We start from the raw sequence: 288,358 nt of genomic DNA on the forward strand, positions 1-288,358 counted from the left end.
TAAAACCCTTTTACTATCACTGAGAGTTTCAAGTGAAACTTGAATTTCTGAAGTCAGTTGGAATTTTTCCCCAAGTGCCCAGCAGCTCCTCTTTGAACAGGTGGGATATTTACCTGAGCCAGCGTGGCACAATTAGTCCTGGGTTCTAATTAGCAGTTAATGACTCCAAGGATCCTAAAGCACCGTTTGGGAGCCTGGCACTCCCCTCGACAAAAAGCACCCAGAGCCATCTCAAACCTTTGCACCAGCACGCTCCAAAGGCAATTTGGATGATTTAATTGGAAATGAGGTTTAATAGGAGGCTGGTTTTGCAATTGCCATTGAAGCCAAAATGTCCCTTTTGCTTTCTGAGCCCTTTGCTAATGGTGTTCCCTTGGATTCCTGGCTTTTTATCAGCTGGGTTTTTATGAGGCTCTGAGGGCCCAATTTGATGTTCCCAGGTATTTCAAACGGAACACACTGTTCATTGTTCAAAAGTAATATTATTAGAAATAGGGTGGAAAACGCTGTCTTACCTTTTTTTTTTTTCCTGTTTGAAAATTAGAGGCTTCAGCTTGTCTGAATCTGATATTATTCGACAACTTTTACAACTTTTAAAAGACAAAAGACCTAGAAGGGGAAGCTGGTTTTAGATTCCAAAGAGGTTTTGGCTCCAAAATTCAGCATCCTCTGCCCTGACCCATCCCTGTGTCACATCAAAACCCAGCCCCAGCTCCGTGCCACCCCCAGGAGGGGCAGGGAAAAGGAAAATTCTGCAGATTTTGGGGAATCCTAAAATATCCTGAGCTGGGAAGAATCATCAAAGTCACAATTTCTGCACAGGAAACCACCCAAAATCCCACCAACTTTGTAAAAAAATATTATTTGCCTCACTGAAATTAATATTACCTTAATATTTTTGATAATACTCATTGCTTTGAGCATGAGGAAAAAGTTCTTATATCTGTATTTTATTCTTAAGAAATAAAAAATAAATAGTAATAAAATATTAATAATAAACAATAAAATTTGATTAAAATATAAAATGAAATTCAAAATAAAATATTACTAATTATTATTAATAAAATAATAATTTCAATTAATTTTTTAATAATATGCCTTAATAATAAAATTAATATTTTTTCTTCTATTACTTTTCTTTTATTCTTTTAGTCTTATCTCTATATTTTAGCTGCAGACTGGCAGTGGAAGATGGCAGCTGGGAAAAGTCACTTTATTTCCCATATTTTCCATCCCAATATTCCCTTTATTTCTCATCTCAGCCCTGCACAAACCCAGCGGGGCTGACAGGAACCATCCCCAGGATCCTTTATCCCTCTGCAAAATGAAATCCCAACAATTCCAGCATTTCCAGGAGCATTTATCAAAATCCCAACAATTCCTGCATTTCCAGGAGCGTTTCTCCCTCCTCAAAGTGAAATCCCAACAATTCCTGAATTTCCAGGCCACCTCCACAGCTCCAGGCCTGAGGTTCTCCCAGCCCACCTGAGCTGCTGCCCCGAGACTTCTCCACTCTCCAAACTCTTCCCTTCCACTTTGGATTTCTTGCCTCATCCCAATATTCTCTCACAGATTATTCCAAAAACCTGAGTGCATCAAGGGGCTCTGTTCAGGTGGATGCAGCAAGGATCTGTTTTTGGCTCCTGCTGGAGGAAATTCACAGTTGAAAAGCAAAAAAACAACAACAAAAAAATCCTTAATGATAAATGCACCTGAATTTTGCTGCAATTTCCACCTCGGTAACACATTTTGCCTTTTGCTGTTAGAGAGAAAATGGAGATTATTGGGGGAAGAAAAGGAAATAAGAAAAAGGAACAAAAGTTTTGCCTTTTTGCCTGTCATTCCTGCGGACAGTCACTGCCTTTGGGCTTGACCAGCATTGCAGCAGCACCGCCCTGAGGAGCCCAGAGTGGGGTGAATAATGACCCCACTAATTAAAATAATGATTAACTAATAATAAATTAAAAGAATCCCCACTAATTAAAATAACTCCCCTCTCCAAACGTGGCACCATGACTCAGGTCCTGTGCAGAGCCAGAACTTTGGGCCATTTCAGGATTAATGTTGAAAAAGATGCCAAAAGTTGGAATCCTCCTCGGTGCTGAACTGAAATCTCAGCAAAAAAAGCTGCTTTAAGAGACCCATGGCTGCATTCCTATTTATCTTTCTTTTTTATTAAAAAATCCCACTAATAAAATAAAAAGGCAGCTCTAAGAGACTTTAAACAGAGGAGAGGAAGCTGAATTCAGCCGCTGCTGCCCAAACTGATGAGATCTTTGGAAGAGAATCCCAGATGTCAGCAAAAACTCGTTTGCTCAGTCCAAGTGAGAAAGCATTTTTTCCCTTTTATTTATTTATTTTTTTGGGAGTAAAAACAAGCCAAGGATGACAAGATTGTGTAGAAGAGACAGCAAACACAACAGAAAAAGGAGATAAAAATAAGATTGTGAGGATGAAGGGAAAAAGGTGGCAGCAGATAAGGAACTGAAAGAATTACAGCTTGGGAAAACAGGAGCTGGGATAAAGCTCCGAGCGCTGGAATCAGGGTAAAAACTGAGGAGAACAACGAAAAGGGGAACTCTGATAAATCCTTTGGGTTTTGTTCCATCTCCCCTGTCTGTCACTCACATGGTCACTTCTTGAGGTGCAACAAATTCCAGCTGGGATCCGACTCACAGGGGCCTCGTGGAAAAAGGGGAAGGTCTCAGGTTCCTGCAGGTGAAATTTGGATTTTGGTTTGTTTCCAGCAGGAAGGGCTGTTGGGTTTTGGTGTATTTTGGTTTATTTCTAGAGGAAAGGAGTTCTGGTTTTTGGTGGATTTCTAGAAGGAAGGGGTATCAGTTTTCCTTTCTAGAAGGAAGGGGTTTTGGATTTTGTTTATTTCTAGAGGAAAGGGGTGTTGGATTTTGGTTTATTTCCAGGAGGAAGTGCTTTGGATTTTGGTGGATTTTGATCTATTTTTAGAAGAAATGGCTGTTGGGTGTTGGTGAATTGTACTTTATTTCTAGAAGGAAGGGGTTTGGATTTTGGTGTATTTTAGTTTATTTCTAGAAGGAAGGACTTTGGATTTTGGTTTATTTCTAGAAGGAAAGGGGTGTTGGATTTTGGTGGATTTCTAGAAGGGAGAGGTGTCAGATTTTGTTTTATATCTAGAAGAAAGGGGTGGTGGATTTTGCTGAATTTTGATGAATTTCTAGAAGGAAGGCCTGTTGGGTTTTGGTTTATTTCCAGAAGGAAGGGGTGTAGGATTTTTCTGGATTTTGGTTTATTTCCAGAAGGAAGGGCTGTTGGATTTTGTTTATTTCCAGATAGGGGTGTTGAGTTTTGGTGTATTTTGGTTTATTTCCAGAAGGAAGGGGTGTAGGATTTTTCTGGATTTTGGTTTATTTCCAGAAGGAAGGGCTGTTGGATTTTGGTGTATTTTGGTTTATTTCTAGGCAAGATGAAAGCTGAGCTGCCTCTGCTGGAGTCCCTTTCCAGATCCTGCCCTCTGTGCCCCCAGCTCTGCTCTGCTCCAACATTTTGGCTCCAAGATGAGCTGCTCCAGAGAATTCCAGGCCCTCAGCACCAGCCTGGAGGGGCAGGAGGATTTTCCACCCCCAGATGGGATGGGAACAAGCTGGGAGAGGGAAAAAAATCAGCCTCCCATAGCTGAGAGGAGAGAAAATTCGATTTAAAGCTGCTGCCAAAACCTCCCAGCTTTGGAAGAGTTCAGAACTCACCTGACTGGACACTCCTGTGGAAAATCCCCCCAGGAGGGTGGAATTCACCTGGAGGAACCCGGGAAATCCACCTTTTCCATAAGGCCCCTGGGAGTTGGATCCCCATGAGAAATCCCAGTTAATTCTGCCTGGAATTGCCTCAGAGTGGATCCCCCAAAACCTACCCTAATTCCATCCCAGTTTCAGTAACAGCATCCCCAGATCCCATCCCAACCCCACCCCAACTTTGGGATCAGCACTCCCAAATCCCATCCCAATTCTTCCCCAACTTTGGGATCAGTATTCCCAAATCCCACCAAAGCTTTGGGGTCAGTTCCCCAAAATCCCACCTCAGCTTTGGGATCAGCACTCCCAAATCCCACCTCAAATCCTACCCCAGTTTTGGGATCAGCTCCCCCAAATCCCATCAAAGCTTTGGGATCAGCTCCCCCAAATCCCACTTCAGCTTTGGGATCAGCATCCCCAAATCCCATCCCAAGCCTATCCCAACTTTGGGAAGAGCAACCCCAAATCCCACCAAAGCTTTGGGATCAGCATCCCTCAAATCCCACCAAAGCTTTGGGATCGGCTTCCCCCAAATCCCATCCCAATCCCACCCCAGTTTTGGGGTCAACCCAGATGTTCCCAGCACAGCCCAGGGCAGGGCCCCACATGCCCAAAATCCCTGTGACAGGGATCAGAGTTTATCTAGGGCTGGGTTTATCTAGGGCTGGGTTTATCCTGGGCCCCTTCTGAACCCTACACCCCAATTAAATCCCTCCACATCTCGTTAACACCTTGGGAGTTTGTTTATTTAATTAAAAAATGCCTCAGAGTGGATCAGCAATGTTGGGTTTTTTTTAGCTTTTACAGAGATGGGGCAACTGAGAGGCATTTTAAAGGATTTTATTTCATTATTAATTTTATTTATTCCATTATCAGTTTCAATGAATAGTGAGACACAAGAAATGCAAAACTCAATGCTATTCTATCAGAAGCTGACTTCAAAAACTGAAGTTTTCTGAACCCTAAACCCCAATTAAATCATGCTGCAGCTCATTAGAGTTTGATTATTTAATTATTTGAGCCACTCTGACAGCTCAAAACACCTGAAGTTTCTGAGGTTGTCTAGCAGCAGTAATATTTCTCATATTTCTAATTAAGGTGGAAGCAGCATTGATTTCTTTGCTCAGCTCACACTCTGCTCGGTCTAATTGTTTTAATGCTAAAGTTGAGGTAAAAATAAACTTGATGCAACTTGTTTTGTAGAGCTCTGGGGTTTCAAATTGCTATTACAGTTTTCTTTAGACTGATGGGTAGAATTTTTCCTTTCTGTTTTTCTTGATGGCCTTTTCAACATTAGCAAGCACTTCTTCCCTTTTTCCCACAAGCAAGGAACTCTTTTATGGCAAAACCATCTCAGGAAACTTAATCCCTCATTCCAGAGCCATTCCAGGAGAATTTGCAATTCCCAGGTGGAATATTTGCATCCCTGGGGAAGAACATCCCAATTTAACAGCTGAGGGATGCTGCACTCATCCCAATTCCATTTCTGATCCCTCCCCTGCTTTAAAGCCTCACAAACTCCCACTGTGGAGACACCCCATGAAAATTCAGTGGGAGGCAGAAGTAACAAAGCAGTGGCAGTGACAACTGGAATATTTGGCCACAGGAGAAAAGTTCATATTCCCAAAAATATAAATAGGAAACCGTTTGCAAAGGAATATTCAGCCCCTGCAAGCAGAACAGCACGAGCTGCTCCCTGTTTGGCATCATCCTGGTTGCTCCAGCCACGGCAGAAAATGATGATTTTTCCATTTTCCATTTTCATTTTGATGGTGTATTATCAGTTAGGGGGGAAGCTTTTAAAAAGCAAATCAAAACCAAGTTAAAAATCAATTTAAACCTTCGAAACCAGCACCAATCCTCCACAGCAGTCAACTGGCCACAAGCCTACCATGAGATGAATAATTATAAACCCCAGAATAATTAGTGTGACAATGTCTCAGGTGCTGTTTTTCTATAAATCTGAGTTGCTATGTGGCTGAAGAATTCAAACCTTATCCCAGCAGATAAAATTCACAGCTAATTTCATCTTGAGGAAAGCAGAGGAGAAGAAAAATCTCCTGTAACCTGTTAAAAAGAATCCAGGATGGGGGAAAAAATCAAGAACAAGGTTCTTGATTTATTTCTTTATTTTATATTTATGAGTAAAGAAGACGAACTATCGATTTATTTTATAAATAAATATAATAATAAATGTAGTACATTTATAAATAAATTAATTGCTTTTTGGAAGTCAGTCCCGAGTTCAATCATGGGAAAAAATTAAAGATTGGGAATCAGCAAATGGGTGTTGGCATGAGGAGGAAAAACAAAGAGCTGAAAATGCCTAAATGACTCGAATTAGCTCATTTTTAACACTCTGAACCAGGTTTTGTTTTCTCCCTCCCTGAGCAATAAATCCCAATAAAGGAAGCAAATGCAGGAGCTCCCAGCAGAGCTCAGGGACGGCTCCAGTCCCCCATCAATATTTTATTGTGGCAGAATTGCTGCTTCATTCAGGAAATGATTTGATGGCACCGAGGGCTGGAAGCAGAGCCAGAGCTGGGTGCAATTCCTGTGGCAGGAGCAGCTTGCTCGCTTCAGCCCACGCAGCTCCACAAATTCTCCTTTTAGTTGTACGTTTATTAATTGAACTCCCAAAAAAGGGTTCGGAGAGTTTCCTGGCAGCAGCTCTTGCCTGCCAGGTTGTCAGAGCAGGCTGGGGGATTTAAGCAGCCTCTGGAATGGCAGGAAGAGAAACTTTTAACAGATTTTTAGCTCAATATCACCGATAAATCAGTGATTATTATATCAACTGATGATATAATCAGTGATTATTATATCAGATAATCTCTGCTAGACTCATTCCAGACATCTCATACAGCTGCTATTCAGCCAGGGGTCTTTATTATTTTTATTATTATTTTTAGTATGTCTTTTAATCATTTATTCAATTATTTTTTTTCTTTAATTTTCAGAGTTTTCCTCTCAAATTTGACTCTTGCCTGCAGGTGACCTCAGCCTTTTGGGAGGGCTCGGGTAGAGCAAGTGCCTGTTCTGCTTCCACAAAGGATTTTCCAGCTCAGTTGGGGCAGGAGTGGAGGAATTAATCTTCTTCTCCTGTTCTTAAAGTATTTTAATGCTCCCTTTTATTTTTTAGATTTTTTTTTTTGTTGTATTGATTTTTGTTGGTTTTTTTGGGTTTTTTTTTTTTGGGGTCTTTTATAATAAAACCATCATCTGCTTCCTGAAATGTTTTTCCTTGACTGGAATATGTGGAGTGTGAGATCCAAGCTGGGGCAGAATTGTCTCAATTCCCACCAAGCTGCTTCCCTCCAACAGCAGCCAGGAACAGAATGAGGGGTTTTTATGTAAAACAAGAAGGATGAGACTGCATAACATAAATTGTAATTGAACAATTAAGTCCAATATGTAAATGGAGCAGAACTTCTCCAAGTGAGAGATCCTGTGACCAATGAGAGCTTCTGGAGCTCCAGCCCTGCACGTCTCCATTCTTCATCTGTGCAGCAGAAGCTCCTCTCACTCAGGGACTCTGGAAAAGTAAACAGGGTGTGAGACTGGGATGGAGTTTAAATGGGTTTTTTTTGGATTTTATGCCAAAACCTGAGGAATGTCATCACTGCAGATGGGTCAGGCACCTGCTGGAAGCCACCCATGGGAGGGGATCTGGGGAAGATTCCTCCTGGTGATGCCTCAGGTTCAGCTTTTCTATTTTTCAAACCCTGTGCTGCTTCAGTGTGTGGGTCTGGGCTCCACATTAGGGATGCTGAGCTCTCTGCACAGAGCAGAGACAAAACAATTCCTGCTCCAGCTGGGCACCAAGGACAAATGATCCAAACCTCAGCCCAGGAGCACAAACAGCGTGGGCTGGAGAGAGAAAAACAAGCAGGGTGGGACTGATGGGCTGGAGCTGGAATGGGACAATGAACTCCAAGGTGCCAATGGAGCAGAACTGATCCCAGGGAGAGCCCCGGGAGCGCTCGTGCATTTTGGGACCATTTTGGGTCATTTGGGTGCAGCCCTGGCTGGGCTCTGGTGCTGCCCAAGGTGGATCCATGGAGGAGATCCTTTGGATAAATCCCTGCTTTGTTCTGGAGCTCTGTCCAGCCTCTGCTCCAGCTCAGCCTTCTCGAGGCATCACCAGAGCTTTGCAAACCCTTCAGCAGGAGGTGATTCCTTCCTCACCTGCATTTCCCTCATTTTCCCTTGCACGGGTTAAAGAAATAATTCTCAGGTTGAAAATGAGTCCAAGTGCCCTCCAGCACCTGCCTGGGTATATCTCCTGGTCCCGTTATCCAAAGGGAATATTGGAAGATATCTTTGTAATAAAAACTCATTTTAGGCATCTGTAACCACCTGAAAGAGAGGAATTTGTTCTCTGGAGACTCCACAGGACCTACATCAGCCAAAGAGCTTTGGGTGGCTAAATTGTCCAGTCTGGATGGGATTGTCCTGCCCCCATCCAGGCCACAATTTTGAATGTTTGGGAATCCAAACATCCCCAAATATCCCTGGGAAGGGCAGGAAAACCCTTGCTTGGCTGGTGGCCAGGGCGCAATCACCTCTACAATCTACTTGTCTAATCAGCTCTTACCTAGGGCGAGAAAAGGTTCAGAAAATCACCCGGGGAGGAATTTCCTGGTGTTTAATTCCTTCCAGCACGGGGTGATTCAGCTCCTGGTGCGTGAGGAGAAGCCTCAGATGGGGGTGGAGGAGGACTGATGGTCCCAAATCCAGGAAATTCAGAGCTGATCTTAATGAAGCCACAAAGGAACAGCATCACACATGGGCTGGATCACCACAGCCTGAGCAGGGGCAACTTTGGGACTGCCAGGGGGGTTCCAGGAGCAATTGCTGCTGACATCAACATTCCTAAAGCAAAAATCCCATAGAAATCATCGTTAGGCACAATCAGGTTGAACCTGGAGCTCCAAACATAGCCCAGGTGAAGTTCTACAGCCCCAGTTTCAAACACAAAAAAGGGGAAAAATAGAAAAGTGGGATTCAGGAATGTTTTCTTGGGGAGGGCTCAGATGCTCCCAAATCCTTAGGGGTTTCCATAGGATTCCAAGGAGCAATTGATGCTGATATCAATATTCCTAAATCTGTTAATCCTCTAAGAAATCACAATCAGGCTGAAACTGGAGCTCCAAACACCTCCCTGGTCCCACCCTGAAGTTCAACTTCCAGTTTCAAACACAAAAAAAAGGGAAAAAGAGAAAAGTGGGGTTCAGGAATGTTTTACTGGGGAGGGCTCAGATGCTCCCAAACCCTTTGGGGTTTCCACAGGAATCCAAGGAGCAATTGGTGCTGACATCAACATTCCTAAATCTGTTAATCCTCTAAGAAATCACAATCAGGCTGAAACTGGAGCTCCAAACACCTCCCCAGTCCCACCCTGAAGTTCAACTTCCAGTTTCAAACACAAAAGAATGGAGAATAAAAATGGGAAGTGGGATTCAGGTGCTGTTTTATCGTTATTTTTATTTGTTTTTTTTTGCTTAGACAAAACACTTGGGAAGCTCAAACAGGTGAATTCCTCTTCCCTGCCTTTTGATTTCCTTTTACTGACAACAGACAAAGGAGGGGTCAGGCTCTATAATAAAGGTTATTTAAAACAATCAAGCAGCTGGAGGGATGAAGACTTTCCTCATCTTTTTGCATTAAAATTCCAAGGAAAACTGCAATATTCCACTAAAGAGCATCCCATTCATCACAGGAATGGAAGGGGATTCAGCACCCAGTGGCAGAATTTGGTTTATTTATTTGAGATTCCCCTTCAGCTTGCACTTCCACCCTGCAGAGAGCCAGAGGGGCTGTGAGTGCTGGAGTTTCCTGCCAGGGAAGTGCAGGAAATGCAGGAATGCCAGCTGTTGCTTCACCAAATGAGTACACAGAAACTTGGTGAGTTTAAGAGAGAAAAAGAGCTAATTTTATTTCTGACTTCATAATATATAGAATTCTAAAAGTGACAGCGGACTGGAGGATGAAATTGCTACTTCTCTAACTACACTGGTTAAATTAACAGTCTATTAATTTTCTCTTCTTACAAAGAAGAATGCAAAATGATTATTGTTTACCTGAACAGTGTGTGAGAACTTTAGCAGAAATACTAGAAGGTTAAAAAGTTTTATGAGAACTTTAAACTTCCAAAAGAACTACAAAAGAAAACACTTTTAAAAATCAGGGTAAAACATCCAGCCAGGGATTCCCAGCACAGAGCAGAGAGCAAAGCCACCCCTTGTGCCAAACAGCTCCTGCTGTGTCAGAATCTGAGCTATTGATGATTCTGAGATTGTAGAAAGTGTCTGTCTGTCAGCCCCACTGCCAAAGCAGAAGCCAGAATTGGTCTGTGCTGGTTTCCAGGTTGTTTATTCTGTTTATCTCTCACATGTTCTGCTGCCCTGCCCAGCTCTGTCCTGCAGGGCAGCGTGTGGGGCTCTGCCCTCAGTGGGATGTGACAAACATTCAATACCAGAAACTCCCTGGGCTGCATTTACAAGAACGTGCCAATATCTGTCACCTACGTTGGACAGTGTGTCCCCAGCCTGAACCAACAGAAAAATGCCAACACCACAGTGAGACATGGAGGGCATGAAGAAGGAGAAAAAGGACAAGGCACACCCAATTTCCTCCAGCTTGTCCCCTTTGCACCCCTCATCTAGAATCCTAAAATTTTACTTTTGCACCCGTGCCACACTTAATTATTACTGATATCAAACACTCAGAGCTGGTAATTCATGCTGTAAGATTGGAAACTCTTTTCCATGGGCAGAGATCACAGCCAGTGTCTCTGGGGGCTCTGTCCAGGGGGTTCCTGACCCCTGCCAGGGTCCCAGGGCAGCCAGAGGGAAGCCCTGGGTTCCCACACTGCTGCACCTCGCTCAGGAAAAACAAATTAAAAAAGCAAATTATGCCCTAATGAGCAGCCGGGCTCAGGGCTGGCTTTGTCACCTCCGGAGGGACAATTCCAGCCCCGAGCTGAGGAAGTCACAGGACACAACTCGAGCAGGGCCGCTGATGGTTCAGGTAAAAACCCACAAAGGATTGCACGCAACCACGGGCAGAGAATCCCCAAAAACTGAAAAGGGAATTCCAGGAGTGACCCTGCGCCAGCTGTTGATGGGAAAAGGAGCCCTGATGAGAACAAAACGTCGAAAGTGCTGGGAAGTTTTCATTCAGGGTGAAAGGGCAATAAACTCCATGTATCTTAATATCTAAGTCAATATCTAAATGAGATCTAAATTTAAAAATTAATTATATAAATTAAAGATCTATACATTAATATCTAAATTAAATCTAAATTAAATCCAAATTAAGTAAAAATTAAATCTAAATTAAATCATTATCTAAATTAAATACATCTACATTAAATAATTAATTGTCTAAATCAAATATATGTAAATTAGTAAAGTATCTAAATTAAATATATCTACATTAAATATAAAAATTAAAGATATCTCAATTAAAGAGAAACGCGAGTGTTGGAATTTGAAATGTAAGGAATTTTTAAAAATTTAAACAATGATTAAAAAAATCCTACACCTCCCCCCAAAAAAAGATAATTTCAAAAGATAATTTCAAATAATAAAAACCTTTACCTTTAAGCAAGTCATCTTTTGAACAGTACCCTATGAATTAACATAACCCATAACACAGAGATACAAAAAAACCTTATAATAAGAAAAATTTCACAATTATAAATTTCCCCAGGAATCTGCTATTGAGAAAAAAAAAAAAAAAAAACAACACAAAAAACCCGATTTTCTTATAAAAAAATAAACTAACTTCAAAAAAATAATACATTAATAATATATAGTAGGATAAATTATAAATACATGTAAAAATAACAAATACACTAATAATTAACCAGCACTGAACCACATCAGGTTGGAATTTTGATTAAATGTATGCAGGTAAAGAATCACTCCAGCTTTTTAAAAATACAGAAACTGGGGAGTCTCACTTGAGAAAAAGAATGATTCCATGGTTTTTTTTTGGTGGGAAAAAGTGGTTCTGAACAGCCTCTGCTGTAGCAATTCCTATAAAAAATAGGGAAAAAATTCCTATAAAAATTCCCTGCTCTGAGCACAGGCTCTGGAGGAGCAAATTGGGAATGCAGGTCAGGCTTTTCCCACCTTCCCCATTGTCTCTTATTTTTCTAATTCTTTTAAATAATCAATTTGCTGTTCCTGGGGTAAAGTTGAGTTTTGAGACCCCATGGAAGGAGTAAAAGCCTCTCCTGCACACAGAACTCCAGGTTTGGACTGCTCAGGATGGGGTTTTTGTTTTATTTATTTATTTTTTTAATTTGATTTAAATATGCAAAAAAGCTGCTGTTATTTCCCTTCTTTAAACTTCCAGGCAGAAATGGAATAAAGCTGAAAAGTGGGAAGAAAAGGCTGCATATGAAAATAGGGAAGAGAGAAAAAGAGAGAGAAATGGAATAGCGAGAAATAGAAACGAAATAGAGAGAAATGAAATAAAGAGAAATTAACTAGAAATGGAAATAAAGAGAATTGAAATAGAGAGAAATAAAGAGAAATAGAGAGAAGTAAAGAGAAACTGAAGAGAAAGTAATTAGAGAGAAACGAAGAATTGAAATGGAGAAAAATAGAGAGAAAGAATTAAAATAGAGAGAAATAAAGAGATAGAGAGGAAAAAAGAGATTAATTAGAGAGAAATAGAGAGAAATTAAGAGAAATTAAAAAAAGACAAATTAATTAGTGAGAAATAGAGAGAAAGAAAGAATTGAAATGGAGAAAAATAGAGAGAAATGAAGAGAAATTAAATAAAGAGAGATTAATTAGAGAGAAATAGAGAAAGAAAAAGAATTGAAATAAAGAGAAATAGAGAAAAATAAAGAGAAATTAGATAGAAATAGAGAGAAATAAAGAGAAATGAAATAGAGAGAAATAAAGAGAAATAGAGAGAAAGAAAGAGAACTTAAATGGAGAGAAATAAAGAAATAGAAATAAAGAGAAATAAAATAGAAATTGGAATGTTCTGCTTGTTTACTTTCCCAAAGGGAAGGAAATTCTGGGATTGCCCTGGAGATGCCAGGCCTGCCATCCCGGCTGCCACTCCTGAAAATATCCTGGGCAAACTGGAGCTGGCCTCACATTTCTCTTTTTTGAGGGGTAAAGCAGCAGGAGCCCCAGCTGGAACCAGAACCAGCGAAAAAATCTGAAAGCAGAAGCAGCAAAAACGCAGAAAGGAGCTGGAAATAAAAATGCATCGGAAGCCGGAATCCCTGCCAAGGGCTGGTGGCCTTGGCCTGGCAGATGCAGAACATCTGGTCACCGACATCTGCGACTTCCAGATATTCTGGAACTTCCCATCTTCCTTCAGATGAAATCCCAGCCGCAAAAAAAAAGAGGAAAAAAAAAAAAAAAAATTGAAAATGGAATTTCCCGGCACATTCTCCAGTTCTGAGAAATCAAATTCTTTCCAGCAGCCTTGCCTGTTCCTGTTCATTAATGAGCCTTGATTTTTCCAATCAGGAGAAAATCAAGGGATCAGGAAATGCAGATTTGTTGTTAAAATACAACAAAAAGCACCGGTGTGTGTGGCAGACTTTGTCACTGATTAGTACTCACAATTATTATTTCATGATTTTATTATTATTTAAATTTAATTTTTAAACTTAAATTTAATTATTACTTAAATTATTCAACTAATAAACATGTTAAATAATAATAAATACAATAGCAAATAATCACTGTAAGAAATGTTGAATAATAATAATTTAATAATATCTAATAATAGTTTAATATTTAATTATTTAATTAAAATATCCTGTTGCCCTGGGATTTTTTCAGGCACAAAAATGCTTTGGAAAAGCACCCTTAAATCAGGTGTAGAGGACTGATCCTGGAATTACTTGGGAATAATCACCTGGCTAGAAAGGGCCAGTACAAGGCAGAAGGTTGCCATTCCAGGATTTGTATCCTCAAGAGGAAGAGGAGAATTCTGGGGAAAATCCAGTTTTGGAGCTGCTCTATCCAGGTTTTATCCCAAGAGCAACTTTATAATTTATGGCAGCATCTTTTCCTGCAGAGATCAGCTACCCTGGGTCAAAAATGTTATTTATTGGGAAGCTGGGGAGGGCCTGGCACAGATTATTCCCAAAATCTGTCACTGCTCCATCCCTGGAAGTGTCCCAGGCCAGGCTGGGTGGGTTTGGAGCTCCCTGGGATAGTGGAAGGTGTGGGGGTGGAACTGGATGAGCTTGAAATTTCTTTCATCCCAATCCATTCCACGATTCCAGTGCACAACCGAGCGAGGCACTTAAAAATCCAAATAATTCTCAGTGCAGCAGCGATTTCCAGGGCAAACAGAGCCGCATTCCTGCATTTCTGAGCTCACTCTGCAACATCCCAGCTCGGGGCTGGGAGAAATGCTACTCACTTCCAAAAAATTGAAAAGGAAAATTGAAATTTTAGGAAAATTCCTAAAACTGGAATTAAAACCTTATGAAAAATACAACAGAAGACTGAAGAGAGAAGGGAGCGGAGGATTTTCCCCACCATGTGCTCGCCCACACAATGGAGGTTTCACCTTTTAATCCTTTAGTCCCTCCCAAAATTTTGTCCACTGACTCCTCCTTCACTGTCTAGTGCTGGAGTTCACTTCCTCAAATCCTGATTGGAGGTCAGATGTTGCCATAGGAATGAGACCCAGATGTCCCAAACCCAGGCCACCCCATGATAACACCACAAGGGGTGTAAAACATAACTATAAATCTATAAAACTTAACATATATACATGAAATTTGCCTTTTCATTGTGAGATTCAACCATGGCATTACTCATCCATCACAGGGTCATTACCCCACCTCCAGCACCAGTCCTGGCCGTGGGAAATTCCTCATTTCAGGCTCTCTTTCATGTATTAAATGTATTAAATTTGAATGTATATATGAAATGTATTCAATTTAGAGGTTGTTACTAGAGATGTGTGCCTATGCCTCAGCACAGCGTGCAGAATTCCCATTTAATGCACCCCAGGGAAAAAAAAGGACATTCACACTGTTGGGGTCTCTCCAAGTGACCCCGACACCATCTCAAGTGCCTTCAACACCAACCTCGACAGAGGTAGGAAAAACAAGCAGAGAACCCACAGATGAGATCTGTGATGATGCCAAGGCCATGGATTCGTTGCCGTGCTACAAAACAAATATTTTCCCCATTTGGGTTGTTTGACAACAAACAAAAACCCGTGGGGAAGTCATTTTCTGGTTTCCTCCAGGGATCAGTGATCCTTGGAACCGGAGCAGCCTGACTCCAGGGCAATTCCTAGAAATGAAACGAGGAATATTCCACACCGGGGAGGGGTGGCAATGCTGAGGAGCCCTTCCCAGCCAGGTGCCGAGGAGATTTTCCTCCTCCTTTTCCATAAAAATGGGATTTAAAGGGATGAATGCTCTCCAGGATCCGCTGGGTGCTGAACTGGGTTTTTTGCACCTGGATTTTAAGGCAAAGCTTGCCAAAAAGGGGGATTATTTTCCCCTTTTGGAGCTGATTTTCCTCCTCTTGTGGGCTGATTTTCCTCATTTTTCTGGCTGATTTTTCTCCTTTTTGGTCAATTTTTCTTCCCCCCATTTTTTGGGGCTGATTTTTTTTCTCACCCCCCACTTTCAGGCCAATTTTTTCTTCCTCTCCTTTTTTGGGGCCAGTTTTTCTCTCTCCCTTCACAGGGCAAATTTTCCTCCCCCCCCATTGGGAGCCAATTTTTTCTCCCCCTCATTTGGGGCTGATTTTTCTCCCCCGTTTCAGGCCCTATTTTTCTTCCTCTCCTTTTTGGGGCTATTTCGTTCCTCCCATCCTTTTTGGGGTCAATTTTTCTTCCCCTTTTGGGTCTGTTTTTTTCCCCTCATTTTTGGGGCACATTTTTTTCTCCACCCTTTTAGGGGATGGATTTTTTTCACACCCTTTTTAGGGGCTGGATTTTTCCTGTATTCCAACACAAATTCGACTCTCCCTGAAGTGCTGATAATTGAGAATTTGTTATAAATCAGCATCAAATATTTCCAGGAAAAGAGATGGAATTTAGCTGGGAAAAAAACGCCACTGAGGCAATTATGGAATTGAGATCCCATTTAACATTTTGAGTCCTGATCCACACACAGGGAGGAATTTGACCCCCAATTTTAACCCCAGAAGAGGAGCTACAGATATAAAACATGTTAGAAAATCCCACACATGGACAAGAGCTATTAAAAGTAATTAATGAGAATTAATTTAATACCCTGGGGATGAAGGAAGAGAATTAAGTGAATTTTAAGGGGTTATTCCTCAAGAAATGACACAGTAATTTTCCCCCAAAGCATCAATTTCCCCCCAATAATGGACAGGATAAAGCTGAGGGAGTTTCAAGAGTTTTTAAGCCACAGAAAAAGAACATTTTATCACTTATGTACCGAACAGAAAATGCTGTGAAAACATTTTGACTCCAGCTAAACCCTGATGGTCCAAGAATTTTAATTCATCATTAGCAGCTCATGATTAATTAAATTAAATTATGTGGACACAATTTATGGGCAAATAATGCTATAAAATTGAATAAAATACAGCTGTGACTTCGAGGAAACAAAACCAGCAAGAGAAATATGAGTTTTTCAAAGCAGGGCTGGCACAGGCAGTATTTGCTATTAATATCCAGAAAATCATGTTCAATTCTTGAATTTTGATTTTCTGTGAACTTCAATTATTCATCCACTGCGCTGAATAATAAACTTGGGTTTAACTAAGCCTAAATTAGGGTTTAGCTAATGCACGTAGTGCTCTTGGTGCAGGAATTCTCAGTCTGAGCATCCTCCTTGCCCTTAGAAATAATTTCCAGATATTCTGGAATTTCCCATCTTCCATTAGGTAAAATCCTAACAACAACAAAAAAAAAATGTATTAAATATATTGAAATGTTAAATAAATATATAATGAATACATTGTGTTAATCTGTAATATAATCTATAATACAAATATCATGTTAAATAAATACATTATAAAATATTTTATAAAAAATATAAAAATCTCAATAAATGCCATTTAAAGTGTGCCCAGTCTCTCATTGGAATTTGTCTGATTTCAGCTCCCGATAAAACTCTGAATTCTCTGGCAGATTCCAGAGGGCTTTAGGCACAGGAATTCTCTCCAAAAGGGGAAGTGACACATTTCAATTACCTCGTTACCAGCTGAACGAGCGGTGCTGCAGCATTTTATCCCATCTCTCCGTAATTCCTGTGGGCTCCCTCTCCATTTTAAACACATTTAACCAAGGCAATAACAATTAACACAAAGAGGGAGTGATCAGGCAGCGTTTTATTGCTAACAGTTGCTTTGCAAAGTTGCCATAATTTGGAAAAAATGAGATTTTTTTTAATATACAGTAACAGCAGGATTATGCAGGAGGGTTACACAGGAAAATTGGAATATATATTTTTTTTTTTTTTAATTTTTTTTACATATTCTAATTGGGAATATAAATAATTTAGAGGGAGAACCTCCTGCTTAGTCAGCCCCACAGGCTGTGAGGATTATAAAATTAATATTTTATAATGGTTGGAGAGGATACAAAAATCCCTGCAGCCTCCAACCCCTTTGGGATCCCTCCCTGTCCCTGCCCAGCTCCTGGGAAGCTGCTCTGGGTAAAACCTCTGGAATTTACCCTTTGTAGGTGATAGGAATAAAGAGAAATGAAACAGAGAAACAGAGATGGGAATGTTCTGCTTCTTCACTTTTCCAAAGGCATGGAAATTCTGGGATTGCCCTGGAGATCCCAGGAAAAAGATTTTCCTCCTGTCCCCTGTGGCAGCACATTTCTCTCCCTCTCAGGATTTTTCATAGAGGTGCACAGAGAGAAATGAAAGAGAAAACAATTTCTATTTCTGCTCCTTGTTTTTCCCATGTGGAATGTGTTTGGAGAAAGTAGTATGTAGCTTTAGTATCCTCCCTTTATATAGTATATTGATGTATTTTAGCACAGTTATAATAAAGAAATAATTCAGCGGTCTGAATTATTTTGTCATTTCTCCCCGTTGGGTTCGCCTGTGTTTACAATAGTCCCAACCCCCCAGTGGGTTTTGTGGGATCACACAAGAGTTGAAAACACGGCAGGATATTTTTTTTTTTTTAATTCCTTCCTTCCTTGGGAAAAAGAAAAAGTGAAACTAAACTTTGGCCCTACTCAGCATTAAGAGCTGCTCTTTGCTCGCAGCCCCGTGGATCCTGCGCCGCTCTCGGAGTTTTTCCCAGAGTTTGGGTTATTTTGGGGCTGGCCGGGCAGTAAATCTGGGAGGAGATGACAATCCCTGATGTCAGAGCCGTGACCTCTGCTAGGGGACATTCCTCTTGTGTCTTAGGGCTTGCAGACTTCTTCAAAAAATGAAATTAAAAATCCCCAAACCAAGCAAACGACAAAACAAACTGCCGGAAAAGCAGGACAAAGTTGAAGGCTTGTTAAATATTTAATAATTGATAACAATTATAATAATTAATAACTATTAATAATTATTATAATTATTAATAATATTTATTTATAATTTTTAATGCAGAAAATCTTCTCACTCAGTTCTCATCATCCCAGCAACACCACAGGACCTGAGTCAATAAAAGCTGATTTTAAAGGCCAAATCCCACCCTCTTTAAGGCTGCTAATAAAAGCCAAATTTATTAATTTAAAAACCTCTTTATTCATTTCAAGAACTCCTATAAAGTGTTTTTTCAGGAAAGAAGGAGCTTTTTGGGATTGCCCATAATCCTGCAGGACAATTCTTTAACTTAATCTCTATTTTTTTTCTCTTTATTTCAGCTCTTTGCCATTTGATTTATTCAAGGAATAGTTTCAGTGAGGTCAGATATTGTCACCTGCCCAACAAGTAAATTAAACAAAAATAAATAAAATAAAATAAAATAAAATAAAATAAAATAAAATAAAATAAAATAATAAAATAAAATAAAATAAATAAAATATTCTGTAAGGCCAAGTGACATCAATCCCACAGCTCCATCCATTCTGGGAGCTGGGAATTTTCTGATCCCATTTCCTGCAGCACAAAGGAAAATTTTTCAAGTAAAGCTCTGCCCACAGCAGGGACAAAGCTCAGAGCCCCTGAAAACCATCAAAAAATTTGGTTTGTTGCACTCAAAGCTTCTCAGAGCAAATAAAGAGCAGCAATCAGGCCCGAAATGAAGAAAAATTTGGAACAGTTAACACTGGATGATTCTTCTAATATAAGGAAAATTTTTAAATTCAAAGAGCTACACCATGAATTTTATCTAAAACCCAGCCCTGGGAAATTAAAATACAAAAAATATTAAAAAAATATAAAAATATGTTCAAAAATCTAAAAAAAATCTAAAAAATCTAAAGCTTAAAAAATCCAAAATAATCTTAACCTTAAAAACATAAAAAAATCTAAAGTAAGCTTAAAAAATTGAAAATCAATGTAAGAATCTCTTTAAAATTTATTTAAAATCTATGACTTCTACTCCCTGAGGGTATTTCTTGCTGCTGGGTATAAATCCAGCTTTGCCCAGCAAGGATCACGTTCCTGCCCTGCCATGGAGAAAAGAAAATGGATCTCTGATAAAAAATCAGCATAAATTTGATTGAAAATAAGATTTTATCCAGAAGAAAACCTGCAACCAGCAGGCTCTGGGAGGTTCTGAAGTGCAGATTTTTCCCAGGCTTAGGCAGGGAGCTGCCAATTAAAACTGGGGAACAGAATGGAATTCCCAAATTGGAATGGAATTCCAAAAATGGAATTTCAGCCTCAGCTTTGGCTGATGGGATCCTCTTGATGCCACTGGCAGTTGGATGAAACCTATTTGTCAGAAAAAATGAAAATATTCCTATTTTTTCCACCCCCAAGCAATGGCAACTGTAAATATCCAACCTTGCGGATGCACCAGAACCCAAATTATCTCCAAGGCTAAAATTCTGGGCAGGTCACAAATGCAGCTCCAATTTCACTCAGCAAATATTTAATTTATCATCTGCTAATTAAGTGAGGAGCTGGAACGTTTTCCAAGGTGCCCAGGAAAATTCCAGCCCCTTTCAGGAGCTTTTCAATCCAGTGATCCACTGATCCTTTGGCTCAGGGTGCCTGGGAAATATCCCAAAATGAAATCGGATTCACTGCAGGGAAAATTGGCTCTGATTTTCCAGTTGAAAAGGAATTTTTGAAGATTTTCTCGGTGGTTTTCTCTGCTCTGTCCCACATTTTGATCACTTCTGTCGTGTTGCTTCTTCATGAAAGAAATTTCGCCTGTTTTCCTGCAGGGAACTCCATGGTGGACAAGGAGCTGGGCATCACCTGGGATATTTTCCCCTTTTCTGTCACAGAAAGGGTCTGACTTTATTTATGGGATTTGCTAAAGGCTTGTAACAATCCCAGCATATTTTAATTGAAAATTTTCACTCTGAAAATTATTCCCTCTCCCATTCCTGATCCTCTCCTGTTCCAGTTCATCTTTATTTAACTGCAGCTTAATTCCTGCACTGCAGAAACCCAAGGAACCCAATTTTTTTTCTTCCATTTGAAGCCCTTTCCAGCCATTTTTCCCTGCTCCCTTTTAACCAGGATCCATTCCTGGCACTGCACTTGCCCTGCCCAACCCCTTCAGCAATAAAACACCTGGAAGTGAACTGGGAATATATTGATTTTTCCACATAGCTGCTGGCCACAGATCCATATTCATAATACAACATGGAATCTCTGTCTTTTATCAAAATATGAAAGAAAAATTCAATTGGAGGAAAAAGAGACACAAAAAAGATTCAATTAATGGTTTTGGTCAGGCCCTTGGCATGCAGGTATTTTAAAAAAAAACATTTATGTTACATAGCAGCTTGCTCTGCCAAGCTGTGCTATTCCAGATATCCCTGCTGGACAGGAATGTTCTCCTCACATCCTGGCCTCTCCTGCTTTTCCAAACTTCTGCCACTCATGGGAAAGCTTCAGCTCCAAAAAATTCAATTCCAGCCCAAGCCACATCCTGGTGTCCAGGAAGAATCGCCCAGATCCCCTCTTTCCCTGTGCCTGAACTCAGAGCCAGGAGCATCCAAAACTGGGGATCACGGAACAAACCAGACCCTGGAAAGAAGAATTTTCCAGAATTCCCTTTCTAATGATGATGGGAATGGATGGAGGGAGGTAATGGAGAGGCTGATTGAAAGCGGCAGGAAATAGGGAATGGATTCAAACTGCCACAGGGCAGGGCTGGGTGGGATTTTGGGAAGGAATTCCTGGCTGGGATGGGATTCCCAGAGCAGCTGGGGCTGCCCCTGATCCCTGGCAGTGCCCAAGGCCAGGCTGGACAGGGCTGGGAGCACCCGGGACAGTGGAAGTGTCCCTGCCCATGGCAGGGGTGGGATGGGATGAGCTTTAGTGTCCCTTGCATCCCAAAATGTTCTGTAATTAACTGAAAAAACTGACAGGGGGAAAAAAAAATTAGTGACACAATAAAATAAATACTTTAGTACTTTTAAATCTTTAGTTATTTTTATTGATTTATTATGACTGAAGTTTAATTCTAGGCAATTCTTTCCCTTCAGAACAGTTTCCATTTTGATTTCAATATTATCAGAACAAAATCTCTCTCTGTTAAAAAATACTGAAGCAAAAATGAAGCATCGCTTGGGCGTGAAAGATTTTTCACTTTGCTTGAATGCTCTGCTGCTGCTCCAGAGCAATCTTTGCTGTGTGTTTGTAGAAACTGGAACAGACCCTTCCCAAGGAGAAAAGCTTTTTCTCATCCTTTCCTTTTCCCCAGACCCACCAGGTGAATAAAACCTTCAGATTTTTGTACAGCGCTTCTAAGAATGGGATTTTCAGGAGCAGCCAAGGACCTGTCTGCACCCTGGGACAGTGGAAGGGGTGGGACATGGTGACCCCAAAAATCCCAACCCAAAGCATTCCCTGATTCTCTGAGATATTTTGATGTTTCTCCATTAGAGGGTCAGTCAGTGATGGGTTTGAGCTGAAGAACTGATCTAGCTTGGATCAAACAATGAATATTTTACACTGAGGGGGGAAAATGCTGGAATGCCTCAGCCAGGGAGGTCCTGGATCCATCCCTGGAACAGCCAAGGTCAGGCTGGACAGAGCTCCAGGCAAGCCCAGGTCACTGGGGGTGCCCTGTCAGGGCCGTTGGGTTAAATCACCTTCAGCGACATCATCCAACCCAAACTTCCTACAGTCCCACACTCAAATCCTAATTACGTATTCCCAGGAGTGATTGGAATATTAAGAAGCAGAAAATTATGCTGCAAAACCTTTCAAAATCTTTATTTATTTATATTTATATTTATTTATTAGGGTTTATATTTTGTTGTTTGTTTTGTAGTTTGTTGTTTGGTTGGTTTTTTAAAATTTATTTTTAATTTATTTGTACTTATTTTAAATTTTTATTATCTAATTTTCCCTTTATTTTTATTTCTTATTATTTTAATTTTTATTTAATTTTAATTTTAATTATTTTTTAAAATAGATTTAATTTTATTTAAATTTATTTTTTATTTTTTATTCTTGTTTGCTGTTTGTTTGTTTTTATTTCTTTTTATGGAACCAGGCAGCTTTTCCTTGCATGCCAAGAGGGGTTTGGCTCTGTGGCTGACACTAATACCCAGGTTATTTTCACAGCCTTAAGGACAGGCTGTGCTCAAACACTGCCCGGTGCCTCCTGCCTTCATGTCACAGATTAAAGGGACCCTGAGAGCCCAAAGCGTCCTCGAGCAGTGACAGCAAGGTCACTTTGTGCCAGCCACCACAGAGCCTGGCATGGGGACACCTCCGTGGCCCACATCCCATCCGGGAAGGACAGAGGGGTGAGCACACAGGAGCCAGAGCAGCTCTGTCCCAGGAAATAAATACAATTGATTGACAAATATTTCTATTATTTTTATGTGCTAATGAATAGATACAATATTGTTGGGCTGTTTAATAATGGCTGGTGTTGAGGTTTGAAAAGCCAGGTGTCTGCTCAGGAAGGCAGAAGCCTCTCTTGAAATGAAAAATGCAAACACTCCCCTTCCAAATTATTGTAATTTTGGAATTAAGGGGCTCTCGGGCAAAGATATGGGAGTAGGAATAACAGTTCTTTATTAGGAAAAAATAAATTAAAAGAAAATATAAAAATAAAAATGCAGTAATACAAACTAACACTGCCAGAGTCAGAAATGTGTGTCAGGGAGGTGGCTCAGCCCCATCCCAGGGGGGCTCAGCCCTCCTGCAGTGCCAGCTGTGCTTCTGCTGGAGCAGGATCTGCACAAGGGGGGAGTTTTCCTTGGAGCTCCAGGGCTGGGGGAGATGGGCCTGGGCTCCTCTGGGAATGCAGGGGGAAGGAAGCTGCTCCTCTGGGAATGCAGGGGGAAGGAAGCTGCTCCTCTGGGAATGCGGGGGGAAGGAAGCTGCTCCTCTGGGAATGCAGGGGGAAGGAAGCTGCTCCTCTGGGAATGCAGGGGGAAGAAAGCTGCTCCTCTGGGAATGCAGGGGGCAGAGGCTGCTGTGCTGTTCCCAGGTCAGATTGGATCCAGGTAGGAATGTTTGGCTCCTCCGCTGGGCAGAGCATCTCCCCATGGATGATGGAATTTTCTCAGCCATGCAGGGACACTCAGTGGCCATGAACAGGAGGTAATTAATAATTAATAGCCAATTAACAGAAGAGATCTCCTGGAGGGAGGATTGGGTGTGGGAGAGATGAAGAAAACTGCCCAAAGAACAGCAGAGACCTGCCCCAGCTCTGACAGATGGGGACAGAGCACACACCCCCTGCCACAGCTTCTAAGTTTATTCTGCAGGGTAATATATTAATATATCTGAAATGGATTAAAAAGGAAGGTAACTCAGAGTCATGGAATGGTTTGGGCTGGGAAGGATCTCAAAAACCACCTCATCCCACCATCCATGGGCAGGAGCACCTCCTACCATCCCAGAGTGCTCCAAGCCAGAGGAGTCTGAGCAGCTGCATCTCCTCCCTCAAGGTTTCTCTTACTCTGCTGATGTCTGGGCACTGACAATTATCACATTAATAATAATTGAATAATTAACAGTAAATAGAATCATTGAGCATCCCAGGTTGGAAGGGACGCCCAAGGACCAAAGCCCAGCTGCTGACAGGAGTTGTGCTGTGATTAAACTGGATGTTTATGATGTATAAATTGCAGTTTATATGATTTTTGAAGGATATGGAAACCTAAGGTCAGTTCAGGAGGTTTTGCCTGTCATTTTTATAAAAGACAGCAAAGAAGAAGTAATACTTACTGGCCTTAAATCTAAGTTTAAGAAGTGACTTAAGTTAATGTGCACAGAAAGATGTTTAAAGACCTCTGTTAATGCTGGAAAATGCCTTTATTTCTTTGATCTGACAAAACTCCTATTATGAAATAAAATTCCCCACATACATCACCGAGGACTTGTCTGCAGCATCACTAAATTAATATTACTCTTGGAATTCAATTCTTGAAAAACTGCGGTGACATTTGGAAGAAGTCCCCAGACTCAACTTCTCTTGCAACTAATTAATTGTGGCACCATAAATATTTTAGAAAGTTTAGAAAGTACCATAAAGAGGTTTTTTGAGATATTTTATTTTTACAGTTGATTGCAAGGCAAGAACTGCTGCTGCTCCCAGAGCTCTGCTTTGCACAGGAATGGGAACCACAGCCAGTCACACTCTCAGGGAATGTCTTCCCCAAACATTTGTTCATAAATTAGAAACCAAACTTTAGCTCCTGCCAGCACTCCCCAGAGTGAAGTTTCCACGTCTGCACACAGGAAAACATTCCAGCAGCTCCCCCTCACTGAGGAGGGAAGGTCCTTGCACGTGCTGGGAGCAGAAATCCTGAATAATGCCACATCAATTTGATGTCACTTCAGCTCTGGTGAAGTTAATTTGGTTTGAGCCTTGTCCCCAACTCAGAGCTGTCAACCCACAGCCACAGTCTGGTGCCCTCACACTCTAAATTCACTGTTTCCTTGGATTTTAGACCTTCAACATACATGGGAAAGGCCCAAAAATTCATAAAATCTGCTAATGCAATGAGATTTATGATCTCTGTGAGTACTGACATTTCTTCAGCATTTTAGCCTGAATTTTCCCTGCCATAAAATCCCTGGACAAGGTGGGATGGAATCCTCAGAACAGCACAGGCCAGAGATGTTTCCAGGGAATGCAAAATCTACAGGATTGCACTTCAATATTCCTGCAGGACTTGGGGTTTTTTAGTCCTAAAGAAGTCCCCCAGTGGCGTTTCTGGTTGGAAATTCTGAATGGAAACCAATGGGGATTTGGAAGGAAAGGAACTGAAGATTTCTAGGGAATTTAAACAAGATCTCACTCCTCACACTGGCTTGGTAAGGAAAGCATCAAGAACAGGGTGAGAAAAGAAAGAGTCCCCAAAATATTCATATTTTATATGAATTATTCCATTTTCATATCCCCCATTCATACTTTAGCTGGATTTTCCAGAAACTGCTGATCACTTTGGATTTAAACCAAACATTCCTGCTTTCACAATGAGTATTTGGTGGGAGTTCATTTCTCCCCTTAGGCACAGCCCCAGCACTCCCCAGTCCCAGCCTGACCTCTTCTGACCTAGTGAAGAAAATCGGTTTAAGCAGCAAGAAGAGAAATTTGGAGCCATTAACACGAACCTGAACTTGAATTTAGCATTTTCAGCAGGATTTTTGCACATCGGGGTTAAGATGGAGATGCTGCTTTAGTTTGAGCTGGTAATCAAATTGTTTCTGGAGTCGACACCTCCACACGAGATTCCTCGGGGTGGGATTTTTGGGGGCAAACTTTAACAACACCAGGAGAATTTGAGGAACTCTTCAATTAATAGAATCATATTCTGAGCTGGAAGGGACCAAAGGATTAAAATCCAAGTCCAGGAAATTGAGGCATCCCTTTTATAGGTACCGAATTTCCTGATGTCTTCAGGAAAATTCAAACCTGTACTAAAATGTGGAGTTTTTTTCCCCCAATCCCCATTTTTGGATCAGATTTTCCAGGATAGCAGCCACAGCAAACAGATTTGTGTATTCTTGCCACCCTTCTCATCCCCAGGGAATTGCTGTTGGGCCTCCCAGTCACAAATGAGCAATTAGCACTCATTAGGTGAGCCCTTCATTCCTCAACTTCCCAACCACATTTTCCCTCCCAGGAAAAGCAATTTTGCCAATTCCATAGTCCCAGGCTGGATTTTACAAACTAAACCGGGCTGGGATTAGTCCCAATCCCAAATTTTCCAGGCCCACCCAACCCTGCAGAGCCTCTCCCATCTCCCAGACATTTCTGGAAGATGCTGGAGATTCCTGAGACAATTGAGGAGTCACCAACACAACTCATCCAAATAAAAATGAGGCCCCAAGATCCCAACTGCTTTTAAAAACTCTTTGCATCCATTTACCCTTTCCCAAATATTTTTGTGCTGCTTGCTATTATTTTATTTCCACTTGTCCCTTCCTAAACCAGCATCTTTTGCCTTCTTTTCTCCTCAACATTCCTTAATAGTAATTCCCAGTGGTGCAAAATTGATTCAAATCTGACATCTCATTCTCCTCACCTTCTGGAGAGGCCAGGAGCTGGCTGGGAATTGAAATTGTTGAGTAAAAAAAATAATAATCAGGATTAAGACCTGAAAAAATCACATTATCTTGAAGTTTCTGCACCCTTAATGCACTTTGAGCATTAAAGTGACTGTGGGGAGTTAAGTGTTGTTATTTTGAAGAGGTTTAATGAAAGCTGGTCATGTTCCCCCATTAAAGGGATAAAAGCTTTGCTTTATCTGTTGTAGAATTTCCTTCACCTGTAACTCTATCCCCTGTTAATCACCGTGTTCTCTGCACGAAGAGCTCCTTAAATACCCGAAGAGATGAACAGGGAGTTCTCTCCCACAAATCCCACATCTGACACCTCTCTGTGTCCTGGCAGAGGACCAGGAAAGGGTTAAAGAAAAACAAACATATTTTGAGCGGCAGCATCGCATTACCTGCGGCCAAAATCCATCCTCACGGGCAAAGTGAAGGGCTTGAAAGGAAGGAAAATGAAAAGAGAGAGAGAGAAAAAAAATAAAAATAATATCTTTAAGTATTTGCAAAAACCTCCAAGGACATGGACAGAAATGAACAGAGTTGCAAAATGCTGGCACAGAAAATTAATGCACATTCTAATTTAATTTGGGTATATTTAGGTTGGGTTGTAACAAGTGGTTTCAGAAATGAATGCTAATTCTACTTTAACTTGGGAATATCTGGGGTGGTTTCTAACAAGTGGCTTCAGAACAGAAAGATGAAGTCCCAGAGCTACAAAATTGTTCCAATAATAGAGAATAGCTTTTGATATATCCATGATTTCATCATTCCAGACAAGCTGAAACATTCCATAGAGGGTTTTGAGTATCACTGGTGCTCCACGGACCAGCCAGGGAGGGATTCTCCACTGCCACCCCTGAAGGGACAACACATCCAGCAGCAAACCTCAACACTCCCAGCAGAGGAAATCTTTTCTTCATCTTCCACGGCCCAGTTTGCACAGGGTTTGTCAAGACTGCTGATCTCCGATGGTGAAGTTCTAGGGAAGAATTTTACCAAATTTTACCGAATATCTTTACGCCAAATTTTACTTTCTGGGGCTTCCATCAAAGCCTGTTGAGGTGAGAAGAGACTCCACTCCTCAGCACTAGAACTCTACAAATACCTGAGCTTCCACTACAAAATAAACTCCAAAATCTGGTTTCCAACAACATTTTTATTTCCAGAAAAAAACCTCCCTGCTATCCCCAGCACTGCTCTGAATCCTTAACTCCTTTTTATTCCATTTTTCTACCTCAGCTGTGCAAGTGGTGCCAGAAACTTCACTGCACAATTACTTCAAAATATGTTTTCCCTTGGCATTAACCATTCATTTATCATGGTTGTACTCAGTAAATAAACATCTTAAGACCACCCTGCAGGGTGGAAATTTGCATTGTTCTGCAAGACATTCCTTCAGCAATGCATAAAATTCTCTGTACTCAAATAGGCTGAGGTTTGAAGTGCATTAAATTGGTCCTGGGAAAGGAACTGGGAAAAAAACCTAGTTTAGGTGAAGATTTTTGATTTTTCAAGGTTCTTATACACAAAACCCACCAAAAATTAATGAGGAATATTAGGAAAATATTCCTAATTATTAGTTTGCTCCAGAGTTAGAGAACATTGCTCTCAGTGCATGTAATAATTCTGGAGAAAACAGAGGAAAAAGGGAAATCTCTGAGCTGCAGAAGCAGCTGCTGCATCTCTCCCCATGCTGAGCTGAGGTCTCCACACAGGAGAGGATGAAAATCACTGCAGTAATTTTTCTGCAACTGGGACAAATCCAAATTGATGGTCAGTCCCTTTAATCCTTCAAATTATCCAAAGCGTTACTCACTCCTCAGCATTTTTATTTTATATCATTTGTCCAAATGGATCCAGCTCTTACTGGCCAGGCCAGAAAATCACAGTGAGACCCAGCAGTGTTCCAGGAACATCAGGTTCTTACTGTCCTGGCCTGGGCTGTATAAATTCACTCAATGCCAGAACCGTCTCAATCAGGTGGTTAAAAATGGGGTGAACGTGAGGGTATTTGGACAGATCCTTTTTTTTAGGGGAATAACAGCAGAGAGCACCTCAAATAAGGGAGGAGTAAGAGATCCTTGTGCCATCCCTGGAGGTGCCATCTCTGCAGCAAGCGAGTCTCTGGAAGGTCCCTGCCCGTGGATGGAGGGATGAGATGAGTTATAAGGTCCTTTCCTGTCGGAACTCAAAATGTCCCTCAGACATTTCTGGAGGTTCCAGGCCCTGGTCAGAAGCATTTGGGACCCTGGCAGGCAGCTGCAAACAGCTGTGATTTTGGGTTTGAACCATGGAATGAGTTACCAACCTTGCAGGAAGAACAAGAAGTCACAAAAGTTTAGATATTAGAGTAGAAGTAGTCACAAAGCAAAGGGAAGAAATTTTGAGTGCTGTACAGGGGGGTTTTGGTTTTGTACATGGGGGTCAGAGGTTTTAAGATGGATTTGGGATTTGGGCCTGCCCTGTCCTCCCTCTTTCTCCTTCCTTACCTCCATGTTCTTGGTGATGTTGGCACTCACAGATTGGTTTAGAGTAGAAAAGCACCATTTAATATAGGTAATAGGTATTGGGAAAAACTGTAAACATGTAACACGTAATGTACCATATAAAAGATAGAAAATCACCATTTAATATAGGTAATAGGCATTGGGAAAAACTGTAGCCATGTCACACGTAATGTCCCATATAAAAGATAGAAAATCCCCATTTAATATAGGTAATAGGCATTGGGTAAAACTGTCACCATGTAACACGTAATGTCCCATATAAAAGATAGAAAAGCACCATTTAATATAGGTAATGGGCATTGGGGACAAACTGTAACCATGTCACACGTAATGTCCCATATAAAAGACAGCAGCAGCCCTGGCGGGGAGAGAAGAAGCAGTCGGGGTCAGAGAGGATGTCAGGGTGTGTGTGTGCCTCTGCCTGAGCTCTGAGCAAACCACAGCAGCCCCAGGAGAAAATCTTTTAGATAACTTGCAATAAACTGCCTTGAGACCAACAACAGAGACTGCTGAGCCTTTCTTGGGAAGCTCGGGCTGGAGGAGAGACTTTTCCAGCACACGGAGCCACCCCGAGCCAGGGTGAGCTCCGGCACTTTCCAACCCAAAGCATTCCATGATCTGCAGAGGGAAATGGAAGAGGTTGCAGATCCTTTCCAGGTGCTGCAGAATTCTGCCACACTTTGGGGTTTGCTGATTTTGGTTTACAAAGCTCCAATTAATTTTCAACTTTTAAACATTGGACCTGCATGAAGCAGCAGGCAGAGCCCCTTCTGGAGAAGCCGAGAACCTTTTATCTGTGTAAGTTTGTGGTGTGGTACCTTGGGCAGGGATTAATTACCTCAGGAATCAGAAGCCTGTGGCAAAAAGGATTTATGCATGATCTTTTTTACCTGAAGGAGGCCTCTTGATCCAGGCTCAGCACCCTCACGTGGAAGAATTTCTTCCCAATATCCCATCCAAACCTGCTCCTTGTCAGTTTAAAACCATTTCCCCTCATCCTACCAACACAATTCCTGATGAGGAGTCCTTGTCCTGCTTCCCTCCTCCATCAGACACTGGAGGGCTGTTAAATAATCCAAATTATTTTACAAAAGTTCTGCTTTTGGACACTTCAGTTCCGAATGTGAATGATAACCATGACAGCTCTGAAATTTCCATGATTTAACTTGTAAGCAGAAGTGTTTTGAACACATAAAATTGGTGACTCCAGGCTTAGTTCCTGGCAGAAGGAAAACCTTGCCAGGAATTCCAGGCAGATCTGCACTTACATAAATATATCAGGATATTTGGAAATATGAAAAAACTGGATAAGGAAGGTAAATCAGTTTTTTTAGTCTCCCCCAGGTTATCAAGCAACAATTTCCCAGGAAAAAGGTACTTCAGGCAACACCTGGAACATCCCAAAATGAAATAAGAGGAAAACCCCAGTGTGATCCCAGGGCATGGAGCATTAATTCGGGATAAATTTCTGCAGGATTCCCTTTTCCCAAACTGTGTTGGACCCTCCCAACAGAGCAATTCCTCTCCCAAAGCAGAGAATAATTCTTCTTCAAGTCAAAACAGCTGAAACAAAGCTGAAAAAAATCTCATCTACAGGGAATTTTTTCTCCTTATTCCAACACCAGGAAAAATATCAAAAATTTAACATTTTTTCTAATTACTGCACAAGGTTTTAGCACTTCACTTTCATTATTTTGGGTCTAGAAAACCCAAAATTGTCCCCAGAACTGAGCTGTAATAAAAAGCAGTTATAATAATTAAAATAAACAAGAGTGCTGGGACAGGGTGGAAGTTTTATATGGCCAAGGGGGAAAGGGGAGAAAGACAAAGAGATCAAGTTAAAAAATAACTTGGAGGAGAGTTGGGAATGAGCCCTGAATGGACTCAAGGCCAAGTCCAGTATTGAAAATAGCAACTATTTATATATATTTATTTATATTTATATATATTTATATACATATATATATATAGCCCTAATTTATCCCGGGTTGCCTGGTTATATATTGGACCTCACCACTTACAGCAAAGAAAAGAAAATAATTTGTATTTGAGCCTCTCAGGTTCCCAAATCCTTCTCCTCCCAACCCAGCTGGCAGCTGCCTTCAAAACTAAAATCCTGCTGTCAGCTCAGGAGCATGGATAAACCTATGGAAAAATCTTTATTTTTCAGTTCTAAGGGGTGAAATCCCAATTTTTTTTGGCACTACCATACCTCCAGTAATGCAGAAAACTCTTTACAGCCTCTAAAATACTTAGTCAGCATGAGTAACTTCATTTGTAGACATTATTTTTCTCTTTTTGGGGGGAATTGAAGTGAGAATTTCTGTTGGAACAACACAGGAATTATTTCCTCACCTGCTCCTACATTAGGGAGAAGCACCTACTGTAAATCTTAAAAACAGGCAGCAAACACATCCCAGAAGTTAAAAAAAATGGAAAACATTTCATTTATAATGAAATCAAGAAGAAAATGAGAAGAATAAACAGATGAGAGTGGCAAATCTCTATTATTTTGCATTTAAAACACAAAAAAATTAGCAATAATTCAAATAGCTGCAGCCTGTGAATGACTTCAACCTTATAAAATACAAGCCTGCACTCCCAGGGTAAAATTCCAGGGGTTTTTCCTAGTATTTTATATTTTCTGTAAAATTCTGGAGCTTTTTGTGTGGCTGAGAGGTGAATTTGGCTGTTCTTGGGCTCTACCTCAGACATGGAGCATGAACAGAAAAAAGAGAATATTCCACCATTCAATGGAGACACAGAAGGAAGAACATTACCCCCAGTCCATGGAAATATTCTGGCAAAGCCAAAAAAGTCATGGAACTCACTAATAAAAAACATCACATTTTTGAAAAGGATGCATTTGGACTCTTTTGATTTCATTTCTGAGCCTCTGGGTCACATTTTGGATTATTTCTGTTTAAAACCCACAGTGTCCAGAGATCCATGGGTTGGTTGTTTCCTTGTTATTTTGAATTTCCTATAAATCAGTAAATAGTGGGAACCGATATAAAAAATAAAACCCAAGGCAAGAGGAGTCTGAAAAATCCCGAGAGCTGCTGATGCTGTTTTTTAGAGCAGGAAAAATAACTTTAATAAAGTTTTGAGGGTTGTTCCCTTCTGTACCCAGAAAATTGGAAATATTCCAGAATATTGGGAATATTCCTAATTCTGGACAGAAGATGTAGAAAAAAACCCTCTGGATAAGATTTCCCCAAATGTTCAATCAGAACTATTTTTTTCCTTCAGTCATCAAGAAGCACAATACCAAATATTAATATTCTACTGCGATAGGAAAATTAAAGCGAACTGTTTAGTGGCTTCAAGTTAAATATTTGACTCTCGCTGAGGAGAAGAAATTGAAACAATCCAGAAAAAACATTGCAGTGGGGACAAATTTTTTTCTCCTTGCTTTTTCTCCTGGGGTTTTGCTGTCCAAACATGGTGAGCAGCTCGAATAAACATCTGCATAATGAGTATAAACATGTATTAAACATCGCGGCACATTTGGGGTTTGTTTATGCCCACAACGGGCTGGACATGGGCAGCAGCTGCTCAGCTTTTCACCCCCTTTTTTTTTGTAGGGAAAATCTGGGTGTGCTCAAGGCTGAGGGTATTTGTGGTCCTCGTGGGATGTGGGGTGGTGGACATCCCAAAATTTTGTTTATAACTCGATATCAAGTGTTATTCACCCGCAGTGATTCCATCCCTCCACTCAGGAGGTGAGTAAAATAAAGATTTTTTTTTTTTTTTTTTGCTACTGCAGCTCTTTCAAACCCTCAGGAAATACAAAACCTCCAGGAAAATGATCCCTCAGCCCTTTCCAGCAAGGACTTTCCAGCAGTAGCTCTAAAACAAATGTTTGCCCATGGAGAGGCTCTATTTGCTCAGGGCAAATAAAGAATAAATCAGGAGCTTTGTTGGGAATAACTCACGGGGCTGATGCTCAGGGCCTGTTTTGCTCCATGGAAAAATCTTGTCAGGGTCCCTGTCCCCTCTTGGGGCACACAAATTCTGTCCCTGTTTTTAGATCTGGCCCTAAGTCAGGGATGGGAGGAAGGAAAACAAGTGGAGTAAAATTAGGATGTCGAGTGAATTGCCCACCCTTTGTGTAAAAGGCAAGAGGAGAAATCACAATTAGGAAATCACAATTTTTGTGGGAAAAAGAAGAGGCATTTTCCTTGGGATGCCAGGCTCAGCAGGTTGGGAATGGCATCAACCGCTGGAAAAGTCCTATTTTCGTTTATGTGAGTCAAAATCTATTGGCTAATCTCAAAAATTAATATTATTTGCAGCAGCAGGGACTGAGGGAGATGTGGGCGAGCAGAAGCTGAGGAGGAGGCACCCACAGCACCCGGGGAAATGCTGGGACAGCTCTGCCAAAATTCCCAAACTTTTCTCCCACTCTCCTCCCAGAGCAGGGGACAGGACCTCTGTGACATCTGCCACGGGTGTCCCCCTCCAGGGTGACATTCCCTGTGACATCTCCTATGGGTGTCTCCCTGGTCCATGGTGACATCTCCCATGGGTGTCTCCCTTCAAGGTGACATTCCCTCTGTGACATCTCCCATGGGAGTCCCTGTCCAGGGTATCATCTCCCATGGGTGTACCCCCTCCAGGGTGACATTCCCCTGTGACATCTCCCATGGCTGTCTCCTCTCCATGGCGACATCTCCCATGGGTGTCCCCCTTCAAGGTGACATTCCCTCTATGAAATCTCCCATGGGTGTTCTCCCTCTCCAGGGTGACATTCCAACTGTGACACCTCCCATGGGTGTCCCCCTCTCCATGGTGACATCTCCCATGGCTGTCCCCATCTCCAGGGTGACATTCCCCCTGGGACATCCCCCATGGACATTTTCCTGTGACATCTCCTATGGGTATCCCCTTTCAAGGTGACATTCCCCCTGGGACATCTCCCATGGGTGTCCCCTCTCCAAGATGACATCTCCCATGGGTATCCGCTCTCCAGGGTGACATTCCCCCTGGGACACCTCCCATGGGTATCCCTCCTGGTCCATGGTGACATCTCCCATGGATGTCCGCCCTCCAGGGTGACATTCCCTCTCTGAAATCTCCCATGGCTGTCCCCCTCTCTAGAGTGACATTCCCCTGTGACATCTCCCATGGGTGTTCCTGTCCAGGGTGACATTCCCCCTGGGACATCTCCCATGGCTGTCTCCTCTCCAAGATGACATCTCCCATGGGTGTCCGTCTCCAGGGTGACATTCTCCTGTGACATCTCCCATGTGTGTCCCCCTCCAGGGTGACATTCCCTCTTTGACACCTGCCATGGATGTTCCCCCTCTCTAGAGTGACATTCCCCTGGGACATCTCCTATGGATGTCTCCTCTCCATGGTGACATTCCCCTGGGACATCTCCCATGGATGTCCCCCCTCTCCATTGCAACATCTCCCATGGGTGGCCCTTCTCCAGGGTGACATTCCCCCTGGGACATCTGCCATGGACATTTTCCTGTGACATCTCTCATGGGTGTTCCCCCTGGTCCATGGTGACATCTCCCATGGGTGTCCCACCACGAGGGTGACATTTCCTCTGTGACATCTCCCATGGCTGTCTCCTCTCCATGGTGACATCTCCAATGAGTGTCCCCTCTACCAGGGTGACATTCCCCCTGGGCATGGGTGTCCCTCCTGGTCCATGGTGACATCTCCCATGGGTGTCCCTCTGTGAGGGTGACGTTTCCTCTGTGACATCTCCCATGGCTGTTCCCTCTCCAGGGTGACATTCTCCCCTCCAAGATCCCCCCAAATCACTGCCCCAGTGCCCATAAAATCCACCTGATCCCAAAGTTTGGGATCAGCCTCGGGATCCCCCGAGGGCTCCCGCGTACCCCGATGGTGCAAAGGCCTCCTGTGATTTTGGGGTGGTTTTAGCTGAGCTCTGCCAGCCCAGGAGGGGAAGGAGGTTTCGAGTTTATGATTGACCCCCCCAGGCCATTGATGGGATTTATTATCAATGGAATTGTAATCAATATTGTGCTGGTTTGTCACGTTCTGCAATAAATGTGATAAAACACAGGCTCTGTCTCCAGTGTTTTTATGCTGGACTGACTTTTTCAAATACCTGCTTAAATTACCTTTTATAGCAGCTCTCTTCTCCAAAATTTGAGCAATTTTAGCAGCATTTTAAACAGCAGAGGCAAGAGGAGAACTGTTGATATTCTGATATTCTTCTTGCAGATTCTCACGCAGAGAAGTGTTTGCCACATAAAAGTCAGCTGGAAAATGCACAAACAAAGTGATTTTCCAAAGTACAAACCCTGCTTGTCATTTTGTACTCTCAGCCCACCTCTGCAGCAATCCCTGAGAATTCCTCCAGCTCCTGGCTCAGAGTTCTGCCCAAAGGCAGCAGGGCTGAAGTGGAGATTTGGAATTAAAGCTGAATTTCAGCTACCTGAGATGCTGCTGATCCTTTTTGCCACCCCAATGGGTTTTAATTAACACCAGGCACTGGTGGGACTCCAAGCCTAGTTCAGGATTTAATTAAGACAAGACTAATTGACCTCTCTAAAGGGGATCTTTAATACAATAAAAATAGATCTAATATTATCTAAATATATAAAAACTCATGTAATAAAAAGACCCAAGTTTATCTGCAGACTCGCTGTAATGATCCTGATTTTCCCTTTTAAAAGTGCTGCTGTTGACTTTTTTCCAGGAATTTTTCCATCTCCCTCCATAGGATATGAAATGTTAATCTGTCACTTGACAGTAATCTTTGCCTGTCATTAACAACATCCCCTCAGTAAAAACAGACTTATTTCCCCCTAATTCACCACAGATCCACACTCCAGACAATTCCCAGTTGTTTTATCTCAAAGGGATTAAAACACTTGCAAATATTCAATTTAATCCACTCAAAGGGAGGGCATAAATTAATCCTAATTAAGCCTCAGCAGCTGTAATTCTTAGTGGGATGAATTATCTAATGGGGATTCTTGCTGAAGAATGGGGCTGAGTCATGGGCATCCCATTTCTTCTGGGCTGCAAATCAACTCGTTGAGAGCAGCAATCAACCCAAAATATGAGAGGAACAATTCTTTTCTTCCAAAATCAATAGGAGGAAATTGATCCCCAGCCTCCCCAGGCTTTATGGCACGGTTCTGGTTCTGCAGAACAATAAAAGCTCAGATCTGTTTGCAAAGCAGGGGGAGGAGAGCTTTTATTAGGGATGGAAACACCAGGAACCTGTAGCACAAGAGCCTGAGAGCATTTGGCTCCTTTTTATCCCAGGAAAACAGCAGGAACTGGAGGTTTTTATCTCCCAGGCAGCTCAGAGTGCCCAGCTCAGGAGTGTTGGGCACCTGAGCTTCAAAGGATGATGAACAATGTGGGGTGGAAAAGATTTCTTTGGGACCACCAGCAACACCTGTGTCCACTTTGCCTCATTTGCACAGCACTAAAGGTTCCTTATCTCATTAATTATCACTTGCATGGGGTTAATTTCTATTTATTCCACTCCCAGGAGCACAGCCAGCGTGCCCTGTGGAGAGGTGAGTCCTGGTCTGGTGTTTTAGGATTTAAGTGACCCAATTCCTGATTGGAAGTGCCCTGATTTAGTGGATTTTGGGGATGGAAAACCCTCCAAAGGCTTTGGGAAGCTGTTGGATAAAAGCTGTGTGTGCAGAACATGCTGGGAGATGTTCCATGTGCACCTTGTGGAAATGAAATGAGCACAGAATTGATTCTTTCTTACAAACTCCTTTTATTTGGGGGCTGGAAAAGTTTTCCAGCTGCCACCAGATACCAAATAATTGTTCCATGGATGAGCTGCTGATTTTGTGACATTGCCAAATCCTGAGACCTCACTCCTGGTTTTCTTTCCATGGATGTGCAGGGCAGGGAGGAAGGCCCTCAATACAGCCCATAACAAGCAGCCATTAAAGGGATTTAATAAAATATCAGCCTCATTAAACCAAAATGACATAAAAATAATGTCATGATGCAGGAAAGAAATGTTCTTGTTTGGCTCTAGGATTGTTGTTTACTTGTTTGTTTGCATCTGAAATAATCTTTACCCCAATTTCCCGGTTTTCTTCCATAAATACACAAAATATTAGCTGGCTGCTTGATTCAGTTCGAGCTAAATATGGCTTTTTAATTTCAGCTAGATCTTTCTGCTGCCCTAAAATGGCCATACATGTGCAGAGCCACGCTTAGCGTGAGTAACAGATGTTGTGCCTGAAATACTCCTGTAAACAAGGCCTTGAAATGCAAGGTTTGGGAGGCTCAGACTATAAAAACAACACCAAAAAAAAAAAGATCAGTTCAGTCAGGTCATTATTGGGATCATTATTTCTGTCTTGGGGTGACAAATCTGAATCACCACGTGCCTTCCCAGGTTGCTGGAAACCATTGTGGAGCAAGAGCTGCTGCCATGGATGCTTATTCCAGGAGCTAGCTTTGCCTTTATTCCCTCCAAGAGCCCCACCCTGACCCAGCACTGGCCCATTTCATGCCAGGTGATGTTGGAATCTGAGCTATTGATGATTCTGAGATTGCAGAAAGTCTCTGTCACTCAGCTCCACTGCCAAAGCAGAAGCCAGAATTGGTCTGTGCTGGTTTCCAGGTTGTTTATTCTGTTTATCTCTCACATGTTCTGCTGCCCTGCCCAGCTCTGTCCTGCAGGGCAGCGTGTGGGGCTCTGCCCTCAGTGGGATGTGACAAACATTAAATACCAGAAACTCCCTGGGCTGCATTTACAAGAACGTGCCAATATCTGTCACCTACGTTGGACAGTGTGTCCCCAGCCTGAACCAACAGAAAAATGCCAACACCACAGTGAGACATGGAGGGCATGAAGGAGGAGAAAAAGGACAAGGCACACCCAATTTCCTCCATCTTGTCCCCTTTGGACCCCTCATCTAGAATCCTAAAATTTTACTTTTGCACCTGTGCCACACTTAATTATTACTGATATCAAACACTCAGAGCTGGTAATTGATCCTGTAAGATTGAAAACTCTTTTCCATGGGCAGAGATCACAGCCAGTGTCTCTGGGGGCTCTGTCCAGGGGGTTCCTGACCCCTGCCAGGGTCCCAGACCTGCCAGGGCAGCCAGAGGGAAGCCCTGGGTTCCCACAGGGTGACACCAGGGGACAAATCTCAGGTCGTGTCCCTGCCCTGGGAGCTGCAGGAAGTCACAGATGGTGCTGGGGCAGGGTTTAAACCTGCCTGGCTCTAGGCTGGGCTCTCCGGGAGCTCACTGAGCCTTGGAGTGCTGCCTAAACCAGAGGTTAGGCAAGATTCAGAGAATAAAAGCGGGTATTTATTGCAGGCCTTCAATCAATGCACCTTGGGCAGTCAGAAGCCTCTGAGGGGCTACACCCAAAATGAATGATGATCATGAGTTTTTCAGACAATTATAAATTTGGTCAATTTACATAATCCTCCAATTACAGGCAATGGAGTCATTTACTCCAAGTTCACTGTTGTTCTCACCTCCCCAGGCCTGAGGCACTGAGGTGTCTTTGATTCCCAGGCCTGGAGAGGAATTTTTTGCCTGGATAAAACAGGAGCACAGCAGCTGTGGAGTTTTAGAGTGATACCCCAAAGTAACGCTGATCTGAGAAATATAAAAGCTAAATCCTGAGGCATCGTGATGAGGGTGTTAATCAGAGATCAGGTTCAATCAGAGATCAGGTTCAATCAGAGATCAGGTTCAATCACAGCTCCTCGTGCCCAGCTTTCTACGAGGGACAAAAGTTTGTCCCCCTTGTCCCCTGACCGGCGGCCACCTCGCAGGGTGGCAGCAGGCCAGGCCTCCTTAGGGCAGGGAAGAGGAAGGATCTGGAGATTTTTTGTGGCTGTAGGTTTGTGATGTGGAAGGGGAAGTGCTTGTTACCCGTCCTGAAAAGGCACTGAAATGTGCTGGCCTTGCTCTGTGCTGTCACTGTCACCTGCCTGCTCCATCAAACCTCGCTCTGTCCCTGTCACTGTCACCTGCCCAGCCCATCAGGGTCCCGAGGAGCCCTTCCAGCACCTTGGAGGAGCAGCAGGAGCCCCGGGAAACCCAACTCCTCCAGGACTGAGGAATGCAAAGCAGTGACCTCCAAAGGTGTCCTGGAGAGGACTCAGAAAATCTTATTTCTGGAGTGACCTTTAGCTGAGTTGTCTTCTGTGACAGCTGACAGCGCTCCAGCCTCAGGATTTGGGCTCAGAAACAAACACATACACAGAGAAACTGGAGCAGCTCGTGACAGTGCTGCCACAGAAGCCCACAAGGCAGGACTAGAAGTTTCTACATCAAAACTAGGAGAAATCTCGCCATGGAAATATTGAGAGAGGGAGATAAAACTGTCAATTAGGCCACAAAAAATACAATCCAGAAGCAATGTCAGGATCATTGAAAGGGGGAAGTCCAAGGTGAAGTGGCCCCATTTCCTTGATGACCTCGTTAATTCTTCTAAGGTCACGACGCAATCTCCAAGAATTAGAGGTTTTCTTGTGAATGATGATCACTGGAGAATTCCAGGGACTGTTTGTTGGCTCGGTGTGGCCTTTCTGCAATTGTTCTTTTACCAAGAACACTCAGAGGACAGGCAGGAGGTGAGGTTGGGGATTTGGGAGCTTTAATGCCACATAGGAAAGGTGAGGGCTGTTTGCTGTGTCCCCTCTGTTGTGATCTCCTGTCCTCCACCCTCGATCCTCAGAGGTTCTGCCTCCTCTTCCTCCTTTTGGCCAAGCATCCATGACAGTTGAAAGGAGCTGGGGTATCCCAAACTGTTTAAATCACAGGTGAATAAAGAGATAATAACATTTTTGGGGATTTACTCTGCAGGGCTGGACAGTGCTTGCTGCTGCTGGGTCACGGAGTGGGGTTTTCCCCAAAATCTTCCCCAAAACTCAGCAGTTGTGGACTCAAATGAGCGTTGGTTTGAGCAATGTGACAGAGAAGCAGCGGGGATACACCTGAGCACACACATTTCAGCCACTGGAGCACCTGGGAGAAGATTTGGCCTTCTCAGCCAACCGGAATTGCCTCTTAATTATCGTCAGGGCACTAAAATGCAGTTGGTGATTTTGGGGAGAAATGTGTCCATACCCTGTGGAAAACAAACAGGTGAGAAATAAGGCAGCAGCACTGAAGAAATGAGGACTTTTCCTCTGTGATTAAAGGAGACCTAAGTGCATTATAAGCTGAAGAAGGTATTTTATGCTGCTAATTAGCAATTATAAAAAGAGATGACTTATTAGTATAAGAATATAGAAATGTATATTAAAAAATATTTATTCATATAAAAATATTGGTTAAAGCTGGTGTGTTCTTTGTCCTGAACATATATATATATATATATATATAATATATATATAATATATATATAATATATATATATTATATAATATATATAATATATTATATATAAGATATATTATATATATAATATAATATATAATATATAATATATAATATATAATATATAATATATAATATATAATATATAATATATAATATATAATATATAATATTATATATATAATATATAATATATCATATATAATATTATATATATATAATATATAATATATAATATATAATATTATATATATAATATATAATATTATATATATAATATATGTATATAATATATATAAACAATATACCTATTATTTTTATATATACTATCAAAATTCATATTATAAATATTTTTAATATTCATATAAAAATACTGGTTAAAGGTGACATGCTCAGGACTTATTCATATATATAAATATTTATATATATATATTAAAAATTATATATATTTGTATTTGTATAAAAATACTAGTTAAAGCTGACATGCTCAGGACTTATTCATATTAATACATAAAAATATTTATAAAAATATTAATATAAAATTACTGGTTAAAGCTGACATGCTCGGGCTGGGATTGGGATACAAAGGGAACTTCCTGCCCAGGATTTGGAGCGCAGCGTGAGAGATTGATTTAACTGCTTGTCTCCACTGATCCCTCCTGTGAGAAGAAGTTAAAGGAATTAAGTATTTATAGATAAATTCCTGTGCATCAAAGGGGAGCAGCCTCTGGCTGAACCTGCTGGAGGTGGGCAGAGGGAATTTGATGTCACCACAGCGCGTTTGGAGGTGCCACCTCCCGCTGTGGGATTCCTTTGCTCCAGTGGAGCATCCTACAGCACCACGCTGAGGAGCCGAGCGGAAATGCTGATAAAAATGGGGAAAATGCTGATAAAAATGAGGGAAATGCTGATAAAAATGGGGAAAATGCTGATAAAAAGGAGGGAAATGATGATAAAAAGGAGGGAAATGCTGATAAAAATAGGAGAAGCGCTGATAAAAATGGGGAAAATTCTGATAAAAATGGGAGATTTAAACACCTGCCTCAGAGAGGTCTCACACCTTTCCCTTGGTGTCACTGATGCTTTTTCCAGAAAAAAAAAAAGAAAATTTCTGTGTGTTGAGTTTGTATTGGCTTCTACATCCTTCCTCCTGTGCAGGGTTCCTGCTGGTAATGCTGCACCTATGAGGAGCTTCATTAATGAAGTTGCTGTAATTAACCAAGATTTATGGGATTTGGATGCTCGTGCAAGGGAGGAAAAGCTCCAGGGAGAGGATCATGGAATAGGCAGGGCTGGAAGGGATCCTCAAAGGTCATCCATGGGCATGGGCACGGACACCTTCCAGATCTTGTCCCAACCCTTCCAGAGATCATCCCAGAGCTCATCCCAGACCTTCCAGAGCTCATCCCAGCCCATCTAGATCTCATCTCAGTCCACACCAGAGCACATCCCAGTCCCTCCTGAGCTCATCCCAACCCTCCAGATCCCATCCCAACCCTCCAGATTTCAACCCAGCCCATCCAGAGCTCATCCCAGAGTTCATCCCAGCCCTCCAGGTCTCATCCCAACCTATCCAGAGCTCACCCCAGCCCATCCTGAGCTCATCCCAGCCCATCCAGAGCTCATCCCAGACAATTCAGAGCTCATCCCAGCCCTCCAGGTCTCATCCCAGCCCTTCCCAGAGCTCATCCCAGAGCTCGTCCCAACCCTCCAGGTCTCATCCCAACCCTCCAGGTCTCATCCCAACCCTTCCCAGAGTTCATCCCAGCCCTCCCGAGCCAGTCCCTTGCTGCCACCGTGTGTCGTGGCAGCACTTGGAATACCTGAAGCCTCCGAGACATTTCTGCCGGCAGATTTCACAGGGAACTTCACATTTCTCCTCCCAGGAGTCTCTGGAATTTTCCTGCTGAATGCCATGATTTCCAAGTTCTCCATCTTCTGCCCCCCACCCCTGGATCTGAGCTATCTTAATTCTTTTTTACATGCTCTACCCCCAGGGGATTTAAATCCATTTTTAATTTCAATTATTATGTGCCTTTACAACTTTAACACAAAGAATCTCTGATGGGGAATTGAGTTCTATCCCAAAATAATCTAAATCCACAAATAGTTCCCCTTACATCCACAAATGTTTTTTTTTTTTTTCTTTTTTTTTTGTCCCATACCAGAAAAGGATTAATTGAAATCTCAACAGGTAAATTTTAGTTCCAAAAGTGACCTGAAGGATGAAGGATTAAAAGCTCTATAAACATATAATGTAATAATCTGTTAAAAATGGCCTATATATAAATAATAAAATCAAATAATGGATTTTTTTTTTTTTAATCACTGAGTTAATTTTTTTGGAAAATCGCTGGAAGAAGAGCTGGGAAAGGGTGGTGAGAGCTGCGGGAGTGAGGTAAGGGAAGCTTCACCCACAAGAGGGAGCTCAGGGAACGCGAATAGAAAGAGCCCAAACTTTTGGGATTGCCATGAAATCTCCTCTCTGCCCGGAATTAAATGGAAAAAGCACAATGGGAAGCAGCATAAATTCATATTTTAGTGTAGATCGTGCTTAAATTCCCAGAATTTTCCTCGGAATGATCAAGGACAGTCGTGGCACAATCACAGCTTTGCTGATCCAAGGATTATCAAGTTTGCTGGAGCAGAGGAATTTCTTAGAACCAACAGGTTTAGAGGAGATAAAAATCACATTTTTTGATAGATATGGCCTTGTACAGATCTGTAAATCTGCTGCAGGTTCATACTTGAAGAAGGTTTATGCTGTGGGCCGTGAAAGTTGGTTTTTTTCCTTCATTTATGTCAAGAATACAATAAAAATTATTAATTCTCACAGATTTGGGCATAAAGGGAAGGTGGAGAAGGCCCTGGGTGAGCCTTTGTTGGTGTTGCAAAGGTCAGGCTTCACCTTCCAGGTTATTTGTGCAGCTCCCCAGGTTGGCTTTTTGCTCACAGCAGTAAATTTGTAAAGAAAAAAAAAAATCCAACATCATTTTTAGTCTCTTAATGATGTAAAAGGCACCAAAGAATGGGAATTTATTAAAGTGAATACTGAGAGGTGAGAAAAACAACAGCATTAGAGGAATAGAGGCCACTTTCTAGAGCTGCCTGGTGTTTTGTTGTCTAATTTTGACATATCTGGGTTTTTTCTTTCCACTCTCCCCGTTCTCATCCAAGCCCAGAAGCAGAATTCCTGAAATGAGGCAGGCAGAGCCTCTTCCTGACAGCGCCCTCCAAAAGCAAAACAAAAGCTTCATTCCAGACCATTTATCCACAGAAAACTCTGATTTCCGAAGATCTGGGTATCTCAGACGGGTCATCGAGTGACTCCTGGGTGGGACAGGAGACGAGCTTGGACAGGAGAATTCCTGGCCTGGTTCTCCAGTGCTGGGAGCTGGGTTTGGAGCCAAACCCCCCAGGCTGGAGCCTTTCCCAACCCCTCGGAGCCCCCGGCGGGTCGGTGCCCACGCTCGCCGGGGTGGTCGGTGCTGGGGAAAGCCGAAAGCAAACAAAGGCCAGCTGCAGCCAGATGTGGGAGCGTTCGGGGTCAGCGAGCCTCCCCGGGCTGGGCAGCACATGGCCCCGCTCCTGCCGCCAGGGAGAAGCCCCGGCTCCATCCCTGTCCAAAGGGAATCTCTGATTCTCCTCCTGAAGCACCCTCAGGGCTGGGCCAAGCTCACCCAGCTGGGCAATCCCCAAGCTGTCCCCTCTGCCAGGGGGTCCTGTGGGAGGCCTTTTCCCTGCCTTTTCCTGCTGGATGCACCAGGATCCATGAACTCCCTCCCCACAGCCCCGTCGGTTCGATTTTCCTGGGGAGGGAGATTCCAGAGGGGATTTGTTCCAAATCCCTCCAACTCTGGTTGATCCCTTGGGCAGGGACCATTTTCCTCTTTGTCTAAGGCAAGAAATCCTGCTTATTTGTGGAATGAGGCAAGATTTTTACATTATCTTTATTTGGTTTTGTGTATTTTTCTGAACATTATTGAGAACATCGCTTGCAATCAGCTGCTGAAATCAAATCAATTTATTTACAAGTCTCAGGTAATCGATTGGGAATGATCCCCAAACTTGGAGAGATTGCCTGATGGATTGAGAATGATCCCCAAATCTGGAGAGATTCCCCAAGCCTTGCCTGATGGATTGGGAATGATCCCCAAATCTAGAGAGATTCCCCAACCTCACCTGATGAATTTGGGGTGGTCCCCAAATCTGGAGAGATTCCCCAAGTCTCACCTGATGGATTTGGAGAGATTCCCCAAGTCTCACCCAATAGATTTGGGGTGATCCCCCAGTCCAGAGAGATTTCCCAAATAAAAGTCTCCCCAAGAAGAATTTTCTGTCCTCTCCTTGTCCTGTGTGTTTGTGATTACAGCCTGATTGTGTTCAGAGCACAGAAACTGGGGCAAGAACAGAGTTTTCCTTTAAAATTTTAGTTTCATAAAGTATTTCCTTAGGGAAGCATGAAGGACAGAATAAAAGGAATGACACTGGAGGACAGGAAGAGAAAAAAAAAAAACATTGCACAAACTGCCAGAGTTTTTGCCAGTTTCCAGTGATTGCATATCCGTGTCCTGAAGTTACATGGTCCATCCAGGACTGGTAAGGGCACAATAAATCACAATAAATCTCAGTCAGACATGGGACCTGACCTGATGTTTCTGTAGAGAACATATTGCAGATGGACAAATGTGGATTTCAATTCCTTTTTCAGTCTGCTGCAGAATTCCTCAAGGTGACCACACACATTAATTTTATTTTTTTTTACCAGTAACAACCAGAATGTAAAAATATTAAAAATAGATTAATTAAATTATATTAAATATTGAAAATAAACATAATAATTAACATGAAACACTTATTTTGCCACTTAGTCATGGGCATATTTAGGCACTTAAATCATCCCTGATATTGTGAAAAATGTTGATGCATTTAAGACTTTCTATATCAGATAAATCAAAGTCAGTATCCTTGATAAACAGCCCAGCATCTCCCTCAAGGGAAAAACTAAGAAAGGAATATCCAAACACTTCGGGCTGATGATGTGACACCTCTGTTGTTCCTAGATTAACTTCCCCAGTAAAAATATAAATTTACATCACAAAGCAGAAGGAAGATGTTGTTCATCCTGCTCTTCCTTGAGCTTGGTCCCGTGAATTACAGTAAAATAAAACCCTCAATTTCCAAGGCTTTCCTGGGATGTAGTTGAGACTCCTTGCACTCCTGATCAACCAGGTTATGAACAGGAACTGGACAGATTTAAGGATGGGGTTAAGTTGTGTATTTATTGTGTTGGGGTTGTGTATTTTTATTTGAGCTCACATTTTGAGCTTCGTCGTTTTATGTTGCTTCCAGCTGTGCTCCACGAATTAAAATCTGATGCCAGCAGGATGCCAGTGAAATGTGGGAATGGGTGTCCTGGGGCTTCTTCCCGGCCAGATCTTCTCCTAGATTGGTGCTTGTGGCCCTCAGAAAGAATTTATTCTTCAGCTCTGGAAATGGTAGGAACAGTCCCACATTAAATGATTAAGAAATATAACATGATAATGAGCGCAGGTAGCAATGAAGACACAAAGTCTTTACTTTTCCCTGCCCATATTTTCTCCAGTTTGTGTTTTTCCTCAACTCTGCCTCCCCCAGGGCAGGAGAAGAGGCAGGAGGAGGAGGAGGAGGAAGGACCATCTGTGGTGGGGTGAGTGCTGAGCCCCTGAGGCAGAGCTGCCTCGAGCTGCAATTCTCACGATCCCGGGGCTGAACTTTGTAAATAGACTTGGCAAGGGCTCCTGCCTGCAGAAAACAGCCTTGGAGAGGGGAGAAATAAATAAACAAACAACTCTCCTTCCTTCCCTGCAGTCCCTGCCCTGCCCTCCTGACCCACCTCCAGAGCACACATGTGGCTGCTCTGTTGAAAATTGGTTTGTGGGGTTCATTTTGGTGCTGGAAAAGGCAAAGCTGTTGCTTGTCTTTTTTCCAGGTCTGTCTCTGAGGGGCATAGCTTGTCCTCAGCAAAGTACAAAAGGGACAAACTGAGATTTTACCTGGGATTTAAAATCTCGGGATTAAGATACTGAGCTTGGGTGTGAATGAGGATGTGGTTCCTTCAGGGCTGAACAGTTTGTGTTTAATTTATTTAATTAATTAACCACAGATTCTGTACTCCAGAAATGTCATGGGCCCTAAATGCACCCCTGCCATCACCCCAGTGTCTCCTCATGCCAATAAACACGATGGAAATGGGCAGCTGGGAACACTTTGCAAGCCTCACTCAGTGCTAGAGAGAGCTCTCCCCACCATGATCTCTGGAATTGCTGAGAATCCTCTTGGAAAATCAGCAACATACTTTTCCAGCTGATATCCCCTGAAGCTGAGCTCAGGAAACTCCACACTCTGCAATTCCAACACTGATGGAGCAGCCAAGGAGAACCTGGAGAACACCAAGTCTCTCAAGGTACCGAGCATCCTTTAGCAGATGGTGCCTCATTGGTCTGAGGACAGCAGAAATCAGAGAATCCCAGGATAATTTGGGTTGGGAAAGACCTCTGAGATTACTAAGCCCAACCTTTGGATGAAGACCACACTGTCAACTAAGTGCCATGTCCAGCCATTTCTGGAACACCTGTGGCACTAAAAGTGCCCACAATTCCCAGGAAAAGCCATTCCCTGGGAGGGGCTGGGCCCATGGGGTAGATCCAGGTGTCCTCACACAGGGCACCATTAAATGCCCATTTTGGGCTTCTTTTTCTACCTCTGTCAAGGTCAGGATTGAAGGCACTGGAGACGATTGTTCACGTTCAAACTTAGGTGTTTATTATTTCTTATCTGTGTCACAGACTCACAGCAAGCAGTTCTGCAGTTCTTCACTAACAAGGCACAAAATGGCCAACAATCTTTTGCTACAAGGCCTTTTAAGGCCAAACTATCCAATTAAGAAATGACGCTTAAATTATTTTCACTTTTAACCCAGTAACTGATCACTTGAAGTCTGCAGTGTGGACTTTTCTGTCCAGCTACAAAGCACCACCCAAACCCATGGAGAAGAAGGAAGGAGAAGGTGAAGAAGAAGGAGCAGCCTCCACCCTAAAACCTCCATATTGTTTTATAGATATTCCTGTATTCTAAACCCTAAAACTCTGAGTTTTCCACCATGTGATATCACACACTTCTATCCAAACTCCACCCCCACAATCCCAGTTCCATCATTCCATTTTGGAAGGTTCTCCACAATGGAGATTTTTTTATCCAATTACACAAATCCAACCAAACCCATGGAGAAGAAGGTGAAGAAGGAGCAGCCTCCACCCTAAAACCTCCATCTTGCTTTATATATATTCCTGTATTCTAAACCCCAAACTCTGAGTTTTCCCCCCTATGATACCACACACTTCTCTCCAAACTCCACCCCCACAATCCCAGTTCCACCATTCCATTTGGAAGCTTCTCCACGGCCTCAGGTCAGTGCAGTGTTCTCCTGGGGGTCAGTGCCTGGCAGCACAGAAAGTCCCAAATTCTCAGCAGCATCCAGGGCTCCAACAGCTCCATTATTCAGGGCAGGAAGAAAAAGCCGATCAGGTTTTCAAACAGCTGCTGAGCCACTGAGGAGTGCCCACCTTGGTTTCCTGCTGGGCTGGGGAGGGCAGCGCGATTCCGACGGTGCCCAAAGCCAGGCAGGAATTCCCTGGCTCCTGCCCCACCTCGCTGCAGCTCCTGGCCAGAGCTGAGCTGCATCTGCCCCTCCCAGCCAAACCCCGAGGGGAACATCCCCACTTTGTCACAGATCCCTTTATTAACCCACCTTTCTGCTGGGTGGAAGTCTGGCTGCTCCCTCCTGATAGTGTCCAAATCCCTCAGCCTGTTCCTGTTTCAAAACTCACACAAAAGAACATTTTCTTCTGTTCTTTCTTCCAGAAATGGGGAGACTTCAATGCTTTTTTTGTTGTTGTTGTTTTGTTTTGTTTTTCTCCTTTCTGCTGGGTCTCCTTTTGACGGACTGGGATTTTTCATGGCTGTAGCAGGGAGTTGGACATTCCCCTTTGTTTCAGCAGCGCTGGGTGATGGATCACATTTTAATTGGCGTTGAGGTTTCCAGAAAAAGGGAGCACCACAGGAAGTTATTAGAATAACAACGCTCTGCATCTGCACAGGAATTAAAACTGCAAATGGACAGGGCATATTAATTGCTACCAAATGCTTTGGTTTGCTCCTGCCTCCCAAAGCCCAGCTCAACAAAAGCTTGGGTTGTGGGGGGGTTTATTTTTAATGTCTATTTTCCCATCTTTCTCTTCCAGCAAAAGTGACAAAATTTGTAGGATTTCAACCTTCTGGAGAAAATATCTTCTGCAGAGTGTTTCAAAGGAGATAAACACATTTGTTTTGACAGGGAGGACACTGATGGCTGCAGACAGACCCAGCCTGGCCAAGGCTCTGCTTCCCACAGCACAAATCTGAGCGTGGGCTCCGCTGGCTCCTGCCAAAACTGCTCAGAATATTTTGCTTTCCCTTTTTTATTTTTCCCCAAGAAATTATCAGTGTCACCGAGCTGCATCTCTCATTACAGAAGTAACAGATTGTGAGTGGTTTTTCTTTCGCTTGCTGTGGTTTTTATTTTAGTTTTGTAAATGAAAGGAGGAAAAGAGAAGGAAAAAAGCACGGATATCCAAAAATTCTTTCAGCCAGTTGAAATCCATTTTTTTCTTAAGAAACAAGAAGTTTCTTAAGAAAATTATTTGGGTTTCTTTTCTTTATATTTTTGATTTATTCCAACATGTTACTGCTCTCTGTACCTAAATTACTCCAGGAATTTTCCCTTTTCCTACATCTCAAAGTCAATTTTGGCCTTCCATGCAAGGACACTCATCTCCTGAGCTCATTTTAGCTTCCCTGAACTAAAACATCCCTTCTACTCCACATCAACTTCAAACTATTTATGAATGTCTCTGGGAGAAGAAGAGAGGGAAAGGGAAAGGGAAAGGGAAAGGGAAAGGGAAAGGGAAAGGGAAAGGGAAAGGAAAAAGGAAAGGGAAAGGAAAGGAAAGAGGAAAAGAAAAAGGAAAGGAAAAAGGAAAGGAAAGAGGAAAAGAAAAAGGAAAGGAAAAAGGAAAGGAAAAAGGAAAGGAAAGGAAAAAGGAAAGGAAAGGTTTATCTCAAGCTGCAGTTTCAGGGCAGCCCTTGAAAGGTGCAAAAGCCTCCATGGATCTCCTCATCCCCTTGGCCTCAGTCCCAGCTGGGCTTGGCTGGAAATCCTCCAGTGCACAGGTGGGATTTTAGGGAAATAAACAGCACCATGGGGATGTCAAGTGCTTGCTGAGAAATGCAAGCCCAGGCTCCTCTGTGTCCTGGTGTTCCTCTCCCATCTTGCACATCTGGGACTTTGGCACCCGTCCTGGAGGAAGGACGCGCAGCTGAAACACAGGGAGGCAGGCAAGGAAAATTCTTCCTGCCTGGGATGCACGGGGAGGCTGTGCAGAGAAAGGAAAGCCCAGACCTGCAACTCTCCAAGCTCAAGGAGGCATCACAAAAATCGTGTTCACTGCCTGGTGGTGTCACCTCTGCCACGCCTCCAGGGACAGCCCCTTTATTTTCAGGCCAAAGAGGTTCCTAAGTGGCATTATTATGGTTTTATCAGCAGCACGTGGAACTGGTGGTTCTGCTGTTTGATGCTTTAAATTCCACGTATGTGGGGATAATGTTCATGTGTGTGAGCCACCTGTGAGATCTGCAGGGTACAAACATGTCCCAGGTCCCTGATGGCATCACAAGATGCTGGTGATTTGCTTTATTTTGGCAATATTGATTATTTATTTATTATTATATAATAATATATTTTTTATTTTTATGTTTATTTATTGATTATTCTCTGTTGTCACTGCATCATTTCAGGAAGATCTGGCACATACCAAGCATCATTCCAATCCCTCTCTTCCCAAATATCCAACAGTTTCCTAGAGGGTGCCTCTTCAGGGTCATTCCTTTCCTTCCTGAGGTGATGGATCAGGCAGCAGGAAAAACCAAGCCCAGATCTTCCAAAGGGTGAAGCACGAGGTGCAAATTCAGCCCTAAAGGATGTGGCCATGAAGGGAGGGGGAGGAACAGGGATGGAGGAGCCTTGGGATGCTCCAGCAGGGAAAATCCCAGGTAAGTTGGAAACCCGGGAAGCTGAGGGAGATGCCAAGCTCATTAGCATATTTAGAGCCACGGGATAATCAGGAGAGGAAAACAAAACTGGGAATGTGGCCATTGAAAGCACTTTGTGGTGCTGTGGCCCAGTGCCAGGGCCCCCCTCCAGCCCCTCTCCCAGCCCTGCCTCGGGACTACAAAGCCATGGCAGCGAAAAACCAACACCAGTCCCAAAAAACCAACCCCAACAAAAGCCCCCCTGGCAACAATGGTCTGTCAGGCGTGATTTAGTGGGCCTGCAGCCCCCGGGCAAGCTTCACTGAGCAATCTCAATCCTCGGGGTTCCCACAGCGGGCTGCTGCCCTGCGCCTCCCGCGCACAAAGCCACGAGGAGCGGGGCAGTAAATAAAGCTGCTGCCTTTGTGCGCCTGCCAGGGGCTGGCCAAGGGGGAGGCAGGAGAAATGAACTGTGAAATGTGATATGAAATCCATTTCTACTCTTGGGGGGCTGGCTTGGGAGGGAGGGGTGGGCTTTGTCACCCGGCAATAGATTCTTCATCCGTTTGCTGAGGTGCTTCAAGAAAGCCACGTTTTTCCTCTTGCCTTTGCCTATTCCCATTTTATTTTCTTGGATTAAAGCTATTTATAAATGTGAGGAACTGGCATCCCTCTTGATCTGCCTCACAAAGCAGAAATAGCCCATCCTCTGGGGAATCACAGTGCCCCATGGCATATTTGTGGGTTAGGGGTGGCTCCCTTTTCCCTGTGCCCCAATTTGAGTTTCTTGAATGCTCTCTGTCACCACCCACCCTGCTCCAGATGGTGCCCCCAGGAATATCAGAGAGGATTTTGGTGGAGAAACAAACACCAGCCTCCATGCAGCGTGTCCTCACTTGCAATAAATGTGTGCAGCTCTGTGGGTGTCAGCAGGGAGCAGGAACTCCTCTGTGCCCGGAGATGCGGCCTCCAAACGTGGTTGTTTTCTTTTCCTTCCCCTGGATTTTTTTATTCAAGCTGTTCCTGATGGGGAGTGTGGGATTTCTGAAAAATGATAAAGAACAGGAAATCAAACACGATGCTTTGGATGTGGTGGGGAATCAGAAGAGCAGCGTTTGTGCGATGAGATATCCCAGGAATAAACTGCCAAGTGACATCATAAATTAGATAATTCCAAACAATTGCCTGCCTAGCATCTCCCACATCCCCTCCTCCTGGGATTTGCAGGAATAATCCTCCCTGTCCTGTGGATTCCAGCAGCTGGATGGCTCAAAATTGAGTTGCTACTACAAGAGCTACCTCTTTTCTTTTGGAAATGTTTGAATTCCCTGCTCCTTTTCCAGCCCCAGGTTCACCTAAGGTGCTCACCAGCATCATTTCTGCATCACTGCCAGCCTGAGCGTTCCCCCACGGAGCAGGACCAAGTCTCAGCCAGGGCAGGGCAGCCACACCTTTCCTTTCCTGGCTAGCTGGATTTTCCTGATTTTCCCCACGTGTTTTTGTCTGAGCCCGGTGTCTCTGCTCAGTAACCAGCGGGGTGATCCTCTCCACAAGGTGCTGCATTCCACAGGGATTCCCACCTTTCCTGGGATTGGGAATGTGGGGGAACCTCCTGGCAGCTACACCTGGGCTGGGCTGGGCCACTCGGGAAGAGGGAGCAGCTTTTGAGGTGATTGTGGGGTGGTTTGGGGGCTCTGGGTCTTTGCTTCTGTTCTGTGCCAAGGTCAGGATTAAATGTGCCAGAGGGTATTTCTTGTTGGGACTCAGGTATTTGTTAGTTCTGATCTATGTCACAGTCTCACAAACCCTGAGCTCTGCAGCACTTCACTCTAACAAACTAAAAATGGAGCCCTGTCTCTCTCTACAAGGCCTTTTAAGGATAAACTGTTCAATTAAGAAATGACACCTAAATTATTTTTACTTTTAACCCAATAACCAACCACCCAATGCCCCACAATGGAGACTTTTTTTATCCAGTTACACAAAACCACCCAAACCCGTAGGTAAGAAGGAAGAAGAAGATAAAGAAGAAGGAGCAGCCTCCACCCTAAAACCTCCATCTTGCTTTATATCTATTCCTGTATTCTAAACCCCAAACTCTGAGTTTTACCCCCTGTGATATCATACACTTCTATCCAAACTCCACCCCCACAATCCCAGTTCCATCATTCCATTTTGGAAGGTTGTCCACAATGGAGATTTTTTTATCCAATTACACAAAACCACCCAAACCCAAGGAGAAGAAGGTAAAGAAGGAGCAGCCTCCACCCTAAAACCTCCATCTTGCTTTATAGATATTCCTGTATTCTAAACCCCAAACTCTGAGTTTTCCCCCCTGTGATATCACACACTTCTCTCCAAACTCCACCCCCACAATCCCAGTTCCACCATTCCATTTTGGAAGTTCTCCACGGCCTCAGGTCAGTGCAGTGTTCTCCTGGGGGTCAGTGCCTGCCAGCACAGAAAGTCCCAAATTCTCAGCAGCATCCAGGGTTCCAGCACAGCCCCAGCCCCTTTGGGGTGGGCTCTGCCCCCAGGAACTCCCTGCTTGTCCTGCCATAAATGCAGCCTGGGCTTTCCTGCCTGGCTCTCACGGCACTGCAGGCTTGGACACCTCTTCTTTTCCGTGCCAGAGGGATCTTGCTGGGGAGTTTTGCTCCAGATGAATCCCAAAGTTCAGAGGACGTGTTCAGCATCCCAGGCTGAGGAAGATGCCGCAGCACGGCTGGTAAATGTCAGCTGTCACACCTCTTAATCCACTTAGGGTGCTTTGTTTGCTTTGGGAACTGTAATAAAACCCATAAATGCACCTCCACCAGCTTCATGTCAGCTCAATTATTTTTCCCTTGTAGGACGTTGATTTATCTCCCTTCAATTACTGCTAAACACACCGACATCATTCAACAATAAAATCCATGGACGTAATTCAACACTAAAATCGACCAACAAAATTCAACAATAAAATCCATGAATATAATTCAACACTAAAATCCACTGACATAATTCAATACTAAAATTGACTGACAAAATTCAACAATAATATCCACAGATATAATTCAACACCAAAAGCCACTGACATAATTCAACACTAAAATCCACTAACAAAATTCAACAACAAAACCCACTGACATAATTCAACAATAAAATCCATGGACAAAATTCAACAATAAAATCCACTGATATCATTCAACAGTAAAATACAACTGACATAATTCAACACCAAAATCCACTGGCATAATTCAACACTAAAATCCACTGACAAAATTCAACACTAAAATCCACTGATATAATTCAACACTAAAATCCATGGACAAAATTCAACAATAAAATCCATGGATATAATTCAACAATAAAACCCACTGATAAAATTCAATAATAAAATCCACTGAAAAAATTCAACAACAAAACCCACTGCCATAATTCAACACTAAAATCTACTGACAAAATTCAACAATAAAACCCATGGACATAATTCAACACTAAAATCCACAGACATAATTCAACATCAAAACCCACTGATATAATTCAACACTAAAATCTACTGATAAAATTCAATAAAATCCATGGACAAAATTCAACAATAAAATCCATGGAAATAATTCAGCACCAAAATCCATGGACAAAATTCAACAATAAAATCCATAGACAAAAGTTCAATAAAATCCACGGACAAATTTGAACACTAAAATCCACTGATATAATTCAACACTAAAATACACTGACATAATTCAACACCAAAATCCACTGACATAATTTAATACCAAAATCCACTGACAAAATTCAACAACAAAACCCACTGCCATAATTCAACACTAAAATCTACTGACAAAATTCAACAATAAAACCCACGGACATAATTCAACACTAAAATCCACAGACATAATTCAACAACAAAACCCACTGATATAATTCAACACTAAAATCTACTGATAAAATTCAATAAAATCCATGGACAAAATTCAACAATAAAATCCATGGAAATAATTCAGCACCAAAATCCATGGACAAAATTCAACAATAAAATCCATAGACAAAAGTTCAATAAAATCCACGGACAAATTTGAACACTAAAATCCACTGATATAATTCAACACTAAAATACACTGACATAATTCAACACCAAAATCCACTGACAAAATTCAACAAAAAAACCCACTGACATAATTCAACACTGAAATCTACTGATAAAATTCAATAAAATCCATGGACAAAATTCAACAATAAAATCCATGGATACAATTCAACACCAAAATCCACTGACAAAATTCAACAACAAAACCCACTGACATAATTCAACAATAAAATCCACGGACAAAATTCAACAAGAACCTCCTTCTGCCCCTTCCTGCCACCTGCTGATGGCTGCACAGAGGTGCCCAAGGTAGGTGGGACCACAATTCCTGCCAGGAATTCTCCTGGTGTTGGATTGCTGCTGCAAAGCAGCCCTGCCTGATAAAGGCAGTCGTTCCTGTGCTCAGCACATTGTTCACTCCCTCTCCAGCTGGAACGGATTAGCGGGGCCCTGAAATGTTGTTAAATAAAATACGCAAAAAGAAAATACAATTATTGCTAAAGTGAAAACATACCGCATGGGATTATTAAAAGACCAAGATGTTTTACATTTTAAGGATGTTCTGGAGTTGGTTTTTTTTTCAGCCTTCATGCACCAAAAGCTTGCACGGGTGGTGTTAAACTTTTCCATGTGATCTCAGGGAGCTCTCCCAGTGCACGGCTCTGCCAGGGATGGGGTTGCCTTGTGTCCCTGGTGGGTGCTCAGGGCTGTGGGGTGGGAATTCCAGGGACCCAAATTCGTGTTTGGTGCTCCTTCACTGAGTACCAGGCACACTCGGGAGCAGGGGCTTGGCAGAGATTGAGTTCACTGTGAAAAGGGCAAATTTCTTGTGCTGCTTCTGCCCCACACTCACGTGGAGTGGAAACTTGACTGGGACAATTCCCAGCAGTCAGAGGAGCTCCCTGACTGTCATTCCCCCAGATCCCATCCCTGACTGTCATTGCCCATCAAATCCTATCTCTGACTGCAATTTCCCCCCCAGATCCCATCCCTGACTGTCATGCCACCCCAGATCCCATCCCTGACTGTCATTCCCCCCCAGATCCCATCCCTGACTGTCATTGCCCATCAAATCCTATCTCTGACTGCAATTTCCCCCCCAGATCCCATCCCTGACTGTCATTCCCCCCCCAGATCTCATCCCTGACTGTCACCCAGCCCCAGATCCCATTCCTGAGTGTTATTTCCCTTCAAATCCCATCCCTGACTGTCATTCCCCCCCAGATCCCATCCCTGAGTGTCATCCCCCCTCAGATCCCATCCCTGACTGTCATTGCCCCCAGATCCCATCCCTGAGTGTCATTTCCCGTCAAATCCTATCTCTGACTGCAATTTCCACCCCAGATCCCATCCCTGACAGTCATTCCTCCCCAAATCCATTCCTGTCATGCCACCCCAGATCCCATTCTTGAGTGTTATTTCCCATCAAATCTCATCCCTGTCTGCCATTCCCCCCCAGATCTCATCCCTGTAATTCCCCACCAAATTCCATCAGTGTCATGTCCCACCAAATCCCATCCCTGAGTGTCATTTCCCCCCAAACCCCATCCCTGAGTGCCATTCCCCACCAGATCCCATCCCCGAGTGTCATTTCAGATCCCACCGAACCCAGCTGTGTGCAAACGCCTCCTAAAATTCTCCAGGTCTGTGTGCTGTGATAAGCTCAGTCTAACAATCATTGATTTCAGTACCACAGACTTGTGGGATGGTTTGGGGTGGAAGGGACCTTAAAGATCATCTTGTCCCACCCCTGCCATGGGCAGGGACACCTTCCACTGTCCCAAGCTGCTCCAACCTGGCCTTGGACATTCCAGGGGTCCAGGAGCAGCCACAGCTTCTCTTTAATACAATAAATACTCTAAAAGATTTCTTTGAAAGGATTCTGCAAACCTTGATCTATCGAGGATCAGTTTGGGCTGAAATTGTTTACTAATTACAGGGACGCCCAGCAGGTGGGAAGTGGAGATGGAAAACACGAGGCCTGCAGTGATTCTGGCTGTAAAAACACAGTTTAAAATAAGAAAACACAGAGTTTAAAATAAGCTGGGTAACAGAGTTTAAATTAAGCTGGACTCAGCAAGTCCTTGGCTCAGAGAGTTCAGCAGCACTGCCTTGCTGAGTTTATTTGAGCACGTGTTTAATGCCTTTCCTGGATCTGGCTGCAGCAAGGCCAAGCCTTGCAGATTTTCAGGTGTGTGTTGATAATAAATCACTTTTTAAATGACCTTAGAGGGGAGTTTTGAGCAGGGCTGCATCCATTAATGCTGCAGGTCTCTCCTGAGCATCACTCCATCTCCTTAATGTCCCCCCACCTAAATCAGCTCGTTCATGATGGATGAAAAATAAATTCAGCTCCTCGAAAGCGTTCCCCCCATTTGGTTTTGAATGACTGGGGCCATGCTGGTGGCTGGTGGCTGATGACAGGACTTGTCCCCAGCAGCCCAGGCTGGCTTTTCACCGGGCTGTCACTCACCAAGGACATTTCCACTGGAAAAGAGCCCCCGTGGGAAGGGGTTTGGGGGGATGCTCAGCCACATCTGCACTGCAGAGCACAGCTGGAGAGGCAGCCACGGCCCCCCTGCTGCCCTGCTCATTAATTAGGGAGCAGTTCTTAGAAAATGTGGAAAATACAAAGCTGGAAATAAAAAAATCCCCGCTTTAATCAGATTTCCCTGTGGCCACATGAAAAATTCCACCCCCAAATCCCACCCCCCCCCCCCAAATATTACAGGAATTTGTAAAAATTTGGTCAAACCCCATAAATCCTGCTTTAGTTCAGGTGTTTTGTCAGCAGAAGAGTGGCATTTCTTGCCACACAAAACTCCTCAAATGTTGAAAATCCCTTTAAAATAGAACACCAAATAGAGCCCAGCTGATTTTTACAAGGCACGTTCAAAAGAACCATGAATTTTTAGCAGAATTCTGATGATTCCAGGGTGTTTTTCCATATCATGGTACCTTAAGAATTCATCAGGATGAGGTGTGGGTGTGTGAGTATAAAAACATCAATATTTATTTAAAATGTTGATATTTTCTGTTCTAAGAAAAAAGTGCAAGTGTGTGGTATGTCCAAAACGCTGCTTTTTTAATATGCAGGAATATTTCTCTGGTGGAAAACTTTGCAGAAAACCAAATATTAGGGGAAGGATTGTGGAATGTGTTTGCCATGGCAAAGGGAAAAGCAGCAATGGGAAACTGCTGAGCGGTGCTTTGCATTTTAAAAATGTTTGCAGATTCATGGAAAAGTGGGAGCGCAGCAGAAGGAAAGGGAGCTGCTGCTGCTGACAACTTTCTTTCCTTTAAAAAACAGCTGCTTGTGGCAGCCTGGAGTTAAAGCTGGAGTTTTGTTTCATAGTACTGGAACTAAAGTGGGAAATCTGCTCCAGGCTGGACCAGGATCTTCATCCCCATGGGAATCCAGCCCAGAGCTGCTCTCAGGGATGCTGCTGGGGACAGAGGGACAAACATTGAAATCAGCTTTTCTCTCCATCCCAATCACACCACCCACAATCAGATCATTTCAAAACGCTCTTTCAGAGCATTCCTAAGCTCCTGAGGGACATAAAATTGATGTCTCAATGCACTTTTGTTTTTAATTAAATGTTCTTCTAGCAGATTCTCTCTAACCCCACACCTAAACCCCTCATCCACTCCAGCACTGGGAATGCAAATTCACCTTGGATTTAAATCTGATTTAAACTTGAGCTCTGTGTAAACTGTTTAAACTCACAGCCCCCCAAGCCTAAAAGTGATTTTATCAAGTCACTCAATCCATCAGGATCTCGGCTTCCCCAACCAGAATTCAGGAAGAGAAGCCTTTTCCTCCATCCCATGAAGTGTTTTGCAAAGAGGCCTCCGTGATGTACTTAGGGATTTCCTCTGTGGAAGCTGAAACACCTCAAATCCTGTCAGAACCCCTCCAACCGTTCCAGCCCAATAAAGTTCAAATGGGGAATAACACATTTGTTAAAAGAAGCCTGATTTTATGCTGAGAGGATGACATGGCCAAGAGACCATACATCCCTAAAAAAAAAAAAAAAATTAAAAAGAAATAAAAAATGAAGAACAAGATTACCCAGCCAACGTAAACTGGAGTGGCGTGGTCGGGGTTTTTAGGATTTTTAGAGACACTTGGAATGAAAGAGGGAAAAATCCCACAGCCAAGTCTCAGGCACCGCACGGCCTGTGTACACTGCAGGAGGAAACCTGGGTTCTGAGCAAATATTTTAGTACAAATCAAATACCTTCCAGGGATCAGCAGCTGGGAAGGCGGGAAGAAATTAATATTGGAAGCTTTAGAACTTCCCAGAACTATTCCCTCCCTCCTTGATTGAGGGAATTAACTTTTATTTTATTAACTTTTTCATGCCCTTCTCCCATCCAGGCTGCTTGGAAGGGCTTCTCCCCTCCTCCAGAAGGGCTGCCCTGGGGATGTTGCTCTTCTGAGGCTTTAAGTAGCAGCTGGCTGTGATTAAGTGGATTGGGAGGATCAGTGCTTGATTAACTTTGTGCTGCTCCCGCTTTGCTCAGGTTCCTGCAGGAGAATTCATCCCTGGCTTTGGGAGAACGTTGGGCTCTAATGGATACCAGACCCCGGGAGCCCACCCAGGGCCAGAGCCCACCTTGGGCATGGTCAGACCTCGTTCCCCTGGCCTGCAAAGCTGAAACTCCTGTGGGAGCTTTGCTAGTCTGGGTTTTAGTCCATGTGTTCATAAACTCACCAGGGGAGTTTGTTAGTCTAGGTTTTAGTCCAGGTGTTCATAAACTCACCAGGAAAGCTTTGCCAGTCTGGGTTTTAGTCCAGGTGTTCATAAACTCACTAGGGAAGATTTGCCAGTCTGGGTTTTAGTCCAGGTATTTACAAATTCACCTGGGGAGTTTGTTAGTCGAGGTTTTAGTCCAGGTGTTCATAAACTCACCAGAGGAGTTTGTTAGTTTATCTTGTAGTCTAGGTGTTAATAAACTCACCAGGGGAGCTTTACTAGTCCAGATTTTAGTCCAGGTGTTCATAAACTCACCAGTCCAGGTGTTCATAAACTCACCAGGGGAGCTTTGCTAGTCTGGGTTTTAGTCCAGGTGTTCACAAACTCACCAGAGGAGTTTGTTAGTCTGGGTTTTAGTCCAGGTGTTCATAAACTCACCAGTCCAGGTGTTCATAAACTCACCAGGGGAGCTTTGCCAATCTGGGTTTAAGTCTAGCTGTTCATAAACTCACCAGAGGAGTTTGTTAGTCTGGGTTTTAGTCTAGGTGTTCATAAACTAACCAGAGAAGATTTGCCAGTCTAGGTTTTGGTCCAGGTGTTCATGTCTTGGTTTGTTATTCTGTTGTTGAATTTTTCAGGGCTGTAGAGAATCATAGCTTGGGTTGGGTTGGAAAGACCTTTAGGATTATCCTTCAGGATTAGGAAAACCCTTCAGGATGATATCAGCATCGAGGCCATGGGCAGGGCCACCTCCCACTGTCCCAGGGAGCTCCAAACTGGCCTTGGGCACTTCCAGGGATCCAGGGGCAGCCACAGCTGCTTTAGGAATTCTGTGCCAGGGCTTCCCCACCCTCACAGAGAACAATTTTTCCCTAAATCCCATCTAAAACTCCCCTCCTTTAACTTAAAGCAAATGCCTGTGTGGGCAAAGTTTTCTTAACCAGAATCAATTTCTAGGTAACACCAGCAGAACTGAGGGCTGTAAGTGATGTTTATTTTGCATAACAAACAAATAAACTAATCCTAGAAAAGATAATTTTTAAAGAATTTGTAAACTTTGATCTACCAAGGATCACTTTGTGCTGAAGTTGCTTGCTAATTACAGGGATATGACAGGGATTTCACGCAGAAAATCAGATTTTCCACATTGAACGTACAACAGCGATTGAATGAAACCCCAAAACTTCAACCACTGTGATTGTAACATGAAAAACAGCAGGCTCTGAGTGTATAAAATATCCTTTTATTACCCAAACCAGGTGGACACACCTTCCTGGAGGGAGATCTCTGAGCAGAGCTCCTTGTACAAGCCCTGGGAAAACAGAGGATGTCCCTTCAGCAGTAACAGCCATGCAGGGGACTTGATTTTCTGCGAAGACAGGAGAATTTATCATCCTGTGCAAATTGTGACACTGGCTGGCCAAAACCTCGCTCTAAGTGTCCCCAGCTGGCCAAGCCTAAGGCAGGTTTTATAATGTCCTTTTCCTTTTTTAAGCTGGGCCCAGAAAGGGGCAGGGAAAGTGAGATGAGCACAAAGCAAATCAAAATTCTCCTATTAACAGGCATCATTAAGTAGCTATAAAATTGCTGTTGTTTCCCACTGCAGAGAAATCCTACAACAATCCTAAATCAATAACTGAGCTGAGGAAAGCTGCTCACTCAAGGTGCTTCTGGTTCATTGAAGCTGCAGTGTAAAAATAGGAAGAATTTAAAAAGAAATAAAAATCAGGAGAAAGCAAATGAAGGTTTGGCTGGGCTTCTGCACTAAATTCTGCCTTGATGGAAATGAATAAAGCTCAAGTGAAGTCCACAGGCATCTCCTAATTATATCACAAGGTTATATTCCACTTAAATTTTCATGAAAGACTCCTGATTTCTTTTTATTATTCTCCATGGGAGTATAACATGTTGGCTAACCAGGAAAAAGGAAGCCAAAAGGAAAAAAAAAAAAAAAAAAAAAAGATGAAACTCTTGATGGCCCTGTTTGTCGGGATAGATCAATTGTGAGGTTTCAACTGGGTATGGAAATTCCCTGCTTGCAATATGGCTAAAAAGAAAGAGCATGGATGATTTAACAATTTACATAACCTGAGAGACTCAGCTGCAAATTGAATGAATGGGGCTCTTTGTTTTCTCTAAACTGGGATAAAAAGAGGGGGAGAGCAAAAAAAAAAAAAAAAAGAAGAATTAAAAAAAAAGGAAAAAAATAAAAGGTTCTTATATAATTGTGACTGGCATGATAGGAAGTTTTCTGGCTATTGGTGGAATTAAGACTGGGAATTATGAGAAAACACAAAGCAGTCGAGGGGCACTGGAGCAATGGCCAGAGGGGCTAATAGGGAGTGACAGAGCCAGGCCTGCCCAGGGCCAGGCTGGGGCAGAGCTGGGTCCCTCTGGGCCACCCAGGACATCCCTGCAGAGCTCAGCCTGGAGATGCTGAGCTGGCCTGGAGCTGGGAGCAGCCCGGGCTGCTGGAGCCGTCCCTGCCCGCGGCACTGGGGCGGCTCCGAGATCCCTTCCCACCCAAAGCACCCCAGGAATCCCGGGGGAACACTGTCCCTCGGGATTCTGTGGGCTCAGAGGCACAAATTCCTCTCCTGGGACAGCCCAGGGGTTGAATTATTTATCCAGGGGAAGCTCAATTATTCCATTTCCACCAGCTCAATTATTCCATTTCTGCTGATGACTTTTTGGGGCTACCTAAAAACAGAGGCCAGACAGAATTAAGGGAACAAAAAGCAGTTTTATTTATTGAAGTGCCTTCAGGTACATTTAGGGCAGACAAAGCCCACCCAAAATTGTCCATGGGTCAGGGGTTTTCACACTTTTATAAGTATGGTCCATTTGCATTTTTGGGGTTAATTTTCCAATTACAGCATCATTTAATGAAGTCATTGACCCCAGGTTTGCCCCCAACTCACTTTTGTTTCCATCTCAGTCTGAGGCAGTGAGGTGTCCTTGACTGCCAGGCCTGGAGAGGAATTGTTGTGTCTGCCCCAAATGGGACAGCAGCAGCTCACACTGCACAGGGAGCTCAGAGTTACACACTGAGGAATTGCAGGATACAATGAGTTAGAGTTAGACAAAGTTTAGAGTTATACAAAGAATTGCAGGATTACAAATATATGAAAAATATAAAAGCTAAAATCCTAAGGCATCACTGCCATGTCCCCTCTGGCCTGGCCAACACACACCTCCAAAACCAGAAATAATTTCTGTCTCTTTCTTGTGGGCACCTGCTCCTCTGTTAAATGTGGATCCCTCAAATAATCCGGGGCAATCCTGCGCTGTGCTGGGAGCCACGTTCACCCCTGGCCCCGAAGCTGGGCCTGCGAGGGTGCCCGGGGCTCTCCCTGCCCACAGCAGGAATCTCCATTCCTGAGGCCTCTTCATCCAGCACGTCGGCACCAGGCTGGAAAGGGCCTCTCCAATCGACGGCTGGGAATGGGAATAATTAATGGGAATAATGGGAATAATGGGAATAATGGGAATAATGGGAATAATGGGAATAAGGGGAATGGGAATGGGAATGGGAATAATGGGAATAATTAATGGGAATAATGGGAATAATGGGAATAATGGGAATAATAGGAATGGGAATGGGAATGAGGATGGGAATGGGAATGGGGATGGGCAGAGAATGGGAATGGGAATGGGGAATGGGAATGGGAATGGGAATGGGAATGGGAATGGGAATGGGGATGGACAGGTAATGGGAATTGGAATGGGAATGGAAATGGGAACAAGGATGGGAATGGGAATGGGGATGGGAAGGAATGGGAATGGGGATGGGAAGGAATGGGAATGGGGATAGAAATAAGGGGAATAATGGGAATAATGTGAATAATGGGAATAATGGGAATGGGAAAGGGAATGGGAATGGGAATGGTGTTGGGCAGGGAATGGGAACGGGAAATGAGCATGGGAATGGGGATGGGAATGGGGATGGGAAAGGGAAATGGGAATGGGGATGGGGATGGGGATGGGGATGGGGATGGGAAGGGAAAACCTCTGGCAAACATCTGGCAGCAGAGCTGGTGGCATATGTGACGTATGTCCTCCTGCACTGGTGCAAGAGGGAAAAACAAACTTCACCTCTTGGACTGCAACCAGCAGATGAACACAAATTAACCTTTTTTAGAATTATTTGTGTGTGTGTTGTATATTTGCAGCCAGTGTCTGTTTGATTATCCTTCTTTAAAGCTTTGGGTTAGAAATTCCTCAGTTTGCTCCCTCCCCTCTGAGCAGAACCAGCTCAAATCAACAAATTCTCCCTCATCAGTCATGGCTGGGATTCCCTTTCCTTTTTTTTCCTGCCCCAATCCTTGTATTCACTGTGGAGTTCCCATTTTATTTCCACACCAGGCATTAAAATTATCAAATTGTGGCCTCTAATGTGCTTGTAAATATTTTTCCTTTTTTTTTTCCAAAAAGATTTTTATCAATCAATGAAATTAAATTTAATTAAAGGCTCATGGCACAATGACCCTGGGTGGGCACCAGTTATTTCAGAGCAGACCCTGACCATAAAACTTTAATCAAGATGATGATGGGAGCTCAACTTCCTTATTAAACTCCAGAGATTTCACACAGAAAATCAGATTTTTTAAACTCTAAGTACAACATATATATATATATATATATATATATATATATATATATATATATATATATATATATTCAATATTTCAACCACTGAAATTGAAACAGAAGAAACAGGCTCTGAGTCTATAAAGCGTGAAAAAAAAACCCTTAAAACCTTCTATATCCACCATTAAACCTACATAGATCCATGAATTCTGGTAAAGTTTATCTCTTATTCTCCAAAATTTGATATAGCAACAGTGGCTTTTTACCCACAGCCTGCTCCCAAAAATAATCAAGTATTTTGAGGGCTTCTTTCAGGGTACATTTTTTTCTCATAAAAAATAATAAATGGCAATATCTGAACCACATTTAGGTATTTTATTCGCTCTCAGGCCTGCCAACTCAAACAATGATTTGTGTCTTTATAGGAAGGCACTTCACCATTTTCAAATAAATATTTAAATGCTCCTTCACAGGAAAAAATATCCCTGTGGTTAGGTGAGATATGCTGGAAAAATTAAGGCTGGTCCTCAAAGGCCTCGTGTTGTTACACTTGCCTGTTCTTAATTTGCTTAATCCTTCCTCAAACTCAAAAACTTCAGATCAGAGCAAAAGAAAAAGTGCTTTAAAAGGAGCTTTGATACCCACAGCAGATTTCTTGGTGAGTTTTATTTTAGCAATTTGTTGCAGAAAGAGATGGGGATGAAATAAGGGCTTTAATCTTTATAATTTATCTCTTTTCCTGGTGATGGTGCTGCACAAATTCTGTGTCTGCCAGGCAAAGCCTCTCCATCAAAACTGGGAGAAGGAACAGATTTGAAAGGGATATAGTTTTGTGTTTCATGTGTGTTTGTAATCAAAGAGGTGCCACTTAATGAATCCATTTCCATTTTTCCTCTAAAAAAACGGGGGGAAATGATGAAAGGGAGGATGATGAACACCCTGACACAAATCTGTGCTGTCACAGGGAAAATCAGCACCTTCTATTTAAGTAACTCTCAGAAAAAAAGGCTGAGTAGGGTAAAAAAAGTAGAAAAAGGCAAGTATTTGCACCCCATGAGCTGTTTGGTGGGGAAAGAAGTGAATCCTGCCTTTCTGCCTGCCAAAAAAAAAAGCTTAAATGGGAAAAATCCTCTAAAATTTCCCATTTCCAGGAGGTTTTTAAGTCCTGTCAGAACTGCTCCTGCTTTAAATTGGTAAAGAACCTCATCAGCCACAGAACCACGGTGGGAGTCAGCTTCAGCCTGGTGTCCCAGCCAGAAAATCCCTCTGAAGCCCTGGAAAAACTGGGATCAAGATCGTGGAAGGCTGAAGGAAAATTTCCCTTTTCCAGGCAGCACTTTGTGCTCTGGATGCTGGAACCTCTGAGCACTTGAACCTCACCCCTTCTGTCCTAACGAGCTCCTTGTGCTTCCCAAATCCTGGTAACTCCTGAAATTCCCATCCTGATACCCTGATCTCCAAATCCTGATACCCCATGATCTCCAAATCCTGATACCCCATGATCTCCAAATCCTGATACCCCCTGAAATTCCCATCCTGATACCCATGATCTCCAAATCCTGATAACTCCTGATACCAAATCCTGATAACTCCTGAAATTCCCATCCTGATATTCCTTATCTCCAAATCCTGTAACCCCTGATCCCCAAATCCTAATAACCCCTGAAGTTCCCATCCTGATACCCCTGATCCCCAAATCCCATCCTGATATCTCTTATCTCCACATCCTGATAAACCCTGAAATTCCCATCCTTGTATTCCTTATCCCCAAATCCTGATACCCCTAAACTCCCATCAAGATATCTCTTATCCCCAAATTCTGATATCCCTGAAATTCCCATCCTCATGCCACTTAATTCCAAGTCCTGATAAACCCTGAAATTCCCATCCTGATACCCCTTATCCCCAAATCCTGATACCCCTAAATTCCCATCAAGATATCTCTTATCCCCAAATCCTGATACCCCTAAATTCCCATCCTGATATTCCTTATCTCCAAATCCTGACACCCCTGAAATTCCCATCCTGATACCCCTGATCTCTTTTTTTGGCTCTTTTTCAGCAGCCCAATGTCAACTTTCAGAGCTGCACCCCCTGCACTGCAGGGTTGGGAAAGGATATCCCAAATCTTTCTTTGGGATGAGAAAAAAAAAAAAAAAATCCCCTTTTTTCCTCCCCGCTTTGGGCACTGAGGCAAGTGTGAGGTAGCAAATCTCACATGACTCTATTTCCAAATCAGATCCCTTTGGTCCACCTTTAATACCATTTTCCCCCTCCCAACGAATTAAATATCCGTTCTTTTACCACCCAGTTTATTTGATCATCCAGGGAGATAAATGCTTCTGCTGAAATATTAAACAAAGGGAAAATTAAAGTAGTGGGAAGGGTAAACAATACAGTAAAGCACAATTTCCTTTCTGCTACGTGGAGAAAAGAATTCCCTCTTTCTTGCTAAATAGCAGCACACAAACTCCAATTCTGGCCCTGGGAACACATGGAGCTTTTCTCCCCAAAATCAATAGGATTTTTACCTGTGTGGGTGAATTTTTAATTGAATGGGAGCAAATGAAAGGTTTCCAGATAAGATCCACCCCAAAAATAAAATTTATCTTGAAGTTTAGCACAGGGAGGTTTTAATATCGCAGCTTTGGTTCTGTTTCTTGCTTGTTTGAACCAAAGATAAAATGAAAAATATTATTTTAGTTGGGTTTTGGGCCCGGGCTGGTGGGACAGCACCAAGAACTGGCCCATTCCCTTGGAGCACCAGTCCTTCCAGCCCCAGGGATGGGTCCTGGGAAGAGCTGGAAGGGCTCAGCTGGAAGGTGAGGAGCTCCAGCTCATTTTCTGAGAGCTGATTGAGGTCAGATTCCTCCCAAACCATCCCAGAGAGAAGCAATTCCCTTCCTGGGCCACTTCTTGCTCCAAGGGGTGTCACATTCCAGCAGGGACATCAGCTCCAGCCCAGGCCAGGATGAAAATTCCCAGGTGGAAATAACAATTAGTAACAGTGACTGACAAATTCCCTCAGCCAGAATTTCTCCTGACTGTTGGGTGCTCTTTTATTTCAGCTGCTCTTTAATTTAGAATTTTGTTTCTTACAGTATTCCAGGAGATTAGTACTGGAACTCTGAAATAATTTAGTTTGACAGATGATTGATAGGAAGGCAGGACTCATTTCTTATGGACTTGCCTAGGAAATATCTGAGCATCACAGGAATTTTTCTCATTTTTGCCCAGTTACAGCCCAGATTCTGAGTCCAGGCTGAGAAATCACTGAATAGTTCTTATGGGAACCTGACAAATGGCAGCAGATCAGGATTTGATCCATGGATATTGATTCTCCTCAGCGTTTTACTGTGATTCACTTTCTTTTTTTTCCCCAGCAAAACCACCTATGGATCCAAGAAATTCTGCTCCATGTAGCCGAGGCATTTCTTGGTTTATTATTGCTGGATTATTCCTGGGGATTTGCAGGCAGACTAAACACGATGTGGGGTGGAAATGGGAATGTGAAGGTCTTCCAGAGGGGCACCAGGAGACTCTGGGGGCTCCAGCCCGCTGACCCTTCCTCTTTCTGACCAGGAGAGAGAACTGCCCCAGGCCGGGCTGGTTCTCCTGCATTCCCAGCTCAGGGAGCTCACAACGCTCCTGCCCCGAGAGCTTCCCCTGCTCCTTGGGTTCGAGGGGTCTCTGAGCAGCCCCAGAGCCTTTGGGAAGTGCTGCAGACACAGGAATGGGGATGGGGATGGGGATGGGAAGGGGAATAATGGGACCAATGGGAACGAGGATGGGGATGGGGATAGGGATGGGCAAGGAATGGGAAATGGGAATGAGAATTGGACAATGGGAATAATGGGAATAATGGGAATGCAAATGGGAATGGGAATAATGGGAATAATGGAAATAATGGGAATAATGGGAATGGGAATGGGGATGGGGATGGGGATGGGGATGGGGATGGGGATGGGGATGGGGATTGGGATTGGGATGGGGATGGGGATGGGGATGGGAATTGGAATAATGGGAATAATGGGAATAATGGGAACAATGGGAATAATGGGAACAATGGGAATAATGGGAATAACGTGAATAACGGGAATAATGGGAATAATGGGAATAATGGGAATAATGGGAATAATGGGAATAATGGAAATAATGGAAATAATGGAATGGAAATATGAATGGGGATAGGAACAGGAACGGGAATGGGAATGGGAAATGGGAAATATGAATGGGAATGGGAATGGGAATGGGAATGGGAATGGGAATGGGAAGGGGAATGGGGATGGGAATGGGGATGGGAATGGGGATGGGGCTGGGGAATGGGGATGGGAAACGGGGATGGGAAGCACAGACACGTGCACATCTTCCAGAGGATCCTTTCCCTTCTCCGTGGGTGCAGAAATCCCATTTGGTCAGTAGAGCACGGGACTCTCCCACATTGGGCACCAGCTGTAGGAATCCCCTGATCCCCTCTGAGCACGGCACGGAATCCTACATGGACAAAGAGACTCTTCAGGACTCAAATCCCGTTTATTATCAGGAGCCACCTCGGATCCAGGTGACACCTTGGGATTAACAGAGGCTGAGGTGTCTGGTGGTGTCTGGAAGAAAAAAGAGCCCGAAGGTGTCGTCCAGGGGGGATTTGAGCCCAGGGAAAAGGGTGGGACAGAAGCAGGAAGCCACATCCAACGGGACACAGTGAGGAGAGGGGGAGCGGGGAGCAGGTCAGGGAGCGACCACCACACCTGTCAGCCTGATTCTTAAGATTTTCTAAAGCCTTCTGAGTTTACATTCTGTTGGAGAAATTTCCCACACAATTTCTATAAACAACACATTGTTTTGCATTCTTTTATGGGGGTGGAGAAACTTGATGTACTGGTGGTTTGTCCAATGTCTTTGGAGAGGTGGCCCATTCACTCTCCAATCCACTGTCACCTTTGGGAAAGTATAAAAGTTGGAATCAGAGAATAAACTTTCATCTTTACCTTGCAAATAGCAGGTGGCTCGCGTCGTGCTTTCACATGTCCCATAGCGACGCCACACCTGAGGCTTAGGCGAGGGGAAAGGTGTGTGGGACAGACCACTGTGAAATTATGGGAATTCCCAGTTCAGTCCGAGAGAAAGGAGAGTTTCTGCCAGGCTAGAGCCTGGGAAGGAGTTGCAAAGGAATGTAAATAATTCTCTATCCCTCTTGTTGTTCACACTGTTTACAGGTATGTGTCATTCACTGCACACCAGTGGTGTGAGGTGTTTTTACTTTAACACCAATGAAATCAGTCTGCACGATGAGCTCTATAAAAGAGCAATGTATTTGAAATAAATCAGTTGGAGTTCACATCATCTGGCCTTGTGGAGTTCTCTCATTCCCATCCTGCCTCAACAGCGACATGAAATAACTCCACAGTGCAATATAAAAACTGCCCAGTGCAAATTCCCAATCACCCAGTGCAAAACAACAACTAAATGACTTTTTAGTGCATCACAACACTTGGGATGATGGGAATGGGGAGGACTGGTCCAGCCCGACCTTCCCAGTTTGGAAAACACTCAGGAACCTCCTCCTGTGCTCCAGGGCTGTAGCATGAGCCCTGGGAAGTGCTGGGTGCCACATCCTGGTTCACCTTCAGAGTTCCATGTGAAGAAGAAATGGATTCAACAAAAAAATAAAATTAAAATCATCAAAACTAAAATTAAAAGCATTTCAAAAGAAAATAAAAATTATAAAAATAAAATTTAAATAATTAAAAAAAATTAAATCCTCAGAATTAAAATAAAAATAGTCAAGGAATAAAATTATTATAATCCAAAGTAAAATTAAAACCATCAAAAAATAAAATTTAAATCCTCAGAATTAAAATAAAAATAATGAAGGAATAAAATTAATATAATCTAAAGTAAAATTAAAACCATCAAAAAATTAAAAGCATCAAAAATAAAATTAATATCATCAAAAATAGAATTAAAATCATCAAAAAGAAAATTAAAATCATCAAAAAGAAAATTAAAATAATCAAAAATAAAATTAAAATAATAAAAAATAAAAAATTAATCAAAAATAAAATAAAAATAATCAAAAAATAAAACTAAAATAATCAAAGAATACAATTGAAACCATCAAAAAATGAAATTTAAATAGTCAAAAAATAAAATTAATATCCTGAAAGCCAACATTTTCCTGGACAATTAGCAGCAATGTTGAGCACCCTCTTTTTGCGTTGCTGTGTGTAACTTCAGCCCCTGCAGGACACAGGGCTAATTTAACAAGGCATGAATTTAAATACATTAAGAGCTCAACAAAACAGGGAGAGAAGCAGAGAGGTGAAAAGTCAGTGCCCCTCCTTGTCCCGCTGTCTTCTTTTTGTTGGCTGCTGGGCTGGGAGACACGAAATCAAACGGAGCAACACAACCTGTCTGAGTTTTATTCAAATCAGCCAATTAAAACATCAAGCTGAAATGTCAACGAGCATGTTCTGGCCACTGAGGAATTAAAGCAGGAAAGCATCTGTCTGTCCTCACCACAAAGCAGGGAAGATTTTTCATTCCACTTCTGCAGAAGCTGTGGCAGGCGATCGCGGCCATGAAAAACACCCTCGGCAACGGGCCCTGCCTGCCCGGCTGTCAGCAGCTGCTGCTGGACGCTGAATTTGAGCCTTTTTCCAACACCTTTTTTCTTTTTTAGCCACGAGAACTCTTCAGCAGGCAGCATTCGAGGTGCACCATCCACCTCGGACACTGCCGCAGCTCACGCAGCTCAATTTTACCTCTCTTTACTGCCCAAATTCTGATTTCAGCTGCTGCTTTTAGTCACAGGAACGCACAGATGGAAGTTCCTCCAGCTTTACATTTTCTCCAGAGGATAAAATAAATACTTGATAGAATACAGAGGTTTTAAGGATGAATTTTAGGATCTCCTCGCTCTGACAGGATATTGGGGTGAGCAGGCATCATTTCAACACCCCACAGCTCCTCTTTGTGATGTGGCACTCAGGGATCCTCTGCTCAGCAAGAGGAGGAGCTCAGGGGTCTTTTCCAGCCCAAATGACTCAATGAGAGGAGCTGGAGGTTGGTAATTCCCAAGATTGCAAGAAATCAATACCTACTCAAGGCTACCCTGGCAACCTCTTGGCTACAGACAGAAATTATTAAAAAGAAAATAAGATTATGTCAGTGTTGATCTCTTTCCACAAAAATGTGAGATCTCAACAAGTTTTTCTTTTTTTTAAATGGAATTTTATTGTGTTGAATCACCACTCGTGTAGTAACAAGATTTTAGACTGGGATTTAGAGAAGAACTTAAGGTAAAGATATCCATTAGGCCCTTTTTAAATTCTATTTCATAGAGTCTCTGAGGTTGGAGAAGATTTCCAAGACCTTCAAGTCCATTAGAAGTGCATCAGATAAATAAAACTTATTTTCCAGACAAATAAAGTCCACACTTGTTCCAATCTCTCAAAATAATTCAGAGGTCTCTGTTAGGACTGTGTCCTGTGGATACACACACAGATAGAATCCTGGTATCCAGCATTTCCCAACAAATGGGGGGAAATGGGTCTAAAAACCCCCAAACAAACAAAAATCTCTCCATAATCTTCATATTCCATGCGTTTCCAGTTGCAGGAATTGGCTCCTCAGGAAATCCTGTGCAGAGCTGCTCCTGTCTCTGTAAGGAATATTCTTCTCCCCAGGCCAGCTCAGGATCACAAAAAAATATCCTGGAGCTGCTCCTGGGATTCTGGATTTGATATTGAGGTGAAGGCTTCCCGAGAAACGGGGGAGTTTCATTTTTATCTCAATTTCCATTCTTGTTTCTTGCAGAAATAAAGGCTCAGCTGGCAGCAGCGAAGCCTCTGGTCTTCAGAACCAGGGTTTTTGAACTTTGGGTGGAATCCTGGCTGAGGAGCTTCCACAAGGTGAGAAAGAGGAGAAGATGGGTTTGGATCCATGAGGAAAGAGGAGAAGATGGGTTTGGATGCATGGTGAAAAGAGCAGAAATGGGTTTGGATGAGGAAAGAGGATCAAATGGGTTTGCATCCATGGAGAAAATGTGAGAAAGTGGGTTTGGATCCATGAAAAAAGAGGAGAAAATGGGTGTGCATCCATGAGGAAAGAGGAGAAAATAGGTTTGAATGTATGGGGAAAGAGCAGAAATGGGTTTGGATGAGGAAATATGATAAAATGGGTTTGGGTCCATGGAGAAAACAGAAGAAAATTGGTTTAGATCCATGAGAAAAGAGCAGAAATGGGTTTGGATACATGAGGAAAAGAGGAGAAAATGGGTTTGGATGCATGAGGAAAGCTCCCACTAGCCCAGGTTGCTCAGAGGTTGTAATGGGTTTAAAAATAGGTTTAAAAATGATGGAAAGGGAACAAACTGGAAGCACATCTCATGGATGAATGAATTGTGGTGAAGGTGGGGTTTTGCCACGGCATTTCTTCCGAGCTTCAGTTGTTCATTTATTATCCCAAAGATCACAGGATCATGGAATTTCCTGAGTTGGACAAGGACCTTTGAAAAGGCTCTGAATGCTCCATGTCCAACAGGGATGGTTCAAATTTTTATTGGAAATTTTGGAAACAACAGCAAATTCATGGCAGTGAAACACAACAGAATCTCTGAATTTCCAGAGTCAAACCACCAAGGCTGAAGACAAGGAGAAAAGGCAAAAAAGCAGAAATTCCCAGAAAAAAACCTTGGAAATTCCCAGCTGGATAATCAACAGCATCCTGGAATTTGGGTGAAAAGTTGTATTTTTCCCAAAGAGGTCATGGGAATGATGGGATTCTGCTCACCTGCTCTGGGGTGGGAGGGAGGAGTTAGGACACCTCGTTCCACATCACTTGGTGCTGGTGTGGGGACAAACAGGACCCCGATGTCCCCATCCCAGGCAGATCCTACAGCAGAGATCTCCTTCCTCTGCTTAAGGAAATAATTCCTGATTCTGATCTCTGATGAGCCCAAACTGGGCTCTTCTCATCATTTCAGAGAGGCCCCCAAATCAGCTCCATCCCTTCATGCTGGAGGCTCCAAAAGGGTTTGAAATATTATGGAATATTTCAGTGTCCTTAAATTTATAGGACCAGGTCTTTGCTCTGCTGATTTCAGAGCTACACTAAATTTTCCCTGTTAAAGTCCTGCCCCAGAAAAGATAAAACTCCCTGAGATGGGCTCCACATCAATCATCTTATCTACCATAAATCAGCCAGGTCAGCTTTAGATTATCTACAGCAATTCAGTTTTCTTCCTTATGAAAAAAAAAAAAAAAAAAAAAAGATCAGGGAAGGAAAAAGGAATTCCAGTGTGCAAATATCCCAGAGAACAGATTACTTATTGTTCCAAAATCTCCTCTTTAATGGCATTACCAGAAAATCAGCCTTTTACTAGAAAGATGGGCTGATTTTCCTGCCCAGGCTGGCAGCTGGGAGGTGTCCTGGACAGGGAACTCGGGAATAAATCCATGGATATTAAACATGAAACTCCTCCATGAATAAGGAGGGAGGAGATCTCATTCTGCTGTTGAGATGCTCTTTAATCTCTTTGTATTTTATGAGCTTCCACTGCAGCCTCCTCTGGCTGGTAGTGGTTTCAAACAGGACTGGATTGGGCTGAGAAGTTTCATCTGGGGAAATTTCCCACCTGGAAATTCCCTTCCAAGGTCACCAGGATGGGTCACGGGCTCTCCTTGCTTCTGTCAAATCATTCCTGGCCAGTTTTGTTCTGCCATCATCTCCATTCCAACGTGGAGCTGGAAATGAGAGAGGTTACACCTTAACAAAATCCAAATTTTGCTCTTTTCACAGCTGAACTTTTCCATAAAATCAAAACAAATCTTCTGATACACTTGGGTGTGGGAAGTGGATTTGTAGAGAATTCTGATTGTGATGGCATTAATTATAACATCTGTATTGTCTCACTCTTCACTTGAGACTGAAAACAGAATAAAAGCTTTTAAAACACCTCTCAGTTACCCCATCTCTAGGTCAGAAGAAGACATAATCCAACACATGGGTTCACAAATAATGATCACATTTGCATTTTTCAGCTGAAACTGAGATAAAACCAAGTTCTGAGCTCCTAAGCCTATTCTGGAGGGACTTATTTGTCTTCACACCACCTTTCAGATTTAGTCAATCACCAGGTCTGGGCAATCTGGTTTTACAATAGGATCCCAAATTCTGCTGATGTTTTCAGGGTGCTACTCCAAGAGAAGTAATAAGCAAAGTGATGATCATAAAGGAATTTTATTTTTGGGGAATTGGGACCACAACTTCCTGAAAACTACCAGACCAGATAATGTCTTTTTCCCTTCTCTCCCTCTTTTATGGCAGGCACTTGTCCTAAAAAAGCTCCCCCACTTTCTTTAAAATGGACTTTTAAAATCCATCATTTCATGCAACTCTGGCAAATCAGCTCCTGTGCTATTTCCTTTCCTTCCTTCCTTTCCCTCTCCTCTCCCTTCTTACATCCAGCCCTGCATTTTAAATCAGCTCAGAGAAATAAAGTGAAAGGAGCTTGAAGGAGTTGAAATCTCTTCATCGTGACAGGGCCGTGTTTTCTTTGTGTATGAGCCTAAATGAGGCTTTAGAAAATGATATGGTCCCCCCTAGATGGATCTGCTGTGGTCAGAGCCCATTAGGCAGGGCAGGAAGATTCCTCAGGGACAGCTGAGAGCAGACTCCAAACCCCAGAGGATGGAGATCTCTGTTTACTTTCCTGCACGGAGAATTAATAAATGTCTCCATCTTCCAGCAACTGAACATAAAGGAAGCAGAATGAGTGGGGGGAAAAAAGCAATGGGATGTGTGTTTTTCCCTTTTGCCTTTGGTGCACATTCGTGTGTTCAGGCAGCATTTGCACATTATTCTTTGCTTGCTCCCTGGAGGATTTTCTGCCCTGACTTGAAGGCAATTCATCTGTCCTGGGCAGGTACCTCAAGATAATGAAGAGGCCATAATTTAGTAATCTTGGCCATCTTATCCTTGGAAGATTGATTTTTGGCCTTTAAGTGTCAAGGTTGGTTAAACCAAGTCAGCAGCAACAAAAAGGCCCAGGCAGAGGGACAGAGAGCCCTGGGCTGGGGCAAATTCCCAAAATAAATGGATCCTGGAGTCGCTGTCCTATCTGCACATGGACTAATGATTATTAAAACAGAAGCATTCCCTGACTCATCCAGTTCAGAGCTTGGAGTTGCTCCTTTCATTTTCATTCCCTGTTTTTCCACAGAAAATTCTGTCCCTGAGCCTGTCCTGGAATTCCCCATTTCCCTTCTGCTCTGGAGATGCTTTCTGAGGTCTGGAGGCTTTGTTGGCTTTCTCCATGGTTTGGATGGGATTTGGGAATGCTGCTTCCTACGAGCAGTGACTGATCTCAAGCAGTGAAGGAGTTTTGTGCTCACAAAGTCATGGAATCATGGAATGTTTGGGATGGGAGGCACCTTAAACTCATCCAGTTCCCACCCACACCTCCCACTGTCCCAGGCTGCCCCAAGCCCCATCCAGCCTGGCCTTGGGCACTGCCAGGGATGGGGCACAGCTTGGAGCTGGGTTTAATTCCTGTGCAAAGCCCAGAGTGAACCCCGAGCCAGCTGCTCCTGTGCTGCCAAAGCAGCTCCTGACCCAGCAGATCAGTTGTGCAAAGTAGAAAATCTGTTTATTTTCTAGGAGCTGGCTGGAAAAATCAGCCCCACCAGGAGCAAAGAGCTCTTTATTCCTGTGAGCAGGGGCTGAACAAAGGACAGGAGTGTGGAAGGGCTGAATCTATGGGGGAGAAAAGCTGGAGCCTGATATTCCTTCCCTCCCAGCTCCCTCTCTTCCCAAACCACGCTGGATTCACCGCTGGCTTTCAGGGACCATGTGAAATAACAAACAGAGACTCTGCCCATCATCCCTGGATGATAAAGTGGCTCTGTCCCCACTCAGATGTGCCTGTCAGAGCTTTGTGGTCTCTATTCTCCTTTCCTTGGTGCTTGATGCAGCTCCAAGGCCCCTGAAACATTTCCCAGCTGGATTTTCTTTGTCCTCCAGGAGATTTTCCTTTTCCATCAGGAACTGAAAGCACGGCTCCAGTTTAATCTTGTTTTATTGTCACCAGTTCCTCCACACTTGTGTCCTCCATCACAATTTGTGTGTGGGGAGTGGAAACCTGGGAGTAGGGATTGGTTCTGTTCAGATCCCATCTGAAAATACCCTGGAGTAACCTGGGAATAGGGACTGGTTATATTCCAGCTCCAAACTGTAAATATCCTGGAGTAAACCTGTGTAAATCTGGGAGTACGGACTGGCAATACTCAGATCCCAACTAGAAATATCCTGGAGTAAACCTGGAGTAAACCTGGAGTAAACCTGGGAATAGGGACTGGTTATATTCCAGCTCCAAACTGGAAATATCCTGGAGTAAACCTGTGTAAATCTGGGAGTACGGACTGGCAATACTCAGATCCCAACTAGAAATATCCTGGAGTAAACCTGGAATAAACCTGGAGTAAACCTGGGAATAGGGACTGGTTATATTCCAGCTCCAAACTGGAAATATCCTGGTAAAAACCTGGTGAAAACCTGGGAATAGGGACTGGTTATATTCCAGCTCCAAACTGGAAATATCCTGGGGTAAATCCAGTGGAAACCTGGGAATAGGGACTGGTTTTTATGTTCCAGCTCTAAACTGGAAATATCCTGGAGTAAACCTGGGAGTAAGGACTGGTTATGTTCAGGTTCCCAACTGGAAATATCCTGGTGGAAACCTGGGAGTAGGGACTGGTTCTGTTTCAGCTCCAGACTGGGAATATCTGGAAATATCCTGGATTGAGTTGGGAATAGGGACTGGTTATATTCAGGAACCCAAATCTGGGAATAGGGTCTGGTTATGTTCAGCCTCCCCAATGGAAATATCCTGGAAATATCCGGGAGAAAAGTTAGGAATAGGGACTGGTTATGTTCAGGTTCCCAACTAGAAAAATCCTTGTGAAAACCTGTGAGTAGGGACTGGTTATGTTCCAGCTGTAAACTGGAAATTTCCTGGTAAAAACCTGGGAATGGTTCAGGTTCCCAGCTGGAAATACCCTGTAGTAAACCTGGAGTAACCTGGGAATAAGGACTGGTTATACTCCAGCTGCAAATTGGAAATTTCCTGGGGTAAACCTGGGAATAGGGACTGGTTGTATTCCAGATCTAAACTGGAAATATCTGGAAACATCCTGGATTAAGTTGGGAATTGGGACTGGTTATGTTTAGGAAATATCCTGGTGCAAATCTGGGAACAGGGATTGGTTATGTTCAGGCTTCCAACTGGAAATATCCTGGAGTAAACCTGGAGTAAACCTGGGAATAGGGACTGGTTCTCTTCAGATCCCAGCTGAAGTATCCTGATTTTAGGAATGCCTCCCTCACCCCTTGTATTTTTTCAGTGCAAAGTTCATCATGCTGGATAACAGAAAGTGAAAAAGTGCGAAAACATGAAAAAAGTTAAATTATTCCCTTTTTCCCACTTGTCGCTCTTTTAGAAATGGAAAAAATATTCAAAATTATTCTGTCTGGAAAAAAAATGAAACAGAGATGGGAATTATTTTTACCACATTTTTGCCGGGTTTGTGCCTTTTTTCTGCACAGAAAAGAATGAGCAGAGGGGAGAGGAGGAGGGCAGAGCCAGCAATGAGGGAAACAAGGTGATGAAAAACTGAAGTGCTTAAAATGAAGCAGGGCAATCTTATTTGAATATTTTTAAAGACAGGAATAAAGTCCCATCTCTGCATTGAAAATGCTGCCCAGGCTGACATTTCAAAATGAAACACAGGTTTTCATTTCAAGGCTTTATTTCATATCCACACACACAAAATCAAACTGGGTTTTGAAATGAAAACACCACAGGGAAAATAATATTTTCAATTGAAAATTTTTTATTTTTTTGCCTCTACCTCCTCCAATAAATAAATAATTTGGTTTTCCAGGAAACTGTAAAAGTGAGAACAGAGGGTGAAACGTAATGGAACAAAAGGGGTTTTGCCATTTGGAGCACCAGGGTTTGCTGAAATATCTGGGAGTTCTCAGGATTATTTCTGTATTTTTCATTCATCTGCTGAGGAAGGGGCTGCTCCCAAACATCTGGGGGTCATTTACCAGCTGTAAATAAAATATTTGTTATTATTTAGGGGTTTAGCAGTCCCTCAGCTCATGGAGTTTCTGCTGACGTGGCTCAGCTCCTATCTGAACTTCTTCTCCACGGGATATTTTTGGGGATTTTGTTCCAGCAGCAGAGCAGTCAAAGGATGATGTGCCCCTGTCAACAAATGGAAAATTCCCCCTTAATCCAGGAGTTCCTGGGATGGGAAAGAAATGATATTTCAGAAATCATCCTGACTATGGCTAATCAGGAGAACAGGCATGAATTAGCACTGGAAATCTCAGGAAAAAGTGGATGAAATTGTATTTTAGCTCTGGAAATCTTGGGAGAATGGGGCTGAAATTATGTTTGAGCTCTGGAAATCTCAGGAGAACGTGGATGAAATAATATTTTAGCTCTGGAGATCTCAGGAGCAGATAGATTAAATGATAGTTTAGCTATGGCAGGTCAGGAGAATGGGGATTAAATTGCATTTTAGGTCTAGAAATGTCAGGAGAAGATGGATGAAATGATGTTTCAGCTCTGGAAATCTCAGGAGAAGGGGGATGAAATTATATTTTAGCTGTGGCAGGTCAGGAAAATGTGGCTGAAATTCTGTTTCAGCTCTGGAAAGCTCGGGAGAAGGTGCTGAAATGCTGGATGAAATGATGTTTTAGCTCTGAAAAACTCAGGAGAATGGGGAAAAATGATATTTTATCTCTGGAAGTCTTGGGAGAATGGGGCTGAAATGGTATTTTAAGTATAACAAGTCAGGAGAATGGATGAAATGCTGCATGAAATTATGTTTTAGCTATGACAAGCTTGGAAGAATGGGGATGAAATGCTGTGAGAAATGGTGTTTTAGCTATGGAAAATCAGGAAAATGGGGATGAGATAATATTTTAGCTCTAAAAATCTCTGGAGAAAATGGCTGAAATGATGTTTTACTTAGGTCAGGAAAATGGAGATGAAATGATATTTCAGCTCTGGAAAGCTCAGAAGAAGGTGGATGAAATAATATTTTAGCTCTGGAAATCTCAGGAGAATGGGGCTGAAATGATGTTTTAGCTACGGCAAGTTCAGGAGAATGTGGCTGACATGATGTTTGAACTCTGGAAATCTCAGGAGAATGGGGATGAAATGGTATTTTAGCTCTGGAAAGCTCAGGAGAAGAGGGATGAAATTACATTTTAGCTATGGCAGGTCAGGAAAGTGGGGATGAAATGATGTTTCAGCTCTGGAAAATTCAGGAGAATGGGGATAAAATTATATTTTAGCTCTGGAAATCTCAGAAGAACGGGGCTGAAATGATGTTTTATCTATGATAAGCTCAGGAGGATGTGGGTGAAATGCTGGAGGTGCTTTAGCTATGGCAGGTCAGGAAGATGGGGATGAAATGAAGTTCCAGCTCTGGGAAGCTCAGGAGAAGGGGGATGAAAAGATGTTTTATCTATGACAAGCTCTAGCGAGTGTGGATGAAATGCTAGGGGAAATGGTGTTTTAGCTATGAGAGGTCAGGAGAAGGTGGCTGAAATGATATTTTAGTTCTGGCAGGCTCAGCATAATCCCACCTCCCACCACAGCTGCATCCCGGCTTTCCCTGACCCACGAGCTTTATCAGCTTTGCAATCTGCAAAGACCTTTCAGCCCTTTGGCCATGGAAACTGCTCCATACTTTCATTTTTGTTGTTTAAACCCATGTCCCTTACCCCGATTAGGGGCTGGAACGAGCTGATCCTCCAGCTCCCTTCCAACCCAAACCATCCCTGACCCTGCTCTCTGTGATCCCTCAGGGTAAATCCTGAGGCTGCAGAGCAACTTGGAGTTTTCAGGACTTTTCCATGAGTTCCCCACAATCTCCTGCTGGCTCCAGGCAGAAGAGATGAGGTGTGAGTGCACAGGGAGCAAAACTGGGCCCTCTGTTCCATTTTTTGGGGGATATAAACCACACTGTGTATAGCTGGGGTGGGGATGAAACGAGCTCGTGGTTCTCCAGCTGCACAGGCTGTACTTTGGAGCATTCTCTTACGTAAAGAGCATGCAAATATATTAGCAGGAAAAACGCTGGAGTTGCCCATTAAGGCTGGTGATTAATGCAGTGCTGAAAGCTCCTTTAAAGGGCTGCACACTGCAGCTCCCTCCAGAAACAGGGAGAAGAACTGGGACACAAACCGAGAGGAGTCTTGAGGGTGAGAATGGATCCAGAGTGGCTGTAGAGGGCACTAAAGATCTTTGGGATTTCTCGGTGAGAAGAGAAAGCTCCGAGTTGCTTTCTACACTTCACCAATAAAAAAAAAAAATAAAATTAACCCTGTTCAGCAGCAAGTGGGACCACATCAGGCTCCGATATTGCAGCTGCTCCCCTTTTAACCACTAATAACAGGGTGAGCTGAGCTCTGTTTGCATTTGGGGTTTCTTTCTGCCATTGCTGAGAACTGGGGAGTTGTGTGGAGCCCTATCCCAGCACCGATTTTGGCAAGACAGGATCTGCTCAGCACAAAGAAATCTCCTTCCCCGAATGAGAAATCAGCCTGAGCTGCTGAGAAATGGCAATTTCTCATCAGGTTGTTGTGGCTGAAGCAGAGGGACCACAGAGAGATCTGGTCATGTTCAACTGGAACCCCAGAAAAATCCTTCCCTGTGTTTCACTGTTTGGTTCTGCACGGCCCTGAGACTTCTGGGTTTGGCTGGGATAAAGCTGCTCCTTTCTTGTGGCATTTTCTGCCATCAGGAATGGGAAATCTCACAAGAAATCCCTTTCTGATGACATTCCCAGCCTGATACTCAGCCTCTGAGAGAAACTGCTGATTAAAATTGGATTTCAGAGCTTTGCACGAGTCAGGTCAAACCCTCCAAGAAATAAAGATCTGAAATGCCTCGTTAGGAGCTGAGATTGCTTTCAGATTGCAGATTGAACCCAACATTATGGGCAAACTCTGCATCTTCAATCCACAAGGGATATCCAGGATTTATTGTCCTCTCCAGGAATCTGCAGAGTCATCCTGTTTTCCCTGGGTGTCCTGTCAGCTCTGCAGCAGCCCCACATCAGAAATCCAGCGTGACTAAGAACTCTGTCTGCTGCCTAATTACATGGCCAGAACTGCAGTGGGGTTGTTTTCCCTGCAGTTTCTATTCTGGAAAACACAACCCTAATAATAACTTCATCATTTCCCTGCTATGGTTTCACTGGGAACCTGCCCCGTGGGCTTGAGCCTGAAGTGTGGACCCAAAAAATACCACAGGGTGCAAAAAAACCAAAAAACCTGAGAGAGCCATGGAAACACCTCAGGAACGGGAAGATTTGTGAATTAAAAGAATTTGATTTCTCTCAGCTGATCCTGAGGCTTTGTCCAGATCCATTCTCATTCTCTGAGGGCATTTAATTATCCAAGCCTTTCAATTCCCCAAATTAATTGCAGATAGAGAGGCTGCAGACACTGAGATATGCTGGTGAATTGTTTGAAATGAGCTCCTGCGAGTTCTTTTCCACCCCAAATTCAGGCTGGCAGTGCTCTGGGAGCTGCACGATCCCTCTGAAAAGAGGGAAGGGATCCTTTGGGAAGGGATGCAAATGGAAGCCACGAGTTCTAGGCACGGTTTCGGGACAGGTCTGGGGTTGATCAGATACAAAATTGACCCATAAAAACTCATTTCCCAGCTCAGAGGGAAGCTCTGAGGGACACAGGAAACACATTCCTGCCCCAAACTGCACCAGCCCAGGGGGCTTTTCTGCCTTTCTCCCCACACAGCTTTTGCCCTTTTTTTTTATTTATTTTTCCTTTATTTTTCCTTGTTTTTTTTCCTTCCCTGGTGTTGGATCAAGCTCCTTTCTGACGCAGAGATGGGGTAACTGAGAGGCATTTTAAAAACTTTTATTCTAATTTCAGTCTCTTATAAAAAGTGGAACAATAGAAATGTTTCACTTTTTATATATATAAAAAGTAATTATATATAGTTTCATATATATAAAAAGTAATTTAATTCATGATATTACAATCAAAAACCAACTATTTATTAATTACAATATATTATAAATATCCCTTAACTTATCAACTTTTATCACATCATACTATAAAATACTTTAAAACTAATCTAAATTACCTCTCATAAATCCTATTACAATGCGTCTTTCATAATTCTATTTCTCCAAAAGTTCTAATCTCACTTTTAAAACCATCTTTTAAAACTTTATTTTCTTCTGATTCCATTTCTCCCTCAACAATATCTATCCTATTCCACAATATTTCTAAACCAATATTTCTTATCTCAAAATTTACATACAAACACATGCTATAGAAACTAAAACTTCTCTACAAATCCATTTCCCACAGCCTGGCTGAATTCCCAAGGGGTTTTGGCAGGAATATTTCCACGTTCAGACAATCCTGTGACCCCCCACCATCGTTTGTGTCATCCCAGGTTCATGTCAGGGGATGGGGGACAAGAGGGTGCTCTGGGATTTTGGGAATCCCAGAGGGAATTAAAAAAATTTAGGAATCCCAGAGAGAATTTAAAAAGCTGCTTTAGGGAAGCAGCTTTTTTTACACTTGCAAAAGCAGGAAAATTCTGTGGGAGCCTTCTTGTATTGCATCCAGTGAATTCATGGATAACTCAGTGGCTATCAGCCAGCTGGACAAAATAATTTAATCTCCACTCCTCCTTCCAACCGGGTGCTGCTGATGAGACCTGGATGGTTTCATCCAGATTTACACCAAAACACAAATTTAAAAAAAAAAACAGTTGGAAGGGGAAAATAAAACCCAGTTTCAAGCCTAAAACAGGATAAAATATTGCAGCCTGGAATGAGAGTTCTGCCCAGGAACCACAGATCCTCTCAGCTAACAAAATGATGCAGCTGAGCTAATAAAAATAGTCAGACAGCACAAAACCCCACATGTTCCACTGAGTGCGAGCCAAACAATCGGGATTTCACTGAAATCCTGCTCTGACATCATCCTGCAGAAAGCTGGAGAGGCTGGAGAGCCCAAAGTGCCGAGCTGGGTGTCTTGGTGTGAAAAGACAGGAGTCTGTGAAGGGAGGCAAAAGCCTCCTGTGAAATGGAAAAGGTAAACCCCCTCCCTCCAAATTACCACAATTTCAAAATTAAAAGGCTCTCAGGCAAAGATATGGGAATGGGAATAACAGTTCTTTACAGAGAAAACTAAATTTAAAAAAAAAAGTAATTAGTACAAACAAAACTAGTGATGGAGTCAGAAACCTGACACCCTGAGGAGTCAGGGTGTTGGGAATAGTCCAGTGAAATGGTGGCTGCTCCTCCTGGAGGGGCAGATGGAATGCTGCTGGAGCGGGGATCTGGAGAAGGGTGGAGTTTTCTCTGGAGGTCTGGGGATGGAGGAGCTGGGCTTGGTCTTCTGGGAATCCAGCAGGGAAGGAGCTGCTCCTCTGGGAATCCAGCAGGGAAGGAGCTGCTCTTCTGGGAATCCAGCAAAGGGCTGCCCTGGTGTCCCAAAAATGCTGATTTTCTGCAGGTAGGAATGCTTGGCTCCTCCCTCTGGGCGGAGCATCTCCCCATGGGATGATGGAACTTTCCCAGCCATGCAGGGAGTCATTAATGGCTCATTAACAGAAGATCTCTCCCCGAGGGAGACATTGTTCTTGGGAGAGTTAAGAAACCTGCCCCACCTCCAACAGATGGGAAATGGAATCTGTGCTGATCGTACAAGCCAAGACACTGGGAAACCAGGGAAAGCTGGGAGCTGCACCCTGAGAGCTCAGAGCCATTTCAGGAGCCACTGTCATGAGGAAAAATAATCAGATTCCTCCTTCTCAGGAACAGAGATCAAAAGGGTTTAAAATCAGTGTCCCTGGGCAGAGCTGGGGGCTCAGCCAACCCCACACCTGGCTGTGCCAGAGCCTGGACACCCAGGGATGTTCCTGTGCACCCAGGGAATGCTCCTGGGCACCCAGGGAATGCTCCTGTGCACCCAGGGAATGCTCCTGGACACCCAGGGAATGCTCCTGGACACCCAGGGAATGCTCCTGTGCCCCCAGGGAATGTTCCTGGACACCCAGGGAATGCTCCTGTGCCCCCAGGGAATGCTCCTGGGCACACAGGGAATGCTCCTGGGCACCCAGGGAATGTTGCTGGGCACACAGGGAATGTTGCTGGGCACACAGGGAATGTTGCTGGGCAGCTGCTGATGAGCTTTCCTTTTGGGATGGCCAGCAAGAGTCCATGCCCCAGAGCTCATGTGACACATAAAATTCATTTCACCTTTCCTTGGTCTCACCTTCTTCTGGGTATTTTTTTACTTTTCCCTTTTCCCCATTCCCTTCCCTTCCTTTCCCTGCCCTTGTTTTTATTTGGGTAAAGAAATGAGAATTACAATTATATAAATTTAACATTCCCTACCTTCATCTTTATTAGCGTAAAGATATGGGGATCCCAATGATGTAAATTTAGGTAAATTGAACATTCTCTGCTTTTATTTTTATTTGGGTAAAGAAATAGGAATTACAATGATGCAAACTTAAATAAATTGAACATTCCCTGCCTTTATTTTTATTTGGGCAAAGATTTGGGGATCCCAGTGATGTAAATTTAAGTAAATTGAACATTCCCTGCTCTTGTTTTTATTTGGGTAAAGAAATGGGAATTACAATGATGTATTTAAATAAATTGGACATTCCCTGCCTTTATTTGGGTAAAGATTTGGGGATCCCAGTGATGCAAATTTCAATTCAGGTGGAATTTAGGCCACAAAGTTGGTGTTTATCCCAATGGCTGAGGCCACGGGGGTTGGTTTCTCCAGAGCATCCCAGGGATGTTTGTCTCAAGGGCTCCTGGAAGAAATTTCCCATCCCTTTGGTGACTGGTGCCTGAGCAGTTTTGGGGGAACTCCTGGATTTTGTGTGCCTGGAGAGCTCCGGAGCCCATGGAAATTCCAGGCAGAAATGTGCTGGGAGCAGCTGTGCCCAGTGAGTGCTGTCCCACGAGGCTGTTTGCACGTTGCCCTGCTTTCATGGGAGGAGGATCCAGCACGGGGCAGAACAAAAGTGTTCCCTTAATGATTTCTCCTGGCTGAATGTCCCAGCTCCCCACGGAGCTGCTCCAGGCTCTGCCCAGCACTCACAAAACACAGCCCTGGCGTCCCTCCCCAGCCCTCCCTGCTGGTTGTCATCCTTTTATTGTCATCTTCCTCATTGTGTCTGCTCAAAATGGATTTACAGACCCCTCCGAGCACCACAACACTGAAAATCAAAGCACTGAGCCAAATTTTGTGGAGTTTGAGTGAAGCTGAGTTGATTTTCCCCACCTGCAAGGTCTGAGCTCATGGAAACTTTAGCATTTTCAGGTCTTTTTGCCTCGCAGATAAAGCAGATTTAAGGCACTCTCCAAGTGAAAAGCATGAAGTGATTCAGTGCCTGCACCTCCCACAATCAAACCTACCAGTTTAGCAGGGACATAATTAGTTCTAATTAGTGTAAACGAGTCCAGCCAGATTATACTGGAACATGAAAATGGGTTTAATTTGACTCAATCACTCCCCATGTGAGCCTGTCACAGTTTATTTGTATCAGAAAAAAGCCCAACACAAACCCAAATACCAAACAATGTGGAAATACGGCAAACTTTGGGATTCCAGGGTGCTTTTGGCTGGGTGGTCCATGGAAAAGGGACAATGGGACAGGTGCTGAAATGGATGGGGTGAGCTCCTGCTCTGGGATTGGATGGGCTGCTGGAAAGGGCTCCACACAAAGGTCTGTGGCACAGCAGTCCCAAAAATCATGTGGGCCATAAATAAAGAGAATAGTTCATGTTTGAAAGTGCTCTTTTTTCTCTGAGACTCCCTTTTCCTTTCCTTTCCTTTCCTTTCCTTTCCTTTCCTTTCCTTTCCTTTCCTTTCCTTTCCTTTCCTTTCCTTTCCTTTCCTTTCCTTTCCTTTCCTTTCCTTTCCTTTCCTTTCCTTTCCTTTCCTTTCCTTTCCTTTCCTTTCCTTTCCTTTCCTTTCCTTTCCTTTCCTTTCCTTTCCTTTCCTTTCCTTTCCTTTCCTTTCCTTTCCTTTCCTTTCCTTTCCTTCCCTCTTCTTTCTTTTTCCTTCTTATTCCTTTTCCCTTTTTTCTTATTCCTTTTCCCTTCTTTCCCCTTCTTTTTCATTTTTTTCCCCTTTTTGTTTTTTCTTTCCCTTCCTGCTGCTTGCTGGAGAAATCCATGGAGCTTCCAGGAGTTTGGAGGTGGAGGAACAGAGATAAAAGCCCTCAGTGTGATTTCCACTTTCCCCATGTTAGAAATCCTTGTGGTAGCTGGATTTTCTCTGAAGGCATTTTTTATCTAAGTTCACTTTCTGGTTGCTGTTTGCTAATTGCTGCTGGTATTTAATTATGGCAAGGCTGAAATGACACTAATCCACATCATGCAGAGCCGTTTTCCAAAATTCTCCTCCAAACATTCCTTGTGGTCCTTGACAAACACAGGCAGTGCTCGCTTGGCCCCAAAGTCACACTGCAAATATTTTCACAGAAGCAAGGATGAGCAAAATCATCCCAGGGCCAACTCAATTCATTACACAGACTTCCACCCATGTTTAATCTGGAGAGATCCAGATGTTTTCCTGAGCTCCCTTCCCAGCCCCAAGTGAAATTAGGACCAAGCCTACTTGGACTATCATGGATTGAAGAAAAATATGCTATAAATTAATCTTTAGGTGATTTTTCTTACCTACTCATGAGAGAAAAGTGCTGTTCTCTCCACATTCAGGTGCTCCTCAGTGCTGTGGGTGAGGGAGAATTGACACAAATTGGTTCTTCAGGAATGCAGCTCCTGCTTTGGGAGATGGAGCTTCCAATTCCTTCTTTTCACACATTATATCCCCGTCCCCTTTCACAAAAGAAACATTTCTTAATGATCACATTTTTATTCACAGTGATGAGATGTGTGGCTAGCAGGGAATGGGGAATTCTAATCCATTTAAGGAGATTAGAAAAGGAAAATATGGTCTGGAGAAGAGAAGGGTTTGGGGTGACCTTTGTGGCCTTCCAGGGCCTGAAGGGAGTCCGAAAAGAAGACAGGAAGAGATTTAATTGGATTTTATATAAGATTTTTATAAGATCTTACTGGATTTTTATTGGATTTTATAAGGACATGCAGTGCCAGGATGAGGGGAATGGCTTCAAACCGCCAGAGATAAGTCTTGGATGGGATTTGGGAACGAATCCTTCCCTGTGAGGGTGGTGGGACCGTGGCACAGAGAGTTTGGGGATGAATCCCAGCATTCCAGGAGGTTGTCCATAGGCTCTGGACAGGTAAATTCTGCTGCTGGAGGAGATGCCAGCCCCAGCCTGGGGACTGCAGCTCTGAGCTGCTGGCAGGGTTGGGCTGGGGCCAAACCTCCCCAAACGAGCTGGATCAAGGCTAAGCTGGTTAAATACTGAGCCCTTGATAAGTGGCAGGGCAGGGAAAGCTCCTGGAAGAGCAGGAGGAAAATAACCTCTGTGTGACTCTGGGATGGTCGGGGCTGGGCTGGTGGCCAAAGTCCAGGGAGAGCAGGAGGGAGAGGAGCTGGCCCTGATCTGCACCCCCAGGGCCTTGCACCAGGAATATTCCTGCAGGAAGAGAGCATGGCTGGGGCTCACATCCAGTAGGGTGGGGGGTCACAAATATGGGGAAAATAAAGTGGCAAGCACATTTCTCTCCCTCTCAGGATTTTCATAGAGGTGCACAGAGAGAAATGAAAGAGAAAACAATTTCTATTTCTGCTCCTTATTTTTCCCATGTGGAATGTGTTTGGAGAATTGTTTACCTGGGGTGAGTGCTTGGTTGGATTCTGGTGAGGATTGTTTGAGCCTGGTGGCCAATCCAATCCAATCCAATCCAATCCAATCCAATCCAATCCAATCCAATCCAACCCAACCCAATCCAATCCAATCCAATCCAATCCAACCCTACCCAATCCAACCCACCCGGGGCTGGACTCTAGAGAGGGTCACGAGTTGTGTTAGAATCAGAGAAAGTAGTATGTAGTTTTAGTATCCTCCTTTTATATAGTATATTGATGTATTTTAGCATAGTTATAATAAAGAAATAATTCAGCCTTCTGAATTGAGTCAGACACCGTCATTTCTTCCCATTGGGGTCACCTGCATTTCCAATAGGAAACCCCATGGGGTTTCAATCCCCCTCAGCCTTTTTTACTGTTGGCATCACCTTGGTTCAGGGTTCTCTGTAGGGAATGAAGCCAACTTCATTGGAGGAGGTTCAGTAGTTTCTCTTCCCCTCCAAATTGTCCCTGTTTATTCCCTTGGAAATCTCGTTTGCCTTTGTTGACTGAAGAAAGCCCTTGCAGGTTGCAAGAGGCACAAATTGTCCTTGGAGCCAGGATCAGGTCTTGTTCCTGCAGGTCCCTGCCCAGCTGTTAATCCCTTGTCACAGCTTTAGAGGAAAGAGCATCACCGAAAATCCCCTCTCCAGGCACCCAGGACTCCCTGCCAGACACCAGGGGAGGTGTTGTGACTCTCCAGATTCCTGCACAAACATTCCTGGGCTGCTGGGACTGTCTGATGGGTATTTAATAGCCCTGCCACCCTTGGGGATGCACTGAGAGACTGCAAACAGAAAAAGAGACTGCAAACAAAAAAACAGACTTTTTTTTTCCCCCTTCCTTTTTTCCTCATCCTTAAATTTAGGTGACACTGATGGATTGCCCGGAGCTAGAGCAGCCTGCAGAATTCTGTGTCCTCAGAATCAAACAATTCTTTAAGAACACAGGTGAATTTGTGTATTTCAGAATTCCTTTTTGCACAAGATTTCCAATGTCCTGCACCCTCACTCAGGGGCTGAGTGCTGGATCTTTTCCTGCTTCCTTGGATGTTACTCCTGAAAGAATTTGTACCTGCTCATTCTGGGATTTTATCCTTTGAATACAAATTATTTCCTATTCCAGTCAAAGTTTTAAGTTATCTGTGAGCAACAAGAGATAAATCTCTGTCTTCAATAATTTTTTTCCTGGAAATCATAAGTATGGCAAGGAACTCTTTCCTTTCTTTGGACTTTTCAATATATTTGTTTCAATAGAATTAAAGCCCACAGTGCTCACCCAAGGTAAAAGTTTGTGTGTTACAAAAATTTGGGAATTCACGGGGAAATCAGAGAATCTTCAACTCTGCCTTTAATCAAATCCAATTTTTCTGTTAACAGTTTCCAGATTCTTATTGTAACTGGTGTTAATTTTTCTCCACTTGTGACCATCAAGCTCCAAGCAAAGCTCTGCACCTTTCTGTGCAGCCTGAAAAAAAATTGATGAACAGCTCAGATTTAGTAAATGGGCCTTGCTGCTTTTAAACCCCTCATAAAATCAAATATTATCTTAAGAAATCCTAATCAAATTAATCTTCAACTCCATCTTCCCTCTCCTCACCCTATGACTTCACCCCGAGCTTGCCTGAATATGACCTGAATCTCATTTACTTCCCATTAGAAAAAAAAAATGCAGTGAACTTCTAAAAAAAATAACCTTTCAATTACCTTTTAAACTCCTCAAAGAGGACTCGTTTTGGCCATGACATCATCCCCTGATGGTTTTAGCACATGGGCCACATTCCCTGGTTGACCTAATTTATCAGAGGTAACAGAGATAAGTAGACAGTGAAATATGGAAAGTTCTTCACAGCCATGGAAGGTGAATGGGTGAATTTAGGTCATTTTTTTCACCCTGTGGGTGAATTTGGGTTAGTGTCCTGGCCCACTTTTCCTGGAGAGCAGCACCAGGAGGTCGAGTTGGGTGCAGCAGACACCTGGAAGGATTCTGGGCCCTGGAGAAGATTAGTTCCTGTGCAATAGTTTGGTTGGGCATCCAGAGAAAGAATACCTTCCCAAAATCCATCCATTCTCCCTTCTCAGACACGGATTTTAACGTGTCATGAGTCCCTCTCCAGAGGGATTTCCCTCCCCTCATGGAAACAGGAGCTGGGGATGACTGAAGGCAGAATTGGAAATGTCTAAATCCAGGGAGGTGGCTCCCCCCTAAACAACTTTTCGGGTGGAAAGATGGATTTTTAAGAGCTGGACAAGCCTCAGAAGCAGAGGGTGTTTGATCAGCACAGGATAAACAGGATTGGGTTCAGCTCCAACCCACGGGCTGAGTGAACGTGTCAGCTCAGCCTGACAGGAGTTTTTATCTGTAAATCAGCCCAGCCCTGGCTGTGTCACCCTGTGGCACACTCACGGCTGTCTGGGGGCAGACTCACAACAAACCCTCCAATACTTCCTGAAAACCACTGACAAAGGTTAAATTGGTGTCATTCTGACTTTTTCACATGCACACCCTCCAAATAAGAGCTGCATCTTTGGCCCAGAGACCCAAAACAAACGGACTGCTGAGAGTGAAGCTGACAGTGTTCTACTTTCATCAGGGGACTTTTGGATTTTCCATGGCTTTGCCATCAAATTGTTGTCCCAGGACCATGCCCAGGCTCAGAACTGCAGCAGGATGGAAAACATCAGTCTTTGGTGTCCACTTTGCCTCCTGAAAGGGTGACAGTCACAGAGTCAGGAAATACAACATAACCCCATCATGCTCTCCACGTGATCTGGGTTTGGAGAGGGTTTTGGTTGTTTGTTTTTTTTTTTTTTTTTTTTTGATTCCCAGAACAGTTAGATAACAATTTAATGAAGCTGAGGCATACTCAGCTTGTGGAGCAATGTGGTGCTGTTTGAAAATTTGTCTCTGCTGAAGTTGCCAGCCAGGTGTTGGTACCAACCCCAACCTTTGCCATAAATCCCTGGATTTTACATTGCAACAGCAAATGGGCACCACGCAAACCCAGAAATAGTGCAGGGTTTGTCTCCTTTGCTGAGCCATTAAAAACTGTCACCTCCCCAGTGTCCCCAGCCCTGTGCAGCTGAGAGGAGCTCAGCCATCAACTCCACTTGTGGCAGGATTAAAACCTCACTGAGGTTTTTACTGTCTCCTGCCCTCCCTTGTCTTTGCTGCTCTTCTTTCCTCACCCAAGGCAAATCCCAGCTGCCCTCCAGGCTGCCCTGCTCTGCAGGAGCTACTGCTGAGCTCCTCCTGCCACACATCAGGGTGTTTACGGGGCATTATCATCAGCCCAATTAATGTGTGCCATCATTCCAGGTGACTCTGCCAACCCGCTGCTCCTGGGTTTAAATCTGCTCTCCACTCCCAACCCCCTCCAGGCTGTTCAGGTGCTCCTTAAAACACCCCAGGGAACCTCTTGTTTTGTGACTCTCCACGGAATTTCTCCCTGATTTTCCATCCCTCCAAGAAAGGTTTAATAATTTTGATACAGCACCAGAAAGGCTTTGCTGGAGGGAGAATTAATGGATGCTCCACGCAGGAAAACCCTGACCTAGAAAATGCCATTTATCAAGGGAGCAGCACCAATTAAGGTAGCCAGGCTTCCAGCACAAGCAGCTTTAACATCACCAGGATTTCCTCCTGAATGTGCTCTTTGGAAAAGGTGAGTGGAGCTGGGGGCGATGGCAGCACGGGTGAAATTTGTTTTTCCATGGTGGAGAGTAATCTTGCCACTCACCAACTGCAAAAACATCCCCGTTGCCAGTGGCCATTAGGGATAATATTGTGACTGCATTTAAACTGGGAGAAACCACTCCATCAGTCAAAGGAGGATTTCAGGGCATACAACCTTGAGTAATGTTCTGGCTTAGTGAAAACTGTGGATTTGATCATTAATAATATTTTGCATGATCCATATTTTAAATTTTTTTTTATTCAAAGCAGACTTTGTCAGCCAGGGGAGCAAAACACTCTCTCGTGTTCCGTCTTTCTCCATTTTAGCACAAGCAAGAGGAATCTCTATGAAAATACCCCGTGTCTGCCAAAATTGAAAAGATAACATTCCTGAGAGCGAGGCTGGATTCACCTAAGGTCTCTTCAAGTTCTAGGGTGGTGAAATTTGCAGCCTCAGCAGCTTGGATGGCAAAACAGGGCTAAGAAAGAGGGAATTTTTCCCTCCTGGAAATGCCTTGTGGATCTGACTGAGAAACGTTCCGTGGTTAATATTTCATGGAGATGCAGCACAGGGGAGACTCCTGCACTGTCCCCAAAGAACTGATCCACCCTGGCATTTCACAGCTCCCTGGGAGAATTCCATCAGCTGGAACGGTGGGAAACGATGGAACTGGCAAGCCAGGAGACTGAAGCCACTCCTGTCCCATCCCAAGGGATGCTCTCCCACCTCTTGGAGGATGGCTGGGTCCCTGTAGGCTGCAGCACAGGGGCATTCATGCCCAGGCCCACCTGCAAGTGGTTTATTTTTTTGGTTGAGGTCGTGGAACTTGACCCACCACGCTCCTTGGCCTCGTTGGGTGATTAATTCACCCGTTGGCTTTGCTCTCCTTGGATCCCCTGCGTTGTGTTCGAATGTTTGACACCTGAACAGCTGCTGGCTTTTCCTTCAGAGCCTTGGAAGAGGCAAAATATAAATAGGAAATGGTATCCCTAAAGGCTGGATGCACAGTAGCACACAGAATCCACATCCAACCCCTTTGGCCCCCGGCACAGAAACCCCTCAAGCACTCATCCCGCTGCCTCCAGGATCCCGGGATTCCCTGGAGCCCCAGAGCCCAGCCCAGCAGGGTAAGTGATCAGTCCAGATTCCATGAAGGATGAGTCCCTGTGGGAGTTTGGTTCCTCTATTTTTCATGCCATTCTGCTCCAGCCAGATTTATGTGTCAGGAAAAACATACAAACGGGATCCGATTTACTCGCACGAGTTCCTGTTGGGTTTGATTTATGTTTGGGTAAATAAAGACATATGTCTTGGAGGGCTTGGGCTCTGGCTGCCTTTCTCCTCATGGATCTCTGGCTAATTTATCAGCCTCTTTCTTTGCTGCACTCCTATTTATGAGACTTTGCAAGGAAGGCAGTGCTGCCTGCAGGGAACGCCATGGACGATTTGAGGTTTCATTTTGGAGTAGTTTTGCACTCAGATCTGCTCTTCTGTCAATCTTTAGCTGCCCATCCCAAAAGAACTTCACAGAGACTCCCTAAACCATGATCTGCAGGGGAAGGAACAGCCCTGCTTGTTGTTTCCTGAACCATGTGGCAAATTAATTATCCAGTGAGGCCAAAAAGTCCTGGTGGGTCAAGTTCTGTGATCCCAACCAGGCCAAAAGTCCCATTGTTACAACCCTGAATTAACCACCTCACCATAAACCATTCGTAGCTGTTTCAGGCACAAGGAAATGAAGCAAATCTTTCTCCATTTCAAAAATCAAAATTTGAAATAAAGAAATGCAATCATTTTATTTGCAGTTTTTTTCAACAGAGGTTGGCAGGATCTCCTCCCTCTTGGATAAACCCTGGAAATTACCTGAAAGATGGGAATAGTTTCCACCCAGCTGTCGAGTTCATGGACATTCTGTGGGAGTTTGTTTAAAAAGACCTTTTGAATGGTCTTTTAAATTTATTTTCTTTGAATAGGATCGAAATTGAGAACGGTGCTTTTGTTTTAAGCTGCCTTGGCATGTGGTTTGCAGGAGTGGAATGGGATGGGATGGAATGGAATGGAATGGAATGGAATGGAATGGAATGGAATGGAATGGAATGGAATGGAATGGAATGTCCCTTCCAATAATAGGTCCAGGTTGAGTTTAATTTAGAGTAGAACCCACTGTGGGACATGAGGACCAGGGTGTATCACCAAAGGAATTCAGGAAGGGCATTGTAACATCTCATGGATGGAAATAAGACAGGAAATCACCCATTCAATCCTTTCACTGAACATTTAGATACATGTTTATTAAATATTGTTCCTGGAGACTGAAAACTTCCAAACAGAAATCACCATTTCTGCACAAAGTCAAAACAGTTGAATTTTTAATGTTAGATGCTGACAGTAACCTGAGCTCCAAACAAGGAGAAAGCCAAAAATCTGCAGGAATTATTGAATGAATCCTCTCTAGTAATGAGCACATCAAGGGAATAGGCATCTGCTCATGGGTAATTCATGAGCAGCAACTCAGAGAACTCCTTTAATGTGGATTTCTGTATGAATTATTCACTGAACTTTATGTCTTGTGGCATTTAGTCCCTGGTTTTGGGGGAAAAAAGGGGATGTAGACACGGATTCCAGGGATGCTCAGGATCTCAATCTCCTTTGCTTCCCTGTGAGTGTGGGGCATGAGGAGAAGATTCTCATTCACAGACACTTTCCTCCCCCACCTGGAATTTGGGTTGGTGACACCACTCTGGACTCTTCCCAAAATTATTTCAGCCTCATAAATTCAAAATACTCATCCCTGCAGTGGGATCAGGCGTGATGGGAGGAGAAGATGGGACCCTGAGGAGGAGTAACCACTGGTTTTATAGCAAATGTCAGTGATAAACAGCAAAGGTACCAATGAGAAAACAGAAAAAGGAGAATTTAGTTGCATTTAGTGCTTCTTTTGCATATTCATATCACACTAACCTCCAAATAAATCTTCTGGCAATTTATAAGATAAAAATAGTCAATAAGAGACAATTAATCTTGAACTATGAATCTTGAAGAGCATTAATGCTGCTGCAGGGCAGGATTTCGTGCCTGTCCATCTGCCAGACACCCTTTTGCCATCCTAGTGTGTGTGAATAACTCTCCACCATCCCTAACACCATTTACTGGAGCACAGACCAGGATGGAAATGCTGAATTTACCCTTTTCCCTTTCTCCTGCTGGGCTGCTGGATGTGATCTCTGATTGCCAAATAATCCCCAGGGACACCAGGCTCACACCCTGTTTTTGGGAGTTGAGTTGGCAGCTATGTTAAGGAATATCTCAGATCCCACTGGCAGAAAATTATTGGATGTCAGCAGTGAGAATTCCTTAGGTAGCAAAGTTTATTTGCTATGACACCAAATCTGAGTCATCCTCAGGACTGATCCAGATAATTTTCCATGGGTTTGGCATGGAGGAATCCATGCAGAACACCTGGTGTGTTCCTGTTCTTACAGGACTGAATCCAGCCCCTAAATACTCCAGGAGATCAGGGTTTGGGGATTTTCCATCTCAGCTTTCTCTCATTTATTAAATATTATTTCCTTGGACCTGATCCTGGTGGATTTGGCTCTGTGGTGGTGGCTCCAAGCAGTGCTGATGGCACTGGAACACCTCTTTTCTTGTCCTTCTCTTTTCCATTTCTCTTTCCCTTTTTTTTTTTTTTTTTTCCTTCTCCTTCACTATTCTCAGAGCAGGGAATTCCAGGATATCAACACCAAAAATTACAGCATCACTTGATATTTTGTGCATCTCAAACACCCTCAGTCATGGCCTCTCCATTCTGCCCACTGGAAAAAGCCTCCTTGAAATCCTCTGGAGAGAGCTGGAAGGAAACATTTCCCTGTCAGCCACAGTGCCAAAAGGGAAGCGGGAGAAATAGAAGGAAGCTGCAATGATAATACCAAAATAATCCTGCCAGATGTTAGAGCCATTACCCCCTTCTCCCTCCATCCCCAGATGTGTTTGAAGAGAGATTCATGGTTACATAATGAATCAGGAGGGAAAGGATGTGAGCCACGAGGATGATGTAAGGAAAAGAGAAAAAATCAGGGGGAAGAAAAAGGAAAAAAAAAAAAAGAGAGGAGATTGTTGTTTTGGAAGGGAAGGAGGAAGGCTCAGAGCAGGGTTTTGGAAGTCTCCCATCAGTCAGATGAGCAGATTATTGCAGCAGGGAGGAGGAGAGTCAGGAGCGTGTGAAGCCATTGAGGAGAGGAATGAGCAGCACGGCAGCAAATCAAAGAGCTGCTGCAAATCCAGACTGGCAAAGAAGGAATTTTCAGGCAGACTATAAAAAAAAAACCAAAAATTCAGTTTTTAGCTAGATCACCAGGTACTGGGGAGGTCTAGCTGCTAGCAGAGGAATTAGTCAAAAATAGAGTGGGCTCCAGTAGCTCAAAATTTGGGCAAATTTGGCTGGGAGACCCTTCCACAAACAGGATTTGTGACTTAGGAGAAGGGAGACCTTTGCCTAATTCTCCTGAATGTTTCATTTCCTCCAAATCCTCCAAAACTTTCATTTGAGGGGCAAATATTGGCAAATGCCTGAGGGGAGGGTGACGCTTTAGCATTTTTAAATTACGTTTTTCTCCCTTTACTTCCAGCAAAGTGGTGGAACTATTTTTGAATGAGCAGGAAACGAACATGAACCCTGCCCACAAGGAGAAAAATGAAACTTTCACCTCAGCTTTAGGAGCAGCTCTGATGAGCCCCTGTATCTTTATTAGCAAAAGTTGAGCTTTGACTAGAAAATGGTTTCTCCGTTGGTTATTTCAGCAGGATTTTCAGCACTTCTCCTCCACAGTGTGGATATTTGCTCAATGGCAGGGGTCCTGAGCTGTGAAAATGAGCATAAATCACTTCTTTTGGGGATGAAGAGCTTGGAGGAGAGGCTTTTGTTCTCCATGAAACATCAGCCGAGGTGCTTAGCTCCAGTGGAAGCCAAAATATTCCAAAGGCTGACGGTGGATGTGCAAGAGGAACCTCTTTGGTGGCAGCTGAGCTCCTTTGGGTGCCCCAGGAGCTGTTCCTGTGCCAGAATCAGAGTTTGCTGTGCCTTGGCACACACATTCCCTGCTCTGAGGATGGAAAATCTCATCCCTTCACCTCACACGGGTCAGGGAGGGCTCAGGAGCTGCAGGAAATGTGTTCCAACCTGGTGAGGAAATGGAGGAGGCGGCAGAAATGAGGAGCACTGAGAAAAATTACAGATATTTCATGGATTACTCTGGCTTTGGGCTTTGTTGTATTCTAAATTGCAGGGGGATTGTCTCAACTCAAACCTGGGCTCCTGAGCTAAAGTTATGCAGAAACCAAAGCTGACAGTGCTAAACATCATCTGAAGAGCTCAGCAGGAGCCTGACTCAGGGCTCATGGCTATGGCAGGGAATTCAGAAACATGGCATGATTGGGTTACATTTTCCTGGAAGGAGCCAGGCTGGAGAGCAACAGGGAGCAAAGGTATTACTGGAATAATAAAAAAAAAAAAAAAAAAGCCCAAACAACCCCCAATATTTTTTACCACAGTAGAATATCTGTTAACAAATGATTATTCTCTTATCTGTGGCAGTGCTGGCTGTTCTAACAAACCCCTTCCTTAAAGGAAAACAAGAAAAAGTTACTTTTTAATTTGTGTTCCTTCTGTTTTCTATGGCAAATATTAAACTCCCCCTCCCCAAGCTCCAAACCAGTATCTCATCAGCTGTGCAAGGAGATAAATTCTGACATCCAGCTCGAGCTTCTAACCTTTCCCTACCTCTTCTGATATTGAAATCCATTCCCTGGCCACAAAACAGCCGCAGGAGCTGGATCCAGGGACTGGGGAAGGAATTCAGGGATGAAAGGGAAAGCACACGAGGAGGATGCTCTGCTGGGAACCAAACCTGCTCCTTCTCCTGCTCCTTCTCCTGCTCCTTCTCCTGCTCCTTCTCCTGCTCCTTTTCCTGCTCCTTCTCCTGCTCCTTCTCCTGACAACCCCAGCAAGCTGGGGCATCCCAGGATGAATGAATCTGGGATTCATTCAAAGGATGGAAATCCAAGCAGAATCATTTCCTCTTGCAGAAAAGGGCCGCAGTTCTACATTTGCAGAACTGTCATTTTTTTAAGTCAGAAAAGAAGATGCCACGCTGTAAAAGAAGAGTAAAAAAGAGAATATTTTTTTTTCTTTATGGAAAAGCCACCTCTCAGTGGTGAGAAAGTTTTAATGAGGTTTCTAGTAAAAAATTATCTCCTTTACATTAATCTCCAATGAAACCAATGGGAAAATCAATGCTTCAGGTTTAAAAGAGCAAGTCTATAAAAAGAAATCAATTTGTTCTTTTGTCAGTCTAGTTTGAATTATGCTATATATTAATTTTCTGTCATGTATTTGATATTCAGCACTATATTTTCCCTCGCTAACCATTCCTTCAGATGCATTTCAGTATTAAACACAGTCATACACTGCAAATAAACTCCTAGAAAGGGTTGAAGTCAGTGAAATTTTTTACAAAGTTGTTCAAAGGACTGTGGTTTAAAACTGAATTAATGATCCAGGGATGAATTATCACTTTTACAGTTGTTTTACCTTTGTTAACTTTGTGATTTTCTCCTGCTGAACAATTCCAGCCCAGGATAAACTCAAGAAATTACGAATTTCTTTTTCCAGTGGATGTCAAATCTTCTGGTTCTCTGCCCAAAAAAGATTCCAGGGAGTTCAGATGTGCTGCACAGCTCAGGAATGGCAATTAGAGGGTGGATCAAAAAGAACTTCACGAACCAAATTTTTAACTCGCAGGGTGAGACCAGCAAGCTCAAACTCACGAGGAAATTTCAGAATTTCTGACAAAATTAGGGAAGGAATTTTAAAACATAAAAAAGAATGATTTTATAGCTGGCTTTAGGAATCTTCTATTAGCGAGGGCAGTTCAAATTTCTCCCCAGCCCTCTGCAGCCACCCACTGCACTGGATTGTGTCCCACTGCTGCGTTGGATGCCTTGCTCAGCAAATTGCTGGGCCTCAGCCCAAAAAAAGGGGAAAAGTCCTGAAAGGAATATGAGGTGGGAAGGAGAGTGAAGTGAGACCTACAGCCCTCAAGCGCTGAGTGGGAACCAGCCTCATTTTCTCCTTCAGCCACATTGTCTGGAAGCCTCCGAGAAGGCAAAACCAGGCCAGGTTTTCCAGCCTGGGCTCTGATAATCACCAAACACCTGCTCCATCCACGTGGAAGGCAGCGCTGGACAAAGTCTGAGCACATCTGGTTTCACTCAGCTGCTCTGGAGGGTTTGACATCCTATAGGGTTTGACAGAGCAGAGAGTCCAGAGAGTCCTCCAGACAGACAGGCCCAGTTTGTTCCTTTGGACTGGATTTTACCTGGCTGGGCTGATTAGTTTCATAAAACCCTAATTAGAAACAGCTCTTCACGTCAAATGCAATGACATTAAGTGGAACGCAATGACATTAAGTTGAAAACGAGGTGAAATGTATTTGCACTGAAGGAATATCCAGAGAGAAGAATGAGTCTATAAAACCTTCTCTCTGTATCTGATTTTAAGTCAACTGAACCTGTCTGAAAGCATCAACTGCCTCTATTAATCTTTTCTCTCCATGAGAACTTCTCTGGAACTCCGATGTGTTACAGGATGGACCTCGAGTTAGCAGAGCTATTAGGGAAAAATGAGTTATTTCAGTGGGATACTCCAAGGAAATCACAGCAAATGTTCCTCGGGGTGGAATCTGCAGCGAGGGAAAATTTAAGGACAATTTAAGTTCTCATCAGATAAAAACCTCGGTGTAAATTTGACAAAGAGCAGCCTTCAGGGAAGCAGGAGCCTGCCTGTTTATCTGTCTGAGCTGTTCCTCAAGAGCCTCAGGAATTAAGGCGTTTCATGATCCTTTCTGGCTCATTTTGATCAGTCCTCATTATCCCTTTTCTGCCCGAAACCACAGCAAGAAATTAACCTGAATATTGGCAAAACATCCCCTATTCTTCCCTCAACCCCAAGTAAAATATCCCAATCCCTTTATTCACCAGCACATACATCTGATGTCGTTTTCTTTTCCTATTTGTAGAGCTACTCAAGGATATTGGTTCTTCCATTTAACCACAGGGGCCCTGGAACAATCTTTAATGCATTTAGGATGTGGTCATATTTTAGGATGTTTTAGAGGATAAAATCACACTTGAGGGCTATTTAAGCCCTTGGAAAAGTGCAGTGGACCCCGCTGGAGGGGCTGCCAATCCCATAAGTGTCCCTCCTGCTGGTCCTGGGGCTGGGAGGGTTGGGGCAGGGCTGGGAGGATTATTCTGCTGTGAGTTCACCTGTTTACCCAGGCTGTTATTTATTGAAGATCAAATTGACTGAAAATCACTCCCGACAGAGAGCTGGCAAGGGATGACATTATGAGGAGAGCAGAGCTGGGGGTTTCGAGCTCCAGTTATCTGTGATTTAGGGATCATTAGGATCTCTTTAAAATTCTTGCAGCCGGCCAAAAAAACTAAAATTAAAGGCAGGCTGTGCCTTACATTAAACAATTTAGGAATAGACAAGAGACACCATTCTGCTGGGTTAAACTTTTTGTTTGACATCTTTAAATGCTTTTCATCTTTTCGATCTTAATTTTGCCAGTTTAAGTGCATGAGGGGAAGGTTTATTTCTGATGGGGGAAATATTCCTGTGAGTAACTTCTCTCCAATTTCTAGGGCTGTATTTATTCTTATTTTCCCCTTCAACTGGAGACCAGATTATAACTGAGGAAAACTGACATGTAGTCCATGCCCCCAAATCTGGGTGTCTGAACCAGTTATATGGACAAAGAGAGACTCCGAGGGCTGAATTTTGGACTTGAAAGGCATCAGATTGAATGAAAACATCTTTGCTGTGTTGAGTGCAGTTGATTTTTACTGTGCTTGCAAGTAAAACACATTAAACTGCCCATTCTTGTTTGCAGGGAGGTTTTCCAACCACTTAGGAGCAAAAGGAACAGGTTTAATCCCGTGAAAGCAGCCTCTAGCTCCATTTTCCACCCATTTCCAAGTTGGTGTGGGCAACAAATCTCTCCAGACCACGGCTTGGAGGGCAGCAGGAACAGGAAGAGCAGGAGTTCCACCAGAGCAAAGCACCTCTCTCGTTCAGCCAAGCCCTCCAGTTTGAGGGAGCAGTTGGGTTTAGCCAAACCTGCCATCCCCCACCAGAGCCATCGATTTTCCTCCCCTTTTTGCTTTGTTTTATTTGAGCAGAGCATTTCTTGCCCTGCTGTTTATCCCCTCGGACAAGCCCAGGAAAAAGCCCACTTGCACCCCTCGACCTTTCTCCTCCACCACTGACAATTCCCTTCCTCAGCCCTCAGGCATGGCTTTTTTTGGGAGTGCCTTATTTGGAACACATGAGCAGCATTCCGAGCTTTCCAGTAGCCTCCCAGCCCCACGGAGGATTTATTTACATTGCATAAAATTAGAGGAAATGAAGAGGGATGTGTTTGAACGGAGAGCAACAACCTCATTGCTCTTGTTATAAACTCCCCTCATGGAAGGGTTTCAGTCAATGTCAGCTTGGGGCAGGGAGGGGGGAAAAATCCACTCCTGGGCATTTCCAGGATAATGGGGAATGATGCCTGGCAATAAAACACACTCAGCAACTCTCTAAACAAAATTATTTGGTGGGTTTCAAGTGATTTTTGGCCATTCCATGCCATGAATCCAGGCTGAGTTCTTGGCTTCCTGTCTCACCAAAGGATATCCCGCAGAGGAGGCCTTTGAGGGTGGAGAAAAGGAAGAATTTCTTCTTAAATCAAATATATTATGTGTTTAAAAAGGTGTTTGTAGATGGGGGAAAGAGGAAATTTTCCACTGCGAGTGATGCAGGTGGGGGTTCATAAAAACAATGACTAAAACATATGTAGAAAATGCAAATTATTAAATTCTATTAATTAGCTATCTGTAGAAATTACAAATTAATAAAGTCAATTAATTTTGTTTGCACTGGTACCTGAGTCCTTCTCTGAGTGCTTTTCTGAGTCTGTATTTCAATGTATTTCTGGCTTCACTCTGCATCCCAAAGGTAAATGCAAATGGAATCACCACAAAAGGAACTGGATCAAATCCACTGTCCATTGTGTTGTGGAAGAGAATCCCAAAAGTTTGGGATTAAATTAATTACAAAAATAAAAAATTAGTTAAAATACAGTAGTGTAAAAAGTTTTTTTTCTAGAGCAAATAATTACAGAGTCCAAGATGGAGCTAGGTAGGGAACCTGGAAAGGAAAAATAATGGGAATTAACTTCCAGACACGCACAGCAGCATTAATGCTAATCTAGAGCAGATCCTCCACCCTGGTTATTCCAGAGTTATTCCAAAATACATTTATGGCTCATTGTGCCAGCCCAAATTTGCCACTGCCAAATTTCACCCTGGTGTCAGGGCTGGGCCATCCTTGGTTTGGACGTGCCCACCATCATCCAGGTTTTAGAAATGTAAAAGGAAGCGGCTGCACTTCCTGGAGCTACTGAATGTTCCACCAGAACCTGCTCAGATCCCTGTGGAATTGCTTTTTAGGAACTCATTCCCACATTTCCCAGGGGTTTATTCCTAGGAAAGGACACTGACCAATTCCTCTTCAAACCCATCCTGCTTTCAAGGATAATTTGCAATCACATTCAGAAATAAAAAAGTCCAGAACACTGAATAATTTGGAGCAAATTATTATAGGCTACAACCTCTTGCCATGAAAAAGTTCCATAAATCTATATATGGAATTCTCTCCTACATATGAGTTATATATACAATTTTCTCATATGTATATTTGGGTCTTTGTACATGAACTGAGTCAAATATATATAAGAAAATAAAAAGAGGAATGGTAATGCTCCCCCTTTCAGACACCCAGCTGGAATTCCCTTCATAACACCTATTTTTCCAAAAGCAGACGCTCCAAATTTTCTAAAATCAGACTTTTCTAGCTATGTTTAAACACATCTAAATCACAATTCTTCCCTCTTTCTCTTTTTAAGCCAAAAAACTTTGGAAGATCCTGTGGATCTATAAAACCATTGGAAGGGCAGCCATGGAGGCTGTGGAAAAAAAGTTCAAAACGGGATGGAAGGAGAGGGTGAAAATATTCAAAACTAATATCAACTTACAGCAAAGCAGAAAAAAATAAAGAAAATAAACTTTCTTGTCCAGGGGTAGATAAAGGGAGAGCCAGCTTTGGTTTCCTGGCAATACTTGAGAGGAAAAAGGGAAAGAAGTCCCAAACCACAGACGATCAGCAAGGACGGGGATTCTGAAAAGAATTATTTATTTGTAAACCCTCTACGGAAGCAATAAGCGTGTTCTGCTAATGACTGGGAATTTAAACAGCTTTTTTTTCTGAAAAATAAAACAAATAAATATCCCTGTGCACCCTCAAGGCTGCTTTTATCAGCATAAACCACTATTCAGTAGCTCAAGCAATAACTCGCATTCAAAGTCGAGCAAAACCTCAGTGAAAACAAACAATTTCTCATCAGCCTTTCCAGCAGGAACAACAGATTGGACGTGCAGGAAAAATGTTTGAAAACTGGGGAAAACATTGGAAAATTGGGAAGAAACATTGGAAAATCAGGAAGAAACTTTGGAAAACCGGGGGGAAATGTCAGCACGACTATTCGTCCTCCGCGAGACAACCTTCGCTGGCTGTTCCTGCAACGCAATTTCTCCTTTTCCTCAGGGATCCTTTGGAGGCTGCAGCTCCTGGGGTTGGAGGCAGGAAGCCTCAGGAAGTGGCCGGGAGCCTGTGGTGATGTAACTGTCACATTGCCCCAGACCTGGCTCTGTTGATATTAGCCCGGGCTAATCACCGCGCTAATTGGGCGGCCACGACGCGGAGCAGCTCGGCTTTCACTTCAACTGCTCACCCAAATGAGGTTTGACTCAAATGTAATACTTTATATCAACACACGGGATGGCTGTAAAAATAATACCACATGTGCTGGTGCCTCTTTTTAATAAGTGTCTTCCTCAATTTTCCCTGCTGGATGAGGCACTCGAACGTACACGTAATTAAGGTTATTTAAGGGATATCAATTGAAAAATGCACCCGCAGGAGGCTGAACATGACTGATGGAGCTCCCAGTGCAGCTCCCAAAAGTCAGCTGCCAGAATTTCCTGCAGCACTTCTACAATTTGATCTTCCCCACATTGCCCGGGACAGGAATAACCTGGAAATTTCTTGCTTTGCTCTTTCTGATGTCGTTTGCCTTGGTACAAAATGGGTTTAGAATGGTGGGTTTATGGTTTGGTAGCAATTTTTGTGGGAATCATAGGGAATAGAAAAAGCCAAAAAGCACTGAGAAAAGCAGTGCTGGGCTGGTTTTGTGAAGCTGGTGGAGAGACAGGCAACACCTCTCTGCTCAGAGCTGACGGAAAAGTTCTTCAGAGCCCCAAGACAAAACTGTGCCCAAAATAAGGTGGAAAGACAACGGGAGAAGAACTCCTGCAGTAGAATTTTCATGGATTCATGGAGTATTTTGGGTTGGAAGTGAACTTTAAAGCCACCTAGTTCAATCCCAAGAACATCTTCCACTAAACCACATGGCTCGAAGCTCCATCCATCCCAACGCTGAACATTGCCAGGGATGGAGCACCCACCACCTCTCTGAGCTAATGTTTGACCACCCCCACTTTAAACTTCTTTATATCCATTATAAATCTATCCCAATTTAGTTTAAAGCCATTCCTCTTTGTCTTAGGCCCTTCTAAATGTTTTCCCCCATTTTTCATATAAACCCCCTTTAAGAACAGAAAGCCTGCAGTGAGTTTTCCATGGAGTTTTCCATGTATTTTTCTAGTAGTCATCTTTGTGCTCTGTTAAATTTTCCCAGCATTCCTAAAAGGAGAGATGTTTCCAGCCCACACAGAAATATTAATTTAATGCCTAATTATCTTGGGGATGCTTCGAGGATGCACCAGCCTGTGCTCAGAGATGTCACAGAAGGTGGAACACAGGAATTCCAGCATTCCAGCGTTCACCATTCCATGGGCAGCACCAGGTGCATGATGGAATCATCCTCCTCACAATTTCATGGCAATGGATGTTTCCTGTGTTTAATCTCAGCAGGGCTCTGTTCACCAGGAGAACATTCTCATCAGGAGAACATCTTCATCTTCTTAATGAGGAAAATCCAATGTGTGCTTTGTCCAAGACAAATAAACCTACAAAATTTCACAAATCCAATGGCAAACAATTGTTCATGGAGCAGATCAGCCAATATTTGTATTAAAGGCAGCCCAGTTTTTGTATTTGTATTTTTATTTGTATTTGCATTTGCATTTGTATTTGTATTTGTATTTGTATTTGTATTTGTATTTGCATTTGTATTTGTATTAAATGCACCGAGCACTAGAAAATGAGATTTTGGTCCTCTCACAAGACCCAAAACCAAATTCCTGTTGCTGGTTTTATAATTCTGTTGTTTGTGCCAGCCCACGATGATGGCACAGATCACCCACCTCATGCTCTGATGTCACTTGGTGACTTGGGGCTGGGGCAGCTGGAAAGGATTTTCTGATTTGTCAGGCAGCTCTTGATAAGGCAGAAGAAGTTTCCAACATAAAATAATACCAAGAAAGAGAAGAGCAATCCCCTTTTCCTCCAAATACACACACACAGCTGGAGATGTTAAGCAATACACAGCAGAGCTTGCTAAAAAACTCCTCAAAAGCCCTTTTTCAGCCTTTAAAAATATGGTAAAAATCTGGGAATGACTTGTACAATATTTTTACTTTTCCTTGCTTCACTTTCTCCATGTTCAAGTCTGTTTTTCAACAGAAGGCAAATTTATGGAATTTTGCAGATAAATTTTTCCTCTGCCATCCACATTTTTACACCCAAATCTTAGGTCAGGCTTTTCTTGGTCAGTAGAACATCTCAGCTGGAACTGAGAAAATGCCTCAGGATGGACAGAAGTCCCCCCTGACAGGAACCTCTGTGTCCAAGTGCTTCCCTTCTCTTCAAAGTTGTCATAAAAATCATTATGAGCCCCCAGCAGATGTGACCTTAAAGAGCAACTTGATGGAGGGGGAAAAAAAAGAAGAGGTGGGGAATATAAAATAGCCTGTGGTGAAAATAACAGCAGGGAAACATTATAAAATCTGAGCCATAGCTGGCTGGCTTCCTCTTGATTATTGCTTTCTCTTTCAAGGACCAGTCCTTGAGAGTGCAGGGATTTGGGGGTGATTTTGGGAAGGCAATTTTAACTCTGCTGTTCTAATGGAACAGAGCTGCTGCACGGAGCTGTGAGAGCCCAGGGGCTGGGAGAACATCCTCGGGTTCAAACAGAGGTGTCAAGGAAATATCATCATGAATTTTGTTCTGCTGTGATCACCCTGACTGCTTGTGAAGGTTTTTTGGGTTTTTTTTATGTCAAAGGCTGTGTAAACTCCTGGCACGGGAGTTTTGATTTGTTTAGAAATAATCTAAATAAAAAGAAATGAAGTGTTGCTCAGTGTCTCCAAACCTGTGGTGAAGATGGAGCTCAGAGCTCAGCTCAGCCCCCCAGGACAGGCAGGGCCGAGCACCCCCAGCTCCCCTGGCACGCAGGAGAACCTCAGGTCATGGATCAGGATTTTGGAAAAGAGCCACAGAATGGTTAAAATATGAACCATATGAGGACAGAATTTAAATTCTAGCAGGACTGCTAATTGCCAGCACCTCTTCTCCACTCCCAGGCCACGGCTGCTTCCAGCCACCAAGGAAAGCTGGGATTTCACCCCAACTGGCCTGTTTGGATTTGAGTGCATTAGGTTGGATCAGGCTCAGAAATAATCTTTTGGGTAGGAGAACAAATTCTTGAGTGTGTCTGGTGAGATTTGGATGCAGGCACAGCTGTCCTAAATTGGCAGGGAACTTCAGCAAGGTGTCAGAAATGAAATAAAAAATCTGCTGGGTCTGCTGCACTGGGTAATGTCCAAGCTCCAACCTGATCTCAATGTTTTTCTTACAAGTTATTAATAGTTTTTGCAGTTTATGTGATATTTAGATCAATGCAATGGAGAAAAAAAGTATTTGAAAGTCTCAAGTGTTTTAAAGTCTTCTGAAAGGAAATGATACTTGGTTGGTGAGGTATGTGCTAGGCATGGGGGACAACAACACCTTGGGCTTCTTCTAAACAGCAGGGAAAAAAGCAGAATTGATACTCTGAATATTGGAATCCCCCAGCACAAGTTGCACTTTATCCCAGGCTGTCAACAGGTTTTCCAGAGCATTTTCATTCTTTTCCCAGCCTGGGTCTGGGGCTGCCTTCTGCAGTGAAAATCTGGTTTGCCAAAGCCATTTTCTCCAGGACTTTTAACTTTGGATTGTCCTCTCCAGCTCCTTGAGAGCTGCAATGCCAAGGACCTGTACACAAGGAGGGTCTGACCCACACTCATCCCTGCAGAAACCTCCTCTCCTCCACAGATCTGACAATTCTTGTCTGGAGAGATTTGCAGACATTGGATAAATCCTGTCCTCTTTTAGCACCACTCTTGGATCAGTCCTGTCTGCTGGGTTGCCTTTCCTCCCCTTATTTCACCAGCTGACAGCACTTCCCCCAGTTCTTTACCAGATTTCACTGCTCCTGGTGATGCTGGAATTAGAACTGGGCTCAAATTCCAGTTTTGGAGGTTTTTGGCACCTCAGCTCTGCCTTGCAGAGAGAGAGCAGCCCAGACCCAGCACTTTGTGTCAGGGTCCTGCAAAATGAATTTGGGCTTTGTGGGAACCCAGGGTTTCCCTCTGGCTGCCCTGGGACCCTGGCAGGGGTCAGGAACCCCCCTGGACAGAGCCCCCAGAGACACTGGCTGTGATCTCTGTCCATGGAAAAGAGTTTTCAATCTTACAGGGTGAATTACCAGCTCTGAGGGTTTGATAGAAGTAATAATTACGTGTGGCACGGGTGCAAAAGTAAAATTTCAGGATTCTAGATGAGGGGTCCAAAGGGGACAAGATGTAGGAAATTGGGTGTGCCTTGTCCTTTTTCTCCTTCTTCATGCCCTCCATGTCTCACTGTGGTGTTGGCATTTTTCTGTTGGTTCAGGCTGGGGACACACTGTCCAACGTAGGTGACAGATATTGGCACGTTCTTGTAAATGCAGCCCAGGGAGTTTCTGGTATTTAATGTTTGTCACATCCCACTGAGGGCAGAGCCCCACACGCTGCCCTGCAGGACAGAGCTGGGCAGGGCAGCAGAACATGTGAGAGATAAACAGAATAAACAACCTGGAAACCAGCACAGACCAATTCTGGCTTCTGCTTTGGCAGCGGGGCTGACAGACAGAGACTTTCTGCAATCTCAGAATCATCAATAGCTCAGATTCCAACAGGGCTTAAACCGAGCATGCAATGGATCCATCGGAGGCTCCATCAGGATCTGCCTCTGCTCTGAACTGCTCCAAGCCACCCCCTGCCTGTCTGATGCATCCTGAGCATGGAGCAAACCCTCCTGCAGGATCTGTTCCTCCCCAAACCCTGCTCAGGGCTTTGCTGGAGCTCTCCTGGCTGCAGCAGGATCCATTCCCTGTCCCTGGAATCCTTCCCGAGGATTTCATGGGAAGCCCAGCGGGGCTGGGGTAACTCCGGGACCCCGGGCAGGGTTTCCAGCCCGGCAGGGAACTTCCCTCCATCAGGAGGGAGCAGAGGGGGCTGCGTTGTTGTACCAGCAGCGCTGGGGGGATATTGTTTTGTTTTTGGAAGCAATGGCTAAAGCAGATGTTGGGGGGAGCCGGCCTTGCGGAGCCTGCAGCAGGCAGGAATGATCCTGCAGGATGAAAAGTGACCTCTGGCCAGCACTGCTGCTTTAATCCCGAGCTTTGTGCGTGCTATCGGCTCCTGATCAGTTTTAAACCCCGCTCAGCCTTGCCCTTTCCTCGGAAAGCTCAGCTTAACAGCGCTCTGTGCCTCCCTCCCCAGGAGCTCCATCACCCTCTGACCACAAAAACACCCAAGAGAAACTTCCAGCACCTCCTAGAACCCCTAAATGTGCCCCAAAAAACCCTGGCACGTTGTCTCAGACTTATATTTTAGTACCGAGCTTGCCAAGTCCATATCATAACTTTTTAAGTCGTCCTCTTAAGCAAGGATAAATCTTTAGGTGCTCATCCTGGAAATACCTAAACCTGGAGAGCCAAAGTCTGTCCTTTACCTGGTGATTTCAGGGCATGTTCCCAGCTTTAAATTCTCCCTGGATATCCAGGGAGATATCTGTCCTTTACACATGGTTTACCTTTACCTGGTGGTTTCAGCGCATATTTCATGTTTTAAATTCTATCTGAAGAGCCTGTTCCTCAGTTGGTGATTTCATTTCACATATTTCATGTTTTACATTCTCCCTGGTGATTAGCTGGTGATTCCAGGGCATATTTTCCTCTTTAAATTCTACCTTGATAGCCAAAATCTGTTCCTTACTTGGTGATTTCATTTCACATATTTCATGTTTTACATTCTCCCTGGATATCCAAAGTCTGTTCCTCAGTTGGTGATTCCAAGGCATATTCCCCTCTTTAAATTCTACCTCAATATCCAAAATCTGTCCTTTACCTGCTGATTCAGGCCAGGCATATTCCCTGTTTTCATTCTCCCTGGAGATCCAAAGTCTGTCCTTTAGTTGGCAATTTCATTTCACAAATTTCATGTTTTAAATTCTCCCTGGAAAGCCAAAGTCTGTCCTTTACCTGGTGGTTTCATTTCACATATTTGTGGTTTACATTCTACATGAAAAGGCAAATCTGTCCCTTACCTGTTGATTTCAGCACATATTCCCAGCTTTAAATTCTACCTTGATAGCCAAAGTCTGTCCCTTAGTTGGTGATTTAATTTCACATATTTCATGTTTTACATTTTCCCTGGATAGCCAAAGTCTGTTCCTTAGTTGGTGATTCCAGGGCATATCCCCCTCTTTAAATTCCACCTCAATATCCAAAGTCTTTTACTTGTCCTTTACCTGGTGATTTAAGCACATATTCCATGTTTTAAATTCTCCCTGGAAAGCCAAAGTTTGTTCCTCAGTTGGTGATTTCATTTCACAAATTTCATGTTTTAAATTGTCCCAGGATAGGCAAAGTCTGTCCCTGACCTTGATTTCAGCACACATTCCATGCTTTAAATTCTATTTATCTACAGAGGGATTTTGGAAGGGTTTCTGTCCCATTAAAAATGGCAAGAACTGACTGTTGCAGCTTTTCCACCCAAATTTGAGCAGAGCAGTTACAACCACGGGGGTTCCCTGCTCGTGGCTCCTCTCAGGTGAGGTGACAAAGAAAAGTGAGCTCAGATAAAAGCTCTGACCATGATTCTCCTCCAGCCAACCTGCCAAAACTCACACTGTGGGAACCCTGGGTGCTGAAAATTTTAGATTTTCTGTGTTAAAAAGCACAGACCCTCAGGAGAACACTGCATTTAACTTGAGTCTGTAAAGAAAGCTTTGAAAATGGAATGATAGAACTGGGATTGTGGGTGTGGAGTTTGACTAGAAGTGTGGAATATCACAGAGTAGAAAACTCAGAATATAGTAATATAATATAATAAATATCATTAATATCATATCATATCATATCATACATAACATAACATAACATAACATAATATATAGTAAAATATATATGGTAGCATATATAGTTATATATATCGTAATTTTATCTAGTAATATATATAGTATATATTGTAATATAGTAATATATAGTAATATATATGGAACAAGATAAAACTTTTAAGGCAGAAACTAGTCCTTCTTTTTTACCTTCTTTTTCATGAGTTTGAGTTTTGCAATTAAACAGAAAAGTCCGCACTGCGGGGCACAAATGATTAGTTATTAGCTTAAAAGGAAAAATAATTTGTGTCATTTCTTAATTAGATAGTTTTTCCTTAAAAGACCATATAGAAATAAATATGTAACCATTCTGCAACTGATTAGTGAAATGTTGTAGAACCCACAACTTGTAAGACTGTAATAAAGACAAAAACCCAGTAAATATAGACAAAATATATAAATAAATGGATGTAGATATAAATATTATAATATAGAGAAATATTATAATATAGAGAAATAGAGATAAATATTATAATACACATATAGATAAAATATTTTAAATAAATATAAATATAGATAGATATAAATATAGATAAAAACCCAATAATTTTGTGTTTAGATCTAAATCCAAACACAAAAGACCATCTGAAACACTTTCAATCCCAATCCTAACCTGAACAGAAAAAAAGACAATAACACGATAAAATGATGATCATGATGATTATATACAATAAAGTGTTTAATTATTGATCCAATTATGGATTCTCTGAGAGCCACTGAAGCTCAACTAAAACTTTCCTGCATTTTTTAATGTTAAGGAGCTCAAATTGAAAAGAGTCTTTGCTCCAGGGGGAGGAAAATCATAAAACCCTCTGGGAAGTGATGTGGGGAAGTGCTGGGAGCCCCATCCTGCAGATTCCTGCAGATTCCTACAAATTCTTACATATTCCTGCAGATCCCTGCAAGTTCCTGCAGATCCCCGTAAATTCCTGCATATCCCTTCAAATTCCTGCAGATTCTTTCAAATTCCTGGAAACTACTGCAGATTCCTGCAGATCCCTGCAGATCCCTGCAAATTCTTGCAAATTCCTGAAAATCCCTGCAAATACCTGCAGATCCCTGCAAGTTCCTGCAGATTCTTGCAAAATCCTCCAGATCCCTGCAAATTCCTGCAGATCCCTGTAAATTCCTGCATATCCCTTCAAATTCCTGCAGATTCTTGCAAATTCCTGGAAATTACTGCAGATTCCTGCAAATTCCTGCATATCCTTGCAGATCCCCGCAAATTCTTGCATATTTCTGCAAATCCCTGACAATTCCTGCATATTCCTGCAGATCTCTGTAAATTCCTGCAGATCCCTGCAAATTCTTGCATATTCCTGCAACTTCCTGCAGATCCCTGTAAATTCCTGCAGATCCCTTCAAATTCCTGCAGATTCTTGCAAATTCCTGGAAATTCCTGCATGTTCCTGCAGGTCCCTGCAAATTCTTGCATATTCCTGAAAATCCCTGCAAATTCCTGCAGATCCCTGCAAATTCTTGGAAATTCCTGCAAATCCCTATAAATTCTTGCATATTTCTGCATATCCCTGCAAATTCCTGCAGATCCCCGCAAATTCTTGCATATTCCTGCAGATCCCTGCAGATTCGTGAATATTTCTGCAGATCCCTGACAATTCCTGCAGATTCCTGCAGATCCCTGCAGATCCCTGCAGATTCGTGAATATTTCTGCAGATCCCTGACAATTCCTGCAGATTCCTGCAGATCCCTGCAGATCCCTGCAGATTCGTGAATATTTCTGCAGATCCCTGACAATTCCTGCAGATCCCTGCAGATTCCTGCAGATCCCTGCAGATTCGTGAATATTTCTGCAGATCCCTGACAATTCCTGCAAATCCCTGCAGATTCCTGCAGATCCCTGCAGATTCGTGAATATTTCTGCAGATCCCTGACAATTCCTGCAGATCCCTGCAGCATCCCGGCGTTCCCAAAGAGGGCACTGATGCTCTGCCCAGCACAAGGGCCAGCCCAGCCATCCTCGGCCGGGCATAAATCTCCGCAGAGAAATCTGTCTTAGCACGTCCACCTCAGGAAAAGGGGAATTATTACACTTAATTAAAGTCTATTGACACCACATGTGGCCCCACCTCTCGCTTTTGCCTTTAGTAATGACAGCCAAGCGGGCCAGGGGGGCAAGCAGGGCTGCTCCAAAACACAGCCCTGCTTTTAGCCAGCCTCATTTCTGCCCCTGAGTTCTTTCTTCTGGTCAATATTTCAGCTCCCGGCTCTTTCAGCGCAGCTCTGTGTGTTAATGCTGCTGGAGCCATGCACGGGCCGGTTTTCACATTTATTCACAGAAATAATTCAATAATCTGAACATTTCAGGCTGCTGGGAGTCGTTGTTTTGGTTGTGCAGCAGAGCTGTTTCAATAGAAGTTGTACACAGGATAATTCCTGCTCCAGCAGAGATTTTGGTCTGTAGTTCACAAGAAATCTCAGTTGGAACAGACAGAATTTGCTCAGATTTTGAGTTTTGTGCCCAAATTTATCCCTCCCACTGAGAATCCCTAATATACAGTGCAATCCTTCAGGTCCAACACACGGAAGAAGATCAGAGCATCCTGGGGAGCACACAATTTAAATTTTTTTAATTAAAGATTTTAAATCCTCAGCATCCTGGACCACACAGAATTTAACTTTTTAATTTAAGATTTTAAACCCTTATCATTCTGGGCCACACTGAATTTAACAATTATTATTTAGGATTTTAAACTCTTAACATCATGGGTCACAAAGAATTTAACAATTTGATTTAGGATTTTAAGCCCTCAGTATCCTGAGCCTCACAGAGCTTAATATTCTTATTTAGGATTTTAAGCTCTCAGCATCCTGAGCCACACAGAATTTAACAATTATTATTTAGGATTTTAAACTCTTAACATCTTGGGGTGCACAGAATTTAGCATTTTGATTTAGGATTTCAAACCCTTAACATCCTGGGGCCCACAGAATTTCGCATTTTTATTTAAGATTTTACACCATCAGCACACAGAATTTAACAATTTCCATTTGATGCCTGCGCTGACTCATTTGGCTGCTCATTATTTGTTTAGTGAGCATCAACAAGGCAGAAAAAACCCACAATTTTTCTTCTCCAAAGAGAAAATTGGGGCACCCCAGGAGTTCTCAGGGTATCCCAGGGAATCTCTAAGTGGTTCTGACAGGGGTTAAAATCCTCAGGAAGCAGAGTGGCCACCGGTGATGCCACAGCTGCCCTGGGGGCTGAGGTCCTGGCAGGGAGATAAAGGCACGTCCAGACAAACAGGAGGAGGATCAGCCCCTTTGGAAGAGCCTCATGTTCACTGAAACTTTTATTGTTTTAATCCTTGGAAGAGCTGGAGGGAATTGTGTGGCTGGAATCCATACCTGGGGAGTGTGAAGAGAAAAGCCAAGGGAATTCTGCCTTTCTGCAGCAGTTAAAAACCTGCCCTGGTGGAATTCCACACCTTTGCCCCCGTTGGAGAGCAGTGTTGTGATATTCAATGATTAATATCAATATTATATTTACTATTCAGTGGATATGCACTCTCCACTGAATATCAAATATGGGGATTTTCCCCATCCAATAAGGAAAATCCAGCAAAAAAAGGAAAGATTTAATGAAATTCATCTTTGGAAAAACGTGAGGCGTGTGCAGGTCTGAGTCACGCAGTGCTGCTGGAATTGAGGGATCACTGAGGGCTTGGTGCTCTGCAGAAGGGGGATCAATCCTTAGGAATTAAAATCCCACCAGGACCCTCCAAACTCACACAGGGCACGGTGAGGCCACAGTCCCAGGATGGGAAGTGACCCCACAGTGCTGAGAACCAACCCCATCACCGGGAGGGAGGAAATGTGCTGGAACCCTGGATGCTGCTGAGAATTTGGGACTTTCTGTGCTGCCAGGCACTGACCCCCAGGAGAACACTGCACTGACCTGAGGCCGTGGAGAAGCTTCCAAATGGAATGATGGAATTGGGATTGTGGGGGTGGAGTTTGGATAGAAGTGTGTGATATCACAGGGGGAAAACTCACAGTTTGGGGTTTAGAATACAGGAATATCTATAAAGCAAGATGGAGGTTTTAGGGCAGAGGCTGCTCCTTCTTCACCTTCTTCTCCATGGTTTTGGGTGGTTTTGTGTAATTGGATAAAAAAGTCTCCATTGTGGAGAACCTTCCAAAATGGAATGATGGAACTGGGATTGTGGGGGTGGAGTTTGGATAGAAGTGTGTGATATCACAGGGGGGAAAACTCAGTTTAAGGGTTTAGAATACAGGAATATCTATAAAGCAAGATGGAGGTTTTAGGGTGGAGGCTGCTCCTTCTTCTTCACCTCCTTCTCCATGGTTTTGGGTGGTTTTGTGTAATTGGATAAAAAAGTCCCCATTGCAGCCATGGGTGGTTGGTTATTGGGTTAAAATTGAAAATAATTTGGGTGTCATTTCTTAATTGGACTGTTTATTATTAAAAGGCCTTGGAGAGAGAGAGACAGGGCTCCATTTTTAGTTTGTTAGAGTGAAGTGCTGCAGAGCTCAGGGTTTGTGAGACTGTGACATAGATCAGAACTAACAAATACCTGAGTCCCAACAAGAAATACCCTCTGGCACATTTAATCCTGACCTTGGCACAGAAAAGAAGCAAAAGATTCAGCATAAATGCAAAAATTTCCCCCGTTAGCTCAGGAAAAATCAGCCTTTGGGAGATCAGCAATCTGGAATTCCCAGCAGGGACATCCGTGCAGACAAATCCAGGGCAGCAGGAAAACAGGGGCAGGAAAAGGGAGCTGAGCCCCCTCTGTCCCTGCAAACACCACACACCCAGGAGTGTACAAATCAAATCCCCTGGATAACATTTCCCCAAGGAAACACTGAGAAATCCTGAAGCAAACCCCACCTCTGCCATCTTTTCTTTTTTCATATTTTGAAGAAAATGGAAGAGATGATCAAGAGGCTGAGCCTGTCTTGGAGGGCTGTTTGAGAATTCCCATGGCACAAACAAGTCCTGAGGACTCCAACCACTTGAAAACCCCTGAAACTGCAAAGCTGTCCTTAGTGGTTTGGGGAGAGCAGAGCCTTTCAGCATCTATTAATACCCTGCAGGCTTTGCTTGCTAAAATATCACCCTGGGCAGGCTATTTTTGACACTCAGCTCAGAGCAGAGCAGCAGACAGGCACTGCAGATGGTTATCTGCGGTTAAAAGTCCAGAAAATATTGTAAAAGTGTGTAAATCCGAGGAATCTGGCCAAATTCCAGCTTCAGTAATCCCTTCTCCCAATATTCCTGCTGCTGTTGCAATTGGAAAACCATCCTTGCCATATTTTACCCCAGGTTTGGCTGCTCTTCCCTTGGAATAATTTGGAAGTTGTTCTGTGACGAGCTCTGGGATGAAAAGGGCTGCAGAAATATATGATCATTGTCATTAATTCTGGCACCACTCAAGACCACCAGTGTTTAAAATCAATTATCAGGCCTTTTTCTATTATCATTGGCATGTCCTTCTCATCCAGCCAGGACAAGCTAAACGCTCATAAAAGTTAAAAACAATCTATTTTTGGAGGTAATACAGCAACAGCAAAGGAGAGCCGGTGAGTTCTCATTCTGACAGGAGTTTTCTGGGAATAAGTTCACACGTAGAAGTTTTGGATGGGGGAAAGGGTGAGATGACATCCAGGAAAGTGATTTAGCCCTGCTCACTTCACACCCTCAGCTCATGGTGTTTTTCCCTTCAGGTTATCATGAAAATACATCAAAACAAAGTCTGTTCTAAGCTTAAAATACTCCGAGGCAGAGCCCCAATCCTCTCTGGGTTTGGCTGGTGGAAGCCAAGGCAAGGTTGGGTTTCTGTGGCCGTTCCCAGGTCTCTGTCAGCAGAGGGAATTTTATTCCTTTCTGTGGCTCTGTGCTCAGCGTTGTCAGCAGCCAGGACAGGACAGGATTAATGTTGGGGCAGCAGCTTCCTGAAGGGATGGAGCATCCCCAGCTCTGAGAACTCTGGATTTTGCATCAGCCCCAAATGCAGCTGCCTGTTCCACGGGAAGTTTCAGCAGAACTCTCTGTGTTGCATGGGAGAGGCCTCCAAGTCACCTGGAAACCTCCCCTGATTCACAGATAAAGCACAAAAAAAAAAGCTTTATCCGTGCTCTGACGCACAGCATTTCTGAAACAAACCTCAGATAAACCCAAGTGAATCCACCTCCCGACACAAAATGATAATGAATTCAAGGAATACCACCAATAACAGCTCACAGCAGAGCTTGGGGAGCTCTTTCCTTATCTCCAAGCCCACAATCAGCACCTGGCTGGGGCAGGATCTGCACATTTCCTATTGCAAGGCAACGAGGAGCATCTGGAAGCAGCTGGAAATAATTCAGGAGCACAGTGCAGTGAAAAGGAGTTTAAAAACCACACGGTCTCAACGATATTTTCATAGTGCTCCAAGCAATTTACTTCCACAAGTTAAATGGTTTCAAGGCTCTCCAGCTCCGAATTACAACCACGGAATAAAAGCCAGCAGTGGGAAAAGTCAGAGCATCAGGCCAGGGGAACAAGAGCCAAAGGCCTCGAGGAAAGGGCAGGAGATTTGGGACTGGCATCCTGCTGGATTTGAGGGGGATCAGCCCAAATCCTCCCAGCTCTGTCAGTGTCTCCCTCAGATGTGTCTCATTACGGAAAATAATTTGCATTTTCTGCCAATATGGCAAAGCCAATATGGTAAATTTTTCCAAATTACTCAGCCCAGGGAGCCCCAGCTTTCATCTCCACCTTGCTGGGGTGCAGAGCAGGAACCCATTTGTGCAATAAATCCCAATTCCATCCAGATTATCGAGGCAAAACTGGGACTGGGAGGAGTCTGTAATTTGGGATCCAGGTAAAGCTTTGTTACCATGAAACACCTCCAAAACCAGATCCCAAACAGAGCAGGAGCGACTGTGCTGATGCATGCCAGGGAATAAAAATTCCAGTTTTATTTGTGCCTTGTGTTTCACCTCAAGGAGCAACTCCTCAAGGAACAAGGCACAATTGGTTTGTATTCAGCACCCAAATGGTTATTTAAGGTGGGTGATCTCCTAGAATGAGATTTTCCCCACCCTCGGACTCAAAGTGAAGCAGAAATGAGGGATTTGACAGAGTGAAGGTTACCCAAAACTCAAGTTGGTGTTCTGGAGTGATTTTGGGCTCAATGTACTTGGAATCCTAATGGGAGCGAGGAAGGAAAAGTCAGAGACGTTAAATAAGGAAAAGGCAAAGGCAAAAATCAAACAAAGAATTTTGGCCTGCAGGGGTTATCAGCCCTGGAAATCTGAACTTGCAGATTTTTCATGGGTCTGGGCACGTCTCAACTGGAGCCACATGAAAATTAAAGAAATAAGAGAGTTATAAATATAAAATTTGCTGTATGTTTTAAAGTTAAAAATCCCCGTCTAAAATTTTGGGTAAAGCCCCCCAGGAGTTCAGGAATTGTTGGAAGGGTTGGAGAAGATGGGGATAATTTGGAGACAGGAGGGACAAGGGAGAGCCCCACAAGTGCAGAGAGACTGGATTGGGTCAGAAATTCAACAATGGAGAGAGCAAAGAATTGCCCAGGAGGGACACGAGAACAGGAGCTTGGAAAGAAAATAAATTTTAGATGATTGGTGCAGTGAAAAGGAGTTTATTGCATTACAATACATTATAAGTGTATATATAAATGTAATATAAGTATTATATATATTATATATATTATAATATATAATATATAAAATAATATATAAATATTATAAGTAACTCTTATAATGTATTGTAATTAAGAAATAGCTTCTAATTGTAATGGCGTGGATTATAACATCTGTATTGCCTCACCTTTTACATGAGACTGAAAATAGAATAAATGTTTTTAAAAAGCCTCTCGGTTACTCCATCTCTAGGTCAGAAAAGAGACTAATCCAACATAAATGAATATTTTATCTTGAGGGGAGAGGGAAAATCTGGAGAGCCTGGGAAGGCAGATGGAGCTTTGGGGAATGAAGTGATTTTGGTATAAAAATGTACCTGATGTTAGGACTGCAAAAATTACCAAGTGAGAAAATGAGCAAAAGGCCAGCCCGGAGTGAAAAGAGAGCCTGGCTTCTGTGAATAAATGTTTTTCAAAATGAATGAGTGAAGCCTTGCAAAGCTTAGGGGGAGGGAGGAAAAATGAAGAAGTGTTTAAAGTAAATTTATCTATGAATGAATCAAGAGAGAAAATCTGAACAGAGCACTCTCACTCTTAATTTGATCATCTCTAAAGGTCAAACACGTTCTGTCTGAGTGATTTATCAATGTCCCAAAGTAAGAATCCAGATTTTCTCTCCTCAAAAAAGAGATGAGTTTCTCTCATCATTAAAAAAAAAAAGAGCTGAAAAATACAAATTTTAATCAGGGTAAAATTAAAGGGGAATAATGAAACCTCCTTAAATTTCTAATCTGGAATTGGGGAAATCACAAACATCCTGCCAAACCTGAATATTTTGTTGTCCCTTCTTGTTGAGAGGGGTTTTTTTAACTAATAACATTTTGGCAGGGCATAATAGAGACTCAGAAATCTCTAAAATCCGCAAAGGATGCACTCACTGGGATATTGAATATCTTGAAAGCAGAGTCAGGGAATGTAGAGCATTATAAAAGTTGAGACATTAAAAGGGGAGTAAATCAGAAAATCTGAAACTCGGGAAAGAAAGGAGTTCCCAGCAGAAAATATCAGGGGTTGAATTTCTGTGATTTGCCAAACAGAAGCTTGATTATAGCACAATAAAGTCAGGCTCTGAAATTCAGCGTGAGGTGGACGAAGGTTGTTGAAATCAGTGGCAGATTTCTGATTTATCCTTTTAACCAGAGTGGAGAGATTAAACCAGCACAGGTGAGGTCATTGAATGAAACATCCTTTAAAAAAGCTTTTCAGTCCACTGGAGGATGGCCTGAAAACAATAAATTCAAGCCAAAATGAAGATAAAAATGGGAGAATTGAGTTCTTCAATGAAGATCCCATTTAAGCCCTGTCTCAGCCCAGGGCTGTTGCTAAACCCAACTCATTGGCCTCGTTCCATCCCCAGGGTGGGACATTCCATGTCCTTCACAGCCAGGTGAGGAGATTCCCTCTCCCAGCCCAATTCCCCAGCTGGGAGTGCACTGGGACACAAAACAAATCCAAAACATCCCAAGGAATGGGAACCCACAGGAAAAGCAGGCACAGAACCATTTGCTTTCGTTTGGCAAATCACAGAGATTCAACCCCTGAGATTTTCTGCTGGGAACTTTTTTCTTTCCCGAGTTTCAGATCTTCTGATTTAGTTCCCCTTTATTTTCTCAACTTTTATAATGCTCTGCATCCCCTGACTCTGCTTTCAGGCCATCCCATATCCCAGTGAGTGCATCCTTGGTGGAATTCAGGGATTTCTAAGCAGGGCCAGGGCTCCCCTCAGTGCCATGGAGCTGGCAGGAGCCACCACCCTCACGGGGTAATTTGGTATTTTGGACAGCAAAAAAGAGCCACAGGCACGGCTTAAAAACGAAAAAGGTTGACAAAATATATTACGCTGAGGTTAAATTTCATTGAATCATTGCTTGATTATAGAGTGTCCCATCTCCAACCATGCATATTCCCTTTAAAAACCACTTTTTAGTGTTTTCAAGGAGCTGCAATTATTTCTGCAGGGCTTGGAAACGAGTCCTCCATGGGAGTTTGGGATTTTCCAAGGCTGTCTCAGACAGGTCTGGTTTAAAATAAAACCTGGGCAGACTCTGAGCCCAAGGTCCCTGGGCTGGGCCAGCTCAGGGGGGCCAGGGCACAGATTTGGGTGGCTTTTCTGGGAATTTAGCTCATTCCCAAGAGCAAAGAAAACAAAGAAGAGAAATTGGAAGTTGGGGCTGACTTTAGCAAACAAAGACAAGAGGGGGAAGCACCTTCAGTGCTGGAGCTGCTGGATGGACCAAAAAAAACCCCAAAAAACCAAAAGATAAATAGGGACAAACAAAATAAACCATGTTTGGGGCTGATAAAAAATGATAAACCATAATAATAGACCAAAAAATAATAAACCATGTCAGCCCCATGTCTGGGGCTGATTTTAGCACCAAGTGTCTACAGGTGAATGATGTCAAGATCAAAGTCTTCCACCTCATCATGGTCTGGCAACAACAACCACCAAGCAAACAAACAAAAAAGAATAAAAAACCCTCACCCCAAAACAGACAAACAAAAAACCCACCCACAACAACTAACCAACCAACCAAACACAAAACAAAGCAAAACAAAACAAAGCGAAAAACCAAAACCAAACAAAAAAATAAAACAAAGCAAAGCAGAACAAAACAAAGAAATAAAGAAAACCAAATGAAGAAAAAACCAAACCAAACAACCAACCAAACAAATCCAAACCAACCAAAAACCCAATCCCAAAAAAAAAAACAAAAACCCAGATCCAGGACTTTCCTCCAAGGAACAAACAAACAAAAGGAGTTAAAAATCACTGACAATTCCCAGGCTTTATTCCCCTTTCTATTGGAATCCTGGAGCTTCCACCAGCCCTGATCAGAAATGCAAAAAATAAGAGGGTAAATCTGCAAGTCCAATCATTTATTTAAACTGAAAGAAAAACAGTTAAAAAAATTAATAGATGATTCATTTTTCGAAAGGTTGCGTTACACATCTCCAAGACTTGTTTGAAATTTATCTGAATCTTCAGGGACAAATTGAGTCCTGATCCAAACCTCCTGGGCTTTGAATAAATTTACACAAAGGATGAAGCTGGAGCTTTTAAGGTGGCAAAATCTGTCTCAAAAACAAAAAAAAAGGTTGGAAAATCAAAACTTTTCCTGTTGCTGTTCGATAGCAGAGATCAGACTGGAATGCTGAGGTCTGAGGGAAGAGATGTGGAGGGAATAAATAACACAGAAAGGCAAATTCTTGTTTTTTCTGCTGGTTCTTTCTGCTGTATCTGTATTTTCTGTTTTCGTCTCACCTGTCTCAGCTTCAGCCCAGGAAGGTGATTAAAGCTGGGTGTAATTTTTGGAAAGCTGGAAAGTTTATCAGCTTCATCTTTGGCAATCTGGAATTTTTATCAGTACTAAAAAAACCACACAGGTGTTCAGACTAAAATTGAGTTTAAGAGCTTTGGAGACTGCCCCAAAAAAAGCAATAATGGCAATTTTTTTAGTGATTTTTTTTTCCAGCTCCTGCCTTTCTGTGCATCTTTCCTGAGAATTACAGGGGCAGCTCTCCCAGGAAGGAGCCCCCACCCTGCTCAGCCAGGTTCATCCCCCACGGGGTTCAAATGATTTGGGAACAATCCTGCCAGGGATCACAGAGCAACCAGAATATTCACTCTTCTATTTTTGGCTGTTTTCTCCAAAAAAGTTTTTCAATCCTGAGCAAAAAAGCTGCTCCACCAACCCAAGGTGTGCTAACGAGGTGAAAAACTTCATAAACTCTGCTTTATAATTACAGGATTTGAGCTGTGGCATCAGAAAATTCAGGTCTATTTTGTAAAAAGAACCAGATCATTCTATTTAGGGAAAATTCCCCCCCTGCACTTTTTCCCCCTCCCAGGATAGACATGAAAACACCTTTGAAAAATTATTTTTTCCCCCCTAATTCTGGTTTCTTTCCCGGGTGTAAGAGCGTTGGAGAGAATGTAATTACATCTTGCATTGGACAAGCCAAATATTTGATCTCATATTAAAATGTTTTCTCTCCAGCTGGTGGGAAATGTGGCTTTTGCAGCAGATGCAGAACATTTTTAAGAGCTGGGCAAACCCAGTATTTATTTATGTGTTTATGGATATGTGGGAGTGCGTGCACAGATGGGAATGGGAAGGTGGGACACGGAGAATGGATTCCCTTTTCCAGAGCGTGGGGGGAGATGGGATTTTGGGGAGAAACCCTGCCCTGGGAGGGTGGGGAGGGGCTGGATGGAATTCCCAGAGAAGCTGTGGCTGCTCCATCCCTGGAGGTGTCCAAGGCCAGGCTGGAGCACCCGGGGATGGTGGAAGGGGGTGGGGTGAGATGATCCCTAAAGTCCCTAAAGTTGAAGTCCTAAATGCTGAGAGTTTTCAACTTTCTGTACTAACATACTCTGACCCCCAAGAGGGAATTGCCTTTGACCTAAAGCCATGGAGAAAACTTCCAAAATTAACTGATAACACTAAGATTCCAAGTGTGGAATTTCATTTAAAGTGTGTAATATCACATAGTAGGAAAACTTTATGTTTAAAGTTTTAGAATCTAGTAATATATATAAAGCAAGATAAAAGTTTTAGAGCAGAAACCAGTTCTTCTCCTTCTTCTTTATCTTCTTCTTCTTCACCTTCTTCAAGTTTAAGTAGCATTTTGTACTCGCACAAAGTTGCGTTGCCAACTTTGAGTAATCAGGTATTAAGTTAAAAGTAAAAATAATTTAAGTGTCATCTCTTAATTAGATAATTTAGCCTTAAAAAAAAAAATAGTTGGCCATTTTATAACTTATTAGTAAAGTGCTACAGAACTCACTACTTGTGAGACTGTAACATAAATAAAAGAAAATAAACATCGAAATCTAAACAGAAAATACTGTCTCAAACAGTTTCAATCCCAACCTTAAGAGAAGAAAAAAGCCAAGAACCAGAATTTAGTGGTTCCCCATGTGAGGACACCAGGATTCCACGAAGTGCTGGTGATGGAAGACAGAAAAAAGCTCCGAAGCATAAACCCTTCCCTCTCCCCTGAAATAATTCAAGATTTGTGAAATGAAGCCATAAATGTTCCTGATCCTTATGGCATTGGGGAGAAAAGGATCAATAAAACATGGAAATAACAGCTCCCAGTGGTGCTGGGAGAGGTTCCCCCACCCCCGTGAGTCCCTGATAATCTGAATTCTTGTGTTTCACACCTGGAAAGATTTTGGACCCATGGGCTGGACACCCAGAATCGTAAAATCCTGGGATGGTTTGGGTTGGAAGGACCCTGAACCCATCCCATTCCATCCCTGCCCTGGCAGGGAACATTCCATAGCCCAGGTTGCTCAGTCAGGTGCAAAAACAGGGAAAAAGGAGGAATCGGAGAAAAAAAATCCAAGGATGCAAATTTCCTGCTGTCCTTTCCCACATCTTAAGGGAGCTCTGACACATCCTTTATGGATTGTACAGAAACTGGGGGGAAAACACCTCCTGTGGCTGGTGCTAATGAGAGGCAGTGGAAAATTACACTGAAATATTTAATTGGTGTTGCATGCTCCAGCTTCAGACTTGGAATCCATTTTACAGCCTCCTCTGGAGGTTTTGGCAATGTTGTCACCTAAAATTTGCATTGGAAAATTATCTACATTAAAGAAATAATGAAAAACAGGTAAAGAAATAGATATCAGTGACTTTGTGCAACCCAGTGTCAAATAATTGTGTTTATATGGGATCATAATTCCAGAGGAGCACCAGGTGAGTCCCTGGTTAAGGGATTCAGGAACCATCCAGGAAAAGTTACAAAGGAAATAAAACAGAAAAGTTTTATATCTGGAGGGTATTCGTAGAGTTTTGGAGGGTTTTAAGGTTTTAGCAGCAGCAGCAGCACACAGTTCTTGACATCAGCACAATCAGAAGGGTGCAATCAAGGTCATCAAAAGCTTAAATAATCTCATTTCAACACCACCCTGATTCACAGAGTTCATCAGGTGAATTTCTAGCCAGGGATTGCCTCCATTTCCCATATGGAACCAGACAGAACCTATGGAAAAGTACCAGCAAGTGCAAGAGAGAAATGGTCGTAATTCTGGTTTGGAATGCAGATTAAGCCAGGATTTCTCTGGGCTCACACACTGCTTCCTTCAAGCCACATCAAGGGATCCTCCTTCCAAAACTAATATCCCACATTTTTAAATTTAATTGTATGATTTTTCTCCCCATTTTTGCAGCTGGTGATCCAACAGCAGCTTCAGACACGGCCAGATAATTAAATTTTGACTTTGCAGCCCTGATGCTTTGTTTGTTTAAGAAGCCTGATTAAGAAATGCGTGGCCCAGGACTTGGTATCACTCCAGCATCTCCTGATGTTTCTGGGAACCACCCACATCCAGCCCACCAGGAGCAGCAGGGAGATTCCAGAGAAATCCCATCCCTGGATGGAACAGCACCAATCAAAGGAAAGGTTGGGTTTGTTTGAATTAGGGAAGGGAAAGCAGAGAAAAATAAACTGCAACCCAAAGTATGTTCCTCCTTCTGGTCCTTTCCCCTGGATTAAGGAAGAGATCCAAACTTTCAGCACATTAAGGACAAGAAACATCTCTCTGCTTCCCTCAGCCCTTCCAGCTCTATATAGTCTTGATGCAAAAATCATTGAGAAAAGGAAAAATCAAGGATTTTTGCACTGATTCCCATGATTGAGCATCCCATCCGTGTTTAGCCTGAGGAGCACTGAGCTGTGTAAATACTTTTTTGGGCTTCAGTGGCAGAAAATAATAGGGTTCAGTAAATGGATGCAAGAGAAAAAGGTTGTAATTATTCAACCAAAATATGGAACTCAGCTTGCTTAAATAAATATCCTGCTGCCCAAAGCCAGCAGGGGTTTTAATGTATTTCATCCCATTGCAGGGATAAAATGAGGATGTAAGGCCTGATAGCAGGAATTATATCTAATATAGATATGATATAAATAAATAATAATAAATAGAGCCCGGAGTGAGGGGGATGAAATGACACAAACCCTAATTCTTTCAGGAAAATGCTCTGGAATGAAGGACAGACCCCTCTGTTCAGGGGGAGGCTCCTGAGGGCAGGGCTGGGAATGCAGGCAGCCAGGAAAAGGGGGCAATTCCAGCAAAATCCAAAGAAACCCTGGAAAAGGCTGAGCCTTGGGTGGGAACCAAATCAATCTTGTTGAAGAAAAAGAAATCCCTGTGCTGGGTGTCCTTCAGAAATACTGCAATTAAGGTGGGATTTCCCAGGAGCTTTGGAATCACAACCAGGGGCTCCAGCAGTGACCACAGGGAGCTGCAGAAAACCAGCTCTGTTCAAGGAAGGAGAAAGGGATCGAAGGAAAGTCCCCATATTTTGAGTTTTGAAGTCATTTCATTCTCAAAACCTTCAAGCACCAGGGCAGTACAAAATTTGGCTCAAAAACCAAATTTTCGAGCCAAACGGTTCAAAACATGGCCAATGGCACCAAACACCGATGGTGTTTCTTTGCCCCAGAAATCAGGATTTCTGCTGTCAGCTTCAGGCAGCAGCACCAAGGCTGGGGCAGGACCTTCTGTAAGGAAATGCCAACCTTGGTTGGGTGCCCTGCATTTTTCTCCATGGAATCCATGGAGATGTATTTTCTTCCATGAAATCCAGGTGGGTTCAGGGATACACAATGATTCTTTTCCCTCAAAATTGCTGAATTGCTCCCTGCAGTATCCACCCCTCATGGCTGAGCAGCTTTCCCCACATGGAATCACAGAATGGTTGGGGTTGAAAGAGAACTTAGAGACCATTCCATGCCCCTGCTCAAACAATGGAATCAGAGTCATGGAATGGTTTAGGTGGGAAAGGACCTGAAATTCCATCCCATCCCAGCCCCTGCCATGGGCAGGGACATCTTCAATGGACCAGGCCCCAGTGTTTAACCTGGCCTTGGACACTTCCAGGGATGGGGGAAGCATTCCCAGGTTTCCTGGTTCCTGGAATTTGAGTTCTAGGGAAGGAAGGAGCTGTAACCACTGAGCTTCACTGGGACCTTGGTCTGAAGGGCTGAGCCAACTGTGCTGCAAAGTTCCCTGGAATCTTCACTGAATTCCCAATATTCTGTATCTCTGGACTGCAAAAAATGAGGGATTGTGCTGATGCCTCAGGGTTCAGCTTTTCTATTTATCACACTTTATGCTGCTTCAGTGTGTGGCTCTGGGCTCCACATGAGGGGATGCTGAGCTCTCTGCACAGAGCAGAGACAAAACAATTCCTGCTCCAGCTGGGCACCAAGGACAAATGATCCAAACCTCAGCCCAGGAGCACAAACAGCGTGGGCTGGAGAGAGAAAAACAAGCAGGGTGGGACTGATGGGCTGGAGCTGGAATGGGACAATGAACTCCAAGGTGCCAATGGAGCAGAACTGATCCCAGGGAGAGCCCCGGGAGCGCTCATGCATTTTGGGACCATTTTGGGTCATTTGGGTGCAGCCCTGGCTGGGCTCTGGTGCTGCCCAAGGTGGATCCATGGAGGAGATCCTTTGGATAAATCCCTGCTTTGTTCTGGAGCTCTGTCCAGCCTCTGCTCCAGCTCAGCCTTCCCAAGGCATCAGAAAGTCACCAGGGATGGTTCTCCACAGGGCATCTGCCTTTGCTGCCAACCCTCCTCTGTCCTTCCCTTCCAAAAAGAAAAAAAAAAAAAAAAAGAGAATCCATCAGCAGCATTTAAAAAAAAAAAATTGCAACTCTCCATTACACGTTATTGCAGAAAAGTAATTAAAATCCAACTGCTGCCTCCATCCTCCTGGGAGTAAATTTTTACTGGAAACGAGAAGGAAAGGTGGTTGGACTGTGGAAACATTTACCAGCTGCAGGTATAATGCTGTGTCTGTTGTCAGAGGGAACATTTCATTGGTTTATTTCTGGAGGATTATTTAGAGGGTTGTGGTCTCTACGTCCAGGTCTGAAGAGAAAAAAAAAAGGAAAAAAAAAATCCAGCCTCTGAGGTGTGCCTTCTTTCTGCAGAATAGTGATTTGTTATGTGTTTGTCTGAGTTAAATATAGCAGCCAGGCCTTCGGTACAGGCTGGTATTTTATCCTGCTCGCTTTTGAAAAAGAGAAGGAAAAAAAAAAGGGTCAAAAAGAGAAGAAAATGAAGGGGAAAAAAGAAAAATAAGGAGAGAGTGAAGGAAGGAAAGAAAGAAAAGAAGGGGGGAAAAGAAAAGAAAGAAAATAAGGGGAAAGAAAGGAAGAAAAAAGAAAATAAAGAAAAGAAGGGGAAAGAAAGAAGGGGAAAAGGAAGAAGAAGAAGGAAAGAAAAAAGAAGGGGAAAGAAAGAAAGGAAAAAAGAAGGAAAGAAGAAGAGGAAAGAAAAAAGATGGAAATAACAAATGAGGGCAAATAAAGAAGGAAAGAAAAAGAAGGGGGAAAAGGAAGGAAATAAAAAATAATGAAAATAAAGAAAAAAGGAAAGAAAGAAAAGAATAAATTTTTGTTTTAATACAAGGAAAAGCAGAAAAACCATGGTTCTGATCTTTGTTCCAATTTTCAGGTGACTAGAATTGGAAAATTCAATTTTCAGTGATGTGATGGCACAGTTTCAGCCACATTTCAGCCCTCTCTGTTGGCTGTTTTGTCTCCAGAGCTGATTCCTGACCCATGCAGGTTCCCAGCTTGGGAGGAACCAGTGTCATTTCTGGGGTTCAGCCACTTGGAAACGGGAGGAGCTGTGCCAGGGCACCTGATGGCTCCATGGATCTGCCTCCTTCTTCCCTTTGCGGGTGGGGAGGGGCTGGGATGGAATTCCCAGGGAAGCTGTGGCTGCTCCTGGATCCCTGGAAGTGTCCAAGGCCGGGCTGGAGCACCCTGGGACAGTGGGAGGTGTCCCTGCCCATGGGATGGTCCCTAAGGTCCCTTCCAACCCAAACCATTTCATGCTAAGTTTTAAATTTAAATCAAGTATTTGACCATGAAAATATTCCAAAGTCAGGAGGGTGAATCCCCTTGATGCCTCAGGGTTCAGCTTTTCTATTTTTCAGATCCTGTGCTGCTTCAGTGTGTGGGTCTGGGCTCCACATGAGGGGATGCTGAGCTCTCTGCACAGAGCAGAGACAAAACAATTCCTGCTCCAGCTGGGCACCAAGGACAAATGATCCAAACCTCAGCCCAGGAGCACAAACAGCGTGGGCTGGAGAGAGAAAAACAAGCAGGGTGGGACTGATGGGCTGGAGCTGGAATGGGACAATGAACTCCAAGGTGCCAATGGAACAGAACTGATCCCAGGGAGAGCCCCGGGAGCGCTCGTGCATTTTGGGACCATTTTGGGTCATTTGGGTGCAGCCCTGGCTGGGCTCTGGTGCTGCCCAAGGTGGATCCATGGAGGAGATCCTTTGGATAAATCCCTGCTTTATTCTGTAGCTCTGGCCAGCCTCTGCTCCAGCTCAGCCTTCTCATGGCATCACCCTCACCCAGGAGATTGCCTTTGGAAGTTGTTTGATTCAAGCCATCTAATTTCAATATTAAGCCTGAATTCAATAAAATCCCTGCATTGTTCTCTCTGACGTTCTGAATTTGAGTTTTCCCTTATTTATGTCACACTTCCAAACTTTGACGTTTCCTCTGCTGCCATGAGGAGCAGGAACAGATAATCCTGGAGTTATTCTTCCTGCTTTCATCAGGGAGAGGAGGAACCAGGATCCCATCCATTCCCACAGATCTGAACCCTCATAATCATCACGGAGCTGCTCATAATCATCACGGAGCTGGATCGGGTTTTCCCTGCTCTAACACAATGCAGGGAGTGTTTAGAGCCCCTTCCCCTTGAAAGCAATGGGGAAAAAATTGGGAAATTTTATGCAAAAATAATGTGGAGAGCAAGGTTGAGCAGGGCAGAGGTGGAAGCCGCAGAGCTGCTGGATGTGCTGGGGATGGATGAGAGGAGCAGCCACACAAGGAGAAAATGAGTGGAGAAATCCCGATGGGATAAATCCTTCCCATTATTCCAAGGGGTTTGTCCGGTCAATCCCCATCTCAGAGTTCAGGGATTTCAAGGACAAAGTGCCATAAACACCACTGGAGTGCAGGGAACAGCACTTGGAGTTGGATTCCTGGCTGGATTATCCAGGAAAAGTGAGGAATGACCATGGAAATTAAATAGCACAGAAGCCTCGGCATCCTCTCAAATGGCGAATTTTGCTTTTGCAGTATATAAATGAATATCCAGTGTTTTTCCCTGATATTTCAGCGGACATTGTATTTTTCTTCTGGAATTTCCATGAATATATTTAATTAGACGTGGGGACACACATATAAATGTATATATTTACATGTATAATTTCCTATTTCTCTAAAGCTCAAAGATCAGAAATCCCTTATCCATAACCTGCAATCAGTTTCTCAATTAACTCTGATTTATATTAATGCTCTTTATTATATTAATGCTCTTTAATGCTTCTGTGTCCAGGGCAGCTCCACTCTGCCCTGGACACAGAAACTCCAACTGCACTTGCAAATTTTGGAATGATACCCTGAGATAATAAAATTTGCAGTATTGTAGCAAATTATTATTATTATTATTATTGTTGTTGTTGTTGTTGTTGTTGTTGTTGTTGTCATTGTCATTGTTGTTTTGTTGTTGCTGTTGTTGTTGTTACTATTTTTATTGCAATTTCTAATAATTAAAAAGCAGATATTTTTGTGAAAAAGGGGAGTTAATTGATTTATATTTAATACTTAATTATTAATAATTAATTGAATACTGCAATGAAAACAAGTTTAGACTCAAAAGTTGGACTGAACAACAAGTTTTAAGGGATGAAATATTTCATATTAAACTATGGGGGTTGCTTGCTACAAATTTTTTTTTTTTTAAGGAATTTACTCATTTCATTTTATTATGGAATTTCTGCCATGCAGCACTGCAAGGAACTCACAATCTCACAGCTGGGGAGACCCACAGGGCTCCCTTTGGCTAGGACATCTGTCAGTCAGAGAAATTCCTGAGACAACCTGTGCGTCAAGGCCAGGGCAGAAATGAAAGCTGACAACACCAACACTGGGAAATATCCTTCCCAAAAACACAGCTCCGACTGCCGGGGCTGCCTGGGAGCCTCGGGAGTCCCTGCAGGGCCTCACATTAAACTTTGATTTTAAAAGAGTTTTATTTCCCCAAGGGGGGTGTGCCAGGAGCGTCCCAGCCCTCATCTCCTCGACTCGTCCTATTCCCACCTGGATCTACCTGAATGATGATTGCATTCTGTGAATATTTTAAAATATATTATTAATTTTATTTTTTATATAAATATATATAATATATATATAATATATGTATGTAAGTATATATAAAATAACTAAATATTGTATGTATATGTATATGTATATGTACGTGTACATGTACATGTACATGTATATGTATATGTATATGTATATGTATTATGTATATGTATATGTATATGTACATGTACATGTCAGGTATAGGTATAGGTAGACGTATATATGTATGTACATGTGTTAATATAATATCATACATTAAATAATGTAAGATATTAAGTACTGTATAATGTATACTTTTTATATGTAAATATATATTTATACTACATATATAATAAATATATTATCGATTAGCTATTATCTATTGTATATTGCATGTTGTATATTGTATAATATCTATTATAAATTGTATAGATTATATCTATATATTTTATATATATATATATATTTGATATATATATTACATCTATATATTCTATGTATTTTTAATATATATTATATATATTTACAGATGTTTTCCAGTTCCTTCTCCCCAGTTTTTCCATGAATGAGACAGGATTTTAGGAAATATTGTCCCTGGGACTCGGGAGTGGCGGTTTGCCAGCCTGGCTCAGGTTGCTGTGACAGGAGGGGCCTGGTTCGGTGGCACTCGGCAGCGTTTGCTTTATGCTGCACTCAGTGACCTTTAAAGGTCTTTTCCAGCCCAAATTGCGCTCTGATCCCGCGGATTGTGCCGGTTTTTCCTGTGCCAGAGCCCTGTGGAACCTGATCGCCCGCCAGGCGTTCGGGCTCTGGCCGTTTCCTTCTGGAGACACAAACAGTTTAATTTGCTAAGCTCATAATGAGGGGTCTCCTTTTACCCAGGAGAGTCCCCTAATTTCAAAGATAAACCCTGCAAACCCAGGCTCTGGTGCTGGGCAATGTCAGAACTCCTTGGATTTGGCAATCAGGGAATTCCGAGGCTGTGCCCTGGAGTGGTCGCAGGCTGGAGCTGTTTATCTGCTCAAGTCACCACTGCCCCTGGTTCCAGATCTTCAGCAGTGACAGGACAAGAGGAAACAGCCCAAGGTGAGCCAGGAGAGGTCTGGATTGGCAATCAGGGGAAATTCCTTCATGGAAAGGGATGTCACGCCTGGAAAAGGCTGCTTAGGGCACTGTGGAGTCACCATCCCTGGAAGTGCTCAAAAAATGGGAGAATGTGGCACTTGGGGACAGGGATCAGTGGTGAATGTGGTGGTGGTGATGGGTTGGTGATTGAACTTGATCATCTTAGAGATCTTTTCCAGCCTGAGAAATCCTGGGATTCAATTATTCACTTTTCCCTGCCCATTTTCCTCCTGCATTCCAGAAGGAACTGTAAATCCTCTGTAGAAATGACCATATTTTCATTCCCTGCTCTGGCCCAAGATATTGCAGTATTTACAATATTTAAAACACCGGAATTTCCATCTCTTCCATGATCTGTGAGCCGTTATCCCAAAACCAATAATTCTACAAAAATAAAAAATAAAAGAACTAGTAAGAAAATTTTCACCCTTTAAAGGGACAAAGGACTCAGCGCTGAGGAGAACATGGAATTCCTCACACATTTTTCCCCATCCCATGTGCGATCCACCCCACGGGAAGGAGATGGCGTTCCTGTAGATTAGCAGGAGCTGCCATCAGAGGCATTTTAATGAAATATTAATGGCCCTCTTTAATAGGAATTTCAGCACGACCTAAATGAAGTCATCGGGAGGGAGATATTGTCCCATTAAGCCCAGTAAAACCTTAAGCTCCTGTCTGGAGGAGAAGCTGTGGGCAGTTAAAGTGACCATCAATTTCAGCAGCTGATGTTCTTTACAAGTCTCTGAAGTGTGAAGTCCCAGCCTGGCTGATGTATTTCACTTTAATTTCCTTTTGGAAAACAGAGCTGTGGTTAGTGGGGAACCTCCTGCACGCTCCCACACGGGCAAGGAGAGCCTGAGGAGTGCAGGCAAGGAGGAAATTATTTAACCCTTTCCAAAAGCTATACAATTTCTTTAGTTAAGTAAAGAAAAATAAGCAGAGGTGGTTTCTCCTTTAGTTCCTGTGCAAAAATAAACAATAGTTGTGCATAGCTAATAACCAGGTTAGGGCCTCTTGCTAATATCTCCTCCAGCTCCTGAAAACTCGTTAAAAAAATCTTTTTTCCCCATTTCCCTGCACTTCAAGCAAGTTCTAAGTCAGCAGCTTGTGCCCTCTGTAGGGGAAAAAGATAAGGATCGTGTAATTCCATCTGATTTGCCATTTCCAAGCTGTTCCTCTGCCACCAGACCACACAGGTACACAGAGTCTCCTTATCTGATGGAACTCACTGCGGGGTTTGGGTCAAACTCAAGGGTTTTGGGTCAAACCTGAGATTCTTGGGTCAAACCTGAGGTTTTTGGGTCAAACTCAAGGGTTTTGGGTCAAACCCAAGGTTTTCAAGATGGTTCTGCTGCCAAAATGGGCTGAGAAGAGCCAAGAGGATAAAACAGAGTCAAGATGCCACAGCAAAAGATGTAATAATGAGAATATCCATCTAAATCTGGTTTAAAAGAGGAAAATTGTTCCCTGCTTTAACTACACCATGGATATATTGATGTATTTTATACAGATAGATACTGATTATTGCAGAGAGACTGAGAAACAAAAACAGCAATGAAAACATTTTGGGGACTTTCCTTTATGTTCTTGGAAATCAATAATTTAGGAATTCATTATCATCTTCAGGAGCACCCTACTATTAGTATTTGCAACAAAAAAAAAAAAAGACAAATTATTTACAACCTCCTAAGAGAGGGACTTAGAAAAATCAACAGAATCTGGGTCTGGAAGTTGACAAAATACATTTATCAATAATTGCAGTGTTCTAAATTATTATTTTTAATAAAAAAGATAGCAAACTGGCCTCTTACAAAGTGTTATAAACTCTTGGACATCACTGAATCACAGGAAAATATTTGTAAAAAACAAAATCAGAATAAATTGAATAAACTGAATCAGTTTTATTATTCCATCTGCAGGATCACAGTGGCACTCCAGGAGTGTGTTTCATGCCTTGAGAAGGCTGAGCTGGAGCAGAGGCTGGCCAGAGCTACAGAACAAAGCAGGGATTTATTAAAGGATCTCCTCCATGGATCCACCTTGGGCAGCACCAGAGCCCAGCCAGGGCTGCACCCAAATGACCCAAAATGGTCCCAAAATGCACGAGCGCTCCCGGGGCTCTCCCTGGGATCAGTTCTGCTCCATTGGCACCTTGGAGTTCATTGTCCCATTCCAGCTCCAGCCCATCAGTCCCACCCTGCTTGTTTTTCTCTCTCCAGCCCACGCTGTTTGTGCTCCTGGGCTGAGGTTTGGATCATTTGTCCTTGGTGCCCAGCTGGAGCAGGAATTGTTTTGTGTCCCTGCTCTGTGCAGAGAGCTCAGCATTCCCTCATGTGGAGCCCAGAGCCACACAATGAAGCAGCACAAAGTGTGAAAATAGAAAAGCTGAACCTGAGGCATCAGCACAATCCCTCATTTTTTGCAGTCCAGAGATACAGAATATTGGGAATTCAGTGAAGATTCCAGGGAACTTTGCAGCACTGTTGGCTCAGCCCTTCAGACTAAGCTCCCAGTGAAGCTCAGTGGTTAAAGCCCCTTCCTTCCCTAGAACTCAAACTCCAGGAGCCAGGAAACCTGGGAATGCTTTCCCCATCCCTGGAAGTGTCCAAGGCCAGGTTAGACATTGGGGCCTGGTCCATAGAAGATGCAGCACAGAATGTGAAAAAATAGAAAAGCTAAACCTGAAGCATTATGTTTAGCCACTAATTAGCCCAATTTCCTGGGAAAGCAGACAGGGATGAGTAGAGGGGACCCTCCAAGAGTGTCCCCCACTGCTGGCAGCCCGGGAGGAATCCCCCTGGAGAAGAACAGGTCCATTTATTTGCCAGAGCAGGGTGGAGAGAGAAACTAAACCTGTATTTATTTTTCACATGGATATTGGCTTGGCTGGAGTGAAAGAAGGGCTCTCTGCTCTGCCAGACCAATCAAGGAGAACATTTTAATGGTCTGAACATCTCCCCCTCCCTGTCTGAGAGCAACTTTGGAAGGCCAGACCCAAAGGTGGCCCAGCCTCATAAGGTCTCTTCTGGTCTCATCCAGGTGTGGACAACGTGGCCCAAGGAAATTGGGAGCAAGGGGCTCCCAAACTCTGCTTGTAGTGCTGATGGGCCTCAGAAGGAAAGACCTGAGAGGCTCCTTCAGATGTAGTAAATGAAACGAGGTGTGGAGGCTGAAGTGGTTTAGCAACGCGGCTTTTGGCTTTGGAGGGAAGCGAGGAGCTTTAAGGCAAAGCTTCACAAGTTTTGGGTTTTTTCAGGTACAAACCCAAAGGAAAGCTGAGAACTCAGCCTGCCTGGCTCCTGCAGCTGAGCCAGACCAAATCCAGCTGCTGGGCATTTGGGGATGGCTCCATGTGCCAGCCCTATGGAAAATCCCGACCTGTAACCCAGTGTGGAGCTCCAGCCACCACTGCTGCCCCACACAGCTCATGGGGGTACAAAATGTGCCTTAAAAAAGCTCAGAAATAATACTGAAAATCCAGTTTATGAGCTCATTATCTGCACGTGAAGAAGCCAAAGCTCTGGATCAAATAAACTCTCCTTTTTTAAAGCCTGGCTTATTTGCTGTAAATCGGGAGTCACCCCTGAAGATATCACCTCACAACCTGCACATCAAATGATCTGTAGGTGAATGCAAGAATGAGGGACAAACTTCCACTGAGAGTTTCTGGTTTGGGCAAAAATCTGAGTCCTCCTAGTGGAGTAAAAAATATAGAGAATTTAGGGAACAAGATCAGAAATCCTGGCCTGAGGATACGAGGTTTGCAGTTCAAGCTTGCCTACTCTCAAGATTAAATCCCAAAAATAAAAATCTCTGAATTTGTGATAGGGATTAAAATTTGGATATAAAATCACCTAAATCTATCTATAAATGCTTGTTCTGCTGTTCTCCTGCTGTTCTACCCTTAAAAATCCTTAGGATTTGTTGTTTGGTGAAACTCAGTCCATGTTTTTTAATGGATCCTGGAGTGATGCCGACGGAATATTTCCTGTATTTTGTCTCTTGTGGGGCTGTTTGTGAGCCTGGAGAACAATGTGGGTGTAGGAAAGCAAAAAAATGATAAAGATTTAACAACTTTCCAAAAAGTTTGTCTGAGTTGCTTCTTGCTTTACTCAGTTTGCCTGTCCAGGGAGATGAGATGTGCATCCCATGGGATCCCTGCTCTGGGCAGCAGTGACATCCTGCATCCCGATAGTGAAATCTGGGGGAGCATCCTGTCCTTGGAAGTGGAAAAAAATCCAACCCCCAAAGGTGTCAAAGCTTCCTAAAGGCAGCTGAAGAGGGGAGCAGGGTGGTGGGCAGGAAGTCAGGAGCCTGGTGAAGCCTATTAAGATGGAAAAAGTGAAGTAATCCAGCACAGTGGGCTATTCAGGGCTGCAAAAAGTGGGAAAGGCCAGAAGGAGATGGAGGCAGGGAGATTGAAATTCAGATGGAAGCCGGGGGTCTCCGTGTAGCAGCTGTAGATCATGTCTGGCAAAGCAAGTGTTTATTTGGACAATAATAGCCTTGAAGCCTCCTGATAAAACCATCTCCTTGCACTTCCATCCATAATACTGCCAGAGGTTTCCTTAAGTATTCCCTTCTACTGGGATGTAAAGCAATCCCTGCTCCCGGCGTTGTGCGGAAGGAGGGGGGATGAAAATGATTTCCCTTGCACTGGGCAGGGAGGTTTCAAAAAAAAAGGGGTTAAAAATGAAAAAAAAAAAAAAAAAGGGAAGGGTCAGTCTTTTGTTGTTTTTTTTTTTTTTTTATCTACATCTTTAATTATTTCCTTGGAAAAACAAACGAGAGATGGATCCTGGGCTCCTGAGGAAAGAGCAGAGGAAGGCGGCTGTTTTCCGAAGCCCTCTCGCCATGTGGCTGCTGCTGGGTGCCTTTTGTCTCCCTGGTTTCCTGAACATGGATGGAAAGCGTGGCCCTTTCAAAATCCAGCCCCCCTCTGCCTTTGTACAGTCGATAGGAGAAAGGAACCAGCTGCAAAAAAAAGAAAAAAAAAAAAGCCTTTTCATGTCTCCCGTGCTCCCTGACCCCCCTTCAACACCTTGGGGTGCCCGCTGGGATTTCCAGGATTTCTTCAGTTACATTACAGCAATCTCCTCCTCCTTGAACTTGATGGCAGCTTGGGCTGGCAGGAACAGCTGCCTCCAGAATTTTAGAGTGGATTTTTGTGAGGGGAAAAAAGGAATTCTGAGCTCTTTTTGTCTCTTCTAAGAGATTTGACTCGGCCTTCCCAAATAAAGAGAATGTGGAAATGGGTGTTGAGTTTAAGACATGAGAAAATTGAAACAAGTCTGGGTTTCAAATCCGGGATTAAACTCAAATATGGGAATTCATCAAGCACGTGGGTGAATATTAAGGGCAAATTCCACATTGTGCTTAACTGCCTTGTAAAGTACTCAGTGCCTTCAGTTCCTTGAAGCAGTTGTAACAAGCCCAATGTAATCCCAAATCCAGGATCCTCATCCCATGGAGAGGGGGGAAACAGGAAAGAAATCAAGCTACTGGATGCCAGGGAAGTGATTCTGGTCTTTGCCTTTAAGCTGCGATGCCACTGGAAAAGGCCAGAAAATGCCATTTTCAGGAGAAATTGGAAAGAGCAAAGTTACAGGTTTTCCTATGGCTGCCAACAGTCCTTTAGGCTTTATTGGATTTTTTTTTATTTTTAAATTTCCAGCAGGAGTATTTATGGAAAAAAAGAATTTTTTTTCTTCTTGATGCAGTCATATGGAAAGGCTTCTCCTTTTTAATGAAACCACCCAGTCAGTGTAATTGTCTTGATAGATCAATATAAAATCTATTTAGATATGTTTATAGATAGATTTAAACCTAAAAGGTGATGCTTGGCTGTGTAGTCTGACATCAAGAAGATTAAAATCCACTCTGTAACCTCTTATCAAGAGAAACAATCTCTATTCAGCTGAAACAGCTGCTCTTGACTTGAAGGCAACGAGGCCTCGAGAACTTTCTGCTTCCTTAAAAATTTATTCATGTCCCTGATTTTTCACTCCTGGATTTGGGCTCATTCAGCAGCTGCTGCTCTCCTTTTGTGGGGAATTTTGGTGATGTTTTTTGTGGTGTTTCAGCCCTTTCTGACAATCCTAAACAGGTCCCTCTCCAAGGCTCTTTCTCAGGGTCTCTGGAGTTTTTTTGCACCTTTTTCCTGCAGGTTTTTGTTTGGTTGGTTTTTTTTTTCTTTCCCACACATCTGTTTTCCAATCTGGAGCCCAGAATGGGATCAATCTGCCCAACACTCACCAGGAATGTACATCATAAAAAAGACAGAGGCCACATTGCAGGCGAGCCGTCAGCACGCCGCAGTGACCGATGTATAAAATATCGACCTGGGCTGCGGAGAGCTCAGCTTTATTTGGGGTCTTTTATGAGCTGTTGCTCCCAGAATGGACCCCCCAAAATAAAAGCTGTGGTCAGTGATGGTCCATGCCCAGAGAATATCAGGGAGGCTGTTGTGAATGTGCACTTTAAATACAGAATAAAAATCTCTCCAGGGCAAGGATTTGGATTTGGATCAGCTCAGAATATTCTGTGAATCTGTGAAAAATGGTAAAAGTAGGAAGCCTTTGGAGGAATCATTAAACATCATTTCTTTGTATTTATAAGCTGCTTTATCATATTTTTGACTAATGAAGGACTCAAAATTCATCAGAGATCTCTTGGGACAGCAACTTGTGCGCAGGTTTGGCTTTGTTAATATTTTGCACTTTGGGTCTGGGCACTCTGCTGATGCTTCCCACGTGTTTTATTCCTGAATTTTGGCGAGCTCTGGGCAGTGCTGTGGGGTTGTGTTTAGTCTGTTGGGGTAGGGCTGGGATCCCTCTTTCCTCCCCTTCCCATTCCGTGGCGCTGGCAGAACCGTAAACAAGGATTCCAAACGATGCTGCTGCTTCCTCGGACACCCAGCGAGCTGAGTGCCTTCAGCAGGAGGTTTCTGCCTTCTTGCAAATATTTCTGGCCCCTTGGAAATTTATTCTGTAGGTAAAGCACAAATATACTCAGAGAGCCACTGCCCCATTGAGCAAAGACTAAAAATTCACTTCATATTTCTCCCATCACAGGATTTCACTGTTTGTGCTACTGAGGAAAATATTTCATCCAAAAGCAGGAGAATGTCCTTCCCTTGTCTAATCAGCTGCTGCTTTATATCAAACTAGTGATTAGATATAAAATCAGGGGAATAATTGTCAATTTTCCATGTGTAGCTGTTGTCATTTGTCCTGCAAATGTCAGGTTTTTGAGGCACAAAATTTGAATATCCATCTATTTGACACTTCCAAAACTCATTTTGTTACCAATCATTGAAATAAAAGATCAAATCAGCTACTGAATACCAACAAAAGAAAACACAATTTAAATGGAAAGACGCAGTTCTAACAGGCATGAATTTCTCAGGGTTAAAGCAGAAAATTGATGTCACTCCTGTCCAGGAATTGGCCAAAACCAGAAGGAATCAAGAAGTCCTGCACTTTTCATAGCAACCCAAACTGAACCAGAGACAAATAATCTGCAATTTTCACCCTCACATCATTTCTGGATGGTGACTTTGGCCTTTCCAAATTATAGCAAAGCTTTGAGAGCCTACATGGAATAATTCAGTGAAGAAATTGGGCCCAACCATCACCAGGGCAGTGAGAAAACAAACACGAGTGGATTAACATAATTGCTTAATCAACAGCATTCACTGAAGGGCTTGCAAGTGTGTGGAATTAATCATCTCATTGTGAGGAGCATTATGAGTAATGAGCATAATGAGAACTTTGCACAGCTGGCAACTATTTTAATCCATTAACCAGCAAAATAAGTAGGTCTAGAAAAACAACATTTCATCTTATTTTTAACTCCATAGCCAGGCTTGATAGTGAATATTGGGGTTAATTAGATGAATTAAAGGGAGAATCATCTTCCAAACCTTCTTCCTGCCCAGCTATGAGTGACAACTCACTCCACAAGAATATTTCCCTCTGTCATAATTAATAAATTCTACATTTTCCTAGGATTTTTGCTGGGAATGCTGCAGGAAATATTCTGGATGTTGTCAGTCTACACCCAAATCCTTCAATTAGGCATGAGGATGATGGTGCAGGTCATTGCCAAGGCTTGGGGACCATCTTTACTTCCCTGTATTTATCCAGGTACAAAGTTGGTGGTCTCCACTTTGACCCTCCTGAAAAGGTGAAGGTGAATCTGGAATGTTTCAGGCATGAGGAGCAGTTGTGGGGGGATAAGGAAATCCCAGGGGTAAAATAAAGCAGAATTCCAAATGCCTCGGGAGATGACCATTTGAAAATGATACGTTTTGCTTTTGTCTCCAGGTTTTGGGGTCAGTTTGGGTGCCACAAACCCTCCTCTCACCCCCTGGGCCCGGGGAGGTCCTGCTTGGTTTGACTGAGCCCAGAGGGCTGGGATTTATTGTGCTGTTTTCCAAAGGCTGACGTCTTCCAAGGAAATATTTATCCACAGCCATCGCTGACCTGTGATGACTCAATCAATCGCAGGCTGGCAGGAAAAACCAACTTCCACCCAGGGATTTGGGAGACAAAGTGCTCCCTCCTGGCTCCAGCCAATCCATCTCTGCTCCAGTGCAAGGGTCACTGCTGGAGAACCGGGCAACAGCATCTTCCCTCTTCCAGCCGGCCAAAGCTTCCCCAGATTCCTGAGGAATAGCAAATTTAGGGATGTGTAAAGCATCTATAACACCACCTGGTGTTTTCTCAAGCATTATTTTCTCCTTTAAGAGCAAGAAAATGAAGAGAGGATGTTAAATAAAGCAAATAATCCCCAGCGTGTTCTGAGGTTTGGCAAAGAGAGCCAAGGGAAGCTTCTTATCTGTGGCCATCCTCCTCCAAATCCAGGCTGTCTCCTCCATGCACTGGGTTAAATACTGCAAAAATCCTCTCAAAACTGATAAGGAAAATGTCAGCAGGCTTTTCCCCCCTTCCTGAAGTGGGATGTTCAGACAGGGACGTGATCCAGCCTGGAAGTGCTTGAGGGAAAGTACTTAATGCACGAGCTTTGAAAGAAAACAGAATTACAGAGTGATCACCACAGATTTCTTGTTTGGCTCTTGAAATGAGGAAGGAGGAAAGGCGTTTTCTTATTGGGGAACAGTTGGCAAAAGTAATAGAAAATAAATAACCAGATAACCATAAAACCAGAAAACTAGAAGTTTTTCCCAGTAACCAATATTAACTCTTAATAAAAATATTAATTTTAGAGAATCTTTCCACTATTTCTCCTGTTGGAGACAGGATAAGAGGGGATATTTTCTCAGGACACATTTATGGCTATTATGATTAATCTTCATAAAGATTTGGATAAGAAAATCACCAGGAGAATAAGTTTGAGCTTATAAGCTTAATATTGTCTACAAATGGGCTTCTGTGTTTTAAAACCAGCATAAAAAGAAGGAATAAAGAAAGCTGGTAGAATTATAGAATCCTTCAGGTTGGAAAAGCCCTCTCAGACTGGAAAGGCAAGGCCAGATTTTTCCCCCATTAATTTTTTTTAAATTAAACGAGGATGCCTTTCCTAAATATTTAGAATTGCCAGCCAGATAATTTTAGTGAGAGGGCATCAAGTAAAAGATGAAATGAGATCACCAGGGGCATGAAAATTTGTAGGTATTGGATGAGTTAAAGATTTTTTTGTTAGGGTAAGAGGTTTTCCTGGTGTTCCTAAAAATCTAAGGCAAAAATACTTTCAGTTTATAGAAGAGCTTGCTATCAGCAAGGATTTTGAGCATTTTATTTTGAAAACAGGCCAGTTAAGGTACCTTGTTTAAAACCCAATGGTTTATCCTGAAAAGGAAAATTCCAGGGAGCTAAATGACAAACCTGGCATTTGTTGTATCATTTTTCCCTTTCCAAAAGGCTGCACATTTGTACCAGAGCATTATCCAAACATTGCTGATGATGGGGAATAAAGTCTAAAAACTGAACTCAGATCTTTTTATTTCAATTGTTTGCTCTTCCACTTTCTCCAAGCCCCAGTTGCCACCTCCACAGCCACCAGGACACTCAGTGCAAGCTGTGCCAGAGAACCAAGTCAGATCCCAGAGGAACTGGAAAAGTAAGGCCCAGAAAAAAATCTCTGATTTTTACACTTTTTCTGAAAAAGAAAGTTCCAAAACTGATTTATTTCTGCTGGGCCAAATCATGGAGCAGTCCATGGATGAACCAGGCTCAAACTCCTTTGTTTCTGTAAATCCCCAGTGTTCTTTCTCAGGATGCCTTCCCAGACCCAGTTAATTGGGATCAGCAGATCCATGACAGGAAATCACTGCCAAGACTGGGATATTTCCTTCAGATGTTGCTGCAAGGCTGAGATTTGTTCAGGATCTGGTTGGGCTCTAATAACCAGGAAGGGGCTGAGCTGCTTCCAGTTCCTCCTGTGATCCAGATTTGATCTCTCTTCCCATCCAAAATCCTCTTGTCCTGCTTTAGTGCTGTTTAACACTGGTAACACAGGAGTGGTACATCCCTAAAGGCATTTAGGGACTCACTACAGGGGACCTGTTCCAACATCCCCAAAGACACCCTCTGGACGTGTTTTGCAGGCAGAAAACCCCTGGGAGTTGTTGGTGCAGTAACTTGAGAGAAAATTGTGCTTTTTCTGAAGTTTTATCTTAAGAAAAACCCCAATTTCAAAGATTTTTCTCAAATCCCTGATTCCAGCTGATTTTGGGGTGGCTCACAAAGGAACTTTCCCCCCGTGGCACATCCCAAAGGTAGCCCTGAGTGCTCAGGAGCCTCTGGCAGATGTGTTTATCCGAGCCCAACCACAGGAGCTTCCCTCCCGCTGCCCTGGCGGATTCCTCACCCGGAGCTTTCTGCATGGCTGCCCTTCCGCCTAAACCTCCGGAATAAAAACCTCCCCAGCATTTTTTACCCCCTTCTTTTTAGGTTTTTCCCCCTTCCTCCACCAGGATTTGGGGCTTTATCTCAGTGCCTGCTGAGGCCTCTCAGAAGGCTCTTTCTGGCCCACGTTCCCGTTGGTTCAAACACGTCCCTGCCGAGCCTTTGAGCTGAAGGCGGAGATGAAGTCAACAAGTCAAATATGAAAATAAATAAAACTCCAGTTCAAACAAACCCCTTGCCTCAGTAAATAGCTCCTGGCCCCTTTTCAGGGCTGGCCAGCAAATCATCTGGGCTATCTTGTTTTCCAACAGCTCGAAGGTCTTCAAAGCTTACCTTGTTTTGGAGCACTTAATTCAGCTCGGGGAGAAGTGATTCAGATATTGTTGTGTATCGATGATTCATGATGGCTCTGCTGCAAAATGAAAGCTAAGGAGTCTAATCAATAAAATTATTGAGTCGCTTTGAACTAGTTCCAGGTCAATTTTTCTTGGCAATTTTTGCACTTCCTGAATTATACCGACCCAAAGCATGAATAATGATCTAAAATTACACAATATACAGAAACCATCTGTTAGATAGACACGGGCAGGGTGATGTCATTGGGCTACTTCTAATCTGGAGCCTTGGATGTTGCCAGTGATGATGTCACGGGCTTGGCAACCCAAGGGTTGAGTTGGTTAAGCACGAGCAGCAATGTGATTTTCCCCTGTTTTTTTGTGGAAATAATTGACTCGTGCTCATTATCTCCAGGAAAAATGGAAGGGCTGTGGGCTTGCATAATTTATCCTACCTGGAAGAGGGTGTGAATGGAACCAGAATCCACTGAGAGCCAGCTCATCAAGACAGCAGAGCCAAAATGTCTGGGACTTGCCCGATGTTCTCCCTCCCAGATCCCACCCTGAGCTCCCAGGCGCTCAGACCAGCTGGATTTAACTGGCCAGCCTGGTGAGGAGCTTCAGACCTGCCAGATGTGTCCAGGAGCAGCTGCCAGTTCCAGATGGGGGCCTGGATGCTCTGCTTTAATTCCAGTGAAAGCTCCACCAGGCCTCGTGCACTGGATCAAGTCCAGCCCTGCTGAGGATTACAGCAAAATTCCATATTCCATACTCCATATTCTATTTTCCATATTCAATTTTCCATTTTCCATATTCCATACTCCATGTTCCATTTTCTGTAATCAATTTTCCATATTCCATATTCCATATTCCATTTTCCATTTTCCATTTCCATTTTGAATGCCGTGAGCATTCCGGGTTGGAATTCTTTCCCCATCCCAGTGATAACACAGGGTGAGCTGGAGCAAAGCAAATCTGCCAGGAGTTTTATCAATATCCACGGGCATTTGTTTCAAGGAAGGATTAAGCACTTCCACAGGGTGCAGAATCTTGGAATAACTTGTCCATGGAACAGCTCAGCCTCTCTTAAGGACTGAAGGTTGAAGTTTTCTGTCCCTTCCAACTGTTGGTTGTCACCACCTTGACCTGTTGGGAATGTGTTTATTCCAATTGTTCTTCCTTCCTGAGGGTCATGGATGGTGTTTCCCATCGCCCACCTGGTCAAACAACAGTGAACAAAAATTCAGTATTTTTGGTCAAACAACAATAAACAAAAATTCAGTATTTTTGTCCCATCTTTGCCATAATTAAACAGAAATCCAACTTCTTTCTGACTTCTAGAAGAGAACAGTTTAATTTTCAGAACATAAAGAACCATTAGTGGGTGGTGTTTCACCAAGTCTCCCAAGACAGGCTTGAAGAGTTCTGAGTTTCATTTAAACTTTGTATAAAATTTCACTTAATTCCTGCTTGTTTATCAGGATGTGTAATTTAATTGCTCTAAGTGACTGAAAATGTATTTCTCGTTGGAAAGAAATCTGTAAACAATCTGGAAGTTTCTTATTTTAATATAATTTTCATTCTGCCTTCAGGGCTCTGTAAGATAATCAAATGTTAGTTTTTCTTTCTAAATGTGGTAGTCCCGTGCACATCACCTGAGAGGAAAATTCAGCCATGAAATCCCAAAGTTCAGCTTTTAAACTTGAAATAGACACTTCTGACTTGCAAGGACAGCTTCACATCAGCTCAAACACAATAAATTGTCCCACAAAATGCTGATTGTGAGTGGAAAAAAAAAAATCTGGGAGTGTTTTGGGATAGGTTGACTCAGAAATCATGGAATCATTTAGCTGGAAAAGACCTTGAAGACTGAGTCAAATTGCTGAAAATTCAAATAGAAATGAATGCAAAATTCTGTGAGTGAGGAGATTTTGGGAATATCTCCCTTTTCTATTTTCTCTGTCAAAATCTTCTATATTTCAGCCCTTTCAAGCTCAAAAACTACCCTCAGGTGATAAAAATACATAACTTAACATGTAACAAATATAAATTTAATCAGCTTTATGTACTGACATACTGCTCTCTGAGAGGCCAAATGTCAGAACATGAGAGGGATTTCTGCAGTGTCTTAAAGCAGTTTTGGTGAGGAGAGAATCCAAACAGATCCCCTGAACCTACATTTGGAGCTATCTCCAAATTAGCCATTAATTACTGCTGATTATTAGGTAATAGCTAATTAATTAGCTATTAATTAGCCATTTTAGGGCCAGCCTTGTTATTTCCCATTTTAAAGGGCAAGGAAGAATTGAAAAGGTCACTCTTGGACCAGAAAAAAAAAAAATAAATATATATATATATAAATGAAGAAGCAGGACTGTGCCTTCTTCCCTGAAGGAATCAAGATTTGGAATTTCTCAGCCAGCTCAGGAGTAAATTCCCCATTTTTGAGCTCCTGCTAAAGCCCAGGAGCACCCAAGCCCCGGGCTGGCCACTGGAGCAGGGCTTTTGTTGAAGTCCCATGGATGGAAATCTCTGCTCCCACTGCCCCGCGTGCTCCCTCGCCGTGGCAGCAGCTCAGTCGATGCCAGCCCGGTGTTTTCCTTGGCGATCCATCAAAGGAATGGGCGAGGTTTGGGGCAGGAGGGGCAGCCCGGGCTGCCACAGACCCGGGGGGGTTTTCTTTGGGAAGGACCAGCCTTGGACAGCGAGGATTTTCTCTCTTTTCCATGATATTCCAGCAGGATATTGCCATGATGTTGCAGATGAGCGTTTGCCATGAATCCTGAAAAAAAAAGGAGGGATTTTCTCTTTCATTTTCGACTTGAACAATGAAAAATTCTTGGGGAAAAAAATCCTGGGTTTTGCTTCTCGAGCTGCCCAGAGCTTAAAGCCCCTGACTTCCACCCAGTTCCTATCAGAGGATCACTGCAGGAAGCCCCACTGATAGAAATCCAAAGTTTTCCTTCCAGAGCTCACACTCTATGATTTCCACCCAGTTCCTATCAGAGGATCACTGCAGGGAATCCCATTGATAGAAATCCAAAAGTTTTCCTTCACATTCCCTGATTTCCACTCAATTCCTATCACAGGATCAGTGAAGGGAATCCCAGTGACAAAAATCCCAAAGAGTTTCCCTCCAGAGCTCACATTTCCTGATTTCCCCCCCAATTCCTATCACAGGATCAGTGCAGGAATCCCACTGATAAAAATCCCAAGGAGTTTTCCTTCCAGACCTTAAAGCTCCTGATTTCCCCCCAATTCCTATCAAGGGGAATCTCACTGATAACAGACCTCAAGGGCTTTGGAATAACAAACCCTGTCCAGCACCATTTCAATCCAAGGACATTTTGATGAATGAAAACGTTTACAGAACAATTTTCCCTGACTTGGGAAATTCAGGGAATTCCCTGAATTCCCATTTTCACAGGTTGCTTTGGCTTGGATGAGATTTATGGGAAGGTTTCTTCCATGACTTCCATGGGAACAACCAAACTGTACCAATGCTTTTGTGTTCCTTCTTCAGTGAAACCAGACTGGAAAAGGACCTGGACTAGGGAGGGGGTGCAGATTCATTTTGAAATCTGGGAAATGTTAAAGTCCAACTTTAACAGCAATAGAATAATAAATTCCATGCAAAAATTCCACATATTTTAGGGATACTGTCAAGTTATTTAGCCCCCAAATTTAGGTTTTCTAAAAAGAAAGAAGAAAAGCAAAATGGGGTTATTTAAAAGTAAAATTGTGACTTTTATCAAATATTTTAACTCATATATACAACAGCTTCTCCTTCACTCTCCTGTGAGTGAATAAACCCACTTTGTTCAGTGGGGCTGCTGGGCAGGTGAAGTTTAGATTTTGTGTATTTGTCTCCAGTGTTTCAGTGTTAAGCAGGAGTGAATTTTATCCCAAAAAAATGTACTACAAATAATAATTCAGAATGTCAGGCCGATGGATACTTCTGAATGCTGGATTTGCATAATGCTGATGTCCTCACAGTCCTGGGTGTTAAAATGCTGCCCAGATAATCAGATATTGCTTCATTAAAACAACCCCGTCCTCTGCAAAGCAAAGATCATTTCACTCCTAATAGACACAGCACCATTATTCTCTTTTTTTTCCCCCTTCCTCTTTTCAAAGAGCTTTTGATGCTCTTGATTTTTACCACCCAGAAAAATGGGTGAAAACGCTCATCTTAATTTCCCTTTTTTTTCTTTTGGAGGAGGGGAGACAAATCTCCATCTCTAAATCTGCAGCCCAGTCGGGACTTCAAATGCTTCACTTATCTGGTATTGTAAACTCGGGGCTGTGGAGTAATACTCACCAGACAAGTCATAAATCATGAGCAGAGACAGGTGCAATAAATACCAGTGTCAGAAAGTTACAAAGTAAAATTATATTGTTTTGACAAGATGTCCAGATGCGTTGACAACGGAGCGAGTAAATGGGCTCGCTCTGAGAGGCTCTATTAGTGCAGGGGAGGGAGGAAAAACCCAAAAAGACCCAAGAAAAATAACCCAAAAGCTTAAAGGCTTATCAGGAAAACGATGTAACTACTGCAAAACACCTAGGAGTACATTCATTTTCTGGGCGACTCTTCCTCTCCTCAGTGTTCAACTGAGGGCATGTCTGGAAAAAAACAAAAAAAACAAAAACCCAAAAAACCAAAACCCTCCCACCTCAAAAAAAAAAAAAAAAAAAAAAAAAAACAAAAAAAAACCAAAAAAACACCAAAAATGTTTTTTGGTTTTGCTTGGCAATTTCAGGATAAATAGTGATTGACAAAGAATAATTCTCTTTTATTTGCACTGCATGGTGTCCATGTAGAAACCTCACATGAGGTTTTTACATAAAAAATCTGGGACTGGAACCCAGCTCAGCTCTTCCTCTTCAGCTCTGACATGTGCATATGGATCTTTCTGAACAGACTTAAATTTTATGTTAATATGGGGCTCCTCTGATTTTCTGAATTAGGCCAGAAAGTTCAGCGATTTCCAGTTGCAAATTTTGAGCAATTTGTCCAAGATCAGAGAGAGGTTAAGGAAAGAACAACTTTAAATTTTCAACCCAATCAATTTCCCCAGCCTTTAAACCAACCCCCCCACCCCCCCCCCCCCCAATTCCTTGTTTGTACACAATCCTTCAGTATTATGGATTTTTAATTTTTTTTAATTCCATGCATTTGGTTGAACTCCTTTGTGATGTTTCCAGCAGAATATTCTTGCTGAATTCTATTTTTGGGATTAACCTCAGGCCATGCCTGGATTGTATATATATATATATATATATATATATATATATATATATATATATATATATTCTTATTTTTTAATTTTTTTTTCTGCCTGGATTTTAAATCCTCAGGAGAAGAATTTTGTTTGGGGAAGGCATGAGCATTAAAAGTCTTCCCTGTAGTGTGATAACGAGTGGAAACAACGCAGGGATGCCTCACTAAATGAGATTAGAATGTGTTGTGTCGCTGAACCAACAAAGCCAAATCTCCTCAGAAATCTGCTGCATTAAACCAAGAGAATCATGGAATGGTTTGGGCTGCACGGGACTTAAAACTCATTTTTTCCACCCCCTGCCATGGGCAGGAACACCTTCCACTATTCCGGGTTGCTCCAATCTGTCCTTGAACCTCCAGGGATTTCTGTACCAGATTTTTTTTTTAATCTTTGCTCCATTGCCATGCCTTCCCAATTTCCCATATTTTGCCATTTTCCCTTGCAAATTAGCATCAGAATCTTAACATGGAATGAAATCTGGGTATTTCTGCCCAGGTGAAACTTTCAGAAGGTTTAGGAAAAAGCTGGATGATGCTTTTGGCTCCCAGATGAGGCTGCTCCACGGATGCTGTTGGGTTTGGAGCTTTGGGCTGCCAGGCCAGGCATCAGCACCCTGTAAAAAAACCCAATATGTTTCTGTTGAAAGGAATGTGCTACCATAAATGAAGGCACTTGAAGGTCAAAGGTCACCGGGAGTAATTAGCCCAGGCCATTAAAGGAAGAATAAAAATCATGTTTTACAAGCTGATAGAAAAGAAAGTTGAAAATACGCCTTGGAGAGGAAAAAAATAAAGCAAACAAAAATGCAGCACCACATGGTGGGGTGGGTGTTGTTCATGTGCAGTAGGGACATGCTCACATATATTTTCTTTATGAAAACCTGCTCCTGGCCCACTCTGAACACGTGTTCTGCTGCAAATTTGGGGAAAAGTCAATTCTCCTGTGCTGTGTATAATGTTTTAAAAGCTACCTTTAAATTGCTCGAGCCTTTTTATCATCCCATTATCTCCTTCCTCCATCTTAAAACCTGTTTGACGTTGGAAAAATACACAGAGTTTGACAGCCAGGCTGAAGTGAAATGCAAAGTTATCCTTGGAAATTGTTGGCCATTTCCCAGCAGCTCTGGGGAGAGCTGCAGGGACGTTGTGTGAGCACAAACAGCCCACAAAGACCAGGCAGCCCCTGGCCCAGGAACCTGATGGATGAGTGACCCATTAAAGACCCCCAGGACTCTACCATTGCCCATTTTGCTTAAATGAAATAAAAAATGTTCAAGGTAATGCTGAAGTTGCTAAATTTGGAGAGATTTTTAGCACAAGTTGGAGAAAAACCCAGATTGAGGTGTTGCTTCAGTTCACCATTGGTCACTGGTGCTTAGGGGTTATGCAGAAGAATTTAAATATGGAAAGCAGCATTATTTTTTATTTACATTTTTTTTAATTAGACATTGTGGGTGTCCCATCCCTGGAAGTGTCCCAGGCCAGGCTGGATGGGTTTGGAGCAACCTGAGATACTGGAAGGTGTCCCTGATCATGGCAGGGGATGAGTTTTAAGGTCCTTTCCAACCCAAACCTGTGGTTCTCTGCTCTCAGTAATTAAGGAAATTACTGATATCAGTAATTAAGGAAATTCCAAGAGGTTAATCAGTAGTTTCAGTAATTAAGGAAATTCCAAGAGGTTTTTCAGGTCGTTCCCCATCTCTTGCTTGTCAGGGATATCCAAAGCAGTTTGTTCCAAAGGATTCCAAGCACTGGCAATAACTCTGCCTTCACCACTGTCATCCTGGAAGCCTCAGTAAAAAAATTCAAAAAATTTTTGATTCCCCAAGTCTTGTCACAAATTACTCTGAATTGACAACCTCAAAATAGTTATAACCAAAAAAAACCCTTCAAGTTATCTCCAGCCATTTCAGGAATCAACTTCAAACAATTTGCTTTTCACCCACTCCCTCCTCATCCCGTCCCAAATAGTGAATACGCACGAGTTCCCTGTGGCTGATGCTGGATGTGGAGAGGAGCTCTCTGTGATAACACCTCCTGTTCATCAGCTCTGAGATGGTTTCCAGCTCTTCCTGAGCCCCCACTGCTGCAGAGGAGCCCTGTCAGCTGCAATTACCACGAGGTTCTTGCAAAAGAAAATGGACTTATTTAAATTATTTGCCTCTCTGGTGTTCCCCGATCCTCCTTCAAAATGAAAAATTCCATGACCCACAGGGAAGTGGCACTCCTGGAGCATCCATTTGAGCCTTGGCTCTGTGGCACAGAGGCCTTGGTGCACCAGGAGCAGGAGGTGGGATGGCAAAATTTATCTGCTGGCTTGGGATGGAGCAGCAGGAATTGGGGAATAAATAACTTTGGAGCTGCTTTGCCCCTTTGTGCAGATCGTGCTGTTCAATGGCTCTTCCATGGGTTCAGAAGGAGACTACAAGTGCAGATTTTGATAAAATGTTGGTTTCAACATTTCCTGGTGAAATCTCTCTGGTTTAGAAGTGCAGATTTTGATAAAGTGCTGGTTTCAGCATTTCCTGGTGAAATCTCTCTGCCTTGGACTGTCCCAGTTTCATGCCAGGATTGGTGTCCCTTCACCAGGGATTCCTCCAGGATGGGATATTCCCAGAACTGTGTCTCCACTTTGGGCTGTTCCATCCTTCACTCTTAGTCTCGGTTTTTTAAAGTGGCAAAACTTTTGTTTTGCCTCTTTTTTCCTCACTTTTACCTCCAGTAGATTCAATGACCCCACACCCCCACCTCACCCCCAACACCTCTTTTTCCTGGGGGTGCTCCCAAACTCCTGCAGATCCCACAAATCCCTCGGAAGCCGCATCCCCAAGCCTGCAATTCCCCACAGGACACTTAGACATTTGCTTTTAATCTGGGCTCCGAGTTTGTAATGAATTCTGTAAACATAATCACGAGGCCTTTCCTAAAGGGAAGCACTCCCAAATCCCAGCCATTTTTGCTGACACTTTTGACTCTGGGCTTGATCTTTGCCCAGGTTGCCAAATAAAAAGGGCAGAGGGCAGAGTTCAAAAGCGGCCGTTTACCCCTTGGATTATTGAAAATCAAAACCCGGCGGAAACGCTCCAGAGGAATTGGAGGAAACTCCTGCCCCCCTGCTCCCCCAGGAAGGATGTCATTATATTGTTTTCTAAGGTTAGGTCTGTTTATAGAAATAAACACTTGAGTGAAAACAGGCATGAAATGCTAGAAAGGCAGAAATGCACGGGGGCTGCTCCAGCACCACAAGCGCGGCTTGGGACAAGTTCAAGCCACTCTTCTCCATCAAAATCATTTTTAATACACTGAATTTATTAATGATTTACCTGGGCACTGATGGAGGTAGCCATGTGTGTCTTCGGGGGTGCTTAAGATCGATTCTTTTATATTTCAACTGATTTCTCTCTGTTACCTCAAGGCCTTGCACAACCCAACACAACAATAAGACAATTCCCATATCCTCTTTGCAGACCTAGTTTTTCAATGCAGATTTTAATGACCAGATATCAGTAATTAGTGTTATCAGCTCCCATTTAAGGCATCTGTAGTGAAGCTTTCCAAATTATAACTATCCCAAGATTTTTCATAAAGATGAATTTATGCTCCCAAACCACATTTCCCTGCTCAGTTTGTGCTCCAAGCTTCTCCAAACACACTTTTTATGTCTTCACCTGTGACTGGAAAGAGCTGGAAGATCCTGGAATGGATCTCATTTCTCATCTTCACATCTCCAATTTATTTTTTTAACTTCATTTTCCCCCTCACTCCCACATGTCCCAGTTCCATTCACTTGCTGTTCATTGACCAACACAGGGCTTATGTTTTTCAATTTTTAATTTAATTGATTTTCCAACAACTTCCTGGTTTTTCCCCCTTCTCTTCCTTCCTTTCCTTGTTCTTATCTTCACTTTTCCATTTTTTTTTCTACTGCATTTTCCCCCTCACTCCCACGTGTGCCAGTTCCATTCACTTGCCATTCATTGACCAACACTGACCTTATTTTTTGCCATTTTTAAATTCAATTGATTTTCCAACAACCTCCTGATTTTTTTTTTCCTTTCTCTTCCTTCCTTTCCCTGAATTTTTACATCTGTGATGTGCAGCCACCACTTTGGATTTCTGGCACTTCCCACCCCATTTCTGCAGTGCTCCACTCTCCTCACGCCCATGTTTTTAGCTCTGGGTGCTGTTCCCACCTCTCTTCCTTGTCATATTTAGCAGCAGGAATAGGTTGAATGACTCTAAGTGGACAATAAACCAAAAAAAAAAAAAAAAAGCCCCAAAACCATGGCATTACGTAGAAAAAGGAGCACATGGGGGAGTCCATAAATCATTCTTCCTGCCACATCTGTTTTTATTTTGAAGTTTATCAGCCTGCTCGGTCGCAACGGGGATTTTGGGGGATAGGGGAAGGAGGAGGAGGGCCCTGCCGCAATATTAATCTCCCAAAGTGCCTTCCAGAACATCAGAGAACGGGGGGAAAGGAAGGCTTTTAGCTGGTTTCTGCTTTTCCTTCCTTAAGGCTGCAGATAAAGCTTGGCTGCCCACGGCGCGCGGGGCTGAAAAGGGCGATTCATGGGTCCCGTTATCAGCGCTCCGCCGGGAGAGCCCTCGCGGGGACCTGGCGCGGGTGGCAGATAAGACAAGCCCCAAACTGATACCTGCCCAGACAAAAAGGGGCTGTGCCCCCCTCTGCCCGCCCCACGGGGAGTGTGTGTGGGCATCCTGAGAGAGATACCCGTGTGTGTCTTTGGGGATGCTGAAGATCGATTCTTTTTTGTCTCAGCTGATTTCTCTCTGTTACACAAGGCCTTGCACAACCCAACGCAACAATAAGACAGTTCCCATGTCCTCTTTGCAGACTGAATTGTTCTTTGCAGATTTGAATGAGCAGGTATCAGTGAAAAGGGCTGAAAAGGGCGATTCATGGGTCCCGTTATCAGCGCTCTGCCGGGAGAGCCCTCGCGGGGACCCGGCGCGGGTGGCAGATAAGACAAGCCCCAAACTGATACCTGCCCAGACAAAAAGGGGCTGTGCCCCTCTCTGCCCCACGGGGAGTGTGTGTGGGCATCCTGAGATGCGCTGGCAGCGATAAGGTTGGGTGTGTTGGACGGGAGAGGGAAGGGGGCACGGAGAGCTGGAGCTGTCCCAGAGCTTGGAGCAACCTTGGGGCTCCCTCCCCTCTAATGCAGCTGAGCTCTGCTGACATCTTCTTCCACCCTGCTCTGAGGCTGACAGCTCACGCCAGGTTTGGCTTTCCAGGATCTCCACAGGGATTTGTGTGGATCAGTCCAAGCCTTGTCTTCCTCTTTGTCTCATTTTCGAGGTGCCCCGTGTCTCACGGTGGAAATGTTTGTAAACAAGCCTCGAGAGAAACCGCACCAGGATGCTCTTTTACACATGGAATCCTTGGTTTTGGAAGTGCATTTCAAACACTTGGGAATTCTGGTCATTTTGAGTGTCTCCCTGCAAAAGCTGGAGAAATGAACAAATGAAAAATAAGAAAGAACTTGAATTTTTTTTTTTTTTAATTGCACTGAAAAAAAAATAACTGTGGGATTTTCTTTTCTTGAAAGTTTTTAAAACGCCTCTTAGTTGCCCCATCTCTGAGTCAGAAAAAGGTATAATCTGACAAAGAATTATTCTTTATTTTCATCATGTATTAAAAACTTCTCCTGTTTTTTCCTGTGAGGGTGGTGAGGCTCTGGCCCAGGTTGCCCATTTTTAGGCACCCTGACAACAAAATGTCACCTCTGAAGCTTTCCTGTGCTATTAAAGTTTGAATCCTTCCCAAAGTGATCTCAGTCAATATCTTTATTATCTCATTACCACAATATTTCCCTTTTCTCCCAGAAACATCCATTTATTAAAATTCCAGATTAAAGCTCAGTTTTGAGCCTGTTCTCTATCTCAAGTAGGTCCCATCCTAAAACCCATTTATTTTTGCCATCATTTTTGGACAGGAGAAATCCCTCATTTCCATCTTTGGCTGGGAAGATGGGAATGTTTGGATGATTTAAATCCCCACCTGATGAGCCCAAACTGGTGTTTGGGGCTGAGATGAGCTGGGCAGCCCTCACAGTGAGGGTCTGAAATATGTTTGGGAGCGTCATATTTAGGAATACTGGGGCTCTTATTCCCCTTGGAGTGTCCAACAGGATTAGAGCAGGGCTACCTAAAAACAGAGGCCAGACAGAATTAAGGGAATAAAAAGCAGGTATATTTATATTTATTGAAGGGCCTTCAGGTACATTTAGGGCAGACAAAGCCGACCCAAAATGGATGAGGTGTCAGGGGTTTTCACACTTTTATAAGTTTGGTCCATTTGCATTTTGGGGCTTAATCTTCCAATTCCAGCTTCAGCTAATGAAGTCATTGACCCCAGGTTTGCCCCCAACTCACTTTTGTTTCCATCTCAGGCCTGAGGCAGTGAGGTGTCCTTGACTGCCAGGCCTGGAGAGGAATTGTTGTGTCTGCCCCAAATGGGACAGCAGCAGCTCACACTGCACAGGGAGTTCAGAGTTACACACTGAGGAATTGCAGGGTTACAAACAGATGAAAAATAGAAAAGCTGAAACCTGAGGTGTCAAGGGCAGTGAGGGGGGAATGTGCTCCGAGGCTGCTGAGTGTCACAAACAGGGATCATGGAAACTCACAGGGATCATGGAAACTCACAGGGATCATGGAAACTCATGAGGATCATGGAAACACGCAGGGATCATGGAAACACGCAGGGATCATGGAAACACACAGGTATCATGGAAACTCACAGGGATCATGAAAACACACGGGGATCATGGAAACTCACAGGGATCATGGAAACTCACAGGGATCATGGAAACACACGGGGATCATGGAAACACACGGGGATCATGGAAACTCATGAGGATCATGGAAACTCACAGGGATCATGGAAACACACAGGGATCATGGAAACTCATGAGGATCATGGAAACACACGGGGATCATGGAAACACACAGGGATCATGGAAACACACGGGGATCATGGAAACACACGGGGATCATGGAAACTCACAGGGATCATGGAAACACACGGGGATCATGGAAACACACGGGGATCATGGAAACACACGGGGATCATGGAAACTCACGGGGATCATGAAAACACACAGGGATCATGGAAACTCATGAGGATCATGGAAACTCACGGGGATCATGGAAACACACGGGGATCATGGAAACACACAGGGATCATGGAAACTCACGGGGATCATGGAAACACGCAGGCATCACCTCCTGCACGTGCTGCACCGGGCTGGCTTCCCCACCCAGACCTGTGACTGAAGGGCAACATTTGCCTCAAAAGGGACCCCTGATGCCAGCCAGGCAGGAGAGAGGGAAGGATGTGGATCAGATGGAGCTGGAGGAGGAGAGTGGGGCAGGAGCTGCCCCTTCTCACCACCCCAGCCCCAAGCCCAGCCTGCACAGAGCCACTCATGCATGGAACGTCATCCTTGGCTGGCTTTTGGTTGGAATTAGCTTGGAGGCTGGACTTTTTTGGGTCTTTTTCCTCCAGTTCTGTGTTCAGTGCTTGAAGTGGGATTGCAAAGAGGCAGGGGAATGATTTTCACAAGGCCTGGAGGGATAGAACACAGGGAACGGCTTCCCACTGGCAGGGGACAGGGATAGATGGGATGTTGGAGAAAAATTCTTCCCTGTGAGGGTGGAGAGGGGCTGGGATGGGATTCCCAGAGAAGCTGTGGCTGCCCCTGGATCCCTGGAAGTGTCCAAAGCCAGGCTGAACAGGACCTGGAGCAACCTGGGATAGTGGAATGTGTCCCTGCCCATGGGTGATCTTTCCTGTCCTTCCCAACCCAGATCATTCCACGATTCCATGAAATTCTTCTCAGAATGATTCCCTCTAAAGTGGCAGCAGATATGGCCCATACCACCCTGTCCTCCTCCTCTGGGCCATGCCACTTCCTCCAGAATTCCCTGGAAAGGGTCTGGACAAAGGCAGGAGCTCCCACAGCTTGGAGACACCTGAGCTCACAGGGAGGCTGCTGCAGCTGATTTTGATGTTGCCCAATTTTCCTTATTTTTAGTCTTTTTTTGACCAGTAAATCCCATGGGACCTGCTGGGAATTCTCCTCTGCTGCTTTGTACCACACAGCTCCTCACCCTTCTGCTGCTGGAAATTCCCAGGATTTACTTTGCAACTTTCTTCTGGTTTGGATTCATGCTCTGAAATAGGAATTTGGGATGAAGGGGGGGAAAAAAATCAGGCAAAAAGGCCAAGTTCCATCTGTCAGCTTACTGTCACAAGGATTTTCCTGCTTAGAGGGCTCTTCCCTGCAAAGCTGATTCCAGGATTTTGGCCTGTACATCAATCTGTGTGCAAAGACAACCAAAGTTTGAGTAAAATAGAGTTCAAGTGGAATCTAGAATATTATATTCTGCTTCAGATCTGTGACTAAATGAACAAAAATGAAGCATGAAAGCTTTTATTAAAAAAAAATGTCACCAAAACACTGAGCTGGAATTCCTTTAAAGACATCAGAACTGCGGCTATTTCCCCCCAATTAATTTGCCCGACATCCATGTGCTCTCCTTCTCCTTTCCAGCTGCCTTTTGTGCAGCAAATCCCTGCAATCCCCTTTCCAAAGTGCTGTTTACACAGCCCATGTTGACTTAGCACTTGAATTGCTCGTCTCATTTCCCTGATTCATGGGCCAGGAGGATGCTGCGCTCTTGATTTGTAGCCCAATTGATATTTTGCTTGCCCTGGGGCTACCACGACTGCTGGGGCCTGCTTTCCGTGGAGTGATTAGTCCTGACAGCTGCAGCACACAATTACCTTGCCAGGCTCCTCTGAAATGCTCGGGCTGGACCAGTCCTTCCCCAAGGAAATCCTGGATGTGGGGATGGAAAGCTGAGTCCCAAAAGATGGACTGGGAGATGCGAGCAACAAGCAGGAAATGAAAGTTAAACCAGGCAGAGATCTGCTTTAATCAAACCTGGTGCTTTAATTCTATCTTTTATTGCCTTTTTCTATTTATTCTTAATTTATTTCTCTTTGTTGTCGATTTATTTCTCTTTATTATTATTTTTTTTACTGAATTCCACTCAATAATGAAAATCCATTCCCCAAAATTATTCCCTTCAGTTGTATCAGCACGAAATTCCTCCAGCATTTGTTTACAATCACCAACTCCTGTTTCTTCCCATTAATTCCATGACTTTCAGAGGAGTTCCATCATTTCACTTTCCTCCTGTCAATCAGACTTTTCTTTCAGCTGCTTTAAATAATCAGCTGCCTCCAGCTCCCAAACTCTGTGGTTTGGTTGGTTGGGGTTGGTTTTTTTTTTTGATAGATAACATTAACAAAGCTCTCCTGAGGAGCTGTTTACTGGAAACAGAGCAAATATCATGTTCCTTATACAGACTACAAATGGCTAAAATAAAAATAAACAGAATTTCCTAGGACAGGATGCTGGAGAGGGGATTGATTCCATAATGAAAACATCCCAACAGGTTCCTTGCATATCAAGAAGTTGCTTTTAAAGGAGACAGTTCTGACCAAAATATGAGCTGTCTGCAAAAGTTAATAATCACCCACTGATCATTTAGGAAAATCACAAACTCCATGGATTTTTAGAATTCCCATCCATTCTCAAGAGAAAATAAAAGTAACTCTTGATGGGATCAAGTCCGTTTCTCTAGGAGAGGGCTGCTGGTTTTACCTGTGGCAGGAGATGATGGACAACAAGAGATTTACATAAATCTGGATCAGGGAGACTCCAGGTCCCCAAAACTGATACGTGGCACAAACTGGAATTTCCAGATCCTCCCAAATTCCCCATTTTAATGTCACCCCTCAAATTTATTTTAAACACTTGGACAAAAAAAAAGGTTTTGCCTCCATAATCCACCAAAGCTTCAGGAGATGTAAATGATAATGCAGACGAGTAGAATATGCATTTTAATTATTTTTTGTGTGGCTAAATCCATAAAGATCCATCCTTTAACCCCCATTTTTCCCACATAGGCTGGCAAGAACTTTTGGAGCAGCAGTAGGAGAAGATGGAGCTTTACAGGGCGGGGGGGCCTAGAGGCAAATCTCTTAATTAACTGTTACCAAAACCCCTGAGCCATATGGCCACCATAAAAAGGGGATTTTAATACACTGCTCCATTTTATGTCATCAGTTGCGAGCCGTGGATTCACTCTCACCCCCAGTACCTCACGACTGCACAGAAGAAAAGCTCTGAAGTGAAAACACGGCCCATCTGTTGGCGATAGGGGCGAGCCGCGTATTCTCCCCATACATTTCTACATTTCCTGCATTGCATACGATTTCAAATATTTGCTCTTGGAACTGCAAGGTGTCCTACTGTCATAACAGTCAAGTTATTCATTAAGCTGTCAGCACCTCGGCGCATTGCTCCCACGCGGGGTCCAGCTCTGATTTTTCCATTCCCCCGCGGAGCACCCCCTCACTCATCGCCGCGCGCGGTTCCCCTCAGAACGGGTGCAACTGAGATCCTCATGTCAACAGATGTAAACCAAAGCCCTACCTTTTCCACTGCCACGCTCCCAGCCCCCCGATTTCCGAGGGCACTAATGGATTCGGAGGGCCAGCTCGATTTTGCCAGGGTTTTGCTGCTATCGATGTGATGCAGTTCTTGGCACGCACTTCTGAGCCCGGGGCCGTGAAGTCTTAAAAGCTGAGAAGTCGAGCAAAACAAGGATCAACCAAAAGCAACCCCGTGATTGATTCCCAGCGCCGGTGTTTGGGAGTGAAGCTGAGCAGATGGTTTACAACAGCAAAGCCAAGGCACCAAACTCGCAGAGCTTTGCCTAAAATTGGGCTTTTGTGCTAAGCTTGACCCACGGGCTGCCCACCTCCAGCACAGGGGGAGTTTGTGTTTGTTGCCACCCCAGTGGAATAAATAAAACAGGTCGGCTGGAGGCTGCTGAGGGTGACTTCATGCTGCTTGGTTTCTCAGTTCAGCTCTTTTTGTGTGTTTTTCAGGAGCCTGAAGTGGAAAGCTGCATGGTCACTTAGACAAAACATCATTCCTGGCTTCTTTTTTGTAATTTGGGATGATTAGGGATGACTGCACTCTGAGGAGAGAGCAGCTGATAGGTATTCATTTCTCTACTCTTGGCTTAGGTAGAGAGTTCAAATTCACAGAATTTTACTGATCTTCAAAGGTTCCTTTGGCCCATCATATCATCCTGTCACTGCCCTCAGAGCAGGGATGTCACTGACTGTGGGAAAGGACAATCCAGCACAGCAGAAGAGGGAAGGGGCTGGACTGTTCACCCTGGATAAGGGCAAAAATGCAACACCCAAAAACCCTGTCTGTACTAGACTCTCCCCTAGCTGAGCTGTTTGAAACATTTCTCTCCCTTCCCCTGAATTTTTACCTGGTTTTCCCCCAGTTTTTGCCTGTTTCCCACTGCTGGGTTCAGACTGATGAGTCACAGAAGGATGGACAAGACACAGACATCCAAATAACGTCACACTTTAATTGTCATTGCTCTGGGCTTTAACCCTGGCCTGCCTTGCTACACCTCAAGGCCCTGAAGTTGGACCAGGTGGCCTTTTTAGCTGCCTCCCCACTAAAGGATTTTATTCCAGAATTAGGATAAATTCTGTGTTCTGTTGGCATCCAGCCACGGTGATTGGGCACGTCATGAGGGACACGGCTGCAAGCAGGGGCTGCTTTACCACGGCCAGGGTGGCTCTAAAGGCCTCAGCCACACTTCCAGCCCCTGATCCATCTCATTTCATCCCTTCTCATCCCTTCTCATCCCTTCTCATCCCTTCTCATCCCTTCTCATCCCTTCTCATCCCTTCTCATCCCTTCTCATCCCTTCCCTTCCCTTCCCTTCCCTTCCCTTCCCTTCCCTTCCCTTCCCTTCCCTTCCCTTCCCTTCCCTTCCCTTCCCTTCCCTTCCCTTCCCTTCCCTTCCCTTCCCTTCCCTTCCCTTCCCTTCCCTTCCCTCCCCTCCCCTCCCCTCCCCTCCCCTCCCCTCCCCTCCCCTCCCCGCTGCGATCCCAGCCGTGCCCGGCAGGTGGCACCGTGGGGCCGCTCACCTTTTTTCTGCCGAAATAACAAGTTTTCGCTCCATTTCAATTTCATCGATTTGAGGCAAGAAGGGAGGGAAGCAGGCTCCGGGCAGCCGGGAGTGGTGTCTTTAAGGAAGGGGAGAGGGTAAGGGGGGTATCAGCGCTGCTGGGCATCGCCCTGCCCCAAAATAGCTCTGTAACCAAGGCTCTTTGTCACTGATTTTCTGCTTTTAGAAGAAAAGTGGGTGGTTTTGGTTGGTTTTTTTTTTATTTCACCATCGAGAAGTTGTCACTGTGACCTGAGATCCCTGAGGGACAGGGAAAAGTTTGGTGACACAACTCCTCTGGCTGCAGCCATGCCCTCATCATGGGTAACAGGGATGGATCCTGAACATCCTCCCCCAGTTTCATCCTGTTAAGGGCAGACAAATTCTCTGAAACAGCAGTTCCCATATTCCATAGGGAATTCTGTACATCCCATGTGTTCTGTGCTGAAAACACCACAGGGCTTTTGGAATGAGGTGAACTTTCAGATCCCTTCCAACCCAAACCATTCCACAACTCCATGAATTTAAGCTCCTCTCCCTGGGAAGAGGAGCAGAATCCTTTCCTGAGGCCTGTGCCCATCTCTCAGGAGGGAATGGATGTGCTGTCCATGCTGGGAGGAGGAGGAGGAGGAGGGTGTGGAAGGCTTTACAGGGGCCTGTCTGCACCTGGGGCTGTTTCAGCACCCATTCCTGAGAAACAACCCCTCTCACTCAGCACCAATCTGCTTTAAGCCAGGCATAAATAAGTTGGGGGTGTTATATCTTTCTCCAGAGCCAGGCAGATTTTTTTTTTTCCCCTCAACGTTCTCTCCGGGCCTGTTTTTATTTCTTTCATCACCAGCAAAGGCCGGCTCCTGCAGCTCTCGGTGCTCAGCGTGCTCAGCCCTGCTCAGGTTGGAGAGAGCCGGGCGTGTTTGCTCTGACAGGAACTCTCAGCTGGCTCGTTAGAGCCTTCAGCAGGTGGGGCAGCCCCGAGCAGTTCATCCATCTAAATACAGACATTATTAGGGCTGACCTTGCTTCGCAGCCCCCTCCCCTCCCAACCTTCTGCGGGATTTAATAAATGGATGCGAGCGTTGCAGGGAGCAGCCCCACGCTGGGCAGCCAGATAAGAGCAATGTCATGTTAAACATTCCATAGGAGCCTGGCAAGTGGCTTTGGGTGGAAGCAAATCCTGGGAAAAAATAGCTGATTTATTAATCCTGGCCGAGCGCTCGTAACACGGCGGTTCTGGGGAGAATCAGGTTTAAAAGCTGGAACTTGCACAGGGTTTGAATAATCATTTCCTAATTTTAGCTTCACCAGAATGTTCTGCTCGGTCCTGTGCCACTGGGTTGGGTTTGTGGCGTGCATGGACATGGATCGTTGTCCTCAGCCATTAAAGGGAGAAAAGATCAGATCTGGTGACGGTGGCTTTGTTTTCTCTGCACAAAATTAATCCCCAGAGTAGGAAAGAGTCAGCAGCTCTCCAGAAATAAAGAGCAGTCTTTTTCATAATTCCCATCTCCCTTTTGTTTTGGGGCGGTTGAAACTTCTGTGACGTTTGGAGATGTTGAAATGGATGTGAAGCGAGGGGAGGTTTCCCAGTTTGTGCAGAGGTTGTTTTACAGCTCAGTCTGTTCTGCTCCTGAGCACCAAGGCAATGAATGCACCAGACTGGAACAGGAGGGACTCCACTATTCAGGGAAAAAAATATTCTCCATTCTTCCTAACATTTTCAAGTTCATTTCATTTTTAAGCATTGAGACAAAATAAAAGGTTTTTTATTATGTTTTATCTCTGATTGAATCCAAGCCTGACCTAAAATGAGACATTTTGGAGAAAAATTCTAATATTGGTTCAGGCCATCAGACATTCTTGGGTCATTAGGACTGATTAAGGTAAGAGCAAAGACTTTTATTTTCTTCTCTGCCATTGGAATCAGCAGCAGAGCCTTCTGTCCATAAAGAAACCTTCTCAGATGAAATTAAAAACCCCTAAAATTTGTCCCACTGAGCTCTGTTCCAATCCCATTGTTCTGACGTGATCGCTCCGGGGTGACTCACCAAGAACTGGAAGTCACCAGGAGCAATCTCCCAGCCAGAGCTGGAAAATCTCTGTGATAACTCTGAGACACTTCAGGAAAACGTGGTCCCGTTTCTTGGAAGTGTCTGATTGCACAAATCCGTGGTGGGATTAGTAAGAGGTGCTGCTTTAGGCTGGATTTGTTCTGTCTGAGCCACGCTGCTGCTCAGAGCAGAGGCTGGGGGTGAGGCTGGCAGGGAATTAATTGTGTGTGATTTTTAATTGCCCATCTCAGCCACAAAACGAGGCAGTGAGACAAATTCTGGGCTCATTATCTGCTCCAGTACAAACCTGCCCTTTCATCATCTCACAAGTCCAGTCACAGTAAAAAGGAGGGATTTTCCTGCATTTTGGGCTTTTTTTGTTGCTTCTTCTCCCTTGGAGGGCAAAGCCAAAAACTTCACAACCTGAGATTTCTCCTCTGAGCAGAACAAGAAATATTAAACAGCTACAAGCTGCCATCAAACAGAGGGAGTTTCTTATCAGTCAGCGAGTAAAATCACAACGTTTTCCACGGTTTGCTTTCCTTTCCAGGTCTTTATCTGAGCTCCACACGTGGTAAAAGTGAAGCAGCACCGTAAATTCCGGGAGCAGCGGCGGGGCCGAGCCAGCAGCTCTCAGCTCTGTTGCTCTTTGCCTTTCAACAGCTCCATCCCTCCTCTGGGCTGCAGCCACACAGACACAGGCCAGGTTCAGATTTGGGAAAACAGCAGGAAAATGTGGTGTCAGAGCCTCAGACAGCGCCCTGTTGTCTGCAGGGAGAGCAGAGCACCCATCCCTCCACCTGTGGGGTGGAAAACCCACCCTGCCCTACAAAAGGAGCCCTTGTGGTGGTGAGCAGACCTCGATTTCCTTCGGGCTGGCTGTAAATGCAGCCCTGCAGAGGTGGATGGAGCAGGGCACAGACAGGGGAGCACCAACACCCCCACTGCAGACAGTGTTATCCCAGAGAGGGAAATGTTCCTTCTAGAACTTCCAGCAGAAAGGAGTGGAGCTGGGTGAAAATGGTCTGATCAAAGTTATTGTGATGAAAAACGTGAAGTTTTGAGGTTTTTCTTGATTGTCCTCACCTTGATTTTGATTAATTAATCAATGGATTGCTAGATGGGTGTGCACACTGGGAATGCTCAGAAAACTTAGGTTTTATGTTTGACAGTTGAACACTTTGATGTGACCCGTGCTTCCCAAAGCTTCTCGGAATTCTCCTTAAAACACAGCTGAGCAGGCCTGAGATGCTGAGCATTGTTTTATCCCCAAAAAGGACCTTTTTCTGCATGGATTTGCACCCAGATATTTCAATAATGGGCCCATGCAGAAGGTCTGTGCCTGGCTTGGCAGAGAAGGGAGAATCCAGTTCCTGATGGCTCTGCTGAGCAGTGCTAATTGCAGCCTGTACTGGTTTGGTGTGCACATGTGAGTCACGTATGGATCACCCCTTTTCCTTTGGAAGAAGCAGAGGAGGAATTTTAACTGCAGGGATGAACAGAAAGGACCCAGAGTTAATGGTTCACCGAGGAATAAATAGTTCCTCTTCTTGACACTCGCCCGCCCAGCGCCAGACCTCAGCTGGGCTAAACCAGTAAATCATTAACTTTAATAGGGATTTGCCAGTTTACACCTCGGCAGGATCTGGCTCCCATATTTCAACAATTCTGCTCAGACAGAGCCCATCAGGCACGGGGGCCTGGCCGCGGGGCAGCAGGGCCACACAGCTGCTGCCCCACTTGGGACACTGCGAACACGCAGCTCGGGCAGCCCAAGTGCAACTTTCCAATCATATATCAGCCCCTCGGAGAGCCAGACTGTTGTGCCCACAGAGCTACTGTATTTTTGTAATGAATCAGACAGGAATGGTGCTTAAACTGCTTACCACTGCTTTAATTTACAGCCTGTGGTAATATAGTGACAGTAATGTTGTCATCGTTTGCTCTCTTCCTCTGTGGCATCAAGCCCAGGCTTCCACATTCTCATTTTTTGGGATGGTTTCAAGCTCAGTCTTACCCCCACCCACTCAACCCCCCCGCCTCCGATGAAATGAGATGTTCTTTAAAATTAAATAAATAAAGGAGGCCTTGCTTGATAGCTCCAGGATCTGCTGGGTTTTCTCCTCTGCCTTTAATGTGCTTTTCACCCAGGGAACAGAATGAAAATGCATTTTCTCTGGTAGGAACTGGCATGTTCGAGATGGTGTCAGAATTCAGGAACATGACAAGCAAAATACAGCTGGACTGGAGGCCTCCACCACACATGGAGGAGGAAATATTGCATTCCCATGCTGTTTTCATGCATGCGAGCGAGCAGCCACATTACAAACCCTGAAAAACATTGTGAGAACACTTGACATTTCCCAGATGGGCGGCTTGGGTGAGACTCCCCCATCTGCCTCGACTTTCTCCCTGGGAGTTTAACCCCTTGGAGCTCCTGCAGGGAAGCTCCAGCTCCTTGTCCTTGCCCCGTGGGGTGGTGTGGCTGGGCAGGGCTGCTGCAGGGCAGGTGACACCCAAATCTTGGTGGGAAATGTGGTCAAGGATGTGCTGGTGGTTCTCAGTCCTCATTTTATGGAGAGCCAAGTTCTGCACAAACCTCACTCAGGGCTGGTTTGGGACCAAAATCAGCAGCTGCTCCTCGGCTCCATCGTTTTTTAATCCTGACAACATCGTGGCCTTGCTGGCTTTAAACTCTTCTCTGAGACCTCTTGAGCTCAAACTCAGCGTTTATTCCAGTAATTCGATGAAAATCTGTGAATTCATTTTACCTGCAGAACAGAGCAGCTGGGGAACAAACCCAGCTGGATTTTTTGGGGCATTTCAGGTGCAAACCTGGTTGGGATGTGACCAGTGTGGAGGTTTCATCCTTGGAAGAGCTCTTACAGACCTGAAAGGTGTCATTCAAAATTATCTACTTGCTGATTACACCTTGATTATTTTCATAATCCTTCCGTAATTACCACATCATGTAGGCCTGCTGGCAGCTTTTTAAGTTGGATAATTTTTTAAGGCAGACAGTTCTAAGGCAGACAATTCTAAGGCAGAAAACATTAAGGCAGACAATTTTTTAACACTGGCGATTTTTTTTAAGACTGACAAATTTTTAAGACTGAGGGTTTTTTAAGACTGACAAAATTTAAGACTGACAGTTTTTTAAGGCTGACAGTGTTTTTTTTAAGATGGACAAAATTTTGTTCACTATTAACTGTGTGAAAAAACAGCCTTTATTTCTCAGTGCCAGGCTGGTTTTTATTCAGCAGGTCACCGAACCCAAGAGCACAAAAGCAAGTCCCTTTAAAATCAGAGCCAAACGCTTTCTCAGGAGTCTCCCACTGTTCAACAACTGAACAATGTCTGGCCCAGAGGCTCCGATGCCAAGGTCTACCCTGATATAAAGCTAATCTACCATCCAAAAACCCACTGGATGCAAATCAGAGCTTTAACTACGTCCACCCTCTTTTTCTTCCTTTCTTGCTTCCCTCTTGATCTCTTCTCTTTCGCTCCCCGCAACTCCTTTATCAAAAATAACTCAGGGAAGGAAAAATAAACACTGGAAGACACTCAGCCATGTGTGCAAGCCAGGCCTGTTCCCCGTGCCCTGCTCCTGCAGCCTGAAAGGAGCTGGAGCTCCACTTTTGGAGGCAGCCTGTGAAAGCCCAGCCAGCTCTGCTCACAGCTGGGCCTGCCTGGCTGGGCCCAGACAAAAGACTTCCGTCTTTATCTGGCGCTTATTGAGACATCTCATTCAGCTGGAGATAAAAGGGAAGGAGATGTGCTTTGAAATCGAACCATTAGGGCGGCACAGACAGCAGCATGCAAATGCCACACGCAGATGGGTCCGAGATGAAGCTCAGGAGAACATCAGCCCCCGGTGCCAGCAGGGGTTTGCTGCACAGGGACCCAGAGAAGCCCCTGGGGGACCTCGGGGGAGTTTTGGTGCTGTTTGTCAAGGGAGCTGGATGTGGAAGCGATCCTGGAAATAAATGACAATGGGGTGGATCGTTCCTGAGGAGTCCCCTGGGTTATTCACCAAAATAATTCCAGCAAGCTGTGGAGAATTCCGTTTTCCAATCTCCTTCTGGTCTCCCACCTTGGAAATTCTCACGGGGCTCCATGAGCCACTCCTTGTTTTTGTCACCCGTCACCGAATCGCGGAACCACGGAATTTTTAGGGTTGGAAGGGACCTGTGGAGATGACCCAGCCCAACCCTCCCCTGGTGTCCTGGGCAGTGCTGGACATGCCCAGCCCTGGTTTGCTGTAGGGAGTGATTGTGTCAGGCCTGAGGCTCTGAGATGGTTCCTGGAAGTGTTTGGTATCCCCGGCAAAAAGCAAATTTGTTTTTCTCACTCTCTATAGCAGGGCAGTATTACCAAACCCTCACAGATCTCTGGTGTAGCCATCATTACTGTATTTTTATATTTACTCGATTTTAAAGGCTGTGTGATGTCTCCCAGCAGAGCAGGCTCAGGATTCAGCTGAAATGGCAGCAGAAGAGAGGCTTTGTTGAGGATGCTGGAGGCAGTGATGCTCTGGGGTTGGCCAGGTCCTCCCAGGGTCACCTGGAGGCTCCCTGGTGACATCACTGAGCTTTGGGACCTGCAATTACCTGCAGAGACTAAGCCAGGCTTAGCAAAGACCTTGGGGCCGCCCAGAAACCTCTGTCTGTGGGCTGAGCTGCTGAACAACCCTCGAGAGGCATTTTATTCTGATTTTATTCACCTCTTACGTCCCTCAAGGCCGGACACACCTCGCTGGGCTTTTCGGGGAAGAATGGAACGTTTGAAATCTGCATCAGGAGGAACCTTCCCCTGCCTGATCGCTTTCCACCCACCGAGAAACCACCACTTAATAACGTGCAAATCTCTGGTTAAAGAATTACCGAGATTAGCCTGAAGCCTGACACTCATCCCGCAGGAGGGAGCTCACTGAGATGCTGTTGACAAAGGGAAACTTTGTTAAAGCGTGTTTAGTTCAGCTCTGCTATTGCAAGGATCCCTAAGCTGCTTTGTTTTATGAGATTTAGGGCAGAGGATTTTCTTCAAGCACAGGGCAAAGGATTTTCTTAAAAAAGCATATTCCCCCTAGAAGGGTGCAGAATCTCGTGGGATCTGGGGATTAGGTGTTCATTTCCTATACAAAAGCTCCATAATTGTCCAAAGGATGCCTGGATCTGAACCAGCTCCAAGTGAAACATCAAGTGCAATGCCTAAAAAAAGGGGGGGAAAAGAATACTTTCACTTCATGGTACCTGTGCTAGGAGTTCTGTACCTGGATCTGAACCAGTTCCAAGTGAAATGACAAGTGCAATGTCTGAAAAAGGGGAAAAAAAGAATAATCTCACCTCATGTTACCTGCACTAGGAGTTCTGTACATGGATCTGAACCAGCAAGTGAAAGATCAAGTGCAATGTCTGAAAGGGGGGGAAAAAAGGAATAATTTTACTTTGTGTTACCTGCACTGAGAGTTCTTTACCTGGATCTTAACCAGCTCTAAGTGAAACATCAAGAGCAGTGTCTGAAAAAGGGGGGGGGGGGAAAGAATAATTTCACTTCATGTTACCTGCAGTAGGAGTTCTGTACATGGATCTGAACCAGCAGGTGAAAGATCAAGTGCAATGTCTGAAAAGGGGGGAAAAAAGGAATCATTTTACTTCATGTTAACTGCACTGAGAGTTCTGTACCTGGATCTGAACCAGCTCCAAGTGAAATAACAAGTGCAGTGTCTAAAAAAGGGAAAAAAAAGATTATTTTCACCTCATGTTACCTGCACTAGGAGTTCTGTACATGGATCTGAACCAGCAGATGAAACATCAAGTGCAATGTCTGAAAAAGAGAGAAAAAAAGAAAAATTTCACTTCATGTTTCCTGCACTGAGTTCTGTACCTGTGAGCAATGAAAGGTTTCTCTCCACGGATGTTGTTTGTAAAAATCAAAAGATTTGTGGGATCTGAGGAGAAACCAGAGCAATGAGGAGAGGAAACTGAGCAGAGGAACTCTGATTTGGTGAATTTGAGCCTGCAAGAAGGTTCTTCTGGGAAGTTCCTGCTGGACACATGTCCTGTCCCAGACCTCTCCTGGTCCTCTGTGATTCCCAGGATTAATGCCACATCCCAGGGGGATGCTGGCTGGAAGGAGCTGTTGGTGAGGATGGATGTTTCTGGAGCAGAAGCTCTCAGAAGGCACCATGAGAAGTTGCAGTGTCATGCTGAACCAACAAAAACCACACTGAAAATGTCAAATATTCTGTGCCATTTCTGGTTGGTCATGGAAGAGCTTTTACAGTGACTTCTGTGAGCCAGAGAGGAGTTTGATAGGAGGATCCACGTTTATCCCTGAAAAAATTTCCCACCAAGGTCGCTGACACAGAAACCAAGAAAGGAAGAAGGATAAAGAAGATAAACTTGTTCCAATGAGCACTTTGTTTGTCTTTCCTGACCAATGAGTAAAGTGTAAACTCATGAGTTGTGTAAGAATGTACAAAAAGCATGCTGGAATAAAAACAGGTTTGAAGCCTTCTGCAAATGGAGTGAGTTGCTTTGTATTGTCTCTGTCTCAACTACGACTCTTGGTGTCATCCAAGATTGTTCATTCCCCAACACAAAATCAGCTTTTTCTCCAGTGATATTTGACATGTCCCTTGATATTTGATAGTTTTACCTCCCAGGAGCATCCCTGATTTAGGTGCAGCTGATGTTTTATGCAATCACATCTCACATATCTCAGTTTGGAAACAGTTTCCCTATCTTCTCCATTTATGGCTTGGAATCTTTTATCTTTTATTGACTAAAACATTCTGTGGGGATCCCAACCCTGCAGACACTTCCTCAAAATCCTCTCACTCTGATCTGGTTTTCTGTTACTTCTCCTCCAGGTGAGCTACTTGTTGCTCCTAAATATTTCTTTTATTCCAGAGTGAAAATATTTTGGACGGAAAATATTTTGGACAGAAATATTTTGGAATGAACAGTTCAGGTGCCTAAAATTCTGACAATTTCGCTGAAAAAAAAAGAAACCCTCATCTTTCAGGTGCTGATTAAAATCAACTGATTTCAGAATATCTTTCTCCTCAGCAGTTTGTGCACAGTAAAATATTTGCACTTTGTTCATCTTTCCTATATCAGTTCTTACAGTGATTAGTGCTGCTAAAATGGAATATAATAACAATAATTGCTGTTATTATAGCTGTGATAACATTTTATTTACATTATGGTTTTAATGTATTCATTATCCCCACTGCCTCTCAACAATTAAAATGTGTAATTTTTCCTCTTCTTGCCCTTCTAGGAATTTTCCCAGTTTTGTCTGGACACCCTGGAGTCTTCGCAGTTCTTATCTGCAGGGAGGTGCCAGCTCTTTCTCAGCTGTGTGTGTACAGGGAGAAATGCACAATTCTTCCCTGTCCCTTTGCCATCCACATGAATTTTACCACCAAAACCAATAAATATCCCATTTTAAACATTGCAACAGTTGTACTTTCACACCCACACAGCGAGAACAGCCCACAGCTCCACACGTACCCCTGAGCAGCAAAGTTTACACTTTGAAAATGGCTTTTTTTCCTCTATTTTTTTATTTTAACCTCTGTCTCTTTTTTCCCCCTCCTAAACCCTTCACGGGGATTGCTTCTTTGTAAAGTGTATAGTCTGAGCTTGGTTTTGGGTGGCTACTCCCTCTATCCCAGGGATTCTCGTGACCATATGGAGCATCCGTGCTTGACTGCACTTCACACAAACCCTGCCCAGCGGGGTGTGGGCTGGGATATGGGGTGTTTGTTGCTGCTGCTTGCTTTTGTACAAGGATTGCTCTGCACAGGAGTTTTTTTGGGTATTCTCTGGGTTTTATACTCTTACCCCACACTAAGTCCTGTTGCTCTATAAGATGAGACTGGATGACTCCACAGAGAATCTTTAATTCTCAGGTTATGTGCTCCAGAAGAGCAAAAAAATCTTCAAAAAGGGGCTTTTCCAGACATTTCTCTGCAAGGTGTGCACTTCACTCCTGACTTGCAGCACCTCAGATATTTCCTTGTTCAACAACAAGAATTTTAATAAAATTAAGGCTGAAAATTATTTGGTCTGGTTTTCTTCTTCATGCTGGTATTATCAAACTTCTCTGAGCTAAAATTGCTGAATTGGAGCCACCCATGATGTTTTCAGCTGGGATTTTTAAATAAAATAAAAATAAGGTTGTAAGTTTTGAAAGAAGATAAAACAGGCTTCTCTTGCCTTCTCTTCTACTGATATTGAAAGGGTTTGGTGCAGGTGATCAAGAAGATAATAAAAATTGATTTTACAAACCATCTTCGAAATATGCAGTGCACTGAGGCACTTTGGAAAATGAACCACAGGGACAATCCTGCCCCAGCGCTGGGAAACAAAGGGGCTGGCTCCCAGCAATTCTGCCTTTAATTACCCTGAACCCACTGATTAAGGCCAGGAGCTCTCCCCTTAATCCTGACTTGCTCCTGCTGACCCTGGTGGGCTTGGAGACTCCATCCCTGTTCTCCCAGGAATCCCGAATGCTCCCGGGCAGCTCCTTCCCGGGGCCACCTCCGTGTCCCTGGGAGCATCCTCCAGGCAGCCCTGCCTTAATTGAGTTGCTGACATTCCCTGCTCCATCCCTGTCTGCTGCCTTGCCACAGAACAAAGGAACAGCCCCTTCCCATTAAGGGCGGTAATAACTTAATTAAAACCAAGTTGGCCGCGCCGCGGGATCCAGTTTGTCATCAAGAGGCCTTCCCTGCCTTCCCCATCTCGTTTTTGATAATCTATGCCAGATATTTAATCACTGGATACCCCGGTATAAAGCTCCCAGCCTCCATAACCAGCAGAAAGCTTGTCAAAATAAATTTTAACTTCTGACCGTGGTGGAAGCCCAACTAGGAGGTATTAACAGAATCAGAGCTGTCAATCAGGGCTTGGGCTCACCGTTTATATTATTAATTCCAACTCTGGTGGCATGGGCTTGGGATAACAACCATCCTAAGCTGCGTTGGTCCAAAAAACACAAACCAAGAGTGGAATATATTTCGTGCCGAGGTGACGTTACTGAGTGTCCAGAGGAACTTTTTTTGTCTTTAAAAGGTGATGTTTTATTAGATTATTCTCATTGCCAAAAGACACAGCTACTGTCTGGCTTCATTTGCTGAGGGTTTTTTTTCTTAATGCAAAGATTTATTCTTTCACACCAAAGCAATTTAATAAGAAAAAAAGCTAAGAAATTGTTTGTTTGTTTGTTTCTGGGAATTTAAGTAATGCAACATGTTCGAATGGAGACTGAACATTCTGGGGTGGGTTATGAAGTGAAAGTGGCCTCACAAATTGAAATCCAGCTTGGAGCCCATGAGCTGGAGGTATTGTTACAATGCAAACCAGCAGGAAGGATTCCAGGGAGAAAGGGGAGAAGTGTGTTAATTGAGAACAATAACACACCCAGGACCTCCAGGAGCTGGTGGCCTTAATAAAAGGAGACAATGCCATGTTGTTGAATAACCCGAATTTCAAATTCAAATTCAGATTGGAGTGGAGTGGAGCACGAGTGATGCAGAGCTCTGGTGCTTTCTCTCTGCTCATTTGCTTTTGCTCTGCTCATTTCTGAGGCCATCTGAATGAAAAAGGTGTCACGGGCTCTGTTGGACTGGGCTTGAAGTGGGTTTCTCTCTCCCATATTGAACCTTGATGGTGGAATCAGTTTCAAGGACATGAAACGCAGAGAAGGTGAGATTCGAGGGGATGTTTGCAGTGGCACAGGTTCCATTCCACCTTGTCACAGTTCTTGCCCACTGTGGTTCTGTTGTGACTCAAACTGGGATGATAAGAAAGGACTGTTGGCATTGAGCTGGTCCTGAAGGGTGCAGGGCTTTGGAATTCATTTAATGCTCTGGTTTTCTTCATCACTGTGAACAAAACCAGGTTGAAGCTGCCTGGAGAGGATCCAGAATTCCCATTTTCCAGAGTGTCCTCCCTGGCCACCCTGAGGGTGAAGCCCTGAAGATGTGGCAGACACACAGACCTCGTACAGTCAGGCAGAGATGGAGGTCAAATCCATTTCTTCCCTCCCATGGGAGCTTTTGTCTCTTTGTCCTCAATAAAAGAAGGGATGAGGAGAAAGAAGCTCCACGAGAAAATTCCTGGGTCCTTTCACACACCAGCTCCAGGACGTGTGACAGATCTGGGTGTCCTCAGCTTGAGGACATTTTGTGGCAGCAATTCCTTGCATGGCCAGAACTCTCTGGCAGGATTTATTATATTATTTTCTGTATTTATCTGTGGGAATGCCTTCCCCACTGATTTCCCACCATTTTTTTGTTCAACCAGTCTTCCCATTTGGGTTCTTTTTGCTGGATAAAAATGCTTCCATTTAAGGAAGGAAGCAGGGTAAAATATCCCACTAAAGATCCTGAAAATACTAATTAAAAGTTACAGATAAAACCCTAATTATTGTCCAGGATATTATGGATCTAGCTGGTGTCCAGCCAGCACCTTTGACCTCCTGGGATATTGGAAATTCATCCCAACAATGAGTCTGCCATAACTTTTAATAAATTCGGTGTGAATAAGACCAAAATATAAATCCAGTCATCTTTACCTCCTCTTATTTAAGTAAATAAACGTAGAGTAGAAAGCAAATACAAGCTTTAGGATATTGTATTCTAGATTCCTAAATATTCTGGAATATTTTAGGGATGAGTGAAAAATGGAGGATCTTTCCCTTTTTCCCTTTAGTCTGGGCAATCCAAATTCATCATTTATGAACTCGCACAACCTTTCCTGAGCCGTGCTTGCATTTCAAAGCCATTGTGAGGCACAAACTGCAATATCTATTCTGGTTTTCCCCCCCTCTCCCTGTCCAGCTCCACAGAATCCAGGGATGTGGTGTGTGCCTGCAGTGCTGGGATGTATTTGTGCATATCAAAAGCAGCAACTCTCTCAAATCATTCATTGAAAGTTCCACTTGGCTTTGAGTCTTCCTGAAAAAATATGTTTATTTTGTCTTCTCTACTTACTTTTCCTTGTGTCTGAGTATTGTGCCTCCAGGAAGAAAAGCTTAAATTGCTGAAGTAGGGCTTTTTTCAAAGCCTGCCAAGAATAAAGTGGCTTAATAAGCAAGCACACAGATTTCACTTTCTTACAGGAAAAAAAAAAAAAAGAAATAAAGAAAAAAAAAAAAGGAAAAAAAGAGTAAGTCATTTGGAGAAAGGCTGGAAACTTTAGAAGCAGTGGATATTTTCTAAAAGTGGAAAGATAAGAACATTTTGAGAAGGAATATGGGGCTAACTCACCATGAAGCTTGGAAAGGATGAGGGCCCCACCAACCGAATCGGATCCATGAGCACAGGGAATTCTGTCATGGCAAGGCCACACCTGTGGGCTCAGGGAGGTGTGACTGGGGGATGTGTCCCTGTGGGAGGTGTTGGGGACACAGCAGGGACAGCCCATGATTGTCACGGTGTCCCTGGGGAGAGACAACACCTGGAGAGGTTGAGTGTGGGAACCCAGAGCTTCCCTCTGGCTGCCCTGGGACCCTGGCAGGGCTCAGGAACCCCCCTGGACAGAGCCCCCAGAGACACTGGCTGTGATCTCTGTCCAGGGAAAAGAGTTTTCAATCTTACAGCATGAATTACCAGCTCTGAGGGTTTGATATCAGTAATAATTAAGTGTGGCACGGGTGCAAAAGTAAAATTTTAGGATTCTAGATGAGGGGTCCAAAGGGGACAAGATGGAGGAAATTGGGTGTGCCTTGTCCTTTTTCTCCTTCTCCATGCCCTCCATGTCTCACTGTGGTGTTGGCATTTTTCTGTTGGTTCAGGCTGGGGACACACTGTCCAACGTAGGTGACAGATATTGGCACGTTCTTGTAAATCCAGCCCAGGGAGTTTCTGGTATTTAATGTTTGTCACATCCCACTGAGGGCAGAGCCCCACACGCTGCCCTGCAGGACAGAGCTGGGCAGGGCAGCAGAACATGTGAGAGATAAACAGAATAAACAACCTGGAAACCAGCACAGACCAATTCTGGCTTCTGCTTTGGCAGGGGGCTGACAGACAGAGACTTTCTACAATCTCGGGATCATCAATACCTCAGATTCCGACAGTTGAGGAGCTGGAACAGAGGCTAGACAGAATTGAGAGGAATAAAGAGGAGATTTATGGAAGAGCCTTCAAAGGCCACACCCCGGCAGTACCAGGATGGCTCCAAGATGAAAGAAAAGAGGGCTGGGTCATGTGAGCTCACATTTTTATAAGTCCATTTGCATACAGGAGCCAACTGTCCAATTAATAGCTTAAAATTATGAAGTTTCATCCTCCTTGCTTGCTTGCCCGCCCTCCTCTTTTCACGTTGTTTGTGCTTTGGGCTGAAGTTTGAAGAGATTGTCCTTGAGTCTCCAGCCAGAATCCAGCTAGAATTTATCTTCACCCCCTGTGAAGAGATCCCAGTGACAATATAATGCTAAAAGCTGCACACAAAAACAGAACAGAAAAACTTAAAGCCCAAAGTATCGAGGTTGGGAAGACCAGAGCCGAAGCTGCTGTCCCGTTCTGCACCTACATTCCTTTGGGGTTTGGATGTGCCCAGCGCCAGCCTGACCCCACACAGAGCCTGTCCCTGTCAATGTCCCTGTCCCAGCCTCAGCTGAAGCCACTCCCTGGCCACCAGCCCAGAGGACACTTCCACCTCTGAGGCACCGAGGGAGGCTCCAGCCACCAATTGTTTTGTTTGTTTTGTTTGAGCGATATTTGTAGGAAAAACACCCTGGGAGGAGCCGTGACTCATCCTGGGAGCTGCAGAACATCCCTGATTCCTGTTCCTTCCCCCAGCAAGGGCTGGGATGATGTGAGGGAAACACAGCAGAGCCCCTTCCTGCTGCTCCTCATCAGGGAAATGCCAATCCAGGCTGAAAAACCCAAGATTTAAGGCTGCTTGGAAGTAGGTGATGGCCAGGAGACACCCCAGCACTGCCACCTTCTTGGGCTCTCTGACAAAGCTTTGAGCAACCCGCAGTGAAGGGCAACTCAGATGTTTTTGCACCATTTTCACAAGTGGAACAAAAGAGAAAACAAAGAGAAGTGGAGAAAACGAGGTTCTAGATCGAAACTGAGCAGCTGGAAGGTTGAGGCCCTGTCTCGCTCAGGCCCAGGCAGAAGCTGTGGTGTCCTCACCCAGCCATGGGTGACTCCTGGGCCTGGTGCCACCTCTGAGTCACTCAGCATCACTGCTCCACACCTGAGCCTTCATTTATTTTTGGAGGTTTCCAGCCTGAGCACAAATAAACAAACTGTGGGCTGAGGTGGGGCAGCTGCAGGGCTCTGGGAGATAATGGAGCGAAGGGACGAGGAAATGAAATCACCAGGCAGATATTTCAGATTAATTGAGTCCATGTAGTTTTTGATGAGTTAATTAAGGGTGTTTAGCACCCAGAATAGTTTGGTTTTGCTGGCCAGGGATGCATTTGACAATGTGACTGCAGTGCTCATCCAAGCTGCTGGAATTGATCAGAGCAGGAATCTGGGCACCATCAGGAATGCAGCTCCTGAATATTGTCAGAACATCCACAAAGCAGACAGGATTGCTGTGCAAGCAAACATCAGCTTTGTCACTGTTTGATCCCTGAAATCCAACTGAATATCCACGCCTCTAGCAGGAATTGCTAGATTTTTTAGATATTTTAAATAACCCAGTTTCCATGCAGAGGGATGCTGTGTCAGGGTGCAAGGGGTGGCTCTTCTCCTCAGGGCTGAGCTGCCAAATCCCCCAAATTCCACGTGGTGGCTCAGCACTGGTACTCCCACAGAACTGAGAATTCACAGCTCTTCTTTTACTCCCTTCAGAGGCTTTAATCCCTCTCCACATGGATCCTGTGCCCATCAAGTTAAAAATATTTTCTACTTTTGGGTGAGCTCTGGAAGACCCATGAGGTGGAACCTCTCCAGTGAATGGGACCCAAGCAAATATTGGAATGTGGAGAGTCACCCTCATGAATCCTAATTTATTTGGGTTCTGCCAACACAATTTTCTTCAGGGTCTGCTGAAAGTCACTGTATTATGTAAAGATTTCAGAATCTTTGAGCAGAGGGAGGCACCCAGGGCTGCCATGTCCTGATTGAACTTTATTTTAGATTCATGCACTGCAGAGATTTTTCAAACCTCTCATTCCACACCAGCAAAGTCACCTGTTTTCCAAGGGACTCTCACTGGAAATGTGGGCAGTCGGATTTCTCTGCGGTTCAGCCACTCCTATATTTGAAACACTCCTCTGAAAAAAAACCCTGGAAAGTTCAATTTGTCATCATCTCAACCCTTTTTGAAGAGTTCTCGTTTTCTCAGAGTCAATCTTATTTTATATAAAATCAATTTTTTCCCATTTTTTATCACGCAATGATTTTCCTTTTCCGCCAGTCCTTGATTAAAAAATTGCCTGAGCTGATTCATATACAGAGTTAAAACTCAGCCTAGGATGGGGCAAAGCATCTGGTTGATATTTCAGCAATGTCTTGTGGTTAATAAGTTCTGCTTCAGCCACAGAATTCCTGCCCTGGCAGCTTTCAGGACTTTTCATGTGGAAATTTCCTCATTGCTTTGCAAAGTCGGTGCCTGTGGGGTTTTTATTCGGGTACAAAGTTTAGGGTTTGAGGACTCCGCAGGACAAGTGTTGAAAAAAGTAAAATAAAGTAGAATCAAATTAAATTAGATTAAGTTAAATTGAATTAATGATCATGTAGATTCTTCTCTGTAAAATTAGCTGCCACTATGACCCACCAAATACAGCCCTTGGTTAACACCTCTTCTTATATCAGGAAAAATAAATGTCTGGAGCTAAATTTGTCTGTTTAAGACATGATTTCAGACAGTTTTCTGCTTGTGACCATGTCACTAAATAATGAATACAATGCACTCCATGGTCATGGGCTGGAAAACTATTTCAGCTCATTAAAAAAAATAAAGAAAAAAAGAAAAATATGTACTATAAAAAAAAAAAAAGGATTCCTGGAATGCCAAGAGCCAGCAGAAATCCAAGGAAAAACCCCAACCTACGTCAGGCCTAATATTTATCAAGAACCTGACACCAGTGTGGTCGGTTCTTTGCTTGTTTACTGTTGAAATGAAGTTTATTCCAATTTGTAATCTCCAAACTTTCCTTTGGGCTCCTGGGCTGGAAAGGGCACCTTGGGTTTGGATGGGGTGGGATGGAGGAGGAGGAGGAGGAGGAGATGAAAGGAAAGGGAGGAGGCGAGGAATCAAACCCGCCTTGCCAAAAATGTTCACAGAGAAACCAAATTCCTGTGCCCGTTGTGCCTCCACTTCCCAGAGGTGCGAAAATTCAGGGGCTCAAAATGAGAACCAAAAGAAACTGGGGAGATTTTGGGGCTTCTCTGCCCCTCAGGAAAACTTTCCAGGGAATCAGGGATTACAAAATCGGGCAGAAAGAGGAAATAAAGGGCATTATCCAGGGGGTTGGAAATGATTCCTGACCTTTCTGGAAAGCAGCTGATGGGCATTTCAGAGCTCAGCTCAAACCAGCACAAAATACAGAGACAATCACTGTAAATTCACATTTACATTTCAATTTACAGTTACGTTTACATATTTAAAATTAAATTTGTATTTGCATTTAAGATCTGCCACAACCTTTAAAGAGATCTTTAAAAAAGAGCTTTAAGGAATGGTTCAGAGATGCCCTTGGTGAGGAACATACAACATCTATGGCTAAAATTATCACTTTATTTTTAGCAAAACCCATTCATAGTTTGTCCTACTTGTCTGCAAGATGTCTTAAAGCATCTGTAGGAACAGAGAAAATTAATGCAACTGAAAAAGGAGAGGGGTTTTTGTAATTTATAAATCAATTCTTTATTATATATAATTATATATAATATATATAATTATATATTAATTATATTTATAATTATTATAAATAAACAATGGGGAATCATTCTTATTTTTAACAATAATCACACAGCCTGAGCTTCCATTGGTAAAAAAAGTTATTTTTGTTGAAATAAGTGGAATGTGAAGTACAATCTCTGTTTGCCTGAGATACACAAGAAATGTGGCGAGGGACAGCAGAAGGATGCATAAAAATGAAGTTTTTTGCTGGAGTTGTCCTTGGAAAATGAATATCTGCTCCCTCATATAAAATAATTTCAAAATAATTCCATTTTACCTGTGTGTTGAGACAACTCCCTTAAGGAGCTACAGAGAAAGGATGATACAGAAATTGCTAAACATCCCCAAACCCCTCTAATGAGACTTAATTCTGTCTATTTTAAGCTTTGATTAATTGTATTTTTGCTTCTAATGGCTTCCAGCTTGAATGAGTGTCCAAACCAAGGCTGAAATGATGAATTGTTTGCAGTCTACCACCACCAGGGCAAATTTATGGCTGCCCACATTACTTGGCAGAGGGAGAGGATTTCAGAAGGATTAAAAAAGTTGGGAGGAGGCCATGGATGGAGGAAAGGCTCCGCTGGGAATGAGGAGTTGAGACATCAAGGTCCTCATTGTCCCAGACTGAGACAGGAACCCTCCAAACGCTGCTCTTATCTCATTTTCATGAGCACAGAGTTCTTCCTTTTCATCCCTCGTGTTGTTTTTCTTTTCCCTGAATAAATTCGCTTTCCTATCTCCAAAAAAGATTGGATCCCAAACACAAAACAAAACATCACAAAGAAAAGCCAGATTTTTTGGGGGGGCTTCAGTGGGACACAAATGGCTTCTTCCCAAGCTGCAGATCTCTCAGCACGAGGTGCAGCTCTCCCGACAGCCAGCCTGCAGTGCAACTCCCATCTCCCTCGGGATTTTTGGCACAATTTGGTGCTTTAGGTTGAAGGAATGGGAAAATAAAGCTCCGTGGCATGTGAAGTGTGGGCTCCTCATCCCAAAAGTGGAGGAGGAAATGTCAGGGAGGAGGCATTTTTCACTGCTCCCCACTAAACCAGGAGCATCTCACCAAAAAGGGATATTTAATTTATTAATCACCCTGCCTTGTCCAGGAACCTGAAATGGAGATAATGAGGAAAAGCCTGCAATTAACAGAAAAAAGACTATAATCAAGCCTTTGTGGCCATTTCTTTGGGCAGGAACGAGGACTCCACTCCATCATTACTCCCCACACCTTGTTCACTTTTTGGGAACATTGGCATGAGTGAGAGGAACATGTTGTGAAACTAAGCAAATACTTACCCGGGAATATTCCCGGCCCGAGTGTATTTACAGAAATATTCATTTGAGAAGGGTTTAATGGCTGCTTTGACAGGCTATGTGCTGAAACGAGCTGCAATAATACCCTGCAACCTGGGAACTGCCTGCCCGGGGTAAATTTGGATCTCATTTATTTGCTTCAAGCGAGAGCCACGCCAGGGGGGTGAAGGTGCAAGGGATTTGTGCTTCCAGGGAAATTTGTGCTGCCAGAATCTCTCCGTCCTCAGGCTGGCTACCCATCCTGTGTGCCCCCAGTGCATGCAGTGCACACACGCAGCACGCAGGGTGAATGTGTGTGAAATGTTTCAATTACCTCTAAAATAATGTTTAACATGTTCCAGACATACTGCATTAAGCAAATACCCCAGCAGTATTTGAAGCGTATTCTGTTTTTCATTTTAATAGATTGTAAATGTATTAAACACATGTTAAGAATATATTTCATATACTGCATTTGTAAAATATTATCAAATTTATATAGGCGGAAACCACAGAGCCACCACAGGATCGGCTCCAGAGCGGGCCCATTTGGGAAGTTAACCTTTTAGCACCACTGCATCAGCACAGAACGGAGGATTTTATTTGATTTCATTCAATTTTTGTTCCATTGTAAGTCCTTAACCCCTTTAGCTCTAAACTTGGGGCTCTGTAGAATATTTTTACCCCAACCATCTGCTCTGGAGCTCCCTGTTTCCGTGCTGAGAGAGGTGCTCAATATCAGAGCTGAAAAACTGCCCCATGGCCATAGGATTAAATATCTGCTCCTCATTTAATACCCCCTCATTTAATACATCATTGGATGGCATTAAATATCCCTATTAAAAGGCAATGTCTGCAGATATTTCAAAGCTGGAAACTGAGATTCCATTCGGTTCCTTCCCCTCTGTCCTGCAAACGGAGCAAGCTGCAACTGGGCTTTGGGCTTAGGCCAAGCCAGGGAGGATGGTTTGGGTTTGAAGATGTTTTCTGAGCCCAGACACCCTCAGGTTTCTTTGAAAGCAGAACCCAGAGCTAGGTCTGTTCCTTTGGAAATGAATCCCCTCTCCTGGCTGAGCTCAGCCAAAATCCTGGAAATCAGAGCTTAACACGAAGCAGAGGATGGGATCTGTGACAGCTCGGCCTAAAAGTGCAAGATTTAATCCCAGGTACCCACAGCAGTCCTTGAAGACTGTAGGAATCCAAAACAGTTCAATTTTTATACATTAATAACTTCAGTTACTTTTCATTCTCTTCCTTTAACGTGGATTGGAACAGCAAAGCCAGCCCAGACCCAGAGTGAGAACTGAGATTTCCGAGTTGTACTGGACAGAAATCCCAAAGTTTTGGGTGTCTGGGGCCCAGAGCAGAGCTTGTCACTGCAATCTCTGGTTCTGCCTCTCTGCTGCTCGCTTTGGGAGCACAGGCAGCACCTGGGCACAGAAAACTGCCACTTCCCAAAGTGCAGCGAGGTTGGCTTTAGCTCCAATAAACTCTAGAGAGAGTCACTGCTGGGTGATAATAAAGAGGAGAGTGATTCCTCATAGAGGAATTTATACTCAGTGCTCAGATAAACCAGCCCAGGAACAGCTTTCCAAACATCCTGGAATATTTGCCTTATAATAACATTTATATTTGATGTGTGGAACCTTTTACTCAACTTTTTTTAGAGCCTCCATTAGTTTATAATAAAATTTAATCATCCAAATTTATTTTCAGCTAGAAAGAAATTCTTAGTGCCAAATGCTTTCCTTAATGAAGTATTAAAACCCAAACATAACAGATGAATCGGGGAGAATTTTATTTTTTTTTTTTTTTTTGCCTCAGTGTCCATCCCAGCCCAGGAAAGCAGCCACTGGCTTCACAGGATTCTGAGATTCTCCTCATCCAGAAGTTTTCAAAGATTTTAGAAGGGTTGGTGCAGGAACTTCCCCTGGGATATGGGTGTCATAATATCCCAGCCAGACCCTGAAAAATGAATTTCAGCGGGGGTGCACAGGTGGAAACGAAGATTCCCCAGGCCAGGATGAGGCCTTGGATTCTTGCAAGCTGCCACTGTAACCACAGCCTGTATTGACACTGCAGAGCTTATTGCCAGTGACCTGCGGGGATTGGGTTTCCTGAAGCTCAGGAGATCCATTTCAGCTCCGAGGGGGAAAGATCAGACACATTCTGAAGCTCCCCAGAAGAGTTATGACAGATGTGTCACAGTAACTTAACTGCACCCTGAAAAAATATTAACTCTGAAGTGTGTTGGTTTTTATAGGCTTATTTCACACCATTATCCACTTAACTCCCCAATAATGTCCCAGTCCTGGCCAACGAGCACCAGGAGATATTTGCTGTGCTTTGACTTCCCAATTATTTTGTGTGGATGAGCGAGATGAAATAACAGCCAGACATCCTGGAAAAAAAAAACAAAACCCACTCAAATATTCACCAGCGCTGCAAAAGAATTCCCTTTCCCTCACTTTTAATAATGCAAGATTTACCTTATCACATGGGATGGATTTCTGCTGGAGGAGCTCTCAGATGGGGGAAATAAAGCTGGGAAGGAGTAAATTCCCCACTTTGTCACGTAAAATGTGGGATTGGGTTGTTGTAAAACATTGGCAGGAGGAAAATCTCAGCGGGCAAAGGAGCCAAATGTCAGCCCAGAGCTGCCACCCTGCATTGCCCTGATTTGGGTTGGTCCTTCCCAGCAGCTACTGTGTGACCTGGTGCAGAAACAGCTTCTGGAAGTGATTTTGCCCATCTGAGAGCACTTTCCTCGTTCCTTTCCCAGTAAATGTGCAGAACAGCTCCGAGCAGGAGAGATCCCAGGCTGCCTCCTCAACACGAGCAGCAGCTGCTGCTGCGGCTCCCATGAAACCCCACCAGCACCTCTGGAGGACAGAGAGGATTTTAAAGTCCTGCCTTGTCTTCCTTGCTTGAAAACATTAAATATGCAAATTAAATATGCACATTAAATATGTATTTTGGAGACACAGAGGTACCAGGGAGTGAAATCCTAAGGAGAGGAGGACAGGCACTTGACTAGAGCCAGATAAGCCATAACAGAACACAATATTTATTTACCTGATCACACACAGCTTTATTTTTGAAAGAATTTAAGTTCATCTTGCGGGGTTTTTTTAATTTCATTTTTTCATCACCTTTTCCCACAGGTGATTATCACAATGCTATTTTTAATCTGACCTTTTATGACTAAATGCAAAAGGTCAGAGGATTTTTTTCTCTACCCCGAATGGAAACAGATTTGATGGCAAAAGGAACATTGTCTTAGGGTTTTTCCCCCTTTTTTAGATAACTGCCATTGCCATGAGGTTCACAGCAACATGTAATTTTAGGAGACCTTCATGCATGGTTTTGATGGAGTTAGACCAGAAATGAGTTTACCTGAGAGTCCTTCTGCCCAGCTGTGTGAGGTGCTAAAACACGAGGTTTGAGCACCAAACATGCAAAGATGGGGATGAATTTGAGTTTCCCAGCTCTGCTAGGAGACACACTGGCCCTGCTGAGGGAGATTTGCTGAGGCACCACTTTGTCCTTTTGTGACGTGCCGAGATAAACCCAAATTGGGAATTAATCCACAGAATTGGGAATTAATCCACATCTGCCTCCTGCAAATCCCGCTCAGCCCCGTGAATCCAGAGCCAATTCCAGGCAAGAGGCCACTGGGAAGGTGTCCAGTTCTCTGTACCCCATGCCCAGCTCTGGCTGCAGAATAATTTATTTTCTGCAGTTCCTCTGGCCAAGGAAAACATCTCGGCTCCCTGTGGCAGGGGAGCTCTGCAATGAGGAGCCTCTGTTGCAAATTGTGCACCCCAGGGGCTGCCCCTGATCGTGGGACCTGCAGGAAGCTCCACACCAGGGCACTGTGGCAAAGGACTGGGCTTTACTGGTCCTTGCGCCTCCAGAAATCAATTTATGACCAGTGAGTCCTCCACACTCCGTAAAAATCTGTGGGTAACTGATTTTTAGTCCTTTTTTTTTTTTTTTTCTTTTCTTTTAATGTAATACTCTAAGCAAGGTAAAATTTGTCTCAAAAAATCTGAAGAAAGGAGCCTTCAAAACGAAATCTGAAGGTGTTGGTTTCTGTCTCAGAATGGATCTGGGCTGGGGTAGGGGGAAATGGGGAACTTAAATTCCTTATGTTCTCCCAGAACATATTTTTAAAGGGATATTGGAATAAGTTTCCTTTGAAAACAACCTCCCAACAAACTCTGTTTCTCACTCCTAGACCCCCAGAAATCTTTTACCTGCAAGGAATTGAATGCAATCTTTTCCTTTTGTTCATGGAATCAGAGAATTGTGAAATATCCTGAGCTGGGAGGGACCCACGAGGATCATCCAGGATCCAGGAGGATCAACCCCTGGCCCTGCACAGACACCCCAAAATCCCACCCTGGGCATCCCTGGTGTGATGTTCAAATGTTCCTGGAGCTCTGGGAGCCTTGGGAATGTCACCATTCCCTGGAGAGCCTGGGCAGTGCCCAGCAGCCTCTGGATGAGGAACCTTGCCCTGATACCCAACAAAACCTCCCCCAGAGTGGAAAATTGTCCCCAGAACCTCATTTGGGGCAAAACCAGAACAACCCAGAGGTCTGAGAGTGCTGTCCTGAGGTCAGGGGGAGCAGGATCTGCCCTTCCAACTCCTCCTTTCAATTCCCTCTCTTTGCTCCTGCCTTCCCAGTGGGTCTGGAGCTGAGCTGGCCTCGATTTTCCTGGATGTCACTGTGGGGATGAGTGTGTGTCCTGCAGGGGGGCTGGGGAGGATCTGGGCTCTGCTCAAGCCATGCCTGTGCCAGGAATTGTCCTTATTTGCTGGTTCACAGGGAGAAATGAGGAATGAGATCCAAACACGAGGGATATCTTTCTGAATTGACACTTCTTTCCCATCTTCCACGTGATTTTAAAGCCAAATAATTCAGAGGAGCCAAAAGTTCCATCCCTCACCTGCCTCTGAGAGTGTCACACAAAGCCAGATTTGGCTGATTTTTGAGTGTCACACAAAGCCTGTAAAAATCAGGCTGATTTTTACATCTTTTACAAGCCCTACCACCCCAAAGTTTCAAGATTTTCTTAACAGAATCCACCAGAAACCAATTGCAAGGTCTCCCAGCTATTACTTTTATCCTCCCAGGGTGCTGTTATCAGCAGGGCCCGATCCAGCAGATATTTTTCTGTCTGAGCACAGTAAACCAGAGCTCCAGCTGCTGCCAGTCAGGATGGATTGGGCTCAAATCCCAACATCTGGCACGTTCCCACTCCTCACATGAATGTCCAGCACAGGAGCTGCTCCTATGAAGAAAGTTCCTCATGGCTGGGTTTGCAGGACCTCATTCCTAATGATCTAAGACACCATATTATTAAAAAATAGTGCAAATTATGCTTTCACTTACACCGCTGCCAATGTGATATAACTCCTTTGACAACCCTTTGTGTTTACTTTGGCTTCCCCCGAGCCCAAGCCCAGTGGAATAACTGGAGTTTCTCTAGATTTACAGTGGCATAACAGAAATTGGGGCTCTGGGTGTGGAGAACCCCTGGCTGTCTGAAGCCATAATAATTCCCAAAAACTGCTGTGCTCCCCCTGTGGGGGCTGCTGGGGGAAGGTTTTATACAGAGGGTTTGAGGGTGGATGTTCTGATTGGGAATGAAAATGTAAAGAAGTGAAATAGTCTGGTGCAGGCACTAAAGTTATGAGATCTTTCAGCCTTTGGCTGCATTCCAGGTGTTGAATTCCTCTCTCCCTACGGATGGAGAAGGCAGAGGGTCTTTCTTGGTACAGTGAATTTGATTTCAGTTTTTTGCTGGGCCTGGAGAGGACTCGAGCTCCGCTCTTTGCTGTCCTCAAGCAGTTTGGAGTCTCGCTCTCTTTGCCATCCCTCTGATCCATCCTGCTCCTTTTTATTCCAAGCTTGGAGGCAGGAGGGTGTCCCAGCAGGAATGCAGAAGCTCTGTGGGCTCCAGGTCATGCCACAGGGTGGGGGTATGGATCTGTCCAGCAGGGAAAGCTCCTCGCTGAGAGGCTCCATCCCCGTGTCCTGTGGGGAACCAGCATGTCCAGCCCAGGAGCCTCAGAAACCACAGCCCGGGGAGCCACCAAAGAGCTCTTTTAGGAAAAGCTGGGAGGGACCGGGCTTTGAAATGCTGCTCAGCACTTTCCTACCTGAGGGAATGTGTGGAAGACTTGGCTCAGCTCCCACAAGGACTCGGCCCTGTTATCAGGATTTGGTTTCAGCTGGCTTGCAAGGAAACGAGGCTGAAATTCTCTGCTTTTTTCAGCGGGTCCTGCTCAGCTCCAGCCCCAAGCAGCTCCACAGGAAGGCTGAGGAGGAAAGATTTGTGCATTATCCTGCTCAATTCCTCTTCCCACCAACATCTGGGGGTGTCTCCAATTCAACCTTCCAGAATCCCATCTGCTTGTGGCAGGATAAGTACAAGGGACACCAACCTGGGATTGCAGCCCCCAAGCAGAAATTGGGAGTGAAATCCCTGCTGCACCCCAAACTGCACTTTTGGGATTGAAATCTTCTGGAATCAGAGCGGAAAGAGAGATTCCTCCTGCTCCAACAGTGCTTTGTCTGGGATTTCCTTGATGCTCAGGGAAAGAAATTGGCTGGGGTTGGGGCTGGGAAGAAAGGCAGGGTTTGTGTGGAGGTGTGGGGAGGTGGAAGGAGGTAGAAAAGGGAGCCTACCTACATTTTTAACAGTTGCTTTACGAGTGTGATACAGGTATTTTCCTATAATAAACCAGTAATGTTCCCAACCAGCAAGTGCTGTTCTTGGCATCTCCTTTGATTCCAATTTGCTTTTCTTACAACTGTGGGCAAGAGTCATGAAAAGGGCCCTGCCTTACAGGTAGGGAAGGGAAGGCACTATTTTTTATACAAATAAATGTCACTCCTAAATTATCTGCTCCCGGAGCCCACCACCTGCTTTTTGGCCCATCTCTCCCACCTACAAATTGGCAGCTGCCATGAAATACAGCAAGGGGATTAAATAAATGGGGATTTGTTCCACTGAATCTGCACTCACCTCCTGCCAAGGTGGGAGACAAATGAGTGCTGGAAAAAATAAAATTGAGAAGTTTCCTTCAAAAGGAAGAAACTAAAGAGTTTTAATTTTTAAGAAATTAGCATTGATTTCTTAGTACGTGGTTGAAGACTTAATATTTTTCCATCTTTTTCAGGGAACAAGCTCTCACCTTATTTCAGAAATTCTCTTAGAGTGAATGGATCATAATCAATGGAATAAAAAATGCTTAGGAGATAGAAGTCAGGGAATAAAAATCTCCTGTATTCTGCTCTTTGGTCCAGCTGACCTCAGGAATCTCATGTCATGTTCCTGTGCCTGTAGATTTCTGTAAAACCAGGATCCTCCTGATCCCTTCCAAAAAAAACCTGCAGGAAAACATCTGTAAAGGAAATCCAGCTGTGTCTGTACAGAACAACACAGCCTGGAGAGATTCCTGGGTGAGCTCTGTGCTCCTTCTGTGCATCTCGAGCTCTCTTATTTGAGTCTTTTATGTTAATTATTTCTATTATTCCTTTATTCCCTCTTGCCAGACTGACCAGTCCTGATGAGGTTTTTAATATTCCTACTGAGTCCTCAATGTGGAGTGCTATTTCCAGTTTAGATTTGCAAACTCATCCTTGATTAGAGATTAATTCTGAATTGGTTCTTCCTGTTAAAAATTAAATTAGACCAGGTTTTACTCAATTTCTAAATGGATAGTAATGCAGTGCAAGATGTCCTTTATCAAAATGATGTGGATGTTTTCATACAATAGAAATGACAGTGATGAACAAAACTACTCAGATAAGGAACAGAAATTACTCAAAAGTCACTCTCAGACTCAGCTCAAGAAGATAAGGAAGCAGTGTCCTTTCATTAAGAGTGTTTCAGGGGAGGGAAAGGGTTTATTTAGTGAAACTTGAGCTTTGCGGATGTTCAGATAACTGCTGAGGAACAAACTTTTGCAACTCTCAATAATTTAGGGGAATTATATTACCTGGGTAAAAATATTCCTCTTTACCTGCTTGCAAGCGCCTCATTGGAGCTTCCACTGCTCTGCTCTCCTCTGCCTTTGGACAAAACATGGAAGGGCTGTGCCTGCCTCAGCTGCTCCTGAAGTTTTTGGAAAACTGTATCAGAGCTGGACAGTGCTCCACAATTCAGTTTTTCTACCACAGGCTCAACACCACTGCAGAAATTGAAGTAATGCTGTGAAAGCAGAGCTCAAATCCCACATTTCAGAACACAAGGGAGGATGTCTGGCTGCAAGGCCAAGGCTGAGGGACATCCCAGCTCCCTCTCTTCAGGAGAAAGTTTGGCCCTCCAGGGACACTTTCCCTGTGCCCTTTTTCTGTTGGAAATCTGTTGGAAAATTCTGTAGGAAATCTGCACTGGAACCCCTGACCTGCACATTTCCCTGGTAATCCTGGAGATAACCCTGCCCACGCCTGGGACCTCCAACCCCACCACCCAGTGATGCCTTGGGAAGGCTGAGCTGGAGCAGAGGCTGGGCAGAGCTACAGAACAAAGCAGGGATTTATCCAAAGGATCTCCTCCATGGGTCCACCTTGGGCAGCACCAGAGCCCAGCCAGGGCTGCACCCAAATGACCCAAAATGGTCCCAAAATGCACGAGCGCTCCCGGGGCTCTCCCTGGGATCAGTTCTGCTCCATTGGCACCTTGGAGTTCATTGTCCCATTCCAGCTCCAGCCCATCAGTCCCATCCTGCTTGTTTTTCTCTCTCCAGCCCACGCTGTTTGTGCTCCTGGGCTGAGGTTTGGATCATTTGTCCTTGGTGCCCAGCTGGAGCAGGAATTGTTTTGTGTCCCTGCTCTGTGCAGAGAGCTCAGCATCCCCTATGTGGAGCCCAGAGCCACACACTGAAGCAGCACAGGGTCTGAAAAATAGAAAAACTGAACCCTGAGGCATCACCAAAGGTGAGGTTTTCTCTAGGAAATGTCTCTGTTTGCTGAACCCAACACAATTTTTTCCCAATATTCCTTCAAGCCCTCCTTAGACTGATGGTAACAGTAAACTTCCCACCTTGCAATTCCAGGAATAGAGCTGCTGAGGTTTTCCTGTACCAGCTCCAGAGGGCCAAGACAAACCCTACTGTTGGTGGCTCCTCCAAAATACCTCAGGAATAATGGGATGTTTCCATCCACCACTGAATATTGACTCTTGCCGTGCTGCTGACCCTCAATCATTTGATGACATCACGTTGTCCCTTTGAATCCATGTACAAATAAGCTGAATTTCCATTAGGGAACATAAAGTGCTCCATTTCGCCTCACTCTGCAAACTGTTTATGGGTTCCTCGCCGCTTTCAGGATTTTTACAAGAGAACATCCACTGTTCATTTCCTGGCTCGGCTCCAACTGGACATGTTAACTTTGCCTAATTTCCAAGACTTTTCATGGGGAAGGCTCCATAATACAAGGCATGTTTTTCCACCAGGGAACTCACAGTGCTTTTTTTTTTTTTTTTTTTTTTTTTCTTTTTTAATTTTATTTTAAAGTCTATTTTTCCCAGACAAATTAAACCTCCTTTTTATGAGCTTCTTCTAAAGGAGTAGAACAGTAGCTGGCCTTGTTAGATATTAGTGCTGCTGTTGGGAAGGGCGATCGTGTAACTGCAGGGCCTCAGGATTTTACACTTTCTGGAGTTCATTAACCAAAAGCTTCTGTATTTGAACCTGCGAGGTTTGAGCTGGACGGGGCCCAGGCAGCGAAATCAATCCAGTCCCGCAGCACAGAACTAATTGTCATCATATCCAAATGTGCAAATATACAAGAAGTCTACAGCAGCAGAGGCAGGGGAAAATTGAGGGCTTTCAGCTTTTTTTTTTTTTTTTGGGGGGTATTATGTTGCTGAAAAGTTTTTTACGCACTTCCTCGCCGCCATAAAATCCAACCTTGAAAATATGTTTCCTATATGAAAAGATCTGTCCCCAATTGAAGGGTTTTATATCCCCTACATCCATCTAATCAAATGCTTTCCGCTGAAGTCATATATTTGACCACATATTGGGCCGGGGAGGAGTTGGAGGAGATTTCTCTTCTTGTCAAAGCTTGTCATGTCACCAGATAATTCAGCAGGAAAAGGACTTTTTTTCCAGCACCTTTTTCCAGCTGCGGCACGTGAGGAGGAGAAGGCGCCGTGAGGCAGCTTCTCCTCACTGCCCTGCAGAAACGAGACTCTAAATTTTAACAAGAAACCATTTCAGATTCATTCACTAAGGAACATGGTTGTGTCCAGCTGCATTCTTGGGCTCCACCTCCCTGGCCCTGTCTCCCCAAATGGGATTTTTTGGAAGGATCTTTGTGCCCCGAAGCTCTGTGAGCCCTCCTGTCCCCCAGCTGTCCTCAGAGCCAGGTCAGTGGTGCCCTGCAGAGCTCCAGTTTATCTCTGACAGGAGTTTTGAACTTTACCTGCCATCTTCTGTAGCCTTTGCAATGCCACTGATGAGTGGAATCCCCTCCCAGTGCAACATTATCACAATTGTCAGAGGAAACCCCTCATCCTGCGATCAATGCCCGAATTTAAATGTCTGCAGAATAGCAGAGTTTAGCCAAAATGAACCCAAAATTCAGCTTGAGTTTATTAACAGAAATGCAGTCATGAGGTTCTGTCCCATTGTGGCTTTATTGGCAATTTAATTCTTGGAGCAGGAATGAGGGGTCCGGCTCTAATCCGAGCAGATTCTTTCTAAATAAACAGGACTATATTTAATTCGCATACATTTTGAAAACTCCAAGGATGCTTCCAGAGAAGGGCTGCTTTTTTACTCCAAGGTGTTGCCATATGGTTTTAATTTCTCAGAAATCTATAGACCAGCTTGTTCCTTGAGAAAACTGTGCCAAGTACGGCTTGTCAAGATAGCTGAAAATGTAATTTAACATCTACTCTTTTCCTAGAGTGACTCCTGACTTGTACAGCAGCAATGTTTCCAACTGGAAAAGTCAAATGACCAGCTAAAGGATGAAATCTAAAATATTTATTATTTACTGGACACGGAAAAGAAAATATTTTTTTATTCCTTATGTTCGAGGCACTCATGTGATATCTACAAATTTTGACAAGCTTTTTCAAAACGGTAAATAGCATGTGCTGCCGCAGTCAGAAATGGAGCAGAGTTACACAAATAAACCAAGGGCATGAAATCTTCTCTGGGCAGATAAAAGCACAAATCCCCAGCTGCCCGCACTGGCACTGCAGAGCCATGGCTGAGCTGCCAGGGTTAAATAAAGCAAATACATCATTTCGGGTTTCCACTCCATGATTTCATGCCCACTGCCTTTCGTATCCTTCTCCCTATCTCTGTTTATTTTTTTTGACTCAGATATGAGTGTAGTGGGTAATTAAAAGTGAATCTTACATGAGGGACCCACTGTTGGAGCCAAACATTTGCTGGGTAACTATAAACTCCAAAGTCCATCCCTGCCTTTGCCGTCACTGCGGTTGGTCCATTTTCACACTATTATTATTTTGTCTCAGAATTCCAGTGTTTATAAAATAGGGACAGGAACACAGACTAAATATAAATCCCATCGGCTTTGTACCACAGCCGCTAAAACAAAAAAAAAAAAAAAAAAAAAAAAAAGCCTGAATATTCAGAATTATTCCCAAATCTCCTTTAAGGTGCCCAAGGGTCGCTCAGGCAGAAACTTGAAATCATTCCTGGAGGAGAATGAAAGATGTTCTAAAATGATTTAGGGGTTTTTCTGGTGATTTACCCCTGTAGGATTCTTTAAAGTGGTGTCACCTTCAGGGCTGATGGAGGGAATTGTCTCCAGCATGGGCCAGTCCATCCAAAAGTGCTCTCCTTGCTTGGGATTTCTGCTAAACTTTATGGAATGGACCTGGATGTTTCCACCAATTTACTATGAAATAGCAAGGTCTGAGCCTGGTTTTATTTCTATATATCCCATAAAGAGAAATACAGCACGAGAAAACCCATCCAAAAACATCAACATCTTGGAATATCAAACCCAAAAATCCAGCAAAATATGGTTCTCTCTGAAAGCAAATGAGGAAGAAGGAAAGCAAAAAGAGGATGATAATAATTACAGACAAAACAGTGGCAGCTTCATGATTTAAAGGTAATATTTTGTGATATTTGAAAGAATGAAGCAAGGCAAATTTAAAGGAAAATTTGGCAATTTTCACACTGCAAATTGTCCCCCATGCAGAAGAAATAAAACCATCCCAGGATTTTTTCCCCTGATATATTGGTGCAGATTGAGTTGTGTGGAATAAATTGATGCAAAGCCCAGCACCAGAATAGTCAGGAGAAAACTCTGTCAGATTTATTCATCTGAGGGTCTGGCAGCTCTGAGGTCTTGGATGGCTTTTCCCATAAAAATGATGCTTTGTGAAAAAAAAAACTTAATACACTTTCTAATAAACAGTCTGAGGGAACAAAATGACACTGAAAAAAACTGTTTTCAATGGTGAAAGAAATCCAGAATGTTCTTTGCTTTTAAATATTTCATTAATAAATGGGTACATACAAAAAAAATTAAAATATAGTTTCTGCTATAATTCTCCAAATTCCACATCTTGCAATCTCTTTGATTAACAGATGGTAATTTTTATTATCTGTCATAATGGTATTTGTGATTATTTTTTTGCTTGTAAACGGTATTTTCCAAAAGGCATTGCCCTGCTAGAATTCAGGGCTGAAAAAGAGAGGGAAAATGAAGGACAGAAAAGGAACAGGAAGGAGGAAAAAGGATGGAGGAAAAGAGAAAAGGATGGAAAGAAAAGGGAATGGAAAAGGATGGAGGAAAAAGGAAAAGGATGGAAGAAAAAGAGAAAGGAAAAGAAAGGAGGAAAAAGGAAAAGAAAGAGAGAAAAAGGAAAAGGATGGAGGAAAAAGGAAAAGGACAGAGGGAAAAGGAAGGGGGAAAAGGAAAAGGGAGGAAAAGGAAGGAGGAAAAAAGAAAAGGATGGAGGAAAAATAGAAGGGAAGAGGAAGGAGAAAAAGGAAAAGGAAGGAGAAAAAGGAAAAGGATGGAGGAAAACTACAAGGCTGTGGATGGGAGCACCCATCCAGGGATGGTGCCACTGCAGGGCTCTTTGGGATGGTTTCCTTTCCCAGGTTTTCCCACTTGTCCCAATGATCCATGAGCAATCCTGCTCGGGATAAACCCACCCAGTTCCACGAAGCTGTCACATCCAAGGCTGAAATAACATGGGACATGCAAGATTATCCTCCAGTATTGATTCCCAATGAGAGAGAACAGGCTTAAACCTGCCGGGCCAGGCCAGAATGTCTTGGCCACTCCCTCTCCCCCCTTTTTTGGGTTTATTTGTTGGGTTCTTGGGAAGAAAGGGCAAGCTGGGTTGAATGCAGATAAATAAATAAATCTGCAGAGATATTTTCACCACGCTGCTGTTGACTTTGAGCCCTGGTGTTTAAAGCAGGACGTCAACAGGCTGAGTGTCCTCCCTGCTCCTGGCAAAACCACCCAGCTATTCTGGGCCTGTGGGCACCATTTGGGTACAATAGACTTCCCTTCAGGAGCCTGGTTTCCTCCCAGCTTTATATATTTATGTATGGACAAGACTTTTTGTACTTTCAGTGCTGTCAGCTTAGCCCCCAGGAGGTTGTTCCAGCTCAAGAGCCTGAGGCAAATTTAGGAGAGGATTTCTGTGGCCAGGATCACGGCCCGGCCTCAGGAGAGGGGATTTCACACCATTAGGAAATGGTTTGGGATGGGAGATACCTTAAATTTCATCTCATTTCACCCCTGCCATGGGCAAGGACATCTTCCACTATCTCAGGTGGCTCCAAGCCCAACCCAACCTGGCCTGGACACTTCCAGGGATGGAGTAGCCCCAGCTTCTCTTTGCCCCTGGCTTTGCTCCCTATCTCAGGATGTATCTGTGGCACAGGGGGCTGGTGAGCAGTAAAATCTGGCAAAGGATCAGAAAAACTTTCATGCAATTCTTGAGTCATGCCTTGGAGTAAATGTGCCATTAATCAGCAGTGAGTATTAATCATCCCTCTGAATCTACACGGTCCCGTGGACATTGACTGTGAGGTTCTGAGTGCAGGGAAAGGCAGCTGAAGAAAACCACCACTCATTGCTGCTGCCACTCCATCTGTGCCTTCCCTGGGAGCTGGGGGCACGTGGGAATGCCAGGATCAGAGCAGGGAACTGTTCTTCTAAACACTCTCTGTTGGATTCATATTATTTTGTTATCTCACACTGGTTGCAGCTCCTACTCCGGGCGCTGAGGGGGTTTTGTGCCCTGGCCTGCAGATTTTCTGCTTCTGACTGGGGTATTTCAGAGAGCAGGGTTAGATGGGATATTGGGAAGGAATTCTCCCCTGTGAGGGTGGGCAGGCCCTGGCACAGGGCGCCCAGAGAAGCTGTGGCTGCCCCTGGATCCCTGGAATGTCCAAGGCCAGCTTGGATGGAGCTTGGAGCACCCTGGCACAGTGGAAGGTGCAGGTGGAACTGGATGACCTTGAGGGTCCCTCCCAACCCAAATCATCCTGTGGCTGTGCTGAGGAATATCCTCCACCATTGTCGCTGTTGAGGCAGTCACAACACAAAGTACGGACAGTAAGCAGTTTCAGATGGCAACTCTTTATTCTTGAATATGGCTGACCTTTTATACACTTTCTAATTGCTTATCCTTCTTCTACCTTAACTATTGGCCACAATAATTCAACATAACACCATTGGTGATAAGTAACAGTGACTTCAGCTAACTTTTGAAATATACTTCATCCAGCTGCAAAGTTCTCTCCTTGTCTTTCTTCAGTTCCTCTCTTCTCTCGGTCTCCTTGGTGACAACCTTGGAGAAAGCTGCTTATCAGCTTCTTCTTGCTTATCAGCTTCTTCTTCTTCTCAGCTTCTTTAGCTAACAGGCCCGCTGTTAGCCCCTTCCACACACCATTCCATCACAAACTGGAGGTCAGTGGGAGGAAAGCAGGAATTTTGCAGTCCATGGAACAATCCACAACTTCCACTTCATCCTCAGCCCCATTTTCCCGGTCTCTCTCTCCGCTACGGCCAAACCCCCATCTCCTCTTCCCTTCCCAGCCTCCTCGGAAAACAAAACCACGGGAGCAACGTGAGACAACGCTCCTGGCATCTGCCTGGAGCCTCCCATGGCGCTGCAACCGGAGCACGGCCACAGAACATAGGGAGCTTTCTCCAAAGCCCCGGCGGCGGAAATCGCCGCCGCTCTTAATTCGAACCAGAGCGAGATGGGCCCGGGGCGCGCACAAAGGCGGCCTTTGCTCGTTCCCAGGGTGCTGACAGGATGGGCCAGAGTCCATCCTGTGCAGCTGATGGCAGCAGCAGCACATCCTTAAATCTCAACACCTGGGCGCTGCTCCGGAGACCTCGGCGGGAACTTAGAAGGGAGGTTGCTGCCCGTGCCACCGGGAACATCCCGGGGGATGCTGCAGCTGCTAAAAAAGGGGGTTTGGAATGGACTTGGGGATGGCTAGAAAGCTCATTTATCAATGTAAACACAGTTTAGCTGGTTCATAAATCTGTTTTCTTTCCTCCTTTTCATCGGGTGCTGCTGTTGGGGCCGATGGGTTTCGCGGTGTGATCGGCTGCTGCTCATGGGCATCGGTCAGATAAAGATGATGAGGGAAAGGGGATTTTTTTATTATTTCTGTTAAATAGTTGAGTCTATGTGTGCTTAGAATTCCTCTTTTTATTCCATCTCTTCTAGGGATGGGTGCACTGCTATGGAAAAAGCAGAACTGGCCAAACCAAACCTCAGCCCAAACACTGACATCAACCCAAACATTTTTGAAGGTCAGGGTGAGTTTGGATAAGTAACCCATGTACCCAGTGGTAAGTAGGGCTGGTTAGGAAATGGATTTTCCACCTTCTGAAAAATTTGGAGATTGGATCTGTGTTTTTGAGCAGCTGACATTTTAATGCTCTTTTCCCCAAACCAAGACAAATTCATTTAAGTGGCAATTTTAATAGCACCGGATCAGCCCATTTGTTATTTGGTTTCTTTTTGGGAAATTGTAAGACAAGGAAATAAAAATACCCACAAAATGCAGGCAAAGGAGCGGTTGATTTAGTAAATCCATCTCTTCCAAGCAAACTGATCTGACTTTACATGATTTTTAAAGAATATAAACCTTATTTCTTGGTACTTTTGCCACAGGTTGGGGCAGGGATGGCCTTGCAGTCCCTCAAACCTGATACTTTACCTAGAATAAGCTTGGTTGGAGGACTAGTTTCATTTCCATTATGTGTTTGTTGTGAAAACTAGAGACATTTGGGCAAAATGTGATTCCACTGGGCAAAATTATGATTATTTTGGGTGTGTTTCTGGGTGTAGTTGTTGTCATCCTAAAGCACAGGGTGTGCTAAGGAAGGTTGGCTTGGGACGACAGGGAATTGCAGAAAATTTGGGAAGGAAAATACTGGGATTTTTAATTTGATTGAAATAGCACCATAAAATAATGTTCTTCAGCAGGTCTCTCTTCACTCACAAGTTGAATATAGGGCCAAAAGAATCTAATTCAGGCCCTTCTCTGTCTTTTCCCAAAGTGTTATTATTTTATTTTTCATGAGCACTTAATTAGAGACTGAAAAAAAATAAAAAAGGCAAACGACTCAGTCCTGAGCAACTCAATACTGAGCTTTGTGTCTAAAGGAAACTCCATGAAATGGGAATCAGGTTAAATAGTTCAATTATTGTCCATTGTTTACATGCTGGAGGACTGCAACTGTTTGGAATTGTTGAAGTAGTTAGGAAGGTGATCGGAACATTTGCCAGCAAATGACATAAATCCAGAATTAATTATAATGGCTTAGAAGGTTAAAAAGAGAGGGGATCATTGGTCCCTTGGTTTATTGTGAACTGTCAGGATAATGGAATTTTAATCAGCCCGTTTATTTTAGGAAGGATTAATTGCATGGCACGATGCAGAAAATACAGGGAGCAACACTGGAATCGGAGCCGAGCTCGTAATTTTATTAAAGCAGATCAGTTGTAGCATCTTAATTTCCTCGGACATGTTTATGGGGAGCCATTTGTTTGGTCAAGAGTCTTTCCTGGCTGTTCAAGTTGCTGAAAATGAATGTGGTTGCTGAGCTGTGGCCTGGGAATCCAACCCTATCCCAGCTGGAAATGGGATTCAGGGGGTACAGCTGGAAAAATGCAACAGGGAGCTGCTCAAGGCTGGGATAATGGCTTGGGTGAGGATTACCTGAAGGGTTTCACTGGAAGAGAGGGGCAGAAGGGAGGTTCAGGTTGGACAGCAGGAGGAATTTCTTCTTGGAATTCCCTGCTATGGTTTCCCTGCCATGGTAATGGAAAATGGGATGGAAATGAGATTCAGGGGGTGCAGCTGGAAAAATGCAACAAGGGAGCTCCTCAGGGCTGGGATAAGGCCTTGGGTAAGGATTATCCTGGAGGGTTTCACTGGAAGAGAGGGGCAGAAGGGAGGTTCAGGTTGGTCACCAGGAGGAATTTCTTCTTGGAAAGGGTGGATCTGGAAGGATCTGGAGGATTTTTCTGCCCTGTCTTTGCTTTCTCCCTGTACCCTGTGCTTCCTCACAGACAGCTGGGCTCTGCCAGGACAAGGCACTAGGAAGGTGGATGTTGTCCTGATCCAGCCTGGGAATCTCTCTCATCTTCCTCTTCATCAGGATTAGTCCCAATTAAGTCATCTTTGCCCTATCAGTAGAACCCTGTTCACAGCAGTTCCCCAGAGACATTGAACCACGATTGAAATAGATTAAATTCAATTAGGAAATCATCCAATTCAATCAGGAAATCATTCTATTCAACCAGGAAATCCTGACTGAAATCATGGCAGATTGAAATTAATATTCATGAGCTGGTTTTAAAAGGAAAAAGATCACTTTACTTTTTAAAAGTGGAGCTTTTTAGTGAGACATCATCCATGGCTTTTGCCAGAGATGGTACAGAGCATGTGACCACAGCTTTTGTCACAACACCAGAGCAAACAGAGCTGGGGGGACTTGGGGTGATTGGTGAACATTTTCTACTTCTCTTTCTTCTTTAAATAAAATTATTTGTTTAGTTTGAAAGCCAATCCAGACTGGGCTGGAGGCAGCGGCTGGCACAGCCACAGGGAGACACTGGCCCTTCCAAGAGGAAAAGGGGCTCACATGACAATTTCTGAGTTACTCCAAACAAATAACCATGAAATGAAGTGGAGGATAGTCCTCCACTGGATTCCTGTAATATTCCATTTATAGTTTCAGGCTTCTCCCAGGCTGGGATAAGAAAATGTTGGCTGACATCTCCAGAAAAGAAAGGAAATATTCTCCTGGATGTAATGCTTTGAGATTATCAAGTGGGTTTTTATTTGGTATCAATAATAAATCACTACTGGGCCCATTTGATTGTAGCCAGAATGTAAAATACACCCATTAGTAGGCTTGGAGGTTGCTAACTTGGCCTGCAAACTCTTTTCTCTGTACAGCACCGTGTCTGTTCTTGTCATGGTCTTTGGAGGCCCTTCAGTCAATGATGGTGTTGAAATTCAACTCAGAATGCTGCTTTAGACCAAAAATAGCACCATTTCTTCCTTTGGAATGGGGCTTTTTTTACACCTTTGAATTATTGCTTCACCTCAGATGTGTTTTGAGTGAGGAACCTCTCTGCAAACAGCTACTGCAAGGAGTGGACCTCAGAAAATGGTGTTAAACACTTGTTTTGATAATCTTTTAGTTTTGATTTATTCATTTTAGCCCTGTGCAGAGTGGTGGAAGGAGACACAGAATTCCTTGGATGATCACTTTTCCAAGAAAACACTTGAGAGGTGAATGTTGAAAGCAAGGCCTGTAGAGCAAGGACAAAGCTGCTGCTTTGATTAAAACAAAAACACAACAGCTCCACTTTTTTATTTTTGCCGGAAGTGCTATCAGAGAGGGAAAAGTTTTTGATGATGTTCCCTCAAAACCTGCAAGGATGATGGGTAGCACTTGGAAATGATGCATGGCCTGCAGAGCTCATCCTTGCCAGACAAACAACACGGCTGCTCAGCTGCCAAACCCAGTGCTGGGGGAAGAGAAGCACCAGGTGCTCCACAGGGAAGGTCCAGTGGGTGATGGCTGATGGAACCACCCCATTGCTGCTCCAAAAACGGGGTCTGGGCAGCACTGCCAGCCCAGGGAGCCCATGGCAGGAAGGGCTGGGTGTCCCTGCCATGAGCAGGCCAAGGTTTTCCTGCCATGCTTTCCCTGCCATGTCCAGGCTATGATTTCCCTGCCATGGTTTATTGTTTTCTGACATGGTTTCTCTACCATGGTTTCCCTTCCTGGCTGTGGTTTCCCTGCTATGGTTTTCCTGCCATGAGCAGGCCATGGTGTTCCTGCCATGGTTTCCCTGCCATGGTTTCCCTGCCATGGTTTTCCTGCCATTATCAGACCATGATTTCCCTGCTATGTGCAGGCCATGGTTTCTCTGCCATGGTTTCCCTTCCTGGCTGTGGTTTCCCTGCTATGGTTTGCAGGCCATGATTCCCCTGCCATGAGCAGGCCATGATTTTCCTGCCATGCTTTCCCTGTAATGGTTTTCCTGCCATGATCAGGCTGTGATTTCCCTGCCATGTGCAGGCCATGGTTCCTCTGCCATGGTTTCCCTGCCATGGTTTCCCTGCCATGTCCAGGCTATGGTTTCCCTGCCATGGTTTATTGTTTTCCTGCCATGGTTTCTCTGCCATGGTTTCCCTGCCTGGCTGTGGTTTCCCTGCTATGGTTTGCAGACAATGGTTTCCCTGCCATGAGCAGGCCATGGTTTCCCTGCCATGCTTTCCCTGCCATGGTTTCCCTGCCATGGTTTTTCAGCCATTATCAGGCTGTGATTTCCCTGCCATGAGCAGGTCATGGTTTCCCTGCCATGCTTTCCTGCCCCATACATGCCATGGTTTCCCTGCCATGATCAGGCTGTGCTTTTCCTGCCATGGTTTCTCTGCCGTGGTTTCCCTGCCATTGTTTCTCTGACATGGTTCTCCTGCCATGTACAGGTTGTGGTTTCCCTGACATGTCCAGGCCACACTTTTCCTGCCAAGCTTTCCCTGCCATGATCAAGCTGTGGTTTCCCTGCCATGGTTTCCCTGCCCTGTACATGCCATGGTTTCCCTGCCATGATCAGGCTGTGGTTTCCCTGCCATGACCAGGCTGTGCTTTTCCTGCCATGACCAGGCTGTGCTTTTCCTGCCATGGTTTCCCTGCCCTGTACATGCCATGGTTTCCCTGCCAGGATCAGGCTGTGGTTTTCCTGCCATGGTTTCCCTGCCCTGTACATGCCATGGTTCCCCTGCCATGATCAGGCTGTGGTTTCCCTGCCATGGTTTCTCTGCCGTGGTTCTCCTGCCATGGTTTGTGTTTCCTGCCATGGTTGTGGTTTCCCTGCCATGTCCAGGCCATACTTCCCCTGCCATGATCAGGCCATGCTTTCCCTGCTATGATTTCCCTGCCATGATCAGGCCATGTTTTTCCTGCCCTGTACATGCCATGGTTCCCCTGCCATGATCAAGCTGTGCTTTCCCTGCCATGTTTTTCCTGCCCTGTACATGCCATGGTTTCCCTGCCATGATCAAGCTGTGGTTTCCCTGCCATGCCTTTCCTGCCCTGTACATGCCATGGTTTCCCTGCCATGACCAAGCTGTGCTTTCCCTGCCCTGTACATGCCATGGTTCCCCTGCCATGATCAAGCTGTGCTTTCCCTGCCATGTTTTTCCTGCCCTGTACATGCCATGGTTCCCCTGCCATGATCAGGCTGTAGTTTTCCTGCCATGCCTTTCCTGCCATGCTTTCCCTGCCATGCCTTCCCTGCCTGGCCGTGCTCCCCACGGTGCCTGGAGGTACCTGCGGAAGCCGAAGAGCCCCGGGCTGGCTCCAGAGCCCTGCACAGACGAGCGGAGCCAGAGGGCTGCTCCCCAGCCCCAGCACACAGCCCTCCTTTCAGCACCTTCCCTCACACAAAGACTGACTTATCCCACCTTTCTCCCCCCTCTCTCTCCCTCTGTCTCTGCTCCCCGTAGCCCCAGCCATGAAAAGCCCTCCACGTGCAGCCCAATAAAAGTCCTGTACCACCTCCTCCTCTCCCCCTCCCTTCCCATCCAGAACAGCGCTGCCAAAAAAGGGGGGAAAAGAGAAAAAAAGGGTAAAAAAAGGGAGAGTGAAGGCTGGGACTGGAGGGAGTTAAACCTGGAACTCATTTAGCAAAAGGGACTTTAGTTAACAAGAAAGTTACCCATCATGAACTGCCAGTAACACCTCGAGTGATCCTAAATCCATTACCCAGAGACTTAGCCCTGGCTGAGTTTGATTTTATGAACTGTGAGGCTGCTATGTTGAAAGTCTGCAAATTGGACATAAATTGGGCTGCAGAAGGCTGGGGAGCTGCAGGGGTTGGGGGTTTTTCTCTCCCTGGTGACGTAAGGAGGCTCCGGCCACAGATCCGCACGATCCAGCCATGGGGCTGCTCAGGACACTCCAGGACAGAGCTGGACATCAGGAAAAGCTCCCAAAACCTCAAACCTGGGATTTTGGGCTGTGCTGGATGAGGATGGGCAGGGCCCTGCACTTGCTGAGTCTCAGAGCCTCCCGTTGTGAGCCCTGGGAGTTCCCACTCTTAACTTCAGCACCTCGCTTCGTTTTGTTTCCATTGGGGTTTAATCTCCAAAATTCTGTGATGCAGAGCAAACTCCAAAAAAAGAGATGAAATTTGATGAAAGCAGGAGGCAGGGGGGTGTCTGCATGGGATGCTGCAGCGTTTGCTGCTCCGTTTGGGTTTTAGGGCTGCTTTGGTTGCTGAAATGCAGCCTCAGTGCATCATATTGTCTTATGTATAATCAGAGTGTTGGATAATTCATGCAATTTTCAAAATAAAGAAACTTCAAGTTGGGTGTTAGGTAATTTTACAACCTCAGATAAGTTATAAAGACCAGAGGATGAGGTGAGGCACAAGGTGCACCTGAGGCAGGGGAATCCTGGGGGCAGAGAGCAGGGATCCAGAGCTCAGAGGCACAGGCAGCAGAATCCCCTCTGTTATTCCTGAAATTCAGAATTTTGACAGATTTTTGGTTCCTTATTCTGGTTTTGTTATCATTTCAATCTCCTGTTATTTGCAGGATTTGCATTTGCTGTGACGGGGCTTTTTAAATTATGTTAAAGGAAGGCATCAGGGCCTTGGAAGCAAAATTTGGATCTGGTTTGATGTTCCCAAATGGAATTCCTGATGCCATCACATCCCAAAGGATGTCCTGGCTGCAGCAGGAGGCAAAGAAGGGCTGGTGCTTGATCTGGTGACTCAGGAATCCAATTGGAAATCAAACATCCTCTGGGGACTTTTTGCTTCTTTATGCCAAGGTCAGGATTAAATGTGCCAGAGGGTATTTCTTGTTGGGATTCAGGTGTTTGTTCTTATCTATGTCACAGTCTCACAAACCCTGAATCCTGCAGCACTTCACTCTAACTAAAAACGGAGTCCCACCTTTCTTTCTACAAGGCCTTTTAAGGTTAAACTGTCCAATTAAGAAATGACACTTCAATTATTTTCACTCTTAACCCAATAACCAACCACCCAATGCCCCACAATGGAGACTTTTTTATCCAATTGCACAAAACCACCCAAACCCGTGGAGAAGAAGGAAGAAGATAAAGAAGAAGGAGCAGCCTCCATCCTAAAACCTCCATCTTGCTTTATATCTATTCCTGTATTCTAAACCCCAAACTCTGAGTTTTCCCCCTGTGGTATCACACACTTCTCTCCAAACTCCACCCCCACAATCCCAGTTCCATCATTCCATTTGGAAACTTCTCCACGGCCTCAGGTCAGTGCAGTGTTCTCCTGGGGGTCAGTGCCTGGCAGCACAGAAAGTCCCAAATTCTCAGCAGCATCCAGAGTTCCAACAATCCTCCTCCACCATTCCCAACATCACAATGGCTGCTGGGTTCTCCTTCACCTTCTGCTGGGTCTAGACTAAAATTTCAATTATTAATTATGAATTTAATTTTTATTCTAATTAAAGATACAGCCATCATCAGCTCCCAGTAAATGGGGCAGAAGAAGCGGGTTTTACACATAAATTTGTATGAAAATTTGGGTTTTCAGCTCCATGGCTGAACTGACTTTTTTGTTATTGTCGTGTCTTGAGTCAAACTGAAGCAAAGGCCTTTGCATTCCTTGGAAATAGAAAACAAAAACAGGATTCAGGAAGAAAATCCTTTCTTTTTCTCTGCTTTAGCCTTTATTTTATACCTGATGTTTTCAAATTTAGGCAGATTTTGAAGCAAAGTTTTGCAAAATGTAAAAATCACAAAGTTCCTGATAAAATCTCATTCTGCTAAAGAAGGATTTCTGCAAAACTGCATTTTTGAGATGAAGTCAAACATTTCTTGAGCCCATTTATTCATTAAATCTTCAGCAGAACCCAGCAAAGACAGGAGTTTGCAAAGTGATAAAATCAGAGGGTTTCTAATTTAGAAGTACTTTTTATCTTTAAATTAAGCACATTCACAGATTTTAAAAAGGCACATGCACAGATTAAATAAAGCGCATTACCCAGCAAAGACAGGAGTTTGCAAAGTGGTAAAATCAGAGGGTTTCTCTCTGATCTAGAAGTACTTTTTATCTTTAAATTAAGCCCATTCCCAGGTTAAATAGGGCACATCAGAGATTAAATAAGGAAAACACATCTTTTCTGCATGGGGAATGCATGGCCACCAAATCTCAGCAAAAAATCTCTGGAGATTTGATTTAGAAGATGAGTTTATAAAATTCTGCAGCATCCTTTGCCTCTCAGCCCCAATTCTGGCCAGTCCCTGCCCTGACCCAGCACAGCACCTCCTCTGTTATTTGATAAGCAAAGCCAAGCCAGGGCTAATTTTCCCAGCAAGGTGGCAACAATTCCGTGTGTGATATGTGAGGGAGAAGCACAGGCAGCTCATTTGGGTAATTTCTTACCCTTCTGGCTTCTGCAATGTTTCTTTAGGGGGCACTGAATATGAGTGATTGAGTGAGAGGGAGCCCGACAGAATTAGCACACACTGGATCTTTTGACCAAGGGGGAAAAAAAAAACCCCAAAAACAAAACAGTCGAATGTTGGTCTAGGGGCACGTCCCCTTAGGATTTGGGAAAGAAAAACACCAAACCACGTTCGTTTGGTGCTCCTCGAGCAGAGCAGCGCCTTCAATTAAAACCCATTTCAACAAAATAAAAAGACACTTAATCTTGGATCCAAAATAGCTCTGGAATGGCAGCAGCACCGCCCAGCCCAGGGGCATTTCCAAGGCAAATCCAACGTGCTGATACCCTCCTGTGAAATGCTTTTCTGAGAAATTGCTGGCAATTCCCTGCTGGAGTTTCCAGCACTGCCCGTGAATGGCCCCTCTCAAGTGGGCACCTCCTCAGGGTCACCCTGGTGCCACCCAGAACTTTCCAGAGTTTGTGCAAAGGCTTGTGTTTGTCCTATAGCCTAAATACAGGTACATTTCCTCTGCTCTTTTCCTGTTTTCCCCTTTTCTTTCTTTTTTTATAAATTAATTTGTGTTTGTGAGCCAATGCCTTCTGCTGTCTGCATGGGAAAGTCCTCATTTCTCTCCCATAAATCCAAGAAGAAATCCTTGATTTAACACCAGAATGTCTTTGGAATCTTCACGTGCCTTTCCATGACCTGGGAAAATGCAACCCCTGATTTCCAACCCATCCCTTCCCTTTGCACCTGCACTTCTGTGAGCTCAGGGAATATTGTGGGATGCATCCAGTGATGTCTCTGTGCTTCAGGGAGCTGCATTCCCTGTGGATTCTCTGCAGGATCATCCCCACCCCACCTGGAGCAGTCCCTGGGGTCTCAGGAGTGGAGAGAGACCCAAGTGCAGCCTCCTTGTCCAGCACTGGGCAATGAGCTCTCCGTGCCCTTACCTTGGGGTGCTCACCTGGCCCTGGTGTCCTGCACCCCAGCAGAGCTGCAGGGACCCCTGAGGAGCCTCTGGGATTGTCAGATCTTAGGGCGAATCACACCCAAACACAGATTTTGGGGCTGCAACTCTGGATTTCATGTTTTTTTTTTTCATTTAATTTCATTTCATTTTAGAGCAGCACTGAGCTGCTCAAAACCCTTGCCTGGATTCACCTCATTTTTTTTTTTTTTTTAATTCTTATATGAAATGCAACCTGTGGGATTTTAGGGCCTGTCTTTCAGAAAGGCTGAGCATTCAGGGCTCCTGCTGATCTTGAAGCCACACAAATCCCCAAACAAACAAATCGCCTCTGGATGTGGCAGCAGCTCCAGGGATCTCTGGGGTCACCATGGCACAGCCTCGCTGCTCAAAGCCCTGAATTTTATTTTAAAGAGGTTGAACAGAGTTTGTGTCAGCCCCACAGCCAAGATCCTCCTCACAGGCAAGCTTGAGCTCCTCACTCACTACCAGGAGGGCATGAAAAAGTATTTAAAGAGAATTTATTTGTGCCGAGCAACAATAGCAATAGTTAATCTCTTATATTAAAACCTTTAATGACTTCAGGGACTTATGAAACCATCAGAGCCCGTTTAATGAGGGCCTGCTCTGGCCCACACTTTTCAAAGCTGAAATCTTTAATAGAGCAGAAAAGAAATCCACAATTTGGAGGGGGAGTTTGGGACTGTACAAAACATTATGGAGCTGTTTGGTTTGCAGGACTCCTGTTCCTGCTGGGCAGTGCTCTGATGATGTATTAGGGGAGCCTGTCAGCAGGGCCGTGGAGCTTCATGATGCATTACAGCAATAAGTCGTTTGTAATACATCATCTGCAGCAGCTGCTGGCCCGCTTCGGAGCCTCAAACCAAAATTAGGCAAGGGTTTCAACGTGCACCAAAGCTGTTTTCTTCCTTTCTCCCTTTCCCTCCCTGTCTCCAGGTCCTTCTCTCCCGCTTGCTCCCGACCTCACCCTGCCAATAGCAATTTGCTGGTGATTTATCCGTCCTGGCTCTCCCATGAAATTCCTTTTTGGTGGAACCAATGGAGCACAATGGCTCTGCTGGCCAGGCAGGAGGGCGAGGGTGGCTGCAGGGGATGGGAGGTGTAATCCCTTCAGACCGCAGCCAGCTCTGACAGGGACCAGCACACGTCTGAGGGGACACAGAATGTCAGTTTTGGGGTGCAGGGCAAGGAAGGGCCTGGCTCGCTGTCACTCATTAAGAATTAGTAGGTAAACTCCTCTTTAGCTGCAGCCTGATCTTAGTTCTGGTATTTTTTCCTATCAACAATGTTAGGAATTTTCACTAATCTATGGAAACACCCAAAATAACTTCATAAACAGAGGTGAACTCAGCCACTGCAATGATTGATCTCAGGGGTTTTAGCAAGAGGCTCCCTCACCTTCCTCACCTCTGCTCAGAAGCTGGGCAGCTTCTGGTGCCAGACACAGGCAAGGAAATTTACCACTGGAGTGTCCAGGTAGCATCCCAATAATCCCATTTTTACATTTCCAAGCCTTTTCTGCCTCTTCTGCTCCACTTGCCCTTCACACATGTGGCAAGCAAACCTCTGGAACCTCATCAAATACCCTGAACCCCCTTTTATTCTTCTTTTTTCAGTCTTGAAAACTCATTTTGCTCTGTTGCTCTTCTGCTGTTTCCTTTAGAGGGGTGAAATGTTCCAGCCCTGACTCTCACCACTTCCCAAGCCCAAAGGTGCTTGGTGGCACATCCAGGGTGATGTTTCCATATGGGATAAGGAGGAATTGGGACGAGGTGTAGGTGCCTGGCTGTGGGATCAGGCCTTGCCCCAGAGTTATCTGCTGCTCTCCTCAGTGCAGCTCGGCTCAGGAGATAATCTAATGTTCAGTGGGAACTGCTGGATACGCTGTCCATGCACACACACTGCAGAGCTTGTTGTGTTTCCAGGGATTGTTTTGATTTTGGACTTTCTTTTTTGAGCATTTAATGCCCCGCACTTCTTAAATCACAGCCCAGCGGAAGGCAAGAGGGGAAAATCACATCCATGGCTTGTTACCATGCATGAGGCATAACCAAGTGCTTCAAATCCCTGAGGGGATTACTCAGGAATCACCAGGCCACCTGGAGTTTCATTATGGCTCTTACAAACAGGCTTTTAGCAAGAAGGATGAGGTGGGGAGGGGAGAGGGGTCTTCTGTTTAAAGCCCTGAAAAGGGACGAAGTTCACAGGGCTGAACAATGGCTCAGCCGAGTCAGCTGAGCGCAGGGGCTGGAAAGGATTAATCAGAGCGAGAAATGTCAGCTCAGAACAAACCCTTCAGCAGCGTGGCCAAGCCACAGGGCTCGGCAGAGAGCAGCCTGAGTCACTCCCCAGCCACGCAGGACCTCTGCCCCTGCCCAAGCTCAAAGAGTCCAGCTCCTCTTCGCTCCGCCACCAGCTCCAGTCCCACCAGGACAGCCCCTCGCCCACCCCCAGGTGTTTCCAGACCCCTTGGTTAGCCCAGGGATCCTCCTCTCCATTTCTTTCCTGTGAGAAATGCTACTGGCTTCCAAAAATTGAAAAGGTTTATTAAAACCTTATCAAAAATACAACAGAAGACTGAATAGAGAAACTATTTCCTGGTGATTCTGCATCGGGATGGTGATTCTGCATCTGCGCCGGGAGCAGAGGATTTTCCCCACCATGTGCTCGCCCACACAATGCAGGTTTTGCCTTTTAACCCTTTAGCCCCTCCCAAAGTTCTGTCCATCGCTGTCCAGTGGTGGAGATCACTTTGATTGGAGGTCAGCTGTTGCCTAGTAACAAGCTGATTCTCCCAAATGTCCCAAACCCAGGCCACCCCATGATAAAAATATGACTATAAATCATAAAACTTCTCTTAACATATATACAGGATATTTGCCTTTTAATTGTGAGACTCAACCATGGCATTACTCATCTATCACATCCACCACAACGTTTTCTTTTGCTTATCCACAAGATCCAGCACAAAGAAGCACTTTGCAATTTTGGGGCGTTTTTTAGAGCATTTTTGGAGAACAATGGTGTTTCAGTCTCAATAAACACCATCCTCCTTCCAAACGTATCTTCAAACAATGAGATGATGCTACTGATTTCCAAGTGCTTTGCTCTTCTTTTACCTAAATTAAACTCCCCACTTTGTGCCACCTTTGTAGATTTCTGTTATTTATGATCCAAACATTTCTAGCATACATATTTAAAGGGAAAAGTTCAAAATATTAAACCTCTTCACCCTTGAACTCCTCCAGCTCACTCCTTACTTTTTCACATAATGCCAGGACTTTGTAAGGACATAAGGTAATATTTTGTAATATTTTGCAAGTCTGCAAGAAGGAATCTTCTGGCCTGCACTAAGAAAACAAATAACTGGCTATAAGGATTGTCTTGGACGTCACTTTTGATTAGAGTTAATCCCAGGTGGTGAAGGAATGGATGACACATCTGTGAGAAATGCTGGTGCTGCTTTCAGGCTGGGCAAGAATAATCCAGGCTTTACAGTTGAGGGGTTTATCTGTAGGAATCTATTATAAATTAAATTTATAAATATATCCAGGAGCTCTCAGGAACCCTTAAATAGCCCATCCCCATTAGAAAATATTTGTTTGCTGACCTAGATTCCTAGGAATCCTGGAAGCATAAAAGGGATTGATGGCACGGGATGCCCTCAGCCATCAGCAAGACAATGCAGGTGGACAAATGTGCAGAGCTGAGGATCCAGAGCTGGTCACAGCATCCCTGGATTGTTCCTTCACATCCACTGAGGGTTTTCATTCCCTGCCAACTGAGGGGAGTGGGGATTCCTGCACAGAGCCTGGGGGATGCTGGATCCTGCTGTGCCTCAGACCTGCAGCACTTCCCTCCTTGGAAGGGTCAGGAGTGGGAACAGCTCACGCTGCTCCAGCTCCACAGGCTGGGAATTCCAGCCCAGGAACCCTAAGGGGATTGGGGCATCCTTTTTTCCCTCCAGCTCCACCTTTATTGAGGATAAAAAGAATGTCATCGAATACTTTTAGTGCTGGAATTAAAGTCCTTCATCACAAGCTTTCAGCTGGATGCCAGGTTGGAGCTGCTGAAAGAATCCCAAGCTAAAATTCTCCTTCTGCATTCATTCTGTCACTCTGTTAAAAGGGAACAGCTGAACAAATTATCAACATTTTGTGAGGATTAGGAAAATTGATCCAGGCTGACTCACTGTGTGCCTCTATAACCCCGAGTCATGGTAAAACCCAGGAAATGAGACTGGGACTGGAAAGGGTGAGAGAATTCTTGTATTCTTGGAGCATCCTCGAATGCCAGATTTCTGGACTCGGTTTTCCACTGGCTCTTTACACCCTGCTAGAAGTCAGAACATTCTTGCCCCAGCCTGACCATCTCTTCTTGAGGTGTTTCCCTACGAGTTTTGTTATTCTGGGAAAACACAGCTTCTTAATTCAATTTAAGCTGTGCATGCTAAATATCAGAAATGGGTCAAAAGTTAAACCATCATTACAGACCAAGTGTTACTAAACTGTATTTAATCCAAAGCAATGGATAACAAGAACTTTTAGCCCTGTCAGGACATGTTGGGAGACAGTAAATGAGATCTTTGAGGAGAGACAAAAAATGCCTGAATATCTGCAAAATAATTTATTTCACACTAAGGAGGGAGTAGGTATTTTGCATATATTTGAAAGAAAGAAAACGTATGCATACCCAACCTTCAGAGTTAGCTTGCAATGTTGGAATGGATGGTATTTATATTTGTATCTCAATCAAATAGGGAATTCTGGCCCAGAATCTTCCAGGGGCTTTGTTCCTGCCCTGCCTAGAAGAGATCCAGCAGCTCCTACAAGGCTCCTCCAGGTCCCAGGGTTACCTTCAGGACAGCCCCAGCTGCTGGGAAAGCTTCACCTCGGTGCCAGCTTTCAGTATGAGAGACATTGTTCTATTTAGAGAGGGATCTGCCTGCAGAGGGCACTTCGAAGGCTGTGAATTTTGGCACAGGGGACACCAAGGAACAGCCTGAAGTTGTCAGGGCAGGGTTTAGGCTGGATATTGGGAAAGATTCTTCTCCCAGAGGGTGAAAGTTGGATATTGGAAAAGTTTTTTCTCCCAGAGGGTGGATGTTGGATATTTGGAAAAGGTTTTTCCCCCTGAGAGTGTAGGGAAAATTTTCTTCCCCTGGAAGGTGTAGGTTGGATGAGTCTTTCCCTGGACAGTGGAGGTTGGGTACTGGAAAAAGTTCTTCCCACAAAGGTGGAGGTTGGATATTGGAAAAGGGTTTTCCCCCAGAGGGTGTAGGTTGGATGTTGGCAAAGAGTCTTTCCCTGGAGAGTGGAGGTTGGGTACTGGAAAAGCTTCTTCCCAAAAAGGTGTAACCTGGATATTGGAAAAGTTTTTTCTCCCAGAGGGCAGAGGTTGGATACTGGGAAAAGGTTCTTCCTCCAGAGGGTGTTTGGGCATGGGGAATGCTCACAGCACCAAACCTTCCAGAGCTCCAGAGGGATTTTGGTGAATTTTCTTCCCCCAGAGGGTGTAGGTTGCATGTTGGAAAAGAGACTTTCTCTGGAGAGTGGAGGTTGGATACTGGAAAAGGTTCTTCTCACAAAGGTGTAGGTTGGCTATTGGAAAAGGTTCTTCTCCCAGAGGGTGGAGGTTGGATATTGGGAAAAGGTTCTTCCTCCAGAGGGTGTTTGGGCACGGGGAATGCTCACAGCACCAAACCTTCCAGAGCTCCAGAGGGATTTTGGTGACTCTTGGCAAAAGTTTCTCCTCCCAGAGGCTGTAGGTTGGATATTGGAAAAGGTTTTCCCCCTGAGAGTGTAGGTCAGATATTGGGAAAATTTTCTTCCCCTGCAGGGTGTAAGGTTGAACGTTGGAAAAGTCTTTCCCTGGAGAGTGGAGGTTGGATACTGGGAAAGGTTCTTCCCATAAAGGGGGAGGTTGGATATTGGGAAAAGATTTTTTCTCCCAGAGAGTGGAGGTTGGATATTGGAAAAGGTTAAAGGTTCTTCTCCCAGAGGGTGTAGGTTGGATATTGGAAAAGAGTCTTTCCCCAGAGAGTGGAGGTTGGATACTGGAAAAATTTCTTCCCACAAAGGTGTAGCTTGGATATTGGAAAAGGTTCTTCTCCCAGAGAGTGTTTGGGCACAGGGAGTGCTCACAGCACCAAACCTGCCAGAGCTCCAGAGGGATTTTGGTGACTCTTGGGGACGGTGCTGCGCAGGGCCAGCAGTTGGATTCGATGATCCTTGAGGATCCCTCCCACCTCAGGACATTCTGGGATTCCATAAAATCTCAGCGGCAGGAGCAGCCCCTGCGCCCCTCCTGCCCCATCGCCCGAGGCCAGACTTTGATTTGAGCCCCGGTGCTGGATGAATAATTGATAAAATCCCCGGGGCTGGGTGAATAATCGATAAAAGCCCCGGGGCTGGGTGAAGAATCGATCAAAGCCGCGGTCCGTGTCGCCGGGCCGGAGGGAGCCGGGAGCATCATCTTTGATGGGCTGCAGCGAGCCCTTTGTGGGCAGGGACCACCTGCCACAGAGAACGGCCACAACCCTGCCCTGCCCACGGGAGACCTTTTGATGCAGCGGGTGTTGATAATTAGAGCCTAATTGAGTGATTAACAGCCCCCAGCAGCTCACGCGTTCCGGCGCTGTGCGGAGGAGCAGGGGCTGCTCCAAAGTTCAAGCCTTTAAGGATGCGTTTTTCCAGCCCCATCTTCCCCCAGCAGCTCGCTGGATGTTGGCCCCGGGCTGAGACCCTCAGAAATGTGCACAGCCAGCAAAACCAGGGGAGGGTGATTCCCTTTTTTCTCTCCCGAGAGCTGTAATCACTTTTCCCTGAGCCACTATTGATAATAACCGGCGCAGGAATAGGCTCCCGTTTGCCGGGGCTCCATAGGCCATGAAAATCCCTCCAGATAGACTGAACTTAATTAACTGAGCCTATTAAGGCAATATTAAAAGAAGCCTATCTCAGCAGGCTCTCCCAGTGGGGAGACACGGCAGAGCTTTCAATTTAGGACTTATTGCAGAGCTCTCCTGCTGTCCAGCTCCGTGGGCTGCCTGGGAGCTGCTTAATCCAAGGCTTGGGAGTGGGGAAAGACAGCTGGGGATGGGGGGATATCAAAGGAAATCGACCTGTAATATATTATATGCTCACTTTGTGGCTGGGGGGAAAGCCATATAAATGGGGAGGTTGTTTGGCACTGAATGAAACAAATGGCAGCGTGGAAATGGTTAAAAGTTGTAAAATAGGACTTAGGGAATCCAAAGAAGCTTTCCCCGAATAATTGTGGCGTGTTGCGGTGCAGCTGGGAGGAGATTCGTACTAAAAATTGCAAAATTCTGCACAAAATCAAGGAAGTTCTGCATAAAACCAAAGAAATTCTGTGTAAAATAAAAGGAAATCTGCATAAAACCAAAGAAAATCTTCCTGCATCTCCTCCTTTCCCCTCCTCCTCCCCCATACATAAGTTAGGGACTAGTTTTGATCCCTTTTTACTTCTCATGAAATATTGGTGCTGTCACCATGCTGAACATCATGACTGGATTATGTTCCTGGCTAGAGGAGAATAAAACAAAGGGGAAATGTTGCCACTGGTGAATAAGGAACTCTGTCCTGCAAACAGAGCTTGAGGAAGCTGCTGAACTGCAAATCTACAGTAAAAATAACCCAAAAAATGGAAGAAAATGTGTTGGTTTTGCCTCAGTGCAAGCTGCAAAGGGAAATGGCATGGAAGGTTAAATGTAATAATATCTCCAACAATAATTCCTGGGTTTTAAAGAGCATTTTTTTCAATTTTAAGGGCTGCAAGGCCAACACTGTGCAACCAGTGATTGCTTTACATGGAATGGACAGGATTGAATCCATGTAGGTGGAAAATTTTATGGCCAGGGGAATTCTGGTGGCAGCCCAAGGCCCAGCTCTTGACAACATTGGGCATCCCTGGAAGTGTCCAAGTCCAGGTTGGGCAGGGCTTGGAGAAACCTGGGATAGTGGAAGCTGTCTCTGCCATGGCAGGGATGGAATAAAATGGGATTTAAGGCTCCTTCCAACCCAAACCATTCCATGATTCTGTGATTCAAGAGGGTTTTTTTTGGGTTTTGTTTTGTTTTTTTTTTTTTTTTCTTTAATGGAAATCTCAGTTTTATTTGTGATGGTTGTAGAAAAAAGCTTGAAAACACAACCTGTGTTGACTGAATAAATCAGGGAAAGATGGGATGGGACCCTGCTCATTGATCTGATATAAATCCCAGGAGTTTTCATTGGATCAAGTAATTTGTGTGGAAATGGAAGATTTCTAACCCCACAGGCTGGATCCATGCTCAGCAAGCACTTCCAGAGGGCCCCAACTCTTGAAATCCCAATGAGAACAACCCCCAAATTATTATTTTCATGGCTAATGCACCAGACGTGCGTTTGCACTGCTGATGTTTTAATTTTAGCCCAAACAAGGGGCTGGAAAGCCTTGGAGCCTTCCCCAGCTTGTTCCAATGGCTGGATTAAAAATAGAAGATCCTCCTAGAGAATGTCTGCTTGGGCAGCTGAGGGATAATTGTGTGTGGCTTCAGTTTGTTTGCACAGGAAAACCCGGGGTAACCTGAGAATTCATTACGAGAAAAGCACAGGACTCCTGCCATCCTCTAATGGCCCCTTACAGCTCAAAATGCAAAATTTACAAGGGAAGCCTTAAAGAAATGACAGGAAAATCTGAGAAGATAACGAAACTGGCAGGGAAATTAATAGAAGCCTTGGGTTCTGTAATCCGCAGTGATTAATACCTTTGAGTTCCATGATCCTTGGTTTCCACTGGAATTGATAAACTACCCACTGTGGCTTCTCTGCTTTAAATCAATACCCCAGAAAAATCTTAGTTGGCCTTGCTGGCCTATTTGTCATCTCGTTTGCAGCTGAAGGTTAGACAGAATCCTTATGAGCTGAGATTTTTTTTTCCAGTTTTATTGGAATTTCTTTTTTTATTGTCATTGTTATGCCCAGAAGATGAGGGTGTGAGCAGCATTTGAGATGATAATCCTGTCCAGCGTGTGGATGGAGCCAAGGGTTTAGAAATGGTCTTGCCAAATTTTTAGGAATATCCTAAGTTGTCAAAGGCAACTCTCTAAGTTGTCTTCAGAGAATCAGAATTTTGCAGCTTTAAAAAAGAAAAAAATTGTGGGAAAATCAAAGAGGGAAAATGGAAATGATGTCACAGTGCTGCTGAACTGTAAAACAGATTTAAAACTTGTGGTTCTTGTATGGTTTCAAGGTGTGCTGCACTGCAAGCAGAATTCTCTGCTCTTTCAGACTTATTTGCTACAGAAATTATCATGGAATCATGGAATGGGCTCCGTTGGAAGGGACCTCAAAATCATCCAGTTCCAACCCTGCCATGGGCAGGGACACCTTCCACTGTCCCAGACTGCTCCAGCCTGGCCTTGGACACTTCCAGGGATCCAGGGGCAGCCACAGCTTCCCTGGGAATCTGTGCCAGGGCTTCCCCACTCTTCCAGGGAAGATTTCTTCCTAAGTGATTCCTGTTGATGAGTTACAGTTTGTAGGACAGAGGTTTCTCCAGACCTGGAACACAAACACCCTGACACTTCTTCTTCTGGGAATTTTATTTCCCATCAATGCCCCTTACCCTGCTTTCACCTCCTGTGCTGAAGCAGACATTTATAACATCTATTAAACGAGGTGGGGCTGCTCTCAAGTAGAATTCCTGACCATTCATCATCACGAGCTGAGTTTCTGTTTCAATTATTACTTTTAAATGCGTCGCCACCTTTGTTGTGGAAAGCCAAAAAAAAAAACCTGCAAATCTACAATGATTTTGCTCCATGCTCCTATCCTCCATTTAGCTCCAGCCTATTTTCCTTCCCGCTTGCTTGACATCATGGAAATTCGATGGATGGCAGTGATTCATGGTGCTGGACGTGGAGCTGGAGGTGTTCCTGTCCTTAGAGCATGAGATCGCTTTCCCAGTCAATCCCACCGTGCCTGCCAGATCCATCACCTCTTGAGCTCACCATGGAGCTCCAAAGCCATTCCCAAACTCCTGTCCTGCACAGCTGGCATGGCTCAAGCCCTTCCCCTTCAAGTGCTGTCACTCAGTGATATTTAGATCCCTCCCAGGTCCCTCCACAGCTCTCTCCTTTGGAAAACCAACATGTCCCGATGAGCTGCCCTTGTGTAAATATATCTTCCTTTGTAAGAAACAAGCCCCTAATTCAGACCTGTGTTGTGTTTATTTTTGAACACAGATTTTCTTTTTTTTTCTTTCTTGTCAGGGGCTGTGCAGCTCGACCTTAGGCTCGACAGGGAAATGTTTATCCAAAGAGTTAACGCGGATGAGTAATCCGGGACGCTCCTGCCAGGGCTCGGGGGGTGGGATTCCCGTAAACAGCCCGGCCCTTTGAACTCAGGGCTTTTATTTTATGTCATCCTCCAACCACCAAACCAACATGCCACCGTGGAGGCCTTCCCTGCTCAGCCAAAACACAGATTAAGCCATGGAAATTTAAGCTGGGGATATCATTCGGGGGCATCTTGTGTTCGTCACCTCGTCCTCTTTAATTCACTCTGTCCTGAGCTTGGCCAAGTGTTGTTTGTGCAGTGCAGGGGTTGTTCCAGCCCAGGAAAGCTGTTCTGGCTCTGTGGAACACCTACAGGTACGGACATGGAGTGGTACAACCAAAGAGGTGAAAAATGAGGGAGAACGGACCATTTGTGTGCATGAATCTCCTCCTGCTTCCTTCCCATGGAAACTTCATCTTGGGCTGGTTGTTCCTAATCTCCCTGCTCCCAGTTGCCCTCTTCCCTCTGAGGGAGCAGCCCCTGGGCTGCTGGGATCACTGCTCCCTGTCTGTTCACAACAAAATCCACCCCTTTATCTGCTCACATCAATTTTCAGTCCTGCCAGAAAGTCACTTTAAAATCATGATTTAATGAAGCCGTGTTCATTTGTTGCAGGATACACTTACACGTGCAATAAATAACATTAAATATCCAATTTTCAACCCTAAAAGCCCAGTTCTGCTCATTTTTAGTGCTGATCACAGACACGGACTGGATTTGGGAACTTCATCAGTAAACTCTCGAAGATTTCTGTGGATGTTGTGCAGCTCAAATTCCCCCTCAGTATTAAGACCATGCAGAGTTATGAGACTGAGGCATCCAAGAAATAATGGGAATAATGTGGATATTGCATAACCATCCTCTTACACTGGCATGAGTCATTCCTAAAGTGCCCTGTATATCTTTCAGGGTGGATTAAGGATACGAGACAGGGGAACCATGAGGGCTCCTACAATGCTCCACAAAGACTCCGAAATGGGAAAGGCCTTTAGAAAACAACTCTGAAAAATAACCATTTGTCGTCTGCAGTAAATAACTCGGTCACTGGGGAGGTCAAAAGCTAAAGGCTCCCATCCAGGGCTGGGATTAATGACCTGCAAAACACCAGCTTAAAAATAGGCTCTTCTCCCGCTTCAGGACAGGCAATAATGAAGCATCTCCTGCCATTCCTTAGCCAGGAATGAAATTCCAGGCAGGAAAATGGGCTTTGCAGTGGATGCACAGGGATGAGTTAAGCAGTGATAGAACCAGCACTGTGTAAATCAAGGGCCAGGGCCACTGCAGGCTGCTCCTCACATGGGCAGGACGTGGCAGGAAGGTCCAGAGACACCCAGGAGTCGTTCCCTGTGGCAAGGACAGTGGTGAGGGAAGAGGCCGTGATGCCCTCCCTGCCCAGGGGGTGTTGGTGCTGCCCAGCATCCCACGACAAGTCATAAATGTCCCAGCCCTGCACAAATTTCCACTGCAGAGGGGGAATATTTATGACGAGGTTCAAAGGTGCAAGGGGAGGCAGAAACCCAAGCTGTCCTGTGCTGGGAGGATCGATGAGGTGGCTCAGTCCTTCATGGCCCTGCGTGCTCGTGGCCTGGGCTGGGCTGCTCAGAGTCATTTTTCAGAGAATTTGGTGTCTCCTAGTTCACCAGGATGGTTTTGCAAAATGTCAGGATATTTTAAAAAGATCGTTGGATTAAAAATTACTCTTCAAGCTCTGCTTGTTTTGCTCTAAATGGGGCTGGAAGCCATGATTAAAGGGACAATTTTATGCTTCAAACAGTAAAAGTTGAAGCAAACTGTGAGAGAAGTTCTAAAGAGACCTCTTTTATATTAAAATTAATATAGAATGGAACACATTCTGCCTTGAATGACCCTGCAGATGTCTTTGAACAGGGCTGATTGCTCCAGGAGTATTAATCCAATAAAGCCTTGCTTGAGGCCACTCAGAAGCTCTGAAATGATAGCAACTACTTTGAATTTCAGATCATCTGTAGAAACAAGAATTTCAGTATTGTGGCTATCCAGATTCACAGCGTTTTCATCACCTGGAGCTGCTGAGCTTGTCCTTTTGCAAAGTTCTTGTCTTCTTTTTGCCTTGTGTTCCTGTTTCCTTCAATGCAAGTAAAATAAGAATTCAGGTGGGGAAATTTCCAGCAGATTGAGCTCTGCTGCTTCCTTCTCCCACCCAGCACAGGACAGATGCTCTGATTTTCAGCCTGCAAAGAACAAAGCTTCGCCCTGGCTTCTTTATTTTAAACAGGAGAGGCCACCCACAGCTCCAAACATGCCTATGGAGAGGAAAAATAAATGGCTGAGCTCCTGGCCAGACACGGATGTGCAGAGCGTATCTGAGGAGGAGGAACTGTTTGGAAAAAGCCATTCCCATCCCACCCAGGTGCTGCCAGGGATGGGGCTGGGGGCACCAGCACCTCCCAGCAGTGGGGAACAGCACGGGGATGGGATGGCTGGGGACCATAAATCACCTCAGCCCAAGGGCACGTTCAGCAAACCAGAGCTGGGCAGATGTTGGAGAAGGGAATGTTTCAGCACAGAATTCCAGCTCGTGCTCCACAAGAAGGCAAATCCTGCAGTGCTCCACCAGCTTGTGACCATAATATCCAGAAAAGATCCTCCCACCAGCCTAAACCTGCAGATTTTTCCCCTAAACCAAAGCAGGGGAGGGTGGTGGGAGCTGTTGCTGGGCCCAGGGTGTTTGGCTGGGACTGGTGCCTTCTGCAGGAGGGCTTTGGTTGGTCATGGGGAGGTGGGAGCACCTTGGGGTGGTGCTGAGACACGGGAGGGATCTCCCCCTATGGAAACCACTCATCCATGAGACAGAAGAAGGAATGTAAATGGAGTGAGGAGCCAAATGTTCTTCATTTCCACCCAGCTGGCTCTTTAATGGATGTCCCCTCCGTGCCTGGAGCCATGAGCTCTGTGTCTGCCTCACCACGGGTCACTCGGAGGGGAGTTGTCACCACGACAGCTCTGGGTGTGATTTGGCCAGCAGGAGCAGGGAGCTCATCCTTCCCCTGTGCTCAGCACGGGTCAGGGCACACCTCGAGTGCTGTGCCCAGTTCTGGGCCCTCAGTTTGGGAAGGACAGGGAGGGGCTGGAGCGTGTCCAGAGGAGGCAACGAGGGGCTGGGAACACAAACCCTGTGAGGAGCCACTGAGGGACTGGGGGTGCTCAGCCTGGAGAAAAGGAGGCTCAGGGGTGAGTTGAAGGTCCCTGGAAGGTGGCTGTGCTCAGGTGGGCTGGGCTCTTTCTCCAGGAGCTGACAGAACCAGAGGTCACAGCCTCAGCTGCACCAAGGGAAATACAGGCTGGATATCAGGAAAAAGTGTTTTACAAAAAGGAGATAAAGTTCTGGAATGGCTGCCTGGGGAGGTGGTGCAGTCACCACCCCTGGGTGTGTTTAACAAAGCCTGGATGTGGCTCTGGGTGCCAGGGTTTGGTTGGGGTGTTGGGGCTGGGTTGAACTTGATGATCTTGAAGGTCTCTTCCAACCTGGTGATTCTGTGATTCTGTGAATTTTACAGGAGTGTTTTAAAACACAAAATGGATCTGGAGGTTTCCCATACCTGCTGATGGAAAGAGGCCTCCTAATTCAGCAAGGAACAAGAATCAGAGCTGGCTCCCTCCGAGGATGGTTCACAAGCCAGCTGAAATTTGAGAATGGTTTGAAATTGTGTTTTTTTAAAGGCTGTATTTTCATGCCTCACTTCTCCGTACAGACAGACAAATGGCTTTTCCCTTTCATGGAAAGTTGGGACCTACCTCCAAAAATGTCCTTAAACTAGAGCTGGAGGCAGTGGAGTTGGCAGCACCGCTTCCCATGGCTGCCTCTACCACCACATCCATCTCTGTGGGGCAATATTCAACCCTGGACAAAGTTTGTATCTGAGGTTGGAGAGCAAAATTACAGAACTTCTATATCAGCCTCACAGCAGGCTGGAATTACTAAAAAACATCCAGGTTTTTACTTACTGGGTGTGAGTGTTCCTCTCTGTGTGATATTTGGAGTGATTTTATCTGGTGTAAAAGGTTTCCTTCAAAAAAGGCCAGACCTGCACCGGGTGAAACTGGTGGGGATCTCAAGAGGGCAGTGGAGCAATGCCAAAGCAGGTCAGCTGCACATGGAGCTAAAATCCTTGAGGAGGAGTTCATTATCCACCAAAATTGGGTATATTTTGGATTGAAAAGGTTAATAGTGATGAGAAAGGACGAAAATTAGTGCATTAAATCCTGCTTAATTAATCTGACAAATAATGAGCATGAAACTGCCTTGGAGAAGGGGTTGAAAGGTTCCCAGAGGAGCGAGGGGGTCTGGGGCAGGCACAGGACGGGCAGATCATTGAGTTCTGCCCCAGCACCACTGGCCCAGTGTTTGCTTTTCCTTCCAAGGCTCTCCCCCTGTCCCAGTGCTGTATTTCAGGATTTCATCCCTATCCCGAGCTACTGTGGAGTCAGCTGGGGGCCTGGGAGCAGCTCAGGCATCAGGGGCTGTTCTCTGGTTTCAAATAGCTCCTTTTATTTTACCCCCAATGGCAATAATTAATACCAATGCATTCATACTGTGAATTATATTTTAAAAAAATAGAGACATATAAATTCTTGATTGGTTATCATACCCCGATAAATGAATAATCACAATTAAAACCCCATGCAAGTGTGGACAGTGCAGCTCAGTGGCACTCAGAGCTCTGTGTTATTCCCACGAGGCTGCAGCCAATGTTCAACCCCACATTTCATGTTAATTAATGAAACCCTTAATGAAACTTTGAGCTGAAGTTGGCCAGTCCCACCAAAGCCGGATTTTGGGTTTTCCAGATCAAGTGAGACAAAACTCACCTGAAACTTTGTCCAGACTGGTTTGAATCAGAGCCCCAGTGAGGGAGTCAAACAGGGTTTATTAAGAAAAACCAACTCAGACCTGGAATACAAATAGGGAAAAAATTAATGCTCATTAAAATTGTTACCTGCACTTCTCTCTCAGCATTTCCCTGAGCACGCAGTGAAGAAGATAAATAAAAATCCATTTGTATTCTGGGGATGTTTCTGCCAGTTCCTGTTTATTCAATGTTTGCTAGTGCCCCGCTGCCTTCAGGGTGGAAAGAATTCCTATAGGAAATCATTTGATTTGTTTTCATTTTATTTATTTGCTTGCATTCCACTAACCACAGAGGCTGAAACTCTTTGGGATACTTGAAAAAAACAGGATGTTTTCTTCCTCCAGAAAGGCTCCTACTCCTCCATTTTCTGTCTCAGATGATGTCAGAATCAGCTGGTAAGGGCGTCATGTGGTAAACTGCCAAGTGGTAAACATGAAAATTCATCTTTAAATCACATCCAGGTTCTTCTCAGCTAATGGGACTTCAAATGAATTGGATGGGTCTCCTCAAAAACAGATTTTTGTGGAGTTTTTATAAGTCTTGGAGCCTGCTTGAGGCTGACCCAATGAGAGATTCCCTGAAGGAGTTGTGGAGTTGTCTTGAAATCTTTACTTTTGTTTTCTTTTTATTAGAAAATGAATAGGTGAGACATTCCCTCAAGGAGTTGTGGAGTTGTCTTGAAATCTTTTCTTTTTTTTTTCTTTTTATTAGAAAATGAATAGGTGAGGTTTGCAGAACGAGACTCTGGAATTTCAGGGGGTAAAAGGACATGGAAGAAAGTTCATTAAAAAAAAAAATCACAAAATATCGAGTTTATGAAGTGGAGGTCGCCATGTTTGAGACTGACCCAATGAGAGATTCCCTCAAGGAGTTATGGAGTTGTCTTGAAATATTTTCTTCTTTTTTTCTTTTTATTAGAAGAAGAGAAGGTTTGCAGAACCAGACTCTGGAATTTCAGGGGGTAAAAGGGCATGGCAGGAAGTTCAATTTTTTAAATAAAAAAATCACAAAATATTGAGGTTATGAAGAAAAAGAAAACAGAAAGAGGTTGATAAACTTGGCCAAAAAAAAAAAAAAATAAAATCAGCATATGGAAATGCGGGTGTATTTTTGGAACCGTTTCATTGGAGAGCTATTCATGGATCCTGAAACCACTCTGGCTTTGAAAAATGCAGAGCTGAGGAGTCATCGGGGTGACCTCGGCTCCGGGGCACGCGGGGCACGTTGGGCTCTGTCGGGAGCACCAGGAGCGCCGGGATCGCCTCCAACCACCCCAAACACACCCAGGCACCCCCACTGCCACCCGCTGCAGCTCCTCGGGCCGGGGGAATTCCAGACGTGCCCTGGACCCAGAACTCTGACAGTGCACTGTCAGAACTCAAAATGTCCCTCAGACATTTTTGGAGGTTCCAGACCCAGGTCAGAAGCATTTGAGACCCTGGCAGGCAGCTGCAAACAGCTGTGATTTTGGGTTTGAGCCATGGAATGAGTTACCAACCTTGCAGGAAGAGCAAGAAGTCACAAAAGTTTAGATATTAGAGTAGAAGTAGTTACAAAGTAGAGGGAAGAATTTTTGAGTGCTGCACAGGGGGGTTTTGGTTTTGTACATGGGGGTCAGAGGGTTTAAGATGGAGGAATGTAGGCCGGTCCTGTTCCTCCTCTTTCTCCTTCCTCACCTCCATGTTCTTGGTGATGTTGGCACTCACAGATTGGTTTAGAGTAGAAAATCACCATTTAATATAGGTAAGGCATTGGAAAAACTGTAAACATGTAACACGTAATGTACCATATAAAAGATAGAAAAGCACCATTTAATATAGGTAATAGGCATTGGGAAAAACTGTCACCATGTCACACGTAATGTCCCATATAAAAGATAGAAAATCCCCATTTAATATAGGTAATAGGCATTGGGAAAAACTGTAACCATGTCACATGTAATGTACATATAAAAGACAGCAGCAGCCCTGGCGGGGAGAGAAGAAGCAGTCGGGGTCAGAGAGGATGTCAGGGTGTGTGTGTGCCTCTGCCTGAGCTGTGAGCAAACCACAGCAGCCCCAGGAGAAAATCTTTTAGATAACTTGCAATAAACTGCCTTGAGACCAACAACAGAGACTGCTGAGCCTTTCTTTGGGAGCTCGGGCTGGAGGAGAGACTTTCCCACCACACGGAGCCACCCTGAGCCAGGGTGAGCTCCGGCAGTGCACGAAGCGCAGAATCGACCCGCGGAGTTCATTTTATCCCCGTTCGATCCCGCCGTGGCTATCGCGGGAGCTTTGGTTTTATTATTGCTAATTCCAAGCATAATAAATACGCTTCAGGACCTGGGCTGATTTATTATCATTTTAAACAGACTGATATTTGCAGCTTTCCGTGAATTTTTGCAGTAATGTCTATTTCCAATTCCAGCCTTGCTTTTCATTTCATTTGAGACGCCCCATCGGTATTAAAATCCAGTATTTAAAATATAATAATCACTTTCCCTGCTCCATTAGATATCTCATAACTCCCTCAAACTGAGGGAATATGGGCAAGATTTGTTTTTTCTTGTCACCTTGTCAATCTGGAAGTTTTTTCCAATGGCAGTTAAAAATCACTGAGCTGAACCACTAAGTTTTATTCAGGTTTCTGAACATTTTCCATTCTGTTCATGATTTTTTTACAAGTTCAGATAATGAAACCTGGTGGTCTTTTTACAACCATTTCCACTTTTTCTTTGCAGTTTGTAGAAATTTAATGTATTTCCGCTCCTGTTAGGAATAATTGAAAAGATAGCAAATCAGGAATGGTATCACATCAAACCAAACCAGATGCCAATTTTTTAAATCTTTCTGTTATCAATCACAGCTGAATTCAATGGTTTTCAGGTCTTTTTTAATCTAGATGATTCTGTCAATCATAATGCTGGTTGGAGTTTAAAGAAAGGATAAAACATTAAATCTTTGGGGGGTATTCACAGTGCCATTTCCTGAGAGACTCCTCTGATCACAGTGCATAGGTTTCTATTCCTGAATATTTGCTTTTTACTGGATTTTCCTGTGGTGGAAGTTGTTTATGGAGTCATGGAGTAGGATGGGTTCACGGAGAGCAGCTGGAGCTCTCCAGAATTATGGGATTGCCTCCTGTACACTCCAAACTTCCAGCATACCCTGAGTTTTATCAGCCATAGAGAGTTGGGATGGGCTGGGACAGGAATTAAATCTTCCTCTCAGGAACAACCCTTAAAAGCTGGATATAAATCCCTCAGAGGGCAGCGACAGGAGAGTGGTGTGGGCATTTCCCTTCAGCCTTAAAAGCACTTACAGGAGATCAGAGCCCTGCCCTAAATAAATTCTGCCTCTGATTTATTCCTTGGAGTGCTTATGGGCTATGGGAACACAATCCTCCTACAAATTCCCATGTCCATCTCTCTTAGCTTTGGATTCAGCAGGTCTGGATTTTCTGCTCCCTTCCAGTTCAACAACTCATGGAGATCTTACTGAGCTCTGTGTCTTGATTTCAAACTCTTTCTTTATCACAGCTGATTTGACCAGAATGGAAGGATGGATGACTTACTATTCAGGATTTTTTTTTAGTTGCTGTGTTAATATAGAAAATTAGATTTTTCATTTAAATTAAATTGTCTCCTCCTGGATGGAATCCAGAGGCTGTGCTTTGCATCCCAAGGACTTCCCAAAGGAATGATGGTGTCCAGGCTTTTCCAAAGGTTGTCCCCCATCTCTTTGGTCAATGAGTCACCATCACAAGGTCTGCTGGAATCAGAGCAGTGCCTTCAGGAGGGCGAGGAGGGAGGATCAGATTTAAGGGCAGTGCTCCAACTTGGCACCAAAACCTGATTAACAAAGATTAAAAAGGGAGAAGGTGAAAAAATGCATTATCAGAAATCTGTCCACTGCTTATTGATTAGGAGGGCAGAGCAAAATATGTTTTAAACTTATCTTTCTGTCTCTTAGTGCACTTGGGATGTTTCCAGACCAGGTTCTGAGTGTAACATTTTTCACATTCAGTTCCTGCTGTGGGTTCTCTGCTTCATTCTGCTTTTCCAGGGGAGCCCCGTGGACGTGTCCGTGGTGTCCAACAGTGCCCAAATCACCTGGACCTCACCTGTCCTGTCCCCACAGCCCCCCTGTGCCCCTGCCCAGACTCAGGGTGGGAAGCAAGGCAGGATTTGGCTCTTGGAGGGTCTGAGCTGTCATTTGCATTCGTGAAACACAATTTCTGCCCAGCTCCACCCCTTCTCCCTCCAAACCAGATGAAATATTTATTGGGTTGGAGTGTAAGGGCTCAGTGTTTCGTCTGCAGAGGAACAGGGGAGTCCTGGTTCTGACCAGAAATTTCTAAGGCTTCTTTGTGGCTACTAAACGTTGGAGGAAAAACCACAAATTACCATCGCCGTGGGGCTGGGCCCTGGGTCCTGGCTCCAGAGCTTCCCCCTCCCCTCCCGGCTTCAAGTGCTCTGCATCTGTGTCAATAAGTGCCCCGTGTCCCTGGCAAGGGAATGTTGAACGTGCACACACAAAATTAACCTCTGCCAGGGTGGGGGAAGAGCAGAGTTGTAATTACACACATTAAGTTGTAAATTAAGCTGTTACTGTGATTAACATATTTCTTCAATGCTGAGGAACCTCCTCTCCCCCCTAAACCCCTCACAATTCATCCCCTGTTTGTCATTTTTCCTGGCTACTCCTCAGTTTTCTTTTCCCTGGCCGCACCTAAGCCCGTGGGGTTGTCCCACCTCACTCCCAGGGGGCACTGGGTGCTTCCCCATCTCCTTGTCCAGATTTTGGAGGTCTTGGAAGCTCAGTCTGTTCACCCCAACACGTCTCAGTCTCCTGTTAACCTCTCAGTCTTTCCATGAGATTAATTTGAGGAGAGTTTTAGGAGTTTAATTAGTCCAGAGGTGGAGTTGAGCATCCGTAGGACAAAAGCATGGTGCATAGAGGGTTAAACCAGGGATCTTTGGGCATGTTTAGTGCTAATTTTTGTTGGGGATGGGAAAATGAGGAACATGGATGGAGAGATGGGAAAGAAGAGCCCATCCACCCAACAATTCCAAGAACAGGAGCTCAGAGATCCCTTTTGGAAGAAAGTTCTGCTGAGCAGCTCCTCCTCGTCAGCACATACTTGAGTGGATCTCTGGGATGATTGTTAGAACCACTCAAACCCTTAAAACATGAACTATTGTGCTCCCCCAGGCTGCACTGCTTGGATTTATCCTGACACAGCTTTGCACTCCTTTCCAACGGGTTTTGTGAAATAAAAATATTATATATGCAATTAATCGACGAAGATTTGGTAATATTTCCAGTAAAATTTTCAATAAACATGGGTTTAACAAAAAAAAGTCAATTGTTTATAGAAAAAGGACTATTTCAACAATATATCACCACACTTAGAAAAATTATTCTCAGGAAAACGTCTTTTTTTTTTTTTTAATGAAAATATTTTCCTTAGAAATAACATTGGTCAGCTGTATTAATGATATTGGAAGAGTTCGAAGTGACAATGAGCAAACCATGAAAAATGGACAGAAAACAAACACAGAATCACTCCAGTCCTGGACTGCTTTTTAGTTATATTGGAGACATTCCAGGGCTTCCATTTTTCCACCAGTGTTTAATGGGCTCTCTGTTTGCATTTATGTTTTCCTGATCTTTCAATCTGCAGGAATGGCTGCTCCTGGCAGAACTCTTTTAGCATCACCCCCTCTGTCCCCTCTTTGGAGCCTGGGTGCCTCATTTTTATTCCCTGAATTTGTAGGGAGGAAACACCCTGATATGAAGGCAAAACAGGTAAATATGAAAAAGTCTGGGAATCAGAATTTCAGCAGCAGCGTGAGCCTCCATCAGTGGATTTAACTTGCACACGCACTCCCTGGAAAAATCCCTGCCCCAGAGGGTTTATGCCAATTAAAATTTTAAAATGACATCAGTGAAATTAACTTAAATTTTGCTTGACCTGGAATTTAGGTCAGTTTAGATCATCGTCTTAGCAGGGCTGTCTAAGATTCAAAGGCTCGTGGAGAGCCTTGGAACAGAAACGTCCTTCAGAGCAGAGGTGGGTCCTGCAGAGGCAGCTCCAGGATGGGGGGAGATGATTCCCAGAACTCCTCTGGCTGCCTGTGCAGAGGCTGATGCGAGAAAATGTCCAAAAAGTGGCTGAAGATGCAGAGTTGGTGCCTGAGGGGCACCAGCAGCTGAATGGTGGCTCCAGGATGGGTCTGGAACACAGAGCAACTCTGTCCTGTTCCTGCAGCCCACCTGGGCTGAGGCTCTGGGGAAGGCAGAGCTCCACCAGGCCCAGAGCGTGGAGTGGTGGGGTTGGGAGGACCTCAAAGCCACCTCAGCCCAGCCCTGCCATGCCCAGGGACAATTCCCACAGACCAGGTCACTCCAGCCTGGCCTTGGGCACGTCCAGGGATGGGACAGACAGAATGCTCAGTTCCACCCTTTCATAAACTGAGGTGGTGATGATGATGATGATGATTATGATGATAATGATGATTGTGGGAACCCAGGGCTTCCCTCTGGCTGCCCTGGCAGGTCTGGGACCCTGGCAGGGGTCAGGAACCCCCCTGGACAGAGCCCCCAGAGACACTGGCTGTGATCTCTGTCCATGGAAAAGAGTTTTCAATCTTACAGGATCAATTACCAGCTCTGAGTGTTTGATATCAGTAATAATTAAGTGTGGCATGGGTGCAAAAGTAAAATTTTAGGATTCTAGATGAGGGGTCCAAAGGGGACAAGCTGGAGGAAATTGGGTGTGCCTTGTCCTTTTTCTCCTTCTCCATGCCCTCCATGTCTCACTGTGGTGTCGGCATTTTTCTGTTGGTTCAGGCTGGGGACACACTGTCCAACGTAGGTGACAGATATTGGCACGTTCTTGTAAATGCAGCCCAGGGAGTTTCTGGTATTTAATGTTTGTCACATCCCACTGAGGGCAGAGCCCCACACGCTGCCCTGCAGGACAGAGCTGGGCAGGGCAGCAGAACATGTGAGAGATAAACAGAATAAACAACCTGGAAACCAGCACAGACCAATTCTGGCTTCTGCTTTGGCAGGGGGCTAACAGACAGAGACTTTCTGCAATCTCAGAATCATCAATAGCTCAGATTCTGACAGATTGATGATGATGATGATGATGATGATGATGATGATGATGATGATGATGATTCCACAGCTCATGGGATGGTTCCATCCTCAAAAATGCTAAAAACATTAAAATAAAACAACCCAGCAGTTGCCCACTGCTTTCAGTGCTTCTCACCCTGCACCACACCTTCTGTGGCTCCCTGTTTCCAAATTTTCTTGTGGCAGTTCAGGCTGTTTTCATCCTCATGCATAACTTTTGGCAATAATTGGCATGAAAAAAAAAGAGGCAAAAAAGCTGGAATAAAGTAAATTAAAATAATGGCGAGGCTGATCATCACATGCATGTACATGGGATATTTATGGCCTGCATTTACAGCCTGGCTATATTTTACTCTTCTTTCTTTTCCAGGGTGGACACAAATCCAAATTTATATTCTCAGTGCATTTCAGCAGCAGCAGAACTCTCCTTTCTCATGGAGCACCACACACAATTAAACATTTTCCACTTCTCTGAAGAACCTGCGAGCAAACCTGTCATAGTTGAGACGGTCATAGTTGACACAATGCAAAGCAACACACTCCATTTTCAGAAGGCTTCAAACCTGTTTTTATTCCAGCATGCATGCGTTTTATACATCATTAAAATCTCATAAGTTTACACTTTATATATTGGTCTGGAAAGACAAACAAAGTGCTCATTGGAACAGACAGGCTTCTTTTCTTTATCCTTCTTTCTGTTATATGTAATAAAGATAATTCACACCGGTAGAGGGTAATGTATGCACTATTTGATATTATTAGGAAAATGCACAAGTCGGCACTGGGGGTTGTCTCACATATGTGAAACTGGTCCCCATAAAACCTTATTTACAAGTCAATACATATAGCCAGTCTGGAGATGGGTCGTTTCTCAAGGTGATCCAGGAGCTCCCGGCAATGAACCACGATTGGGATCACTGGAACCCTCCAGGGTGATACATCTGAATGCATCAGGGGGATTCATCTCCTCCTGGACACCAGATTGTTCAGTTCAACACAGAAAAAGAGACTTTGTGAATATGTGGGACTTTGAATGGAAAGAAAAGAAGTCCCGGCCTCAAGCAAAATATTCCCGATAAGAATCGCTTGTATCAGGAGGGTGGCATGTGGCATAGGAGACCCTCTGCTAGGGAGGTCCACCCTGATCCCGGGCTCAGCTCTGTCCTTTTCCTTGTGGCTGGCTCAGATAGAATTCGATCGCTATGATAAAATTGGGAGTTTTTTTATTTTAAATTCGGCTGGGTCAATTTTAATTTATAACATTTCTTTCTTGGTTTCTGTCTCAGCGACCTTGGTAGGAGATTCTTTCAGGGATGAAAGAATGGACCTCTGACATGGATCCTCCATCAAACTCCTCAGAATGGATCTCTGACATGGATCCTCCATCAAACTCCTCAGAATGGACCTCTGACATGGATCCTCTATCAAACTCCTCAGAATGGACCTCTGACATGGATCCGCCATCAAACTCCTCAGAATGGACCTCTGACATGGATCCTCCATCAAACTCCTCAGAATGGACCTCTGACATGGATCCTCTATCAAACTCCTCAGAATGGACCTCTGACATGGATCCTCCATCAAACTCCTCTCTGGCTCGCAGAAGTCGCTGTGAAACCTCTCTCCCGGAGCGCTCTGAGCCCTGCAGAGCCCGCTGCTATCAAGCGGTGGCAGCAGGCAGCTTCGCTAGGAAAACCCTGCCCGCTGGAAATCCAGCCGGGATTTAGAAGGTGTGGGCTGGCAGCGCAGCCTGCGGAATGTACGAGCTGCAGGAGCCCCTTCTGGGGAGGCTCTGACAGAGAGCAGAGCTGAGCGGGTCCCCTCCAGCATCCGCGAGTGGGAGAAGAGTGGGGGGAAAGGGAGCGCTCCAAGCATCCCTCCCGGCCAGCCCGCTGCGGCTGGAGCGCGCTTTGTTTGTTTTCCAGGGAGGGGGGTTCGCTGGATGCTTTCCATGGGAATAGCTGTGAATTGTCACGGTGGCGGTGCGTGGGGAGGCTGAGAGCTGTCTCGGCTGCGTTTCCGAAATTTCTCTCTCCGGGGAGAGCTGAGGTCACGCTTGCAGAGCATCTGCGTGCTGTGCCGGGGGATGAGGGCTTCCAAGGACTCGGGGATGGGCAGTGTCACACTTGGGAGGGTCACAGGCCGGGTTAGATCTGTGCTGTCCTCCTGCAGGGCTCGGTCCGAGCTCCGAGGCGCTGGATGGAGACAGAAATCCCCGTCCCGGGGAGGTTATGCCACATCTGGCTGCTGGGAGCTGTCTGCTGCAGCAGTCCTGGCTGGGGTGCCTGTGTCCTGCAGGGAATTCTGCTGTTCCAGCTCGGAGCCCTCTGCGGGCCTGGCACAGCAGCCAGGAGCAAAGGGCTGGTTTGTAAAATAAAGTGAATCATGGACATTTCTGCCTCTCCGTGCTGCCTGCCCGTCGCGGGGCAGAAATCCCGGTGCTGTTTTCCCCCTTTGCCATTGTCGTGACACCAGGAATAACAGAGATTTCTTTCCTCAGCCACTTCAGGCAGCTGTAAGGACACTGCCCCACCCTTTGCAGGACAAATCTGCTTCTTGGCAGCCACTGGAGACCTGTACATGCAGCTGCCTGGTGTTAAGAGATTAATTATTAATTTCTATAGAACCTCACGTTAGGTGATTTTTCCTATTGTGTTTGACATACAACCCTGCCAAACATACTTCCCCAAGTGGCATCAATCTTATTTTCTTTTTTTTTTTTCCTTTGTGGCACTTCAGCTGATGTGCTGCCATTTTCCCAAGTGAATAAAAGCCCACGTGGGTTGTTCCCAGACTTTATTTCACCAGCTGGGTTCAAAGCCCTGCTTGCCCCGGGGCCAAGAGAGGACAAGGAATGTGAGCTCTGCCAAACTGGCACTGGGCTCACAAGGATTTCTCATCTCAGTGGGGTTTGGATCAAACGTTGCAGAAGAGAAGAGGAAGAATCACCAGCCCAGGGTGGTTTCCTACCTGCACTGCTGGATGTTACACAACAGCAGGCACAGGGAGCTGTGGGGTGGCTCTGGCCCAGCCCAGCTCTGCAGAGTCCCCTGATAATCCAGGGAGGCTGAATCACCCTCAGCTGCCCCGGAATTGTTTGCTGAGTATGTCTCCTCCATTAATTACAGAGCTCAGGTGACTAGTTTGGCTATCTAATTTTTAGATAGCCAAAGTGCAGGAAAATAAACCCAGCTCAAGTCCCTCTCTGCCTCAGCCACTGGCCTACAAAGAGAAGTGCATTTGTGCGCTTGAGTTTTGCTGGTGAACTCTTCTGGGGAGCCCTGCCTGGAGCTGGTGCTCCAATGTTCATGAAAAAGGGGATTTCGGATGTTTTTTACATCCATCACAGTAACAGACACAATTTGGAGCTGCGGGGTTGTGCTTGTGTGGTGGTTGATTGTTTTCATGAGGGATAAAAGGAGAGAGTTTCTTGGAGGAAACTGTTGTTTCAGGGACAACTCCGTGTTGTCCCTGAAATCTTGTTCCTCAGCCTCTGAAAGTTCCAGAGGGCAGGGACTGGAGTTATTGGGATATATTGTGCTAAAGGATCAGCAAAATTCACCTGAAGTGTTTCTGGCTTTTCAGTTTTCTCATCAAAATCCTAATTGCAGAAGGAGGTTCCCAAATTTATTTTTTGCACTTCCTTCAGTACTCATTTGCAAGTACCCAGCACCACAGAAAGCCACATTCATTTAAGACTTGGTGCATGTTTTTGCTTTCAGACGTGAGCAATAATTAGCAGTAATTACAAGAAAAAGCCTCCTTTACTCACTTTGCTTTCCACGCAGGATCCTCTTAGATTTGTTACCACACAACAGCAGTTTGTTTTTATTGTGAGGAACCTCTCAAAAATATTTACAAAGATGCATGGTGTTACTCAGACACCTCCAGAGGAGAAATCAACAACCCATTTGACCTCCCAGCACAAACACAACATGGAAATCATCTTCCCTACAGCTTTTTGCTTCAGGATCTTCCTTTGGGAAAAGATATATGGGTGATGGATGGATGGATGGATGGATGGATGGATGGATGGATGGATGATGTATGGATGGATGGATGATGGATGGATGATGGATGGATGGATGGATGATGGATGGATGATGGATGATGGGTGGATGGATGGATGGATGGATGGATGGATGGATGGATGATGGATGGATGATGGATGGATGGATGGATGATGGATGGATGATGGATGGATGGGTGGATGGATGGATGGATGGATGGATGGATGGATGGATGATGGATGGATGATGGATGGATGGATGGATGGATGGATGGATGGATGGATGATGGATGGATGATGGATGGATGGATGATGGATGGATGGATGGATGATGGATGGATGGATGGATGGATGGATGGATGGATGATGGATGATGGATGGATGATGGATGGATGGATGGATGGATGGATGGATGGATGGATGGATGATGGATGGATGATGGATGGATGGATGGATGGATGGATGGATGGATGGATGGATGGATGATGGATGATGGATGGATGATGGATGATGGATGGATGATGGATGGATGGATGGATGGATGGATGGATGGATGGATGGATGATGGATGATGGATGGATGATGGATGGATGGATGGATGATGGATGATGGGTGGATGGATGGATGGATGATGGATGGATGGATGGATGGATGATGGGTGGATGGATGGATGATGGGTGGATGGATGGATGGATGATGGGTGGATGGATGGATGATGGATGGATGGATGGATGATGGATGATGGGTGGATGGATGGATGGATGATGGATGGATGGATGGATGGATGATGGGTGGATGGATGGATGATGGGTGGATGGATGGATGGATGATGGGTGGATGGATGGATGATGGGTGGATGGATGGATGGAGGGATGGATGATGGATGATGGATGATGGATGGATGATGGATGGGGGCTTTGAACAGCACAGCCAGGAGAAGGCTGCAAAGGCACCCATGGCGAGCCTGGCTGTGGGATTTGGGTAAATCCATGCTGCCCTATAGCCCAGGTGGACGTGCTGCACTCCCATGGGGAATAAGGGAAGTTATTCCCCCTTCCTGCTCAGTCTCAGGACTTGCAGGGCTTGTTTAGTCAAAAAAACCCTAAACCAAAAAACCTAAAGCAAGCAGCTACGCAAATGCCTCAAGAGAAGAAAGCAGATAAAATAATCAATTTCTCTCTTTTAACTCATGAAACCAGACAGAAAACACAGCATCTTTGGGAGTTGTTCAGTAAGGAAGGGCTTGCAGGGATCTTTAGGGCTTGTTTAGGAGGAAAGACTGAAAAAACAGCTACCCAAACACCTCAAGACAAGAAAGGAGATAAAATCATCCATTTCTCTCTTTTAACTCATAAAAAAAGAGAGAAAACACAGCATCTTTAGGAGTTGTTTAGTAAGAAAGGGCTTGCAGGCTTCTTCAGGGCTTGCAGGCATTTTTAGGGCTTGTTTAGTAAAAAAACCTAAAACAACCCAACCCAAACACCTCAAGAGAAGAAAGGAGATAAAATAATCTATTTTTGTCCTTTAACTCATAAAACAAGAGAGAAAACACAGCATCTTTAGGGGTTATTTAGTAAGAAAGAACTTGCAGGTATCTTCAGGGCTTGCAAGTATTTTAGGGCTTGTTTAGGAGGAAAGACTGAAAAACAGCTACCCAAACACCTCGAGAGAAGAAAGGAGGTAAAATCATCCATTTTTTGTCCTTTAACTCATAAAACAAGACAGAAAACACAGTTCACACACAAACTGGCAACCCTCAGGAATTGGCAGCTCATCATTCCACTATGGCTGGGAGCAAGAAACCACTGCTTCTAAAACACATCTGTTCTTTTAAAAATAAAGCTTATTCCCACTTCTTTTCACCCAGATCAACAAGTAAGAACAACAGAAAAACGAAAGCTTCACAGCCACAAGAATGTCCTCATTGTTTTGTGCCCATCGCTGGGTTTCCATAAACACCAGCCCAGCTGCTGTTGAAATAATCTGAGATTTTCTTGCTCTGCTTTGCTCGTGTGCCCACATTAAAAGTGCTGCTTTCACCAGGCCCAAATCCCTCTTTCCAACTTAGCATTCAGCAGAGGCAGCTCAGCCATCCCTCAGCCCATGACGTTTGTGAGTTATTTCGGGGGTTTGGCAGAGCCAAAGCATCGGCCTCAGAGCAGCCCTTCAAAATGTGTGCTCAGCTAAATTCACGCCGTGTAAAAGAAATATTGAGGAGTCCAAGCGAGTCGCCCACCTTCCTTTTTGCCTCCCTTCTGTGGGATTGCTTTCAACTCAAACACCCCGTGGGCGGAGAGATTCTCCTGCCTCATCCAAATGGACCCGGAGGTGGATTATTGGGGCTCATTTGCATGCATTTGCATCCCTCCAAAGAACGTTTTTTTGGGGAGGGGGGAATGTGTACCTGACATTTCACTTAGGAATTTTTATGTGTTTAAAAATTCCAAGTTATCCTCTGATTTTGAGGAATGTGGGGTCGTTGGGGTGGGAGGGATCAGCTGAGCCAGCAGGTTTGTAATTCCCTGTGGTCTGACAGGGGCACGGGATGCACAGTCCAGTAAATTCCAAGGAATTCCAGGCCAGAAAAACAACCACAAATTTTAAAACACCGATTAAAACACCCAAGTAAGGGCTCACTGGGCTGGGGGAAGCTGAAGGCCTACAAAGAAGTCTACAAAGAGCAGAAATTCCTCGAGTGGCTGAGGGGATTTGAGGTTTTCAGATACCTCAGGGAGTGGCACACCTCTCTTTCTAGAAAGCCCCCAGAGCTGCCCAAATTGCCCCAAGAAATGGAATTTTAAAAATTATCAGTGATTTGGCCTTCCTGTGGTGACCTCTTCCCATGCAGGGGCTGTCAGTAACAAAACTGATGTTCCCCCAAATTCACAGCACCATTTTGTCACAATTTTTCATGTTTTTTATTCTAAAGTAGTTGGCAGTCACAGGGGCAGAATCTTATCCCTCATTGCCTTTGTTCTTCTTTCTTCCTGCTTTTATTTTACTGCTTTGACCTGTTGGGAATTCTTCCCATTTTTTTTTTTTTTGGATTCTAGATGAAGACAAGAGCAATGTGTCATCGATCTGTCCCTTCCAACACTTGCATTAAACACTTTCCTGCTTGCAGAGTGGGAGGGAGAAGCAGGATTTTTATGGATAATCTCTATGCCAACAAGCAAACACTGCATTATGGATAACAACAAATAATGATTCACTGGGATGAGCTGGGAAGGGCTGGAAGTGCTGCTGAACCTCACACAAGTCCCCATCTCATGGAGTGGCCATCCAATCTCCAATTCGATTGCTCAAGAGGAACAAAATAGAGCAAAACTCAGAGCCAAGTTAAGTTTTGAGGAGGAAAAGGGAATATTTATCTTCCCTGAAAAAACTCTGATGCCTGCGATCAATAGAATGTGAGGATGGTGTGGACAGATAAGATAAAGAGCAATAAATTCCTTTTTGATTTAAAAATTTTGTAATCAGCAATGTTGTACTAGAGGACTTCTTATATATTCAGGTGACTCTCACTTAATTTCAGAGTTTTCTGCCCAGTGAATGCAGAAATCCGGGTGTCTTAGACGGTGATCCAACCCTCTGGTTTTCCTTAGGATGGGATAAATTATTTTTTGGTAGAAGAGTCCATTTCTTTTTTACTCCAGCTGGACATGATTACCCTCCCTGATTTCAAATTTAAATATCTTATCAATATATTCAGATTAAATAAGTCTGGATTTATCTCTAGAAAATTGAAAGTTTGCTTTGCATTGATTTTAATTTACTTTTCTTTTCTTTATCTAGCATGATACATCCATCATTTCACTTTGAAAAAACAAACTTTCCTCAAGCCAAAATCCTCATCCAGGTGCACATCCTCCAGCACATTTATCAGGCCTGGTTAAGGTGCTGCTCTCCTGGACAGTAAGAGCAGATAAATTAGCACAGCAATAAACACAAATAACCACAATCAGCATCAAAATATTAATTTTCTGTGGGCATTAGGAACTTTCTGCACATCCTAAGCCCTCCATGAGGTACTCAGGTAGTTTCAGGCTGATGGGAATAAAGGGAAAATTTTGAAGTTGATTTTTTTTTAATTTGTTTTTTTTTTTTTTTTTTGGCGGTGAGTTTGTACTTAATAACAGCGAGGGGCTGGTGTTAATTTCCACCCCGTGGGTTTCAAGGCGAGCCAGCAGAGCAGACTTACAAATCACAGCGAGATGGCAGCGCCAGGGGCAGGAATTAGTCGTGGTTTACTTAAGGAACAAGCCTGCATCATCAACATAGGAAAAGCATCCAGCATCACTTCTCCCAGGAGGGTGTGATCCAAGGAAAACAACCAGCCAGCTCCAGAAATCGCAGAAGGAGCCTCCCCAGGGCGCTCGCGGGTCCTCCTGGACGGGCAGCGGCGATCCGGGATCCGTCACTGCCCAGCTCCCTGATCCTGGAGGGAAGCAAAGCTGGTTTCATCTGGTGCCAGCCCAAGATGTAAACACTGCTCGGTGCCAGGCAGGAACATCACAGCCCTCGGGGCACGTGGCCGTGAGGAGGGGGTTGTTTGGGAATAAATAAATAACTCCTTACACCACTGGAAATCGTTGTTTCCAACCAATATCGGGTTGGTTTTTCAGCAACAGCTTCTGCAGGTCTGGAGCTGACTAGAACCATCATAAACAAGGGATGTGTTTAGTGATTTCCAAGGATTTCAAGATGCTGGGATTGTTCCCCTAGGTGAGGGAAAACAACTGCTGCCTTAAAGGCAGGGAAAGCATGGCCAAGTTGTTCAAAGTAGAAAGGATTGATACCCCCACACTGGGCACAAGGCACAGCAAAGGGACTTGGAATGGCATAAAAGCAACAAATTTGTCAGAAGAGCAGTAAAAGCTTCCACCAACAATAGCGTGAGGCATTAGCAGAGCCCTTAAATCTACCCAGGTTTTCTTAAACTTAATATTCCAATCAACAGTGGTTTGTATTTCAAAATAATTCAAGATCAATTTCCAGCACCATCATTAGACTGCAGGGTTAAAAGTCTGCCCAAAGTAGGGCTGGAGCTTGGCACAATATGGCAGCCACCTCTGGCTCTGCTATTCCCACAAAACTGTGGGATAAACTTCTTTATTCCTCCCTCTCTGAGAAAGCCATGATCAGTTAAGTGTCCCTGTCTTTATTCCCCTCTGCCTGTGTGAGTCTGGAATCAAGGAAATTAGGAATAGAGAATTAACCCAGTGTTTTATTTAGGTGGGAACTCTCTGCTCCCCTTTAATACCACGGATTTCTTCATCAGCAGGATTTCTCAGTCAGCACATCCCCAGTTATTCACCCTAAAAGAGAGTTCACAGCCAGGCTGATTGGGGTTTTTTTCACTCCTAAGCAACACCGATTTTTTTTATCTGTGTACTGAAATCTCAGCTCCAGCTTTGTCAATATTTGGCCTTATCTTAAAAAACCCCAAAGCAGGGTCAAAGGAGAGTGAACTCTCCCCCCAGAAAGCAAACATCAATTATTTAACCACTGCTTTGGGCAAGTTCAGGAGAGAAATGGCAAGAAAGCCAAAGCCTGTTTCTCCAGGCAGAGCTGTTGTGCTTTGAACCCAGTGGTTGTTGATACAGAACAAATCTGAGCTGTCCAAGGGCAGGGCTGGATGGGATTTTGGGAAGGAATTGCTCCCTGGGAGGGTGGGGAGGCCCTGGCACAGAGCAGCTGGAGCTGCTCTGGATCCCTGGAGGTGTCCAAGGCCAGGTTGGAGCAGCCTGGGATAGTGGAAGGGGGGACAAGATGAGCTTTGAGTTCCCTTCCAACCCAAACCTGTCTGGGATTCCATGATCGTGTTTTTTTTATTTTGACACTCAAGAACAACTGTCCCCTCCATATTTAAGAGTTTGAGAGCACAATTCCATCAGTCCTTATTCACAACTCCTTGCTGGAGGTACATTGGGACTAAACTGCAGAATGGGAGGTGAGAGCCTGGAAATGAAGGATGATTTTAGCACAGGAACTCCTGGGTGCAAAGTGCCAGTGGATGGATTTTGGGTTGGGAATTGAGGATTCTGACCATGAAAAACTGAGAGTGTTGGAGCAGTGTTTGAGCAGGGGTTGACATTCTGCCTTTGGGGTTTAAACCTAAACTCCAATGAAATCAGGATGAGTGGATCCAGTGGAGATCAGTGGCTAGTTCACACCTCCAAATCCCATGACAAATTTGAGAATAGGTCCCTGAAGCAGAAGCCTGTGAAGGATTTATAAATTCCTTTGTGTGGTCAGAGCAGCAGAGAATCAGTCTGGGCTCAAGGAGCCCGTGTGTTAATTCCTCACACTTTTACAATCCCCCTTCCCACCCTTTTTATATCATAGCAGCAAGAATGTTCAGTTCAGGAATATCCCCTGCCTGAGCTTTCTGCCTTAGCATCGTGTTCCTACAACATGGTCCTGTTTAAATTAGAAATTTAAATTTCTAATTTCTAATAGAAATTCCCGATTACAAAACCCTCAATTACCTGCCAGAAAGGCTCTGCAGATACTGGGACACTCTGAAATTACCCCACGTTTCTGGAATTTAACAGAGCAGCTCCTTTAATATCCCTTCTCAGCAGCACTGGAGAGCAGAATTAGCCTTTTGAGAGCAGTTTCACTTAATTAAATAAAATTTACGTGTTTGAAGAATAACCTGTGGAGCATCTGGAAAAGCTTCCATGGATTCATCAGGATTAAAGCAGAGAGGTCTGGGCTGCCCCAGACTGTCCTGGCAGAGCTGAGCTCCAAACCTTGACCATTGCAGAGCTTCAAGGCCTTGGTTTTGCAAAATGTGTGTTTGCTCCATGGCATCTCTTCCTGGTCAGGAAGAGACCAGAGGACAAAGGCTGAAGGATCAGAAGGGATGAGTCAGGATATGTTTTGCTTTTCCTATATTCCCCCCAGGGTGGAAATTTTGGAGGAATCCCTGCTCTAAGATAACATTGATTGCAACTTCTTACGTACTCTGTTTCAGCTAAGTGAAAGGAAAATAATGAGCCCAGTGTTTGGCCATGGAGAACTGCCTGGTTTAAAAAAAACACAGCCAAAACACAGCCCAAGTGTGTAAAAAGCAGGGAGTGAATCACTGGCAGTGGCAACTTGGTCAGAATTAGGAAATTAAGTTCATTAAAGGTGTGGTAACTTAATTTTCTATGCAAGCATGTAATGATGAGGGCTGGGCAGAAAAAAAAAAAAAAAAACCTGCTCAGACATCCAATTTAACACAAACCCACCCAAAGTTGGCAGGGTGGAGGTCCCCAGCTTAACCCGACCTCCTGGCTCCCTCTTTGGGGTTACTTTTGCTCTAAATTGGCCAAATTAACCCCAGACTGTGTCCTCTCCATGTCCCCTTGATGGGAGCAGTTGGGATCTGGGGGTACCACTCTCCAAACCCCCCAGGAGAGCCCCCACACAATTCCCTGCACCACGGGGGAGGAAGATCAATCCCAGGTGGAGCCATGGCCCTGCTTTGCCCTCATCCCCTCCTGATGCTGCCCAGGACGGGCCACAGGCTCCTTGGGTTGGAACCCTGGATAATGCTGAAAATTCCAGACTTTCCATGCTGGCAGGCACTGACCCCCAGGAGAACACTGCACTGACCTGAGGCCGTGGAGAAGCTTCCAAAATGGAATGATGGAATTGGGATTGTGGGTGTGGAGTTTGGATAGAAGTGTGTGATATCACAGGGGGAAAACTCAAAGTTTAAGGGTTTAGAATAGAGGAATAGATATAAAGCAAGATGGAGGTTTTAGGGCAGAGGCTGCTCCTTCTTCTTCACCTTCTTCTCCATGGGTTTGGGTGGTTTTGTGTAATTGGATGAAAATGTCCCCATTGCAGCCATGGGTGGTTGGTTATTGGGTTAGAAGTCAAAATTATTTAGGTGTCATTTCTTAATTCGACAGTTTATCCTTAAAAGGCCTTGCAGAGAGAGATTTGGGCCATTTTGTAGCTTGCTGGTGAAATGCTGCAGAATTCACAGCTTGTGAGACTCTAATATAGATAAGAAATAATAAACACCTGTGTCTGGACACAAACTACTGTCCCAAGAGCTTTCAGTCCTGACCCTGACAGAGGCAGAAAAGTTAAAGAACCAACATCCTTGTTCCATGTTTTTATCCATTTTTTCCCCCAAATATCCACGTCTGTGGCGTCAGTCATTTCCTGAGACTTTCCATCACCCAGGGACTCTGGTGGTGGCTTTTCCCCAGCTGGCTTCAGGGTTTGGAGTGCTAATTCCTTTAAGCCTTTCCATAATTACACAAATGTGCTGGAATCATCTCATCCTCCAGTTAAGCATCAGCATTCCCTGTTGTTATGGATTCTCCAAGAGTATTTGTGGATAAGTGTGTGGTGGATGAAGACATCTCCTCTCTGGTCACTGAGGGAAAACTTGGAGATGAAACCTCCTTTTCTCCCCAGACTGAGTCAACCTTCACCACTTCAGGACTCGGACAAAGGCATCAAACCAAAGAAACTCCAGCCTCAACTCACTTTATGGTTCTTTTAACAACTAAAACTTCACAACTGCCTTCCAAATCACTCTCATTGCCTCGCTTCTCCTCAAGATGCTTAAAATAAAATTAAAGAAAATTTGTTTCCCAAACAAATTCCATGATTTTACTCCTTTCTAATTTCCCTGTGGTTGCCCAGCCCAAACAGACCCCGGGTTAATTTACCGAGGGAGAAGGAATCACTCTGTTTATATCTTTATATTTAAAACAAGAATCCTGTCCATGTTCTCTAATTCTCTGTGAAGGGTTATTTCTATAGCCAAAATTTCTGGTGGCCTATTAGCACTATATAAAACCCTAAAGATTTCCTGTTCCAGCAGGCAGCAGGTTTGACAGAAAAGCTGAACTGGATCCTTCCAGGGAAAGTCACTTTGGGAGACACCAAAATGCCACCAATAATCTCTGTCCCTCATTCCCAGCCCAGCGTGGTCTTGCTTTCCTTGTGTTTGGGAACTGGAGGGGTTTGGGGAGCACTTAGGGGTGTACAGTATTTTTGGGGTGGTGCTGCAGCCCTGAGATCCTGGGGGATGTTCAACCAGAAGTGAAGAGAAGCACCTTCATGGCTTCATTGATAAGAACGGTGAACAGGGAGTGAAATCTGGGATTCGGTTTTGGTGCGTCTCCTTTAGGATTCCCAACCCAGCGCTCCTGTGAGCTGTGCCCAAAAACAGGGATTAATTTACTTCCAATTAACATTCATTCCCACCACCTAAATCAGACTTTGAGTTGTGGCCTCCCAAGGAGGTGAAGAGCTCCAAGGGACCCTCCAGGATCTGTGGCTCCATCCTCATCACCATGGGCTGGTGGAGCTCCAGGGGCCCCAAAGGAGTGGGGCAGGTGACTGGAACTAACGTGGATTTTTGACACTGCACATTTCACATTTGCTGTGTTTTCATTTCTCCTCCTGGAAGCTGTAAGGGTGAACAGCATTAAAATTAAAAAAGAAAAAAAAAGGAAAAAAAAAAACAGTGCAAAGCAACAAGGGAGGTTTCTGTCCAAAAAAAAGTCCAAAACTGGCTCCAATTGGACCTGGGTACGGAAATGCTGGAACTTGTACCCTCCAGTGGCAAAATAAAACAGGCTACCATTATTAGAAATTTGCTACAGCTAAAGATGTAACATCATAGCTAAATTCAGTCAGAGACAGGTCGAGCAACAAAAACCAGGAGCCAAGGCAGTCTAGTCTGGTCTGAAACCTGATTCAGGCACCAGATTATGAATAGATTTAACTGGTTTGCCAAATGAAAATGTAGATTTTGGCAGTGTTTGGGCTCCTTTTATTTTTTTATGTTTTTGGTGTGCTATATGTGGAGTCCTATTGCGCGCTGTGGGGATATGAGAAAAGAGCCTTTTTATATTATATAACTGCTGGAGGCTCGTGTGAGTGTGTGTGGAATAGAAAGAACACCCTTAACCCCGTAAGTGCCAGAAAGGAGCTCTGCCTCAGGGCCCTGCAGGAGGGACCATGCTCAGCACCAGGAGCTCTGGTGGCTGCCACATCCCTGGCAGTGCTCAAGGGTTGGAGCACCCTGGGATCGTGGAAGCTGTCCTTGGACAGGGCTTGGAGCACCCTGGGGTAGTGGAAGCTGTCCTTGAACAGGGCTTGGAGTACCCTGGGATAGTGGAAGGTGTCCCTGGACAGGGCTTGGAGCACCCTGGGAGAGTGGAAGCTGTCCCTGGACAGGGCTTGGAGCAGCCTGGGGTAGTGGAAGCTGTCCCTGGACAGGGCTTGGAGCAGCCTGGGGTAGTGGAAGCTGTCCCTGGATGGGGCTTGGAGCACCCTGGGGTAGTGGAAGCTGTCCCTGGATGGGGCTTGGAGCACCCTGGGATAGTGGAAGCTGTCCCTGGATGGGGCTTGGAGCATCCTGGGGTAGTGGAAGCTGTCCTTGAACAGGGCTTGGAGTACCCTGGGATCGTGGAAGCTGTCCCTGGACAGGGCTTGGAGCACCCTGGGATCATGGAAGGTGTCCCAGGACAGGGCTTGGAGCACCCTGGGATCATGGAAGCTGTCCCTGGACAGGGCTTGGAGCACCCTGGGATAGTAGAAGCTGTCCCTGGATGGGGCTTGGAGCACCCTGGGATCATGGAAGGTGTCCCTGGACAGGGCTTGGAGCACCCTGGGGTAGTGGAAGCTGTCCCTGGACAGGGCTTGGAGCACCCTGGGATCATGGAAGGTGTCCCTGGACAGGGCTGGGGGTGGATGAGGTGATCCTTAAGTTCTCTTCCAACCCAAACCACTTTGGGGTTTTGTGTTCACAGCCAAACAGGTTCCACCTTTCCGTACAAACCTGGAGAGATCCAGCAGCGCCTGCAAGGCTGGCTCACATTTGGAATTGTCTGCCCACCCTTTCTGGGCAACAGCTCAGACCAAGGGCCTCCTTCTTCCTTGGTCATTTGTAGAATCAAAGAATCACAGAATATCCTGAGCTGGAAGGGACACACAAGGTTCTTTAAAGTCCAGCTCCTGGGTTAATCATGCATTGATTAATTGAAGTGAAAAAACACATTCTTCTCCCTATTTGCCATGGAAGTCCTCTGCAGGATCATCTGAAACACCTCTGAGAGAGAGAGGTGGGTATTTCAAAGTGAAAAAACACTTTTTAAATGCCCAGAGGCTGGATCCCCCATATGTACAGCAGAAAAAACAAGCAGGAGACCTCTGGAGGTGCCTATTGGTGACAGATTCCAGCCCTCCATGGTCGGTTTTGGCTCTGATTCCCATCAGGAATGTGAGGTAGGAAGGAATAAAAAAGGTAGAAGTTCCAAAAGGAAAACACAATGGAGCAAGGGGTGGTCAGGGGAGGAAGGAGCAAATCCCTGCTCCGTGTCTGCTCCTTCCCCCAGGAGTCTGTCCTGTCCCACAGCGCTCAGGGGACCCTCGGAATCACAGCATGGAATATCCTCAGGTGACAGGGACATAAAAGGATCAGCCAGACCAATTCCTGGCCCTGCACAGGGGACCCAAAAATCCCACCCTGTGCCTGAGAGCATTGTCCAAACACTCCCTGGATTTCGGCTGTGACCTCTTCAGCTCTCCCAGCCCAAGGGCTCCTTTCTTGGAGGCTGGCAGCCGGGCCCCTCTCCACAGAGCCACCCTCAGGTCACACCAAACCTCACAGAGACATTTCTCACCTCAGCACCTCCCTCTGGACTCCCAGTTTTCTCTTTCACAGAATCACAGAATCACCAGGTTGGAAGAGACCTCCAAGATCATCGAGCCCAGCCCAGCCCCAGCACCCCAACCAAACCCTGGCACCCAGAGCCACATCCAGGCTTTGTTAAACACACCCAGGGGTGGTGACTGCACCACCTCCCCGGGCAGCCACTCCAGAACTTTATCTCCTTTTTGTAAAACACTTTTTCCTGATATCCAACTTGTATTTCCCTTGGTGCAGCCTGGGGCTGTGACCTCTGGTTCTGTCAGTTCCTGGAGAAAGAGCCCAGCCCCACCTGAGCACAGCCACCTTCCAGGGACCTTCAACTCACCCCTGAGCCTCCTTTTCTCCAGGCTGAGCACCCCCAGTCCCTCTTCTTCATAGGCCTCATGTTCCAAGCCCCTCACCAGCCTCGCTGCCTTCCTCTGGATGCCCTCAACCATCTCAACGCCCTTCCTCAACTGAGGGGCCCTAAAAGCCCCTAAAAAAGGCCAGAGCCCCCCTTTGCCAGCGGCAGCCAGGTGTGCAGAGGGGACAGCACGGCACAAAGAGCAGGGACAGCGGAGAGCAGCACGTTTCACACTGGGCTGGAGCATCACCGAGGAGAATCCACATGCTGCTCGGGATGTTCATTAATCATCCAGCTAATTTGTTTTTACACAGGAGCGCTGACAGCAAACGAATGTTATTGTAGCAGCAGCGCTGCATAATCCCGACTATTATGGGTTTAGCAAACGACTGCTCTGTGTTCACTGCTGCTTCTTTCTCCATCCAACTGCAATTGTAAATTGTAAATATATCTATTTTTATTCCCATCTGCTGAAAGGAACGGCCTCACCAGCTGTGGGCAGGGGGATGAAAGGATTGCTGCTGTCTGCTTCTTCCTCCTCCCTCTGGTCCTTATCTCAGGAACATGAGTTGAAATCTGGCCCAGAATTTACTGAGTGTTCAGAGAGTTTTTATGAGGCGATGCTTTCGCAGGCTGCTATTGAGAATATATATATTTATATCCATGTACACACGTGGATTATTGGGGCTGAAGTTATTTCTCCAGTAAATCTCTCTCCTATTTGTACACAATGTGCACAGGCAGCATTCACACAAGAGAGGAAAATAATCCAGTGGTTAAACTTAACTTGGGATTTGAGAGACCTGGGTTTAATTCTCCCCTCTGCCAGAGCCTTCATTTTAATACAAATTATATTTTATACACATTTAATACACATTATATGTTAATGTCTGTATGTACCATGGAAAGGGCAAGGAGGACTTTGTCTGAATTGTCCTTCAAAAGCAGTTCTGAATCCTCACTATTCCTGGTTTTTGGGGGGAATCCATGTTCAGCAAAGGGTTTTGATGAGCTCTGGCCCTCGTGGAACAGGGACATGCTTGGACACATCCTTCAGGCCAAGAAAACCCCACCCAGCCCTTCCTTTCTACCATGTTGGCTGAAATAGTTCTTGGAATCATGGAACGGTTTGGGTTAGGAAGGGACCTTAAATCTCATCTCCTTCCACTCGTTGCCATGGCAGAGACACCTTCCACGATCCCAGGTTCCTCCAAGCCCTGCCAAACCCAGCCTTGGACATTTCCAGGGATGGAGCAGCCACAGCTCCCGCCCACATCCCACAGGGGTGGACAGTCCAAAGGGAAGGGGTGACCCATACAATGACCAACCCTTTCAGAGGACCCTAAGTAAAGCTAAGGAATTTTCCTCCCTCTCTGCTTTTCTCCTGGATCCTTCATAGAGCCAAAACTCACGACACATTTTGTCAAACTGCTTTGCCATCACATCAAAGTGGAGGTCGGGGAGCAAAACTGGGTCAAAATTCAAACCCACACGATTTTAAAGCATTTTAAGCTTAACTCTGATTTTGAAACAGATGGGCACCTGGTCTTTCCCAACATGGCAACTCCCTGCACTGTGTTATTTGCAGCAATACACTCATAAAAATCCAGGGAGCCAATAAAGAGAGGAGAGGAGAGGTTTCAGGTGTTTACTGGCTGTAAAATTATTAATACCAGCTTCAAACATGTGATTGTGGCGTTATTGCTGATTGTACAGCATTAAAAAAAAATCATAACAATAAAATATAAAAAATAAAAAATGGAAAAACCATTTGTTGCAAAAGTCTCAGGGTCCTGCACGTGGCCTTTATTACACGGAGATTTTAAACATTTGTGTTGCTACAAATTTACAACAGCATCCTGCAGAAGGGTTTGCGAGGGTTCATTTTAACCCCTCACCAAATACAAGAAAAAAAGACCAAACCCCCAAATCCAGCTTAAGGAGGACCCGAGGAGATGCAGGAAAGACCAAACCATAAATACGTTGACACCCAGCTCTACCTGGGCAATGAAATCTCCCTCCCTTACCTGTTTGCCTCCCGTTTTTTGTGGTCTCTCCCCCAGCAGGAAGGCTGTGGTTGCCCTGATTTGCTCACTCATTCTGTTATTAGAGGAGATCTCGCCCTGCCCCACGGGGACCCATTTTTCTGTCCTCACCCTGGGATCCCCGTTCATCAACCCCGCGTGTCAGGAACCCAAAACACGTCTCTGCCTCTTCCTTCCCCTGTTCTGCTGCTCAGCCAAAAATGTGTCCATGTGCTTTATGCATGAGGAGAGGTGACTACTGATGCTCGCAAATGTGTGGTCATTTTTTTTGCCTGTCAGAAAATCAGCCCCTGGAATCACTGATGCCTTGTGAAATTACAGTCTAATGTAACCAGCCGGGGTATAAAGTAACCAATTTCTTTATTTTTTAAGAAAATTGTTCTCCTGGAGGTTGAAACACAAAACCAAGACATGGATGAAGTTATTTTTGTCCCAAGTCAGGGGAAATTAATGAAATAGCACCTCCCATTCTGTTGACATTGGCCAAGGTTGCCAAAGTCCTCAGTAATATTGGGGTTCCCGTTATGGGGAATGCTGTAATAACAGGAGGGATTGGGAATATTATACTGGTGGGAATGTCCATGTCAGAGCCAACAAGAGGAGTTAAGCTCTTGCTTAACTTGAAGCGAATAATCAGTCAGAGTCGATAGTTACAGGGCTGTGATAAAATATCTCCTTACACGCTGGATCAAATGTTATAAGGAACAATCTGTGTCCTGAAATCCTGATTGAGACATCAGAATCCATCAGCAAACTTTGCCTGGAAAAAGAATTCCTCAAGAGATATCCAGGAGTGCATATTCATATTTGAAATGCTGAGTTTTCTCTAATTGGCTTGATTGTTTTTAATAATCGTGACGTGTTCCACGCTGTGTTTTAGGAGCCGCTCTTCCCTTTCAGTCCCAGAGTGCAAATGTTGCTCAGTAAATTCCAATAATTTGTCTTGTCCTTTCAACTCCTCCACACAAGAGCCACGGGTTCTATCAAACTTGGCATTGCCACCTCCACGGGATGAATTTGGGAGGGAAATGGCCCAGGGAGGCCAAAAATCCACAGGGAAATAAGGAACCCCTTGGTGAGAACACCACATATTGTTCTTGGCCAAACTAGACATTATTCAGCATTTATTTTTGATAACAATCTCTGAAAATCCAGGGTTTTTTGCACAGATATATTGGTTTACTGCAGTTCTCCATGGAGTCTGGCATTCTGCACTGCCAGCTCTGCACTGCAGCAAAAACTCCATCCCAAATAATTTGTCCAGTCAACAATAATCGCTCTACATATTAATAAAAGTGGCTTGAAAAGTTCAATATGGGAGCTAAAATTTGTTTTAACTCCGTGTGGTTTTGGAAGCTGGAATTGACATTCAATCTCGTTTCTGCTACAAAATGTCTTTGACTGTGTAAGTGTGTAATTATATGCCTCGATATAATTAATTGGAGGACATTATTCTCTTCTCACAGAGAGAAGAGGGATTATGTGGAGTTTCATTTGGCTCCCGGAGACACACTTTCCTCAGAGTATTTACAGTGTCATTTTTTTAAAAATTTAATCTCTGTTTATAGAAAACATACCTAATGAAGAGCCAGTTAAACAGGCATCAGAGGAGGAGGGGTAATTCCAGCCCAGTTTCCACTGGTGTTCCCGTGGAATAACCCCATCCATCACGGCGGGGTGGCTCCTCAGGGATGTGAGGACGGGGATGGGTGAGGAAGGAGCTGGATTCAACCCAGGCTCTTCGCCCATCCCAGTGTTCCCAGTGCCAGAGGGCTGGCAGGGATGCCATGGAGGAGAAGGATGGGGTGATGCAGCAATCCCCCCGTGGGCTCACTTTTCCCTCTCCCTCTGGATCCTGTGTGGAGCCCAACCAGGGATGCTGGACCTGAGCCTCATCCTGCTCCACAAATCCCCAGACCCCAACGTGTGGCAGGATCCCTATGACAAGGAAAAGCTGCACTGACATCTGGGACAGGAAGAAAACCCAAAAGGACATTGCAGCATCGCGTGGCTCCTTCTCCTCTCCGGAGAGAGACCCCATAAACATTTCCCTTCTCATCCTCCCCATACCAATGGCAGCAAATTGTCAGCAGGGTGTGAAACCCAAAACCTGCTCCATGAGGATCCTGTTAGGAGCAGACCTTTGCCCAGGAGCCCTCCCTTCCCCATCCCATCCCGGGGTGCCCCCTCTCCCCTCCCAGCCCTTGTACAGCCTCCAAGCTCCCTCATGGAAACAGCCCCATGGCTCATTTTCCACTGCGGCTTCGTGCCGGATTTCAGGCTCTTATTTGCCTTTTCCTAACGTGTTGCCCATCACGTTCTGATTATTGAGAGTTTTCTTTTGAAGAGTTACCTGAGGTGAAGCCTAATTGGGCTGCAGGAGGATGCCAGGGCTCGGGAACGCTGCCAGCACCACCAGGGGCTCCCGCACGGACAGCGATCCCGGCCCTTGGCCAGCCCGATCTCAGATCCAGGCTGTAAGAGGACACCAGAGATAAAGCCTGGAGAGAGCTGGGAACAGCAACGGAGCCACTCCAATGCAGGGAGACCAGTCAGCCTGTAGTAAAATATTTAATATTTAATGTTTAATGCGTATCAAATGTCAGAGCGCAACAAAGGAGAGGTTTCATGGCTCCTCACCCCAACCCTGGAAGAGTTTCCAGGCTCTGGCTGGATTTAGGAATTCAGTAGTGACTACCAACCCTATCCCTCAATGCTTCAATAAAAATATTCTGTTTGTTCTGCCTTATTCTGGCATTGCAGGTTGGGTTCTGCCACCCAAAACTGCCCCAGGCGTGTCCCAGGGGGTGTGGGGCTGATCTCAGTTTGCTTTGCTGCCCTCAGACACTTCTCTGGCACTGCTGGCATGGCTGGGAAGGGCTTGGAGCTCTAGATTGTCCTGCCATGTCCATGTATTTAACAATAATTGTCTGAAAACTGAACGACTGAGCTGGGGTTGGTGTCACCACATCAATTCCCATTTGTTTGCCCTTCAGTTCTCACCTGCTTTCATCTGTTTCTGGCTGGGCTGATAAAGATGAAAATGTCAGGTCCAAAGTCTTGGCTCTTCCCAGTAGATCCAATTAAATGCTGGTGAAGAAATCTCTTTATTTTCCTCCCTGCCTACCAAGGTACCTATAATGGGTGTTTATTAACAGAAACACAAGGCAGGGACAGGGCTCAAATGCCATCACAATTCCCTGTCTGGACTTACAGAACTCATCCAAGATAGAATCACCAATGGTAAAAGCAGGAAAATGTGTCTGCCTTGGCACTTCAGAGCACAAACATCAGCTAAACATCCCCATCCAGTGATTTTCAGGAGGTGTTTTAAAAAGAACCATTTTATCAGGACAACAAGGAGATGGTGGGGGAAAAATGAAATTGAGAACAATACATTGAAATGGAGCTGAAAAGAGAAATAAAACATCGAAACAAGTCTGATTTTCTCTCACAAAATTTATTTTCACTTCAGGCAAGCACTGGAGAGCATTTTGATGCGGTCTGTGGGATTGTTCCCTCAGAGATGATTGAAAAGAAATTCCCTCAGCCATCAGGGCTTTTGATACTATTGTTTTTCCATCTAATTTGATCAGCCCAAACGATGACTAAACTGGGAAGCAGCACCAGGGCGACCAACCCTCTCCCAAACAGCATTTTCCTGAGCAGAGGTGGCAAAGGCTCCTCCAACAAACTCAGTTCCCATTTTTCAGTGCCCAGAAAACCATGCACATGCACACTCACACAAAAAAATGAAAGAAACCAAACCCTTTATTTACCATTTCTCTACAATCAGATGGTTTAGAGATTAAGAGAAAGGGAGAAGGGGGAGAGGAGGGGGAAAAATCCCATGGGAGGGACAAAAAAAAGCAAAGTTTTCTATCTCATCCTACTTTATCTTTTTTGTTGTTGAATTGGGGTTTTTTCGCTGCTTCCAGCCCTGTGTTGTGACTTTGACAGATGATGATGCAGGGAGAAGATTGATGGGGGGTCTTGGAGCATTAACACATTATCACGAGCAAAACAGAGCCCTCGGCCCTGCTCTTTGGGGAGCCATTGGAAACTTTTTGGGAAGTGATCTATGGGCCCGAGGCCATCCCAGGGAATGCTGTGGTGCTGCCCCTGGATGGGCTCTGGGATAATGCCCAGGGAGAAGACACCGAGCAGGGGATGAGGAATGGCTCCTGAAAACCTCTGCTGGAAAGGAAAGAGGAACCCTCTGCTCTCGGGGGAGCTGAGTGTTGAATGATTTAATGGCTACCTTTAGGAAGTGCCTTTTGCTTTATTGCTGCCTTTCTTTCTGCTTTTTTTTTTTTCCTTTTTCTTCTTTATTCCTCTTTTTTTCCCATTTTTTTAAACATTTAAGGTCAAAAAATGGCTCTTCCCTGGTTTTCACCTCACCACCCCAGCTCAGTGCCCTGCAAAGCCACAGCTTGAGCTTGTGTCCTCCTTGCAAAGATTCTCAAGCTGCTCACAGAGAGTCTGATGGATCACGATGTTCTGAACTGATCAGCTGTTGAAAAATAAACAATGAAAATATTAAATTTCAATTAGTATTTTTTTTTTAAAAGCTCTAAATTAAATATATTCGTGTTTGCTACAATTTCTGCGTTCACTCCAGAGGGTTTCCAGTGCTGCCAGCTCCATCCTGGATCCCTCTTCCTCAAGAGCAGGGCTGCAGCTCCCAGGATTAAACTGCTCACATTTTCCACAGAGGTGTCAGAAATCTCATGGAAAACTGGTGGGATTCTCAGAGCTACTGGAGGCATCGGCCCAATGCTCTTTATCCCCCTTCCCTGCCAAAACTCCTTTAAAATCCTTCCCCTTCCCTGCCCAGGGAACTGTGAAAACTCAATTTACACTGAGCTGAGTTGCTGATGATTTGTTGTCCTCCTAGAACCAAATCTTGGATTTTTAACACTTCCCTAGAATTAAAATTGTCTTAAATTTATGCAGTGAATATCAGCAATCCAGTCACATTTCATTTTATTCTCCAGTCTGCTTTGATATGCAAGAAAATCACAAAGAATTTGGAGGTTTGTGTTTGAGTCTGGTTCATCTCGTGCTGAAATTTCAAGGCCTTGTTTCATTTTCCAGAATTTTTTGATCTGGAATTCCAAGGAAGAATTTAGTTTTCAGAATGATTTCACTTCAAACAACCAAAGCAGGGATAATTTGCAATTCCAGGAGAATTTTAGCCTTTTTTTTTCCTCAGGAATTTGTGTATCTTTTCTAGAGCTACATAAGCTTTAGAAGGCACAATAGTCTCACAGAAATTATTGAGAAACTTTGGGGTACCAATGAGAAAAATACATATAAAAAGTTTTTACAGGCATGAGAAACTGTAGAAATTGTATTCTTAGTCCCTAAAAATCAGATTGATTCAATTGGTCCCATTGGAAATTCCATCTTTTGGGCTAAATATTGTTAATATAGGTGCTATAATTGAAGAATTAAGCCATTGATTTCTTACCTATACTGGTCTGAATATTCTGAACATCTTGGAATGTCACCCTTTATTTGGAGATCTAAGTAAATAAGTAAAAAAAGCCAACAAAAAATGGAATTAGCAGAAAATAATAAAAGTTTCAAAGGGTAAACTTAACACAGGAGGGCTCTTTATCACTCCAAAATCTGCTGCACATCCATGTTTTGACCAGAAATGCCCCTGAAGGAAGAAAAAAACCCTCAACCACCCTCATTTCATACACAAACCACCCAAATTAAACACATTTTATAAACAATGAGCGGGGAGAGCAGAGATTTCAGGGCTCCCGTGGAAGATTTGAAGGTGCCCAGAGATAAAGAAAACATTTTGGAGGCAATGACTTGGATCTTTTCAGCACCATTTCCAGCGCGGCGTGGCAGGATGATGGATGAGCCTGCAGCAGCCTCGTGACAAACTGGGGAATTCTGACAGATGTTTGATGCTCGGAGCGTTCTTCACTTGAAAGGGAGCCCTGAATTTCAGGTGCTCCCAAGCTCTCCGTGGAGTCTGGGAATTCAGTTATCTGGAGGACAGCAGATTTCTGGAAAGATCATCAGAGCACCCAGCGATCCCTGTTTTCCGAATTTTATTATGTGATGCAAGCCAAATGCAGGACAAAAATCAGGGATTAAAAAGTGGATGTTTAAAAAACTGGATATTAGGGATGATGGGATGACAACAGCAGTGTGGTACCGCTTCTCCAGACATTTTCTTTCAGGAGATGGAGACTTTTATTACCTTTTTAATTTATTTTTGCAACCTGTTCACTTCTGACATCTTACAGCATGGGGGATTTGTCTAGTCGTGGTGTTCTCGGTGGGATTTTTAATTCTCTGAATTATCAAACACAAGGCCAACAGAAAACAGGGATTTTTGGGTTAAACCCCCAGCATGGTACAAACCTAATCTCCAGGAACCACTAATAATCCCAATTTCACCCATTTCCGTGCTTTGGGAGCAGCCTCAGCATCCCAGGAGCAGCTCAGGGGAATTTTTTCCAAGGCTGAGCCCCTCCTTTCCTTCCCTTGCTATTGAGATAACCTTTGCTGGTGGGTTCATGGCTTTGCATAAACCCACGTGGCAGAATCAGCTCCAATATTTTATCATGGATAGGGAGGGAAAAAAGGGAAGAAAAGGGCATTTTCCCCAAATAATGCTGCTCAGTGTTGCCTCCAGCCCCGCTGGCGGATCCCGGCCCGTGCCGCTGCCCTTTCCCTGCTGGACAAAAACAGAGCAGTGTTTGGAGAGAGCCCTGCTGTAATTGTGGGCAGTTCTATGGAGGGGAAAAATAATGTGGTTTGTCATCAATCTCCCGGTGTGGCACACAAGGGCTGACTTGTTGAAATTTTGTAGGCTGTATTTACAGAGAAAACAGAGGCCTGGTGCTGTGCAGGGCCCTATCAGGCCCCAGGTCTGGAAGAATCGTATCAGAGCAGAAGGGAAGGCTTGAATCATAACCTTGTAGGATAAGCTAATCCATGAGGGAATGAAAATTGCTCTGCTCCTGTGAGCAAGATCAAAACCTGGACAATTTAATTATTGGGGAGTTATTTGTGGGTAGAGACACAGACTGGTTCGGGGCAAGAGCTGCCAGATGGAAATCACTCACGTTGCTGTTTTACACAGGGAAAGGAAGGATGGATGGTCCAGCCTTGGGAAATGCAGGATGGAGGAAAACAAGGTGATGTGAAGAGGCAAAAGCAGTGAAAGGAGTTAGTGCCATGATGATTTTCTGCCTTTACTTTTTATACACTTCCTACATATTCTTATATACTCATTATAGTCTCACAGTATGTATGTATATACCTTAACATACACACTTATAATTCTTTAAGTCGAGTATCTTAACATAATTCTAATATTCTATTAAGCCAGAAAACCAAACATCCTAAAAGCCTCACATTTAAAAGCCAAAAAAAACCTTACACTATCTTAAAAAACCAAATCCTCCTCTAGAGCATATCTTATAAGCCAAAATTAAATCCATCTGAAAAGATACTTTAAGATAGAGATGTCATGCTATTCATTTAAACCTCTCATTAAAACATCTTTGTCAAATACGCCCATTTGCGAAGTCTATAAAATCATATATGCAACCTACCATAAACATACATTTCAACATAACCCTCCTTAACGAATTATTACACCATAAAAATCCTTCTTCAATACTGAAATAAAAAACCTTTATCCCTTAACCGTGTCTAATTCTTAATTTGAAGACCAAGGAAAAGGCATCAAGGTAACACAGATCTAAGCTGAGCCACCATTCAGAGAACCTGGAATTATTGCTCTCATCCTACTCTGAGTAGGATTCAAATTAGGAGAGCATAAAGCTCCTGATATTCTTCACTTCTAGGGAGTGTGTGAGTTTTCCAGAAGAGGAGAGCAAAGGAAAGGGAGAGAAGAGGGAGAGAGGCAGAAATCTGGGATAAGTCACACTAAATATCCTTCCAAAACAGCCAGCATGACACAGTAATTTATAAAAGCACACTTTGCTTTGGTTATCTTGTACACAGCTTTCATCAGGGTGCTGCCCTTTATTTTCACTTGCCTGTAAAAATGACCTGATGAAAAGATGGATGGGTTTTTGAATGCAGTGTATGAAATGAAACAGGAGGGCCAGGCTGGGAGATTTGGGAGGGCTGTACTGCTAGAATCCATTTATTGGTGACTACCATTGATGGCCTCCTTCCTTCTTCTCCTCCCTCACTACAATTTCTTGGTTTAGGATTATTTTTCAGACTGATGTTATGATGTGGAATCCCTTACATGAAGGCAGAAGATCCAGAGCTGTCACATCTCACTGTGCTGGAAGACACCAAAAGCACAAACACAGGATGGGGGCTGGTTTGGGCTTCGTTTTTGCCCTGTAAAAATCAGACAATCCCTCTGTGGCTGCAGGATCCATTCACAATCCATGGAAGAGCAGCTCAAGAGGAAGAGCCATGCCTGGAGCAGGGTGTGGTGTTACCACCCTTCACCCAAATGTGAAGAATTCCCAGTTTTCCCAGCCTGAGCTGCACCTAGCCCTCCAAAACAAGAATATCCCAGCCTGGCTTTCCCTGGAATGAGCTCTCTTTGCAGTCCATGCTGGGTATTTTCTTTTTAATCTTGTTATTCTGCAGAATCAGAAACACCAGGAAGGGTAAAACCCTCCCCGTGCAGCAAACGGCCTCATCCTGCAATCTGACCATTTTTCTCTTTCACCTAAATAATCCTGGAGGAGATTTCAAAATAAAACCGACTCTACCTCTTATTAATATTGCCAAATGAGTCACCCCCATGCATAGCCCTAATACATAAAAGGAGCATTTTCTTTTGCTTCCATAAAAATATCCAGAGGGCAGTGGCAGGGAGAGTAAATTGAGAAGAGCAAAGTTAAACAAAACCAGTCTCGTACGCTTTCTGCAACTTCATTGTCTGCTTTGCCTCGTGCAGGAGAGGGGGAAAAAAACCCAAAAAACCCCTGTAGGTTTGCACTGAACACGTTCTAGAGTTAAAGACATTCTCATGAAGCCCCAGTGGCTGTTTGCAGTCACTCCCAGCCTGCACACACAGGTGGGATTTGCACCTTCTGCCTCGTTCAGCCCATGGCAGAGGAGCTGCTTGCAGCATCTCCCCCAAATCATTGGAAATTTGCCCAAATTTAGGTCCAAATCCAGGCTGGATTTATGGGGTTTTCTTGCTGAAATGGGTGGGTTCATTTATGGGGCTGAGCTGCCTGGAGAACACAGAATTCCAGAGAAAATTGAGTGACCAGACAGGCTGGACAGAGGCGCTCTGCAAGGCTGGACCTCCCTTCCTCAGAACCCCTGAACTGTGGCTCTGTTAAACCAGAGCCCCAGGAGTTTGGAAATAAAGGGAAAAAATGACATTTCTTTTATGATTTATTGACCAAATATTGGAGTTTTCAATATTGCCTTGCACTGCAGCTCCAACCATTACAACTGAGAAACAAAAAAATCACAATTATCAACATGGGTCATTGCTTTGACACAGAAATGATTCAAAATTGAGGGTTCTTTTTTTTTTCTAAAGAGTCCTATATTCATCTCAGGGGAAAAAAAAATAAAATTAAAAAGCATATTCAAAACAAATCTGGAATTCTTTTTGTCATCCTACAGTGAGTGGGATTCAAATTAGGGGAGCATAAAATTCAATATATTCTTCACTTTTAATGAATGTGTGAGTTTTCCAGAAGGGAAGGGAACAAAAAGGGAGAGAGGCAGAAAACTGGAATAACTTATACTAAATATCTAAAACAGCCAGAATGACAAATACAAAAATATCTAAAATATAAAAATATAGATATAAAAATATTTAAAGGCATCATCAAGTAGTCACTATATAAAGCAGTTTTTAGATGATTATGAATGACTGGAGATCTTCACGATTAATTCCAGCCCTGTTCAATTCACCCTTTTTCCTGCTGGCATCATTTTGAAGAGCATTTGAATATCAAATGAGGATTTTCCTGCCTGTTTATCCACCTCAGAATGAAAATACAGGGCACAAGACAAGGAGTTTAATGAGTTTGCCCCACAGACAGAGCAATTTCTGCTCACAAGACTTTTTAAATGAACCTCAGGGATTCTGTAATGAATTGATTCCCATTTTTAGTCCCACAGAAAGTTTCTCCACTGCTTCATCCAAAGCCCATCGGAAACAATGGAAATTTTTCGTTTCCAGCATGGGATTTTGAATGAGACCCCAAGCAGCCATGAAATTAAAGAAGCTCTATAAAATGAAGCATAAATACATACAGAAATCATCTTTAAACAGTTCAAAATTTCATGGAGAATGAGATGATTTTTTTTTTCCTACAGGATTTTGAAATGTTTTTATGGATTCACAGGCAAAAATGTGATTTCCCATCAGAGGTCAGGAGCTGGCTTGAAATGTCTGTACAAAAAAAATCTCATTTCTCTTCTTTTCAGTGACACAGAATTCCCATCGTTCCAGAGGGAAGATAATCATTCTGCACAGATTCATTCTGGCTAGAAAACCACCCTGAGTAATGCTGTTTGTCTTTTCAAAAAGTGCTAAAAGTACATGAAAATTAACAACTTTCAATGCATCTCCAGAAGTTCCTGACTTGGATTTAAAGAGATTTTAGGGAGTTTTGCAGCTTTGGTCCAAATGCAGGAGGCAACGTGGTGCAGGCTCAATTATTTTTCACTCCATTTAAGATTTTTCCACTCAGCTTCTGTCTTCCTTTCCCTGTTCTTCACATAAATAGCTACATAAATATACATAAATACAAGTTCTGCTATGTCTGTGCATCCACATTCTCCTTTTTAAAAGCTTTTCAGCTCAGAGAAACTCAGCCCCTCTTGGTTAATTCCAGCACCAGGGGCTTTGGGGATGGATTTCAGCATCAATCCCCCAAAGCCTTGTTCCCTCACCCAAGTCAATGATTGCATTATTACTTCTTCTTCTGTCTTTGAGGGGCTGATGAGATCATTTATTGTTTTTAAGGGTTAATAGAGCCTGTCAGGGTCTTTTTGCCTCACTGCTGCTGCAGGATCAGTAACAGCTCCCAGCTCCATGATGCTAAATCAGACCACACTTTCCTGAAGAAAAGAAAAAGGGGAAAAAAAGCAAATTTAGCATGGAGAGAGGAGAAGCAGTTCAGTCTGGTTTAAAGGAAGGGAGGGAGGGAGCCAGGGGGAACAGGGACTAACTTTGGAGAGAAAATAACAAACTTTAAGTCCTGAGGTCTTTCCTCTATATTGAAAAGGCAGTTTGGAAAGGAAATTAGTAAAAACAAACAGAAGGTGCCAAGGTTTCTTTATCATACCTGGAGTAGGATATGCTGAATTCCACAAGGCCTCGAGCTGGCGCCTGGTGCTGCCTCGGAAAAAATGGTACCCACGGCTCTATAAAATGATCTATTGGGACTTCAAAGTCGTGGCAGCCCCGTGTGGCACAGGATGTGCTCAATTAATTATGTGATTTTTAAATGACAGGGGTTGGGGAAAGTAAAAATAATATAAAAAGGGCAGAGGAAAAAAAAAAAAAGAGAAAGAAAAAGAACATGCTGAAGAAGAAAAAAAAAAAAGGGTTTTTAAAGAAAATAATATTAGGGGGAAAATGGGAGAAGTAAACTGAAAGGCCTTGTTGTCTGTCTGCCAAACAGCAGCAGCAGATAAGGGCCGGGGTTGCTGTGGAAACTCAGGCCCGTAGGAGACAGAATCCAATTTCAGAAACCACAAAATCAACATAAACGTGTGCAAAAATAAAAAGGTTTGTTTGGCAAGTAATGAGGAGAAGGCTCCCAATGTATAAAGCAGATGAACCGGGGTGACCTCGGCCAACTTTGAGCCATAATAATGACCATGTCCCACGTGGCTGTGGCACCTCTGGAAGGAGCAGGGACACGTCCAATCCCTATCACCCATTGCCACCTTCTTCTGGAATATCCAGACCCCCACCTCCCTCACCCTTTGCCCCTCTGCCCTAAGAAAGAAGGAGTGAGGAAGGAGGAATATTCCTTAAAGCACTGGGAGTAATCTCATTTTAAACCTGCAAAGAGGATTCAGAGCTGATGCTTTTAAGTCGGTTTTCACCTAGGTGCTGCCCACTGACAGTGCACAAAATCATTATATACGAAAATAATTTCTCCTTTCTTGCCCTCGGTGTGGCCAGGGAAAAACCTTAAACTATTTTCAAGTTAGGGAGACTTGGCAATTACAACTTTTGCCGTCTTCCTGGGGAAAAAAAATTATAGTTATAGTGACTATCACAATATAAAATTTACCTCAGTGCAAGGACACCAGAATCCCCCAGCACTGTCATTGGTCACTGTGAGAAGAGCACAGTTACACAACCATGGGAGCTGGAGCTGCTCTAACGAGAGAAGGGATGGAGATTGAGGGGGAACCTGTGGGATTCATTTTTTCACAGTCTGTGTGTACTCAATGCTTTTGTTTTTGAGTGCTTGCACAAGCACAGCAACCTTGTCCTTCTCCAGCCCTTAATATGGGGCTTCAGTTCATGTTTTACCCCCAAACGGATTTTTTTTTTTTATTGTTTCCATGGAATCATGAAATGGTTTGGGTTGGAAGGAACCTCAAAGCTCATCTTAAAGCCATGGCCACCTTCCACGGTCCCAGGGTGCTCAAACCTGGCCTCAGACTCTTCCAGGGATCCAGGGGCAGCCATAGCTTCTCTGGGAACCTGTGCCAGGGTCCCACCACCCTCACAGGGAACAATTCCTTCCCAAAATTCCATCCAACCCTGCCCTACAAATTCCTGGGCAGCACAGCTGAGATCTTGAGCACTGCAGAGACCTGGAAATCCCTCAGCCTACCCAAGGCTGTCTTTGTCAGGATAAAAAACCTCAGGATGGAGCACAGAGCAAAGAGATTGAGGAAAACCTCAGCAGAGAAACACCAGAACGTCCTTCACTGTTACAAATATTCTGCATTTTCAGCCAAATTCAGAGCAGCTTTTCAGGGGTTTGAAGGAAAAGCGTTTCTGTGTCACTGCTCCAGCTGAAAGAGGGGCAGGGACAGCCTGGGGTGGCCCTGTGGGGACATCCCAGCACAATGTGTGGATAGCCCAACACAATTTGGGGACAGCCCAGCACAATTTGGGACATCCCAGAATAATATGGGGACAATGAAGCACAAATGGAGACAACCCAGCACAATGTGGGGGACAACAAGCCAGCAAAATTTGGAGACAAGCCAGCACAATTTGGGAAAAGCCAGCCCAATGTGGCGAAAACTCAACACAATATGGGGACAGCCCAGAACAATTTGAGGGACAAGCCAGCACAAGTGAGGAAAATCCAGAACAACCTGGGGACAACCCAGCACAATTTGGGACAACCCAGCACAAATTGGGACAACCCAGCACAATTTGGGACAACCCAGCAGAATTTGGGACAACCCAGCACAAATTGGGACAACCCAGCACAATTTGGGACAACCCAGCAGAATTTGGGACAAGCCAGCACAAGGTGGGGACAAGCCAGAACAATGGGGGACATCCTAGCACAATTTGGGGACAAGCTATCACAATGTGAGGACAGCCCAGCACAATTTGGGGATAACCCAGCACAACGTGGGGCCACAGCCAGGCTTGGCAGGGATTTTTTTCCCCTTCCCTTTCCCAAGATTGGCTCTGTCAGCACAACCAGGGGGTTGAGGCCTTTCCACCAGATTTGTCACCTGGCCTCTAATGTCCCCAGCAAAGGGAGCGGTGCCAGCTTCCCACACTCAGAGCAAACACCAGGAGTCTTTGTTTGTCCTTGGCACCCGGGTGCTGCAGGGCTTTCCAGCTGCTCTTCCTCCTCCAGGCATTTTGGGGGTGTCCGTGTGCCCCCGGTGAATGGGGAGGGGACAAAGGGACCAGGATCCCCTCATGGAGCTGAGCGGGGACAGCAGAGGGCTGGGAATGAAGAGCTCTGTGCTCCCACATGGAGTTATCCCAACCTGGAATTTCCAAAAGAACACACAAGGTTGGAGGAGTCGGGATTTTTTGTGTGGTCAAGTGGGCCCTGCTGAGTTCTGAAGGCTTCCAAGTAATTGTGGCCCAAGGATGGGACTCAGCTCCCCAAAAAGGAACTCCCAACCCACAGACAGGCACCAAAAATCAGTGCCAGCCCCTCTGCCAAACTCCAGAGACCTGGAAAATAGAATTTCTCCTTTTCACCTCCGTATTTCCACCAGGATGGGACTCAGAACCCCAAAAATGAGCTCCCAACCCACAGACACCAAAAATCAGTGCCCTGCTGCATTCTGAGAGCTTCCAGGCAACTTTGGCCCAAGGATGGACTCAGATCCCCAAAAAGGAGATCCTAACTCACAGAGAGACAGCAAAAACCAGTGCCAGTCCCTCTGCCAAGTTCCAGAGACCTGGAAAATAGGATTTCTCCTTTTCTCCTCCATTTTTCCACCAGGATGGGACTCAACTCCCCAAAAATGAGTTCCTAACCCACAGGCAGACACCAAAAATCGGTGCTAGTCCCTCTGCCAAGCTCTAGAGACCTGGCAAAATGAATTCCTCCTTTTCTCCTGCACTTTTCCACCAGGATGGGACTCAACTCCCCAAAAAGGAGCTCCCAACCCACAGACAGACCAAAAATCAGTGCCAGTCCCTAAACCAAGTTCCAGAAGCTGGGAAAAGAGAATTTTCTCTTTTTCTCCTGCACTTTTCCACCAGGATGGGACTCAGATCCCCAAAAATGAGCTCCTTACCCACAGGCAGACACCAAAAATCAGTGCCAGCCCCTCTGCCAAACTCCAGAGGCCTGGAAAAGAGAATTGCTCCTTCTCTCCTGCACACTGCCACCAGGCCAAATATAATGAGGGCCTATATTTTAATGGGCAGTAATGTTTAATATTTGACATTAGGTAAATACGCTCTCCACGCCACCAGAATAATTTCACACAGCTTCAGGGTGGAGCTTTGAAAAGCTGCTGGGTAATGGAGTTCAAGCTCTCAAGGCTGGGACTGTTTGGAAAGTCCCACCCTTAATCTGGGATCGTTACAAACCTTTCCCAGCCTGTAAATCTTTGGGTTTGCAAGAATGGTTCCACCAAAAAAATAAAAACCCAACACCTGAGGTCAGATCTTGTGAGGGTGGGGGTGCTCCTGAGGACAAGCAGTGACGTCACAGCAAGGAAAATTTCTATTTCTGCAAAAAAGAAAAAAAAATTAAAATAAAAAAAAGCCTTGGCAATGCAGTGCCATGGAAAACGACATAAAGAGCAAAAATATAGAGCTGAAATGTAAATAGCTTTTATGAAATATGGCTCCGGGTTTGTCCGTGCCCTACAAAAGGGCTTGAAATATCTGGATATATTGTCAAGTATTTTTTTTATAATTTTTTAAGTACTTTAGCAGTCTATCTAGGGCAGTTCAGTGGATGCGAGCAGCAGGGCTGGGTTTAAAATGATGGATATTTTAGAATGGAGCTATAAATCTTTCCAGGCTCACAATCTACTTCCTTTTGAAAAATGGGTGATGGCAAATGGAAATTTACAGTTGTAAGGAATCGTGTTTGGTGTCGATGCAGCAAACATGGAACTGCTCCTTTGGAGGGGGGATTCTCCTCGCTGGCCTCAAATCAGATGGGAAAGCTCCATGAAAAGGGTTTTGGAGAGGATGCACTGATCCAGCAGGGATTAACGCCTTCAAAACACTGCTTAGTGCACGGGAGAGCTTCAAATGAATTCAATGAAACAATGAAGAATTTATTAAATAGGGAAAACTTTAGGAGAAAAAAATGGAAATGATGGGGGATTTTTGAGCGGCAAATCAACTTTCCTGAAGTGGTGCCTGGACTGCAGCAATTTCAAGGTCTGGGTTTGGTGGGATCAGAGTGAATCCAAAGTGATTCCAGGTCAATCCAGCTGCTGCTCCTCTTTTTCTGAGAGTGTTCAGATTCAAAGAGAGAAACGAAGAGTTTCTAGCCAGGCAGAAGCCTGGGAAAGAGCTGGAGAAGAATGTCAATAATTCTTTATCTCTCTTGTTTTTCACATTGTTTATAGTTGAGTTTTATCACTGTGTGTCAAGCACTTTGCACCAATGGGTTGAGTTGTTTTCCCTTCAGGACCAATGGAGTTGGTCCTCATGAAGCTCTTTATAAAGGAGCTGTGTATTTTGAATAAATCAGGGTTTTACTCTCAGCAGCTTCTGAGTCAGTCTTCTCATTCCCATCCTGCCTTGACAGCGACAATCACCAACATTCCCTGGGTTTTCCTGGGGCTCTGATTGGAGGGAAGAGGCAAAATGTAGAATTAACAGGGCAGTGAAAGCAGCTCTGAGCTTCACCCAGCCTCGTGTGGCTCAGCAATAACACCTGGGCCATTTGGGATCTGAGCCCTGAGCACGGCTCCCCTTCCCAAACAGTGACCTCGTGACCACGCCAGCGTTTCCTGAGATGTCTCCTCCACTATTTTTCTGTACCAGATGATAATAATATAATAAATTCTCCTGAAATAGAATAACAGAGCCTCCTTAAACCACAACATTGAGAATCGGACTTGTTTTCCAAAAGAAAATTAAAGAGCCCATTCTGTGATTTATTCTCTCTCGCTGCCCATGCAAGGCAGAGCTCATTTTTCCATTAAAATTCAGCTGCTCTCCGAGCACCAGGAAGAAAAATGCCTGCAAACAGCACATTTGTTAGGGCTGCTTGAGTTGGAATAAACTCCAAGTTGCACCTTTTCCTATTTCATCCATCTCCCAGTGCTGTGCTGCCTCCCTAGGGGTATTTTTCAGGAATATAACAGCAAATAGAGGTGTTCAGCCCTCCCTGACTCAGTCCACAGCGTGGTTTGGGTGGTGGAATTGGGTGGCTGCTGGAGACAATTTCTGCCCAACATCTCACACAGAACAGCTCTAAGCTGAAAACCAGGCAGTGAAATGAGCTCTGGTTTTGGTGAGGTTGATTAAGCAAGACAAAATCAATTAATGTCTGAGACCTCACAGGTTCCTGAAGGCAAATTGTTCCAATTACCAGCACCTGAGAGAAAATTAGGAGCAATTAAAAGGAGCAGCTGGGATTTCACTGAGTTACTCTTGTCACTGTCATCTCCATCCCGTTTCAGGCTCATTAAAAAGGTATTTTGCCCATTACATTTTCCTTTAAGGGTGGCATTTTTAATTTTAAATAGTTACGACCACACATTGTACATTTGGAAATATTCTCTGAAGTGGAGATGGGTGAGGGATGTGAGTGTTTTATACTGACTGTGGTTCAGGTAAAACCTCAGCAGGGGCTGTTGCTGTTACAAATTCCAAGAGTTGATTTGCCTGAGAAGGTTCTGGAAAATCCAGAGCTCTGTGCACAACTTTGGCCCTCCTGTAATGCCTTCCTCAGAAAAACAAAGAAAAATCCATTTTCTCTCCACCTTCTCCCCTGAAACAAAGGAACAGGGGCTGGTTTTATTGGGAAACACCCCCACAAACCACACCCGAGTCTGGGGAAGGCTTTGTTCAAGGATCTTTGAAATATGAATTGATCTCACCTCACTCCTGTTCTCACTCAGAACTTAGGAATTTAGATTTTGATTCCTCGGCATCACACAGGAGACAGGAATCCCAGTTTAGGATATTCCTTAGAGACTTTGTCACCCTTAACTCATTCCAACCAAAAGACAAATCCACTCTCCACAGCCTGGCACTGTCAAATCCAACTTTCCCCATCTGACCTTTCCTTCCTGTCACCAGTCATTCTGCTCCAGGCCTTTTCCCACCTGCATTCCCAAATCTTTTGGATGTTGCCCATCACCTGCACCCTCAGTCTCATCCCAGTGCTCCCAGTGCTTTGGGTGCTGGGGTTTCCGTGGAGCTGTTCATGGTGGAAGGGTTCCTGCCCAGCAGGGAAGGTTCCTGGGCAGTGGGTGGTGGGATCAGCCCCTGGAGTGGGGAGGAACAAAGACATTTTTCTTGGATTTTCCCCATGGATTGACCCAGCTTATCTCTTCACCTGGTCCCCACCACCGCTGAATCCAAATCCCTTTGTAAAAGTGGAGGCAAACCCTACCAGCAGCAAAGTTGGGCTCAAATGTCCACAGTGGTTTTTTTGGCAAGAGAGGCATTTGCAGCCGTGCCAAATCACTGCCCAAATCCTGCTGAGGACAAGGCAAAGAGGAGTTAGTGGAGATCACGGAATCATGGAATCATTAATGTTGGAAAAGACCTTTAAGATCATCAAGTCTAACCAGCACTACCAAGGTCACCATTAAAGCACGTCCTCAGGTGCCACATCCGCAGGTTTTTTGGACACTTCCAGGGATGGTGATTCCACCACTTCCCTGGGCAGCCCACTCCAGAGCCTGACAATCTGTTCGGTGAAGAAATTCTGGGAAATAGGGCACTGTAACAGGCAAATGGAGAGGGGATGGGAGTTCCTGTCTGGAACTGGAGTAGGAACGTGTTCCTGTGCAAAGGAAAGTGGGAGATGGGCAAGACCCCTCCCCAGGGAAATGGGAAGGAGAGACCAGGCTGCAGTTCCAAGCAGGACTAAGGAAAAGAGAGGGAGAATCCAAGCCACACTTTTCAGGGAGTCAGGACTGCGTTTGTTGTTGGACATTTCAAAGGTTAAGAGTGTCCCCAGTGAAACACCAGCTCTTAGGCTGGAAGGTACCACCCAAAGCAAAAAAAGCAAATTAAAAAATAAGCCTCACACCCACCAGTGTGCCACCAAATGTGCCCTGTCACGCCGAGGGACTGCTGGAGGAGAGGAGAGGAAAGCAGCTGGTTCCAGCCCTAATAATTCTGATGATTCATCGCTCTGAATTACCCGAGCTCTTTGGGGACAGGAGCAGCAGGATCCCGCTGCTGCCTTTGGGATAATAAACACTCCTGGTAAACACTCCTTCCCCAGCCCCTAAATATCCACCTCACCCCAAAAATGAGTCACAGCTCCCACCCAGCTCCCCGGTGCTGAGCACCGCGGCCGTGCCACCCCGTGCCATCCCCGTGGAAGCCTTTGGGATTTGCTGGATAAATAAATAAGTCTGGGATTTATCGATTGGGATGGGGATGCCCAGACACACACACACACACACACACACACGTGTGCACACTCGCACTCACACATGTTCCAGTGGGAGAAAAAGGGTTTTTTGGTCGGAGGGAGCAGGGAGGGCTCCGTGCCAAGGAAACGCCAGCGAGCGGCGCGTTCCACCGGAGGTGTTGACAGTGGATAATAAATCCCGGCCTTACCTAACATTTACAGGAACATTAGAAAATAAAGTGAAACGGCGTGAGCTGGTTCCCAGGGCAACCAGACAAACACAATAAACAGGCCTCAGAGGCAAGAGTAACTTACACCATCCTCCTGGGGCTCAAATATATCACTTTACATTAGCCTTCTGCTGGGGCTGCTCCTGAAAGCTCTTTGTTTTATTATTATCTGGGAAAAAAAAAGACAAAAAAAAAAGAACGGGTATTTTCTTAGTGCAGATCGGCGTGAAATCGAAGAGTTCCTTTGGTTGCTGGTCTTTATAGGTCTTTTACTGCACATTAAAGCTCCTGTGCAAATAATAATGACTATTAATAAATCTTTATAAAGAACTGTGTCCCTCTCCTGCAGAAGAATATTATTAATAAGGTGCCCAGAAGACAGAGCCTTTGCTGGCCCAATAAAAACCAGTTTTCTGGGGTGTTTTTTCCTCAATACAGATACAAAATTAACTGTCAAATATATGGGGTGGCTATGCCAGATTATTTTCCTGATTCAACAGCCTTCCTCCAATTCTGCCTGTAACCAGACCTTGGGTTTGGATCTTGCTGTCACTAATTTTAGGGGAATGTCCTGGGCCCAGCCAGGTCATAGGAGCTCAGGCTCATTAAACCCCAGCACAATCTGTACAAAACCATGACATTTAGTTCTAAAAGGCAGCCAGTAAATCTCTCTTCACCTGCCTATGGTGGGCCTGTGCACATATTCCATCACTATTTTCAGATACAATCCCTAAACACATAATTTTCAGGATGACACCATCCAAGAACATGGAGATGGGGGCAGGAAGGTGAGATTCTGAGAGGCAAAGCAGTTGTGATAAGTTTTGGGGATGATGTGACAGCTTTTGACCTTGGAAGTTCCTCAGCTTTTAAGACCACCCACATGTGATTTACCCCCTGGTGCACCACTGGTGCTGACGGGACCAATTTTGGCCATTTTTCCCCAGTCCTGCCCACCCACTGCTGCAAATGTTGTGCTCCAGGCTCTCTTATTTATCCTTGTTGAGCCACCTTTCTGTGGTTTTCCGGGATTGTTTGGGCTTGTGCTGTCCCAGGATGGACAAACACGGGGAGGCTCCAGCCTGGAGCAGCGTCCTGGTCCTTCAGACTGGGATAAACTGGGTGAGTCAAAAGCAGCACATGGAACATGTGAATCTGGGAATCCTAAAAGAGGCAGCAGGGCTCACTCAGCTCCTTTTCCTCCCCTCCTGAGCTGTCCCTGTGGGCAGAGCAAGATGGGCATCACCTGGAAATAAAGGGGGTGCCAGTGAAGAGCCCCAGATTTCCAACAGCACTCCAGCAGCGCCTGGCAGCCTCCTCCCTGTGCTCTCCAAGGTTTTCTGCACAGGAATGACACTTGGAAGTGTGGATGCCAGCCTGGCTGACAAGGGAAGGGCGGGGTGATCACATGTTCCTGATTTCTTTGCCACATTTAGCTCCATCCTCTCCAGACTCACTCCGGGGTGGAGTGACCGTGCCAAAAGCAGAGCTGCTGTTGGGAGCACATCCTCCCCTCCAGCCTTGTGGGTAAAAGCTGAGTAAAGGCAGAGCTGACAGAGTGGAGGTGGTTTTTTTTGCCCCTTTTTTTTCATGACTAAATCACCACCCCATTGGTGACTAATTACAATGACTGAGGTCCAGACAGGCAGAGCCTTTAATGAGGCCAATTAAAGATTTGAATGTTTTAATAACGTGCCCATTTTCCTAGAAAGACTAAGCAGCAATGGAGGTCCCACCTCCTGCTCCAGATCCAGGCCAGCAACTCGGTCCTGGAGGACTTAAAAAATAAAAATTCAGCTGTGATAAGGGAGAAGCCAGTGCAGGTTTGCAGCAGGGAGGCTTCGTGCCCTGCCCCAGGCTCCAAGATTTCTGCCCAAGTTCACCCTTGAACCCCTTAAAGCCCTTTTTTGGGAGGGGTATCCAGCTCCTCTGCCTCCATCTGATGGGGTTTTTTGCTGCTCTCCTGAGTCATGGTCATGAGAGGAGCTGTAACACCATGAAGCAGAATTTCCTATTTCTAACCTGGGCACGGAGCAGCTCACAAGGTTCCCACCCTTGTTTTGCAGGTTTGCAGGAGGGTGTCCAAGCAACTGCTCTGGATGTTTGTTTGAGCTCCAGGAGCTTCCTGAGGCTCTGCTGTCCCAAGGGCCACTTCTGCCTGGCCACCTGAGTTTGCAGGACCTCCATTCCTGCCTTACACCACCACCTGAGCACCTCTGGAGTTTTTGGCCTGTTTATTTTAACAAAACTGCCGTGAAAACACTTGGATTTTACAGGGGGGATGCAGGGGGGAAGGACTTCTTGTGTTTCACAGAAGGCAGGAAATAAAAGAGAAGATCCCCAATTTCCCAACCCAGGCTGGAATTTAGCTGCCAAATCAATCCACTTGCTCCTTCATGAGGGAAGCAAACAGAATCCAATTCCTTTAAGGGTCAGGTACCTGCACCTTCACTCTGATTATGAAATGCTCTCAGACAAAGAAAACCTGATTAAAATGCTTCCAGTGGGGATGTTCAGATGAAAAACTCCCAGACTTGCAGCCACTTCTGCTTCCAAGTGACTTGAGGGATGAAAAATTTCTCTCAGTCCTGGACTGCTCTGCAGGCACAGAATTTAAATATTGTTCTGTTTTATAAATGAAAACCCCAATTTTTTTTAAATCCTTCTATTCCAAACCATCTTATATTTTTTTTTAAGCAGCAGATTTTTGGATTTTAATAATCCAAAGGGCTGGATAAAGAGTCCATTTTAACATTTCCAACTTCAGACGAACCCCACCTGATCCTCAGCTGGGTCTCAGGGTAGCTGAGGTGTTCCAGGGCTCCTCAGGTGAGCGAGGTCTCTCCCCTGGGAATGGCAGCTCAGGGATTTTGTGCATTCCAGAATGTCCAAGGGCTGCTTGGAAAGGAACACGTCTGAGTGCACTGGGCTGGATCAACCACAGACTCTGTGAGGTTTGTGGTGTGTCTGAGTGGAACAATGGCAGCCCCAGTGCATCGGAGATTTCCCGGATCTGGAAGGTTTATATGGATTATATACATTCCATGAAATGCCCTGTGAGCTCCAGGAGAGCTGCAGGGCAGGGGGATCCTGGGATGTGTGGGAAATCACAGCAGTGCTGACAGAATTCCTGCAAATCTGGCCCTTCCCAAGTGTCCCAGGAGGTTGGGTCCCAGTCCTGCTGAGGAGCAGACAGTGACCACAGCGCAGAAAACAGATAAAAAACCTGGGTTGATTGGGTTTTTCCCCTCAAAAATACCAGGCTTTAGGAAATCTGGTGCTCTAAAATGTCCACCTTGGCTGGTAAAACTCCCGAGCTGTTCCAGAAGTGATTCCCTACTGGAAGCATCGCTGTAGTTTTCAACATGTGATGGGCAAGGAATATCTGGGACAATGAATTGAACAGAAATAAATAAGTCTGGAGAGAAACCCCTGGGTTGAGGAGGGGAGACCAAATTCTCTACCTGATGCTGAGAGGCACTTGCTTCCCTTCAGGACAGAAAAATGGGAATGAAGTGACAAATTTCATATAATTTCATGCAAAAATGCACCTGGCAAGGGGGCAGAGTGAATTCTGAGAGCAAATGCCTGCCAGGGATGTATTCCTGGGGAAATGGGGATTTACAGGGAGCAAAAAGCCTCAGGCCTGAGGATGAGGGAGCAGACAGAGCCTTGCAGGAAACACAAGGCCATTCCAGGGCAGAAAATCTCCTGGGAATCTCTGACATATTTTGGGGCTAAGCTGAGGCAAACAGGAAAAGGACTTAGGGCAGGGGAGAGACAGCCTAAAACCCTAAGGTTGGGCTCCCTTTGTAGTTATTTGTGGTTATTTGGGGTGCTTTCACTCATGGTTTCTATTCTTCCCCTCATCCTTGAAATATGTGACAAATTCCATAAGGTTTCTGACCAGTCCAGCCCTGCACAACCAGCTGAGCCTCCCCATTCCCACATCCCAGATCCAAACTGGGCTTTCTGTGCTGGACATCCAGTGCCTCAGGGTTACCCAACTGGTGGAAAGCTACCAGGCCTATTGCTCCATTTCTTTCCTTCTTCCCTGATTTATTTGGGTATTTATTCCCTGATTTGTTGTTTGATTTATTTATTATTCCACCAGCAGCTCCATCTCAGCACTCTTGACAGCTTGGAGAGCTCCTTGGCCTGGCTGATTTTTGGGATGTTCTCTCTCAGGTTGCCTTTGATGCCTCAGGTTCAGCTTTTCTATTTTTCAGACTTTGTGCTGCTTCAGTGTGTGGGTCTGGGCTCCACATGAGGGGATGCTGAGCTCTCTGCACAGAGCAGGGACACAAAACAATTCCTGCTCCAGCTGGGCACCAAGGACAAATGATCCAAACCTCAGCCCAGGAGCACAAACAGCGTGGGCTGGAGAGAGAAAAACAAGCAGGGTGGGACTGCCTGGGCTGGAGCTGGAATGGGACAATGAACTCCAAGGTGCCAATGGAGCAGAACTGATCCCAGGGAGAGCCCCGGGAGCGCTCGTGCATTTTGGGACCATTTTGGGTCATTTGGGTGCAGCCCTGGCTGGGCTCTGGTGCTGCCCGAGGTGGATCCATGGAGGAGATCCTTTAATAAATCCCTGCTTTGTTCTGTAGCTCTGTCCAGCCTCTGCTCCAGCTCAGCCGTCCCAAGGCATCACCTCCAGGGTTTGATCCTCTCTCCCAGCTGGGTCTGAAGCTGGGAGCAGAGCAGCTCCTGGTGTGGAGTTTTCCCAGCACGGACACTTTTTGGGGAGCAATTCAACTCCCCCACCAGCTGCTGGAGCTGCCTCAGGCTCATTCTCCTTTTAAAGCAGAAAAAAACACCTTGTGGGCACTGAAAACACCAACCAGCATCAATCTGGTCACCTGCACCCAGCTGGAGTCCAACCAAGGGGTGTCTAAACACTTACATGTCTGCAAAACTACACACAAGATATCCCTGTGAATGACTGAAAATTTTAAATTATTAAAAATTTTATTATTTTATTTTTATTACCTTGAATCCAAAAGGACAAATCCTGAGTGAATCCAAACAAAGCCATTTGGAGCAGGAATGGGGGGCACTAAAATGGTTGGAAGAGTCCACATTAATTCCTCCCAAATGAAATTAATTTAGTTTGAGATGTGAACTGAGTATTGAATGATGCCCTTCACTCTCTGTGAATTTTGGAAATGAGACAAAGAGACAAACAACTCAGCATAGTGAGGAGAAACGCAGAATCTGTTATCTCTTTGAGATAAGATCATGGGGAAGAGTTTTCCCAACCCAAATGTGGGATATCAGCAGCCAGGTCCTTCAGAGGGAGGCAGAGAATCCCTCAGTGGGGAGGTGAGAGAAGCCCTGGGTGTGGATGGGGTGGAGGGTGTGGATGGTGTGGATTTTTTTTTAGTTTTTGGATTGTGTGGATTTTGTGGATGATGTGGATGGTGTGGGTTGTGTGAATTTTTTTGGATTTTGTGGATTTTGTGAATTGTGTGGATGATGTGGATGGTGTGGACGATGTGGATGATGTGGTTGGTGTGGGTTGTTTGGGTGGATTTTGTGGATTGCGTGAATTTTTTTGATTTTGTGGATGGTGTGGATGATGTGGATGATGTGGGTGGTGTGGGTTGTGTGAATTTTTTTGATTTTGTGGGTGATGTAGATGGTGTGGATGATGTGGGTGGTGTGGTGTGGGCTGTGTGGGACTGTGTGGATGGTGAGGATTGCGTGAATTTTATGGATTGTGGGGACTGTGAATCTTTTTCATTGTGTGGCCTCCACAAAGTTCCTCCTTTGCCAGGCAGCCAAAACCCAGTGGCTCTTATGCTCCATGGCCAAAACCCACCCTGCTCCCACCAAAATGAGCCAAAATCTGATAATTTCCAGGACTGGGGGACCTCTATTAGGAATTTTTCACAAATCCAGCCGATTAAAGTTTTCCCCCATCAAACAAATCCTCCTCACCCAAAGGGACCCTCCAGGCCAAGAGCTCCAAATTCTCTCAGAGCACACTCAGCCCACAGTGACTTTAATTTTAATTTGACATTTAATTGAATGGAATTGGAATTGTGGCGATCCCACTTCTCCAAGAGGGAATCAGAGCCCTGCTTCCATGGCAGCTCGAGCTGGGCTGGTTTTACAGACCTGCAATGGAATTCATGAGCCACTCGCTCCCAGAATTTCCAACAAATGTCACCAAGATTTGTTTTTTATAGGAGGAAAACTTCAGGCTGAGTTTTCAACAATAAAAACTGTTTTAGTGCCTCTCCCCCGTTTCCAGATTAGAGCTGAGTGTGCTTTGCTTTGCTGCTCTGTTTTCTTTTTAAGTGCCTGAGTTTTCTAAAAACTAAAGGGGAAGGAGCAGGGAGGGAACATGGAATTTTTTTCCAAAAAAGTGATGAATCCTAATGATAAATAGGAGTGAAGGATCTGTTCTTTGGGATGCCACAGGAGAGCAAGATGTTCTTAAAAATTTATAGCAGAATAAGAAGAGGAAAAATAACTTTCTATCAACTTCCAGCAGATTTATTTAGAGATGAATCAATGAATAAATAAATAGATGATTAGGCTGCCCTGCAGTGTTATTTAGAACTGATTTAAGGAACATTGAGAGCAAAGTCTGAGCTAAGAATTGATCCCATTATACCTCCCCAGCACTCCTTGGCTTCTTTTCAACTAAACAACCAGGGCTGGTCTTTGACAGAAACACTGGGGCTTGAGAAAATTTAAATATTCCAACAAAATGCCTGGTTTGCTGGAGAAAATCAGGTTTTTCTTAAATAAAAGATACATCCTGAAAAACATTAAAGGTTTCTTGTCTTTACTGAAAGCTAAAACATTTCATTAAATGCCTAAAAAGAGTCTGTTTGGAAGGACAATCTCCACAGATTTTGGAGAAGTGTTTCAGTTGTCTCCTTTTTTGGGCTGTGGGTGACTGGGATGGGAAACTGGGGCTCCCAGGAAGGGATATCCCAAGATAAGGTGGGAAAATCGGCCTTTAATTCATCCAAACTCAAAACCACCAACCTTTCACCTTTTCCAAATTAAAATTCAGTTTTAACCCAGCCAATTCAAGAATGTTCTTTTCCCTTCCCCTTCCATGACCTCCACCAAACCTTGGGATATTTGGAGCCTGGGGAACATTTGCCAGGAGGGAATGGCAGGGAGCTGGCCTTGGGATTGGAGCTGGAGAATTTATGGCTAAATTAACATTACAAATGGAAAGTGTCCTCGCACGAGCCCTCGGAGCTCTGACAGCACAGTCAGCACATCCAAGTGGGGCTGGAAAAAATTCCCTCATTCCCTCGATCCTTCAGGGTTGTTTTGATCTTCCCTGGAGTTTCTCTGCCCCAGAAATCCTCCCCTGCTCGTTCTGTAAATGATCCCCTGCACGTTCTGCAGCTTCGGCTCTTTCTCAGCCCTTGCTTCTTGTAACCAGGTTATTTTGGGGGGAATCCCTGGATTTTTCTAGTGAATTTTGGATTTTTCCCTGCCTGCCCTCAGTTGTCCCATGAGCAGTGACTTCCAGAGCAGCTGGGTTCTCCCTGGTTGAAAAGCTCTGTATAAATGTAATATCATTCCCATTTAACATTCCCTTTTAAATTCCATGTTTACAGGGTGTCCCCATCATTATTTTTTGTCCAAACTGGGGTGCTGACAATCTGTGGACATGGAATTTTTTGGGTATCTGTGCACAGTTCCAGCACTGGCTGAAGTTTTTGGAGGAATCCCAGCATTTACTCATTATCACTTTAACCACGATCCACAAAGGAGGGGGCACAGGGGGAAACATCCAAGGAAAATAGATAAAATCTTATTCCCAATGTTTTGACAGGGTTTGCCTTGTGTTTACAGGATGGGGTTCCTGCTGTGAAAGAGAGAAAGTTATGATTTTTATTTTTTCTTCCCAAAGCCAGGAGGAATTGGCTTTCTACGACAGTTTTCTTTATGGATTCTCCAGAAGGAAATTCTGCAGTGTGGGGAAAGGGAGGATGGAGAAGAGCAGGAGGGTTGGGATGATGCCCTGCAGGAGTTGTAACTCCCTGGCCACACATTCCCAAAGCTCCTGAACCCTTCCACCCAAAGAAAGGAAAACCTGACATTAAAATCCCCCCTAAGACTCCACTTTGGGAAGTTGGGATTGGGACTCAGTGCCGGTTTGTCTCCTCTGTCCCAGCTGGACCCAATTCCCCTCCCCACAGCCCAGCCAACATCCCGAGGCTCCCCTGAGCCCGGGATCCCTCTGGCAAAGGTGGAGCTGGAGCTGGGAGCGCTCCCAGGCAGTGCAGAGGTGCTGCTGAAGGGCTGCTGCATCCCAGCTCCTGTCCAAGATCTCTGCTCCCAGCCCCAGCTCCATCCCTGGAATTGCCACCAGGAGCTGCTCCCAGCCCCAGCTCCATCCCTGGAATTGTCACAAGAAGCTGATCCATGTCCCAGCTCCATCCCTGGAATTGCCACCAGGAGCTGATCCCAGCCCCAGCTCCATCCTTGGAATTACCACCAGGAGCTGATCCATGTCCCAGCTCCATCCCTGGAATTGCCACCAGGAGCTGATCCATGTCCCAGCTCCATCCCTGGAATTGCCACCAGGAGCTGCCCCCAGCGCCAGCTCCATCCTTGGAATTCCCAACGGGAGCTGCTCTATGTTCCAGCTCCATCCCTGGAGTTGCCACCAGGAGCTGTTCCCAGCCCCAGCTCCATCCCTGGAATTGCCACAAGGAGCTGTTCCATGTCCCAGCTCCATCCCTGGAATTGCCACCAGGAGCTAATCCATGTCCCAGCTCCATCCCTGGAATTGCCACCAGGAGCTGCTCCATGACCAGCTGGATCCCTGGAATTGCCACCAGGAGCTGTTCCCAGCCCCAGCTCCATCCCTGGAATTGCCACAAGGAGCTGTTCCATGTCCCAGCTCCATCCCTGGAATTGCCACAAGGAGCTGTTCCATGTCCCAGCTCCATCCCTGGAATTGCCACAAGGAGCTGTTCCATGTCCCAGCTCCATCCCTGGAATTGCCACAAGGAGGTGTTCCATGTCCCAGCTCCATCCCTGGAATTACCACCAGGAGCTGTTCCCAGCCCCAGCTCCATCCCTGGAATTGCCACAAGGAGCTGTTCCATGTCCCAGCTCCATCCCTGGAATTCCCAACAGGAGCTGCTGCATGACCAGCTGGATCCCTGGAATTGCCACAAGGAGCTGCTCCCAGCCCCAGCTCCATCCCTGGAATTGCCACAAGGAGCTGTTCCATGTCCCAGCTCCATCCCTGGAGTTGCCACCAGGAGCTGTTGCCTGCCCATCATCACTGCTGCCATACTTCATAATTCCCCACACCAAATCCCACCTCCCAAATTCCCAGACTGACCCAAAATGCTGGGAAAAGAATTGGCCAGTCAGCTCAGGAAGACTTTAAAAATCAAAAAAAGAAAGATTCCAGCAATCAGGGCTTTTTCTCCCCTCTCAAATCCCACATTTCTGGGTTATTCTGTTGATTTATTTCCATGGGAAGCTGAGGACACAGATTCATCCCTGTCTGGCAGTGAGATACTGAACTGTATCTGATTCTCTGAATTATTTACAGATAAATATCTGATTTATTTGCAGATAAATCCTGCAGAAAAATTTCATGTGCTGACTTGCAACTGTCAAATATCAGGGTTTTACACATAAAATTCTGAATATCTAAAGTAATGGTCATATCCATATTAAAATGCTGGATTTTGGCAGTGTTCTAATAGGTAAAAATATCATTAAGTTAAAAATAGCAGTGTGGGCTATTACACTTGATTGGAAAATCAAAGGACAAATGTTGCTGAATAATCAGCAATATTTGTCCTAGGAATGCTGCATATGTTCATATTTCAGATGAATATGTCAATGTTAAAAAGGATATAGTTTGGAACATGCCCTCCCTTTGAAAATGAATGTAAAATTTACTTTTTAGGTCTGAAGAAAGTAGATCAGAGCAAACCTGTTCATCCTCTCACAGCAAAAACAATTAATAAATTTACATTCTGCCTTGGCAGAGCTGTAAAATGGTTCCCACCCCACAGGATTTACCAGGCCAGTTAATCCCTGAAATCTCTCTGGAAAATGATCCTGATTGCACAACAGGAGCCCAGATTTAGTCAGGGCTCCAAGTCATGGCACATCCCAGAGCAAAAGGCTCCCTTGCCCAATATTCACTGACAGCATCCAGTTTGAAGTTCATTTGGCAAAGCCATGGCTCTTATAATTTGTAAATACCTGTAAGTAAATTTGGGATTATCAAACAAATTATTTGCTCTGGATTTCCTCCCTCCTGGTTCTTGCAGGATGAGGAGAGGCTGAGGGTTCCTGCTGGGATTCCCCTGCAGGCTGAGCAAGTGCCAGCATGGAAACACAGGGCTGCACCTCCCCAAATGGACCTCATTGTGCCAAAAATCCCTGTGGATTAGGGCTGGTGGCGAGACTCAAAGCAATTCCCACCTCTGATTCCCAGGACTGCTCCCACACCAGGACTGGCTGCTCTTCCTGGGCAGGAGGAGATCCTGCACACCCCACGGGACCCCGGGTCCCAGCACAGCTTTTCCTCCTCTCCATGTGAGGCTTTGAGGAGGCTGAGCTGGAGCAGAGGCTGGGCAGAGCTACAGAACAAAGCAGGGATTTATCCAAAGGATCTCCTCCATGGATCCACCTTGGGCAGCACCAGAGCCCAGCCAGGGCTGCACCCAAATGACCCAAAATGGTCCCAAAATGCACGAGCGCTCCCGGGGCTCTCCCTGGGATCAGTTCTGCTCCATTGGCACCTTGGAGTTCATTGTCCCATTCCAGCTCCAGCCCATCAGTCCCACCCTGCTTGTTTTTCTCTCTCCAGCCCACGGTGTTTGTGCTCCTGGGCTGAGGTTTGGATCATTTGTCCTTGGTGCCCAGCTGGAGCAGGAATTGTTTTGTCTCTGCTCTGTGCAGAGAGCTCAGCATCCCCTCATGTGGAGCCCAGACCCACACACTGAAGCAGCACAGAGTCTGAAAAATAGAAAAGCTAAACCTGAGGCATCACATGGCTTCAATTTGTGTGATTGGTTAGTTCATTAAATATTCCATCAAACTGGACAAAATTCTGTTTTCCCTCTGCAGACTAAGATTAAAGCAGAGCTTAATAAAATAAGACTGGGAGCTGTAGCACACCTGGAAGGTGAAATCTGGCAGTGCCAGCTGTGAGCTGCAGCAGCAGACTGGGAACTCAGATCCTCCTTGAGCTAAAAGAAAATCTGGAGAGGGAGATTGGCATCTCCCTCCTGGCCCTGGGTTTTTGGAGGACTCCTGAAATGCAGCTCCACAATCAGTTTCCAGCCAATAAAAGGCAGAGACACCGATCCATAAAAAACTTTCTGCATCTCATAAAACATAACATGCAGTTGCTAAATTAGAAATTCAGATCTTCCATGCACTTGGCTGGCTGGAAATGGAGACTGCAAATTGCTTGTTAGAAACCACAGAGTGCTGGGCTGCTCTGGGTTTATTTTCCCCCCAAACTCCCTCTTCCCACTCTGACATCTTTTCTCTTTCTCACACCAATCTTTCAACCACGGATCCCGAGTCAGAGGCAGACTTGGGTTTCAGTCTCAGGTCTCCTGCCCGTTCTCTTACTCACATAAAATGCTGCAATTAATTTATTGCAGTCTGGCCACAGTTGTTTTATTCATCACCACTGTGGAGCTCCCGTGAATGATGCCCAAGAGAGGCAATATCATCTCAACAAAACCATCCTGATGAAAGGAAGCTGAGAATTTGGGGAGAAACAGCCAGCTCAGGTACCTCCAGCGTGTTTCTGAGGTGATATTTCTCCCAATAAAACATGATTTCATGTGATAATGAGGATACAGCCTGTGCAGGAAAGAAGCTGTGCAGCAAACACATGTGGGAAATGTCAGAGAGGGAAAACACCACTGGAATTGAGCTAAGCAAGCTGTGGCAGATCCATGGATCTATCAATTTAAACATCACACAACAGGTTGGGGTGAAAACACTGCCTTGAAAGGAGGGAAATGGTCCAGCAGGGAAATGGTCCCAGCTCTTCCTGGGGGTTAAAATGCAGCTGGAGAGGGTGTGGGAGAGGGAAATGACCCTGTTCAAGGAGCTCGGGGACAACCACAGGGCTCCTGATCCCTCCTGGGAAGAGGGTTGTCCAGCCACAGGAAAAATCCCATCTGGGGGTCTCCAAGCCTGATTTTGCAATTTAATTTTGATCACCTAAGGGAACTTGATGGGCACTAACTACTCATGGTGTTATTTAAGGATTTACAGGGGAAAAAAGGTGGATCAGGCTCACAAAGCAGAGCTCTGGGCAAGCTGAGCCAGGGCAGTTGGCCTTTTTCAGGAGTCTGAGCTGTGTTTTGTTTTAGAAACATGTACACATGTCATTGGGGTTTATGGGCTGCAGGTATTCACCTAATTTGACTTTTTCCATCTAAACTGGTCTGTGTGAGGCTAAATCACGGCCTAGCCCTGGTCTCACTCAGTGATTTCTTTCTACCAAGCTGAAGTGCTGAAATGGGCTCTCTTATTTTTATTCTCTTTTTTTTTGCACTCAATACCTGCAACCCTCTGAAGTTCCAGCAGCCTGGGCCACTGACAAAACCCTCTTATGGTGCTCCCAGCCCATCAGTTTTTCTGCCAGCTCTCTTTAATGGCTGTGCAGAACATGGAAAGGCTTTGCATGTTCAGGAAGGACTCACCAAAACACCCGGCTGAGACACCGAGCTGGGCTGTGTCCCCATGACACAGAGCCATGAGGTTCCCAGACTGCTGCTCAGAAAATCCAGCTCGGTGCCCCTGCCCAGCTCTGCCTGCTGTGCCAGGAGATGTTGAAATTGGGCCTTTATTTACCACAGTGGCACTGACTTCATGCACCACGGCCCTTTCCACTGGGGCTGCCTCAGCCAAGGTCAGCATTGCGTAAAGCAGGAGCCCACAAATAGCAATTTCTTGCTATTTCAGAGGAGAATTACCAGTTCTGTTTGCATCAAGGAATCCCTGCTACACTCGGGACGTGGCAGAGCTGACTTAGAGTTTCTTGGATTAGGCAGCAATAAAAAAAAATTAAAAAGAGAGAGTGAACGATGAGTCAGTGCTGAGTGAAAATGTGCTCTGAAGCTTCTCATGGAAATAAAACCTCCTGAAAAATCATCTGCTGGGCTCCTACCCCCGCTTGGGCTATATATTTGTGTAGACATGGGAATAAACACGTACATGTAAAGAGTCAAGCAGGAATGAAGCCAGAAATGTTTGTGTATAGAACAAAAAACAGCACCAAATTCTGAGTGGAGGTGAGCACAGAGCCCAGGAATAAAACCTCAGTCTGCTGAAGGACCCGCACAGCAAAGCAGCATGTGCCCTTGTGCCTGCTTTGCACCAGAATTAATGCTGTGGGAAAGTCAATTCTCAGGAAGAAGTGATCCTGTGGGCCAGATTTGAAAGCGGTTTGGATGCCCAGCTGTGGCTGGAGTCACAGAGCAGATGTTCTGCTCGTCTTCTGTCACGTGCCCGGGGCCACGCAGGGACTGGGAGACGTTGTAAAGTGGGAATTTCTGACTCCAGAGCACTTTGGATCTTTTCTTCATGGCTTTAGTCAGAAAAGCAGCTTCCCTGGAAAACCTCCTGGATCCACAGCACAAGGGAGCAGCATGGCCATTCAGCAAGGTGCCTGAATCGTGGAATCAGGGAATCATGGAATTTTAATGGTTTGGGTTGGAAGTGACCTCAAAATCCATCCAGTGCCACCCCCTGCCATGGGTGGGGACACTTCCCACTGTTCCAGGCTGCTCCAAGCCCTGTCCAGCCTGGCCTTGGGCACTTCCCAGGATCCATGAGCAGCTCCTCTGGGCACCTGTGCCAGGGCCTCGCCACCCTCATTAAATCACTTTAATCCTTTAACTAATTATCATCTGCACATGGCATCTGTAACAGGAAATAAACATTGCTGTTCATTTTCCTGATGGGGATAATTCAATCATTAATTCCAGCTGAAGAGGTTGGCTGGTAGTTATTTGTTCAGGTTGTTCTTATGGTTGTTTTTCCTCAGAAGGTACAAGATGAGTGGGCAAAGAGCACAAAAACCATCCCAGAAACAGGGATCCAGAAACAGAAACTACTCAGAAACAAAACCATCCAGAAACAAAAATTATCCAGAAACAGGAACAATCTGAAAACTTAAATGATACAGAAACAATCCAGAAACAGAAACAATCCAGAAATAAAACCATCCAGACAGGGATCCAGAAGCAAAAATTATCCAGAAACATAAGCAATCCAGAAACAAGAACCACCCAGAAACGGAGATCCAGAGATAGAAACCATTCAGAAACTTAAATTATCCAGAAACACAACCAATCTAGAAACAAAACCCCTCCCAGAAACAGAAATTATCCAGAAAGAGAACCAATCCAGAAACTGAAATTTTCCAGAAAGAGAAACTTCCCTGTGTTTTGGTTTCACCTGCTTTGCCGTGTCCAATGAAGGTTTTCCAAGGCGCTGCCAGCCCTGGTGTCTCTGCACCCCCAGAACCTCCTCCTGCACGGTCCCCCCATGCCAAAGAGCCACCCCCAGGTACAACACAGCTGCCAACCCCACAGACACTTCACAGTCCCAGGGACCACATCCACACAGAGGTCCTGCAGCAGGGAGACCCCAAAGGTCAGCCCCAGGTGGTGGAATGTCATTAATCAGAGGATAATGGACAGGAAGGTGGGTGGCTGCTGATAGTTTTGGCTCATTTAAGATGGTTTTGGGAGGCCGCCAGGTTGTGTGGAGAATTTTTGAAATGTTTTAAACAATAAAGTCTTTACAATGTTATAAAATACCGGGGTGGCTCGAGTGGGTTTCAAACTGGCCGTGGGCCAGTGAAACCTCAGGATTCCAGTCAGCTGTAAGCTGGGCTCCAGCGTGTGTCTGGGCTGGCTGAGGTCACTGACACTCCTGGAACCCTCCCTGGTGTTGTGCACCCCACAAAGGCCACGATGTCCATTCCTGCACAACCCCAAAGCTCCACCTTGGTTCTTCAAGGCCCTGCTGCTGCTGCTGAGCTGTATTTGATGGAGATGCCATTTTCTTCAAGCCCAGTGTAATTCTGAAATTAAATATTCCATTGATGATGGGTAGGGATGAAGCTGCCATCATATCCCAGGCTGGAGTCCCAAACGTGCCTTGTCACAACGGGAGGTGATGTGACACGAGGGACAGACAGAGGCCTGCAGGGATGTGGAGAGTGGAATCATGGAATCATTGAGTGGTTTGGGTTGGAGGGGACTGTCAGAGGTCCTCCAGTCCAACCCCACGTGCCCCATGGAGCCTTAACCTGGAGAAGATCTGACAGGGTTCAGTGGGAACCTCAGGATTCAGCCAAAGGTTGGACTTGATAAACTTGGAGGTCTTTTCCACCCTTAATTATCCTAAGAATTCTCTAAGAGCAAGGGCTGCAGTCAGGTAAACATTTCTCCCTGGCTTTGGCTCCTCAGCTGGGGCAGGACCCCCTCGTGCCCTGTCCCTCGCAGCCCCTTCCCAGCCACAGCTGCAATTCCCAATCCCAGGTGGAAAAAGCTGCTCCACATTTCAGACCAGTAAGGGCAAACCAAGATCAGAGGGTTCACAAATAATTATTGGGTTTGTTTCTGTGGGCCACTCCTAGATTGCACAAAGCAGTGAATTATTCATATTCATGTGAGAAAATGTCCTAAATAACAGACCAGGCTCCTGATCCTTATCCACAGGAGGTTATCACACTTCCAATAAAATGAGGGAAAATTCTGTGCTCTCTTGAGAGCTCCAACACTCAGGTGTATCAGCTTTTAAAGAGTAAAAGTTTCCCATTCTGGTAAAAGTCATATTATTTAATATTATTAATTTAATATTGTTTTGTTTCAATTTGATTTTGGTACAAAATCACTCTGATTTTTTTATTACTATTATTTTTATTGCAGAAAATCATTCCATTCCCAGAGAAAACGCAGTTCAGATGGTTTTATTTAAAGGAAAGTAAAACCTAAACCTGAAGGTATCGTTCTCTCCCCTCCGTGTTTCCATAAACATGATTTGTCCTAATAGAAAAAACAGGAGAAGTAACTTGTCATAATATCAGGCATCAAAAGGAGTCTGATAATCCCAGACACTGGAAGCCACATTTGCAAACAAAGCACCCTAAATGGAAACAGAAGAATTAAGAATTAACCAATTTCATTGCTTTTGCTTTAAAAAACCCTTTGATGATGGAAGGTTCTTGGCGTGTTTTGATGTTCTGTAAATCTAAAGCAAAATAATCAAGGATGGAAGCCCAAGCTGTCATTCTGTGGGACTCTACAGAAGGGAAATTCTGCCTCTGGAGGAGGATTTTCATTTTTCTTCCAGACAGAACCAACTCCTGAAGAAACCCATCTTCTGCTGGGCACCGATCTGCTCCCTGCGACAGGAACAGCACCAGGGAATGGCTGGAGCTGTTCCAGGGGAGGGTTGGGCTGGATTTTGGGAAAGGTTCTTCCCCCAGGCTCCCCAGGGAATGGGCACAACCCCGAGGCTGCCAGAGCTCCAGGAGCGTTTGGGCAGCACTGCCAGGGATGCCCAGGGTGGGATTTGGGTGTTGGACTCGATCCTGGTGGGTCCCTTGCACCTCAGGACATTGTGTGAGCCTCGCCAAGGCTCCGGCGGGGCCGTGCCGTGGGTTATTTATGGCTCACGGCATCTGTCAGGGACACACTTTCCCTTTTTAGCAGATTCGGGTCGATCCCTGAAATAAAACCTGCTGTAACCAAAGACACTCACAATGGGCAGGACTAAAAAGTCCCCAGGAAATAAAATAAACAGATCTAAAAGCAAATTGGGCAGGACGTTCTCAGTGCTGCCGTCCAACTCCTCGCTCGGCGGCAGATGAACGCTTCTGGAACGTTCGGTCTTCCCGCTGGGTTCTCCATGTTCCTGGCACTGCTTTGCACAGTCTGGGGACTCCTTTCTGTGCACAGCTGTCCCCAGCTCTCCCACACACCCCGGAGCACACTGAGGCAGGAGCAGGGATCGCCCACTCTGAGCATTTCAGTGTCGATCATTTTGTAGGGATCGAGAGCTTGGAGTGTTTCCTCTTCCCAGCTCAGCCTCGTGGAATGAATCCCAGCATGGTTTGGGTTGGAAGGATCTTAAGAAGATCATTTAATTCTACCTCCTGCATGGGCAGGGACACCTGCCACCATCAAATGGTGGTCCAAGCCCCATCCAACCTGGCCTTGGACACTGCCAGGAATGGGGATTCCACAAATCTGTAGGCAACCTCTTCCAGGAACTCACCCCACTCTGAGTAAAGGATTTCTTCCTAAAATCTAACCTAAACCCTGCCAGTTTAAAACCTCACTTTTACCATTCATTTTCAATTAATTAATTTAATTTTAATTAAAAGTCTTTTTACTGTGGGAGGAAAGCCTCATTATTTTAGGCCTCTCACAAAGTGAAGAGTTGAAAATCTTTGGAGGTCTGAAGAAACAGGTGGGAAGTGGAAAAGAAGGAGGGTCCCTAAGAGTGTGTGCGTGGTGAAAAGGTCAGTGTAGCCCCAAAAAATGGCTCAAACAAGAGAAATTCACCTTAAATGTGCATTTCCAGTCAGGTTTAAACCTGCCAGGGCAGCTGTGATGCACCTACAGAACATCTCAGCCCTCAGAGCCTCCTGCTCAGCCCAGCAGCCCTTCCTGGCTCTCAAGGTATAAAGTCTTTTTGTTAATAAAAATTACCCCGCGATTATAGAGCAGCTTAAAGAGCAGTAACGTTAGAAGCCTTTTGAAAATTCCCATAATACTAAAATAAAATATATGGTACTTGGAATTCCCAGAAATGTAATCTGTTCTTGGAAGCAAACTCCTGGTGTATAATCACACGCTCCTCCCACCCCTGATTCACCTTCATGTCGTGAGTGGCTTTTAATGGCAGAACAGGGGAATATATTGTGGTTTCACACATCCACAGATTTTATGGTCACTTATTCCTAACTAGGAGATAGAGAGACACAGCAGAGAAGGATTCTTTCCCTCTTTCAAGCTCCTCACCTCCAAGGACAGAAGGCAGTTCCATGTTGTTGTAATGTAATAGCTTGGAACCAGTTTTATATCAAGGAGGAGAAAGATAAAACCAAATAATCCCAGGGGTTGGGTGATGGGAAGTTGTTAGAGGAGAATTCATTTCAGCCCTAATACCTGGGATCTGGGGTGACTGTGCTTTCTTTCCTCACCACAATAATTTATCGAGTTACTGCTCTTTCACTTCTCAGAGGATGTTGCCTCATTTCAGTGTGTGCGAGTGGATAATTAACATTATTAAAGCAAATCAGCCTCTTGCCCACTCGAGGCGTGCATGGCTTTGTTCTGCCTTGCTGATGTGACCTCCCTGCCTGATCTGCTGCCTCTCCAGCTGCAAGGGCTGCTCTTCTGCCCAGGGTTTCTGCACATGTAGCACCTCGCTATGACAAGTCCCACCTTCTCGGGAGCAGCTCCTCGCAGCCGGGGCGTGAGAAATACAGAGAGGATGTGCTAAATCCGTGCTCGGTGACAAGCAGCACAGGCAGATAACTGGGAGAGGACAAGAAACCCGAGTTTTTAAACACTGACCCCCACCTGATTCCCACCCTGACACGAGCTGGGTGATGATGCCTTCACCTGGTTTGTGAAGGAGTTACCCACACCTGGACATTCCTCCTTGTGCATTTCAATTTCCACCCTTCATTAGAAGCAATGATTAAACTTAAGGTTCTCTGTGACAGTGGAATTAAGCTCAGTGACCAGTGTTAGGGGTATATTTAATGCTTTTTATGTGCAAGCTCATGGAGTAAACCTTAGCCCTACTCTGTGTCTCATTTTACCCATCCAAATTTGAAAATATTGGTCTAAATATATTTTTTGAGTCAATTAAGTCTCCTCTTTCCATGCCCTCCCCAACATTACTACATTACAGGAATTTGCCTTAAAAAAGGCAACAAAAAACATATTTTTAAAGTAAACACTCCCTAATTTGGCTCTGCTTTTGATTGGCATTTCAAATTTTCTTATTTTTTCCCCTTTTTTTTTTTTTCTTTTTTACAACAAGGATATTAGTAGCTCCTTTACAAGCTGCAAAAATAAACAAAAAAAAAAAAAAAAAAGTAAATGCGAGGCTTTGTTTAGGAAAATTTTCTGGGTTTTTTTTTTTGCTTTGGGTTTCCAAAGGGCCGTCTGGGGTGAATCAAGGCTGATCCTGGTGCAAAGCTCTTCTCCAAGAGATAGCCAAGCTTCTGGAACAACTGGTTCGTGTTAGCTGGAGAGAGACCCTGAATGTAAAGCATGTGCTTCTGGCTCTTGTGGTTTCGAGCTGAACCACAAACACTCAGGCAAGCTGTCAGTCTCGAGTCACAATTCCAACCAACCTTGCAGAGAACAGGGGGGCCGTGCCCACCAATCGTGTTTTTAACCCTTCTCTGATTAGTGGGGTGGGTTAGTGCTCGCCATGGCCTGGAATTCTCTGTTCCTTAGCAGGGATAGGCACTCTGAGGGGTTGGGAAAGAATTAGACACACGTTTTGGGTGCAGTGGGGGTGAAAATACAGATGGTCAGCATCCTGTGAGATAGGGACTCAAGGAACCAGCCAGTCCAAGAACCAAAATCACACCGAGCCCAGCCCTCCTGGCAGGTGCCTCCCCCTCTCCCCTGCAGACAGCTTGAACAGCTTCTCCCAGAGCAGCTCATTCATGCAATGCTCCATTTTTGCCCCTGAGCAGCTGGGAAGGTGCTGCTGGGGCAGAAGGTCACCTGTGACAGCGAGCCTGGGACATTCCCAGCAATGTGCTGCTGCCACCTGAGCCGAGGGAACAACCACTGTGGCCTTGGGCTGGACTCAGTGTCCAGCCAGAGCACTGAGGTGGAAGCTCTGAGATAAATGTCCTCTGTGCTCCCAGTTTTGTTGGTCAGGATCAACCAAAAGTGAGCTCAGAGGGTGCCACAACCTTAATCCTTCCGTTCCCACTGCTTTGGCAAAATAGCTGGAGCACAGGTAACACAGTCTGCACATTCCCAGCCCTGGAGACAGCCAAGCCAAGAAATCCAAGAGAAACATCTCAGGGAAGATGCCTGTGTGTTTTGGAGGACATGAGGTGAGCTATTTGCAGGTTTTTTCCAGCATGGAGGTGACCTACGTGCAAGGCAAGAACTGCTTGTCCAGGAACTGAGGCTGCTGGAGAAAACACACGGGGATAAAGCTACATTCTAATTCCAGGAACCACGCTGGGTAAAAACCCTGCTGCAGAGAGCTCAGACACACCTGGTTGCAAGCCCAAAATGGAAATGTGCAAGGGTTGAATATTTTGTGAGGACATGTTCTATAACAGCATTGTTTGGGGGGCTAAAAAATCCCCCCTGGCTGTAAGGCCTTGGTAAATCAATCTCTCCCACTTCAGCACTCCTGAAATGCCATAGGAATGTTTGTCTCCTGAAGTGCTGTATCATATTTGGGACTGCTGGAGGACTGAGGGCTGAAGAAGGAAAAAGGAGGGAAGGGTTGGAAGCTGTGACTTTGGATCTCGTTAGTGCTTGATGTGTTAAAATGAATCTCTTTCCTCCATCCTCTTTTCTTCTCTTCCTACACCTGCTTGGGATCCACTCAGGGACCCGACAAAAGTTGTAATGAATCACTTTGCCCACAAAACCTTCTCATGTTTTCTTCTTCATTTAGAATGAAAACACAATGTTTTTTTTCTAGAAAAACCCCTCATGTGAATTTTATCCCGTGGAACTGGGCTGATTTCAGTAGCTGAGGATTTACCCAGGTAAATCAAATTCAATACCCAGGTATTGAATGGAAGAAATAATGTCAGTGTAAACTGAGAGTTTTAAGTATTAAAGAAGGGTTGGGTGAAGATCTGAGAATGGCTCCTATGTTGTAGGAAACTTAAGGATTAAGGGTGAGGGTGAGCAGATTTGGGTACATTGGGCAGATAAGAATGTTTGGAAGAAGCTAAAATTGCTGCTTTGCCAACCAAGCTGCTGAGGGGACAAAGCTGCCCTTGTTGGAGAGGTTTCTCCCATTCCAGATTGTCCACTGGGAGACACCATTAATGAGAATCTGAGGGAATTATCCTGATTTCTTCCAGCACAGCTCCCACACAGTCACAAGGCAGAGTGTGCTGAGGCTGTGGCAGACCCCACTCAGCACCCCCTGAGCAAATCCTGGGGGTCCTGTGCCCTCGTTGGGCATCCACCTCAATTTAAAGATGTAAATGGCAAGAGTGGCTTGGGGCTGATGCCTCGAGAAGGCTGAGCTGGAGCAGAGGCTGGACAGAGCTACAGAATAAAGCAGGGATTTATCCAAAGGATCTCCTCCATGGATCCACCTTGGGCAGCACCAGAGCCCAGCCAGGGCTGCACCCAAATGACCCAAAATGGTCCCAAAATGCACGAGCGCTCCCGGGGCTCTCCCTGGGATCAGTTCTGCTCCATTGGCACCTTGGAGTTCATTGTCCCATTCCAGCTCCAGCCCAGGCAGTCCCACCCTGCTTGTTTTTCTCTCTCCAGCCCACGCTGTTTGTGCTCCTGGGCTGAGGTTTGGATCATTTGTCCTTGGTGCCCAGCTGGAGCAGGAATTGTTTTGTCTCTGCTCTGTGCAGAGAGCTCAGCATCCCCTCATGTGGAGCCCAGAGCCACACACTGAACAATCTCAAAAATATAAAACCTGAGGCATCATGGGGATAAAGTGGGACCTAATTCGAGCACCTCTGGCACCAACTCAAGGATTTTCACCAACAGTGATGAAAAATTTTCTGTGTCCTGCACCAGTCAGAAGGGAGGGAAATGGGAACTGGTTTTGTGTGGGACAATGGGAGAGCATTTTTCACCCTCTCCAAGCTTTCCACAGGCCCTGAGGGATCCCTGGTGATGTCCCACTGCTAACTGGTTCTGAGGGATGTCTGGGCAGGGTTCCCACCCCTTTGGCTCAGCTCATGTTCTTCCCTACATTTCCACTGCCTCCCCTTCCAATCTGGAGAGCTCTGGTGAATCCAAACCCAACTTTGTGCAGCCCAGCACAGTCCTGGATGCACACGGCTGCCTCAGACTGATAGAGCTCCAAATGAGGGCCACAACGCCTCCAAATCCAGCCCCTTCCAGCTTTGCATGAAGGTTACATGATCCCCTACTTAATATGCACATGAACTGGGATGCCACAAACTTCCCTGGGGTTTCCCGAGGGCTGAAGTAAAACTTAATTATCCCAATTGGTTAGACAGACTGTTAAAACTTTTGTTTCACATACACTTTTTTATTCCCTCTCCACCATCTTCTCCCATTTGCCAAAACCTCCTGAAGAGAAAATAGAGATTATTTTACTTTTTACCTTAAAGAGCTCCTTGTGTGCCTTGGCCTTATTAAATAACTGCCTGAATATCTAATATTCCATGGACAGCGCTGATGAAAATGAAGCATAACATTGGTCAAACGAGCAAGTCTCATGTACAGCATTGTCCCTAATTTGGTCTCCAGCCAATGAAAATTCTCTTTCCATGCATCTGTTGGCTCAGGATGAATCTTTGCATTTAAAGTGGTCTTGAGAAGGAAAGGATTTCTCTCTCTTTTTTTTTGGTCACTCATTTTGAGCGTAATCACAACCCTTTTATGCCTCACTGAGGTTTTGTCAGCCACGCTTCAGTTGTCTCTGACTCTTCCTTCTCTCCTTGGTGTTGGTTTTTCTCCCAGCCACGCTCAGAGGAGCTGGCACAGGTTGGGTAGAGCAGAGCTAAGCTCAGCAACAGATATTATCCCTGATCCCAACAGCCTGTGGACTTCACCAGCTCAGAACTCCAGGGAAATGCAGTTATTCCATCTCCAACAAGTCTGGGGAGTCTACGGAGGAAATGGGGAGCTTCGGTGTCTGCAGAGCAGCCATCCAAGAACCCCGTGTGCATCTGGCCTGAACACGCTCCGCTCGCTGATGCACCGTTAAGCTCTGCTGTAATGATTTAAAGGGGAAAAGGCCTTTTGCTGGGTTTCCACAGAAGGTTGATTTTCCCTTTTCTGGCAGATCTGCAAGGCCCTTAATGGTGGCTGGAAGGAAACGGCGCTACCTTTCTACACAGCCCCTTCTGTACTTACACCGCTCATGTGAGGACCACCAGATTCTTCTGTTTTACCCTGAGAAATTAAACACCAGCCATTAATAAGTTACCTACTGACGGCAGCTCAATCCCTTTCCTGTAGGTCTGCCAGTTGTTAACCAGGAGGTTCCATTCCCTGACTTCAGACAGGGATTTCTTCCTGCACGGTAAAACATCGCCTACCTGAGGCACCGGGATCTTGTTCAGCGTCTCGGTCCAGAAACAGCAAACAGAACCTAGCTGTGGCAAGCAGGGGGAAAACTGGAATGCCAAGGGCAGGATGGGAATCCAAACCACGATCTGCTGGAAATGAGGCCGGCTCCTGGAGAAGCCAAGAATTTCCAGCCTGTTTGTTTGAAAAGATTTCACTTGTCTGTGCACACGGACGGGCTCAAGTACGGAGAGCTCTGAGCAGCCTCCCTGCAAACAACGTTAAACTTGGTGTGTTCAACTTCATGTTTTAAATTTCACTTGTTAAACTTCATGTTTTGAACTTCACATGTTAAACTTTGCGTGTTAAACTTCATATTTTAAACTTCACATGTTAAATGCCACAAGCTAAACTTCACACATTAAACTTCATATATCAAACTTCATGTTAAACTTCGTACATTAAAATTCACATGTGAAACCTCACGTGTTACACTTTGTATGTTAAATTTCACAAGTTAAACTTCCCATGTCAAACTTGAGGTGTTAACATTAAACTTCATGTGTTAAATTTCATGGTAAACTTTACATGTTAAATTTCATGTGTTCAACTTCACAAGCTAAACTTTCCACATCAAACTTCAGGTGTTAAACTTAACATTAAACTTTGTGTGTTAAACTTCATGTGTTAAATTTCACGTTCAACTTTACATGTTAAATTTCATGTGTTAAACTTCACACGTGAAATTTCACATTAAACTTTACATGTAAACTTCATGTGTTAAACTTCATGTGCTAAACTTCATGTGTTAAACTTCACATGTTAAGCTTCTCACATTAAACTTAGTATGTTAAACCTCACATTGAACCTCACATATTAAACTTCACGTTAAACTCCCCATGTTAAACTTCCCATGGATGAGGAGTTAAAACAGATTTCCCACATGTCCAGTGCTGTCAGAACATAAATCTGATTGCTTTCAGACTTCCAGAAGCAATTCCTGCTGCTTAGGTTTGTAATTCTTTTCAGAGATGGGGATAACAAGAAGCTGGGATGATGATGATAAAGAGAAGACATCTCCAAACATTTTTCAACAGCTCCCTGCCTTCAAAAATTGTTTTAATTTAAATTGTCTTTGCCTGACTCTGCAGCCAGGATCTTTGCATGTCAAACAAGGGAACCATCCCTCCTTTTTTCCATTTCTTTCCCTCTTCAGTTTCTAAATGACTCCCCACCAACTCACACAATTTACATCACTCTGCAGCAAAGAGAGGATTTAAAGCAGGTCTAGTTCTGCAGAGCAGGGGTGGAATGAATTACCCATTCAGAGGAAAATGACCCATTAAAAGAAAATTGGACACACAAGTGGGAATAATCCATCCGTGTGGATTTGTCAGCATTGCAGATGAATTCATTGGAATACTGAGTGGAGATGGAGAATCACACTTAAATTGACAAACCAGAGTGAGGTGGGGGTTCCATAAAGTCGGGACTGAGGATCTGAATCAAACATTTGGGGCTGGAGTAATCCAGAATATCCTTTCAGATACCCAGCTCAAATTTGGTATTTGTTTAAAAAGTTTTAATTAGTCAAAACAGTAGCAATGATAACAATATCTATTTAATAATTCATAGAATGACTGAAAAACTTATTCCTGAAAAATAAATGCTGCAACATTTCCATCAGAGTTACAGATAATACTTTGGGCTAAAACAAATGAACCAAGATGGCAAAGTGGGATTTAATAACTTTTGATCTTGCATGAAATTTATGCATTAAAATTTTTACTTAGAGAACCAAAGTGCTTCAGAAAGATTGGAAATAGGAGCGTGGCACATTTTACTGCTTTCCCCTGGAAATAAATGAGGGTTTGTTCATTTAGAAATAATGTATTTTGCTAGCCC

Source organism: Lonchura striata, chromosome 19 (genome assembly GCF_046129695.1).
Source record: "Lonchura striata isolate bLonStr1 chromosome 19, bLonStr1.mat, whole genome shotgun sequence".
In the NCBI taxonomy this organism is placed as follows: domain Eukaryota; kingdom Metazoa; phylum Chordata; class Aves; order Passeriformes; family Estrildidae; genus Lonchura; species Lonchura striata.